Below are 288358 nucleotides of genomic sequence, written 5' to 3' on the forward strand. Positions count from 1 at the left end.
TGCCATCCTGGGCGACCACTTCTCAGTCTTTGCAGTGTTCTCCAACCTCGCCGCTCCATCCTCCCGCCCATGAGCTTGCTTCCTGTTTCTCTGGGGACTTAGAAGCAAATAGGAAGGCCTCCTCAACCTCCCCCCACACCTACCAAATCGCTGTGGACTGTACCCTCACCTAACTGCTGCCTCCCCCACCCCGCCTCTCTATACCCCGGCACCCAGCCTTGTTTTTCTCATTAGGACTTTCCACTTTCTAACCTACTATAGATTTCTCTTGTTTCCCCACCAGGAAGTAAGCACCTGAGATGTTTGTCTCTTGTTCTCTGCTCTATGCCCAGCGCCCGGACAGTGCCTGCCTGGCATTTAATAGATGCTCAGTAAGTAATTGTCAAAGGAACGATCTTGGAGTTCCTTTTAGTCACAATGTGGGCCCGCCTGGATTGGTCCTCTAATTTCCTTTCCTCTCTGGCACCCTTGTTCAATCAGTTGACCTTTGTCCCCACTACTCCATTGGAACCCTTTCTGTCCAGGTCTCCATTGCTCACCCAGTGGTCAGTTCTCAATCCCCATCTCAGTTGACTCTTGGGCAGTACTGACAGCTCAGCAGTGAATTGATCCTTCCTCCACGAGACAAGAACCAAGACTTCCTGGAGGACCAGTCGCTCTAGGTTTCCCCTTCCCTCACTGACTTCTCAGTCTCTGGCTCCTGTTCCCCTCCTCATTGGCCCACATTTAAAAGTTGGGGTGCCCCAGAGCACAGGCCTGGACCATTCCTGTCCTTCGTCTCACTAGACCTTCTCCGCATGTCTAATGACCCTAAGTGCTATCCGTTTGCTCATCTCTCCCAAACTTGTGTCTGTCCTGGGCCTCTCCCCAAAACTCTAGAATCCTGTACCCAACTGCCTACCTAACAGGTAGAACACTGTTTACATCTTGGTTTGTTTCCTCTGCAATCAGATACAAATAAATTTAGGCACTTCACCTTTTTTTAAATCAGCTCGTACCATACACGTCTTTCTCTGAATGTCCAATAGACATCTCAGAAAATTTTCAAAACTAAGCTCCTCACCTCCCCCCCTTCTCTTACCCACCTCATTAGATGGCAACCCCATTCTTCCAGTGGCTCAGACTAAAAACCCGAAGAGTTACCCCACTTCCATCAGTAACATTTATGGAGTGCCTCCCATACACCCGGGTTTTGCCCAAGGCACAAAGAATAAGATTGCCTAGGCTGAGGTAACCTTAAATAAATCTGCTTGACAAGGACAATAATTTGTTCTTGTACAATAAAAGTATAGGAAGAAATTAAAACCAAAGCTTTAAAATTCATATTTCCTGCCTCTTTCCTTTTCTCCCCTTATTACTCTGCCCAAAAGACTTAACCTAAGTAAGGAAAAACAGGATTAGTGAAAAGGCTTGGAAGTGTGCTAATGTGTTCTTGGATGGAAGATTATCTTGCAGTAGGCCAGGCCTTGACTTTGTGTTGTGCACATAGCATGGACCATCCTCAGCAAGAATAAGAGTGTGTGTGTGTGTGTGTGTGTGTGTGTGTGTGTACATGTGTATGCGTGCACACGCACATCATTGACCCCAGAGTCAGGAGACCTGGATTGTGTTCTCAGCTCCATCACCAACTGTGTGACAAATGCCCTCCTCTCTCTGGACTTCAGTATCCAGACAGTGGAATGAGGTTTTCTCAGTTTTATTGTTCTGTGAACATTCTCTAAGGATAGCCCGTGACTAGGTTCTTATGGAACCTTCCTGGGCCAAGAACTGCCTTTCATTACAGAAGTGGGGGTACAGAGGCCAAGAGATTGGGCAGGTCTCCAGAAGAACCTCAGCATCTTAGAATATCTGAGCTGGAAGAGACCTTAGGAATTATGTCCTGTTTCCATGGGTCTCCAGTTTCTATGAGGTCGAATGGAAGCCTTGTTAACAATGCAGATCTTTGGAAATTTTGATTCTGTAGGTCAGGGCCAAGGCCTAGAAGCTGCACTTTAGCAAGTTTCCCAGATGATTCTCAGGCAGGTGGTGTAAGGACAGTAGTTGAAGAAACTCTGCTCTAGTCTGAGTCCCTCATCGGATAGATGCCCTGAGTTGGGAGGTGACTTACCCAGTCATTATAGCAGCATCGTGTTTGTCTTGTGCCAGGCACGATGGAAACACTTTACCAGTGTCAACTCGTTTAGACTCCATGACCCCCTGCAAGGTAGATCCTGTGATCGTCCCCATCTACAGATGAAGAAAGTGACCCCCGGGAGGTCATGGAACTTGCCCAGTTCCACCCAGCCAGGAGTTTGGGTCCCAAGGTCCTGGTTGAGCTGGTGGCCCCAAAGCCAGGATCAGATCCAGCCCAACTTGCCTGCCTGGGTGGGTGATGTGTTTTCAGAGAACAACCTGCTGTTGTGATATTCATGAAACATGACCTCACCTCTGTGGGAGCTTATCACACCCTCTTCTTTTTAATTTCTTTTTTCTAAGTAACATGAACAAAAGAGAAAAATCAGAAAATACAACAAGTAACGAGGAAAAATATTTCCATCACCCAGAGATGTTGATGACAAATGTGATTCTAGTCCTGATGCCAGCTTGACGCCTGCTGGGACACCCCAGCCTGGGAAACCCCAACCTCCATACTTCTCATGCATCTTCTCATTAAGCCCGTTCAACAGCCAAGGAGGTAGAACACTGTTTACATCTTGGTTTGTTTCCTCTGCAATCAGATACAAATAAATTCAGGCACTTCACCTTTTTTTAAATCAGCTCGTACCATACACATATCTTTTTGCTTTTTCACAAAGCAAATTGTCATAAATATCTCTTCTTGTCAAAGAATGTGTTGACCTCACTGCTCTGATTCCCCATCTCATATCCCATCATGACCCCTGCAGTTTGAACCTGTTTGTGAAGGGTCCAGAACAGTTCTGGGCAGATGGCAGGTGCTCCACAAAAAAAAAGCCCTCTTTTTCTTCAAGTTCCAAGGAAATCTACAGGCCACTCCAGCTGTTTCATGTTGTGTTTTCTTCTCGCCACCAGATGGCAGTATAGCCCCTCACAATAAGCAGAGACCATGACTGGAGGACCTCAAAATGCCAAGGCTGGCCCCAGAGGCTGCTGGGGCCACTTGTGCTCACCTGAGCCCCCCACCCCACATAGAAGCCTGTTGGCAACATAACATTCTCCTCCCCAGTTGGAGGGATGTGTCACTAGGAAGGGAAGTCACTTGCTCATTTATTTTTCCACCTTGCTGAGTGCCAACAATGTCCCAGGCTCCTGGGTTCAAGTGGCTCTAAGAGCAGACGCCACAAAACAGCTGTGTGAACTTGCCACGGTTCTCTGGGTTCTCATGTCTCCTCTGTACGAATGGGCTTTAAAAATAGCTCCAACTCATGGTGACCCGTGAAAACCCGATGCTAAGTAAAGGAAGCCAGACATAGAAGTTCACATGTGATGCATGATTCCATTTATATGAAATGCCCAGAATAGGCAAATCCATAGAGAAAGACAGCAGATGAGCAGTTGCCAGGGGCTGGGGGAGGGCGGGATGGGAAGTGACCGCTCATGAGTTTGGGGTTCCCACTTGGGTTGATGAAAAGATTCTAGAACTAGATAGTGGTCGTTAAGGACTGAATTGTGTCTCCCTCCCCCAAAAGTGAGGCCGTAAGGCTGGGACCCGATCCCATAGGACCATGTCTTTATAAGAAGGGACCCCAGAGGTGATCAGGAAGTAGGGACCGGGGCTTCCCTGGCTCCTAAGGGATGACCTCTGTGAGTTCACCCACAGGATGCCTGGAGGGGTGAATCAGGATGGGTCTGCTCTCCTCCCTCTGGCTTCAGGACAAAAGTATCCTGTGTCCTGCGCCCCAGAGCTGGTCTCACCATCTCCTGAGAACCCTCTAAACCAGCTGGGCCTGGCCCATGATGTGCAGACAGAGGAGAGAAAGGAATTGTGAAAACCCTGTCTCTCTCGCAGAACCCTGGCTTTCCAATCTGTTGTCTTGCTGCAGTATTTGTTCTGCATGCCAGAATCAGAATAGGACCTGGAGCTTTCTCTCTGCTTCCTCTGTGATCTTCCTGACCCCACCTCCACCCAAGGCAGATAGATGTTTTTGATCATCAAGGAGGAAGTTCTCAGAAGCAAAAGAGAAACAAACTGAATAATTTTCCAAGCAGTACCCTTTAGAGTTAAACATACATAATGCAAAAGTATAAACGTGATTCAGCCTGGGGCCAATAGCAATGCAAAATAATTCTTGTCTACGGACAGGCAGACCCTGTCCTGTCCAGCAGAGGTTCAGCTGGCTTCTCCCCTGATGTAAGAAAATAGCCCTGCCTCCATTTCATATCATTTCAATATTCCTGACCTGAAAATGTGTCAGTTCTTTGGAGTCTCTGTTGAACCAGCTAGAACATGTGCCCAGTTCCCTCCCTGATTAACATGTTAAATAAAATCTACAACACATACTCATTTTTATATCTATGTGAGAGACATGATTTTTTCCTCTTTTTTTTTTTGAAAATTATTTCTAACAGACTTCTGAAAGTGAAGGTTGATCCAGAATAGACAAAATTTTCTCCTGTTTATTGTTTAGTTTATGCCTGTATTTGGTAGATTTCCAAACATAAAGCATATTAGTTTGCCTGGGCTGCCAAAACAAAGTACCGCAGACTGGGCGGCTGAAACAACAGAAATTAATTTTCTTCCAGTTCTGGAGGCTGGAAGACTGAGATCAAGGTCTTGGTAGGGTTGGTTCCTTCTGAGGCCTGTCTCCTTGGCTTGTAGACCGCCATCTTTTCCCTGTGTCATCACAAGGTCGCCCCCTGTGTGTGTCTGTCTCCTAATCTCTTCTCCTAAGGACACCAGTCCTATTGGATCAGGGCCCACCCATATGACCTCATTCTGCCTTAATGACCTCTTTAAAGACTCTATCCAAGTAGTCACATTCTGAGGTCCTAGAGGTTAGGACTTCAACATATGAATTTGGTGGGGGGCAGATCATAATTCAGCCCATAACATAGCACAAGAAACAGGACGGACTGGAGTCCATGGCATGGAGGGGTGGCCAGGAATCCTGCTGGGTGACCTGACAGAGGCAGCTGTGCCCGTGCCCCCAGGGGCTGCCACCAGAAGTGTGCTCAGTTACCCAGTTCATGAATCTGCCTATGATTCTGAGAGACCACAGCAGCAAGGCCAGTGACAGACAAGTCTGACTGCTAAAGGAACTTGGTCATTTTACTTTTGGTCCCTGAGATTCTCCAATTACCAAGTGATTTTATCAGGGCCCTTGGCTGTAGACAGCCTGACCCTTCAACTGTAGGAAAAAAGAAAATGGACCATCGGCTTTGAGAATAGAGTCTGCTTCCTGCCAGCTGACCTGTTGGGACTGGTTTGGCCTCAGGGTTTCCCAAGCAATCCTGGCCATAGGATCTTTAATCTGTCACATGGCAGGTGAAAGCCCAACCCACAGAGCAGAAGAAACCGATTCACAGAGGATGGGGCCAGAGGCTTGTGTGCACGGCCCCTCATCCCTCTATTGCCCACCAGCCTTGACCCCGAGGAGGCTCTATGAGGCCCCCCGGGGACTCCAAGGAGAACAGTGTGCAAACTGCTGGCCTTGGGGTTACTGCTGGGAGTGTCACCGCATTTCCTGCCACCCAGCCCCTGCACGGTTCCATTATTTTGTTCTTTATTAAGACTTGCCTTGCTCCAAGAAGACTATAGAAATATAAATAAACTTTTATATTTCTAAAGTATACAAGGAGACTGAGACAAAGAGAACACAGAGGCAGGGGTAAGGTGAAACGGGGGTGTGTATATAACATACAATGTACACTGTTCAGGGGTGTTATGGACTGAATGTTCATGTCCCCCTCCCTAATTCATATGGCAAAGCCCTGACCCCCAGTATGGCTGTATTGGGGTATGGGGCCTCTAATGAGATGATTAAGGTTAAGTAAGGTCACCAGGGAGGGGCCCTGATCCAATAGGATTAATATCCTCATGAGAAGAGACACCAGAGATTTCTCTCTCCATGGAAAGACCATGTAAGGACATAGCAAGAAGACAGCCACATCCTGCCAAAATTCTTATGCTGAAGTCCTAACCCCCAGGATCTTAGAACACGATCCTATTTGGAAATGGGGTCATTCAGATATAATCAGTCAAGTTAAATTAGATCATCCTGGAGTAGGGTGGTCCCTAATCCAATATGACTGGTATCCTTATAAAAGGAGAAATTTGGACACAGACACACAGGAAGAATGCCATGTGACGATTACAGTTCTGCTGCCACAACCAAGAAACTAGGAGAGAGATGTGGACCAGATTCTTCCTTAGCACCTTCAGATGGGCCATAGTCCTGCCATCACCTTGATTTTGACTCTAGCCTCCAGACTTTTGAGGCAACAAATGTCTGTTAAGCTCCTTGGTGGTGGTACTTTGTTATGGTAGCCCTAGCAAACTCTCAGTACACATACAGTCCTGCCAATTTACACACGTGAGAATCGCCTTCAGCCATGAGATTCCTGGTGGCCAAAGGAAAGAGGGAATCTGTTATTGGAATCTCAGCATTTCTTATGGGCTAAGCTGGCCACCTCAAGAGAAGTGCTGGGTCCAGGGTGCCCAGCACAGTGCCTGGCACCCAGGCAGTGCTCAAAAATAAATGTTACCTGGCATTTTTTAAAAATTTTTCTTATTTTTAATTTTTTAGCCACTGATTTCTATGAAATCATCACTTTGGGAAATGACAGACTAAAATCTAAGTTTCCCCCCAGCTCTGTGGTTTTAAGATCTTACAGTCCTCTTGCAGGGGCTGCTGATGGTTTTCATTTCAGAGGGGGAGCTGGTATGGGAATCTGAGGGCTGTGGGCTCGGGCCAAACCACAGGGCTGGGCCAGCCAGGTGCCGGCAGGGAGGAGCCCTGTTCCCAGGAGTGTGCCAGGGGCCATGACAGCACGTTTGTAGCTGCTTGCCTGCCTGCATCTGCACTGGTGGACAGATCCCAGCATTTTCTCACCGAGCTCACACTGACTTCAGGGTTCCCCCAGCACTGTGCTCCAGGCAAACAGGGCCAACCAGACCAGCTGCACCAAAGGGGAAGGATGAAATAATCCCCAAAGCCCCTTCAGAGCGAATGGTCTAGAATTCCATCATCTGTGTCATGGGCCTCCAGACCATGCTTCTTTAGCCTTTATGCTTTCATTCTCACAGTCTGGAGGGTCTTTGAGTTGGTCTGAGTGTCCATCTCTCGCTAGTTCATGCCCTCCTTGGGGTGGACATGTAGGGGCGCCTCACAGCCCCTGACACCATCAGTCACCCGCTGAGGCCTCTGCAGGGCACAGACCTTTGCAGTGACACCCAGTGCAGTGTTCACCTTCTCATCCTCCAGCCACCCGAGTGCATCCCCTGGCACTTGGATCATAGTAAGTTGCTTGATTTTGTCACGTAGAAAACAAATCTGACCGTATATCCATTAGGATAGCTACTATCAAAAAAAAAAAAACAAACAAATGTTGGTAAGGATGTGAAAAAATTGAAACCCTTGTGCAGTGTGGGTGGGAATGTAAAATGGGGCAACCACTATAGAAAACAACACAGAGGCTCCTCAAAAATTTTTTAATTTAAATTAAAAAATTAAAACGTTTTAAATTAAAATTTTAAAATTAATTTTTAAAAAATTAAAAATGGACCCAGCAAACCCACTTGTGGGTATATATCCAAAAGAATTGAAAGTAGACAAAATATTTGCACATCCACATTCACAGCAGCATTATTCACAAGGGCTAAGAGGTGGAAACAACCCAAGTGTCCATCAACAGAAGAATGAATCAACAAAATGTGGTCTAGCTGTGTCTATTCAATGGAATATTATTCAGCCCTAAAAAAGGAAGGAAATCCTGGTACATGCTACAACATGGATGGACGTTTGAGGACATTATGCCCAGTGAAATAAGCCAGCACAAAGGACAAATACTGTAGACTTCCACTAATATGGGTACTTAGAGGAGACAAGTTCATAGAGACAGAAAGTAGAATGGTGGAATGGTGGTTATCAGGGGCTGAGGGAGGGAAGGATGGGAAGTGGTTTAATGAGGACAGAGTTTCAGTTTTGCAAGATGGAAACGTTCTGGAGATGGATGGTGGCTGAGGTAGCGTAACGATGAACACAACTGGACCGTACACTTAAAAAGGGTGAAGATGGTAAATTTTATGTTACGTGTTTTTACTAAAACTGAAAAAAAAAGGAGACAAGCACATATAAAAAACAAACAGGACCTTAATACCAAAACCAGACAAGGATGTCACAAAGAAAGAAAACTACAGGCCAATATCACTGATGAACATAGATGCAAAAATCCTCAACAAAATACTAGCAAACAGAATCCAACAGAACATTAAAAGGATCATACACCATGATCAAGTGGGGTTTATTCCAGGAATGCAAGGATTCTTCAATATACGCAAATGAATCAACGTGATACACCATATTAACAAATTGAAGGAGAAAAACCATATGATCATCTCAATAGATGCAGAGAAAGCTTTCGACAGAATTCAACACCCATTTATGATAAAAACCCTGCAGAAAGTAGGCATAGAGGGAACTTTCCTCAACATAATAAAGGCCATATATGACAAACCCACAGCCAGCATCGTCCTCAATGGTGAAAAACTGAAACCATTTCCACTAAGATCAGGAACAAGACAAGGTTGCCCACTCTCACCACTCTTATTCAACCTAGTTTTGGAAGTTTTAGCCACAGCAATCAGAGAAGAAAAGGAAATAAAAGGAATCCAAATTGGAAAAGAAGAAGTAAAGCTGTCACTGTTTGCAGATGACATGATACTATACATAGAGAATCCTAAAGATGCTACCAGAAAACTACTAGAGCTAATCAATGAATTTGGTAAAGTTGCAGGATACAAAATTAATGCACAGAAATCTCTGGCATTCCTATATACTAATGATGAAAAATCTGAAAGTGAAATCAAGGAAACACTCCCATTTACCACTGCAACAAAGAGAATAAACTACCCAGGAATAAACCTACCTAAGGAAACAAAAGACCTGTATGCAGAAAATTATAAGACACTGATGAAAGAAATTAAAGATGATACAAATAGATGGAGAGATGTACCATGTTCTTGGATTGGAAGAATCAACATTGTGAAAATGACTCTACTACCCAAAGCAATCTACAGATTCAATGCAATCCCTATCAAACTACCACTGGCATTTTTCACAGAACTAGAACAAAAAATTTCACAATTTGTATGGAAACACAGAAGACCCCGAATAGCCAAAGCAATCTTGAGAACGAAAAATGGAGCTGGAGGAATCAGGCTCCCTGACTTCAGACGATACTACAAAGCTACAGTAATCAAGACAGTATGGTACTGGCACAAAAACAGAAAGATAGATCAATGGAACAGGATAGAAAGCCCAGAGATAAACCCACGCACATATGGTCACCTTATCTTTGATAAAGGAGGCAGGAATGTACAGTGGAGAAAGGACAGTCTCTTCAATAAGTGGTGCTGGGAAAACTGGATAGGGACATGTAAAAGTATGAGATTAGATCACTCCCTAACACCATACACAAAAATAAGCTCAAAATGGATTAAAGACCTAAATGTAAGGCCAGACACTATCCAAATCTTAGACGAAAACATAGGCAGAACACTCTATGACATAAATCACAGCAAGATCCTTTTGGACCCACCTCCTAGAGAAATGGAAGTAAAGACAAAAATAAACACATGGGACCTAATGAAACTTCAAAGCTTTTTCACAGCAAAGGAAACCATAAACAAGACCAAAAGACAACCCTCAGAATGGGAGAAAATATTTGCAAATGAAGCAACTGACAAAGGATTAATCTCCAAAATTTATAAGCAGCTCATGCAGCTCAATAGCAAAAAAACAAACAACCTAATCCAAAAATGGGCAGAAGACCTAAATAGACATTTCTCCACAGAAGATATACAGACTGCCAACAAACACATGAAAGGATGCTCAACATCTTTACTCATTAGAGAAATGCAAATCAAAACTACAATGAGATATCATCTTACACCAGTCAGAATGGCCATCATCAAAAAATCTAGAAACAATAAATGCTGGAGAGGGTGTGGGAAAAAGGGAACACTCTTGCACTGCTGGTGGGAATGTGAATTGGTACAGCCACTATGGAGAACAGTATGGAGGTTCCTTAAAAAACTACAAATAGAACTACCATATGACCCAGCAATCCCACTACTGGGCATATACCCTGAGAAAACCATAATTCAAAAAGAGACATGTACCAAAATATTCATAGCAGCCCTATTTACAATAGCCCGGAGATGGAAACAACCTAAGTGTCCATCATCGGATGAATGGGTAAAGAAGATGTGGCACATATATACAATGGAATATTACTCAGCCATAAAAAGAAATGAAATTGAGCTATTTGTAATGAGGTGGATGGACCTGGAGTCTGTCATACAGAGTGAAGTAAGTCAGAAAGAGAAAGACAAATACTGTATGCTGACACATATATATGGAATTTAAGAAAAAAAATGTCATGAAGAACATAGGGTAAGACAGGAATAAAGACACAGACCTACTAGAGAATGGACTTGAGGATATGGGGAGGGGGAAGGGTAAGCTGTGACAAAGCGAAAGAGAGGCATGGACATATGTACACTACCAAACGTAAGGTAGATAGCTAGTGGGAAGCAGCCGCATAGCACAGGGAGATCAGCTCGGTGCTTTGTGACCGCCTGGAGGGGTGGGATAGGGAGGGTGGGAGGGAGACGCAAAAGGGAGGGGATATGGGAACATATGTATATGTATAACTGATTAAATTTGTCATAAAGCAAAAAATAAAAAAAATAAAAATAAAAAATAAAACAAACAAACAAACAAACAGGGCTTCCCTGGTGGTGCAATGGTTGAGAGTCCGCCTGCTGATGCAGGGGACGTGGGTTCATGCCCCGGTCTGGGAAGATCCCACATGCCGCGGAGTGGCTGGGCCCGTGAGCCATGGCCGCTGAGCCTGTGCGTCCGGAGCCTGTGCTCCGCAACGGGAGAGGCCACAACAGTGAGAGGCCCGCGTACCGCAAAAAACAAAACAAAACAAAAAAAGACAAAACCAATCTGGACTTAGGTAAGGAGAGACTTTTCCAGACAGGATCTTTGCAAGAGTGGAGAGGGACAATCACATTAGGGTAAAGGCTGGGATCACAAGCTGAGCAAGCCTCCCAGGGTCAGGCAGGGGAAGGGCCCTTCCTCCCCAGGGAGGTGCCAACATGCCAATGAAGAGCCCGGTGGACGGGGTGGAGGTGGAGTGATGGGCAGTAGATCAGAGGACGTCTTTCCTGCCATCAGCCGAGTGTCCTTGGGAGGCCGTTAAGAGGTGTAGTATGCTGGCCCAGGCCAAGAGCAGCCAGACTTCAGGAGCCTTGGGGGAGGGGAGAAGCTTCATGAAGGTTTGGTGTAGTCGGATGACCAAACATGGACCTGTCCAGGTTGGTCAGTGGGAACAAACAGTTCAGCTAATCTTTTTATTTTTGATTTTTTTGGCCATGCCATGCGGCGTGTGGGATCTTAGCTCCCTGACCAGGGATCAAACCCGTGCCCCCTGCAGTGGAAGTGCAGAGTCCTAACCACTGGACCACCAGAGAATTCCTCAGCTAATCTTTCATGAGCAAAGAATGGTAATTTGGAGGGTCTGACCTTGTCACAGGTAAACGGGGCGGTGGGGGGGAAGGATCTGTGAGTTGCAACCGAGTCACCTGGGGAAGGTTGGTGCTTTGCAGTGAGCCGTCTTTGCAGAACACAAAAGGGTGAGAGGGTGTCTAAATCTTCGCTGTTTTCCAGGGGCAGGTAAAATTCAGCATCGTCGATTTGAGTAGGATGGAAGTGATTAGTGCTGGGGAGGACCTGTTTTTTCTGGCACAGAGCAGACCCTCAGTAGACACTCATGAACGAATGAGTGAATGAATGAATGAATGAGTTGGCAGAAGGGAGCAAGCACTATGGACTGTGGTGGTCAGAGGGAGGCTTCCCAGAGAAGGCGGGATCTGAAGTGGGTGTGATGGATGCACAGGAGACGGGTCCCCTTGAGGATCACAGCAACAAAGCAGTTGCAAGAGACAGGAAGGCAAAACCATTGTTCATTATATATTATACATGAGGCCCTAGGCAGTTCCGTCAGGAAAACAGAAACCTCTCTAGTTATTTCAAGCAGAAAAGACAAGGAATTGACTGCTTACAAAGCCGGAGGAGCGAATGTCCGGCCCTGCTCCAAACTCTTCTAGAACCCTTTTTCTCTTTCCCACCCTGATTTTCCAGCCTTGGTTGCCATGAGGCTCTGGGGCTCAATCTCCCTGAATACAAAGGCCAAGTCCCAATCTCTGCCAGTAGCAGCCAGAGGTCCCCTCTGCTTGCCGTTGACTGGAGCCCTCCAGTGGCCTCCTTGTATGTCCTGTGAATCCCCCAGAGGAGACAGTGATGGAACCCAAGCTTTCCAAACAGACCTCCCACCTGTACAAACAAGATCAAGGGAAGCTGAGCTCCAATCCAGCTGCACCCATCAGGGACCTGCTCCCCTCACTGGCCTGGCTACTTTCAGGGCTTGAGGGATGGAGGTGGTGGCCTGGGGCCAGCCAGAGACACTGGGCCCTTCCTGGAGACAGTGGTAGTGGCTGAGGCAATGCTCAGGTCTCAGAACAGGGCCCTGGCCTCTCAGCTGGTCAAGGTGATGGATGGGGGATCAGAGGAGGCTCAGGATGCACACAGGGTGTTCCCACATCACCCCCAGGGTCCAAGATGGTAGCAGGTGACTGAACAGGAAGCAGAAGCTCGTCACTCAGACTCCACTACACCTATGCTGGGCTCCACCCGGCTCCCCACACCCAGCTCCCTCCACGCAGACAATCCCAGCACTTCTCAACTGCTCATGGGCCACCCGTGGGCCACCCATACTCTCACATGGCAATACCATCACCGTCGCCTCCTGCCCAGGCATCCCTGCCTTCCTCCCCTCCTCTCTGCTTCCCCTCAGCTCCTACCCCACAGTTTAGCTCCTGCAATAAACCTTCCCCATCCCTACCCAGCGGACAGTTGCCTATGAGACTGCTCAGTACAGCAGTTATGGGTGTGACCACTCGTCCACTCAAGTCCATATCCCAGTCACCTCCATCCTCGCTGGGTGGTCAGAGGCAAGTTCCTCCTGGCTTCAGTTACCTCGTTCGTACCCTGGGTACGTGATACACCCACCTCATGGGGCTGGTACAAAGCGTGTGTGGGATGGTCATTCACAAGCTCACCTGATCCAGGTATGCAGTTGTGCTGTTATCACTCCTGGCGCCCTTCCCTGCATCAGGGGCCGTGCTCCCTGGGTTTCGTGCCTGTCTCACCCACTAGAGCAGGGGCTGAAACCGTCCACTGTTACAGCTGCCCTTGGCTCCGTGTCTGGCACCTGTTCATCCCTGTTCACGGTGATGGATATGAATGTGCCAGGACACGTGGGCTCCAGAATGTGGCCGGCAGAGGAAATTAGTCTCTGATTCCCCGACATCTTGCACACAGGCAGTGTGAAAAGGGTGGTTGGGGTCTAGAAAGACCTCCAGCAGAGGCCCAAGCTTCTAGGTCAAAATACCAAGAGCCTTCTAGAAACGGACACATTCGCCCAAGGTCCAGCTGTCTGAGCAGCACTTTCATTGCCGGTGGTGCAAGTAGACCCTCCTGTGTGTAAGACTCATTGTGATAAACGCTGTGAGGATCAGTCCCCTTGCTGCTGTCGTGCATTAGAGCAGATTTTCAAAGCACAGCTTGCTTGTAGTGGAAGCCCAGGCTGGAAAGGAAGATTCCTCAGGATTTCTCACTCCTGTATGGGGCTTGGTTTTCTTAAAGCGAGGCCACCTGAGCCCTCCCAGGAGGGAGAATGACAGCGAAACTAGTTTATTGAACAAGAGGCTCCGTGAAGGGCAATGGAAGCGGAAGAGTGTTTGCTTTCTCGTGTCTGCCCCTTTCAGCCTGGTCCCCAGAAGAGATCCTGGCAGATCCCGCAGTTTCCCCTGTCACTCTTGGAGGATGCGCCATGTGCCATTATCCAGCTGTTAAAGCTTCAGTCCCGTCGGCTCTCAAGGCTTCAATCTGACATCTAATTTACAGATTCTCTGCCCAGGTTCTCGGGTGCGGAGCCATGCCCACCCCCGGCTCTCCCACCGTTCCTCTCCCCGCTTGCAGGCTTCTGCGTCCTGGGAGCTGTGTCCGGCTCCCCCAGCACGTGTGTCGGGGCTGCTGCAGAGAAGACAGGACAGTCTCCCGTAGCTGGTGGAGCTGGAGCTCACTCTCAGCTGTGAAATGACCTTGGCCATGGCAGACACAGGCCTGCAGTCATTCTGGGCCCACTTGTGTGGCTTCTTTAGAGCCTGCCCATCCCCACTGCCCGAGTCACTGGAGCTGATAGCTGCTGACAACACCCTGTCGGGCCCTGGCTTCCAGAAGGCCCCCCTGCACAGATGCCTTCTGCGAGGCCCTGGGGTCGGCTCAGCCATGCCCCCAAGATGTCCAGGTCCTCACCCCCAGAACCTGTAAATGCCACGTTATACAGCAGAAGGGACTTTGAAGGTGTGATTAAAGTCATGGATCTTGAGATGGGGAGGTTATCCTGTATTATCTGGCTGGGTCCTAAGCATCATCACAAGGGTCTTTATAAGAAGGAGGCTGGGCTTCCCTGGTGGCGTAGTGGTTGAGAATCTGCCTGCTAATGCAGAGGACACGGATTCGAGTCCTGGTCTGGGAGGATCCCATATGCCGCGGAGCAACTAGGCCCGTGAGCCACAGCTACTGAGCCTGCGCGTCTGGAGCCTGTGCTCTGCAACAAGAGAGGCCGCGATAGTGAGAGGCCTGAGCACCACGATGGAGAGTGGCCCCCGCTAGAGAAAGCCCTCGTACAGAAACGAAGACCCAACACAGCAAAAATAAATAAATTAGTTAATAAACTCCTAAAAAAAAAAAAAGAGGGAGGCAGAGGGAGATTTGACACAAAAGAAGGAGGCGACGTGACGCAGAACCAAAGAGAGATTTGAAGTGGCCAGACACTGCAGACCCAGCCTGGTGACCAGGACGTGGACCTCCTGGAGGTTACGTTGTAGTGGAAGGAGGCAAGTAGGCAAACAGCTAGCAAGGTGCTTGCAGAGAACGGTAAATGCTACGAAGGTCATACAACGGGCTGGCCCATTACCCACCCTGGAGAGGGCCGTGTGGGGAGGAAGGTGCTTGAATGAGATGCGAGGTTTCCCCACTACTGAGTCTGTGTGTGTGTTGGGTCCTCAAGTACACGTGAACCGAAATTCAGGTATGAAATGCAGGCAGGAGGACAAAGTGCAGCCTTGCCCAGGGACCCTGGAACACTCGTGCAAAACTCCTCAGTGGTTTCCTTTCTTTTCCAGTGTGTTGGTGCTACCTGTTCATTCATTCATTCATCCATTCACCTAACGGTTATCTTTTGAACACTCCTTACTCCAATTGTGTGCTACGCATTTTGCCACCTGTCCCCTCATTCGAGCTTCGTAGGCCTCACCCCAGGCCACTGGGCTCAGCAAGCCCAGGACGAGTGGGCTCAGCAAATGCCTGCCTCCCCTTCCCGAGTCAGGCTGTCCAGCTCCCCCCGCAGGAGACCCCCACCTGCTCAGGTGGGGCCCCCCCCCCATCGCCAGGAAAGGTTAGTTGCAAGGTGTTTCCCGGGTCCGCCCCCGCAAGAGTCGGAATCCCCTGGTCCCGGATGAGGGTCTGGGAACGTGCAGTCACAGCCCATTTCTGGGGTGCAAGTGTGGGAAACACTGCGTTTCAGTCAAGCTTCTCAAACTTTGCTGTGCAGGCAGCTCCCGGGGGCTGGAGAGAGGGGCTGGTTAAATGAAATTCTGGTTCAGCAGCAGCTTGGGGAGGGCCAGAGTCTGCCTTTCTAACCAGCTCCCCGATGGTGCCCATACCGCTGGATCTTGGACCAGCATTGAGGAGAGAGGAGTTACCGGACTATAGTGCCTCACCATATAGCCCTTCTGATGCATGAATGACAGCTGCTTCCTGCGGAGCCCTTCCTGGGAGCCCGGGAACATGCTAAGGGCTTTGCATGCAACCCCTCGTTTGATCTAGTAATAGCCCCCTTTTACAGATGAGGAAACTGAGGTGTGGGAAGTTGGGGACTTGCCAAGTCATGGAGCTGAGGATGTGGAGAGCTGGAGTCTGAACCCAGGCGGTCTGATGCCAAGACCAAGGCTTAAAGCAGCAAAGGAGGAAAAGGGATAACATTTTCTGGGCAACTGCGTGTGTCAGGCCGGTGTTGTTTAGTTCAGCATCGCCTCTAATCCTTACGATAGTCCTGCGGTGGACTTGTGAGTATCCTCAATTTACAGAAGAGGAAACTGAGCAGCGGAGTGGCTCCGTAAACAGCCCAGACTTAGTCAACGCCGAGTGGCAGGGCTGGCACTGAGCCCAGCTCCCTGATGTCCACGCTGGGACCTCTCCGGCCATCCATCTGGGCGCAGCCTCGGAGCAGAGCACAGAGCTGGCTGGCCCACGGCCCTCCTGTCACCCTGCCAGCTGTCCCTGTCCCGCCATAAGCCCTGTGCTACTTTCCTGCAGCTGCTGGAACAAAATTACCACCACTGGCTGTCTTGAAACAACAGAGCTGTATTCTCTTACAGCCCTGGATGTCAGAAGTCTGAGGTCAAGGTGTTGCAGGGTCTCTTCCAGCTTCCAATGGCTCCTTGGCTGTGGCTGTGTCACGCGAATCCCGCCTCCATCATCACATGGCTTCTCCTCTGTGTCTGAGTCTATGTCTCTTCTCCTTTTATAAGGTAAGGGATTAGGGCCCATCCTACTCAGCATCATCTCGTCCTAACTAATGACATCGCAAAGACCCTATTTCCAAATAAGGTCACATTCTGAGGATCCGGGTAGATGGGAATTTGGGGGGATGCTACTCAATCCAGTACAAGCCCACCATCTGTTCTTGACCCCAGGCTGTAGCACAGAACAAGAAGACAGGAGAGGCTGGGGGAGCCACGGGCAGTCCCCACAGTGCCCAGAGCTCTGTCACATATGGGGCCAGCTGTGCAATTCCATCCTAACAAAACAGGGACTTTTGCTCTGGTTTGGTTCATTGTCCTTTCTAGAATTTCCCCTCCAGGCCTTTTGCCCCTGCCTGTGGTTGGGAGCTGCCAGGCTGCTGCTGTGCTTATAAGAGGTCAGAAGCAAAGAGTATGAACAGGCAACGGCGGGGGAAATGTCACCCAGAGGAGGACAAGCCTGGAAATGTGTTCATCCCTCCGGTGGTCAAACAAATACAGACACAGGATACCGTTTCTTGTCCTTGAAATTAGTGAAAGATTTTTGGTTTTGTTTTTTAATGGTAATCGTCAAGGCTGGCAATGATTTTGAAACAGTCACTTTCATACAATGCTTATGGCCCCTTTTGGAAAGTAATGTGATACTATTTCCCAAGAGCTGCCAAAAGACGCATGCCTTCCATTCAGTGATTCAACTTCTAAACATCCCTCCTAAGGAAATAATCAGAGAAGTGGTCAAATTTTTTGTTCAAAGATGTTATTACAGCATTTTAAAAAATCATGGTAAAAAATAAATTGGAGATAGCTTAAATGTCTAGCCATAGGGGATTGATTGAGTAAACAATGGCATATCAGCTTGATAGAAAAATGCTTACAGAGTTTGTACTAACTTGGAAGAATGCGATGCTAAGTGAAAGAGGATACAGAATTGTATATCCAGCAGGACCGCAAATGTGTACAAAATTGTGCAGAAAGAAAGGATTTGATGTGCTTGTGATAATGAACCTCTTCAGGGAGACTACATCTCCCTGGAAGAGAAAAAAAACCCAAGTTGGCAAGGGGACTGTCTCTGGGACAGAGGTGGGACCTGGGGTAGTGGGTGGGAGGCCACAGCCTAAAAATTATCCCCCAAGACGAGGAGCGCATGGATGGATGTGAGGTTTTGACGTGTTTCGGGCAGGTACCGTGGCCACACTGGCCCCCACCTCCCTTCCCCACTGGTCTCCTGGTCTGCCCCGTCACTTCCCTCCATCTTCCACCCCACAGGCAGAGTGATTTTCCAAAACACAAAGCCGGTCATCTCACTCCCATGCCACAAACCCTTCAATAGCTCCCCACTGATGACAGGATAAATCCAGGCCCAAGTTGGAAGACCAGGTGCTTCCCAGTCAGCTCACCTGTCTCCCCAGCCTCACCCTTTTTGCCTCCAACCATAAGCCATGCTCTTCCATTCCTCTGTGCCTTTGCTCATGCTCTTCCCTCTACCCCAAATCCACTTCTTTTTCATTTCCTCCTAGTAAACTCCTACACATCCTCCAAAATCCAAATCAGTTACCACCTCCTCTCTGATCTTTTCTCTGACTGTCCCCAAGTGAGGTGGAGTTTCCCTCCTCTGCCCCCACAATCTCTTATGCCCCCCATCCCCATCCCAGCTCTCACCTGCTCTTACACTGTAATGATTTATTTGGCATCCTGCCTCCTTCTCCAGGCTGTGAATTCCTGAAGGGCAAGGCCACTTCTTCACCTAGAATCTTCAGAGCCCAGTATTGGAGCCAGCCCACAATAAAAACCCAGTGAACGGGCTTCGCTGGTGGCGTAGTGGTTAAGAATCCGCTTGCCAATGCAGGGGACACGGGTTCGAGCCCTGGTCCGGGAAGATCCCACATGCCGTGGGGCAACTAATCCTGTGCACCACAATTAGTGAGCCTGCACTCTAGAACCCGCGAGCCACAACTACTGAAGCCCACAGGCTTAGAGCCCGGGCTCCGCAACAGGAGAAGCCACCGCAATGAGAAGCCTGCGCACCACAAGGAAGACCCAACGCAGCCAAAAATAAATAAATTAAAAAAACAGAAACAAAAACAAAAACCCATTGAACGTTTGTTGAATAGTGATTACATGTCATGGCTGACCAAGAAGTTCCATGAATTTACTCATTGAAATGACTGTCAGAAATAGGAATTAGGATCCTGATTTAATACACAGGGAAACTAAGACTTACAGGGCTTCAGGAACCTGGCCAGGACAGCAAGAGGCAGAGCAGGTGTTGTCTGGATCCAAACATCTCGTCTTCTGTCTACCACACCTGTATTAGTGTTCCTGGGGCTGCCATAACAAAGTACCACAAACCGGGTGGCTTAAAACAACCAAAATTTGTTCTCTCACAGTTTCAGAGACCAGGAGTCCAAAGTCAAGGTGTCAGCAGGGCCAAGCTCCCTCCAAAGGCTCAGGTGTTTCTTGGCTTGTGGCTGCATCACTCCAGTCTCTGCCACCATCCGCATGGCTTCGCCTCTGTCTCTGCTCTGAGTGTCTCTTATAAGGACACTGTCATTGGATTTAGGACCCACCCAGATAATTCCATCTGCAAAGACCCTTTTCCCAGATAAAGTCACGTTCCCAAATTCTGGGGGTTAGTTGGGACGTGGAAATTTGAGGAGGGGGAGTCAACTTTCACTAATTACATACAACCTATGAGTGTATTTATGACCTGTTTTAATTAGTTTCATTTCTATTCAGTGGGTTTCATTTCAATCCAGTCGATGTTGGTTGTACAGCTGCCACGGACCAGGCCTGACAAATTCCAGGCATGAAGGATGTGGGCCCCTCCTCATAAAGGGTCCCCACTCCAATGAAGGGGTGAATAGTTGGGGTGTAACTCTTCCCGTGTAGGCCTGGGGTGGGGTTGCCAGAAAAGGAAACACTTGAGCCCACTTGGGTGGTTATTCAGGAACAGCCAAGGGACCAGCCTGTCAAAAGCACAGCATCATGAGGGACCTGGGACGGTCAGCCCTGGAGTGGGTGGGGGTCAAGGGGGGCTTTTCCAGCCAGCCTGCAGTAGAGGATGCTGGGAGCAATGCCAGGCAACAGGCTGGAGACGTGGGCCAGCCCTGGTCATGGAGGGGCCCCAGGGCTGGGGGAGCTGGACTCTGTGAACTGGATGTATCCTCCCCAGGGCCTCAGAGGTCCTGGCCAACCCCTCCCGTCCTCACGCTCTGAGCGCTCCCTGGGCCCCAGTGCTCTGCGGGGCTCGGCTTTCCTTTCTCTTGACCTAACAGATGCCCTCGGCTCTGGCTGTTTGGTGACATCCTTGGGGCCTCCCCAGGAATATGATGCCGGGTGCCCCTGGGCTCCTTCTTTACAATAAAGAAAACTGTCCACCCAGCCCCTACCACCTTATTAAAGGACGGGAGGTGGGGCGGGAGGGGTGAAATGGGGGGGCGATAAACGCCTGCCCCCAATGGCCTTCTTTAATACTTGAGCTATTGTGAAGGTCTCCTCCATTCTTCCCCCACCAGCCCTCCCTCCCCGAGCTTTGTGAATCAGAAAAGACAGTCCGATGACATGAAGGGCAAACACATAAATATCCCTCCCTGCCTTTGGGTGAATCCTAAACACGTTCCCTGCGTGTACGTTGGGCCCTTTCCACAAGAGCCAAGTTCCTTCGGCCCCTCCCTCCCACACATTCCGATCTACCCTGAGCTCCCCGGGTCTCCGTTGGCGAGACTGCACTGTGAGTTGCTGGGAAGCAGGACCTCTGTCTCCCGCTCTCTGTGCCTTTTGACTCTGACCCTCCCCCCACTCCCCCTCCTTCCCCAGGCTCCTCCTCCTCCTCAGACCTGCAGGGCTCTTTCTAACCAGGATGCGTGTGCTCTGCAGGGCACTGTGCTCTGACTCTGCCCCTTCCCTTCTGGGCCTCCACTTGCTCATCTGTAAAATGCGGAGAGTAGTTACTTTTACTCCACTGGTTTTTAAAATTGAGATAAAATATATACAACGTCGAATTTGCCATTTTAAGTGGTGTGAAGTACATTCACATTGTTGTACAATCATCACTGCCATCCATCTCCAGCATTTTTTCATCTTCCGAAACTGAAACTCAGTCCCCATTAAACACTCACTCTCCACGCCCCCTCCCCCAGCCCCTGGGACCATCATTCTGCTTTTCTGTCTCTGTGAACTTGTCTCCTCCAGGGACCTCATATAAGTGGAATCATACAGGATTTGTCCTTTGTGACTGGCTTCTTTTATTTCACAAAACATCTTTAAGGATCATCAATGTTGTAGCTTGTGTCCGATTTTCCTTCTTTTTTTAAAAAAAAATTATTTATTTATTTATTTTTGGCTGTGTTGGGTCTTTGCTGCTGCGCGCAGACTTTCTCTAGTGGCGTTGAACAGGGGCTACTCTTTGTTGCGGTGCGTGGGCTTCTCATTGCAGTGGCTTCTCTTGTTGCGGAGCACAGGCTCTAGGCGCGCAAGCTTCAGCAGTTGTGGCTTGTGGGCTTCAGTAGTGGCTCGCGGGCTCTAGAGCGCAGACTCAGTAGCTGTGGCGCACGGGCTTAGTTGCTCCATGGCATGTGGGATCTTCCCGGACCAGGGCTCGAACCCGTGTCCCCTGCACTGGCAGGAGGATTCTTAACCACTGTGCTACCAGGGAAGTCCCGATTTTCCTTCTTTTTTAAGGCCAAACACTATTCCATTGCACAGATAGACCATTTTGTAATGCCACCTTTCTCTGCCTCCAGGAAAAAAAAGTCACAAAATGAGGAGGCAGTTTAGCAAAAGTTTAGAGCAGGGACCCTGAGGCCAGGCTGCCTGGGTCCCTGTGTGGCCACTTATAATCTTAGGCAAATAACTTCTGTTTGCCTGCCTCAGTTTCTTCTCAGTAAAATGGGTTGATAATGGTCCCTCCTGACAGGATCAAATGAGCTAAGTTTTGTAAAGCACACAGGACAGCGCCTTGCTGAAGGAAGAGCCATCAGAGTGGTGTCAAATAAACTAGCAGGAGGCCACCCCCTGTGCTGCCTGCTGTACCTGCCTCACCCACACCCTTCCTTCCTGGTCCTTTCTTGTCCAGGGTTTGGAATTATCTACCCGGCTCTGCCTTTCCCTCTGCAAGGGGGGAAAGACCTCGGTTACCCATAACGGAGGACCTTTGTTTCACAGCTGGAGTCCAGATGCCGATTTTACGGCTAAGGTATCCTTTACTGTCCACGAGGCCTTAACACCGTGGGTACCACACAGGGTGGAGGGTGGGGACCGCAGGACTTGAAGCTGATGAGAGACCCCAGCTTCAGCCAGGCCAGCCCACCATGCAGAATTCACAGGATCCTCCTCCCAGAGTGTGGATGTTGAGCCGGTTCGAGGTAAACTCCTAATACGGGCTGCACCCCAGCCCACATGCCCCAAGCAGTCTGAATCTTCTAGCTCTGTACAGTTGTCACCTTCTCCATGCCAGTTTTTCCAGACCTCTGTCCACTTCTCTTGCGTTCCCCCCAACATAGAGAAAAGAGTCAAAGGGATATGGGTTCAGAAACCACTTTCACTGCTTGCTGCTGTGTGACCTTGACCAAGTTGCTTACCTTCTCTGGACAACTTCCTTCTTCCTTAAAGTGGAGATGATACATAATACTTTCTGCAGAGGGGCACCGAGGGAATTCAGTGAGGTCAGGAAGGAAACAGCGCTGGTCCTTTCTCTGGTTTGCCGCCTCGAACCTCTGTCTCTCTCGCTGAGCTGGCCACGTCTGCCTCAGATCGAGGCTGATTTCGTGGGAGCCGTGCACCCTGACTCACAAGGGAGGTCCCCACGTCAGGATTCAGTGGCCTCCCCTTCGTATCCCACTCACCCATCTGTGCCCGGGAGCTGCTTGCCTCAAGTATGTGCCGCCAAGAGACTCACACACCTGTCAACGTGTATCCTCCCACACCTGGTGTTTAGAATTCTTCGACAAGAAGCCGTGAATGTTTTTATCTTTTGGTTTGTTTTTGAAAAATGACAGGAGTAAGAAAAACCTCTGAAGTGCCTGGTGCCCCGTGGAGGGAGCCGGAGGAGAGACACTCAGCAGAGTGGCGGGTGGCTGTCAGATGGTGCGAGTCTGTGTCTAGGACCACAGCCAAGCCACACAGGGGGGCTGGGGGGTCGTGTTCCATGGGCACAGCTGGAGCCGGTGGGAACTGGTGCCAGAGCAGGTTCTAATCCAGCACCAGTGTCATGGCTGGGAGCGCAGGTACAGGCATCCCAAGCCCGATGACACCACTTGTGAGCACGTCGTGGGCTGAATGGTGGCCCCGAAAACATGTCTTAATCCCTGGAACCTCTGAATGCTACCTTATTTGGCCAAAGGGCCTTGTAGGTGTGATTAAGTTAAGGCTCTCCAGGTAAGAGAGTCCCAGATTACCAGGTGGAGCCTAAATCCCACAAGTGTCCTTATAGGAGGGAGATTTGAGACAGAAGTAGAAGCCATGTGAGGATGAAGCAGAGACTGGAGTGATGAAGCCACAAGCCGAGGAAGCCAAGGGCTGCTGACGCCCCACAAGCTGGAAGAGGCAGGAAGAGCTCTCTCCTAAGGTCTTCGGAGGGAGCCCAGCCTGCCAACACCCCGATTTTGGACTTCTGGCCTCCAGAGTTTATTCTCCAGAGAGAATAAATTCTGCTATGTGAAACTACCCAGTTTGCTGTATATGTTCCGGCAGCCTTAGGAAACGAATACGTGAGCTTCGTGACTTTGCAGGAATTCATCTTCTAAGTTCAGCTTCCTCACTTGCAAATAGCACCTAATTTATACAGTTTGTAAAGGATTACCCAAAGTATTTAGGTTGAATCGTGTTAAATTGACGTTTTTGCAAGTCAGAAATAATTGGATATTGGCAGTTTCATTTGAGTCAACCCAGTGATCTACGCAAAGCACTTAGAATAGCAACTGGCCCGCAGTAAGTGTGCAGCAAATATGGAGACACAGTCCTAGGGCCAGGAGAGATGACTCCTCAAATGGGACTGATAGCTTGGGGTGGAGTGGCATTCATACTGGGCTCTGAGGGATGTGTAGGAGCTTGTGTGGCAGAAAATGGGGATGCTGGGGGCTGGGGGAACACCTCAAGGGATGGGTCAGGGCCGGAAAAGTTGGCTTTGGTAGGTGATAGTAGGGGACTGGGGGAGCTTACCTGGGGAGGGGGTGCAAGGGTGATGTAAGCACCTACTGAATACAGAACCCTCCATGCCTACCCAGCCACCTAAAGGGAATCTCCTCCATCCTGTAATGGAATGATTTTCCCAAGACACTTGAATGTGTCACTCTTCACTGGCGTATGCGACCCTGGGGAAGAAAGCTAAAATCTCTCTAGCCCGTGTAGGAGATTCCTGTGGCTGCTGAAACAAAATACCCAAAACTGCGTGGCTTAAAATAACAGAAATTAATTTTCTTACAATTCTGGAGGTCAGAAGTCCAAAATCAGTCTCACTGGGCCAAAATCAAGGTGTCAGCAGGGCCACATCCCATCTAGAGGTTTCCTTGCCTTTTCCAGCTTCCAGAGCTGGCATTCCTTGCATTTTTTTGGCTGGTGGCCCCTTCCCCCATCTTCAAAGCCAGCAACGTAGCATCTTACTTCCTTGTTACATGGCCTTCTTATGTGTCAAATCTCCCTCAGCCTCCCTCTTCAAAGGACACCTGTGATTGCATTTAGGGTCCGCCTGTATAATTGAGGATAATCTCCCCATCTCAAGATCGTCAATGTAATCAAATTTGCAAAGTCCCTTTGCCATATAAAGCGACATGCAGAGGTTCCAGGGATTAGGACCCGGATGCCCCTGGGGGCCGTTGTTCAGCTGGCCCAGCTGGCATTAAAGGCCCCTCCGGTTTGGCCTCTGCTCACCTCCCTCATCAGCATCAACTCCTCACCTTCTCACCTGCTCCGCCAATCCCTGCTCAGACATGCCAAGGACCTGCTTCTTCTGGAATGCTCTCTCTGCCCCTGCACCAGGTTCCTCTGTCTGGAGACCTCAGAGTGACACCCTGGGGCACTTCCTTAGCTGCCCTCTCCCGGTGCCCCCAGAGTAGCGCATCTGTACCCCTTTTCTTGCAGCACTGGAATCCCAGGCCAGTTCTGGCCTCACCATGGGAGGGTCACATCACAAACAAGCATGTGTCCAGGTGGGACCTGCATTCAACCTTGCAGAAAGGGACAGGTCAGGTGAGAGCAGTCGGGGATGCTGAGCATGCCCGGAACAGAGACACGTCAGGGGCAGAGGAACTGCACCTTCTCACGGGTCAGTACAATGAACACTTAGAGCTGACATCGACTGGGCTCTTACTACATCCCTGCTGTGCAACGATTCTAACTTAACCCTCGAAACATCTCCACAAGGGAGAAACTCTCATCAGGTCCATTTTGTAGATGAGGAAGCTGGGGCACAGCGAGTTTCAGTAACTTCCACAAGGTCACACAGCTGGAAACTTGATCTTGAACTCTAGCTTCCAGAACTGTGAGAAAATACAATTTTGTTGTTTAATCCCCTCAGCCTATGGTATTCTTGCTATGGCAGCCCAAGCTGATGAAGACATTCTATGATTCCATTTATATGACCTTCTGGAAAAAGCAAAGCTGTGGGGATGGAGACCAGAGAGTAGTCGCCAAGGGGTTAGAGATGGGAGGATTTCACTACAAAGGGGCAAATAGAGGGAATTTGTGGGGATGATGGAACTATTCTCTGTGCTCTGAGAGTGATGGTGATTACACAGCTCATAGAACTGTACCCCGTTAAAAAGCAAAGTTTTCGGGCTTCCCTGATGGCGCAGTGGTTGAGAGTCCGCCTGCCGATGCAGGGGATACGGGTTCGTGCCCCGGTCCGGGAAGATCCTACATGCCGTGGAGCGGCTGGGCCCGTGAGCCATGGCCGCTGAGCCTGCACGTCCGGAGCCTGTGCTCTGCAACGGCAGAGGCCACAACAGTGAGAGGCCCGCGTACCACAAAAAAATAAATAAATAAAAGCAAAGTTTTCTCTGTACAAATTTTAATTTTTTTTCTTTTTTTTTATGGCCTGTGGAATCTTAGTTCCCTGACCAGGGATTGAACCGGTGCCCCCTGCAGTGGAAGCACAGAGTCTTAACCACTGGACCGCCAGAGAAGTCCCTGTGTATAAATTTTAAAAGAAACAAAAAGTGTGCTTTATATCACAAAAAAGAAGAAGAACCCTCTGGCTACTGTTTGGAGAATGGACTACAGGGTCTAAGAGTTGGAGCAGGTTGGTCACCAGGCAGAGGCGGTGATGGGGAGGCTCGGGGGTAGCCAGGGAGGCGGGGAGATGCGGTCAGACTAGCGCTGTGTTTGGAGGTAGGAGTGACAGGATTTGCTGACGGACTGGACGGGGACTGGTGAGGAAAGGAGCGGAATCGGTGATGATTCCTACGTATCGCTGTGCATCTGCCTTGGTGGAGAAGATTGGGGGAGGAGCCGTGTATCAGTCAGTACTCAGGTGAGGGACCAAAATCCTCCTGCTGCTTTAGGCAGAGAACGATTTCATCAGGGAGTCAGACTCATACACAGTCGGTGGAACAGCTGAAGGAGAAGGAGTGATTTCCAGGGCAATCGCACTGCACTGGGTCATCAGGAAAACCGCTGTGAGCCACGGTCGGGAAGACGGTGGTGGAAGAGGCTTGTCCTGCTCTTGGCTGCAGGCACACACTGCCTTGCGGCATGAAGGCTCCTGTGCTGCCACCTCCCGCTCCACCTAATTCCACTCCAAGCCCAAGACTCATGCAAGTGCATCTAACTGATTGTATTAGTCTCCTAGGGCCACCGTAACAAAGTGCCACAGACCGGGTGGCTTCCACAGCAGACATTTATTTTCTCACAGCTCTGGAGGTTGGAAGTCCAAGGTCAACGTGTCAGCAGGCTAGGTTTCTTCTGAGGCCTCTCCCCTTGGCTTGTAGATGACCATCTTCTCCCTGTGCCGTCACATGGTTGTCCTTCTGCGTGTGTCTGTGTTTGAATCTCTTTTATAAGGACGCCAGCCATACTGAATGAGGGCCCACTCCGGTGACCTCATTTAACCCTAATTACTTCTTTCAATTTAAATGACCTCTATTTCCAAATGCAATCACAATCTGCGATATAATAGGAGGTAAGGAGGGATTCTCCCCTAGAACCTTTTTTTTTTTTTTTTTTTTTTTGCGGTACGCGGGCCTCTCACTGTTGTGGCCTCTGCCGTTGCGGAGCACAGGCTCCGGATGCGCAGGCTCAGCGGCCATGGCTCACGGGCCCAGCTGCTCCGCGGCATGTGGGATCTTCCCGGACCGGGGCACGAACCCGTGTCCCCTGCATTGGAAGGCAGACTCTCAACCACTGTGCCACCAGGGAAGCCCTCCCCTAGAACCTTTTTAGGGAGCTGCCACCTTGCTTCCAGACTTCCAGCCTCCAGAGCTGTGAGAGAATAAATTTCTGTTGTTTTAAGCCACACTGTCCGAGGTAATTTGTTACAGCAGCTACAGGACACTAATACTCAAGGCTTCTGAAATTCTCACAAAATGTACCTTTGCCTCATTGGCCCACTTGTTCAGTAGAATGTTAGAGCCACAAGGCCCCTCCAAGATCTTCTATGGCATCCAGGGCAGGGCTGGGGAAAAGAACACCTCAGCTCAGATCCCAGCTTTACCTCTTGTTGACAGCGTGACCTTCGGCAAGTCACCTAAGCTTTCTGAACCAAAATTTTCTTTGGTATAAAATGAGGATAATGACATCTCCCTCATGATGTCATCATGAGATAATAATGTACATTGAACAGCTCAACACAGCAATTGGCATAAGTTGCCCAGTAGATTCTGTGTTGTATTTCCTCTGGCCCATTCATCGTCCTTGCACCACCGTGGTACTTGTTAGTCGATCGGACCATGGCTTTTTATCTTTGTGAGTAGAAGTCAATTAGGTGGTGTTTGCTGCTGATGCAGGAGTCCCAGAGAACTTAGTGGGATCCTCCAGGTCACTAGGGCCACCCTGGGAAGCAGCCAGGCTCCAGTGGCAGCCCCAGTGTCATTAGGTTAGGTTGGTTCTGGTAGATGCTGTTTTATTAGCGAACACTGGATCCCAGCTAGAAGCTATGGCCTATGCTCAGAGTCAGCCATGAGCATTGAAACAATGCTTCATGAGCAATAAATATCTCTGGGCTTGTTAAGCATTTCCAAGAGACTGGCAGGTGTCTTCCTCCGAATTGATCTGGAGAAGCCACATGGCATCCCTCGCTTTCCCTAACCTCCTGATGAATTACTGTAAATGTCTGTCTTCTTGACAGTTTGGGAACTCATAGATTGGTCATCCATGCTTGCTCACTGGCTTAGAGTGCATCTGGGTGAGTCCTCTTTTCTTTAATCTTATAGCCTGAAAAACTGCTTCCTTAGTGTAGAATCCAAACCCTCCTTCCCACCCCCAAGGTTGTGGCTGTAGTTCAGGGCGTGTCCCCTCTCTGGCCTGGTCAGTCCCCCTGACACTGGATTGAGCCATTATCAACCATTAACCCCTTGGCTTGAAAAACCTGTTCCTTGAAATCATTGAGGGCTGGCACGGGACTGCAGGGAACCTCTGTGGACCTCAGTATCCTCATCTGTAAATTAGAGACACTCATAGTCATCGCCTCATAAGATGCGGTAAAAATCAGGAGAATCCAAGTGAAGCGCCAAGGACAGGACCTGACCCACGATCAGTGCTCAATAAAGGCTAAGACATACGATTAATGTCCAGAAAACAATAATGCTCCCTCCAGCGGACACGGTGCTTTCGAGTTTGCAAAGTGCTGAGTTAGATATCATTTCATTCCCGCTGGGCGGCAAGCCCGTGAAGGCAGATCAAACAACAGTGAGGCCTCTGATTCGTGGGTGAGGGAGCAGAGCTCTCAGCTCCACGGTCGGGCGGGAGGCAGCTGAGCAGGGCTCCAGCTTGGAAGCCTGAGATCTTTCCACATTTCTCCGTGGGAAAGACTAGCCAGCCCCTGGAGAGGGAAGCTGGATTTCTGTGACAGCACTTGGGGAGCAAAGGCTGCATCTACTCATCTCTGTGCTCCTGACACCACATGTGTGACTGGCTCGTAGCAGGACACCCTCAGTTACGTTTTGGTTGTTGTCGAAGTTTTGTTTGTTTTTAATTTTTATTGAAATATACATAGATATATACATACTCTTTTTCAGATTCTTTTCCATTAAAGGTTATTACACAATATTGACTATAGTTCCCTGTACTATACAGTAGTAGGTCCTTATTGTTTTTCTCTTTTATATATAGTAGTGTGTATCTGCTAATCCCAAACTCCTAATTTATTCTTCTCCACCCCTTTCCCCTTTGGTAACCATAAGTTTGTTCTTTATGTCTGTGAATCTATTTCTGTTTTATAAATAAGTTCATTTGTATCATTTTTTTCGCTTCCACATATAAGTGGTATCATATGATATTTGTCTTTCTCTGTCAGACTTATTTCACTTAGTATGATAATCTCTAGGTCCATCCATGTTGCTGCAAATGGCATTATTTCATTCTTTTTTATGGCTGAGTAATATTCCATCGTCTGTGTGTGTGTGTGTGTGTGTGTGTATGTGTGTGTGTGCATTCCACATCTTTATCCATTCATCTGTCGGTGGACATTTAGGTTACTTCCTTATGTTGGCTATTGTGAATAGTGCTACCATGAACATTGGGGTGCATTATCTTTTCAAATTAGAGTTTTCTCTGGATATATGCCCAGGCATGAGATTGCTGGATCATATGGTAGATTTGTTAAATGAATGAACAAATAAATGAGGGCTATGTACAGTGATTGGGTTAGAGGTGTGGATCATGAATACTGAGAGGTCTGATTAACAACATTTTCTCTAAGCCTGCTGAATGCTGAGCCAGCCTTCACAACAATCCATCACTGGGAACATTAGTCCCATTTTACAGATGGAAAAACTAACACTCAGAGAGGTTAAGCAACCTGTCTCCCATCAGAAGGCAAGTGAGTGGTCCAGCTGGAATTGAGTTCAGGCCTGACTGATCCCCATTACACTTCCCAAATACCCCCCAGGGTATGTGATGGGAGATCATAGACTTTCAAATCAAAATCCTATTTTCTGTATAACTGCAGTTATCCAACTCTTAGAAACATAAAAGCTTACATTATTTCTACCAAGTTATAACTACCAATACTCTTTCAAAGCCTAGGATATTGGTTTCCCAATATTGGCTGCCCTAACAAAGTACCACAGAGTCGGGGCCTTAAACCATAGAAGTGTATTTTCTCACAGCTCTGGAGGGGACTCCACTTCCCCATCATAGGATTTGCTTTGCCGATGAAATGTGACTACAGTGACATGTGCCCCTCCTGAGGAGGAACTTTAAGGCCCATCACGTGGTCTGGGCAGCTCTCTTTTCTCTCTGCTCCTAGATCAGCAGGTCCCTGAGCGGGGTTGCTGCTGCTTTCGTGCTCTGGAATAAGGAGGCTGCACGGCAGGACCACAGAGACCTGCAGTGGACCTGAATAGGAGCATTCCTGCTGATGCTGCTGGAATCTTAGGGTTGCTTGTTACTGCAGCGTGGCTTGACCTCAGCTGACTTGATACACAGTGGGCATCACTTTATGGATTTTAAGGTGTTCAGTGTAGTTCTTCATAATGATGGAGGGAAACTCTCATTCCTCAGACCCCCTGTTATTAAATTCTACCCGCTGCAGGGTTCATCTACCTGTCTTTGACAATACAACATTGCAACTGAATCTCTGAAACAACAGAGCAGAGCCCAGGCCTCAGCATTTATCAGGATGCTACCTGCTCCACAGCCTGACTGCAGTCAGAGGCTGGCCACTGGGGGCATGGGCTTTGGAATGAGAACCAGGCTGGAATCTCACCTTTGTCCTTCCTACCAACCTCGTGACCACCAGCCAGTTACCGAACGGATTAGTTGGTTAGAGTATTAGTCTGCTTGGGATGCTGTAATAAAATACTATAAACTGGGTGGCTTGGCGGCAGGAGGTAGATGGGCCCCAGGCCGAGCAGCTGGAGTCTGTCCTCTGTGGACAGATACTCCAGAGCCCTGCCCAGATAAGAGAGAAAAGACCACGTATTCTTCATTCTCGAAGTCAAGGAGACCTTCCTGACTACACATGCGCAGAAAGGCTCCTTGAAGGTCAAAAAGGGAGGAGGTGACACCATGTAGTAGGTGATGTCAACCTACCCATAGGCCTTTTCACTAGAATCCATCTTGGCCAAGAGATGCGGGCGCACACATGGGAGGACCCATTTGGCAGGGTAGGGGTGGCAAGCTGTACCAGTTTTGAGGCAAGCTGTACTTGGTTGAAATCTGTGTTAGCTGAACAGGCTCTACCGTCCTGCGGGGGTGACCTTCAGCCCCTCGTCTGTATCATGGGGAATGGCGCTGACCTCCCAGGCTGTTGTGAGGTTTCACAAGAAAAATGCCCCAGGTACAGTGTCTGCGATCTAGTAAACCCCAAACCAGTGCCAGTCCCCTGCTCCTGGCATCAGATGTTGGAGGAAGCACGCTGTTCCCAGGCCCCGGGGCATCCTGACAGTAGCAGTGAGAACACTGTAACATGTTAAGGGGTTCCGTTCCAGTGGAAGTCTCCCTGGCCTGGCCATCCAGGGCTCCTGGCTAAAAGGTGACCTAATTATTAATGAAAGCTCCAGTGTTGAAAGCTAAGACATAATCCACCCCTGAATGGATTCAGAAGGAGCAGATAATGGGACAATAAAATTAATCTTGTAGAAAAACACAATTAGCTGTATCATTTATAAATATCATCTCCGTCCTCACAGGGTGAAGCGGGGAGCAGCATAGCCTGAGCTGTTCACAGCCTAGCCTCCCCTTTCACATGGATGGATGCATCTTCTTCTGGGAAAAATGTTTTCATTTCACATTCCAGGGGCCTTGTTAGAGGTTTCAAAGCAATCTTCAGAAGCCAAGAGGACCCAGAGAACAAAATCAACGTCATGGCCCTCCATCTCTCACACCCTGTCTCTTGCCTGTTTCAAGTCACTTCGATGTGATCGAAACTCCATTTATGGAGAATGTATTCCGCAAGGGGCCCATGCCAGGCATGGGGGTGCCGAACGGATGAGCCCCCGATTCTGCCCTCTCAGGGCTCACAGGAGACGCAAACCCACCCCGAGCTCCCTGTCCCAGCCATGCGACCCTGAGCAGGTACTTCAGCTCGACGAGCCTCGGTTTCCTTACAGGTGCCTCCCTCCTCTCATGGCCCGGGGAGGATCAGATGGACATCTGCAGAGCCCCCACCCAGGCCTGGCCCACAGTAGCCTCAGCGACCAGAAGCCGGGGTGGCTGCCATGGTAGGGAGTGTTATTTATTGAGCGCACGCTATGTGCCAGGCACTGTTATCTGCAGAAACCTGAGGGCATCGTATTAGACTCTCATGATGCCCCTCATGGTTCAGGGGAGGGAACTGGGGCTCCGAGGGGGGAAATGACTTACAGCTGGAAAGTGACCAAATCTAGGTTTCAGCCCCAGACCATCTGGCTTTGAAGCCCAAGCTATTTTCTGAAACATTACTCTATGATGAGTAATGAAGTTGAGCTTCATTGTGAGCTGAAGTCTGTCCCCCGCATTTCGTTTCTTGGAGTCCTAACCCCCAGCACCTCAGAATTGCCTGCATTGGAGAAAAAGCCTTTAAGGAGGTGATTAAGGTAAAACGGGTAACTAGGGCGGGCCCTGATCCAATCTGACTGGGGTCCTTATAAGAAGAGGAGATTAGGACACAGACACACAGTGGGACGACCCTGTGAAGACACAGGGAGAAGGTGGGCATCCACAAGCCAAGGAGAGAGGCCTCAGGAGAAATCATCTGCACGCACAACTTGATCCCAGACTTCGGCTTCCAGGATGAGAACATAGTATCTGTTGTTTAAGCCCCCAGGCCGTGGTGCTTTGTTTTTTTTGTGTTTTTTTTTAACATCTTTATTGGAGTATAATTGCTTTACAGTGGTGTGCTTTATAACAAAGTGAATCAGCTATACATATACATATGTCCCCATATCTGTGGTGCTTTGTTGTGTTCAGGGGAACTGAGGAAGTGAGTTTCAACCTAGGGAGGGGGTGAGGTCTGAGAGGATCTGCATGTCGGGCGGGCAGGTCTTGAAGTTGGTTAGGAGGGACCTGCAAAGGCAGGGCTGCTTCTGGTCCCAAATCCCAATGTCTTTCTCAGTCCATCTTGCCCTTAGGCACAGCCTGACCTCCTCGGGAGCTTTTCTTCTCTCAACCCAGCTCTCCATCCCACCCTTGGGAACGACCCAACCAGGAGACAGAGAGGCTCCCTAACAGGCCCTCAGTCTCTTCTCATGGGTGTGCAAGACACACACAAAAAACACACATGTGTGCACACACATGCACAAACACACATGCATATGCACACATGAACACACATGTACGCACACATGCGCAATTCACACACAGATGCACACACACACACATATATACACAGATGGGCTTCTGCACGCACAATACCCACGCACACACAGCCGAAGTGTCACGAGCTGGCTGACACAGTGGTAGAGTGGGTGACGCCTTGGGTTTGAGTCTCAGCCCTGCCACGCCTTGAACAGGTCTCGGTTCCCCATCTGCAAAAGGGCTCTAACCACAGTACCTACACATACGTTCATTGCAAGTATGGTATTTATTTATTTATTTATTTTTTGCTGTACGCGGGCCTCTCACTGTTGTGGCCTCTCCCGTTGAGGAGCACAGGCTCCGGACACGCAGGCCCAGCGGCCATGGCTCATGGGCCCAGCTGCTCCGCGGCATGTGGGATCCTCCCGGACCAGGGCACGAACCCGTGTCCTCTGCATCGGCAGGCGGACTCTCAACCACTGCTCCACCAGGGAAGCCTGCAAGTATGGTATTTAAATAAGTCGATGTATGTAAAGTCTTGATACAGTGCCTGTTGTGTAAATGCTATAACAGAGTTAGCAATTAAGATCGTTATGCCTCAGAATCATTCTGTCCCCACCCGAACTGCCGATGCACCAACCATTTTGTGACCCGATCATCACCACCCCCTTTTTTTGTGATGTAATTCACGTACCATAAAGTTCACCATTTTAAAGCATACAATTCACTGGTTTTCAGAATATCCACAGAGTGGTGCAACTATTACCACTATCTAATTCTAGAATATTCTTATCATGGCAAAAAAGAAACCCTATTCTGTTAGCAGTCACCTTCCGTTTCCTCTCCCCCACTCCCCCATCCCCCAGCAACCACTAATCTACTTTCTATCTGTGTGAATTTGCCTATTCTGGACATTCCATACCAATAAGGTCATACAATATGCAGTCTTTTGTGACCGATTTCTTTCACTCCGCATAATGTATTCAAGGTTCATCCATGCTGTAGCACACATCAGTATGTCATTCCTTTTTTTTTTTTGGCCATGCCACCCGGCTTGTGGGATCTTGGTTCCCTGACCAGGGATTGAACCCTGGCCCTCAGCAGTGAAAGCTTGAAGTCCTAAACACTGGACCGCCAAGGAATTCCCAGTGCATCATTCCTTTTAATGAGTAATAGTCCATTGTATGGAGAGACCTCATTTTGTTTATCCTTTCATCAGTTGAGCCCACTTTTCGGCTTTTATGGTTCATGTCGGAATGAACATTTGTGTACTCATTTTTGTGTGAACATGTGTTGGGTGCATTCCTAGGAGTGGAATTGCTGGGCCCTACGTTCATTCTATGTTTGACTTTTGGAGGAACCGCCATGCTGTTTTCCACGGTAGCTGCATCCTTTTACATTCCCATCAACAGTGTAGGAGGGTTCCAATTTCTTCACATCCTTGTAGACACTAATTATTGTCTCTTGTTGTTGTTATATCCATCCCCCAACCATCTCTGTGTCTCTCCCTCCTCTCCTTCTCCATGACCTCGTGCCCATTCCTCCTTCACCTTCTGCGTGGCCCATGGTACCACTGAGGGTTTCTAATTTCAGGGCTGACTGCCTCAGGATCGCAGTTTTCCCAGGTGCCCCATGATGAACCTCTGTGTTTGCCCAAGTACCTACAAAGGCTTCTGAGCTGCCCGTCACCCGGCAAACATGTTGGAAAGTGCTCATTCCCTTATCTGTCCCTCAGTTTCCCCAACTGTAAAATGAGGTGTTGGATTAGATTAGCATCTCAAACTCAAGTGCCTACAGGGGCCAAGCAGGCAAGGTAGCACAGGTGTAAGGCGGATGAGGGGGTGGGCAGCCATTATCCCTATGCAGCTGATTTTTGCCACACAGGAATACCTCTATTCTTAGATCCCCCAATTTTTCAAAAGAAGGCAGGAAATCTGGATGTTTTGTGCAATCTCCTGGTTTTTCAATATTTCCAATGCAAGCAATTTATTTTAAAGTGAAAACAAGCAAAACATATCTGTGTATCTATCCTAGCCCAGCCTACAGAATTCCAGTTTGCAAACCTGGAAGCAATGATTCTGAAACCTGTGTGTGCATGGGAATCACCTGTAGGGCTTGTTAAACCAGTCTTTGATCCAGCAGGTCTGGGGTGGAGCCTGAGAATGTGCACGTCTAACCAGTTCCCAGGCAAGACTGCTGCCGCTGGTCTGGGAGCCCCACCTTGAGAATCACAGCCCTGGACTAACACCAAGTTCCATCCCAGCTCTGAAATGCAGGTTTGTGATTCTAGACCCCAGAGTGCAGGCTCTCCTCTCGAGGGGAGGAAGCACCACGTCGTGAATAGGGCTCTGGACAGGAGTTAGCAAGTTCCTGTGATGACCACCCAGCTAAGATGGCAGCACGGAGCAGGTACCCTCCACTCTACCAAGCTTTAATCGTGGAAATTCATGCTTGTGAAATGGTCTGAAAACTCTAAAGGGGTATTTAAAGAAACGCGTATGATGTCAAAATATGCACTGGTTTAAGATTTAAAAAATGTAAAAACATTAAGGAAGTTGTTTGGGCTGAAGAGTTTCTGTGTTAGTTTCCCAGGGCTGTTGTAACAAATGACCAAAAACTGGGGGGGGGGGCGGCTTAAAACAATAGAAATGTACTCTCTCCCAGTTCTGGAGGCAGGAAGTTCAAAATCAAGGTGTCAGCAGGGCGTGCTCCCTCTGAAGGCGCCAGGGGAGGATCTGCTGCATGCCTCTCTCCTAATTTCCAGGGGCTAGGGGCAATCCTCAGCGTTGTAGCTTGTAGCTACATCTCTCTGCGCCGTGGCCTCTGTCATTATCTGGCCTTTTCTTCTGTATGTCTCTCTGTGTCCCCTCCTCTTCTTATAAGGACACAGGTCATTGGATTTAGGGCCCATCCTATATCCAGGGTGATTTCATCCCAAGCCTCAACCAATTATATCTGCAAAGACCCCATTTCCAAGAAAGGTCACATTCTGAGGTTCCAGGTGGACATGAATTTTTAGGGAACACCGCTCAACCCACTGCAGCCCCCTTTCTCCTTTTTTTGATTTAGTCTAATAAATCTGGCAATTTGGATATTTTGCTCACAGCAAGTTGGAAGGAGGTAATGGGGTGACTGGTGAGGATGGTTACCGGCAGCCCCCTGAGGGGATGGAGGCCACAGAGATGTCAATAAATAAGCACTAACCAAGCCCCGGGAGCCTGGGGACACTCAGTGTGGGAGGGCTCCCGGCCCTGTGCTCCCTGTCCAGCTCGTGCAGAAAGCTGACCCCATTCTTCAAGAAAGGGTAAGATTCTTTTCAACATCCTTTGTTTTGGAAGACAGGGCAACATACCTTACACGTTAGAATAACTGTGGTCCAAAATGAGGAAAATTTCAATCTTTGGGTAAACCCACCCCCATTCCCCTGCTGGACCAGAGACACAGGGGGGCCTGCCCGACAGAGAAAAGGTTATAAGTTATGGATGTAAGAAAAAAAATCATGCCATGGCCAGGAGTCCTAGCTCAGCTCAGAGCCTGTGGATCAGCCATGTGCTAATTTCGCTGGGCTTCAACTAACCAAATCCCAGCCCCAGCCTCAGGAAAGGATACATTCCGGATAGAACAGCCCCATTAAGTCATAGCTAAGCTGCCTGCAATGCAGTTGAGCCTTGTGCTGTGTAGTCTCCAGCACACTCCTGAGATGCTGTGAATTTTAGACACTCTCCCAGGGACCCTGGCTCCACAGAGCGTGGAATGTATTGCACTCATCCATCTGTGGGCTTTTAAAAAATTCAATAATTAATTCCACCATACGATGCTATTACTGTTATTAGGATTTGGCCTTTCTCTGGTTCTTTACTTTGGCAAAAGGCTTTTATAATCATTTACCAGCTAAATAATTTAACACGAGTTATTGTTACAGGCTGGAAACCTGGTTCTTAGCTGGTGCTGGGTGATATGAAAATGCTTCTGAACTGAGCAGGGTAAAAGCTGGATGGAATTAGATGGCCCTGGTAATTTATTCCCCAGGTCGTGTGCAGTACCTTGCTAGACCTCAACATGTTCTCCGTAACTTGGGTTCTGATTCATCCTGGGCCATTCTTTTTTTTTTGGCTGCGTTGGGTCTTCGTTGCTGCGCGCGGGCTTTCTCTGGTTGCAGCCAGCAGGGGTCGTTGCGGTGTGCGGTGGCTTCTCTTGCTGCGGAGCACGGCCTCTAGGCTCGTGGGCTTCAGTAGTTGTGGCACACAGGCTCAATAGTTGTGGCTCGTGGGCTCTAGAGCACAGGCTCAGTAGTTGTGGCACACGGGCTTAGTTGCTCCGCGGCAGGTGAGATCTTCCTGGACCAGGGTTTGAACCGGTGTCCCGTGCATTGGCAGGCGGATTCTTAATCACTGCGCCACCAGGGAAGCCCCATCCCGGGCCATTCTTGTCATGGGAGAGTGAACCAAATGGGAGTGGGTGTGGCTTTGAAGCTGGAGGGGAATTAAGTTATGGTTCTAGCCCAACCCCCTCATTTTATGTAAAGGGAAACTGAGGCCCAGGTGGGTTGGTGCTTTGCCTAAGGCCATGTTGCTAGTATGACTCCAACGGGTGGCATAAACTCAGGACCAGAGTTTATGGTATTCAGATTTAGGGTATTCCCCCTCCCCCGTTTCTTGTCCTAAGTGGAACTTGGAAGGAAGGGAGGGAGGGGAAAGCAGAGGCAGCCGGGTTCTCCCATCAGAGGGCAAGAGCATCTGGCCAGGGCTTGGAGCAGAGGGAGGGAGGGAGCTGCAGTTTTGATCGGGAATCTACACTTTGACTAGGTTCTTGATATGTCCTGATGTTCTTCTACCAACATACCTTCTGAGCATTGTCTTAAGGGGCATATCTCATCTCAGCCTCAGTGGTGTCCTCTGAGAGATGGAATAATAGGACTTCACACAGTGGTTAGAGGGGATTGATAGTCAGTGCCTAGAGAGCACTTATCAGCATTCACTGCCCATTAGGTGTTGTTGGTACAGTCTTTCTACCTATTATTATGGTTCCTTTATCTGTAAAATGGGTATAACGATGCCCGCCCCCTACCACTTCGGAATTTTTGTGAAGCTAAAAAGAGAAAGAAAAAAGATAATGGCAGAGAAAGTATTTCATCCTCCTCCTCATCTAGTTCTTCACCCAGGAGGAGGGGCAGGGCAGGAGGTAGGGGTCTTCCTGGAGGCTCCAGAGAGGGTCCAGGCAGGAGCAAAAAATGTTCTCCCTCGGCATTTGTATTGGTCAAGATGCCAAGAGGTAGCAGGTGGCCCGCTAAAATGGGATCGTTTGAGGAGGGATGTGACCAGGGGCCCAAAAGATGTGGTTCTGTAGCCGGACTGAGCACTGGGGGAGCTGTGACTATTCCTGGGTCAGCGGGGAGGCAGGCAGAGGGCCCTGGGCTCCTCCTGAGTGACCTTCTTCAAGGGACACTTCAGGTACGTGGCCCACCTTCTTCAGGGCCAGCCTGAGGGGGCTGGGACGCGGGACCCTATTGGGCAGAGGGCACTGAAGTAAGCCATGGTCTCTGCAGGCCCAGAGAGTGGGGCAGCGGGAGTGGGTCTGCAGGGGGTCCAGCACGGCACCGTTGGTGCCCCCAGCGCAGACGGGGTGCCTGGGAGGCGAAGTGAGAGGGGTGGGAGCTCACCTGGTCTGTGAGTTCACCGCCATGGCTCCCTTGGGGGCTGATCCTCCGAAAGCCCCAGGGACAGGTTCTACACCCTACTCCTGGCTGGCCTCAGCTTCCCTGGATGTAAAATGTAAAACGAGGGTGTGGAACTAGAGGATTATTCAACCTCTGGAAAACCCTTGATCCCAAGATGCGTGGTCATTTGATCTGCATTTCCTCCCCAGGCAGGACCGAGGAGATGTATCTTCTGAACTTGAAGCCTCCTCCCCCCCGCCCCCCCCCCAATAAAGAGAAACTATTGGATGTTCTCCTTGGAACTGCATGTGCTGCTCCCCTGCCCTCAGCCTCTTCTGTCGGGGTTGAGGAAGGTGGTGTCACTCCTCCCTCCCCCTCCCTCCCTGCTGACATGGAAAACCTTGGGGTCAAGAAATATTCTTTTAGGTTCCTTCCCCCGGACAATGACGTTCCTTGTCCTGAATATTTTTCTACTCTACCGTCCTTGATTTTAGAGTTGGACAGGTTTGAATGTTTGAAAGCAGCCTGCGTTGTGCAAACCATAGGAATTTGGAGCTACCAGCATCTTGGAGACGATTACCCAACCAAAAAATTCAACTTCTGCTGACTTTACGTGCATCGATCGCCCAGAATGGCAATGCTCTGACCGCAAATCCAAAAATGGGACTCCAATGGGAAGGATTTTAAAAATCATCTTTTCTGGGCTTCCCTGGTGGCGCAGTGGTTGGGAGTCTACCGGCCGATGCAGGGGACACGGGTTCGTGCCCCGGTCCGGGAGGATCCCACGTACCGCGGAGCGGCTGGGCCAGTGAGCTATGGCCGCTGGGCCTGTGCGTCCGGAGCCTGTGATCTGCAACGGAAGAGGCCACTACAGTGAGAGGCCCATGTACCGCAAAAAAAAAAAAAAAAAAAAAAAAAATCATCTTTTCTTATATCCCAAATCTTGGAGCTGAGAAAAGGAAACCTTTGTGATCACTCCCGTCATTTTGTAGACTAGAAAACGGAGGTCCCGAGAGAGCCACTCTCCAGAGCCCCGTGTCTTTCTTGCTCACAACCCCTGACCCCCACAACCCCGCCAAGGTCAAGGGCCTCACAGCCAAAGCGAGGTTGATCTTAGAAACATTTGGGGAAAATTAGGAACTGCTGAGTGGTTCATTAAGACTCTACAGGCAGCAACAAACAACCCACCCCCCAACTGCCCCCCCAAGACTCCTAAAACCCCCAATACACATACAGTTCTGTTTAAAAATGTAAGAGCTCACCAAATGACTTGGAGCCCCATAATCCTGTTTATTTAGTTTCTACAAGTACAAAGAAAGGAATAAAAATATCGCTCATTCATTTCTTAACCATTTACTGAGTCCCTAATGTGTGCAGAGGGTTAGGGACTACAAAGGTAAATGAAACAGTAAAATCATAAAAATCACTGTATTTATGATTTTGTCTACACATCATACATTTTAAAATAAGGTTTGGCATTTTCCAGAAATAAGCATTTGCAGCAGGGTTAAACCTAGGAAGGAGAATGTCTCAGTGATGCTATGGGCCACCTTGCCTTCAGCTTGAATTAGACCGTGAATTTTCTCACTACACACTTGAACTTGGCTTTACAAACCTGACATTTCAATGTCTGAATCTACTGTGAATGTAAGATGAGTGGATGCCTACTCCATTTAACATACGGTTCCTGTGTACTCGCTGTGCACCAGGCCCTGTTCTAGGCACGGGGGATGGAGAAATGAAAAATATTTCTTTTGCCAGAATTTGCTCCTGTGCTGGGGATCAGGCTGGTTATGGGGAAGCCTGCCGGGTGAGCCCAGAGCCTGGCCCGCCTCTGCCCGGCACTTTGTGGCCTGGGACTAGGAATTTACTTCCTTGAGCTACAAAGAAGCTCCTTAGGACCTGGGGAGGATCTCCTTAGTCACTCTGAGCACTAACCCTACACTCGTGACATGCCTCTACCACCTCCTCCTGGCCTCAGCATCACTACCAAGAAGACACTGCAGGGTACCTAATTAGAGGTCAAAGCCATCATAAGAGCCAAAGCAGGCACTGTGTTGTTTTGTTTTTAATATCATAATAGCTCATTTGAGTCTCGCAACACTGTGATGGAGGTATTATTATTATTCTTTCCATTTTATAGATGGGGAAACTGAGGCACAGAGAAGATAAGCAACTTGTCCAAAGTCACACAGCTAGAAGCGGGAGAGAGGATTGGAAATCAGACTGTGTCACACTGCCTCCTGCCGTGGCAGCCTGGGCTCCGACCAGTGGGACAAAGAAGGTCGCCGAGAGGCTAGGAAGTGCAAATGACAGGGTCTTGAGTGCTGGGGAGCAGCAGTTGGCTGCCCTGTCCGGTGGAAGGTGGATGGGGCGGCGGTTATACTGTACTCATCTGCACAGTGATGGATCTGTCCCTAGAAAGGGATCATAACCCTAGAAATGTCCCTAAAAGAGTCATCTAGAAAAACCAAATCCATGTCAAAAATCCTGTGAATCACTAGGAGTCACAGATTGCTGGTGCTAGGATGAAACTGGGGTCTGAGGGAAGAGCATAGTGTATTTCACACAGATTTCACTCTGTGGACACTGTAAAAACACCTTAAATCAGTTTGTCCCACAACACAGCTTCGCTAGTCCCCAGTTCTGTGACTGGCCTCTTCAACCTCATCTCTAGCCAAGACCCTACCCTGCCTCTCCCAGAACCATCTACAACCCTGAGTTCCCCAAATCACTGCACCCTTGCGGTTTGACACTTGTGGTGAGCTCAGTGGTGGCCCCCCGGGAGACATCCAAATCTAACCCTCGGAATCTGTGAATATTGCCTTATAGGGCAAATGATGTGATTACAGACTTTTTTCTGAAACATTTTTTATTTCTTGAATGTATCTATTTATTTATTTATTTTTGGCTGTGTTGGGTCTTCGTTGCTGCACGCAGGCTTTCTCTAATTGCGGTGAGCTAGGGGCTACTCTTCATTGCAGTGTGTGGGCTTCTCATTGCGGTGGCTTCTCTTGTTGCAGAGCACAGGCTTTACGCACGCGGGTTTCAGTAGTTGTGGCACACGGGCTCAGTAGTTGTGGCTCGTGGGCTCTAGAGCGCAGGCTCAGTAGTTGTGGTGCACGGGCTTAGTTGCTCCGCGGCATGGGGGATCTTACCAGACCAGGGCTTGAACCCGTGTCCCCTGCATTGGCAAGTGGATTCTTAACCACTGCGCCACCAGGGAAGCCCCGTGATTACAGATTTTGAGAGAACATTACCTTGGATCATCCCAGTGGTCCCAAAATCCAATGACAAGTGCCCTTATAGGAGACACAGAGGAGAGGAGAGGGCAGGGTGATCATGGAGGCAGAGACTGGAGGGATGTGGCCACAAGCCTAGCAATGCCTGGCGCCACGGGAAGCTGGTAGAGGCAGGAACAGATTCTCCCCTGCAGTCTCTGTAGGGAGTGTGGCCTGGCTGACCCCTTGATCTCGGACTCTGGCCTCCAGAGCTGTGAGATGATACATTTGTGGTTTTAAGCCTTCCAGTTTGGGGTAATTTGTTACAGCAGGCCTGGGAAACTGACATCTGCCTACACATGCATCCCCGCCTGGGAGACCTTCGGCCCACGCTGCTCTCCCTCGGGCCCCCCTGGAGGATCTCATCCTTTGCCCACAGCCTCCTGCCTTCTCCCCCCGCAGTGGACGAGGTCGCTCCCACTGGCGGGCCCTCTGCTCCTTTGGAAGCGTTGCCATTTCATTTCCCGTGTCCATCAGCTGCTGATGGGGGGCGCTGAGTGTCTTGTGAATTGCATCGTCCACGTGTGTGCCCTTCACAGGGTCTGGTGCGGCCTGGGCACCCACAAAAATCCCGCACAGAACGAAGCTGCAGAGTCCCAGTGACCGGCACCAGTCAAAACCCAGGACAGCATGGAAAAGCAACTGGCGACTGTCCCCTGCTGTCTCTGGGACAAACATGGGCCATCCTTGTCTCTGTCCTCCTCAGCTGACAGAGCCTTTGAGGGGGAGAGGGGTCCACACAGGGCCCAGGAGGCCCACCCTGCAGCTCCCTGTGTGGGATTCTGACTGCAGTGTTTGTGTGTGTGCGTGTTGGGGCCTAAGATGGGGACAAAGCTATTCCCTCGGTGAATGAAGCCCACAAGGTTTCTTGTGATCTGTAAGCTTAGTCTGGCCAGGGACGCACCTAAACCAGCACCTGAGCAGATTCTAGCTGCTCTTCTTCAACTGCTGCAGGAAGTAACGAAGCGTCAGGGAGGAGGCCCCCCCGCCCTGGTCCCCTGTAAGAACCTGGACCACACACAGATGCCTTACCACTGTACCAGTCCTGCGTTCAAAGGGCCTTTGCCAGAAGGATGCTGATGCCAGGCCCCAAGGTGCCTGCGTCTGGGACACCAGCCCTTCCTGGGCTGGCCAGGGGTAGTGTCAAGAGCCTGGGTCCTGCCAGGCTGCCCTGCGGTCAAACGCTCAGGTGGACCCTGCTGAGGACTTGGGCCCAGTTAAGAGAAATCCAGGCGCCTCATCTGTTTGTGCCCTCCCGGGGATTTTGAAATCAAGGTGCCCATGGCCAGGTTCCTAGACTGAGCTGGTGGCTCAAGGCTCAGCAGGCAGTGAGAGAATAGTGTTCCTGTTCTCTAGCTACATGGAGAGGAGGTTCTGCCGGGGTGCTTCTCTCATGGTTCTCAGGCGGCAGATGGAAAACGCTGGGTCTCAGGCCATCAGCCATGCAAAACAGAATCAGGCAAAGGGTGTCAAAGTAAGACTTTGGGGGACACCTACTCTGTGTCCCAGCAGGACAGAGGGGCCTGGGAGGTGCCCTTTTTCCAGCAGCAGCCTTCCTCCCGCACCTGGTCTTGTTCCCCGAAACCCCGCAGTTTCTCATCCGGGGAGTCCTAGGCTAGGGCTGGTTGGAAGTCTATAAAATGGGGCCCTAATCTGGGCAGCTGCGACAGTGGCCCCGATGGGGGGAGAAAGGGCCAAAGGATCGGGTTAGAAACCCCCTTCTTCGTTCCAGGACGCCCCTTCTCTGCGCCCTGGATGATCGAGGCTGCGGCTGCCGGGAGCGGACCCCAGCTTTACCTTCCGACCAGACCAGAGAAACGCTCCAATGCGTCACGCGAAGCGCTCTCTTTGCCCTGGATTCCTTCCCTCCCGCTACCCTGGGCGTCCCCCCACGTCCGGACACCGTCCCCAGCTCTGGAGAGCGCTCCCTCCACATCCTGTACCACCGAAAAACTCCCCCCTCCATTCCCATCCGAGCCTCCTTTCACCAGGGACACGCCCTCTTTTTGTCGCCCTCTCCCCAAGCCAGCCACGCACTAACCAGACCACGCTCTGGTCTCTGCCACCGCCCACCGCCTCCTGGAACCCTCCCCCGCAGGACCCTTCCCTGTCCTTCAGGACTCCCAGATCGGCTCGGCTGCAAGGGGGGCACCTTTTCCCCCAGTTTGGGGGATCGCTCTATCCCTAGGATCCCCCCGCCCCTCTCTCGCTTCGAATGGCCTTGCGCCCCGGCCACCGCCCCGGGGTTGCGCAGCGCGCACCTCTCTTTCCCTCTATCCCCGGCCTCCAGCCCTGTGGCGCCCTCCGAGCCTCCCACCCGGGGCGCGATCCCATCCTCCTTATCTGCCCCCCACCCCCGCCGAGGTCCCGGGGACCGCGGGGTCCACGGGGAGCGCCCGCCTGCGCCCGCCCCGCGCTTCTTTGTGCGGCCGGCGCGCGCGCGCTGCGTCAAGGCTGCCGCCGCCGCCACACGCACGCACTCACCGCGCGCAGTTAACCCCCGGGAGCGGCAGGAAGGGAGGTGGCGAGCGGTGGGAGGGAGCCCAATCGCTCGGCGCCCCCGCCCCGGCCCCGCGCGGCGCCGCCTCTGCCATTGCTGTGAGCGGGAGCGGGCGACGCAGAGGCTCGGAGTGCGGTCGGAGTCCAGACCTGCCGGAGCCGGGCGTGGGGTGAGTGCTGGCCGGCAGGCGGGGCCGCGGGGCGCCCGGGTTGGACCCTTCCGCCGGGGAGCCGGGTACAGGGCCGCGCATCTCCCCAGGTGGGAGGGACAGGGGTCCCTGGGCAAGTCACCGGCGAGGCGTCGCCAGGACCGGGGACGCGTCTAGACCCGCGGGCAGGGGCGGCGCCCCCTCCCTGGCTGCTAGGCGTCCCTGAGCTCGGCGCTTTTGCCCAGCGGGTGAGTCCATAAATATACAGCACCCACCCCCCAGCCCTCGGGCCGCGACCTCTGCGTCCTCACGACCCCTCCTCGGAGACGAGGCGGGGGCCGGAGAGCTCGCCGACGCCCGGGACAGCGGGTGGGTCCTGCTCGCGGTGACCCCCGCCTGGCCCTCGCTCCGCAGGCGGCAGCCTCGGGTCTCCCGGAACCATGGTGAAGTTGGGGAACAATTTCGCGGAGAAGGGCACCAAGCAGCCGCTGCTGGAGGATGGCTTCGACACCATCCCCCTGATGACGCCCCTTGATGTCAATCAACTGCAGTTCCCGCCCCCGGATAAGGTGAGAGGCCCCCGGTACCCAGGACCGCCGGGTGCGCACCCCCAAATCTCGGGTGGCGGCCGCAACAAAAGAAACGCGCCGCGTGCGCTGGGGACGCGAACTGGGGGCGGGCTCGGGCGGGGTGGAGGACGCCCCTCGGAGGACCACGTACCCGCGCGGGATTCTGGATCGGGTGATCTGGCCCCCCCCCCCCCCCGCCCCGCCTTAGATGACAGCTTCTTCCTGACAATGGAACGCGGTCGGGGTAGGGTCCCTTCTTGATTTTCGTGGGACTCTTGTCCGAGAGAGGCCCCTGGCCCCTCCACCTACAACCCAGCCCCGCTTGTCCCTGCCCCGGGGTACCAGGAGCTCTGGTTCTGGGGTGAGCCCAGGAGTGGTGCGGCTGCCCCTCGTGCCTTCCCGGATGATGCAGTTTCAGCCCGATTTGCCCCTTTGGGGTGGAGAGGCCCCTCTCCTTGGCCAGATGGGCCCTCCCTAGGGGCTGAATCCCCCTCCTTACCCTCTGCGCCCACCCCTCCCACATCGGCGGTAGATGCGGCAGGGTGCGCGCTCCTACACCGCCTCCTTCCTCTCTTTGTTCCTTTTGTGAAATCTCCAAATAAGCACTCGTGCTCCTCAGTATTAAAGTAACTGGGGACAGCCATTCATCATCCTCTCCTTAAAGTGGGATTTTTTTCTTTTTTCTTTTTGTTGAATGTAAGGAATCCCCTCTTTCTTGAATACCGCCTGCAATCAAGTAGTTTCTGTGTCCACTAAGAGCAATATTTTCAAGAGTTAACATTAAAAACGCTTAAAAGTCTAGACAATTATATTGTAAAACTCAAACCTAAAATTATCCACACACATCCATTCTGACCACCTTGCAGCTTTTCAAAATCATCCCAGCCACGAGGAAGCTCACTCTGTTCCCCCAAGTGTGCTGGCATCATTAATTGTTTCATTTAATGCCTGGCAGGGAGGTTCTGACTCAGGGCTTGTTGTTTATTTGGGGCATGTTGGTGATTACTGGCCGTGGGGCAGGGGTGGGGATGAGAGACTATCCCTGCCATGGGTCCTTCCTTTTTGCAGGATTCCACTATTCCCATGGTGGGCCTTTTGATAGCCGTGCTCAGCTCCCCAAAGTGGTTTTGATTCCCCCAACTCTGTTGTCTGTGTTTGGGTAGGAGAGCAGGGAGCAGGGGCCAGAGCGATGCTGGAACAGGTGTTTTACTTCAAGAAAAGAGGATCAGCTGGTCACATCTGTGCACCTGGGTCACGTGGGGCCACTCTGGGGCGTCGATGGTCCAAAAGAAGCTTTGTGGGAGGGGCAGGGCTGCCTGAGGACTCGGCTTCCGCCTCCCCCTTCCCTGTCTAGGTGTCAGACTTGCCCAGTTAGCCCAGCCTGGCTCCACCATGCCCACCTTCCCCTCCTGCCTCAGCCTGTGCCAGGGACACCGCATCCCCAGCAAGCACCTCTGTCAGGTGATTGCCTCCACTCAACCTCCTCTTTCATCCTCAGTCTGTTCCATTCCAGAACCGTCTGGCACATAGTTGGCTTATACCAGGGAGGAGGTTTCAGGCAGGTATGAAATTTTGGCCAACCAATCAGGCCATCCAGGATAACCTAAGCAGCTCTGAAGGTGATGAGTCTCCCATCCCTGAGATGCTCCAGAGATGGGCATTCTAGCAGGGAGTGATGGTTGGGCCAGATTTCTGAGGTCACAGATGAGGAAACCGAGTCTCCAGGAGTTTATAGGACGTGCGCAAGGTCACTCGGCTGAAGGCTACCATCCTCCAGAATGCGGAAGCTCTGGTGGGACCCCTTGCTCTGCCCTGCTTGGAGCCAGACCGCACTCTCACGAGACATCTCTTAACCTGAACAGTGGCAACGTGTTGCTCCCAGCTAGGGTTCAGGGAGGTGATGTCACCTGTCCCAGGGGACACATGTCCGAGGGCAGATAACACAGTTAAGGTTGTAAATAGAATGTGTGCTGAGCGCCGAGGTTCTGAGGTGCAACAGTGCCAGTAGTCACAGAGCACATAGCAGCGTCAGGGCCAGTCTCAGCTGAAGTGTTTGAATGCTTATTACTCACCAGGCACTTGTTTGCATGCTTTATGGCTTTCAATTACTTTAACACGCTGATGTTAGGAGGTAACTACCGCTGTTACCCCATTTTACAGATGTGGAAATGGAGACACAGAGAGTTTAAGGAACTTGCCCGTAGTCACCTAGCTTGTTAGTGGCAGAGGCAGATGGAATCCGGGCTGATGGGATCCTGACCGGGTCCCCACTGGGCTCAGGGTCCCATGGATTCCCTCCTCCTCACAGTAGCCCTACCAGATAGCCTTGCACCCATATCACAGGCCGGGAAACTGAGGTTCCAAGTAGCCAAGGGTGTGCTCAGGGTCCCACAGCTACTCAGGCACAGTTGGGGTCCGAGGATGGCAGGGTGAGGCCCAGGTGCTGCCCCAGAGATGGGTGCCCCCAGGGTGGGCACGCAGGCTGTCGCACTGAGCACAGGGAGAGCTGCATGTAACAGAAGGGAGGAGGGAGGCAAGAGTGTGCTTTAAAGGGGTGTGGCCCTTGGATCACTTTTCAGTGTCGCATGGCGTGGGCCACTTTCTTCCTGAGGCTGGCTCTGGTGTCACGGCTCAGTCTGGGAGCGCCCACAGTGTCCTGAGTGCTTGTTCTGCCCTGGGTCCCACCATCACGGAGGGCAGTGTGTCCCCACGCTGTGGTTTACCCAGCGAAGGGCGTTGTCACTTGGGTGAGGAAGAGGGTGGGGGGCTGTCTCTCTCCAGTCCAACTTCCTGGCTTCTGCTCTGGGGGGTGGGCATTTGGGGACTAGACACACATGGCCCCTGGACACTGCTCCCGGACACCTCGCCTCCCCGTCCAGTGGGGACAGAGAAGGAAACAGCCCTGGCAACGGGGTGTGATGGGGGCAGTGATGGTGCGGAGAGGCTGTGAGCATCCGAGGGTGGAGGCTCGAGGGGTGGGTGAGGGCGCAGCTGAAGCTGGGTGGGGGGATGTAGGGAAAGGGTTTGCCCGGGGCAGAGGCAGAGCAGATTTCGTGGTTGGAAAAACATCTCCCGCTTCACAATGGAGAGTGGAGGGGGCACAGAGCAGGGAGACCCTTTAAGGGCCGTTGCCAAGACAAGGGAGAGAGGAGGATGGTGGGGTAGCGACAGACTCCCCAAGGTCGATTTGCTTGAAGGCTGGCTGCCTGCTCCTTCCTAGTGCTGGAGGGAAATAGTGCCCTTGACTCTTCTTGTTTTACCCGTGGCGGCATATGAAGACCAGTGAAAAAATCAACTCATCCTTCCCACCACCTGGGCCAATGAAGCTCTGGGCAGTGAAGGGAGCCCCAAATGAGGAGTCAGGAGCCCTGCTGACTACTCTTAGCCCTGCCGCCTACTAGCTACGTGGCCTTGACCGATGTACTTAACTTCTCTGCCCCTCCGTTATCATTTTTCCCTCCTGGGGCTGCTATCAGGATTATTAATGGGTAATTTCTCTGAAAGTCTCGGCACAGAGGAGTTTTTCTAATAAGTGGTGGCTGTTCTCATTCTTTCTATGAAATACTTCCTGGTGAAATGGTGACTTTGAACGAGGGTTTCCCCACCTGTCCTCTTTGGACAGGTGTGTCTGAATGTATCTGGCTGCACTACTGACTGTTTGCTTCTGTTTCCTGGACAAGGTGGTCGTGAAAACTAAGACTGAATATGAACCTGACCGCAAGAAAGGCAAAGCACGTCCTCCCAAGATAGCCGAGTTCACCGTCAGCATCACCGAGGGTGTTACCGAGAGGTTCAAGGTGAGTGGCCCTGGAAGCGGATGAGATGCTGCTTTTGCCCCCAGGAGGGGTCCACTGAGCTGCAGAGATGACCTGTGGAGTGATGGGAACAGGACGAGACACCGATATGGGCTGACCCCAGATGTGCAAAATTAACCTTGTGGTTTTTAAAATTTCTTGTTTCTTTCCTTTATCTTCCAAAATGATCAATATTACTTAGTTTTAATAACGGGGAAGACCCATCCCTAAACTTTCTTTTTTTTTTTTTTTTTTTTTTGCGTTACATGGGCCTCTCACTGTTGTGGCCTCTCCCGTTGCGGAGCACAGGCTCCGGACGCACAGGCTCAACAGCCATGGCTCACGGGCCCAGCTGCTCCGCGGCATGTGGGATCTTCCCAGACCGGGGCACGAACCCGTGTCCCCTGCATCGGCAGGCGGACTCTCAACCACTGCGCCACCAGGGAAGCCCCCTAAACTTTCTTTTAGGCAAAGGTTATAAACATACGACAGATCACTTACCAAACATTAAAATCCCTTCAGTTACGGGAGGAGGGCAGACAGTAACAAAAGGGCAACCCTTCGCACTTACTTAGTGCCAAGACCCAGTCTGAGCCTTGGCATATGCAGGCTCAGCTAAGCATCCCTACCCAGGTCAGTACTATCTGTGTAACCTATTTTGCAGATGGGGAAGTTGAGGCACAGGGTGGTCACAGCTGTGCGTGACAGGACCAGGAGTCAGAGGTGGTCCACTGCAGAGCCCTTGTGTTCACACACACTCCATCTGACAGGATGTGGCTGGCCCTGTACATGGGTTGCTGGAAGTGCTCACTTTGGGGAGGGAAACCTTGCTCTGGACCGTTCTTCAGGGAAGAACAGCTGCTGAAAGGGGCGGGATTGCAGCCAGGCCTGGGGACAGAGCCTTCTCCCCTGAGTCTGGGTGGCCTCTGAGGATGGAAGCAGCTGTGTTGGTTGAGGAACAAGTTAGGATAATGATCTTCTGGAAACTTGTTCTTTGGGAAACATGAGAGATGGTAAAATGGAGGCCCTCACCTAGATTCAGAAGGGTGATGTGGGAGACATAAGTGGGTCACCCGGGCCTTGAAGGGTGGCCTTGGCTGGCTCCCTGGTTGCCACCCACGTGGATGTGTGAGCCGCATCTTTATGTTGGGTGCATGGGCACCTGCCCACCTCCATGCCCTGCAGTTTCCAAAGCCCCTTTGCGTACTGCATTCTGTTTGATCTCCATGACAAACCTGTGAACTGGTTAAGAGATGAAAGTGAAGCCCAAGGAGTGAGGTGGCCTTGCGGGGTGATTGGGGATGCGAGGGCATAATGTGACTTTAAATCCTTCCCATCACTCCATGCTGCCTCCCCGGCCTGGAGGAAAACCATACAGGGGCCGGCCAAGCCAGCGGGTACCATCAGAGTTGTCATCTTATGTGTCTGTGGGGTGTTTACTTGTGTTAGCTCATTTAATCCTCCCAGCAACCCTCCCCAAGAAGCAGGTACTATTAGTATAACCCATTCTATAGATGGGGAAGTTGAGGCACAGAGACAGAGGCCTGCATCTGTGGTTTCTGTTGGTGGCCTAAGGAGGGTGTATAGGTTGAGATGCTCTTCTGGCGGCTCCTGGCTTGGTAATTCATCCGTGTTGTGAGGTTCACGGGGGCCAGGTTGGACTGACCTAAGGTCAGTATCCCTCTCCCGCTCTGGCCAGCTGCTTGGCATGTGCCTCATCTGCTGCCACTTGCATGACCTGCCCTGTCCACACCCGGGGATCGACCCCTGGCTGAGGCAGAGGTGACCTGAGTTTTAAGGTCGTGATAGCCATCATCCCGATGGCAGGCACCATCTGGATATCTGGGCGTGTCTGGGTTTGTCATCCCTGACTTGAACTCTGCCTCTCCTGGCCCCGGCATTTTGTGTGTCCACGAAGCAGGGTGCAGTGGGGCACTTGAACAGCTATCCCTTCGTCTGTTGGTTGCATGCCAGGCTCTGTCCCCACCTCTGGGGTCCTTTGTTGGTGCTTTTCATGAACGCTCACCTGATGCAGGTCCCCAGGTCCCTTGTTCAAGGCATGGGTGACGCACATGGGCCATCAGGGCTCTCAGCAGCCACAGCTGGGCCTTTGTGTGGTTCCCTGGCTCCGGTCGCCCGGAACCTGAGGACCTAGAAGATCCGTGCCTGCCCCAGTGGAGCGGGCTGTGGTGGCAAAAGACCTGCCTTCTCTGCTCCCACGTCCTGGGATGTCTAAGAATGTCTAAGAAGGTGGTATATGCAGTTGGTGTTCAGTGGATTATTGCAGTGCAGCGGCCATTTCCCCAGTTCTATACATAAACCCGGCACGTCTGTACACTTAGATCTGTGGCCTCCCTGTGATTCACAGCCACCCTGAAGGGGGCGTCATTGCCTCTTTTGCAGATGAGGCTGTTGAGTCCCAGGTGGTTACCGGGGGCTGCCGGGGTACTCCCCATGACTCTACCTCTGAGGCCAGCACCCTTCCTCACATCTCCTGCCATACACACCTCCCTATGGGCCCCAACTTCCAAGTCCCAGACCCCGTTCCCCTTCCATCACCTTCCAGTGCCAGCTCAGATATCACCTCTGCCATGAAGCCTCCTGGGATTGACCTCATTCTCCTGGTGTTTCCACCGCCCTTTGTAACGAGGCAATAACAGCATCTAACAGTAGTGGAGTGCTCCCATGAGCCAGACTCTGGGTCAAGCTCGTTACGCTTATGACCTCATTTTATACTCAGAAACCTCATGAGGCAGGCACCATTATTATCTCCATTTTACAACTGAGGGAAGACCGAGGCAGAGATCTTGAACCCAAGCAGCCTGCTCTTGGCTGTAATACCTGAGGTCCACGTGGCTTCTGGAGGACACATTTGCATGGGATGCTTTCAGCCCCAGGCAACCTATTGCGCTTCTTGATTGTTCTGCTTCTAAGAAGCCTTTTCCTTTGTTGATTCAGAACACTCCCCAGTGACTGTTGTCTTGTGGCCTCGAACACAAGTCGCCCTCCTTCCCAGCAGCCTTCGGATATGGGGGCGCCCACGTACCCCGAGTCCTCCCCTGTGGAAGCATCATTTTTCTGCCTTCCTTTCCTTTTATGTCACAGTGACCAGACCCCTTTCCCTGGCTCATGTTTCTCTGGGTGTGAGGCCTGTGACCTGGTGTCCCTGTGAGTGGGATGAGTGTCCAGTGGGGTGGCCCTGGTAAGCAAAGGCCCCCTGACCTGTGTTGGTGACCTGGGGGAGAGCCAGAGCATAGCGCCCGAGCCACCATCAGGCAGAGTGCAGGTGCGGGGCTCTGGGTGCAGACAGAACTTTCCAGCCCCTCTGTGTCTGGCAAGAGAGGAGCTCCCTGATGCCTCCCCTCTGGTGCTGGACACATGTACAGTGACAGCTCCGTAAGTCAGGAGATGACTGACTGGGCTGTTGGCCCCCAGTGATGGGGACTTGGTGAGATTTCCAGGGACCCTCGCTTGTTGGGTAAGTTTGATGGCAGCTCCTGAGGGAGCCCTCTCTGAGCCATGAGTGGGTGTGAGCCCTTTACAGGTGATCACACATTCAGCAGGTGACCTGCCCAGGGACCCACAGTCAGTGCGAGGGGACCTGGCCAGCTTGACCCGGATGCCTGTGGGCCTGAGTTGCTCAGGTGAATGACCCACATCCTGCACACCTCCTGCCTTTGCTTCAGGGCCCTGCTGAACAGGAAGCTGGTTTACCGGGCTGCCTGCGTGCGGGCCGTGGGGTCTGTGCGCGGGAGGTGGCCTCCAGGTGTGGTCTGGGGCCACCTGTGTTGGAATCACCTGAGGTTCGATTTTAACAGAGAGACCCTGACCCCTGGGGACGTGCATTGTAACAAGCTCTCCAGATGATCCTACTGAATTCGTGACCCTTTATGGGTGGGCTGCGTTCCAGCACCAGGACGGGGCAGGCTCAGGAGGGCTGGTGCCTTTTGGAAATGCTAAGGGTGCTGGCCTTTCTGGAATGTTCTCTCGGCCTTTTACTGCCCAGTTGTGTTTCTGTCATCTCTGAATGCACGCACACAGTGAGGCATGCTTCCCTGGTGGGAGACGTCAGCTGGCTGAGGGCTGGGGGCTGTCTTCTGGAAAACTGGGATGCGTGTGGGCAACGGAGAGGAGAACCTACACCCCTGCCCCCCATCCCACTTGAGGGTCAGTCACAGCTGTGGCTGGAACAGAACATCTTCCTCATCCTGCTGGTGATAGGGCAGCTTCCATGTGGCTCCCCAGCCCACCTGTCTCCTCGTTCTTTTCGGCTCCGTGTGTGAACCGCAGAAATGAAATCGTGCCTTTCAGCTGTTGAAGCAACAAGTAAATAACGTGTCCCCCTTTTGTCTGCGGTTTGTGTAGTTCAGGAGCGACGTGCCGCTGCTCTGCCCCTCATCTTCATATACCTTCGAAGGGCATCCTCGCGATGAGATGTCTTTTTGGATGTTGCTTTATGATTATCACCCGGGGATTAATCTCTTGGCTACGTGGTTGCTAGGCTGGTTGCTAGGTAACTGCTGGCTGGGGAGAGGGTTTTCTGAGGCTCTGCCACACAGGGATTGCTGGATGAGTCACCCAGAGGTGGCCCGAAGTCTAGGCTTCCGAAGAGGTTAGTGTCAACGAGGAAAGCAGTTGTTGAATTAATTGGAGGTGTATCTATGCCGAGAATAAACACGGGCCTGAGATGTTTCTCAAATTAACTAAACCTAAACAGTGTTTTAATTGCAGAGTCCCCCTCACCCATGCAGACCGGCGTTTCGCAGTGCTGCTGAGGCTGCTTCTTAACGCTCCGAGGATGGAGGGGCAATACTTAAGTAGACTAAAGGAAAGTTTATGCTTGTGACTGCCATGATGGAGGGCTGCTGACGCCTCCGTCATCTACACACCGTCTCCTTGTGAGTTCAGGGTTCGGGCGAACAAGCCGCGCCCCCTCCCTTGGTGCCATGTTGCCTTCGGGGCTTTCAGAGATTCCAAGGTCGGCATTACACAGTTGGTGCAGGGCTGGGAGAATGTCCTGGAAGGGGAGACCGGGTTTGTTTGAATAGTGTCCATGTGCTGCATTGGGGGTCCCTTTGCCTTCGGTCAACAAATGAATCTGTGGGTGGTTTGTATCTTTTCTCACATCCTTCATGACCTTGAGCTTCCTAGGTGTCCATCTGTTTTCCACCCTCTGCAATAATCCCCTGGTGTGTTTCAAGATGCATTTGTTAAATATTTATGAACGGCGGCACCGTTGCCTTGGCACTCAGCAGTGGGCGTGGTCTTTGCAAGGTGGCACTGGGGATCCTAGAAATGCATCTCAACACTCTGTCACCTTCAGCAGAGCGTCATGCAGGGTTCAGCTGCCCCATTTTGCGGTTTCCTGGCCCAGCTAGAGAGTGGGAGCTTCATCTAGAATGGAATAATTAAGTGGGTTGAGTCATCTGGGGGGTGTGTCTGTATGTTCATTTTGTGTGGGTTACCGAAAATACTTAGTGCTGTAAATGCTTGGAGATGTCAGGATTCATCTTCTTTTTCCAAGATTTTTTTTTTTAAACTGCATTACTCAGCAGAAAAGCACATTTTCCCCCCCTCCCTCCTGAGGGTGGGAGGGCAGAGAGAGCAGGGTAAGGATGACCCAGCCGCCATCGACCCAGTGCTGCCTGCCTGGGCTCTTTATAACAGTCTTGAAGGTTGATCTTACTGTCCTAATTTTGGAGGTGGGGAATTAAGGTCAGAGAGGAACCAGCCCAAGGTCAGCCAGCTAACTGGGGATAGCCGTAGGATTCGGACCCACATCCATCTGACACCGAGCCCGCCAAGCTCTGCTTTCCATACCCACAGCTGCATGGGGCCTGCGGGGTGACTCTCCCCTGCTGCAGATGCCCTAGTTCCCATCCCAGCTGGGCAGTGACCCCCGGGAGGCCCCCCCCTCCGGCAGGAGAGGAGACCCCAGGCCAGAAAGAGCAGATGGGAACACAGCAAATTCAAGTGCCCATCGAGCTCCTCGTCTATGAGACAGGGTGACTGCTAATTCCCAACTCATGAATATTTGGAGAACAGGTATAAGGGCCAGGGCCTTGTAAGTCGAGTGGCCGTGTAATTTATGGCCCAGACCAGGGCACTTTGGAGAATGATGGTGGACCCTGTGCATTTGGGATGCCGGGGCAGTAACTGTCAGCCAGGACTGTCCTAAGCATCTTGGGCACATGGTCCCCTCCTTATAAAGTTCACCCCGAGGCCCATATCCTATTTGCTGTCCATTCCTGGCTGTTCTTTCCAGAAAACACCCCTTGGACCCCTCTTGCCTCTGAGTCAGGGCTGCTCTGGCTTGGGCTCATCATCTCTTCCGGACCCCTGCACCGGCCACCTGCCTCTGGCCCTTCTTTTTTTTGGTAGTAAAATATACATAATATAAAATTTACCATTTTAAAGTGTTCAGTGCCATTTACTACATTCGTGGTGTTGCCCAACCATCACCATTTTCTATTTTCAGAACATTTTCAATCACCCCCAGAGGAGACCCCATACCCATTGCCAGTCACTCCCCATTTCCCCCTGCCCTTAGCCCTAAGCAACCACTAATCTCTTTTCTGTCTCTATGGATTTCCCTATTCTGGACACTGCATATAAGTGGAATCATACAATATATGGTCCTGTATGACTGCTTCTTTCACTTAGGTTAATGTGTTCATGGTTCATCCATGTTGCAGCATGTGTCAGTACATTATTCCTGTTTATGGCTGAGTAATGTTCCGTTGAATGAGTAAGACTACATTTTGTTTATCCATTCATCCATTGATGGACATTTGCATTGTTTCTACCTTTTGGTTAAGTGTGAATAGTGCTGGAGTGAACATTCATGTACAAGTTTCTCTGTGACCACCTGTTTTGAGTTCTCTTGGGTATGTAACCAGGAATGGAATTGCTGGTTCGTGTGGTGATTTTATGTTTAACATACTGAGGAACTGCTGTTTTCCACAGCAGCTGCACCATTTTATATTCCCACCAGCAATGTACCAGGTTTTCACTTTTTCCATATCCTCACCAACACTTGTTACTTGTTTATTTTTTTATTATAGCCATTCTAGTGGGGGTGAAGTGGTATCTCATTGTGGCTTTGATTTGCATTTCTTAATGCCTAATGATGTTGAGTGTCTTTTCCTGTGTTGGCCATTTGTTTATCTTCTTTGGAGCGATGTCTATTCAAGTCCTTTCACATTTTTAATTGGGTTGTTTGTCTTCCTGTTGTTGAGTTGTAGGAGTTTCTTATATGCTCTGGATACTAGATCCTTATCAGATGTATCATTTGCAGATATTTTCTACCATTTTGTGGGTTGTCTTTTCACTTTCTTGCTAGTGTTCATTAATGCACAAAATTTAAAAATTTTGGTGAAGTACAGTTTATTTTTGTTGTTTGTGCTTTTGGTGTCACATCTAAGACACCGTTGCCAAATCCAAGGTCATGAAGATTTACATCTCTATGTTTTCTTCTAAGAGTTTTATGGCTTTAGCTTTTATATTTAGGTCTTTATTCCATTTTGAGTTAATTTTTGTATATGGTGTGAGGTCAGGGTCCAACCTGATTCTTTTCTGTGCAGATATCTAGTTGTTCCAACACCATTTATTGAAGAGACCGTTCTTGCCCCATTGAATGGCCTTGGCACACTTAGCGAAAAAATCAGTCGGCCATGAACACATGGTTTTATTTCTGAACTCTCCCTTCTATTTCATTGATTTATATGGCTGTTCTTATGCCAGTCCCACACTGTTTTGATTACTGTACCTGTAAGTTTTTTTTTTGTTTGTTTGTTTTTTTGCGGTACACGGGCCTCTCACTGTTGCGGCCCCTCCTGCTGTGGAGCACAGGCTCCGGACGCTCAGGCTCAGCAGCCATGGCTTACGGGCCCAGCCGCTCTGTGGCATGTGGGATCCTCCCGGACCGGGGCACGAACCCATGTCCCCTGCATCGGCAGGCAGACTCCCAACCACTGTGCCACCAGGGAAGCCCTGTAGCTGTAAGTTTTGAAACTGTAAGCTTTGAAATTGGGAAGCGTGAGTCCTCTAGCTTATTCTTCGTTTTCAAGATTGCTTGGGTTATTCACTATACCTTCCAAATTCCATTTCTACAGAAAAGGCTGCTGGGATTTTGATAGGGATTGCATTGAATCTGTAGATCAGTCTGGGAAGTATTCCCATCTTAACATTAAGTCTTCCAATCCATGGTGTTTTTCATTTATTTGGGTCTTCTTTACTTTCTTTCAGCAACGTGTTATAGTCTGCAGTGTACACATTCTTTCACTTTTTACTGTAGGCGATCAACTACAGTAGTATAAGTAAATCCCGTGACTGTCACCAATGCAAATCACAAGTGTTCTTTGTATCACACTGCAGGTGTTGCCAAGATTTTGGGGAAAGTGTTTAGTCTCATCATTCCTTTGAAATCACAGTATTATAAGATCTTCTTTTTTTGGTGTGTTAATAAGGAAGCACGTGCATAATATGTCACAAATGTACATTTTTGCAATATTTTGATAATAGTATTTCAATAGAATTGGGTTTTTTTCCTGTGTGTTGTGTCTTATGCATTTTAAGCATGATTCTGAGAAGGATTTATAGGCTTCACGTGGCTGGCAGAGGTCAGTGGCACAAACATGGTGGAAACCCTGCACCAGGCTCTCCCCCGACCCCCGCTGCTCCCACACACTGTTCCTTAAAGCCCACTGCCCACGGCAGTGGGGTGAGGGTCACCATGGGGCACCCGCCAGAGGACATGGGGTGATGAGTACAAATCCCTGTACAGTAGCTGTAATTTCACCCCACTGTGTCCTGCTTTAGAGCTTTTATTGACAGCTGCGCAAAAGTGGTGTCAATTTAGGGACCATGTAGTATCTGCTCTAACACACACATGTAAATTGGTGGCAAACATCTGTCCTTCAGGCAGCTGGCGACACCTCCCAGCGCTGTGAGAAATGCTAATTTGGGACATAATAGAGGGGCAGCCGCCTTCCGGAATCCCGCAGCGCCCAGGAACCATCTGGGCTCCCACCTCTTGGTGTGAAACATGGGGTCCTTTGTCACCTGCCCGTGCTGCTCTCCTGCAGGACGTGTGATGCTCCAGCTGCCCTGGCTGAACACACTGTGTCCTGGATGCCTGGGGCTTTGGTACAACCTCTCTCTCCCTCTGACTACAACACACTTTCCCGAGCTTCTGTGGAGCACTCCCCATCCTTCAAGACTAGACACCCGCTCCTGGACCGCTTCCCCGCATGAGGGGGGTCGGCCTCTGCTCCCATCTTCCCCTCCCGGTTCTCACTCTGTGCTGTGATGAGTTAACACCACTCAGCAGAGACCAGGGCTGACCCTGCCAGCCAAGGTCACTCCATGGTGGCCAGGAACATCCACCAGCCACTGGGGATTCCGTCGATGGAGGAAGGCAGGGCCTTGGGGCCCAAGGCACTTTTGCCTTTGTGGGCCCTTTCCTCCTTAAAAAAAAAAAAAAGAACATCTTATGACTGTCTTGGACTAAAGATGAATATAATCCTCATTATTTTTTTTCTGGTTTTGAAGCAAAAGTTAAAACCATTTCCTGGGGTCACTAAAAGCATCGCGGGCCCCAGCACTGGGTTTTGTGTGCCTGATAGAGCTGTCGGCCCTGAAACAAAGGCCCTGCCTCTAAGGAAACACCCTTCCGCCAACCAAGGGCCTCCATGGCCTTCATCCCTGGCCCACAGGCCCACAGCCCCACCTGGAGAGGACAGCAACAGGTTTGGGTACTGCCCGTCCACCCGGGTCCCGGCCTCCAGGGGCCCCTGGAGGGCAGAGCAGCCCGGGGTCCTGCCCCCTTCCTATGCATGATCATTTCCTTAATAAAACCCAGCAAAGTGAATTTATGTTCCACTTGATGTGTAGATGCTCCGGGTTGGCTCCTGGCACCCAAGGGCTGCCCTGTAAGTCCTCACTGGGGGATGGGCTCCCTGCCAGCTGCATCCACCCACTGACTCATTCACTCCTCTCCCTCTGCCTGTTGTGCGGTTTCAGCCCTGCCCGCAGGGGCTCGGTCTATGGGGAGATGGGCTTGCAAGGAGGTGAATTAGTTTCCTCGGGCAGCTGAGTGGCTCAAAACCACACGCATTCATTCTTTGACAGTCCTGGAGGCCAGAGGTCCTAAATCAGTCTCACTGGCTGTGCTTCCTCTTGCAGCCTCTGGAGGTGTGCTGCTCGCATTTCTTGGCTTGCAGCTCCTCCCTCCATCTGCAAAGCCTGCAGCACAGCATCTCCAGTCTCTCTCTGCTCTATCTTCCCATCGCCGTCTCCTCTGTGGCAGATTCGCCCTCTGCCTCCCTCTTGTAAGGGCGCCTGTGGTTCCACTGAGGGCCCCTCTGGATAATCCAGGATAATCTTCCATCTCAAGATCCTTGACTTGATCATACCTGCCGAGTCCCTTTTACCATATAAAGTGGCATATGCAGGTTCCAGGGTTTAGGACCTGGATACCTGTAGGGTATCAGCCAGCTTATCTTGGCCTAGTCGTCTACATGTCTGAGCCTCCGTTGCCCCGCTGGTAACATGCAGTCAGTAACGTGGCCTTGCAGGTGCTGTCGTAGGAGCGTACAAGCTTTATTTAAACCGCCTACCGTACGTAGTGCAGAGGCAACGAAGTTTCTGGAGCTACCATCAATATGGTGTTTTGGTGTAACAGGGCAAAGCTTGGGTGGGAGCTCAGGAGCCCCCTGGCTGCAGGAGTTCGACGCAGAAGTGGGATCCTCTGTTCATCCCCACGGTTCTCAGCAAGGCTGAGAACATAGGAGGTGTTTGGGGGTGGGGGGTGGGCTCACATACTGATGCCTGGGTGTTGCTCCCGGTCTGGGGTCCAGGTATCAGGGTCTCCCGGTGTGGGGTCCAGGTATGGGGATCTCCCGGTCTGGGGTCTGGGTATCGGGATCCTTGGAGGCTCCTGTGATTCTAGTACACAGCGCTGTTGGGGCCTTTTCTGTGCTCAGGTCGGGTCACTGAGGTGTTGGCTGCCCCTCCTCTTGTGTGCGCCCTGGGCTCTTCGGCCACCTGGGTGATCCGTTGTTCCCGTTGAAGGTGCTGTCTTTTCAATGGCTGGGCCTCCATCACATGTACAGGAAGCTGCTGGATTTGATGGTCTCCAGGCATCTTCCTTGCTCTGAGGCCGCAGCCCTGGGGGAGTGGGGCTTATGTTGTTCAGTGAGGGGCTGCTCTGCCCGGGTCTCCTGGACTCCCCACTGTAAATGTGGGGGCTCCCCCTTCACGGCTGAGAGGGAACCGAGGGTCAGGGGACAGATGCCCTTTCCAGAGTCACTGCGTGTGTTGGCCGAGCAGGCCTAGAACCCAGGGCCCTTGACACACAATGGGCAGTGGATGGGTGGCTTGTCTCTTGGCCAGAGTATTTCAGAATTGGCTGAAAGACGGAGCCTCGGGCGATCGGGGCTCTCCGGGGTGCTTACAGCCATGGCGTGTCCATGTAGAGAAAGCCAGAGGGTACTCCCAGGGTCTGGAGGAAACAGGTATGTCTGGGTAAGTGATTTCACATTCTGTTCTGGGATATTCTTAGTTGTCTCATGGGGGTGGGAGGTGAGGGAGGTTCATGAAACTCTCCAAACTGGGACAGGGTTTCATGTCACTTGACTCAGGAAATGGTAGATACTGGGTAATGGGGGACACGTGTGCTCTCGGTGTCCAGAGAGGCTGGCATGTTCCAGAGCCCTCCAGGAGGCAGTGGGCCTGGCCAGGGCTTTGGTGAGGAGGAGGGAAGGCCACCAGCCTGGCCATGCTGGGGAAGGGACAAGGGCGACCTCCAGGGGAGGTGAGCCAGTGCTGACCACTCAGGGCCTAAAACAGCCTTGGTGTTAGGGGCTGTGTTAGTTTGCTAGGGCTGCTGGGACAAAGTACGTCGACTGGGGGACTCCAGCAGCAGAGATGTATTGTCTCTGAGTTCTGGAGGCCAGAGGTCCAAGACTGAGGTGCCAGCAGGTGCCCTCTGAAGCCTCCGGGGGAGAACCCTTCCGTGCCTCCTCCTGGCTCCTGGGGCGGGGCAGGGCGTTGCCGGCAGTCCCTGGCTTTCTGTGGCTTGAAGGTGCATCACTGCATCCTCCGTCTTCACGTGGCCATGTGCGTGCACCTCTGTGTCCAGATGTCCCCTTTTCATGACACAGTCATACTGGATTAGGGCTCACCCGAATGACCTCAGTTAATTGAATCACACCTGCAAGGACCCTATTTCTAAATAAGGTCACATTCACAGGTGCCAGGCTTAGGGCTTCCACTTTTTTGGGGAGGTCGGGGCACAATTCAGCCTCGACCGGGGTGCAGCACGTGGGGCTGGCAACATGCTCTCGAGCCCTTGATAGCTTTGCATTCTCTTGATAAACGTGTAAGAGTGTGAGGCCTTGTCCCTTCTTCAGAGACCAGATGCGCAGGCGACCTGCTCGTCACACAGGTGGCAGGTAGCAGAGCCAGGATCCAGTTCGGAGCCAGCTGGGGATCTTCCTGGAAAGGCCTGCGGCTCGCTTCTCAGGCCGTGGTGACTGCAGGGGACACCATGCCATGCCGGGAAATGTGAACCCACATTTCTCTCCCCAGTCCTCACAGGGTGCTTTCCAGCTCCGAGCAGACTCTGGGGCCCAGGAGAGGCCCGGGGTTCACTAAGGCGTGGAGGGGAGAGTGGGACAGCCCGCCGTTGGGGGCTGGGGTTTGCCATGCCCCGTTCCTCCTGCTGACTCTCCGGGGATCTATTCCTTTGCCTTCTCCCTCGGCTGCTTGGGGGACTGTCGTGTTCTCATTTCTCAGTTCTGTGAGCTCCTTGGCCATCGGGCCCAGGAATCCTGGATGGAAGGCCCAGGCCAGGTTCCAGGAGGACGGCCCCGAGGAGGTGGTTCCCCACGGTCCTGTGGAGAGAGGGGGGGTTCTTTTTATACCTAAACAGATGGGGTGCTGTGAACCAAACCCCACGTGGCTTCTGATCCAAAGGATAGGTTTAAGGATGCACGTCTCTCCAAGACTTGAGATTATACTCTTTTTAATTTTTTTAAATTAAATTAAATTAAAAAATATATATTTATTTATTTTACTTATTTATTTTTGGCTGCGTTGGGTCTTTGTTGCTGCACGTGGGCTTTCTCTAGTTGCGGTGAGCCGGGGGCTACTCTTCGTTGCGGTGCGCGGGCTTCTCATTGTGGTGGCTTCCCTTGTTGCGGAGCACGGGCTCTAAGCGCGTGGGCTTCAGTAGTTGTGGCACGCGGACTCAGTAGTTGTGGCTCGTGGGCTCTAGAGCGCAGGCTCAGTAGTTGTGGCGCACAGGCTTAGTTGCTCTGCGGCATGTGGGATCTTCCCGGACCAGGGCTCTAACCCGTGTCCCCTGCATTGGCAGGCGGATTCTTAACCACTGCGCCACCAGGGAAGTCCCTATACTCTTTTTTAAAAAATTGAAATGTAGTTGACATATAGCAATATTTTAGTTTCAGCTGTGCAACAGAATGATTCAATATTTGTGTGTATTGAGAAATGATCACACTGTAAGTCTAGTTAACATCTGTCACCACACAGTTAGAATATTTTTTCTTGTGATGAGACCTTTTAAGAGCTAGTTTCTTAACTACTTTCAGATACACAGCACAGTTTTAGTAACTGTAGTCACCATGCTGTACACTACATCCCCAGGACTTATTTATCTTTAATTGGAAGTGTGTACCTTTTGACCCCCTTCACCCATTTCCCCCCCCCACCCCGCCCCTGCCTCTGGTACCACCAATTTGATCTCTGTATTTATGAGCTCAGTTTTTATTTTTATTTTTTTTAAGATTCCACATATAAGTGAGCTTGAACAGTATTTGTTTTACTTGGTCTGACTTATCTCACTTAGTCTAATGCCTTCAGGGTCCACCCATGTTGTTACAAATGGCCAGATTTCCTTCTTTTTATGACTGAATAATAGTCTGTTGAATATATATACCACATCTTTATCCATTCATCCATTGATGGACACTTAGGTTGCTTCTGTATCTTGGCCATTGTAAATAATGATGCAGTAAACATGGGGGTGCAGACATCTTTTCAAGTTAGTTTTTTCATTTCCTTCAGATAAATACCCAGAAGTGGGATTGTTGGATCACATGGTAGTTCTTTTTTTTTATTTTATAAATTTATTTATTTATTTATTTTTGGCTGTGTTGGGTCTTCATTGCGGTGCGCGGGCTTCTCATTGTGGTGGCTTCTCTTGTTGCGGAGCACAGGCTCTAGGTGCGTGGGCTTCAGTTGTTGTGGCACATGGGCTCAGTAGTTGTGGCTTGCGGGCTCTAGAGCGCAGGCTCAGTAGTTGTGGCGCACGGGCTCAGTTGCTCCGTGGCATATGGGATCTTCCTGGACCAGGGCTCGAACCTGTGTCCCCTGCATTGGCAGACGGATTCTTAACCGCGGTGCCACCAGGGAAGTCCTGGTAGTTCTATTTTTAGTTTTTTGAGGAACCTCTGAATTGTTTTCCATAGTGGCTGCACCAATTGACATTCCCACCAATATTGCACGAGAGTTTCCTTTTCTCTGTGTCCTTTCCGACCATTACTGTTTCTTTTTGAAAATAGCCATTCTGATAGATGTGAGGTGATATCTCATTATGGTTTTGATTTGCAGTTCTCTGATGGTTAGGGATGTTGAGCACCTTTTCCTGTACCTGTTGGCCATCTGTACGTCTTCTCTGGAAAAAAGTGCCTATGCAGTTCCTCTGCCCATTTTTTAGTTGGATTCTTTGGGTTTTGCTCTAGAGTTCTATGAGTTCTTTATATATTTTTATATTAACCCCTTATCAGATATATGATTTACAGATATTCCTTCCCATTCAGTAGGTTGCTTTTTAATTTTGTTGATGATTTCCTTTGCTGTGCAGAAGCTTTTTAGCTTGATGTAGTCCTGCTTGTTTAGTTTTGCTTTTGTTGCTTTTGCGTTTGGGGTCAAATACAAATCATTGCCAAGACCAATGTCAAGGAGCTTATCACCTGTGTTTTCTTCTAGGAGTTTTATGGTTTCAGGTCCTACGTTCAAGTCTTTAATCCGTCTTGGGTTAATATTTGTATATGGTGTTAGTGGTTGAGTTTTATTCTTTTACATGAGGCTCTCCAGTTTTCCCAGCACCATTTATTGAAGAGACCGTTCTTTCCCCATTTTATATTCTTGACTCCTTTGTCATAAACTAATTGACCATACACATGTGGGTTTATTTATGGGCTCTCTTCTCTGTTCCATAGTCTATGTGTCTGTTTTTATACCACTACCATACTGTTTTGAATACCTTTGTGATATAGTTTGAAATCAAGGAGCATGATGCCTCCAATTTTCTTCTTCTTAAGATTGCTTTGGCTGTTTTATGGTTGACACGAATTGGAAGATAGTTTGTTCTATTTCTGTGAAAAATGAATATGTAATTTTGATAGGGATTGCATTGAATCTGTAGATTGCTTTGGGTAGTGGTAGTGTGGACATTTTAACAATATTAATTCTTCCAATGCATGAGCACAGAATATCTTTCCACTTTTTTGTGTCTTCTTCAGTTTTTTTCATCACTGTCTTATAAATAGTTTTCAGTGTACAGGTCTTTTATCTCCTTGGTTAAACTTATTCCTAGATATTTTATTCTTTGGGATGCAGTTGTAAGTGGGATTGTTTTCTTAATTACTCTTCCAATAGTTCACTTATTAGTGTATAGAAATGCAATAGATTTTTGTATGTTGATTTTGTATCCTGCAACTTTGTTGATTAGTTCTAACAGTTATTTGGTGGTCTTTAGGGTTTTCTATAGAAACTTTGTCATTTGCAAATTGTAACAGTTTTACTTCTTCCTTTCTAATTTGGATGCCTTTTATTTCTTTTTCTTGCCTAATTGTCCTGGCTAGGATTTGTAGTACTATGCTAATTAAAACTGGCAAGAGTGGCCATCCCTTTCTTGTTCCTGATCTTAGAGGAAAAGCTTTCAGCTTTTCACCATTGAGTATGCTGTTAGCTGTGGGCTTGTCATATATGGCCTTTATTATGTACATTCCCTCTATACCCACTTGTTGAGAGTTTTTATCATAAATGCATGTTGAATTTTGTCACATGCTTTTTCTGCATCTGTTGAGATGGTCATATGATTTTTATCCTTCATTTTGTTACTGTGATATGTCACATAGATTTTGTGGCTGTTGGAACCATCCTTGCAACCATGGAATGAATCCTACTTGATCATGGTGCATGTATTTAACATGTAGTTGAATTCAGTTCGCTAATATTTTATTGAGGAGGACATATTCTAACAGGGCTTCTTAACCTGTTGTGTGCCATGGACCTCTTCTTGGAGTAATGTTTTCAAATGCCCAAAATAGAATATAGAGGGTTACGAAGGAGTTCAGTTATTTTATTTTATTTTATTTTATTTTGCGGTATGCGGGCCCCTCACTGCTGTGGCCTCTCCCGTTGCGGAGCACAGGCTCTGGATGCACAGGCTCAGCGGCCATGGCTCACGGGCCCAGCCGCTCCGCAGCATGTGGGATCTTCCCAGACCGGGGCACGAACCTGTGTCCCCTGTATCGGCAGGCGGACTCTAAACCACTGCGCCACCAGGGAAGCCCAGTTCAGTTATTTTAAATACAGCTCTCCCTATGGACAACCTGCTATTCTAGACTGTGGAAAGAGCTGCTGAAGTGGCCCTTGCTGCCCCCAGGGGCCGCCAGTGGGTAGCTGGGTCCGGGTCAGGGCAAATTTGAGTGAGCAGTAGTCAGGTGAATGTGGGGAGGGGCTCAGGTAGGATAGGGTGGCGGGCCTGGGGGAGGCTGTGTGGCCTGGGCTGAGAGTCCAGCTCTGTGTCTGCCAACTGTGTGACCCGAGTGAGCAAGGGAATGGCTGTGGTGACAGTTGCAGCAACAGTAGCAAACGCTTCCTTCCAGAGCATCCACTGTGCCTAGGTGCTGTCCGCAGCAGCACAGCATTGAGCCCTCCACCCTCCCACCAGCCCCGGGAGCTGGGGCCTCTCACTGCCATTGGCTGGCAGGAGCCTGGGCCTGGAGGAGTTCAGTGACCTACCCAGAATCTGGCTGCCCCCCCTGGGTGCCGGGCACCGACAGGGTTGCCACCCCTGTCGGAAAGCCCCTCACATGCTCTGCTGCTCTCTCTGCCGCCGTGTGTCCCCAGGGCCACTGCCCCCTCCTCTTCCTCAGATTCAGCCTCCTTTGTCACCCAGCTCCATGCTCAGCCGCCTCTGCGGTCTCCCTGGGCTGCCCACCCGGGCCGGGTGGTCTTGTCCTTGCCCATGTGCTATAGCGGCCACCAGAACCCAGATGGCACCTTCCCTAGGGGTGCTTTGGGCCTTGAGGCAGCCGTGGTGCCACCCTGTGTCCCCTTGTCAGACGCAGGCTTCTCGTGCAGGCGGGTTGTCCAGACAGGCTGGAGTGGCTAGAGAGGGTGACAGCCCTGACAGTCCAGGTGAGGGGTCACGGGAAGAACAGGGGATAGAGGACACAGATGTTGACGGGGACGGACCGCAGAGATGGGCAGGAAGGGCCTCCTGGGGGGGTGACACAGAGACTCCTTGCTTGCTTGGGGGTCTGAGGGGCTGTTCCCTGGGTGGGGGGCACAGAGGGGACAGGTGTCGCCCAAGCTGCAGTGAGCATGAGCTGGGTGGTTGGAGGTGGGGACTCGTAGCCCGGGCAGCAGTGGCCGGTGGCCAGGGTGGCCGTGTGGGGAGAAGAGAGGGAGTATTGGGGCTGGGCTGGGGGCCTGGGTGCTGCTGTTCCTGGTCACACCTCCCGACCTGACCCGCGGGGCCTCTGCACGCCCTTTCAGCCCAGGACACGCTCTCGCCCTGCCCAGTGGCTCCCAGCAGGCAGGGAGCATCTTCAAGGCCAGATGCAGCATCATTTCGTCCCCCGTGCCCCAGGCCCTGCAGTGGGGAGGTCTCCCATCGCTGGCCCACTCTGCTCATGGGCTGTCATGCATTGTCTTCCGACATTACTGAGTACGTCCCGTGGTCCAGCCACGGTGCAGCACGCCGAGTCCCCATGCTAATGGGGATCGCCCTCCAGGGTGGGGAGGACAGGCTTTAACTGAACACACAGGAAACTGTCCAGAGTGGAGGTGGTGGGGGCCCGGGGGGGTCTGTCTGTCCTGCTCAGCTGGCCCCAGGTCAAGGGCAGGGCTGGTGTCCAGGGCTCAGGGGTGTCTCTGGAACAGCTGATTAGCCATTGGCTGATGCATCACTGTGGTGACCCACAGCATCAGAAGGGCAGCCCACACCCACGGCTTGATGGTGTGTCCGATGTCCATGAGGCCTGATCGTTATCTGTACCCCGAGCTCTCTATGCAAGGCCTGGAATACAAGAAATGGCTAATTTAAAATGAAGGTGATGCATGCTTGTGGTGAAAAATGAAAATGGTACAAAAAGTTGTCCAGGGTAAAGTGACTCTGCTGACTGCTCATCACCAGAGGCCTCCCGGTTCTGTGTTCCGTGCCTCCTTCTGGAGACGGTGCCCGTGTACAGTGGCCTGCGGGCCTGTATGTGTGTCTGTGTGCATCTGTGTGTGGGTATGTCTGCGTGGCTGCCCCCTCAGCCGTGCTGATGGTCCCGCCCCCGCCCACAGGTCTCCGTGCTGGTGCTCTTTGCCCTGGCCTTCCTCACCTGTGTCGTCTTCCTGGTCGTCTACAAGGTGTACAAGTATGACCGTGCCTGCCCTGACGGCTTCGTCCTCAAGGTAAGCTCCCCCCATCCCCTGGGCCCCCGATGCCTTTGCGCCTTGTCCCCCCACATGACTCACGACAGAGCGGCAGGGGCGGTGAGGGGGCCTGGCGGGAGCTCCTCATGGGGACCCTGCAGGCAGGGAAGCGGGGTCATGGCGGGGCCTGTGAAAGGGAGGCTCCTGTCTGCAGGCCCAGCACATCCCCTGGGGGGCAGTGAGTGATGAGGGGACATGCCAGGAATCAGAGGTCCTGGGAGAGGAAGACCTGCACCACCACTCGGGGGTTTGGGAGCAGGGCCGGGCGACCCCAGCCCCCCTGACCGCAGAACCTGGTCTGCCCGCCATGCCACTGGGCTCTCCACGCTAGATGCTCGCTTTGCTGATGTGATGATGCCTCCTTCCCCAGAGGCTCCAAGTGGCAGAGAAGCAGACACATGGGGCCGCAGGATTAAGGGGAGAAAAATAAGGGAGGGGGCGGGGTGGAGGAAGCAGGAGTGAAACGCACGGGCCGTGGACTTGCTCCCGTGTCCCATACACTCAGCACCCGGGCCCCCTTTTGGTTCTGAATTTCCCAGAGCCAGTGCGAAGAGGAAAACATGATCAGTCCCAGGATTTGGTGCCGCTGGAATGAAAGCAGAACCCGGTCCTGTGTGCTACTGGGCACGAGAACAAGCCCGGTCGCCCGCTGCCACTGGGCGGCTGCGGTTTGGGTGCTGCTGATGTGAGGGACACAGGCCCTTGTATGGGTTCCCCCTTCCACAGCTTCAAGGCTTCTGACACTTGAGCCCTTCTGCGCTCGGCGAGTGTGCGTTTTGTGCCCACCACGTAAGAGGCCCGTGGGGGCGCCGTGCAGGGACCTGGGGAAGGGCGTCTGGGCAGGGGGTAGCCCCCCGCCCCTTCCACCAGCCCGTGCACACCCCGGGCTGGGGCTGGAGGAGTTATGATCTGTTGGGAGGCTCAGGAGACACCATGGTTTAAAGGAGTTTGATCCAGAGGGCTGGAACTTCGAGGAAGGCAGCACATGAGCTGATGCTGGAGGACGGCAGGGCTGAGCCAGGTGGGCGAGGGGAGGAGCAGCGCACAGGTGCTGGCTGGGCCGGTCCGTACATGGTCCTTGTTGGGGAAGAGCCGGCTGTGGCCAGACTGGAGTGCCGGCCAGAGGCCCCTGGAGGAGAGGGAGGTGATGGGATGGCCACTCAGGTGGCTGGGGAGGCTGCCGATCGGAAGGGAGTGACCGGAGGCTGCTGCAGGCGACCGGGGAAGAGATGGGGGTCTAGACCGGTCTGGGTGCTGCGGATGGAGCAGGAGTGACTCTGGGAGGCTGGGGCGGGGCAGGGGGGGAGGACCTGAGGTCAAGGGGGAGGAGCCAAGGTGACACAGGAGCCACGCCCTGATGGAAGCCAGGTGCACGGAGGACCACTTCCCTGGGGACTGGAGTCCTCGTCCAGGCAGATGGCTCCCATACCTGCGGTGCAGCCACAGCCCCACCAGGAGGATGCAGGGCTTCCTTCCGGGCTCGTTCTCTCTGTGCCTGAGACGGAGGCAGGAGTGGTCCCAAACTGCCTTCCCCGTCCTGCAAGGCCAGGTTCTGCTAGATAACCTGGTCCAGGTGGAGCCAGGGAGATGAGGCCCAGTCCTCGGACTCACAGCAGCGTTGGACAGCAGGTGTGTGTATGTTTAAAAGGCTCTTCAGGTGGTTCCAGTGCACAGCCAGCCTTGGGGATTTAGAGCCCCTGAGACACTGTTCCGCCTCTGGGGACTTGGCATTTTCCACTGGCATCTAATGGGTGGTGTCCTTCCTGGAGAACGTCACTGGGAGGGCTGGGGAGCTGCTGCCCTGTATCCCACGGTCCTCGGGCTAAGGCTGGAGAAGGGAAGGTGTGAGTGTGTGTGTGTCCCCTTCCTCCCTCCTTTCTGCATGTTCATTCATGTGCATCACATGCCACCACCCGACAGTTTACAAGGGGCTTTTAACTAAGATCTCTGATGCTCCCAGAAACCCTGTGGGGTAGATGCGGGGATTTAAAAAGGCAGATGTGGGCTGGAGAGGATTCTAGGTTTCTTTTTTTTTTTTTTAAAACCATGAAGTCACTGGATGAGTGTTACAGGAAGGTCTTAAACATAATGGGAGGAAACTGCCCCAGACCCTACAAGGTGTTTACAGTTGGGTGCTCCTCGTAGGCTGACTGGCTTTCGGGGAGCTTGCACATGAGGTTTAATAGCTAGGCCTCCTGGACCGAGGGCCAGGGCTGTTGGGACACTTTCCTGGGTTCCCTCACCCGTCCAGTTATCGTTTCATGTTAGAAGCTCTGTGACCTCCCTGAGCTCACCCACGGCTGACATGTGTTTCTGTTGGGATCTCTCCAGCCAAAGGGGGCAGGTCACAGCTTCCCCAGAGCTCCCACCCCATCCTACTCCCGCGTGGCTCCCGGACACCCCTGGAAGCCGTCTTCCCCCGGGGTCTTGCCTGCCGCCAGCACGCCCCCCGCAGTGCCTCCCCAGCACCCCCGTCTTACAGCCTCGCTGTGTGGGTGGCAGCGGGACCGCCTGTCCTGGGTGCCTGGAGGGCAGGGCTGCCCCATCCCGTCTGGAGGCCTGCCCTAGCCTGGAGCAAAGTCACTCACTGCCCAGCAGGTGTTGGTGGCCTCAGCAGGTGTTGGTGGCCTCAGCAGGTGTTGGTGGCCTCAGCAGGTGTTGGTGGCCTCAGAATGTCTTGCCAGACCCTGTGCTGGTGGCAAGGACAGAGTGAAGGGGAGGTGGCAGTGCAGGTGGGGGAGGAGGGTGGCCGCTGGCCTGCTGGACAGGGGCCAGTTCACCTGCAGGGCCAGCCCTGGGCTGAACAGACGGTTTGCCCCTGCATAGTGGCCAGGCTCCCCAGTGCCCAGGCGTGTCAGGACGCCGATGACAGAAGGGCATGCATGACCTCAGCGGTGCCCCTGTGGGCTTTTAAATCTTTGCTGTCCGCTGTGCTGCGCTGACTGCAGTCCTCACAGCAGCCCGGGCGGTGACTCATCAGCCCCTTTCTATAGACGAGGGAACTGAGGCTCAGGCAGAACGTGGACTCGGCCTGTAACGTGACCTCCTGCTCCTGCTGGCCTCAGCCCACAGAAACGCTGCATAGCGCAGTGCCGGGCCGTAAACACACTGCGTCCCTTTGTCACTTCTTTCCTGGAAGTAGCTAGCTGGCAGGTGTTTCTAGTCTATATTTCAGGGTCAATGACCTGGTAAGGAGACCAGTTCTCCGTGGGGCAGGGCGGTATCAGGGCTGCGGGGAAAGCCTGCGTCTATTATTTTCCCTTCCATATCTTCACTAAACCAGCGTCAGTGAGCCATGCATCTCTGAGAGGCCCTGGCTCAGGGAACAGAGGCGGATGGATGGATTTGCTGTCAAATTCAACTTATTTATAAACCTCTGCCAGATCCCAGAGCTGTCTAAACCCCCTGCCCCCAAACCACATCCCTTCCTGCACCACCTGCCATCCTCCCAGACCCGTGAGTGATGAAATAGTAGCCAGGTGGGCCAGGGCTGGGCCAGGCATGACGCCATCACATCCGCCAGTCACCACGCCAGGTAGCGCTGCCCTCCCTCTGCCGAGTGGCCACACCTGCCCCTTCCTAGTGTGAGCAGCAGAGCTGGATCCTGATGGGAGGCCACGGGGTGGGCACGGGGCTGCAGGGCCTGTGGTATCCCCAGGGCCTGGCCCAGAACTGGCGTGAGCGGCTCTGCACCCGATGGGCAGCCCACCTGTGGGAGAGCCTGTTAACCTCAGGCTGACGCTCCTTTTCGCAGACACAGGGCTGGGTGACCCCTGCAAGAAGCATCCGGACGGAGAGGGAGCTCGCTCACTTACAGGTGGAACAGGAGGCCCTGGGTCACACTCGGTCAGGCCTCTACATTGGCTCAAATGGGAGCTTTTCTAAGACCGAGATGTGGTCCCTTCTCTCGTCCACAAATCATCTGTTCGGCCCTGAGTGGCTGCTCCCGATACCAGGCAAATGGACCCGCACAGTGGGGAGGCCTCCCGGTCCAGTGGGTGACGTGCCGCCTGGTGCCCGAACAGGGCCTGACGAAGGCTGTGGCGTTCACTGGGTTCCCCTGGTCCTGGCCTCAGCAGCTCCTCCAGGGCAGCACCTCCCCCTTCCAGCCCAGCCCCCTGAGCCCTGCGGACAGAGCTCCGCCACACCCACCTCTGAGGATGCTGAGAGCCCAGGCGGGACCGGGTGTGCCGGGCTGGGGCCTGACGAACGCTGGCTGAACTTGAAGCTGCCAGGGCGTACGTACAGTCCTGCTCCGGCGCCCTGGGGGGACCTCGCTGCCTTCTCACTGTTCTGCCTTTGGGCTGAGCAGTCACCATCGGCAGCTTTGCGGGTGGCGGGGCGACGTCTGGAGTGCACTGAGCAGAGGCCCGGGTTGGAGCTCGGTTCCCACATTGCCCTGTGGTCCCTTCCCCTCTCTGCATCTCACTTGCTGTGACTGAAATGGGACTAACAGCTCACAGGGAGACATCGTGCCCGGAAGGCACTTGGCCACCTGTCAGAAGGAACCGGTATGGTGGCAGGGCTGGGATGTGGAGACGGGCCTTGGGTCTGCAGAAAGACCCCAAGGAGCAGCCCCTTAACAAGGAGACAGAACTAACCTGCCTTTAGCTTCTGGAGGCTGAAGAAACCCGGGTCGGGCAGGGACAGGGCTCCCAGAGGAGGTCCCCCCGTGCATCCCAGGCTGGCGCCCACGTCCACAGGGTAGTAGCCACCACCGGCCATCCTGGTGACCATCAGAGACTCTGTCACGGTCTCCATGCTGGGCTCACGCAGAGAGGCAGCGGAGTGCGTCGAGCAGCAGGGTGTCCTGCTGGGCCCCAGGAGTTGGTAGAATCCTGGCTGCGCTCTTGCCAGCGAGGTAGCCTTGGCTGAGATGCTGCTCGGGGGTGCTAGCCGGACCTTGCGGGCGGTGCTGGGAATTGGGGGGGTTCAAAAGTCTCCCTGGTGACTGTGAAGGTAGCCAAGGCCCAGGACCCTTGTTCCTGCAGTCTCCCTTCACTGTGTGACAGGGAGACCTTGGCGTTCCTGTAATGCTTTGGTTGCTTAGAGACACATGTAACGTGCCTTCTTCCGCCAGATGGAAGGTTTCTCTCTCTCCCTCTCATTAAAGCCGCAGCTGGCAGGCAGTGGGGCTCCCTGAGGTCCTCCTGGAGCCCCGATGCTGTTGTGTTGCGCTGCCAGCCCCCAGGGTGTTGTCCCTCTCCAGGCAGGTTAGTCCAGGCGATCAAAGCCGCTGAGAAGGGAGCGGTGGAGGGCAGGCAGCTTCCCTGTGGAGCCTCCCAGAACCTGCTCCTGTCACAGCCCCGCACACCCCGTTGACCAGAAGGTAGCCCCATGGCTTCTACTGGCTGCCGGGAGGGCTGAGAAGCGTGTCGCGAGCTGGGCCCCACGCGCCCGCCTGCCACTGGGAGAAGGGTGGGGGGAGGCAGAGTGCAGCCCGTGACCCCTTCCTCAGGGCCTGGCGAGCAACGTGTGGAGATGGGGTGGGCGGCGGCTTAGCCCGGCTGCTGGATGGACAAGGGAAGGCAGCCTAACTTTTTGGGGGCCCTAGACCCCCGGTGAGCGGACGAGAGCTAGGGACTGACCTCCCCACCCCCGGCCTCCCCAGGGTTCCACGGGCTGTAGGGAAGTGCCTCTCCCTTAGCGGACAGCTGCCCCCCGAGAGCCCCCCACCCTCAAGTGCCCTCATGGGGTCCTCGTGGCTTCCTGGGCTCTCTGGATCTCCAGGTCACACTCACAGCTCCCTACCAGGCCCTTGCAGGTGGTGTGTCCTGACCCCCCAACCCTTGCCTTCTCCCCAGCGTTTGTGCCCTGCGGCTCCGCACCCTCTGCTCCGGCCGCGGGCCTCTCTGCAGCCTGCGTCCCCATCCTCCTGCCCCGAGGACCAGCTCCTTTGGGTCAAGTGCCCCCAACCCCTGCCCCCAGGAGCCTTTCTGACTCCCTTCCTTCGCTGTTTGAATATGTTGCTTCTGGTGGACATGTCAAAAGTTCCATTGTTGGGCTTCCCTGGTGGCACAGTGGTTGAGAGTCTGCCTGCCGATGCAGGGGACATGGGTTCGTGCTCCGGTCCGGGAAGATCCCACATGCCGCGGAGTGGCTGGGCCCGTGAGCCATGGCCGCTGGGCCTGCGCGTCCGGAGCCTGTGCTCCGCAACGGGAGAGGCCACAGCAGGGAGAGGCCTGCGTACCGCAAAAAAAAAAAAAAAAAAAAAAGCAAAAGTTCCATTGCTTTCTAGGAGTTTTAAAATAAATGGCAACGAGTGTAAGATCTTTAAAGAAGCAAGAAGGCCTGCTGTGTAAGTCCCGTCACCACGGCCTTGTACAGATGTCCATCCCGTTACCATGCAATCAGTGTCAGGCAGTCAGCTCATCTCTGAGTTTCCTCCAAGCCCAGGGAAGTGCTCAGTGACCACGGGTTGGGTGCTACCTGGAGACTCACGGGCCTCCCTCCTGCATCGGTGCATGCTTGTCTTTCAGAACACCCAGTGCATCCCAGAAGGCTTGGAGAGCTACTATGCGGAGCAAGACTCCAACGCCCGGGAGAAATTTTACACTGTCATCAACCACTACAACCTGGCCAAGCAGAGCATCACCCGCTCGGTCTCGCCGTGGATGTCAGTTCTGTCAGAAGAGAAGCTCTCAGAGCAGGAGACTGAGGCTGCTGAGAAGTCCGCTTAGCGAGATGGGCAGGTTCCTTACAGTGTCACTTGAAGGTAACAAAGGGACTTTGAGGGACATTTCATTAGATATAATTACTGATAATTTAGAGGTTACTCATGTATGGTGCAACTGCTTCTGTTTGCTAATGCTGCTCTGCAAATACAGCTTGCTGCAGACCACCCACGGGCATAAAATCAAGTGCATATCAGCATTGCTAAAAGAGCTCTGACACCACTTTCCATGGTAAAGAATCTTAATTTAGCAACTTTACTGGGATTTATTGGATGCTGTCAAAAAATAAATTTACACTGGATATGCAAGGGGATCGGACTTCAGATAAATGATGCATTTTGTGGGATTGATTTTTTTTAAACCACCTTGCCATTTGCAAACCTTACACCATAGCCATATCTAGAGTGATCCCTTGCTTTGCCAAGAGCAAGCTGTACTGCACGTTTCTTCCCACCCCCCCACCCCCCGCCAATGGCAATAGTGCCAGTGGTCAAGATGCACCATAGTGAGCGTCAGAGGGAAGGAAGGAAAGATGCCATCAGGCCACAGTTGTGCCCTCACCTGCCCCGTGCTCACTCCTGAGTGCGCAGGCACTGCAGCAGGTCGGCTCGGGCAGGGGTCACTGCTGCAGGCAGAACGCTGCCTCTCGGTACAGAGGGCGCCCACTGGGCAGGGGAGCCGTGTTTCCCCCAGTACATGTGGACTGGGTCAGAGCATGTGAGGTGGGGACTCTGGGAAGAGGGGACCCTGGGCCACAGGCTGCAGAACCCGTCACCCTGTAGCTAGTCCGTCTGCTCTGTGATGGGCTGAGTAGGAATGAAACCTACAGGCCCTTTTGTTCACATCTATTATGAATAAGTTTGCACCGACAGCCGTATTAGCTACTTAGTTTTAAAACAATTAGCTGGGTGAGAAAAGTGAAAGTGTAATTGCTGGTAAGCCAAGGCTACTTTAATTTTTATTTTGTGGGGCAGATGTAACTCCTTTGATGTAAGAAACAGGCAGGAAAGGCTGGGAGGGGGGCTGGCATCGCACCTTGCAAGTCCAATTATGACATTTTCATTCACAATCTTTGTAAGACAATTACGTTTCAACCTGAATCTTGACATTAAGTATATGTTTACAAAATTGCCAATTAGATAAACTAAATGTGTAAGATGATTAAATAGAAAAAAAGATGTTCATGGACATTTTCTTCCATGTTATTTAAATGTGTTGTTTCTGGTGGACATGTCACAAGTTTCACTGTTTTTTTAGATCAAAAATAAATGACAAATAGTGCAAGATCTGTTGCGAACAAGCATGGTGGTCATGGCCGACTCCATTACTGTTTCCTGAAATGTGCTTCCAAAACATACAGTATATTTTATTATCAAGGGTGTTGTTTGGCAACAATGACCATGACCTCGGAGCAGTGGGTGGGCGTAGAGTCATGGATGTTGTGAAGCTGTGCTGACGCATAAGAGCAATAACTACATGCCAGAACTTCTTCTGTGTAGAGATATCATCTATCAGCAAATTCCAGCCCATGTCAATGCAGTGTCAAGGCAACCCTGTTTGTATTTTCTAGGAGACATGTATTTTATTGACTGTAAGCTCATTCACATGTAACTTTTGACATTTTCACTCTGTGCAAATAAAGAACACAGGATCCCTGTGATGCTCCCCGGACTGTCTGTGCAGAGCCCTCGAACCCACACCCTGGGGGCCCAAGCGCACCGGGCGCTTTCTGCACAGATGTGGCGGCAGATGCCTTGTGCCTGAGTAGAAGCGGGCGTTCCTGATTCCTGGGGCTCGGCTGGGTGGAGAGGCCCAAGTCCTTCTCTGGACGAAGCTCCGTGGGCCCCAGTGGCCGGAAGTCGGGCCTTCCCTACCCCCTGCCATCTCCATCAGGAGAGTGTTGGGGGCAGCAGTTCTGGGGGGAGCCAGGTCCCGTCCCCACACTTCTTCGCGGACAGGAGGCAGGTGGGCCCGCACTGACTTTCTAGCCTTAGACCCACCAACAATACATTAAATGGCTGTAGTTGTATTCACTAGACTCACAGGGCGAAGGTGATATCTTTTCTACCGCACGATGAGTCTGTGTATCAGTTGGCTGAGGCGGACAAGAAGCCACAGGAAACAATCCATCATCTGCTGTGAGGAGCTACTGGCCAGCGCTCTTCCTGCTGCCCCCGGGAGGGAAAGGCCGGCGCCTCCTCCAAGCCTGAGACGTCTGTGGAGCAGGAGGCCCGCGTGCCCCGCTCCCCGGGGAGGCCCCGTCAGGTGCAGGAATAATCACCCTCCCGGTTCCTTCCCTCTGGCCGCAGGATTGCGACGCAGACCACTTTTAGTTGTGTTGTTTTCTTTTTCAGCTACTAAATGGGCTTAAAACCACAAGTCGGGTGTCCCTTTTGTGAGTACATATCTCAGTGCCCCCTCCCCACCGATGGCTCCAACGCCAGGGACCACGACAGCATGCCCAGCGCGCCGTCTCCCGGGTGTGGCCGCCTAGCTGTCGTACCAGTCGAGGAAGAGCAGGGAGAAGGAGCACATCACCAGGAAGAAGAGCACCCACACGCGGAAGCCGGCGTTGTTCTTGATGGCCTGGGGGCGGGGCACGGGGGGGTTAGGCTTGAAGGGCTCTCAACTGCCGCGTGTGTCTGCACATGCTCTCCCTGCGGGGCTCTAACTGTGTGGACTGCTCAAGCCTATGCTTACCTTGCACAGATGGCTTAATTATTAAGCAAAACCAAAACGTGGGTTTAAAGTCTGTTAGACAAATGGGCTGCATCTCCCTCTCTGGTTAGCCATCATGTGGAGATCATGCACGATTCTCCCAGGAAAAATGGCTCATGTCCACCCCAGGGTTAAACCCACACAGACAGGATGAGAGCGTGTGTCCACTACCCTGACGTGTGTTTCCTAGTAGTGCGATGGCAGTGGTGGTCTAAGAACGGTCCCACGTCAACCCAAACCTGAAGACTGCACTCAGAAAATAAAGTCCACTCAACAGAGTCTACTGTGGTAGCCCTGTAAACAGCGACCAGGGCTCTGGGTCCTTGGAGGGTGTCCCACAGGCCTCTCCTGTGGGGCCCAACCCGGACTCAGGGAGGGACCCCTGTGCCCCAGCTGGCTGCTCTGCAGGGCAGTGAGTGGGGTCCTGGGCTTGGCAGGGTGGAACGGGCCCATCCAGCGCACAGTCCTGAGACCAGCCCTGTGCACGTGGCCCTGACCGGGTGGACACTACGGCCTGGACTCAGCGCCCCTCCAAATCAGACACGGTGCCCCAAGAGTACCCACCTCTCTGATGTCTTCATTGCCCTCCTTGATATTCTCAGTTGCTCCTACTACTAATTGGTGAATATTGTCAATCTCAGCTTCCTGTCGGGGGAGAAGAGCAGATAAATACAACCGCCACCTCCTTCCCCGAGTGTATGTCACGACAGTAACAGTAGCTGACACTTACTAAGTGCTGGGGCTTTACACACCATGAACCCATGGGTCCTCATAGCACCCAACAGGCAACACTCTCATTTACAAGAGGGAAACTTAAAGCATAGAGAAGCCCAAAGTCACACAGCACCCAAGTTGCAGGACTGGGACTGGACCCGGTGCCTGTGCTCCCTCCACCCTGGCTGGCCACCTTCCTCCACTCACTGGACAGGAAGAGTTCAATCGCAGGGTGGCTACCACATGCCAGGGGCTTCAAAGCACATGTGGCTCTAAAACATACATGCTGGCTTCAAAATGGCACTTTGTATATCACCATTTTCTCTCTCTCTTAAAAAAAAAAAAAAAAAAAGCTAAAACTTAAAAATCAAAATGGTATGCAGGATGTTTGCAAAAATTTTACTCCAAATACTTGGAAAGCTTAAACATGGGATCCTGGGCTTACACGGGAGTGGCTGGCTCATCACCCACCATTGCACCCCTGCACCAGCTGTGAACCACACTGAGGTCTAAGGAGCAGGCCTATCTCTCCCTCTAGGCGGTGGGGAGGGAATATAGACGAGTGTGGGTTTTAGGGAAACCTGACTGATACAGTACCGCAGAGAGGAAATCGACCTTCAGCCATCCGATTCCCAGCAGTGAATGCCACATAGTCTAAGGACCTGAGGGCCAAGGACTGCTTTGCTCCAAAATCTCGCTTTTTTAGAGAATCTCCAAGTGGGAGCTGACTGACCACGGCCACTGTTCCCATGAGAGGATGGCTAAGAACCACCTTGCAACATACATGAGGAAGCCCAGACAGACTCAGCTCTTCTCAGGTCTTAGAAACCCCGAGGGAGCCAGGCAGGGCTCAGCCTGGCTGAGCACCCACTTGTCCTTAGAGGCAAAGGACAAATCCCTGCAAATCCCTCCCAGGTCGAGGCCCAGAGCCCTGGGGGTGACACAGGGTGGGGCCCTGAGTGGCTCTCTGCCACCCCCTGGGGCACATGTCCAGAACCCTGGGACTGCTGCTTCCTAACCGAGAACCAGCCCCCAACTGAGAATCAAATGTGAAGGGCAATCAGTGCTCCTCAGTGGCTGGGCTGAGTGTAGGAGCAGAAGCAATGGTCGAGAAAAGTAAGGGCTTTTAGTGCACTTGGGCCCCAGGACCTCAGAGTACTTTGCTGCATGTAAGCAGCCCTGCTGTAGTGAAGGCCCCTGGCCCGTGGCTCTGGCCGCGCTAGTGAACAGTGCATTACCCAGGTCTGCCACAGCCATGCCCACAAACAACAACGGCTCCTGGTTCCAGGACTGAGAGCCTGAGGGGGCCCGGATCCCATTCGCCACCAGAGAGTGACGCAGGTGACCTTAGCCCCGCTTTGCTGAGGGGGAAAGGGCTCACATCACATGACGCGTGACGGGAACCGGGTGGGGGCCGTCTGTCTGACTCCATCTGGGCTCTGAGCTCCTCCCGCCATGCCGAGCTGCCTCTAAGGACAAGTGGGTGCTCTGAGCGGGAGACATCTGACTGAGCTGTTTTCTGTGTCCGGAGGCTGAACCATCAGGCCATCAGGCTTCCAAGTGAAGGCTTAGCAGATACATATTAGAATAGTTCCTGCAACATGCTAGTGAAAAAGGCAACTCCTATGAACCACCTTGTGTACCCAATGTGCAATGATTTGACTCTGGCTGTGTGATTTAGGGGGCATTTTGTGAGTGGAGTATCTTAAGCCAAGTAGCCCAGTCTAACACAGTGGAGAAAAATAATTTTGTTTTTCAAACCCTTCCAGTCTGTGGCTAAAAACAACAGGGAGAATTTATCAGGTGTCTGAAAATTTTGCCAGTTAGTGGCTGCTGGAAGAATTTCAGAACTGTAGGCAGGTAGAAATGACATGAAAATCCACGTATGAGGACAATCACATTTCCTGTGAGGACGGGACACCTGAGGTGGCGGGGACCCGGCATTTGACAGGGCCAAGTCTGAGCTTGTAACACCGCCGACTGAAAAGCTACTACTCATGCATTGTGCTGGGTGCTTTCCATGGGTTATCTGGGAGCTTTACAACAACCATGCAAGGGCCACTCTATTTTACAGATGAAAAAACTGTAGTTCAGAGAGGCTCCCCAGCTTCCCAGAGGGCATCCAGAACCAAAATCGAGCTGCCTCCCTCCCCAACGTGCTCCGCTGCACAGGGCTGGGGCGTGTGGAGAGCTGCCCCGACTGCAGAGGCTGCTCCCGAGGAAGGGGAGGCTCTGGGTACACAGCTGCAGAGGCCCAACAACGTCAGAAGAAATGTCCCGAGTTCTTAGTATATCCCCGTTTTAAGCTAAATCTTAAAACCACCATATTTTTTCTTACTTGTTGTAAAACCTTCTCTGTGAATATCTCTTGGAGTCTGGAAATTTCAACCACTTTCCCTTCGATTTGCCTTCATAAAAAAAATAGATTACACATTACCTATTAGTACTTGGTGATCTTAACAGCAGTGTCACACATTTCTAAAGAAGTCGTCTCTTCTAAGTGAAGGCATGAGAGAGGGAGGGGACGCCGCGTCAGGCTCAGGGAAGGAGAACATGGGCAGAGGAAGATTCACTCTCCTTACTGGTTCCCCTTTAACATCCCTCAGCTTACTGGGGCATACTGGACTCTTTGGAAACCCACTCCGCCCCCCTGCGTAAGCTGGCTCTGGGGCCCAGCCTCCTGAGCCGGTGCCTGGGCCACGCAGCTGCGCCCAGTCACACAAAGCAAAGTCTCCTTTAATGCCGAGCCCTGTCCTAGCAACACAGTGACACATGGGGGGGATTCAAAAGAAAACGTCAGAAGGTAACTTTGTTACCTCTCAGTAGGTCAGGGGGAAGAGTGCATTCACCGCTCAACCCAACTCCCTGTTGAAAGGAAACCTGCTTCTGGCTGAAAACATCCCACACTGGGATATCAGCAACTAAGTGTGCGGGCTTCTCCCCGTTTCATGGGCAGCAAGGGTGACCCTGGGGCGGGCCGGGGGGTGTATGTCTAGAGGCTGAGCCGACAGCTGCTTTAGCACAGGCAGCGGCTGAGCTCCCAGCCCAGGAGGAAGCGGAAATGTTCAATGGGGAGATGATCCCTAGCTGTGTCGCTCGGGCCTCGAGTCCCCCTAGACCAGGTGAGGGAAGGAGAGGAGACTTGGGAGAAGAGTAAGGAGGGGTGAGGGCGGGGAGAGCGCCATCTCTGAGGAAGGACTGGGAGACCCGCCTGCGAAGGCAGAGACAGCGGAAGAGCCGGGGGCAGCGGCCAGAGGGAAAAACCTGCACTCAGTCTCCAGGGCTGCACAAGTGCAACATCAGGATGCATCTTCTTTTGGGAAGTGACCACAGTGCAACAAGAGTTTTGGCACATCCTTTCAGAATGCTCCCGGCATTCCCAGGGCAAGAGGCCTGAGTGCCTTCACAGGAGGGCTGGTAACCGTACCTGTGTGGGCCCCAGCCACGGGCCTTCTGCGTGGCTGATCCCTCTGGTGAGGGAGCAGCTGGATCCCAGTGGAGCCACCTGCAGGGCTTCCCTCTGTCAGCCGCCCCTCACGAGGTCTCCCTTTCATCTTAGAGTAATGAAGTGTAACTAGCCCCCACGTGGCAGCGGTCATTACGTTTGGTGTCATCTGCCATCATGAGCCGATCCTCTTGGACGGGGCAGCAGCACCTGGGAGCCTCGTAGCAGCCCGTGGGGTTATCTCACAGGCCCACAAGTCGAGGGGAGTCAGTGAATTCAGGCAGTTTCCTTGACCCCCTAAATGGCGGGAGGCGGGCTACATTTGGCCCAAGGGCCACATGTGGATGCCTGGGCACCAGAGTAAATTAATAAAGTTCCTAGTTTGGGGGAAAGTTGTAAACTAGGCCATCGGCTCACAAAGGAACCACACACATACCTCACTTCATCAAACAGGCTGTTCATTTCACCAATCAGGCGCTGATTTTCTTGTTCGAACTGTAAAGGAAACAAACACGTTAAGGATGACCACAAACCGACTAGAGAACACAGCCAAAGGCAAGTGTCGAGCAAGGCGTGTCTGTGCAGAAACCTTTGACCCGCCCTCCAAGAATCACTCCGGAGCCCCTTTCCAGCATGGATCGTGGCGGCATTGCTGGAAGACCCTGAGTGTTCCTGTGAGGATAGCCAGGCCGTAGGAAGAAAATGAAACCCCGTGGTGCAGCGGGGCTGCCTGTGGCCGGACTTTCCATCTCACTCATTTGAACCGCAAGCATGCAAGCCGACTCTGATTGCGAGCGCGGAGGCCTGTGGGTCAGCCCCGTTAGGCTGGCCGCCCTGCTCTCCCTCTGGGCCCTCACGACCTCCTGATATCGTCCTCTTTAAATGGAGCGGTGAGGCTGCGCGGCCGTGCTGAATCAGGGTACTGGCAGGACCGCACTGGGACTCAGTCTGATTGCAGAGCCTGGCCTTGGTCAGTCGCCATAACAGGGACAGAGGCCCAGGAGCTGGAGAAGCTGCATTCCCGGTGCTTGGGATGGCACCAGGCTTTGGGGCTCAGTCTGGGTAAGGACGCCACCCCAGCACCCGGGGAGTTCATCAGAGCTGAGCTAACTCTGCAGGGTGGACAGCTGCTCTTCCAAGCCATCCTGCCAGCTCGATACTGTCAAACGCGAGGACGGCGCGCATCTGAAGCGCCGCCATGGTGTGGGACCAGGAGGAGCTTGTCGTCCACGATGATGGCTCAGGCCTCATGCGTCCACTCCTCCATATCTTCCCCGACGGGTCCCACGTGTTCCCAGCTCACGTGCCACCTTCTCCATGATACCGTCCTGGGCCTTGGAGCTCAAGGTTATTTCTCATTTTTCTAACCGTGGCCTGGTATCTTCTCAAAATCCCTTAGAATATTAGCCATTTTCTGCCTTGTACTGAGTTGTGCGTGTCTCAAACTGTCTGCACGACTGTGAGCCGCTCAGGTGGGAACCGTATTGGACCCACACACATTGGAAAAGGCCGCTGTCCACACTCTGGGGCTTGGTCCACCAGGGAGGGGGGCTGTGCCCTCACCTCCGCACCTGCCCGCGCAACCTTCTTACAGCTGCTGGCCCCTCCGCACCCCTTACCTCCGCCTTGCTCACTCCCGCGCCCCGTCACTCAGGGAGGCTTCCTCTAGCGGGGCCTCCTCAACGTCAAGTCCTTTTCCTCTCCCTCCAGCCCCTCCGCGAGGCTCTCCGCTGGCAACCTCCCTTCCTACTCTGCCAGTTTTACTTGGCACACTTGCTGTATTCGTTCCTTCCCTGCTATCTAAGTTCTGCCCTCATCTCTCATAGTCTTCTTCGGTCTGCCCTCCATCCTGTCAGTCACATGCCGGCCCTGCCCCTGCACCCTGCAGATCAGGTCTGACGCCAGGTCCACGAGCCGGCCACCCCCCAGGCCTCTCCCCAGGCCTCTCCGAGGGCATCTCCTGCCATCCCCCGCCTCATCTCTGCACAGGCTAGCTCTCAGCCTAAGGTGGATTTATCCTCTGGCTGGGCAACTCCAACTGGTCCTTAGAAACCCAGCATAGGCACCTTAGTCGTCAGATGCAGCAGGTCAGGTTTTATCATGTTCTACCATCCCCCTCTCTTTAAAGCTTCTCTGCTCTCGCCTCCATCACTGCACTTCCACCCTTGTTCGGGGTCTGGCTCCCCTCCTGGGCGGGGTGGTCTTTCTCCTCTGGACCCTGAGCCCAGCACAGGGCCCGAAACACAACAGGGGGCGGGTTCCCAGCACCAGCTGCTCATCAAAGCACAGAGGCCTCCACTCCACCCCAGGCCACCTCAGAGGCCGGGGTTGGTGAGGCTCCAGGAGGCCAGGAGCGGTGGGGAGCCTCCTGCAGGGCCGGGGAAACCGGCAGGCTGCCTTGCTGGCCGCTGCCAGGGCACTGCCACGGCCCTTCTAATTATGTGTCAAAAAAGCTATTTAAGGGAATAAAAGCGTCACTTTTGAGTCTGAAAGAATCAGCTCTGTTAACTGTCAACAGTTACTTAAGAGTCTGATATATATGAAAAAATACAATTACTTCAGCATGTGGGTGCTAATTTGACTAATTCTCTCAGGTACTTTACTCAGGTTTTGCGGGGGGGGGGGGTTGGCAGGGGGCATTTTCTCTGATTTTTTCTAACAATAATATGGCCCTACCCTTTTAAATCTACAGCCCTTTCAAGCTTTTAAACTGTTCCTAAACAAAATTAACTAGGGGTTTGAGGTGGTTTATTACTGGAAATGTCCTTGGGAACAAAGCTTTCTGTTTGTTTCCTCCCCAATTTAAGGGCACCTGGCTTTCCTTTAAGCCTCTTGGTAATTGTTACTTCTTTTTTTTTTTTTTTTTTTTTGGTTGGTAATTGCTACTTCTGAAGGGCTCCTGTTAGCAGCGGTCAGGAGTGGGATCAGATTCTGGCTCTGATTTCCTTCCAACCCATGGGTTCTTGATGCTACCTGAGAAATTCCCCATTCCTGGAGGAAGTGAGAGAAACAAATGCCTCAAGGGATCAAGCAGTGGTAAGGGCTGAGGAGAGAGGTTTGCGGCACCACATTTATGGAGAGCAGCTTCCATTCAGGGGTTGGGAGTAACAATGAAACTGCATTTAAAAAACCCAACAAAACCTGTTTCCCACAGGGAGCCATTTAACGAGATCTGGCTGCGCTCTGGTAGGTTAGGCAGCGGCCAGGATGCTGACCGCATTCACTCGCACAGGCTGCAGGGAGGTTTCCGAGACTGTCTGGGTCGCAAACCTGTACACCTCGCCTCTCATCCGCTGAGTAAGGCAGGGAGCCACCAAATGCCAGGCTGCGGGAGGAGGTAGGGGATATGCCAGGGGCTTTGATGGCCCAGTTCCTGTGGCCTCACGGGAACTTCCTGGGTGACCTGGCCCCAGTCACTGGCCTTCTGTGTGGCCTGTCAGTTTCTCTTTGTGAACAGATGTGGTTGGTTATTCTTATCCTTTCCTGCCTGATCCTGAGGGTGGGGAGGGACAGCTCCTTTATCTTCTAAGCTGTATGCCCTTGGGCAGGTAACTTAACCTCTCTGTGTCTCTGTGTCTCTGCCTTCATCACTAAACTGGGGATAATTGTAGTACTCAATAGAGTTGTTAGGAGGAAGATATGTGCTAATCCGTGGAAGCTGCGTACCAACTTCACCTCGATAAATGTTAATTACTATTATTCAATCTCTTCAGGAGTCAGATCCTGGATATGCAAAATGAGTCATTAAATGCTCTGATGGCCCCTTCCCCCTCCCTGGTTTCAAATTCTAGAGGGCCACTACTGGTCTCCTACCCTCTCAGGCCTGAGAAGCACAGGCACAGAGCTCCCTGGGGCTCACTGGCAGCCCGCACAGGCAGGGGCTTCACGAGGTGCAGTGCGGAATGCAGCCTCAGCTCCACGATCAGCACCAAGGGCAGGGGGACCTACAGGCCCTGGGACGACACACTTGGCATGTCCTCCATCTCCATGAGTCCCGGAAAAGGGAGATGAGAGGCCTGGATGACGGAGGAGGTGGGCAGGCAGGGACCGGCAAGCATGACAGCAGCCAGCCTGTCCTTCTGGGCCACTGCACTCTACACTGTTTAGGTCTCACAGCAAAACACAGTGCTTTCCCTCAGTGCAGACGCCCAACAGCAGTGGTAGGCATCATGGTTAAGAGTCTAGGACTTGGGGGCCCAGCAACAGTCCCTACCACATGGGGCAGCATAAATTAATAAATGCTCAAGCGCTCATACGGTACAGGTCTGAGACGGTGTGTGTGTGTGTGTTACATGCACGTCAGGCAGTATCATTTAACTGCTTTATTCCATTCAGAACTCAATCAGACTTTCAAGTAGGGCCCCCCAAAAGGGTTTATAATCTGGTTTAAAGGATACAGATCCGCATTGTGAATACATTGTTACAGAAATCCTTTTTTAATCTAATCCTCTTTACTGTAGTTTTAAAAAGAAAATCATTCCTACCAAGGCCTTTGAGTGTCAGATGAGACCAGGAGAAGGATCTACATTGCAAAGACCTATGAGCAGTTCACTGAAGCAACGCTATGAACCCACAGGGGGCTTGGCCTAGAAGGCAGTCTGCCCCCCTTGGCTCAGGAGCCCACCGCCCAGGCCCACTCTGGGCTTTCTAGTTGTGCTTTATCTGTGCCAAACACCTTCACACTTGTGGCTCTGTGACCCTCACCGTGACCCCCACCTGTGCCCCTGTGAACCTCCCCAGGGTCTGTGCCCCAGCTTTCACCTGTGTGGCGCTCAAATTCTATCAACAATTCTCCTGTTCTCAATGTGTAAGCCAAGCTTGGCCACAGACCACAAGCCCTGCCAGCCAGCCACCTGGTGCTTCCAAGGGCCCACCTCCGGGGACAGGGGCTAGGGACACTTTTCATGTGATCTGAAGAACAGAAGTCACATTCATGTCTTTAAAAATTATTCCAAGAAATATATCACTAAGTGCAGTGGTTTCATTGGAGGCAAGTAAAATGAATGTGGGCTTAGAAAGGAGGAATTTTCTCTGGGTAACATCAGAAAACAATTTGGTTCCACTCAGCCTGACCACAAAACATCTGCTTATATTAACTCAAAGGCATTAATATCCCTGCATCATGAGTGATGAATGGAAACGTATTGTGCGAATCATACAATGCTCCGCAGCCATTCTGGAACAAGTAACAACAGCTCCTATGGGTGAAATAATGAATTAAACTGCTATTATAGGGCTTAATTCATTATTTTACCCTGAGGAACAGTGATTATGACTTATGACCACAATTTGCTGTAACACTTTCCAATTTAAAACCAATAGTGTGGCATTTCTTTCTCTTCATTTTCAGGGTTGAGCCTTTTAAATAAGGTTCAGGTCAGTCAGACTGTAAGATATGGTACTTGGCTATGAGCCCCAATTAAGAAAGAAGTGAACTGAACATTAAACAGCTTGTCATAAAAGTACTGAACAGTACAGGCTTCTGCCCCAACCTCTTGCAATTATGCGATAAAAATTAGGGAGGTCCTGCTGGTTCTGATTGCTTAGGTCACTGATATCATGACGCCGAAATAACTAGCATTATTGGGAATGATCCCTGGCATGTTTCTGGACAATGCTTCATTCATTTGGACAATGCCTGGACAAAGCATGGTGCACCAACCATCATTATGGAAAGACGAGCCTTATGATATGAACATGTGTTTCTCATATGCAACAGCTACATACATCACACTCGGAACACGTGCAGGGAACCCAGGACCACACGGGGCCAGCAACGATCTCTCACTGTTTGTGAGGGAACATTCTCTGAGCCGCTGCTATGTGCCCTGCACTTTCCTGGGCACTCATACATACATGACTGTATTCCTGACACTCCTGTCAACTTACCAAGCTGAAGTTCAGTGAGGCTTATTTTCTTGCCCCCAAATTACACAGGCAGTAAGTGACATAAAGAGGGTTAAAAACCAACTCTGTCAGGTCCCAAAGCCCTTGAGTGGGGCCATCTCTCACTGGGGCCAAGCATCAGCTGATCACAGATATCCTTGCTGCCAGCCTTTCACTGGTTCAGCCCCCGTGCATCTTGCAGCTTCTAAGCACGAGTCTGTGCAGGTTAACAAGCTGCTGCTGCTCACCGCTGCCTGTGGGGAAGGCAAGTCCTCTGGCAAACGACTGACTGCCATTCTTCTAGCTACTTCCTTTATGAAGCGGTGCAGTGTATTTTTAAAAAAGCCCTAAATGGAAGCTAAGGTCTGCCTAAATACAAATGTATTCTTTCTTAATGAAAGGTTAGTACTATACATATTTTCATCTCTAGGGAGAATGTGACATCATTTTCAATAATAAAGTTATTTTGTATAAACTGAAGAAAAACTATGAGCTTTTAAGAAACTCTGGCCATCATTTGGCTATCAGGGAGCATGACCAAATTGCCCTTTAGCCTGCTGGCTTCTCCGCCTGGGCCTGCCCTCCGGCATTGTGTCCCGGAGTGATGTGCTGTGCCTTTCTCTCCCCTGTATGCACTGTTTCAAACACCAGCCCTCAGGTGTATCCCACAGTCACGTCTCCAGCCCAAGCCCCAAGCCCAGGATCCCAGCGCCCACCAGACACCTCCCACGGACTCACACCTGTCCGTGACCAGGTCGTCATTTCCTGACTGCCGGCATCCTGCTTCCTCAGGTCACAAAGCTCCAGGCTCTTTCTCCTGTCTCACTCTCTCACACGCCCTGCTGCCCTCCAGTGGATCACCAGGTCCAGTCCACTTCTCGCAGCAGCTCTCTCATCTCCGCTCTCACTTCCACTCCCCGGCCATCGTCTTCAGTCTCTACTTGACTGGGCAGCCACAGCTGCTGCCTGGAGTCGTGCCGCAGTCTACACTGCGAGGCCTCCGGGTCACCTGCCTGCTGGTCTGGGGGGCACTGAGCACATACTCCAAGTCAGAGGTGTGGAAGGAAGGCAGGGGCCTGGCAGGCCACTTTAAGGTGTTTGAGTTACTTCCTTAGCTCAGAATTATTTTTATCTATCGAGGGCACAGATAGCTCTGCTTCTTGTTCCAAAGAAAGTCCCACAGCCTCTGAGGGAGCACCCCCATTGCAAGTCCCAGGAAAGTCATGGCTAATGGTGTCATCACTGGAATCAGTGTCACGCTTCTAAGGTGATGATCTTAAAGGGGAAACTGCTCATCTGGGTGAATGAATGTTTGTGAAACAGTCCTGAGTATAAAACATGTATGAAGACTCCATGGAGCGGCAGCTGCCACCCTGCGTGGCCCTTTGATCCTGCCCTGAGGGCAGCACACACAACACAGCCCTTCCCCACACATGTGAGCACTGCCCAGGCCCCCCCGACCCTGTGCAGGCCAGGGCTGTCCTGCCTCTGTGCACACCTGCCACTCTGAAGGGGAGAGGCCGAGGGAACTCAATTATGAGTGCCTTCTGTATGCCTGTCAACCTCTTGGGTCAGCTCACTCAGTCATTAGCCCACCATGAGGGGCCACCGGTGTTTCAATCCCATAATCAGGCATGGGGAAGAAACAGGAAGCCTCGAGAGCAAGAGGATTCCGAGCCAGCTCTATGCTCTCGGCAGCCAGCGCTCAAGAGAGCAGACCTGGCCCCCTTGCTGGGGCTGGTGAGGCCTCTGTCAGGTCAGTCTGCCAGTGCTCCTGTGCAGGCTACACTCACCTAGACCACCAGATCCCAGCGGGCACTCACATGAGCTGTGATGCAGGAAAAAAGCTCAGGGTTTGGAGCCAGGGCTCGGGGCATGGAGCATGGCTCGGATGCTCGGCTCTGTGACCTTGCATGGGCTTTGGAAGTTTTGTGCCCCATTTTCGTCAACTATACAAGAGAGATAGTTCCTACTTCACCGGACTGTTATGAGATTAAACAAACAAGGCCTGGCGCATAGAAGGTGTTCAGAAATATAAATAATAACAATAATAACTTAGAATATTCTAGTAGTTCTTACTGATGATCCTGCTTTACCATTTAAAACAACCTAGAGTTTTTATATTATATTCATCAAAGTCACTCATCCATTCAACAAACAGTTCCCACCCCTGCTCTAGGCTCTGGGAACACAGCAGTGAAAGCAGACAGATTTCCACCCTCGGGACACTTGTATTCTAGTGGAGGGATGAGGGCAGGATGTGGGCACACAGACATAGTGGCTGGGGCCACTTCAGGCCGGGTGGTCGGGGAAGGACTCTCTGAGGACATAACATCTGAGCCTGTAAGACAGGAAGACAAGAGTGAAGAGCTTGGTGACACGAATGTCTCTGTGTGAGGTTGGGAGGAGATGGGTGCCTCTCTCACTCGACAGCCATGGCTCGAAGCTCTACCTCTCATCTTCTTCAGGAGACATCAGGAGACCGCTGACTGCAGATAGGCTCAACCACTTACTAATGAGGGGCCCATGGACAAGAGAGCCGACTGCTTTTTGCCAAAGTTACAAGAAGACAGTAATGCCCCAACACCTCTTAGTGTGATTACTGAGAGTATCACGGATAAAACAAGTACTAAAAAGTTCTGTCCACCGTAAACAGCTGCAAATTAAGGTGTCATTTGCCAGGCACAGCCACTGGAGGGGGACTATGTGGGAACCGGCTTCTCAGCTCTTTGGGCAAGGCCAGCATCCCACCAGGGCAGCTCTAGGACACATCTGTTCCCAACCCCAGGTACACGTACTCCATGTGACTCTGTCACACCGATGTCCAGACAGGTGTGCATAGACCCGGCTGTAAACGAACAGGTAGGGGCTCTGGCCAAATCTGTCCCTTTTCTTTTGAAACTCACCCAGAGATAACAAACTACAATTGGCAACTAGGGGACAGGTAAATAAAAGGAGGTGATATTCGCAGTTAAGGTGTTACTCTTTTCATTCTTCAGCCATTACTTATGCTTTCTTCACATTACCATGCACCAGTAATTCAGACAATTAAAAAGCACCATAGCGGCGATGATAAAAGACCCATTTAGAATAGAAGACTATTTTACTGCCACTGAAAAGACATCTAATATTAATAAAATTATTCCAAGGCAATTTCTTCTTTAATGCTACTGCAAATTTAAAACATATGAAAAGCATACTAAGAATTTGGAAATCAAGTGGAAAATTGATCTAAAGTATTTATTTATAATTTTTAAAACTCACTATAAAAATTAGGGCAAGGGCATTTAGGATGACCTCCTACTCAATGAAATATTCTTACTAAAACTAGTTAAAAGTACATGATTAGGCAGAGAATAGCATTACCATTTGTATTTCTTCTGGGGATAATTCATCGTCACCTTTCCCATCTCCCCAGGTTCCCAATTCAGGTTGTGCTTCGGCCGGAATCTTTTCTGTTAAAAAAAAAAAAAAATTGAAAGTAGGCAGAAGGCAAAATATTCACTTTAGAATAGGTTGTCTTAGGATGCAGGCATATTTAAAAACATGAGATGGAAGGAAATCATAGAGCTTTGTCCACATTTAATTATCTGTTGGTTAATATTCAAGCACTGCAGCATGACTCTTTACAATGTAAAGATCTGTGTGTGTGTGTGTGTGTGTGGATGGATAAAGGGGATCCATGCAGAGTTTCAGTATTGCCCTGATCTCAGTAATGGTCACAAGCCAAATGGACATTCTTCAGGACCAGCTTTCAAGTGGACTTGACTTCAAAACACATCCTCGTAGGCTTATACCCCTCCCTCTACTTTTTAAAGACTGCAAAATGTATGGGTAATTTCATTTAAAAAAAAAAAAAAATATATATATATATATATATAAAATAGAGGAAATGATATACCACGCCAATCCCATTCCCCTCCCAGAAGTAACCACTGTTTGTCAGTGCTTTGATGGAGTCTCGCAGGCTCTATCCAGCACGCTCACACACACACAGGTACACAATTCCCTGCCTCCTCCGCAGCCTAGAGATAATTTATAGTTCTGTGTGTGTGGTAGTGTGCTTTTCACAAAGATATCAGTGGTAACACACTGTTCTAAAACTTGCTTTTAATAACTTAACAATGCATCTGGGTGATTATCCAATGTCACTCCACATAGATCTACCTTGTTCTTTTTTTTTTGCGGTACGCGGGCCTCTCACTGTTGTGGCCTCTCCTGTTGCGGAGCACAGGCTCCGGACGCGCAGGCTCAGCGGCCATGGCTCACAGGCCCAGCCGCTCCGCGGCATGTGGGATCCTCCCGGACCGGGGCACAAACCCGTGTCCCCTGCATCTGCATCTCAACCACTGCGCCACCAGGGAAGCCCTACCTTGTTCTTTTAATTGCCGCATAACATTCCACCATAAGGAATTTTCTGTGTAACCGTAACTCCACTGATAAACCTTTGGTTACTTTGGGTTTTCTGCTAGTACAATGGTACGTGTGCCAGTCCATGCTTTGGTGCATTTTGATGTACTCCAGACGGGAACCTGGGCATGGACTGCTGACTGGCGGTAATTTTACTTTTAATCTAGAGAACACTTTGACCGGGATCCCATAAACATGGGCCAGATCTCTGACAGAGCAGAACAACAGCACAGCTCCCAGAAGGGGCTGCCCCACCCAGGACCCTGATAGAGAGGCCTATGCAGCTCATCCAGGGGTGGGCTGGGAGCAAGGTGGGGATGGGCAGGGGGGAGGCGGAGCGTCACTCCTGGGCGGAGGCTGTAATGGGGTCTTTTTTTTGTATAGGTGACTTTGTGTCGGGTGTCTCAGCAGTGCCTCTGGCTTGTCAGTGGGTTGCCAAGTACTTAAAGGCAAATACTGCTTCTTTTTCTTTTCTTCCCCAATCTCAGTAAATTTCCCATAGCTGCTCTCAGCCCCATGAGATGGGCAAAAGTCCAGAGTTTTTGTTTTGAGACTGATAAGGGAAAAGAACATAATGATAGCACCAATTTAGAGAAAGAAGATTAGGCAGACCTATGTACAAGGTATGGTTATTATTCTGGATATGTCATCACAAAAAAACTCCATGTCATCTGCGACCTTGTGCAAGTTTTAAAAAATTGGCTGTTTTTGCCAGAACTGTCATCATATTTATAAAAGACACATGTATAACTTAGATATAATATAGGACCTATAAATATAATACATAATTTTTATATAAAAGATATGTATAAAAGGTTGAAAACATCTTTAGAAGCTGAGGAGGTGTTTTTCTGAGACCACATTCTTGGGGTGGAACATCTGTACTTGTCACTTATCCCACCCCCCACCCCTAGAGCCCTCTATCTCCTACCTGACCTCATTATTATATCCATCTCAAGCTTTTACCCTATGTGTTTTAAGGATAAGAACATCAAATTTAGAAACACAGAAACATCATTCACATCAGAACGAAGCATCAGTCAGCTCTGAGCTAGAATGGAAAGTTTGTTAAGAGCCTTTGCAGCCACCTGGAGCCACTCTGACCTGCAGCTGTAAGAATCAGCCTGAAGCACGGCACACCCCACGCGAATGCTCTGCCCAGACCTCCACGCACCCCGATGCCAAGGCACTCAAGTCCAGACTCTTTGGTCCAGTACTTAAGGCCCACTCCTCCTCCCCTTTCTGTGAGTTTTGCTGACCCAGAAGTGGTTTCTTTTTTTTTTTTTTTTGCGGTACGCCAGCCTCTCACTGTCGTGGCCTCTCCCGTTGCGGAGCGCAGGCTCAGCGGCCATGGCTCACGGGCCCAGCCGCTCTGTGGCATGTGGGATCTTCCTGGACCGGGGCATGAACCCGCGTCCCCTGCATCGGCATGCGGACTCTTAACCACTGCACCACCAGGGAAGCCCCAGAAATGGTTTCTTTACTGACTACATTCCATACCTCTCCCACGCTTTCCGGCCTCTGAGTATTTACTCATGCTGTTTCCTCTGCCTAGAACATTCTAAGCTTCCCCTTTTTCAGGTTCTGATTCATTTCTCTGGACCACCTCCTCCTGAAGTTCCCTGGCCCTCTCAGTGGACTATGTCCTTCCCACCTGTGCCCTCTCTTTTGGCACTACTCACTTTCTCAGGGGCTGGAATCTGAGCTTCCCTGTCAGCTGAGGGCAGGACCCGTGACTGACTGGAGAAGAAGGGCAAGAAGTATTCACAAATAACCGTACCCATCTTAGCGGAAACCAATGTCAGGAAACAAATTATAAATGGGTCCACAAAGATCTCATCCTGGCTGAGTAAGAATATGGAAGGAAAAAACCCTAAACCTCAGATATGCACAGAAGGTCAGCTGTGACCACAGAGGTGCTTTACTGTGCTGCCTAAATCAAAAAGTAACAAGACTAGTGCCCTTTTTAAGAAACAGGAGTATGACCAGCAAGAAACCACCCTCTGCCTAGAACTGTACCGCCTAGTCCTACACTAAAGTATTTTTTCTAAGTTACATCTCATGTTTCCAAAGCAAAATGGAAAACCTTAAAAGATAAGCAAAAAGACACCACATAGCCCAGATTTTAAAAATCCTTCTGCTAACTGTAGATAACCTTAGCAAAATGTCCACGGACAGGAAGAAGCTGTATTCCCATGGCACAGAGAAAAGGGCAGATATATGACCCCTAAGGGGAACCAGCTGGGTGTGGGGGACGAAATTTACCTGCCAGCATCGAGGTGGGGATGGAGATGAAATGTCAAAGGCCCCGGAAAACCGGCAGGAAAACCGGCAGCAGCACGGAGGTCTGCGCAGGCTCCTCCCCTCCCCACACATCCCCCTTAGGTGACACATCCAGGCCCGCGGCTCTGAACTGCCTATGTCCTATGACTCCCAAAGACCTCCAGCCCCGAGTTCTTCCCTGATCTCTAGGCTCACTCCAACAACGGACTCACTATTTCCACCTGAAAATCCAGCAGGCATCTCAGACCTCACACGTGTGGCCAGAATATGATTCTGCTCCCTCCCACTCCCCCAGGCCTCACTGTCCAGCCTCATCTTCCTCGCACCTTCCTCATCTTGGTCGGTCCAGCCCAAACCTAGAAGTTGCCCTTGATGGCTCTCTGTCCCTCACCTCTTGCGTCCTACCTACTGGCTAACCTTCAGTTCCCAAGTGTGAGTGGAGTTTGAGCGCTTGTCTCCGCGGCCATCTCCGTCTCCACCACCACGTCCCTCAGGTGACACCTCATCCTGCCGGCGTGTGGCCTCCTGCAATAGATTCCCAACAAGGCCACTTGGTTCCTCTTTTTCTCACTCCACTCCAGCTCCACACAGTAGTCGGGGAGGTTTTAAATGTGACCCAGGCCTTGTCACGCTCAGCTTAACGACCTCCAGGGCTCCTCAGTACACACAGACGCAGAGCCGAACCTTTCCCACGGCCTGTAGGGCCCTGTGTGATCAGGCCTCTGCCTCCGTCTCTCACCCCTTCTTGTACCGTTTTCACTGGTGCCTCCCTCTTGTGAGTGTGTGTGTGCGTGTACATGTGTGTGCACGCATGTGGAAATATGCCAGCTCATTTCTCCCTCCTTGATCTTTTCACTGGCTGGTCCCTCTGCCTGGAGAACTTTTACCTGCAGGAGGGTTCTGATTTCTCCACATCCTGCAAACACACTTATCATCTGACTTTTTCATTCTAGCCATCCTGGCAGGTGTGAAGTGGAATCTCATTGTGCTTTTGATTTGCATTTCCCTGATTACTAATGACGTTGTGCATCTTTTCGTGTGCTTTTTGGCCATTTGTACTTCTTCCTCGGAGAGATTTCTATTCAGACCCTTTGCCCATTTTAAAATTGGGTTATCATTTTCTTATTGACTTGTAAAAGTTCTTTCCATGTTCTAGATATAGACCCCTTATCAGATATATGATTTTCAAATATTTTCTCCCATTCTGGGCTTTTTTCACCTTTTTTTTTTAACCTTTAAAGCACAAAAGCTTTTAATTTTGGTGAAGGCCAGTTTATCTAATTTTTCCTTTTGTTGCTTGTGTTTTGGTGTCATATCCTTGTTAATCTTTTGCCAAATCTGAGGTCAGGAAGATTTAGCCCTATGCTTTCTTATAAGTTTTAGGGTTTTAGCTCTGTGTAGGCCTTTGGTCTATTTGAGTTACTTTTTTTATAAATGGTGTGACTTAAGTGTCAAACTTTGTTCTTTTGCATGTGGATATCCAATTTTCCCAGCACCATTTGTTGAAGAGACCGTTCTTGCCCCCTTGAATGATCTTGGTCCCCTTGTTGGAACTCAGTTGACCAGAGCCACACAGTTTTAATTCTGGATTCTCAATTCTGTCCCATTGATCCATATGTCCATCCTTGTGCCAGTACCACACTGTCTTGATTATTGTTGCTTTGTAGTAAGTTTCGAAATTGGGAAGTGTGAGTCCTCCTACTTTGTTCTTTTCCAAGACTGTTTTGGTTATCCTGAGTTCCCTGCACTTCCTCGTGGATTTTAGAATCAACTTGTCAATTTTCACAAAGAAATCAGCTGGGAGTCTGAAGAGGAATGCATTGAAACTGTAGATCATTTTGGGGTGTACTGCCATCTTAACAACACTAATTCTTCTGATTCATGACCTTGGGATATTTTTCAATTTATTTGGATCATTTTTAATTTCTTTCAACAACGATTTGCAGCCTTCAAAGTATGTTTTACATTTTTGTTGAATTTATTCTTTTTGATGCTATCATAAAGGAATTGTTGCTTTTTAAATTCCATTTTTGGATTGTTCATTCAAAGTATACAGAAATGAAATCTCTGTATAATGGTTTTGTATCCTGCAACCTTGCTGAACTCATTTTACTACTTTTCTTTTATTGGTGGATTCCTTAAAATTTTCTGTACACAATACCAGGCAGTTTGTAAATAGAAAAAACTTCCTTCCTAATCTAGACTTCCATTTCCTTTGCCTTCCTAATTGCCTTTGCTGTCTTGGCCAGCCTACTAATTGACTTCCAGTACTCATTTGAAAAAGAATCCTGCCCAATCCTTAGTGTCAAGCAATGGATCTCGTCATAGCTGCTCTACGAACTAACGTAAAATGTGCTCTTTGTGGAGCCCTGCTGCACATGCCAGACACTGCCTGGCCCTTTACACTAGCTCCTGAAATGCTCACAACAAACCACAGCCACATGATACTATAAGAAAGTTGAGGCTCAGAGTTCAAATAACTTGTCCAAGGTCACGGTGCAGGACAGAGGCCAGACTGTGAAACCAAGGTTCACGACCCTTCCATGACATCACACTGCAACCACTGTGCTTTCTCTTCCCTCACACTCAGAGGAAGGGATGGCCCATCTCCATGAACAGAAAATAGATAAAGGTGGGGTACAGCAATGGTAATAGCTTTCTTTTGGGAAAAACAAACAAAATGAAGTAGAAAAAGCCTTTTATACATGCAGAAATTTGTACATAAAGTGTGCACATTTTTAACAAGCACTAGTTAAGATGTTACTACCCTTTGGGATTCCACATAACCAAGGAAGAGATGGCTCAGAAATAAGCATCACCAAATGACCATGGAGGAAAGAGCTGCCTGGTGGATCTGTGGGGACAGTGAAGTGGAGCCAGGAGTGGCAGCAGGGGCCAGGATGCAGGGGCAAAAGCAAGAGAGGACCAAGATGGGGCGGGAGGAGTCCTGAGACGTATTTACAAAATGGGGGAAATGGTTCTCGGAAGTGCCACTAAATGCTGCAGCTGCACCCTTGACGGCCTCCAGACACCCTTCACACCATTCTGCTCCTACACGTTGATCAGAAGCTAAACTGGAGGGTTCTCTCAACATTTTGGTGGGCTGGCTTAGTCAGGAGATAACTTCGTGATTATAAAGCATCCAAATACTGACTTTAAGATAAAAATATAAACCGTGAGGAACAGCATTCGTTCACTGACCATTTGTTTTCTACCACCGAGAGGCATTAAGTCCCTTTTGCTTCAGGAAATATTTCCACAGCAACTAAAAGCAATCAGTGCTCCAAACAGAGTCTTCATTCATTCGTTTTTTTCAACAAAGATTTAATGAGCACCTCCTGTGTGCCAGGTATTGTTCTGGGTGCCAGTGTTACAGCACTGAACAAAGCACATAGAGAAATTCCTGTCCTTGTGGAACTTATGTTTTAGTAGGGGAGACAGAGAATAAAGGATATAAATGAGTCAAACATATAGAAGGGTAATGACAAGTGCCGGGGAGAAAGACAAAACAGAGAAGACCAGATCGGGAGGCTTAGTGCGTCATCTTCTTTCTACTGACCCTCATTCCTCAGGGATCCCAGCCCGTCTCATGGGATTGACGTGATCTAAAGACCTGTCCCCTGACCTCTAGACTCATAAACCCAACTTCCTGCTCGACCTCTGTGCCAGGCATCCCTACATTAACATACTCCCCACTGAGCTGACCTGCAGCCCGCAGCCTGCCCCTCCTCAGCCTCCCACATCTCCGTGAAGGGCAGCCACCTTCCTCCCACTGCCACAACCACTGCAGCCTTCCTTGCCCCACATCTCCTCCTCAGGGCCCACAGCCAGGAAGCACATTCTGTGGCTCAACTTTCAAAATAAATCCAGAATTCTACCCCTTCTCCACGTCCCTGCTACCATGCTTGGTGTGGTGCACCACCACCTTGTTTCTAGGAGACTTTAGCAGCCTCCTAACTGTCCCTATTTTGCTTCTTGATCCCCTAAACAATCTATTTCAACAGAGCAGCCAGAGGGACCCTGCTCAAGTGTAGTCCTCTGTGTGACAGTCCTCTGTGCAAGCATCCTGGTGGCCTCCCACCTCACTCAGAGTAAACAGCTCTCCCGTGGCCCGGAAGGCCCCATGACCTTGGTGCCCTGGTACTTGCTTGCTTCCTGTCCCTCTGCTCTTCCCTTACTCTGCAGCCTCCCGGCTGCTCATTAGCACACCAGGCACTTCTGCTTCCTTTGCCTGTGACTCTCTTCCCACAAAGAGCCACATGGCTCACTCCTCACTGCCCTTGGGTCTTTACTGAAACCTCAAGGACTCCGACCTCTCCAGTGGGCCATATCTCTATTACCAGGACCCTCTCTCTTATAGCACAGACTGACTGTGTACCCAGTTGTGTAATATTCCATTACCATCTGTTCCCCTCTGGACTGCAAGCACATGTGCCTATTTTCTACTCGCTCCTGTATCCCCAACACCTAGCGCAGCGCCAGGCATAACAATTCTCAGTGTGAGCGAGGGAACCAGCAAGGGCAGACTCTCTTCACATGAGATTTACCCTCACCTGGGCCCCAAGACTCTGGACTGGCTTCTCCCCACTCTCAGCAGCCCTGACAATAGTTCCTGAATGAATGAATGGATGGATAGAGGGTCGAGCAGCTGTGTCTGGCAGGAGTAAATTTAGATATGATACCCCTCTGTATTGTTTACGAAAAGCAGGGCCCCATCACTTTGTGACTGATGCTGGGGTTTTCCCTCATTAGGAACAAGTGGAGATGGGGATGGGAGGGTGTGTGCGAGGCCTCTGGCCTATGGCACAAGGCAGCCTCCAGAGAGGATGGGCTCAGGCTCGACAAAGAGTGACCCACACCTGGAATCCCAGGGCCGCTCTTATCTTGTTATTTGACTTTTGATAGGTCATATAATTTCTTCAAAGCTCTGTTTCCTCACACATAAAATGATGACAATAACACCTCAAAAGACTCAATGAGACTTGATTTGTTGACACCCCCAGTGGGTGCCCAGCACAATGAAGGGGGGGGTCACTGAACGCCAGTCTCCTTGCCCTTCCCACAGAAGCTGTTTTCAACTACAGAAAGGCCTCTGGCATCTTTCAGGCTCACAAAGCCCCAAATGCACTCTGAATTCTCTCACTTGTAATATGTAGGGAATAAATTAGACGGAAGGGCAGCACAGATGCACATGTAAATGCCAGGTCCACCATTTATGAACTTTTAACTTGGACAAGTTTCCCAGCTGCTCAGAGCCTTTAAGAAGGCTAATCCTAAAAAAAAAAAAAAAAAAAAAAAAAAAAAAAGGTCATAAAATCCATCCCACAGGGCTGCTACAAGGATGGTGGTGATGTCTGTGAAGATTCAGGACAGTGCCTAGTACCTGGGAGGCATGCAGTAAATGACAGCCATTGTGAGAGTACAGAAGAGGAGGCCAGGAAGACTCTCAGGCCTCAGCATCCTGGGATTCACACAAAGCAAAATCTCATGTGCCTCTGAGGTACAGCAAACTAAGCATGCATCCCCTACACAGGGTGGCCACCCTGGCCAGACACATGGATTGAAGATGTCCCTGACGGCATTATATATATATTCCCCTATGTTTCCAGACTTTATAGAGACACTGTATTTATCCAGCATCCACCATGTGTTAGGAACTGTTCTAAGTTATGGGCCGGCTAGCAAACATGAAGACAGGAAGTGTATAAACCCAGACTTGCATTTTGTCCTATTGGCTCAATTGGCTGACAAAGGCGCCTGACACCACAGGCTCCGCCCCAAGGCAGGATGGTCAGGTCCAGGCAAGGTCAGTGCTGACAGTGCATGGCATGGGTGCAGGGGAGGCAGAGCCCCACCGTTCCTGAGACTGACAGGCAGAGATCCCCATGATTCTTCCAGGTTCTAAGTCTCCAGTCCCCACCCCACTGGTGCGCAGCAACTCAGGCCCTTTCTCTGGACCTTGGCGGCTGTCAGGTGGCTGGGGGATCCTCCCACCCCGCCCCTGCGGCGGCATTAAGATCCAACTGTGACCAAAAAAGACTGACACTTCCATGTTTCCTTTGCCTTATGCAAATACTAACACCACAAGATGTCTGGGGCTGCGTTCCTTCTTTTTCTGCTTTGTATTTTGGCCAACGTGTCACAAGGAAGAGGCGCAAGGCAAGATTCTGATTTTAATTCATACCTGGAAATTCTTCAGTGACAGGTCTTTCTTCAGAGTCTTTTGAAGGATTCTGTGAAACTTTCTCAGAAGACATGGATTGTCTTGTCTTTGTATTTGGTTCTGGTTGCAGCTTAGATCTAAAGATTAAAAAAAATTAGCAGTCATATCATTTACTTACACAACAGGATTCTGCCTGAAAGCAGAGAGGAGTCACACGTGGCCCTCACACTTGCTCTGTGCCCTCTGGGGGAGAGCAGAGCCGCTGCCCTGGGCCTAGCGGCCATCCCCACACAGCTCTAGTGGGGCACTTACTACCTGGCAGACTGCACACCCCCAGCCATAGCACGCAGCAGGATGAGTGCCATCAGGACGCGCCAAAGAAAAGGACACCGGAACAGCCCGACCTCCTGAACCCACACTCTACACGTGGGCAGCGAAGGCCGACTGCTCTAAGTTCAACAAACCCAAGAAGCTGGTTGTCTTACACCAATGCGAAAGTGTTGCTGACTACACACATGCACGTGTTATACAACAAATATGATATATAAGTAATATCTGAAAATTACTGAACCATAAAAGCACAAGTCTTTAAATATCCACTGGGGGGCAAGGCCTTGACTCAGGTCCCTAAGCCTCAGCACTTGGCACTGGCCCTGGGCTCCTCCCACCATGTATTCTCTTCCACCCTCAAGGCCAGGTGCAACCTCATGCGCTCACAGAGGCCTCCTCTGACTCTCCTACCTAAAAACGGCCTCCTCCTGTTACTCTGTGCCCCAGTGCCTGTCTGTCTTCTCCCCAGCAGTCACTGCAGTCTGGAATCATCCTGCTTGTTCATTTCTTTACTGTCTGTCTCACTCCACTGCAGTGCATGCTCTGAGAGCAGGGTGCCTGACTTTATAAGTCATGGTTGCTGTGTGGCCCTAGGTTCTAGATGAGTGTGTGCCATTTAGTGTTTAATAAATATAGGTTGAATGAACGGATACTTTATAATTGTCAATAAATGGCTAATACGAGGAAAAACAACCCGGTTATGAAACAACGGGCCTTGTATTGGAATTCATACAGCACTATGAAAATTCTAGGAAGACTGCTAAAAAGATCTAAGATAATTTCCATGTTACTAGGCAGAAGGACTAAAAATAAAAAGAACAATATAAATGCATATAAGGATGATATAATTAATGCCAACTAACATTTATTGAGGGCTTATCAGGTATTGGGCACTTTTCTAAGCACTGTATATGCATAAATTTATTTAATGTCATACATCTCTATAAAGTAGTTACTAGTATTAATGGCCTTTTTACAGAGGAGGAAACTGAGGTATAGGGAAGTTAGGAAACTTCCCCAGGTCACACAGTTAGTAAATGGCTGGGCTGGGATGTGACCTTAGGGAACCCAAAACACAACAGACTAGTGTTCTAAGAAAGGCTGTTTCGGAAATGCTCCTCTACAACATTAACAATAGAAATTTCAAAAGTAATTATAATATCAATCATGTTAAGTGTTCCAGTTACTATGGCTGAGTAACAGACCACTCTAAAATTTAGTGCCTTGAAACAATATTAATCATTTACCATCTATCGATGTTTCTGGGGTCAGGAATTTGGGAGCAGCTTGGCTGGGTGGTTCTGACTCATGAGGGTACCGTTATAGGGCAGTGGAGCCCCACCATCTGAAGGCTTGACTGGGGCTGGAGGGTTCACTTCCAGGGAAGCTCATTCACACAGCTGTGTGTTGGTGCTGGGAGGAGCCTCATCTCTTCCTCGTGGGGCCATGTCAATGTGTTACCCGGCATGGCAGCTGGCTTCCCCCAAAGAAAGCAGTTTCAGAGACTATGGTAAAAGCTTCAAGGCCTTTTATAACAGCCTCAGCCTCAGTTTATAACAAACTGTCATTTCTGTCATATTCCACTGCCCAGGCAGTTGCAATGGTCCACTCAGGTTCAAGGAGAGAGAATACAGACCTCATATCTCACGCTCAATGAAGCAGTAACAAAATCACATTTTAATAAGACCATGTGGCATGGGATATGTTTGGGTGCAGCCATCTTTGAAAAATACATCTGCTATTCTAAGTATCACAGATATGCACAAAGATATAGTTTCAAGGATATTCAGCACTGCTTATAATAACAAAAAATGACTTAGATGTTCATCAAAAAGTACCTGGTTTAGAGTTGGAAGATACAGTGAAAGAGAAGACTCCATTTGCAATAGCCAAAACAAAAAAGATTAAAAAACTAACAATAACAACAAAAATTGCAGCGTAAACTTAGCAAGAAAAGCCCAAAACTCACAGATGTTCTTGAAAGATAAAAAAAATATACTGTAACAAATGAAAAGATGTATCATGTTCTTGGATTGAAAAAAGAAATATCATAAAGCTGTTTGTTCTCCCTAATTTAAAAATATAATGCGATCCCAATAAAAATATCACCAGGTTCCCCCTGCCGCCATCTTGAAGTCAGACAAGTCAATTATAAAATTCATTTGGAAACATGCAAGAATAGTCAGAAAAACTGTAAATAAATATTGAACTCGAGTTAATGATATACATGCTGAAGTATTTAAGGATAAGTGTACTGATGTTTGCAATTTATTTTGAAATGCATAAAAAAAAGCCAAATGGTGTTAACGCCTATGGAGGGAAATTTGGTAATATTTAGCAAAATTATATTTACTTTCTAACCCAGCAATATGACTTCTATGACTCTATCCCAAAGATACAGCAATAATATGAAAAAGTAGGTGCAAGGCTATTCATTGTAGCAATTTTGTAATTCAATTTTAATACAGCAAAATCCTGGAAACTAACCATATGTCCATCAACCTGAAACTGGCTTAATAAACTCTGGAGTACTATGGAGCCGTAAGGAATGAAGAATACCTTTATATACTGCTATGGAGCAAATCAAGCAAGGTGAAGAGAAGTGTGTATAGGAGGGAACTTCCTTAATCTGATAAAAGACATCTACAAAAAATCTACAGCTAACATCGTACCTTATGGTGAAAGGCTAAATGTTTTTCCCTAAGATGAGAAAGAAGGTAGGGATGTAGTATACCTGGGCAACAAGAGAGGAGAGAGAACAATTACAAATCATTTTATGAGGCCAGCATTACCCTGATATGGAAATCTAACAAAGATATGACAAGAAAGGAAAATTAGACAAATACCTTCATGAACATAAATGCAAACATCCTTAACAAAATATAAGCAAACTGAATTTAACAATGTATAAAAACAGCAATGCATCATGGCCAAGTGGGGTTTATCACAGGAATGCAGAGCTGGTTTAACATCTTAAAATCAATCAGTGTAATACACATTAACAGAAAAGAAGAAAAGCACATGATCATCTCATTAGATGCAGAAAAAGCATTTGAAAAATTCAAGATACCTTCATAATAAAATGTTTCACCGAACTAGTACTAGAGAGTGTGTAGGAAAGGGTTGACACAGCAGGTTTGGGTGTTCCAACTCTACACATTACAAAGAAACTGGTCCTGGACCAGTTCCTGGGAGATAACCACCAAGCTCTTAGAACATCCTGCCTGATAAAGACTATTTTTGTACCCCTGGGGCCTTGGACCACACCAGACAGTTTACACTAACAATGTGATTAATGTTGGGGTCTTGGACCAAGCTGTATGAGTTCGACCTCTGGAGGGACTAGAGACTGAATAACTAAAGTCAGAGGCTTGGGTGCTCCCTGCATACATGACTGATTTGCAATGAAATCCTGTGGGCTTCCCTGATTGACAAATACTGTGTACATGTTGTCCCACATCCCACATTCTCATTGCTGGGAGAATTAAGCACTGTCTGCACTATTCCATTGGGAGGACAAGAAGCTTGCATCTGGTGGCTCCTGGACTTTGCCTTACGTGCCTTTTACCTTTGCTGATCTTAATCTGTTTCTTTTCACTGTAATACTATACCATGAGTATAACAGATTTTCTGGGTTCTGTGAGTCCTTCTAGCAAATCATTAAACCTGAGGGCAGTCTTGGGAACCCCTGACAAAGAAGTGAATTTCCTAACCTGATGAAGAGCTACAGAATACCTATAGCTAACATCACACTTAATGTGAAGCAATAAATCCTTGCCCCATAATTAGGAACAAGGCAAGGATTTCCATTCTAACCACTTCTATTCAACATGGTACTGGAGGCCCACATCCTAGGCAGTGCAATAAAGCAAGAAAAAGAAATAAAAGGCATAAAGATTACATTATTTATATATGGCATCATTGTTTATGCAGAAAATTACACAGAATTTCCAAAAATCTGCTAGAACTAATATGTGAACTAATTAAGTTTGCAGAACAGAAAGTATTTTGCAGATACAAAAATTAATTGTATTTTCTATATACTAGTGATGAGAAATTGAAAAGGAAAATTAATAAAACAATACCACTTACAAAAGCTTCAAAAAACCTAGGAATAAATTTAACAAAAGATGAGTAACACCTCTACTACGCTGAAAATGACAAAATATTGCTGAGAAAAAGAAATTTAAATATAAAGATAGAAATAAATGAAAAGATATACCATGCTTGTGGATAGATATTAAGATATCCATTCTCCCTAAATTTATATATAGGTTCGATATGATCCCTATAAAAATCCCAGCAGGTTTTCTGAAGAAGCTGACAAGCTGATTCTAAACTTTCTATGGAAATATACAAAGGATCTAGAATAGCAAAAATAATATTGAAAAAGCAGAAATTTGGAGGACTAACATCAGCTGACTTCAAGATTTACTACAAAGCCACAGTAATCAAGATAGTGAGGTACCAGAATAAGAAAAATCTGATTAATAACACTGAATAAAGAGTCCAGAAACAGATATATATGTATGGTCAATTGATTTTTGACAAAGGTGCCAGGTCAATTCAATGAGGAAAAGAAAGTTGAAATATTGCTGGAATAAGTGGATATTTATATGGAATAAAATGAACCTCAACCTCATCTCACTATATCAAAAAATTAATCTGAGATAGATGATGGGCCTAAACATAAAACCTAGAATCACAAAGATCCTAGAAGAAAACATGAAAGAATAGCTTGGTAGACAATATAAAAACAGATAAATTGGACTTCCTCAAAATTAAGAGTTTCTGCTCATCAAAGGACACCTTTAAGAAAATGAATAGACAAGCCACAGAACAGGGAAACATATTTGTAGCACACATCCAGCAAGGAACTTGTATGCAGGCTATACAAAAATAACTCCATTACAAGTCAACAATAAAAAGACAAACAATCCGGTAAAGAAATGGGTTAAAGACTTGAACAGATATCTCAAAGAAGAAAATATACGAATGGTCAATAAGCAGAGGAAAAGGTGCTCTAGACCACAGTCTAGAACAAGAGCTGAAAAAATGAGCTATTACTACCACTCTTACAACTGCTGCTACTATCACTGGGTAATAAGAAAAGGCAGAGGGGTTGGATAGTCTTGTGAAATCCTGAAGAAACATACATTTTTTATTCTGACAAGATGCAGACCAATGGAAACAAGAAAACAGCTGACAAAATCCATTAGTAATTCAAAAAATTCAGGGACTTCCCTGGTGGTCCAGTGGTTAAGACCCCATGCTTCCACTGCAAGGGGCATGGGTTCGATCCCTGGTTTGGGAACTAAGATCCCACATGCTGCGTGGTGTGGCCAAAGATCTAAAAAAAATAAAAAAATAAAAAAATTCAGAGAAGGGAGACACTGCTGTAATCAGTGCAAGGGACTCAGCAGGGTCTTCCAATTAGGGGCCAACTAGTGCTCATCTTCTGGGTTGGTGCTGTGGAGAGGGAAGGATTTGAGGAGTCTTGGTAGATCAGCAGGGGAGAGGTCTCGGGAGTGGGGGGGCAGCCACAAGCTGTTTGAGTGTGCACAGCCTTGTCCTCAGCCATGTTCCTCAGTAGGACTGGTCTGATGTCCTTCTAGACTGTCTTGGCTGACAGGTTACTCCAGTAATTCCAAACATCCATGGTGGTTGGAGACTGGGTCCTTAAACCATTGGCTGATTGACTGCCTGAGAAAGATAAATATGTTTAGAAATATGTTTGGAGACAAAAGTGGGCTTGGATCCTAGTCTGCAGCTTATCTGCAGAGTAGCCTCTAGTCTGCCACTTATCTGCAATGTGACAGGTTTTTTGTTTTGTTTTCTTAAATCCTCTTTGTCTGAGTTTTCTTCATCTGCAAAATGAATTAAATAGCGCTTTTCTAAAAAGGTTCTTGTAAACATTGAATGAGATCACCCGTGACAAGGGCCCTAGCACAGAGGTTGGCGCGTAGTAGGTGCTGCCCTGGCTCACCTTGTAAGCACTGGGCCTCAGTTTCCATATCTGTAGAGCAGCTTCCCGTATCTTCTGTTCCAACCAATAAAGCAAGGTTCCTTCTGCCTTTTTCCGTTTCACTTCTTTGATAATGAGAAACCTAGCTTCTGGTATCCTTCCAATATTAACACTCAAAGTCATTGCAAAGACTAAATAACACAGCAGACTAAAATAAAAAGTACTATGGAAAAGGTAAGTACTTTATAAATTCTTACTGCTACTAATTCAGAGAGTAGAAATAACTGGGGACTTCTCAGGGGAAGTGTCACTTAGGCAAACTCTTGAAAGAGGAGTAAAGTTTTGCCAGGCACAGAAAAGCAGAAAGGACATTCTAGGCATAAAGAACCTAGGTGTGGAATTGCTGGGTCATTGGGTGGTCATTTAACTTTGGAGAACTATTTGGCTGGTTCTTTTTTGTTTTTTTTTTTTTTTTTTTTTTGCTGTACGCGGGCCTCTCACTGCTGTGGCCTCTCCCGTTGCGGAGCACAGGCTCCGGACACACAGGCTCCGCGGCCATGGCTCGCGGGCCCAGCCGCTGCGCGGCATGTGGGATCTTCCGGGATAGGGGCACGAACCCGTGTCCCCTGCATCGGCAGGCGGACTCTCAACCACTGCGCCACCAGGGAAGCCCTGTTTTTTTTTTTTTTATAAATTGGTTGTTAATACACACTTTTCTTTTCTTTTTCTTAAATTTCTTTTTATTTATTTGGTTGTGCTGGGTCTTAGTTGCGGTAGGCGGGCTCCTTAGTTGCGGCTCGCCAGCTCCTTAGTTTTGGCATGTGGGATCTAGTTCCCTGACTAGGGATTGAACCCAGGCCCCCTGCATTGGGAGCGTGGAGCCTTACCACTGCACCACCAGGGAAGTCCCTGGATGGTTCTAATAAAGAGTTACTTTATTAGAAGTAAGTAGCCATAAATCAGAGTTCCAATTATTAACCAGCAATAAATGAGAGTTCCAGTTGCTGCATATCCTCCCTAACATTTATCACTTTTATTTTAGCCATTCTAACATGTGTGAAATGGGATCTTGTGGGGTTTTATTTTATTGTGAAATAATCACATGCAGAGAAGTCTGTAGTATGAAGAATGCTTTTTCCTGAACTATTGGAGAGTAAGTTGCCAACCTGATGCCCCTTCACCTCTGAATATTTTAGTATTTCCTAAAAACAAGAGTATTCTTTGATACAGTCAGAATACAACCATCCGTATCAGGAAATTCACATTGATACATTTCTCCCATCCTCTCCTTAGACCCCATTCTAATGTGACCAGATCTCAATAATATCCTTTATAAGAAAAAAATTCAGTTCAGAGTCACACACTGACGGCATCTAGTTGTCGTTTCTCTTTAGTCTCCTTTGGATTGAACAGATCTTAGCCTTTCCTTGAGTTTCAAATCCTCGATACACAATAATGTGCCAGTTATTCTGTAAGACATCCCTCAATTTGAGTTTGTCTGACCTTTCCTCGCGGTTGGATTCAGGTTATGCATCTCTGGTGTAAAAACAATATGATATGATAGAAGTGATATTCTATTTCCATACTTCTCATTTCATCCTATCAGGCTGTAGGCTGTACATGATTTCACTTTGATCACCTGATTAAGGTAGTGGCTGTAACCGTAAAGTTACTCTTTTCCTCTTTGTAATTAATAAGTCCTGGGGGAGGGACTGCTTAGATACTATGCAATTATCAATGTCAAACTTTCAATTTACTCATTTATTTATTCCTCTCTAGATGGGCTCATGATGCCCTACTTTATTCAATGGGTTATAATCTGCTACCATGTATTTTGACGCTCCAATTGTCTCTAATTTGGTCAGCGGAAGCCCCTTCAAACTGGCTTGTGTCCTTTTTGCATGTCCCCATTACTCTCTGAGCCGTTCATTCCTTGCTATCTGGCACAACAAAATGTTCCAGCCTCATTTTATACTTTCCCTGACCCAGCCCCAGAATCAGCCATTTCTCCAAGGAGCGCTGGTTCCTGGAAGCTGAAATTGCTATTAAGAAGCCAAGATCTGAGTGCTAAGTATTCTTACTGCTACTGGGATGTCGGTGCATCCAGACCCTCTCAGTGGACAGAACCAGAAAATATGTGTATGTGTTTGCAGACCTAGACACGCATACACATTTACAACCATATTTCATTTCCATATCTACCTATGTAAAATGAAAACCATGAGTTCACACCAGTACTTTTCATTCCAATCCAATTTCCCTTTCACTCCCCTGAGAGTGTGAAACCTGGCTCCCATTATCCGTATATACTTATTATTTGATCAGTCCCCCTTGTATATCACCAACTTGCCACCTCCACTGCCACTCCTCCCCCATGTGGACACGCCCCTGTCCTTGCTCGGGCTCTCACTGCCCATGCTGAGCCACCCTTCCTCAGCTTGTTCAGACTCTGACCTACCCTGGGAAATGACAGCTCCCCGAAGCTGCAGACACGCGCCTTACGCTGCCCCACTCCATGGCTGCGGGACTGAATTGTTCAGGAAGGAGAGGGGCTTCACTGACTTTTAAATAAAGGGTTCCATTAACGTCTGTCGCCCTTTGTGTCCAGGGTATGCTAATGTGCCAGTTTTTAATTTAAAATGAATAAAAGACTGCAATGCAGCAGACGTAGATGAAGTTGAGTGCTTTTTTTTTTTTAAGTGATAAAAACAGATCTAATTATACACAGAATGTCTACTGAGGACCTCAGGGAAATTACAGATTAACTAGTTGAAGGCAATTTGAAAAAAGCTATTTTTAAAAAGTCATCGGGGGGCTTCCCTGGTGGCGCAGTGGTTGAGCGTCTGTTTGCCGATGCAGAGGACACAGGTTCGCACCCCGGTCCGGGAAGATCCCACATGCCGCGGAATGGCTGGGCTCCTGAGCTATGGCCGCTGAGCCTGCGCGTCCGGCGCCTGTGCTCCGCAACAGGAGAGGCCACAGCAGTGAGAGGCCCGCATACCGCAAAAAAAAAAAAAAAAAAAAAAAAAAAAAAAAAAAAAAAAAAAAGTCATCGGAAAGATCAGTTTATGCTCCATGATTTACTTAAACTGATTTCTCTAACTGAAAGCTGAGCATTTCATAACAGCAATCAAAACAGTTTCCACCTGGCCAACACCTGTTTCCAGGTCCCTTATTTGAAAGACTTTGGGATTTTATTTAAAATTTAAGAACAGCTAGAGATAGAAGAGAGGGAGAGAAACAGATTTTCCAGTTTTAAAACAAGAAAATATGTGGAAGAAGTTCTTTGCAAACCTTAAATAAAGCCCTGTACAAATATTAGAGAAAAATGATTAATATTCCAGAGTCAGGCATAGCTCTTATAGTTCTTTTATGCCCCCAACAAAGACTCTGGGTAGAAAGGAGATATTTTTGATACCTAATATTATAGCACTCTCATTTCAAAGATGGCTTTCAGTCTAAGGTACCCACTCTGGCACAGGTACCCTGTACTCCCACAGAGCAGCAATATCTCACACTACCTTAAGCCATCTTCACACTTAAAGATATTTACTGGGCATCTACTCCATACTGGGTGATTTTCAGGCCAGTGCTACTCAAAGTATGGTCTGCAGACCAGTATGAGACTATGAACTGTTTGTTACTGGTCTGCTACGAATAAGTACAAAAATGAAGAATAAACATTTAGAAACATTTATAGCAATTTGATACTGCCATTTAATCAGGGGACTCCTGTCTCTGAACAGGGTATAGACCACTTCAGGTGTTATCAAACTACTGTGGTGGCTCACCAGCAGCATAAGCTATGAACTTGACCTGCACAGTGGAACTTGACACATCAGTCCATGATGGACTGCAAAGAACAAACAACAAAAATGTGTCCCTTCGCCTCAGAGACTTTGGTCTAAGCCAGGGGTCAGCATGCTTTTCCTGTAAAGGGCCAGATGAGAAATACTATAGGCTTTGTGAAAGAACACATATGGTCTCTATCCCCATATTCTTCTTTTTTTCTTTTGCTTCTTGTTTTACAAACATCTAAAAATATAAAAACCATGTTCACCTTGAGGGCTGTACAAAAACAGGCTAGATTTGGCTTACAGGCCATAGCTATTTCAACTTAAATCTTAACCAAAATACTAGTGCTTTCAGGTGATCAGGAGGATATGAGTGTACGTCAAACCCTTTGGGGATGACAAGGTCACCTGTGCCAATGCTGTGTCTATACTGCCCACAACCTTTCCATTTTATAAGCTCTCAATACATAGACCTGAGGATCCTGTAATGAGTGCCTGTGCCCCATTCCTTCCTTCACTCAAGAACGCTTAACTGAGCACCTATATTGTGCTAGGCTCTGATTAAGGCACTGGGACCACAGAGAGAAAAGACACAATGGTCCCTGTCTTCAAAGGACTCTCAGTCTCATAGCAGGAGGAAGAACAGAGGTGAGACCCCAGCAAGAGTTATCACCATCTGCATGCTCAGCTTAAGGCAACTAACAGCAGGTGAAACTGCCAGCTCAGGTAGCACAGTGCCTAGGGATGGATGAAGAGAGCTACACTTGACCATGGTGCATCCTTCTAAGAAATGGAGCAGGCACGGAGGGAAAACCCCAGAAAGCTCGGCTGAGACTATGTCTGCCTTTACGGGCAAAACATTTTCACCCTGTTTGGAATAAGAGCCCTTTGGTGTGAGAGATTAGTGTGATATTACCATTCTATGAAAATAAACACCATCAGAGAATAACTTTTCTCTTATACTGTGAAAGGTTTAAAATACAAAACTATCAGACTGCCCCTTTACTAACAAATACGTTTTTCTTTCACCAAGAAAAAAACAAACACGAGAGTAGCAACAATGCCATAAAACATGAGAACTTGGTTTTCTCAAATCTATTTTATAAGAATGATTTTTAACAATAACCATCACCAATGTAAACAAAATAATACAAAAACAAAGAACCCACCAATCCAACTTGACAATGAAAACAACTCTACTTACAGCCAAATTATCTTCAGGAAACTTGCCATTCATTCATTCATTCCACAGTCCTTACTGAGTGGCTTCCCTAGACTGGGACAGGCATCATGCTGCACACTGGGCTAAGGGGGCGCACTAGCAGCTTTCTAAGAGTGGAAGTGTCATACCTGACCATGACAACGCGCAGGGAACCTACATAGGAAGGAGCCACCAATATGGCCCATGGGAACTGCCAAAGTCCTTAAAGAGCAAGCAACATCTAACTGGGGCTGGAAGTATAAATAGGAATTGGCTTGCCACATGAATATAGGGGACGGGGGCAGAGAATATAAATATATATGTGAAGGGCATTCTGGGCAGAGACATCAGCAAGGATTAAGGCATAAAAATTTCAAAGAACAAGGCCTCTTTAGAACACAAAGCAGTCAGGTAGAGTCAGAGCATAAATCCATGGAGACCAACTAAGAAACAAATCGTTACGGGCCTGGAATGTCATGCTGTGAAGCTTAGCTTTGTAAGGACACTGGAGCAAGGGAGTGATAAAAGTATATGTATGTTTTAGGCAGTTGCCTTCTGGGGTAAGGTGAGGAAAGAACTAGAAGGGGGGGCTGGACTACATTGTGAAGGGTCACACAGTTATTTCCCTCAAGGTCCTCTGCTCAAAGTAATTGGCACAGGGCAGCTATCTGACAGGAGACGAGGATGAACTTCACTGCCTAAATGAGAACAATTCCCATCTGATCTTAATTCGTCCAAACCTCTGCTGAGAACCAGGAACTGAGGAGGCAGCTGCAAAAGCCCCTTCTCACTTTACTCAAGGTACCTGTTAAGTCTCAAGTGTCAAGGTCCGCCTGAGATAAGGAAGCAGAATTGGCATCTCTTGCTCTGGTGGGTGTGAGACCCAGTGAACACGAATCACACACCATCAAGGCCCTAACTTCTCCTCAAGGACTTGCTTTGGGCAAATACTCTGCCTGCCCTCCTGCCTGAGCCTGGACTGCTTTCTTCCTCTCTAATCCCTTACCCAGATTATTTTCTTTCAGCATCCAACACAAAGCCCATTGTTTGAGAAATCTGCCCTGGTTAACCTGACGTTCAAATCTGAGTTCAGCTATGTGACACTGGGCAAGTAACCCAAATTCCCTGAGCCTCAACTTCCTCTATAATATGGGGTACTAATACTTATTAATAGAGTGGCTGTGAGGACTAAAGGAAATAAACATAGTGCCTGACACATGGTAAGTGCTTAAGAGCAGATAATAGTATAAGTTAACATATATTAACCACTCAATGGCAAGTGTTTTACCTATATCAACTCATTTTGTTCTCACAACAACCCAACAAGGTAGGTATTATAAATCTTTCCATTTTACAAGTGAGGAAACTAAGGCACAGAGAAGTTAAGCAATCTTCCCACAGTCACACAGCAAAGCCAGGATTTAAACACAGGCTGCCTGCCTGCAAGCTGGAGCTCTTAGGTCCTAGGTTTTGCTACTCAATGGTACCAGTCCCCACCCTGAACTTGCTACTGATCTCACTAATTATGACACATCCTGATTACGTTAGCTTATTTTTCACGTTTATATAGCAACCCAGTCTGACTCTAAAGCACAGTGCTCTACAAACTTTATTTGCTATTATTAGCATCCCTATTAGTAATTAAAGAACACCAATGGAGACAATACTTACAATCTTTTCTTGTCCACCACTCGCTTAACTCGGATGGCTCTCTGTTCTGAGTAAAGTTTACATACTCCTGTTCAGGGGAAAATAGCAGAGACCACTTAAAACTGCTTCTCAGGCAAAGGTATCATTAAATACAATGAGACAGGACAGTCTTCAGCTAACAAAGCTAAATGTTGCATCCCATCTATTGTGAAATGCCACATTTGACCTTTAAGATAAAATGAAGTACTTTTTAAGTAATCTTCAATGAAATCCAAAACAGCACTCCTATGCTCCTTCACTTGCTGGGAATGTATCTCCTTGTGGGCTGTAACAGAAAAGGACAATATTCAGGGCTCTGTATTCAATTATACAGAAGAACAATTCATCAGCTTCCTCACAACAGTTTCTTTATTCGAAGTATTCTTAAAAATACAGCTATAAAACAAGTCTTGTGTCAAGTGACATTACATTTTTAAAAGAGTAAGATTTTCTTCTGGCAGGAATGTCTATAGCTTTCAACAGACTCTCCAGGTTGTCCATGGAAGCTTCCCAAACAAAAGTCTGTGTCAAGCACAATAGCATCTGGCCACTTGAACTCTATGCTATGTTTATGTAATCTGTATCTGCCTAAGCAAATTAAAAAAGAATCAAGGAAGCCTTCTCAGTCCCTCAGAAAGAATTAAACATCAGTGAAAGTGAGATGATAATAGTAACCCTAATGCTAGCTATTGTTCTAAGGATGCCATGAGAATTCTCATAAAAACCCTAATATACCTAAGAAATATACGCTAAGAAATATCTCCATTTTATAGATGAAGAAACTGAGACCCAGGGCGATTAAGTGACTTGCCAAAGGCCATATGGCCAGAACATGGTGGAGCTGGGGTGGGTACATAAGCAGCCAAGGCTCCAGAGCCTTCCTCGTAACCATGAGAGTCTGATACTACAGTTTACTTTAATACTCTAAGTAGAGAGTTTAGAGACCTTGCATCCTTGTCCACATGCCATCAACTGCTTCCCCTCTCAGTGCCACCCAGAACACAGGCACACATGCACACACCTCCACACATGGTTCATCTTCTCTGAACCTGGCCCCTTGGTAAATTTTTGGTTCTGTCTGGAGAGGTCCTTTCTGCCTCCCTCTTCCCATCTTGAATTCATGGCCTGTTCATTATTTTTAACAGCTTAGGTTAAAACACTAATCAGGAAAAAAGAACTTTAAAGTTCTGAAACCTAAATCGAAATAAGAACACAAAAGAGAGCTTCACACGGCTGTGCCATATGCATCGTGTAAGTACTTAATTGAGTCACAGCTGGCTGGCTGCATCTTTTCGGGCACGGCACCTTGTGTTCTCAGTTGCTGGATCGCTTCTGAGCAGGTCCTCATGAATGTCTGAGCATCCTGGTCTATCTGGTCTCGTTCTGTGTCCGTCATTCTCCCATATCCAGACATGACATGGCTAACAAAGAGAGAGAGAGGGACAAAATTAAAGGGCAGCAGCAAATGACCAAACATGGAGTCACGGGGTGTGAAAGGAAGAAGAAAGTTCCCTGTTGCAGTGACATTTAAGCTGAGACTTGAAGGATGAGCAGGAACTGGCCAGGCTGAGAGGTGGGAGAACACTCTAGACAGTAGAACCAACACTTACGAAGGCCGTCAGGTAGGAAAAGCTTCCTGCAGACCAAACTGGAGCAGGCCACGCCAGCGAGAGAGTGTGGCGGGCCTGGAGTGGAATCAGGGGCTGGAGCACACAGGCCTTGTTAAGAGTGTGGGCTTTGACTTTGAGAACAGCGGGGCAGCTACTGATGGCTGTCACAAAGCACACTGACAGAGTCGGAGTCCCCCAGAGGAACCCCTGGGGGCTGCATGGAGAGCGCTGCGGGGACACCATTTGTGAAGAGCTGTTTCAGGCTGGCATTTCTCCCGTGTTGACAAGCGGTCTTCAAAACTCACAATGAAAGAGCTTTAGAACCATTTCACATTCCCTGATAATCAGTTAAAACTCTAAAGTTACTGAACAAGTAAGGGTGCCCACTTTCAGTAATGCTGCACCCTGAAGCTGTTGTAGTTATATCTCTGTGCTCATTTCTGTAAGACATGGGTGGGTGCTGCAGCATTATTATGAACAGTGATGAGACACCATGGACACTACAGCTGAAATTCAGAATCACAAAATGTCAAGTTAAAAGGGACCTTAGATAATCACTCCACTTCCACCCACCAGCCGCACTAGCCCCCGTTCCCATCCTCACTGAGAATAAAATACAAAGTCCTGATATTCCACCAGCCGCACTAGCCCCCATTCCCATCCTCACTGAGAATAAAATACAAAGTCCTGATATTCCCAACCTCCACCTGTGACCATATACTTCCTGCCTCTCGCCCCCATTCACTTCGCTCCAGTCACACTGGCCTCCTTGCTATCCCCCAATCAGACACACAACCTTCGGCAGCCTGGGCTCTCTCCCAGCAGACGCCTGCCCTCTCTCTGTCCTCGCATCTCTGCTCACACGGCCTGACCGGAGCCAGCCCCACCGACCACCCCCTGTGCCGCACCCAGCACTCGCCCTCAGTGGTGGTCACTGCCTGTGTTGGTTATTTTTAGTTTTTATTTTTTTTAGTCTCCCTAATTCTTTTGTTTTAAATTGAAGTATAGTTGATTTATAATGTTCTGTTAGTTTGAGGTGTACAGCAAAGTGATTCAGTTATACAGATTCTTCAGTTATACAGATTCTTTTCCATTATTGATTACTGCAAGATGTTGAATATAGCTCCCTGTGTTGTACAGTAGGTACTTGTTGTTTTTATGTATGTATGTATGTATGTATGTATGTATGTATGTATGTATGTATTTATTTATTTATTTATGCGGTACGCGGGCCTCTCACTGCTGTGGCCTCTCCCATTGTGGAGCACAGGCTCCAGACGTGCAGGCTCAGCAGCCATGGCTCATGGGCCCAGCCGCTCCGTGGCATGTGGGATCTTCCTGGACCGGGGCATGAACCCGTGTCCCCTGCATCGGTAGGCGGACCCTCAACCACTGAGCCACCAGGGAAGCCCTGTTGTTTATTTTATATATAGCAGTATGTATCTGCTAATCTCCAAACTCCTAATTTATCCCCCCCTACCCCTTTCCCCTTTGATAAGCCCTTTGTTTTCTAAGTCTGTTTCTGTTTAGTAAATAAGTTTATTTGTATCAATTTTTTAGATTCCACATATAAGTGACATCATATGGTATTTGTCTTTCTCTTTCTGACCTACTACACTTAGTATGATAACCTCTAGGTCCATCTATGTGGCTTCAAATGGCATTATTTCATTCTAATTTATGGTTGAGTAACATTCCATTGTGTATATATATATATATATATATATATATATATATATATATATATACACATCTTCTTTATCCATTCATCTGTTGATGGGCATTTAGGCTGCTTCCATGTCTCAGCTGTTGTAAATAGTCTGTGCTGGTTATTAAGTCACTGTCTCTCAGCTCCAAAGCTGCCCTCCCACACTCTGCTTTGTGACGTGAGGGCTGCGGCTCCCCATATCACACTACTCCTCTCTGACTATACGTTCCTTACCTGGCTTGTTTTCCTTTACAGCACTCTGAAATAGTAATGTCCATCTCCTCCCAGGAGAATGCAAGCTTCATGAAAGCAGGGACTTTGTCTCATTTACTTCTGTTTCCCCAATACCTAAAAATGCTATCCCCCACGCAGTAAGTGTGCTAACATTGGCTGAGCACTTAGGATACGCCAGACACTATTCTCGGTGCCTAACATGTATTTTATTTACTTATTAATCCTTGAAATTCATTCATTCACTCACTTGTATACTAGCCCCCCATATGTCAGGCACTGTGGCGGGGCTGGAGGTTCAAAGTTAATTAAGTAAGGCTCATTTCTGACTCCCACAGAGGGTACCACACCACAGGGGAGACTGGCACAGACACGGGGGGGCACAGGAACTGTGGTGGATGGCACTGGTCTGGAAGTGGACAGTGGGACCCATGCGGGGAGTGGTCAGTTCATGCAGGGGAGGTGCTGGGCACGTGGAGAGGAAGAGTCTCCACACAGGGGACAGCGGGAGAAGACCTGCTCCAAATCCCCAGCCTGTGGGTCATGGTTGGAATGACCACATAACGTATGATCTACAACAGGACACGTCTGAGAATGAAAGGGAAAACAGAAGTATACCAGGTGGTCCCTGTAAACGAAGCATCCCAGCTATGGACCTCTGGGACCCCCTAATTTATTTCAAGGGGCAGCACATCACATGCACCTGGTCAGTGACTCCATGCTCAATGTGTTTAGCATATGTCTACACAATTTTCCAAAGGAATGCAGACGGGATTATGATAAGTCCACATTTATTTAAGGTTACCAAATCTGCATTAGCTGTTTCTTCAGTATCAAGAGGTTCCCCCAAATACAACAATCATACAAAATACAAATATGCCACTATCAACTGGAAAGGAGTCCCTGTGGTACAGAAGGTGGGGACTGCCGGCTAGTGTAGTCATTGGAGGATTTTAAACAGAGGAATCTGCATTTTGCATGGGGTCTTCTGTGGTTGCTGGCCTGGAGGTGGATGAAATCAGACCCCAGTTAAGAGGGCACTGAGCATCCAGGAAGAGACGAACAGAGCCTGGGCAAGGCCATGTCAGTGGGGGAGAGGAAGCATAACAGATCTGACAGAGATCTCATAGACTGGGTCTACAAGACTGGGCTGACTGGGTGTGGAGGTAAATAAGGAGACACCTAGGACACAGAGCACAGAAGAAAGCACAGGTGTGGAAGGAAAGATGGTAAAGTGCGGGGCCAAAGACGGCACGGAAAGTTTAGGACATGACAGATGAGGAGATGGAGCAACTTGAGAAAGGGCTCAAACTCTGATTCTTCTGTGATGTTTTAAGAACAGCACTAGATATATAATCGGCATTTGAAACACTCATCAAAAGTAACGAACGCTTGCCAGTGACAGAGCCCCAAATTAAGTATCACCATAACAAAATTACTACTATTTGGAAAAGGTTAACCTTCTGGCAAATAATTCCAAAAGACATATTCTCACAGGACATGCACACATAACTTTTTCAAACTTTGATTTTATTTGCTTTATGATGTGCAGAGGAATAATTTTATTACAGACTTCAATTTATCTAAATATTAGATTCAGTTTAAGGAGATTATGTTAGGTATAGGTTTGGATTAGTCAATTTATTTCAGGGAAAAACAAGGAAAAAAACAGAGGAGTAAGTTTATTCGCTGGTTCAGAAATTTAAAGGAATAGGCTTTTAAAAATTATCTGGTTGATTACTACATTAAGAAAGGGCAAGTTCAAAATTACAAAATACCACTGACATTCTGCCTATTAATTTAATATGCAATTAGATACTTCCTGAAGACAGAGGAGAAGAGAGAATAATGTAAGTTATTTTAGACTCTGTTCCAAAGGTTACTGAAAAGGTGTGGACAAAAGTTAAAGACCACAATCTCATTTTTGCTATAAATATTAAATATGAGCAAGTGCAGTACCTTGCCCATAGTATATGCCCAATATACATTATGAAATGAAACTGTTAATATCTGGGCTACAGACATGAACAAAATACAGACCCTGCTCTCAATAAACTATATCACAATAGGTAATGTCCACAGGCTTATGTACACAACTATACATCATAAACAAAGGTTAATAGCCATATAACACTCTCCATGCATTAACACTAACACTAATTCACTGTTCTAAGCACTTCACATATATTTACCCACTTAATTATCAAAATTCTATGAGGTGGGTACTATTATAATTCCCATTTTACGCATGAAGCAACTGAGGCACAGAGAGGTTAAGTAACTTGCCAAGGTCACACAGCTAGGAATTAGCAGAGTTGGGATTTGAACCAAGGCATCCTGGCTCCATACTCTTAACCACGGCTCAAGGCACTTCTTGAGTCATTAAAGGTAGAAGAGGGCTTCCCTGGTGGCGCAATGGTTGAGAGTCTGCCTGCCGACGCAGGGGACACGGGTTCGTGCCCCAGTCTGGGAAGATCCCACATGCCGCGGAGCGGCTGGGCCCATGAGCCATGGCCGCTGAGCCTGCACGTTCGGAGCTTGTGCTCCGCAGTGGGAGAGGCCCGCGTACCGCCAAAAAAAAAAAAAAAGGTAGAAGAGTTCAGAAGAGGGGATGCTTATTCCCTATTAGCTAATCAGAAGGAAGGTGATCTATGAACTAAATCTTGAAAGGCAGGATGTAGCCGTGGGAGACAAGAGCAGACACTCTGAGCAATAGAACGGAATCGGGAGAGAGGGAGCCTGTCCGGAGAACAGTCAGTGGTTCAGTTTGGTTGGAGCACAGGCTAGGTAGAAGCGATGAGTTCTTGGTGGGCCTCTAGTATGACTTGAGGAGTTTTATTCTGTAGCCAGTGGAAAGGCAGAGCTTGATGAAGATAAATGTGGCAATTCCACATTAGCTGGAAGAGAGGGGGAAGATCAGGTGATGGGTTATGGAAATCAGGCAGAGAATCCTGCCTTATTCATCTTTATATCCCTAGAAGAGGTAGGGGCTAGTAAATTTCTGTCGAACTGAAGACAGGAGCAATGGTAGAGCGTGGGTGGCAAGACTGAAAAGAGGTGATGGATCTGAGATGTAAAAATCGTCAGGAACAGAGTAGATGTTGGAGGCAAAGCATCAGCAGACCCTGAGATCTGGGGCTTGGGTGAGCAAGAGACAGTAGTAGAAACAAAGAGCACAGAAGGAAGAGGAGAAAGAATTGGAAATATGAAAGCAAGAAGCTGCTACTAACACTTGTCCCTATATTTCAACTCAAAAGGACAGAAGTAATGCTCTTGAGACTAGATGCTCCACGATTGATACTTTGTTTTCAAAAGTGAAACCAGGGCAAATGGTCTTCTAAACACTTTGTGATAAAATCTAGACAAAGTAAAGTTCTGAAGTTCTATAATTTATGAAGGAGAAAGAGAAAAGTCACTGTGGCATACAGCACAGTGGCCACAAAGCTGACACAGGGCTGAGGTTACTGACGTTCACCGCGGCCTGATAAAGAGAACAGAACACTGGTGCAGTCCACAAACTAATAACAGACTGCTTTCACATGATGGACACTCAAAAAATATTTGGTTGCCTGGATTTTGTTTAATTGATCTGACTCTTTCCATCCTAAACTTCTGAGGGCTATAGGAAAAGTCTGGCTCCTGGAAGAATGCCAGGAGTGGGAAGCAATGAGAGAAGGGCCATCTGGAGTTAAGAGTCCGGAGACCGGCGCTGTACAGAGAATGGAGAGTTACTAGCTCACCAGCAGCTGAATTTAGGATCAAGTGGGAATCAGACAGAGATCAAAATATTGGCTTTATATGATTACTAACCACACATGGCCCCCTAATGGTGCCTGGCAATTACGCGCTATGTCCTCACTGTGTCTGCCTTCCCACTCTCCCAGGTGCCTGTTTCCTATCTTCTCCTCACAGCTCAAACCTCCAACACCTCCGTCCCCATCTGCAGCATCAGTAGTAACTGTGCTTCCTGGTTTCTGAGAGCTCCTCCAAGCTCTCCCCACCTCGCTTCCCATGGGCCGGCACACTGTGCCTTATCCCCAGCTACTAAGGATGAGGTGTCCATCTCCTAGCTCTGCCCCTCCACCTGGGCACCAGGTTGGCCCCAGTGATTCTCCTTTCTCTCTCGTGCACCATCAACCGTAAAAGAATTACTGCGCAGACACGGTGCTTAGGCAGTGTCTGGCACACAGTGCACACTACATGTGTTAGTTCCTAATAAAATCAATTTTCCCCGTCTACTGGATCTTTCCTAGCCACATACAAACACGCTGTTATTTCTCCCAACTTAAAAAACAAAAGAAAAGGGCTTCCCAGGCGGCACAGTGGTTGAGAGTCCGCCTGCCGACGCAGGGGACACAGGTTCGTGCCCCGGTCCAGGAGGATCCCACATGCCGCGGAGCGGCTGGGCCTGTGAGCCATGGCTGCTGGGCCTGCGCGTCCGGAGCCTGTGCTCCGCAGCGGGAGAGGCCACAACGGTGAGAGGCCCGCGTACTGCAAAAAAAAAAAAAAAAAAAAAAAAAAAAAATCTCTCAAATCCATGTCTCCTACCAGTTACTGTCCAATTTCCAGGCTTTTTTCAGTCAAACTCCTCTGAGACGCTTACAACCCTGCCCCCATCTTCCTGACTATTCTCTCTCGACCCCATCCAAAGGGCCTTTTGCCCTCATCCCCACACTGTGGTCCTCACTGCCCAAGGTCACCGCTGGGTCATCCCTCCCCTTGGTTACTTTCTACAGATTGGATGGAGCTAATGGGTCCCCTCCCCCTGATTTGCTTTCTCCCTCTGTCTTCCCCGGCAATACACTCTCCCGTTTCCCTCCTACCTCCCCTCCTATCTCCCCGGCTGCTCGTTTTCAGGCTTTTTGTTGATACCTTTTACCCTCAGTCCCTCATTCTCTCCACTGTCTACGTTGCTCCCTTGGTGAGTTCAGCTAGGCTCGTGGCTTTTTTTTTGTCAGCGTATATACCAGCTCTACAATGACAAGTCCAAGTTTATGTCTTCAGGTTGAACCTCTCCTTGAACCTGAGACACGTATATCTAACTGCCGGCTCAACATCTCTATTCAGATGTTTAACCTGTGTTGCAAATATACCCCAAACTGAGCTCCTGCCCGCTCTCTTCAAACATGCTCCCCCATCTGGGTTGATGGCAATTCCATTCCTTCTAGTTGCTCAGGCCCCAAACCTGAAGTCACCCTTGCACCTCTTTTTCTCTCCCAGCTCACAGCTAATCCATTAACAAATCTCATTGGCTCTACCTTCAAAATAATTCCAGAATGTGACCTCGTTATCACACCCACTGCTAACCCCTCTGGGCCATGCCATCGGCATCTCTCACCTGGACTAACCGTAGCCTCCCAGCTGGTCTGCTGCTTCTGTCGTGTCCCTCCACAGATTATTCTAACACACTAGCTTTATTGATCCTGTTAGAAAGTTAGGCAGACCCTATCAACCCTCTGTACAGATCTTCTAGTGCTTCCCCCCTAAGAGTAAAAGCCGAGGTCCTCACAGGAGCTACATGAGCCGTAAGACAGCTCAGGAGATCTGGCTGCTGCCCCCTCTGAGCTCATCTTCAACCCCACACACTCCTCAGTCCCTCCTGCTCCAGCCACCCTGGCCTCCCTGCTGTTCCTTGAACCCTCCAGACATACTCCTGCATTAGGACCTTACACTTGCTGCCATCTTCTCCTTCTGGAATGTCCTTTCCCTGGATGATAACTATATAAACTGACTACTTACTTCTTTTAGGTGTTTACTCAATGTCCCCCCCATCTTAAAAAGTCCTTCCTTAAGCTACGTTATAAACTTGTACCCTCCCTGACATTTTCTATTTCCCCTCCCCCTAAAAGCATTTATCCTGCTCTAACACTTATGTTTTACTCATTTATTTTGTTTCTTGTCTATCTTCCTCTCCAAAATATAAGTTCCATAAAGGCAGGGACATTTGTCTGTCTGTTCATTGCTGCATCCCATCATCACGAGCAATACCTAGGATTTAGTAGGCTGATAAATCAATATCGCAAGAGCCAAATACTTTCTGAATGACCTAACTTAATGCATGAGGCCGACCTGAAGAGGCCTGACACACAGCTACACAACTGTGCTCCTTAATAGGTCCCTCCCGGATTTACTTCACTCCCACCCAAGACCTGCAGGCACCCCGCTTCCAGAGCCTTCCCTGGAAAAGTGGAGGCACAGAGGGGCAGGGAATGTGTCCATCCTGATGACAGGACCCCAAGAGAAGAGGGAGGAGTAAGCCTGAGGCTCTTCCCAGGGCCAACCAGGAGGCCAGGCTCCCCTCCTCCCTCAGTGCGGCACCTTCCCACGCCCCAAGCCCAGGGTCCACATTTTCGGGGGCGGGGGGTCGTTGGAAGGAGAGAAGGAAGCCCACAGGTTCCTGGGGAATGGAGGGTCCTCCCCTCAGCAGAACCTGAAAAGCAACAGAGACCTATTTCCCTATCCCAACCCTCCCCAATATTTTGTTTTCTTAACTAGCCTGGCTTAACATGGTAACCCTGACAGAATGTGCCCTACCTGAGGCAGAAGACCCAAGAGAGAGGGGAAGGGGCTGGGCAAGCACGCTCCACCCTCCTCCCAACTCCCCAGTCAGGTCAAGGCGGGCAGAGTGAGAGCAGTGAGCAGAGGGGTGGCGAGTCCTGTGCCGCCCCTAATAGAAACCATCTCTCCGGAAACGGAGGCTAACGGGGTCAGGAACAAATAAATAAGACAGGTACCCACTTCCAAGTGGCTATGTACCCTGTGGATGGAGCAGACCTATAAACGACTAATTCCAAGAACATTAGATTAACATCCTCCTACTCTATTTTGACTTAATGGAAACTCAGCTCAGTGAAATTGAAAAGGTCTAAAGGTTAATTTGATAAAACTGATTACTCAATTAAAAGGTGATGTTCCTTTAGGAGACATTATATATTAACCTTTTAAACTGGAAATTGACAGTACGGTTATTCTATTAGTAACAACAACAAAAACCAAGAAAGTTTCTCCCCCAGGTGGTATTGTTTTGTTGCCAGGATATTGAGGAAAATGTACATCTACCAGAAGTGGAGGAATTAGTTTTAATTAAAATCATTCAAGAGATCCAGCCAGAGGCTACCTAGGTTGCATGCTGTTCTGCTCTAGTAAAATGTCATTATTTTAAAAAAATTAAATGGGTCAATAAAGTCTGAGCTCTACATTGTGGAAAAGATTACAGCTTCCTAATTATGCCAAGCTAACATAGCCTTATGGGTCTGAAGGTAATATTTCTCTCCATTCCATGGTCACACTTCATCCAAAATCTTCTCAGGAACAAGCCAAGGCCAGCACATTGCACTGGGAGGCAGAGTAGTAAAAAAAGAAAGGCTTTAAACAGTCTACCACCTTTGGGAGGGGGAGCTTGATGGGAGAAGGTAAGGATGGCCTTTCTCCATCTGGAGAGAATGTAGGGCGTGGAGGGGAATGCTTATTCCCTGGTCCTCATGTTTCTACATGAATCCACTCTTTTAGCGTGACACCTAACCTCAGCCTTCTCCCTCCTGCCCCTCCCTTGGGGGCAGGGACTTCTCTGATTGGCAGCCTGGCAGAAGGACCTGGGCATGGGCGTGAACACTCATCGAGCCACGGCTCCTCTCTCCCCTCTCCTCTGGGATCTGCCTGCCCTCTCTCTCATATGCTATCAGGGGCCTCTGTGCTCCGGGGCTGTGACCGTTCAGTGGCACACATGGCTGAGTGCGTCTAATTCAGGAGCCTTCAGCAAGGTCACCCACCTGCAGACCTAACCTCTGCCGCCACCCTAGGTTTCACTAGTGATCACGCTGAGAACACATCCATCTCTGTCAGGTTGACTTGACTCTGGCATCCTCGCTCTCTCTTTCTCTCCCTCCCTCCCACCTCTGGCAGGAAATTAGAGGTGCTTTCTTTATCAACTGACCACTGCCCCAACCTCATCACAGGTCAAATGGGATTCCAATTCAGGTACCATTCACCAAGGGACTTCCATGTGCCAGGAACTCTCACACATCTCTTTTAATCCTCACAAGAACATTATCCACACTTTATTTAAAAACAAACAAAAAAAGCAAGCACAAAGATATGAAGTGAGCTGTATACACTTACATGATTAATACGCGGCAGAACTGGGACTAGAACCTAGGTGTGATTGACCCTCAAAGTCCCTGATCTTTCAAAGGGACCAAAACAGGGGTAGGAGTGAAACTCAGACTGCACTGGCTGGCTATGAACTGCAACTGGGGAAAGGAATTAAAGACTGAGTTTCTATAATGGGGTAATGACTGGTCAAGACTAAGAAAGCCTCAGGAGCTCTAGTTCTGCTGACGCTGCAGCCACACAACCAGTAAGTGGCAGGGTGAGATGGGCCCCAGGGACCCTGGTCCTCCGCCCCAGAGTGTGCTGCCATGGTAGCCGGGAAAGGGAGAGGCCGAGGCCAGCAGCCCACTGTCCTGAGCAGGGGCATGAGGACTCGGAGTTAAGTCCATACCTGCTCTGGAAACACTGACACACTGTGTGGAGCTGAGCTGTGCTGTTCAAGGAGAAATGCCTTAATCCCACCATTATAATCAAAAGTTTAAAACTGTTGCAAAGTTACAGAATAGCAGCCTTATAATCTTTTTATAAATCCGTTGCTTTTTTTAAAATTTATTTATTTTATTTATTTATTTTTGGCTGCGCTGGGTCTTCGCTGCTGTGCATGGGCTTTCTCTGGTTGCGGCGAGTGGGGGCTACTCTTTGTTGCGGTACGTGTGCTGCTCACTGTGGTGGCTTCTCTTGCTGTGGAGCACGGGCTCTAGGCGCGCGGGCTTCAGTAGTTGTGGCGTGCAGGCTCAGTAGTTGTGGCGCACGGGCTTAGTTGCTCTGCGGCATGTGGGATCTGCCCGGACCGGGGCTCGAACCTGTGTCCCCTGCACTGGCAGGCGGATTCTTAACCACTGCGCCACCAGGGAAGTCCCCTCATTGTTTTTTTCTTTTTGCACTGCATTTCAATTGTACTGTCTTGTTTGAATCTCCAAACAAGTGGCAAGTGATCATCACTCTCATTATTTAGAGCAGGGCTCCTTAAACCTTTTCTGAAAAGGGCCACATAGTATACATATTAGACTTTGAGGGCCATATAGCCTGTCACAGCCACTCAGCTCTGTTGTCGTAGTGTAAAAGCTGCCATCGATAACATTCAAATGAATGGGCGTGGCGCTGTTCCAATAAGCTTTATTTATAGACACTGAAAATTTAATTTCATATAATTTTCTTATGTGGTAAAATATTATTATAATAATTATTATTATTTTTAAAAACTGGTTTTATTTCTTATGTATTCCAAGTATACTGTTAGGAGGGACAGTGTATTTGATTAACCACGGAAGAGGAGGTGGGGCACTGGCCCAGCATCTTCCCTTAATTTCATCTTCTTTTTTTGTTTTTAATATTTCTTTCTTTCTTTATTTTGGTCACACCAGGTCTTAGTTGCGGCATGCATGTGGGATCTAGTTCCCTGACCAGGGATCGACCTCGGGCTCCCTGCATTGGGAGGGAGGAGTCTTAACCAGAGCCACCAGGGAAGTCCCTATTGTTATTATTTTCCCTCCAGCCATTTAAAAATATAAGAACTATTATCAGCTCACAGGCTGTAGAAAAATAGGCAGCGGACTGGACTTGGCCTACAGGCTGTGGTTTGCTGACCCCTGGTTTAGAGGAAGACACTGCATTTTACAGATTAAGTGACGTCCTCCGGTTTGCACGGTTAATAAGGGGACAGGGTGGCCTGAACTCAACCAACCTTTAAAGCATTCACCTGGCTGGATGCCTTTTCAAGGCAAAGGGGAGTTAATAATGGATTTCCATGAGAGATCTCTACAACCACTTATTTAACCTAAATTGTAAAGTACTAAAGAAAGGAGCTGGAACTGATAGGCTTATACCAGTTTTATTAAGCTTTCCAAAATGACTGTCGTTTCCATTTTTATGCACTAGAAAATGAGCATCTGATGTACACACACCTTTAGAAATAAAATTTACACTGCCATCTAGTGGTGACCAACTATTTTCACTGAGAACTTTAAGGTTTTCTTGGTACTAAGCATTAGAATAATTTAGTATATTCCAAAATTATGCAAATGAAATACAGTTAAAAGTATAAAGTAGGCAAACTGGTAGAGGTTAGTTAAAATTCACCTGGGGCATAATTATTTTCTCTGTTAAAGAATTTAGGGCTTCCCTGGTGGCGCAGTGGTTGAGAGTCCGCCTGCCGATGCAGGGGACACAAGTTCGTGTCCTGGTCCGGGAAGATCCCACATGCCGCGGAGCACCTGGGCCCGTGAGCCATGGCTGCTGAGCCTGCGCGTCCGGAGCCTGTGCTCCGCAACGGGAGAGGCCACAACAGTGAGAGGCCCACGTACAGCAAAAAAAAAAAAAAAAAAAGAATTTATATGAAACATTTTCATTTGTGCATATATTGACAAAGTTTTTTTAAAAATCAGATTTTTTCTGTATTTTCTAACTGAGACAGAAAGCCTTCTGAAGGGCAAAATCCCTTGTTTTATAATGATGAAATCCTAAAAAGATGCTTCTAATGATGTCACTTCGTATGTCTAATCCAACTTTTCCGTTAATTTAGGTAATACACTTGAAGCTGACTCCTATGGTTAGAAACGCCACACTAAAGCCAGGTTAAAATGTAGGTCAGGGAAGAGCAGGAGGCATGATATCTGTACTGCGGTGTTCCTGTGTCTACTGAGAGCTGGAGTCTATTCCAGAAGCCATTTTGGAAGGCTCGATCAAAATGCTTTTTCTTTTTAAAAATCAACCTAACCAAAAGTTTCTTCACTAGAGGCAAGAGCTCTTGTCTTTCCAAATGGCATTTTTACATGACTTGCATTATCTCTTCATGTGCTCAGCAATATGCATTCAGTGAGAAACTGCCCCATTTCTCTCTGCATGTTTCACAACATATATGGCACACACAGAGCTACAGACACATGGGAACATCAGAATAGGGGACATTGCTGTGAGGATATGGTGACTTTGAGGACATGGGGTATGGCTGAGCTTACCTTGGCTGCGGGGAGCCCCTTTTTGCTCTGCAGATATTCTTCCACTGCCAAACTGACCTTCCCCATTACAACCCTAAGTTAGTAAAAAGTGAGGACAAAAAGCTCAAAAGGAATATAGGTATGGAAAAGAACAGTCACTAAAATCATGGTAAAAAATAGACACTTACCTATAAGCATTAATATAATCTTTCCTGTGTTCGAGAAGAAAATCTCTCAGTTTGCCGATGTGTGAAATCTATAATGAAAAGAAAGCAAATAATTTATATGGATAAATATGTTACGCTCATATGCAACAAATTTTAAATTAGTTGAGAATGGAATGCAGGTAGTAAAAAGATTTTGAAGCTACTAACTGGATATCTCTGGTTTTAGACTCCTGTATAATCACTGACTCGTTGGGTGGCTTTGGGAAAGTCACCCACATTCCTGGGTCTTGGTCTCTTACCAATGGTTCCTTCTTCCTGTAATGGTTGTGATCTGTGACTAACGAAGAGATGATCTCTAAGGAACTTCAGAGTCAATGAGACAGTACATGTCTAGTAACTACACAGCGTGTGCTCAATAAAGGCCAATTCCCTTCCTTATGTGTCTTATATCCAAAATTTTATAGACAAATATTCCTTCTTCCAAGTGTTCTAGGGGATGGATTCTAAGGCTGGAGCCATCAAGTGTATAAATAGGGCCCATGAAGAGCAGCAGAATTAAAGAAAAGATGCAGGAGCAACAATTTATCCCTACACAGCAAGTCTCCATTTCCCCTACTTCCACGAATGAACAAAACAGACACAAAAGTACAGAGGACGGAATTTGTGATGGCTCATTTCTAGTACTAAAGCATGTGTCAGGTAATGTGTGTGGAATGAGGGACTAAGAAACAAATAAAATAAAAAGAGGTAGGAAGAAACCTAGGATCATGGTCAACATGGACAAAAGTGTTTCCAGAAGGAGAGAATGATTAACTAAGTTGGTGGCCTGCTCTGTCCTTTGACCACAGCTCACACTAGTTTCCTCCTAATGTCCTTTGTACTTATTCCAAACATACGTAGCCCCAGCCTTGAAGGATGTGCTGAACTTTCATCTTTTTCATGCAAGTTTTTCTGTCAAGGCCAACTCAGGCTAATTTTCGCTTTGCTCTGAACTTAAAAGCACTGCTGCATCCCACCCACTGGGCACTCAGCTACACACAGCCCCGTCCTCTGGCTTCACTTTTGCAGGCACGCCTCTTTCCTGGGGGTTAGGAACCACGTGAGGAGGGGCTGCACAGCTTCCCGCGTGGCTCTAAGCACAACGTGAAGCCCAGAAGGTGTCAGTCAGTATTTGTGGGATGAGTAAATGTTTAAATGCAAAAATAGTATTTACCACTAAAGAAACATTCAAGCATTTGTCTGGAGACAGGTCAGTAAGGGTTCAGTTAAATTTCTCACAGAGTCTAGACTAAAAGCAAATATGGTTCAGAAAAGCACCCTTAGGCATCTATAAGAGCATGAATCGAAGAAAAACTGCACTATGGCCACAATATTCATTTATTTACCAGATTACAAACAACAACTGAGACAGCCAGAGTCTGTCCAGCATCCCTGGCTCCGTGAGGAACTTCCCCACACATGACCTTGTTCTTTCCCAGCAGCCCATTGTGGGCACTGACGTCACCACGCTCATTAACCAGGTTGGGAAAGTGAATCTTGCAGAAGCTAAGTGACTCGTCCCCAGTCACATGGTTAGTGCCTGGTGGGGCTCAGAGGCAAGCCTGGGACTCTCTGAGTTCAAATCTGGCCCGTCTTCCACTAAGCCACAGCTGCCTTCCTCACACTCTTACTCCTATTTTCCACTGACGCTGCATTTTAAAATCTGACTTTTAAGATTGTTGGGAAAAAAATATAAGAGATGTGCAAACAAGGTATTTACTGGACCACATACAAGATGTAATCAAGTTAAGTTTAATACATTTCAGTGGTTTCCATTCCCTTCCCCAACCCCTGCCTGCAAGGGGCCAGGTAAGCAGTGTGAGGGAGTAAAGCAAGAGGAATGGAGGGTGCAGTGCATTGGGCAGGGATGAATTCTGGTTTTAAAACACACTGCAGCCAAAGGAAGCATCTCTGCCGGCCGACTTGCCAAAGGGCAGCTAATTGTCATCTCTGGGCCTAACCAATGGGATTGAGTCCAAACCCCAAATGCAGCACTCAAGGCCCTTCACAATTCAGCTCCAAAAGTCCCGGGTGGCCTCAGTCCTGCCGCGCTCCCCACAGACCACAAAGACCACAACGACTCGTTACCGACTGGTTTCCCTCCACCAGAGTGCAAGCTCCTAGAGGTTAAAGGGTCCTCTCTCTTTCCCCAGAACCTGTCAGGCACAGTTCCTGGTGCAAAGCAGAGCCTCAGAAACTTTTACTAAATGTTGAATAGATAGTGGGTACTGAATAATCCCCGAAGGATTATACCTACTGTGGTAGACAGGGTAATGCCATTACCTCTGCCCAAAGATGTACAAGTCCTAACCCCTGGAACCTGTGACTATATTATGTTACATGACAAAGGGGAATTATTGTGACAGATGGAATTACGGTGCTCATCAGTTGACCTTAAAATAGGGAGAATACCCTGGATTAATACTGGAGTATCCAGGTAGGTAGGCCCCTATGTAATCACAGGGTACTTAAAAGGAGAACAGGGAGGCAGAAGAGAGAGTCAGAGTGATACAACGGGAGAAAGGCTCAATCCAACATTGCTGGCTTTCAAGATGGAGGAAGGGAGCCAGAGGATGAAGACAACGTCTGGAAGCTTGAAAAGGCAAAGTAATGGATTCTTCCCTAGCATCTCCAGAAAAGAACAGAGCTCTGCCAACACCTTGATTTCAGTCTAGGGGGTCCCATTTTAGACTTCTGACCGACAGAACTAGAAGATAGTAAGTTTTTGTTGTTTTAAGCCACTAAACTTGTCGTAATTTGTTACAGCAGCAATAAGAAACTGATACACTTTGTCTCAGTTTGGGGTGCTATAACAAAATACCACAGGTTGGGTGACTTTAACAACAAACACTTACTTCTCACAGTTCTGGAGGCTGGAAAGTCCTGGTCAAGGTGCCAGCATATCTGGTGCCTGGTGAGGGCCCTCTTCCTGATTTGTAGAGAGTTGCCTTCTTGCTGCATCCTCACATGGTGGTCTCGTGTCTCTTCCTCTAAGGGTACCGATCCCATTCACGAGGGCTCCACCCTCATGACCTAATTAGGTCCCAAAGGCCTCACCACTAAATACCATCCCATTGGGTATTAGGGTTTCAGCATATGAATTCTGGGGTGACACAACTATTCAGTCATAGCATACCTGTTTAAAGCCTTATCCAAAACAGTTATTTTTTTAAAAAAAGGAGTCAAGGTTTTCAATAAAAAGTTTGAACAGGCCCAAAGGAATCTACCATGTAGGCTAGACCCAGCAGCCCTCCCCTTACTGCGGCCCCACCCTCCAGCTTTAGCTAATTCCAGGCCACCAGGGTCGAATGGTGCAAGGGGGTAAGTGCCAGGAACAAGAAGGCCCCGCAGGCATCTCAGAAAACATCCTTACAAGAAGTTTCCCTTAAAGTACAACAAATGTGATCCCAATTTCTTACGACATGATACCTGAGATTTGCTTCCAAATAACATGGAGGTGGGGAGGAACACATGGAAGAGGATCGGTCCTGAGCTGACAGCTGAAGATGGGCACATGCGCACAGGCAGGCTCCTTACACTCTCGGTCTACTTTAGTATATACTTGACATTTTTTCTTAACAAAACATTATTTTGTAAAAAATCTCCCATTTCGCACTCTCTTTTAACATGTTTGGTGATTCTGAAGTACAGATTTTCTGCTGCCAAACTAGTAATAGCCCACATTTGAACCAACAACTCAACCCCACCCAAAATCTCTAGCTATTTTATTTCTAAGTACTTGCAAGCCTTGCTTAAAGTTCCATTTAAGAGGATGAATGCCATTTAAAAAAAACCACCACCAACAAAACCTGCACTGAGAGTTTACTATGTGCCAGGCTCTGTTCCAAGATCTCCCCACACATTATTAGCTCATCAAATTCTCCCAGCTACACGCACAAGATGGGTAACATCATCGCACCTATTTTACAGATGAGGAAACTAAGTCAGAGACAGGGTAAGTAATTTGCTCAGGAACACATGGGGTGAAGCCTGAATGGAACCCAGCATTCTAAGTATCAGGCTTGAGTTCTTAATGCCCAAATTTAAGCACAGATTCTTGGCAGGTGGCAAGTGCAGTTTCCCAGTATAGTAATCACAAAGAGGGATGACTGGGAACCGAGAAAAGCATCCAGTGAGCAACAGCAAGCTGTTTTTTCTTGTATCTGTATTCAACAGTGCACTACACACCTGATGTTACCCAAGAGTGACAAACCAGGCATGTGTGTGCCAGGAAGTGTGTGAATTGCTCACTATGTGCTGTCATCGGCTCCCCTATAACCATCACATGAGTTAGACATTACCCCCATTCCCGTTTGATAAACATGGAAACTGAGGCCCACATGAGGTCGGTCACAGGATAATAAGGGGAAGAAGTGGCACGGATCACGGGTCTGTATGACTCAAAGGCTAAGTTATTTATTCTACATTATATGGTCAAAAGACTAAGAAACTATTACTATTTAGCTTATTTAAGTTTGAGGCTTTTCTTCACAGAAATATAAACTGGGTTTCATGTGACAGTATTTGTATATACTGATTTTTTAAATGTTTTCAACTACAGTGGATACAGAAAGATCTGCAAGGAAGGTTTTTTGAATGTTTCCACGTAGAGCGCTCGTTTTATAAGTCACTCAAAGTAGGAACATGCCCATATCCAAAGTGCCTGTTTTTATCACTGAAGTCTCCTCCTCCAAGCTCGGCTGTTATTCCTTGAGTTTGTGACACGGGAGGCTTGGAATTCGCAAGGACCATAGGGATGCTGGGAGGAAGGCCCACAGCTGTGAGCAAGGAACCAGGATGGTCAGAAAGACTGGCGGTGCAATGGTGACCCGTTCACCCTGAGTATCGATCATCAAACTGCCTCAAAACACAGTTTAAACAAGTAACGAAGGCAACTTCCAGGACTGGGTCTCTTCCCTGTGTCTGAGTTCCTCTACCTCCACGCCTAGTGTGAGGCGGGGTACGAGCAGAGGAGCAGACTCCAGGCAAAAGACTGTGGGGTTTGGGTGGAGCAGGGCAGACAAGAGAGAAATGGGTGCGGAATCCAGGGAGTTGGCTGAGCTTCTCGGTTCTAATCTCTGCTCAATCTCCACCACTTTCTCTGAAGGGGACCTTGATTCCTCCCCACCTTCAGGCTTCACGTGGAGGGACCCCAGCTGGACAAACTTCCTCTTCTGTCTCCCAACGCTTCACTCACGCATCTGAGGGAAGAGGACTTACTGGTGTAGGGTTTGGAGACAGCAGTGAGCACACTCGGCACCAGGCAGCAGAGAGGGTCTGTTCTGGCCAGCGCTCCACCCATATTTGGCCACAAATCTAAAGCCAGGGTCTCCGTTTGGCTTTTTCACGTTCTGACTCCTGTATTTCTTTCAGGTAGTTCCAAAATTGTGCTGGGAAAAAAGAGGTGCTTTTAATAAACTTCCTAAACTCTTAACCTTTGCCAACTGAAATTTTGAGCAAGTTGTTTAATCTCCCTGAGCTTCACTACAAAGGGAGGGCAGTAAAAGTGATTCTTTAAAAATAGAAATAGCACGAGTTAATAGCTAACTTTTATCGAGCACATGTTGTGTGGCAGGCACCAGTCTAAACACTGTGCATCAATTAGCTCATTTACTTCTCCTAATAACCCTGTGGGATAGGTTCCACTATAATCCCACTTTACAGATAAGAAGACACTGAAGTATCACATTTCATATAAATGGTTCAAAATAAACAGGGGACCGTGACTCCCAAACCAAGTGCCTGTGTGCTTTCAGCCTCTGCAAGTCTGCCCACGAAGACAAACCTACTGTCCCATCCGAGCGCAGTGGGTCTCTGAGGGCTGCTTTCACCACAGTGCACACAGAACGTTTTAAGATCAGAAGTACCCAAAGCTGAGATGCCTTGTTCAGGTCAAATGCAATGTCAACAGCTATGGGTCAGTGCAAAGCCAAGAGCCACACTCCAGGGTCAGCCAGGATCTGGCTTCTCCACGAAGGTGATCCTCAACTAAACAATTGTTTAAACTCCATTCTAAAATGACAGGCATTCATGTGACTCATCCTTTTCTTTCTCTGAAGATAAATCAAGTTCACTTTTAAGTGACTGTATTTTAATAAGGCTAATTTCAAAAATCATCAAGACACTGGACTTCTCCACAAAACACATCTACAGTATAAGCAGACTGATTATAAAAAACAGTAGCAGTGGTCCCTATATTAGATGCATTTGACAGGGAAAAACAGATTCTCACATTACCTGTTGTTACACATAAAGCTTTTACTAGGAGAGACCAAACAAAAACATCCCAATGTGTGCAGCCATGAGATCTGCTCCCGCAGGTAAATACGCACTGCTGACATGGACTCAGCCCCAGGGACTCAACCCCATGGATGGTTGCCCACAAGCATGCCGCTGAATGGGGGGAAAACCAAGGTTGCGTACAGCATGTACTTAGGTAAATTATATGAAATACAGACCTGAAGCTGAATCCACAGAGAGAGAGGGGAATCTAAAAGACTGCTCATCAAAACACTGATGGTTGTCTGGGTGGTTAGGATTTGGAGACTTTGCTTTTTCCTAATACCTTTTCGTACCTTAAAATTTTTCTACACTTCGTATGTGTAATCTTTGCAACGAGACAAAAAATGTTTTTAAACAAAAAGGTAAATCTTGCCTAACTAAGAGTGTATACTGACTCCCCAGGCCCCGCAGGGTCAAATCCAATTCCTTGAGCCTGGGACCCCCTAGTGTTCCTGGCCCTGCTGACTTCTCACGGTTCAGAGCCCTCCCCCATCTCCCAATCCCAGTCCTCTGACTTACTCCTACTCTGCTCAGGGGATACACCTCCCGGAAGTCTTCTCTGCCATTTCCAGGCCAGGTTAAGGACCCCTCGCAAGCATCTCTTTTTCGGGGATGTCACCATATTGTTTTGAAATGTTTTCATGTCTGTCGGACATAAGCTGCTCAGACATATGCCTAGCCCAAAGCGGCTCTCCAAAAATGATTTAATGCTCCGAACTGAACTGATTTTCTATCCGCTTCAAGAATTACTAGCAGGGTAAAATAAACTCCAAACATAGTAAGTCTGCTATATACTTTACATTATCCACTAGATGGCAACACATGTATTATAGCAGGAGTAGTAACAGGAACTCTCAAAAACATCACAATTTTTTCCCAAGGGCTTTAAAATTTTCTCTGGTTCTGTATTTTTGATCTAGAATCAAAGGATTACTACAGGTTAATTGTGCTGTGCAGACTGAAGCTGAAATGACATTGTTTTGAAATAGACACGTGCACTTGGACGAGCCCAAGGTTTTAAAACACTGCACTCCTGGCAGGTTCAACACAAAGGCAGCTCCGGAGCATGGCTGCCATCTGCCGTCCCAGGCGGCGGGCCCAGCTTTGTTTATGTGTGTCATCCACAGCACAGACCTGCTAGCTGCTCCTTCGTGGGTGTTTTGTAAATTACCCAAAGCAAGATAAACTGTAAAACAAAAACCCTGCTACAAAACGGAGGGATTCTTCTCAAAGGACGACTGCATTTTCACTGCAGGGGGGTTCAAAGCAGCCACCAGTGTCCTCTGCAGATCACAGCAGTGGCCTGACTTGCAACGTCCCCTACTACTCTCCCCCGCCACAGGAATTCTGTTCTGGCTTTCATAACACTTCCAACAAAGACCTGATTGATTATGAAACACTAAGTACTGATTTGCATAATTTGCCTCTGCAAGAGACAGCCATTGTTAAAGATTAAAGAGACTCCGGTATGGCCCTCTGGCATATTGTAAAAAGTTCCCTGTAACACAAAATCGTTACTTTTTTCATTCAGTCAGTGGACACAGCTTGCTGTCCAGTTTAGTAGGCAGCCAAAGGACAGTCAGAACAACCACTGTTGTATAAATGTTTGCCAACTACTGATAAGCTAAAACGACTTTTCACAAGGATCATGTTCCCAAGTCTAATCTGGAGGCCCGCTAACTAAATTCCAAATCCACCTCCCTTCAGTCATAACTGAAAAATGCATCAATACCAATTATAGCTAAAAGTTCAGAACCGTCACAGCTCTGGAGCGCGACGACTCTGCTGAAGTCACAGTGAGGGTTGTCTGAGTCCTGTCCCCATCCCCGTGCTAGAGAAGCTCTCAGTGACTAGTCACCCACAAAAGAGTCTGGCATGGCCACAGACATTCCTTCAGTGCTGGGGTCACAGTAGTGAGTGTGTTAAGGGATTACATGTATGAACTGTTCTTTCTCACTTCTTTCCTTTCAGCAATTGTTTAGTAATAAGCAAGGAGTCTGAACCTCCTCCTATCACTTCCGCCCTAATTTCTACTGCACGAGGCCACCCTTCAGCGCGTACAGGGCCCTGGAGGGGTGAGCCACTCTCCCAGTCCTCGCACAAGCCCCTCCTGAAGCACCATACTCCCTCGGCTTCCAGGACCCCACTGTCCCCAGGTTCTCTTCCTAAACCTCTGACAACTTTGCTTCACCTTCTTTCCTTGCCTCTTCCGCCTTTGCACACCTCAGAAACTTAATGAAGCTCAGCACTGACACATTCTTGCTAAACCCGCCCCTTCCATCCATAGCTTAATTTACCATCTACAGAAAATGCCCACCCAGCCCCTGCCTCGCTCCTGTGTTCCAGGAGCGTATTCAACCGTCTACTGTGTGTCCCACTGGTGCCTCAAAAGCTACATGTCCCAAAGCCTTAGTCATCCAACCACTCACGCTTGATCCTCCTGACTTACTCTCAGTCCCTCCCTGTCCCCACAAAGAGAAAGAGCCTCTCTCTCTAGATTCCCCAAGTTAGAAAATCTCAGGACATTTTGACTCTTCCCTCTTTTTCACCCCACAAAGTAAACTGGTCAGCCAGGCCTGTCCACACCACTGGCTGAAAATCTGCCAAAGGAATGGGCATCCACAAACCAGCTTCTCTGCCTGCTTTCCCACACCCACCCCAGAGCCCAGAACCTCAGAGCCCTTCCCTGATCCAGCCTCCTCTTTCCGGCTCTGCCCTTTGGCACTGCTGTTTTGCCCGGAACATCTTATTTCTCATCCACCAAGCACTCAAATGTGCTGGGCCCTAGGAGGTTTTAAAATACGGCATTCTGGGTTCACTTCCCCCTTTCTCTGTATGATGCCTTCGGGAGGCATGCTGTAAGTGTCTGTTAGCGGAATGTCATACATGTTAGCTGCATGTATATATGTTATACACATTACATATATACATGCACATATATGTGTACATATATATAACATAAACGTTAGTTGAATATATAAAGTGCTGTATCCCATCAGTCTGGAAACCTCACTAGAAAAAAAGACACAGACATTCTTGATCTAAGGAAACTGCATCAGTGGTTAAATAACCTGTTCTGGAATTTTGCTGAGAACCAGTGCCAACCTTACTGGTTTGTAGTTTCCAGAATTCAGCGTATGTTTTCTAATAGAGAGAGAGAGAGAGAGAGAGATGTGTACGTGAAAGAGGAGAGAGAGCGATTCTTCTAGTTCCAGCCTTCTACGCCAGCTTCATAGAGCCTGAGGAACAGACTATAGGGATAGTCACACGGAGGGGACAAGGACAATTAACAGGAGTTGAGATGAATTTAGTGGTCTAATTTCTGATATTAGCAACTAACCTTCAAGCAACCTGAAAGGTATTATTTTCTAATACTAAGCCCCTATCTCCTTTTAAGAAATTAAAAAAGTAAAATCTTAGATTCTTAGTGCTAATGACATAATGAACGAACTCGTGACAATTTTTAAAAGCTGAGTAGCACCATAGGGCTTAATGATCCATGAAGCTCAATGCGATTCCATTTTAAAACAGGTCTAGGACTCTTAACCTCAAGAAAAAGTAAAAGCATATCGTGTTCTCAACCTTTTCCTCCTCAATCCTTCTGCCCCAGCTTTCTCTTTACATCTCATTGTCTTCAGGTTCACACTTTAATCTCATTAAACATTTTAATTCCCATTCTACTGGCTCCCCAAACTGCATGGGTTTGGCATTGCTGGCACATACCCTCCACTTCCAAAGCTCGGTCCACTCCTGGCCTATCTGAACCTGCAATTTGCTAGCTGACATACAGAGTATAACTCCAGGAAGTAACACCCTGCTCTGCTTGCATGCAGGGAGCCCCTGCTTCTTCCAGGCCATCCGCTCCACCACAGCTCACAGTTCTTTCTCACTCTGAATCGAGTTCAGCTATTGTGTGCCCCCCACGCAAGTCTTCTCTCTTCTGTAAGCTAAACGTTCTCAATCCCTTAAGGAATTCTTTACGTGAAATACACTTGTGGCTGCTGGTCTTACTTATTAGTCTCTGAATGCAGGAATTTATTGGCCTCAAAAGTCAAATGTGGTTCCGAGAATGGACTCAATACTCTGTGTCAACAGGAGGTGGAGAGGAGGCAGGACCATTACCTCCCTGTTCCAGCCTCTGTGCTTCTACTAATGCCGCCTAAGAGGATGTTCACTGTCAAGTCAGAGTCAAGCTGACTTAACATCAACTAAAATTATTTTTTCCATCAACTAAAATCACTTTTTCCATGAAGAACTATGTCTTCACTATATCCATATTTTCCCCTGGCTCCTTGTCATTTGCCATTCTGATCATTCTGCCACTAAAGACATCTCTAAGTAAAAATGATCATTTAAAAAACTGGAATGAAAACAGGGCTGAAAAAGAAGCATGGAGTTATAGACCCCTCCCGGTGGACAGCCAGCTCAACGAACCACAGACACCCTTGAAATCCAAATATTCAGTCCACTAAAAAAAAATGTTTCCTCCACAAAAATATCACGGCGAGATCTGCTAACCGCACCCTGAAATCAGATCTTCTCCTCACCTACAACGTCATCCAAAAGTGCACAATGAGGCTGGGGGGACAGGGCCCGTGCTTTGCAAATGTATGCTGGTTAATAATCATAACTTTCTTTTCTGTGTGCAAAAAAAAACCCCTTCCTTTTATTTGTTCTCTTGACAAACAGATTAAGACCCAGTATGGGGCAAGCACATTAAGGAGGGAGATAATAAGGCAGAAGAGAGGAGGGGAGGAGGGAGGACAGACAGGGAGTTCCAACCCAGGGCTGACATGGCTTCACATCGCTTTTCAGGCCCAATCCAAATCCTGTCTGGTCCGGAGGCTGTGTGTAGAGTGTGTGCAGAGTGCGCACGTATCTTGCTCTCTGTCCACTCTGGGTAATGCAAAGCATAAACTCCAGAGTCACACAGACCTGGGTTCAGATCCCAGCTCCGCCACTGACTAGTGATAGTGCCTTCTGCAACTTATTGATATTTAACTTCTTTGAGCTTTAACCTCTGACGTGTAAACTGGAGACGGTAACTGAAGGTGACTACAAGCTGTCAGTGAAAATGTCGGTACTGTGTCTGGTACAAAGCAGGTGCTCAAGCTTACTAAGGTTCCCTCTGCCGCCTCCTCGTCGCTGTCTGGGCCTTACCCATGAGGCCAGGTCTGCCTGGACGGGGGTGGGGGCTGCCCTGGGGCAGCAGATGGAAAGGAAGGTGGAGGGACCCAGGTCATGTGAAAGAGCTGTGACCTAGAAGGTCATTCACAAAGTCGTAGCACTGAGGGGAACAGAGAGCTATGGAGTCAGGGGAAGGAAAGAAACTGGATTTGGCACAAATCCAGCACAAGTGGAGGACAGGTGGTGGTTAACACTAGTAGCTAACATTTATTGACTGCTTACTCCAGGCCAGGCACTATTCTAGGAGCTTTATGTATATTTAACTTATTTAACTCTCATGACAACCCTATGAGATAGGCACTGTTACTACCCCCATGGAAGAGAAGGAAGCTGAAGCCCAGAGAGGTTAACACACTGCCCAAGGCCCCACAGCGAGTCCGCGACTTACCACAGCTTGGCCCCCGAGGGTTTGGCTGCGGAGTCCAACTTTAACTGCCTCAGCGGCAACGGGTGGGCCCCGCGGGTACCAAGGTCAGGCGCAAAGAGCAGAGGTAGGAGGGGCAGAGGCGCCCTGATGCAGGCTCAACGCCACGGTGGCGGGGCACCTGGAAAAGCCCTTTTTGAAAGCAGCTTGAGAACAACTCACGTGGGCACGACCAGCTCCTGAAAAGAGCTGGCTGGACGAGAGCTCTGCAGCCTGCTGTCCTCGGGCTGCTTCCACAGCGGAGCCGCCCCTCACCGTCAGGCTAACTTCCAGGCACAGGACCCAGCCGGAGCTTACACAGGCTGCTCCGGATTCTGACTTACGCTCCTAGGTAAGTCCAAGACAGCTCACGCTCTCCCAGAGCTGGAACGGTTGCCTTTTCTTCAGTTGTGCATCAGAAGGGGTGGCTGGTTTGAGTTTTAAGAGCCACAGTGAGAGCAAAAATGCTTACTCTTAGATGCTAGACTCACAGGCAGTGAGGCAAGGTACTCTTACCGGAAGACGCCTTAGGCAAACAACCGAGGAAGGCACAGCAGCGCCCAAGCTCCATCCCACCCTCACCCGGGCCGCATGTGTGGACTGGACAACAAGGGGCCCTGGCGAAGCACGCGGAGCAGCCGACCCCTGCCGGCTCAGTGTCTGTGAGGTACGTCTCAAGGGTGCGGCTGGCTCCCCCCACCCCGTCCCCCTCCTCCGTATCTTTCTCGGTTCAGAAGGACTTCCTTTCTCTCAGCGCACGTGCTCTCCTCCCAGGCAGTCTCTGCATTTAGCGCCCCCTCTCTGAGGACCACCGCTCACACTGGCACTCCGCCGCTAGCCCGCCGCATCCACCCTGCTCTCACACCGCGCTTCGAGCAGGAGGTATGGTGGGCGGCCAGCTCCAGGCAGGGAGAGGCCCGCCCTGGGCGCACCGGGACCCGAGCCGGCCCTAGGGCCGCAGACTCTCTGCTCTGGGCCCGGACTCCTCACATGCAGGCCGCAGAGGTCCTTTCGACTCAGAAATTCCAAGATAATTTTTGGCGTTCAATCCATTAGAACGTGCCTTCTGACCAAACCCTACTGGTTTCTTTTCACTCCTTTTATGCTCTCCAAAGTTTCAAGGCGTGATTTTAAGGATCCAAGTACTTGGGATCCTCCTTTATTAAGGTTTTTCTGACTTAGGCAACTCAGCTATAGAACCTTGGAAAGTCTGGTCAGAAGAAAGAAATTAGAAATATTTGTAAACGTTCACACAAAATAGACAAAGACCATTTGTAATAGGCAACAAATTTGTACATATTACAAATGTTGTTGGGTAAACAAAAATGTGCAACAAAATGATAACGGCAAACACACAGTACTTACTACACACCAAGAAGAGCCACAAGGGCTTTGTCCAGATGACTCCATTTCACCCTTGGTACAATCCTATGAGGTAGGTACCGTCATTATTCCCCCTTTACGGTGGGAGAGGCTAAATTACTGGCTCAAGGTCTCACTAGCAAGTGACAGAGCTGGATTTGAAACCAGGGGGTCTACTCCAGAGCCTGTATTCCTGACTTTTCCTTGCTCTTCAGAACTCTGACAAGAGGGGTAAGAGGAAAAATGTTCCATTTATATTTGAGTTTCTCAAATTAAATTAACTTCTCAACTCTACCCTTAAAATTATGCCTGTAGGGCCTCCCTGGTGGCGCAGTGGTTGAGAGTCCGCCTGCCGATGCAGGGGATACGGGTTCGTGCCCCGGTCTGGGAGGATCCCATATGCCGCGGAGCGGCTGGGCCCGTGAGCCATGGCCGCTGGGCCTGCGCATCCGGAGCCTGTGCTCCGCAACGGGAGAGGCCACAACAGTGAGAGGCCCGCATACCGCAAAAAGAAAAAAAAAAAAAAAAAAAAAAAAAAATTATGCCTGTATATCTTACGAAACAAATAGTGTAAAAGTCAAATTTGAGTTTCATTTTCTAGGGGGGGGGGGTTATGGTACCTTTAATTTCATGAGTGGCTTTCCAGAAAGAACTATGAACTTCAAAGGTACAGTTCTTGACCCTTTTAGGGGGCACAGATCCTTTGAGACACTAACCAAAGCTACGTGTCTGATCTATTCCTTTAAGAAAATGAATATTCCCAAAGATACAAAAAACTTCCTGTCCACCATTCTGAGCTTCAGAGGCTCTTGGCTCACTGGAGTTCAGGTTAAGACCCTCTGATCACAAAACACAATTCAACAAGCAAACAAATAGACAAACACAGGAGAGCACAACTTTTTTGTAAACCTCATGTGCCTAAGGAAGCACTTCCAGCTCAGCACCTGGAAGCAGCTGCTGGCCGTCCATCGGCAGAGTCTATCTGCACAGCGGTAACAGTAACCAGGGAGAGGTGGAGGCAGCAGGGGTGCGAGGCCTGCAGGTGTGGGGGAAAGACTGAGCACACTGTCACAACTACTCACACTCCTGCCTTACAGCGTGGAGAAAAGGGAAGATGGAAGAGAAGCACTAACCGAGCGTCGTCACCATCATCCTCATCGTCAATGTTTAGCGTTGACGATGCCACTGCATAGATGATCTAATTTAATTCTCATAACAAATGAGAAAATGGAAACTGAAGCGCAGAGCTGTTAAGTAACTTGCCCAAGGTCACACAGCTAGCAAGTTGAAAAGCCAAGGTCCATACTCGAAACAGATTCCAGAGCCTGTGCTCTTAAATTCTTCACACTGCATTTCCAAGCTTGGGCTCTTTCAGCATAAAACTTGAGCTGAAGAACCCAACTGAGGAAGAGTTATCATGCAGGCTTCTACAACTTCCCACACACCAAACTCACTTTAAAAAGCCATCAATTTTATTTATCAGTTCCTCCAAAAGTACTTGCTAAATGTCTTCTAAATTCTTCCAGTCGTGGCAGAAAACACCATGCAAATAAACACATTTATACCCCACTGTAGTACATTCCACTTCTCAGGAATATGTTCACTCTATTTGAGGTAAAGAATTAAAAGACTTAAAAAAATGGCATGTCCAAAAAAGAACTATGTCACATTCACTTCAGCTTCCCAAATCTGGCAAGGTTCCTAACTCAATAAGTGTCTGTTGAAAGAGTGATACATTTTATTAAGAATCTCTCATTCTAAAATAAACATTAAGGAATAGCTATACCTAAAACTGGTGGTTGTGATACATTAAAAGTTTTTTTTTAATATGGAATTTTCTCACACCGTTTTTGCAAATTTGTTAGTTTACTCCAAAGGCACACAACTCTCTGTTAACGGGCAGCCAACAATTTATGATCCAGTTGATAAATCAGCAGCAACTTCTCTTCTCATAAAGAGAACAGGTTAGCAACAGGGTATAAAGGCTGTGGCAACAAGCAGTTCTATCCAAAGGTAGTCTCTTATTACTAAGGTTAAACACATACACTCAAAAACATAAAATCCCCAAAGACTGAATGTTGCCCTATTGGCATTTTAAAAAATGACCTTTTTGGGGGCTTCTCTGGTGGCACAGTGGTTAAGAATCTGCCTGCCAATGCAGGGGACACAGGTTTGATCCTTGGTCTGGGAAGATCCCACATGCCGCGGAGCAACTAAGCCCGTGTGCCACAACTACTGAGCCTGCGCTCTAGAGCCCGTGAGCCACAACTACTGAACCCGCACACCCTAGGGCCCGTGTGCCGCAACTACTGAAGCCCACACGCTCTAGGGCTCGTGGTCTGCAACAATAGAAGCCACCGCGATGAGAAGCCTGCACACCACAATGAAGAGTAGCCCCCGCTCGCCGCAACTAGAGAAAGCCTGCACGCAGCAACAAAGACCCAACACAGCCAAAAAAATAAATAAAATTTTAAAAAAAGGAGTGTTAAAATTATTTAAAAAACGATCTTTTTGTTTTAATTATAATATCAACTATGAGGAGAATATGTTTGTGAAGATGGCAAGGACCAACACACACACCTACGCAAGTGGGAAAGCCACAAATAAAACTGACATGTCACAAGTTCTCCCAATCTCATTCTCCTGGGATCCTAGCCCTGGGTAGAAATCATGAGCTGGGAACAACATAAAACCTCACCTATTTGCAAGCCAAGGAAGGGCAAGAGTCACATCAATATAGACTGGCTCTCTAAACCTTGTACCCAAGAGCAGCAGGTGCACGTCCCGTCCACTAGGTGCTGCCCTCTACCACATTGTCCCTCTGAGAACAGTACAGTATATCAAAATGACAACAGCCTGGTTTTAAGATGATTTGTCTCTTGAGGATATACATTTGGTTTAAGTTTCCACTGCAAAGTTAAAGTTCTTAAGATAGGTCATGCAGATCAATTGCTCCTGTAATCTGAAACTCAAAAGAGCAAGTAATATCTAAACAAGGGGAAGGGGTGGCCCTGAGCTTATAAGGTTCTCTAAAAGCCAGGAGACAGTCAGCCTGGCTACCTCTAATCTCATCATCAAAACTGTTACCTTGTCCAGTTTCTGCTTCACATCAGCAAAGAGAAGAGCGAAATCAACTGAGGGTGGTACAAAGGGAAAACATACATTCAACTTCCATACTGCTTGATAGATGCCAATAATTTACATTCAACAGAAAACGCTCAGATAACATTCGAACCCCCAAAGTGTAAGTGCTTTGCTCTATTAAAACATATATTTTTTCTTTATCAGTGAAAACAAAAGCAAAGGAACCAATGTGCGTTCTATCATGAAGCTCTGAGAAAGAGGGCTTGGTAACAAGATACACAGCCTTGCCTCTGAAGTCATCTTTCAACTGAGTGAGCGGGAATAAAATGCAGAGCATGCCAGCCTCAAACAATAATACAAATGTTCAAATTCCAAGCAAAATCCGGGCCTTGTTTCATCATTCCCTGTCCTCTAAAAAATATAGATTCCTTTCCCTCACTGTGGTCTTCTTTGGAGTAAATAAGGCATAAAACTGAAAGTGAAAATAAGGCAAAAATACTATTTCAAGGAATAAGTTACAAAACATTCTAACAATCTCTTTGCTTGAAAAAAATGAAAATAAAATTTAGTAGTTTCTAGGATTTAAAGAAACTGTAGAAAATTGCTAACTGCTAGTTTTTATAAAATGGGGACTAACCTGATAAAAACTGATTCTTACTTAAGTGTTCAAAATAGCAGAAAATAATCAGTTCCTAATACATTTTTCAATCTGTGTGTAATAATAACTAGAAAAATAATGGTTAGATCCTGAGCTGTATATATAGATCTTGATTTTGAGAATCAAATTATATCTTTTCAGCCTACTTTTAAGATTTACTGTTTTATACTTAGACACCTAAATATCTTAAGTCCTATATTTGAATTTTATATTGAGAACTCAGTTGAAAGCTTTAAAATCAAAACCAGTGTATATAATTTAAATTCCTTTTAACAGTTTTTCAGATCATTAGGTAAAGCATCTGAAACATCATGCATATAAAATTTTCCGTTCTTACCCTAGCAACAAGTTTCAGTTAAAATCACATATCAATTTGTAAGCAATAAAACTGTCATCAAAATGTAACACTAACTGCCCCCCCCCATCCCAAACACATACACTTTTCAGGGACATATACAGTAAGTAGTGTATCAAAGAAAGGAAAGTAAAACTTTATAATGTTCAAGAAAGCCTTCAAAAATTCTGTATCTGATCAAATGTTGGCATGACTACTATTTCAAAAGTACCTAAATGTAATAACTGCTAAAGTAATATCATTTTACACTTATGGTATCATTACAGTAAAAAATGGACAAATTTCCCCAAGAATTTGTATAAACAACTAAAAATAAAATGCCAATTTGCAATTGTGAGGTTGATGTAATGACAACGAGGTTTAAAACAAATTTTAGACTACTAAGGTTTTTAAATTTTATTTTAATTTATACTCTATATTATGATATATTTCAATAATTAAATGAACTAAAATTTTTTTCTGCCCTGAAAAATTAGGCATCTCCCTATACATTAAAATTTAAGGCTTCTTTCGTAAAAAGTAGTTTAAATTTTCCTGGCAACTAAGTATGTATTTTGTTTTTTAAATGGAAATCCATATGTAGTTTTTGTGCCCATTTGGAGAGGGACATTTTGGGAACTCCCAAACAATCGTTAAGGTTCTTTAAAAAAAAAAAAAAAAAAAAGCAAAATTTCATACATGTTGAAGAATTCATATTTAGCCCTTATTTTCAATCACAGCCAAAGTCTTTATTCCAGAGCCACATAAATCACCATTCTTCTCCCTAAAAATGAGTTTTTAGAGAAAACATTATTAAATATTACATCTGACTTTAATAGAGTTTCCCAATTTGCTTTTGCATGTTTATTATCAAACTCTAATCATGACTTTCCCAAACTTATTTATACTTTCACACAAACTTCCAAAGCTTTCCCAACTTAAATAAAAGCCCACAAAAACCGTGGGAAATGTTTCGCTTGAAAGATAAAAGTAAATTGGTCCAAATGTACATTTGCAATAATCAGTGTTTACTTTTGTTGCTCAAACATTCAGCTCACAGCACTTTCAATATCTGCATTCAACTTAATTTTTTTGTCTCTTTAAAAAAAAAGGGAGGGAAAGTAGTTTTCTTTCCCCCCATTTTGCTCTCAAAATATAAACTCATTTAATGCAAAGCATTCCTGAATCAGGCACGTTTTAAACTAAAAGCATATCTAGTCCCAACAGCATTCATATTACATAAGAAACACCCTTTCTTTCAAAACTATCTAATTTCACTTTTCCTAATGAAATGACGACATTTTACTATATAAGACCCACTTAAAATTTTAGTAACTGAAAATAGCAAAAGAACTGATACTACAATAGCAAAGTGGGAAAGAAGATAAGTATTAATTCATTTACTTGGAAAGGTGGGGGGGGGTTTCTTTAAGCGTCCCTACTATAGATCTTGCACTATATTTATTAAAATATGACAAACCTTTAACCTGGGAACAATTTACCAGTTAACATTATCTACTGAAAAAGGAAGTATACTTTGGATAAGTAAAACACTGGAAACTATTTATACTGCCTTTGTTCAAAGCTGCTTAGAAAACTGGGCTATGTAGGTTTAAAAATAATCATTAAAAAGAGCCTAAAGGGTAACTGCGATACAGTTAATCCACCAGCCAACTGATGCCATTTAATTCTAGAGACAGCAGTTTGTCTCTCAAGGAGGATCTAAGACATTCATAAAGTAATACATGTTAAAGGTAATGAAACTATAAAGAAATATTTCCTAATAGAATGAACATATTTTAAAGTCTGTATGATTGGCAGTAGAAAAGATTTTTTTTTTTTTTACCATTAAATAAAAGGCTCCAGACAAGAGATTCTGATTTTGAAGTATGTCACACCCCAGTTCCCCAGCCATGAATCCCAGGTCTTTTTTTAAAACGAGGTCTATTTCCTGTAATTTTAGATATTTTAGAGTACAATTATTTTACATTTTTATGATGCCTTTGGGGTATCATTACAAATATTTTTATGTGTTTAAACTTAGGAAAGTAAAATTAAGTAATTGCTTCTCTTAAAGGGAGCTGTCAACTCTCTCCTGAACAAAAATCTCTGTTTTAAAGCAATCTAGAGATTTATACTCCTAGTAACCATAGAAATTAATCTTAAGCTTTAGAAAAAAATTGCATAAAATGCTCTTTAATTAAAATCAGAGCTCTGCTCTTAGAAATAAGGACCCTCTTTTAAAAAAGAAAGAACTTTCCACAGAGTAGAATTGTTTTTACTCAAGGTGGCACTCTTTGTGATAAATTAATCGAACACGTTTAACTGACTCGTGGATTTGTGTGCATAGAAAGCTAAATACTTTGTTGGAAAGAAAAAGATTTGCTCAGGGAGTACACCCACTGAAAACTTTTAGTTAAGAAAAGAAAGTGAAACACACAGGATCCAAACCGTATTTCTAGATTATCTGAGCGTGAGCAGAAAAAGAGAGAGCAAAGAACTTAACAATAACAATTAGGAGAATCACTCAGAGCAGAACTCACTTTGTTTTCATAAGGAAACCGAAAATACCATTTACAGTGCCTTAATATGAAGATCCATCAACATGTCATAACTCAAATTTCATTCTTGTGATCACTATCACTTTCTATTTCACACGTGCTAAAATAAAATAGAGACATGTTCTGAATTCTGCTTATCACCATATGACTAAGAAGTTTCTTTCAGCTTTAGAAACCAGTTGGGGACGCCTCAGGGAGTCGGCAACACTCTTCTGTGCACTTTCTTCCCGAGTGGTCTGAAAGAATGTGTGTATTTGAGGAATGGTAAAGACAAACTCCTCAAACATTTTTAAAACATCAAAGTTTTCAAGGCTTATGAAATTCAGGTTTTGATGAAATCTGTGCACTACCAAATTTGATTAACTTTCATGAGATTTAAATTTTATAGCTTCAGGTTTTTCTCTGCATAATGAATAATTTTAGAAGTTAAGCCACATTCTGTTTCCATTATATTTTTTAAAACCCACCCATTTAGACTTTTCGGAAAAAGATAAAAACAAAAAAAGGTTAAGAGCTTAGTGTAGAATCAGGAAACAAAGATACCAATGATCATGTCAAAAAATAAATGTTAAATATTTGTAACGTGCTCATACAGTATATTGTAAACCCCAAGTAAAGTCCAAACTACAAATGTTTCTGCTTTTAGACAAATTCCTTGGAGAGGCCTGAAATAGGTATTTCTCCGCATGACTTTAGGCGCTGCTAAGAATGCTAAACATTTATCATCATCTTCTCTAAGCAAACCCACTTTTTGGAAAAGACACAGGCATTTCCTCCCCCCACTGTTCACGGCTAATTTCACAGTCCTACAAAGGAAAACCTTCCCAAGCATTTAAGAGAATCAAGACATCTTAGCATATGTAGTAAGCTGCAAAATGGGACAGAAAATGATGAGGAACTGTAAATGATTTAACACCAGAGCGTGTTCACCTTGGTTGTTCCAAAAACTATCCCACTATGAAAAAAAAAGGGTTTCTGCAGGGGGTGAAGGGGAGATGACAGGAGTCAAGAATTTGGGTTCAGAGATCAGAAAATGACACATCTTCCTATCCTCCTATCTTCACTACTGGATGCACACTTCCCTAGCAATTAGGCCTCCAAATAAATAATACATATTATGTGTCTATGAATTGTTTTTCACCTTTATTTCAAATTATAATAATCAACATTAATAGAAATCTAAAAAATCTATTCTAAAGCATCAATAGAAAATGATGTTTATAATGGTTTAAACAATCTCAACGCATGATGCTATTTTGAAGCTTCTACAATATGATGTTTAGTAAAAACAAAATATCAACGTTCCATTAGAAGCAAAGTTGGAATAACTTCATTTCCCGTCTGCTTTTAACCTTATACATGCAAGAACTTATAAAGATAAAAGAGCCCCGTTTTCACAGAAAACACAGGAACTGGAAAGAGCTTCATGGGCTTTCAACCTCATTGTATATTTTTAACTCTTCTCCCTCTCGTGCAAAAAAGTCAAGGTAAATATATACTCTTTCCTTGTACCTCCTTAACTCCGTATCCGATGGTGGCTCCTTTAGGACTGTATCCAACAGGCAAAGCTTTACACTGGGGTCAGACACTGGAGGCCTGCAAAGTTCCTTTGAGAGTTCCATAACGCATGTAAGAGTACACTGAGGTAACAGTGCAAACGCTATGAAGCAGAAGGTAACAGTAATCACAGTAGTAAGAAAGCATTTATTAACCACCTATCTGTCCACCAGTACAGAATGAGTAATCCACACAGAGACTGCATCTGGGCTCACAGCGTGCCCTTGGTCAAGTCGCTTCTTTATGCTTCAGTTTCCTCGCTTGCAAAATGAAGGGACTGCGTTCGCTGATCCTGAAGGTCTATTTGAGCTCCAAAAATTCCATGACTTCTTGCATTTGACTGAAAGCTGAACAGTGCATGTTCGAGCGATTTTTCACATTTAAAACTGTGCTTACTTTACAAAGAAAGAATTCAGCGTTTATTTTTGATTACCTACACAGGACAGAGCATAGCCCCTATTTTCACATAGCTCATTTAATCTTCACATTAATCCTCTAATATTATCACCTTTACAATTTTACAGGTAAGAAAATTGAGGCTCAGATATGCTAGAGTTGGTCAAATTAGATCTGCCCAATTAACTATCCATGCTCTTTCCATACATCATGGGATCTCCCCTGATTCAAAGTGACAACGGTACATTGAAGCCTCCACGGAGGGATTAACAATCACGTGCTGTGTATGAGTACAATGCTGTGCTGGGCACAGGGAAGGCTACACACAGGGAGGAAGGATGTCCCTGTCCCCAAGGGCCCTGCCTTAGAGAGCCAACCCATAAAGCTGTATGCCATTAATTGCAAAAGGCCATTAAAAACCCTACATATGTCATGCAATCAGGGAAAGAAAAGGGTCTGGTGGACTAGAAGAACAGGGAGACAGTGACCTTGAAAGGGGAGAAGAAGGAAGATTTGATTGGTTTCAAGCAGGACCAGGTAAAACATCTCTCTTTATCCCTTGGCACTCTTGGCAAGCTCTCCAGATGGGTCTAATGGACAAGCAGGCTGAGAACCACTGATAGGGGCAGGGTGGGGGACAGTGAAGCGGACTCTGCACTCAGACTGCCTGGGTCCAAAACAGGCTCTGATAGTCACTAGCTGTGTGGGTGTGCCCAGATTACTTAACCTATCTTTGCCTCAGTTTCTTCTTTTGTAAAAATGGGTACATACCACACATGTATGAGGGTGAAAGGGGTTATTTTCTGCTCAGAAAAATACCTGGCATACAACAAATACTATGCAAAGACTGGAAGGCCTTGAATGCCCAGTGAAGGAATTTCTGTAAGCCAGCAGTGTTAAGTGTTCTTTTACAGACGGTGCTGACAGAAGAAGACGGTTTTCTTTCTTTCTCTCTCTTTTCTTTCATATTAAAATTGTACGTTTAAATACAAAAAATAAATGGTAGCCTTATGTTAGTCCAGGTCCAGGTCCAGCTCCCCAACCCCATGTCTGAATTTTTAAACAGGAAAATAAAAACACATAATAACATTCATTTTCAGGTAAAATAATCTGTTGAGTTAACTGTAACAATATTTTTTTAAAAAGGAGGATCTCACAGTATCCTAGTATAAGGAAATGGAACAAGTTAAAATGGATATGAGAGTTAAAACAAAATGACATAGTACAGTGGGCCTGTCAACTACACACTACGGGCTCTAAAAACTGTCCACGTCTGAAATATTGGGATGGTAAATGAGAACATCTATGATTATCAGATCATGTGATATTTTTATCCTATAGTTGAATTATATTTCATTAAATAAGTGTACCTTCATCAAGATCTCTTTGTCACATACACTTTCAAAACCAAGATTTCTCTTTTTTTTCATTTATTCTTTACATTCCCAAGAGAAAGGTAAAGCAAGTAATATAAGATCTTCAATATCAAGATGAAGAAACCGAGTCAGAGGACTGCCCAACACCACCATTAAGTGACATAAACTCTGATTTCTTTTTAAACATCTAATGATGAGTTTGGGTTTTTTTTAAAATTAATTAATTAATTTATTTTTGGCTGCGTTGGGTCTTTGTTGCTGCGTGCAGGCTTTTCTCTAGTTGCAGTGAGCGGGGGCTACTTTTCGTTGCGGTGTGCGGGCTTCTCACTGCGGTGGCCTCTCTTGTTGCGGAGCATGGTCTCTAGGTGTGCGGGCTTCAGTAGTTGTGGCGCACGGGCTTAGTTGCTCCACGGCACGTGGGATCTTCCCGGACCAGGGTTTGAACCCGTGTCCCCTGCACTGGCAGGTGGATTCTTAACCAATGCACCACCAGGGAAGTCCCAAACTCTGATTTCTTAAATAGCAACCCCAGTGGTGAGGTAAGGGGGAAAGGAGAGGCCTGGGCAGCAAAATGAAACAGCATCCAAGAGCTGTGAGGCCTCTCACGTCCTGATAACCCCCATCACAGGACCGTGGCTGCAGGTCCTGTGTCAGCTACTATGCTCTAAGTCAGTTATGAGATTACGAGAATGTCAGTGTCCTCTTAGGCAGAGCCCTCACAGCTGATCACTGCCTCCCACTGAACTACTCCAGCCAATCCATCAGTGTCCTCTTAGGCAGAGCCCTCACAGCTGATCACTGCCTCCCACTGAACTACTCCAGCCAATCCATCAGTGAGCCCTACAGACTCTATGTCTGAAATGGCTCCTGAATCCACCCCCTTCTGCTCACCCATCAGCCTTAACCGTGGAGATGCCTCACTGCTGTCCCTACTCTGCAGGCTCTCCGCTCTCTGATCTACCACCCACACTCCCACCCCACCCACCCAGCTGGCCCAAGCCACAGTAATGGGGGGAGGAGCTGAGGCCTGGGTTACCTGTGCTGTTTAAAAGCAGCAGCTTTGGAGTGTCATTAAAAGCCTCACCATACTGAAGCTGCCTACACAACTGTGGGTAGAAAGACTGACATTTAACCTATAACCCTTTCCATGTTAAATAACTATAGTACCACAGGTTTGGAGTTAAAAAAAAGAAAAGGAAAAAAACCTACCACCAGCCACATTAAACCATGGTGTCATGCAGGAGACTCAAATTCTGTTAAGTCTTAGCACTTAGGGTGTGCAAAGAACAGCTGTTTGAAAGAGGTAGATGAAGGGTGTGGGAAGCAGTGACTTACATGCCTTTTGTGGGAGGCAGGGAGAAGATTCCTTCATACTGCCAAGGCAAATTAGCCTGGATCTGAGAAGACTTAATAGCCAGTGGAAGAATTGGCTTCTTAATGTTCTACACAGAAATGAATTCCATAAAAACAGCATTTGAACCAGTGAAGGCCTGTATTGGTTTCTGAGGACTGTGGTTGGGTCTGCCATCCCAGATCCAGGACCTAGGTTGGCGATGGGAGCGGATGATCACAGACATGCAAGTGTACCATCACCCAGACGCCCCCTCAGGCTCCACAGTGCAAAGGGAGCTGTGAAGACCACAAGACTCCTCCAACCCCTGCCCCCCAGTATCTGTACCAGAAGGCCTGTTTGGTATGGCTTTAGGAGAGCATGACCTCTGATTTAGTTCTCAGGGGCTCAGGCTGAATTCTCAGGATTACTGCACAATATGCCAATAAAGATCTCAGACTTCCAATTTCTAAGATGTTTATGATGAACCATGAGTTGCAGAAAAACTGGGAGGTGGCGGCAGGGGGGAACTAAGGAAAACTAGAAAAAGCTATATCATCATTCAACTTGTTCAGCATCAACCCCTGAGCAGGCCCCAGAACTATAAATGGCACCTTATTATTCTGTGATTAATACCAAAAACATCAACAGATACACAAAACATCTATTCACACACTCACTAGCGGCCATATAACACTCTGCACCAGGCACAGTTTTATTCTGTCTTACAAATACTAACTCACTTAATTCTCCTTAATCTATGAGGTGAATAGTACTATTATCCCGATTTAACATATGAGGAAGTTGAGGCACAGAAAGGTTACATACTGTGCCCACTGTCACTCAGCTAATGCAGAGCATAACTAGATTAAAACCCAGTTAATGTGGCTCCAGAATCTCTGCTCTTAACTAATGTCTATACTGCCTATTGTGATAGAATTTATAAGATCTGTAAATTAAAAATGTGTTCACTGGTCCTCAGAATCACCCTGTCATATCTTCCTGAGATACATCTACTAGGCCTAGAACAAAATGTGTATTGCACCTGCTGAGTTAAACAAAGATTAACTTTATCTTCTAAGACACAAGAATATAAGGAGACAATATGCTATGGTCAGAGATAATGTACTCCTGCGTGTTTATATCTGAGGGTATATGGTATGTGTCAAAGAGAGGTATGATTACTAGTTACTGTAAATGAACAGATGTTGTATTTTTCTACTCATTAAAATTAGTCACATAAAACTTTTGTAACAATACTAACTGGGAAAATGAAACTTTTTCACTCTTTTCTATAAAAGGGGATTTCTTGTTCCACAGAAGCTCGATGCATATTGTTTTCACCACATAAATTTACAACTCGTTTAAATATGTCTTCCCTAAATTTGGAAGTTTTATTTTTCTTTTTAGAACAATTTTTCTCTGGAGGGAAACACTCCCGGGGCGGCAGGGACTGGGGTCGGTGGGGGAAGCAAAAAGAAAACAGATTTGAAGTCACTTTTCTACTTCTCTGCAAAATAATACTGGATAATAAACCCATTAACAATAATAAACCCCAAATAACTATAATATTACTGCCAATATATCAGAAAGGTCTCCCTACTAGACTTGCTGTACTTTGAAACACTTAATCTCATCCTTTTTTTTTTTTTTTTTTTTGGTATCTTAAATCCTCAATACAATGACTGGCACATAGTCCCGGTATCCCATAAACATCTATTGAATTGCTAAATAAACCTAAGTACATGTGTTTGGACTATTTAAATCACTGGCCTAATCCAATATCAAAGACTTCATAATCTTTCTAAGAAACACATTTTTGTGATACCAGTTCACTGGTACATAACACTATTGTTAGGACAAAACAATCAGGTAATATATAAGCAGTCAGAACATTTAGGAAGGATAATAAGAACAATTAGTTTATATCCATAAGGGTATAACTTAGTACTCCAAAATATTAGGCAAATAGCAAAACACCTTAAATTTTAAGAAAAAGATCTAGGTTTCATATCAGATTTTTTAAAAAAAAGAGAAAAAGATGTGGTCAATGAGAAATGCTAAGCACTGGAAAGACTGTGGCCTTCTCTGAAGGCCTTTAAGAATAAGATACTCATCACAGGGCTACAGGTTATTTTTGCAAGAAGGCAGCTCACCTAGGCAGCATTTTCCAGCTCTAGAATTCCTTGGCTATAGCCTATGAGACAAAATGGACAACTAGGCCGAACAGGCAAATGAAGAAAAAAGGTGCCACTTCTTAGCAGGGGGATAACAATTTGAGGCTATCATGAACTTACATATAACAAACATTTAAAAAATGTATCCCAGTGCCTAACAAACTTTCTTCGAAGATCTTTTCTTTTAAACTAAAAACAGTAGCTTTATTAATGCACAACCCATTTCAAATTTGAAACACAACTCTAAGCCATACCTTGTGGACTGGAAAGCCGTAATTGTAATGTGGAATGAGAGCAACTGAAATCAATATAAGAAATGTGAAGTAAGTAAATACTTTTGTTTTTCCTAGGGGGTTAGTATAAAACGTATGAAATTACAGTAGTAAGAAGTTATTAATTTTAAATTATAAAGCGGAATTGAGGACTTCAAGATATTCACAGATTTTTCAAAGAATTTTGAAAGCAAAGAAAACCATATCATGCTCTGAAAAGCTTACCTTTTAGAAAAACAGCATTTAATTTGCCCAGCTGCTCGACTATGTTGCACTACAAAGCCACAGCCACATGGATCCCACCAAGCCCTGCACTGATTATAAAGTTGTATTTTCAGGTTCACAGATATTACACTGACTGGCTTGTACACAAACATTCATTATTTAATTGCTAACCCAATTTAATTATTAAACCTGAACCAGGTGAGAACAGGAACTGTGTCGAGCTACCTGTGTACCAGAACACTCTGGCAAGCAGATTTATGAAAATTTCAACAATCACTGGGCATAGAATCACTAGTAGCAGAATGTTACCTTCAAGTCAGAAGAATTAACTAGTAGGCACCAAAAACGTTTGCTAAATGAAAGAATAAAGGAATGTTCATTCAACAGGGGGAAATGGCTTTTCAAATTTATTTTCTGCCAAATAAAATGACTGCTGATTAATACAGCAGTTACTCGTGTATACCACCCCACTGCCCACAGTCCAGATGGGTCACTACTCCCACCGTTAGGATCCCAGCCATGGGGGTGAAGGTAGGGCAGCTGTGTGATACTTAACAGAGCACAAGCATCAGAGACTGTGTATCAATGAGGATCAATCCCACTGAGGATTTTAAAGTGGGTTTTCCATCACTTGGTATTAGAAAAAATTTTTCCTCTTCAACTACATTTTAAATTTCTTTTTTAATAACCTTATTATCTGCTAATCATGGAGAATTTGTGAAATAAGCAAAATATAAAGAAAATAAAGTCAACCCATAAGATCACCTAGAAATAAACTCTTTTACCACTTTGATGTAGTTTCCATTTTATGTATATATATCCTTTATATAATTGGAATCATATCATATGTACAATTTTATATTCTACTTATTTTAATTGATACCATAATGAGCACTTTCTCACATAATTAAAAAATCTTCTAAAAAACTACTTTGATGGCTATATAACATTTCATTGTTTAAACTTACCATAATTTGACTATTTTCCTACCGCTGGATAACTAAGTTGTTTCTTCTGATTTTCCACAGGATACATTATGCTGTAATGAACATCTTTGCGCTAAACCATACCAGAGTATTTTTGTATAGTAAACCTTTATCTGATTTTGTAATTCCTTAAGACAAAGTCTTCAAAGAGGAATTACAAGCTAAAAAGTTACAAACATGTTTAAATCTTGACATATATTGCCACATGGTTTCCCAGACAGGAAAGGAACTATTTGCCTCATATGGCATCCCAGTCCCAGGCACACAGCGGCAGTCCATGAGCAGTACTGCCAAGACTCCCCTCCCTTTTTTTGCCTGTTCAGAATGACTGCTTTTTAGAACAGTAAACAACACAATTATCTTAATACCATTAAACCCGATTTCTTCTGCCTCAAGTTAGTGATCATTTTCTATATACAGGGCAAAATAAGGCTTCAGTTTCCTCATCTAGAAAATGAGGAGAGTCAGACTAAATGGTCTGTAAGGTGCTTGTGAGTACTAACATTTTACAATTCTTATCTGTCCTTGTGCAGACACCATATGTGTAGGTTCACAGGACACTGATAGGAGAATAAAACATAACCTATTCACTTAAAGCTGTTCAGCTGTTATTCAATCTTGTTTCTCTTGGAGCAAATCATGAACAATAACTCTGCAAATTGGAAATACTTAAATACAATTGTCATACTGTTTTATAAAAAGAAAGATAATATTCACTTCTGGTATTTAAGTACATAACCTAGTTTTTGATTTTCAATTCAGGCTCCATAAAACTAGATGCAACAGCTGGAAATTCTGATTCAGAATTTTGACTTCACAGAAAACCAGATGCTATATTCAAGATAAGGTTTCCTGGAGAAGTGCAGCATTTTAAGAGGCAACAGAAAATCTGTATTAGATTTTCTGCAGAAAAACAGAAAACTCCAGGATATTAAGCATTAAGAATCTGCACATTAACAGAAAGATGAAGCTGCCAATCTGCAGTTCATATTTCTTAGCAGCAATATAACCTATTTATGTGATGCCCGCACACAGACCTTTATTACCCTATAGGTGTAATATGCCTAAAAGTACCTGCCAGATACCTCAAAACCACTTTCAGGTAAAAAGAAAACAAATGACAACTATTTTTTTAAATCTTTGAAAATTACATTAGGATAAAAAGTACCAAAAAAAACATTATTTCAGTGGAGAATTCAAGCAGAACCTTGTTGCTTGAAAAACAGTAAAAGTTACCTTAAACACTGTAATTGGGAAAACAAAGAAAAAGGATTTAAGGAAAGTGGCATTATTATAAGCTGCTGAGTTAAAAAATTTACTTGTAAAAGAACATTTTATTCTTGAAAATTAAAAATGAACTTCATAGCATACAACACTACTCTGGAATAAAAACATTTTCCCTTTTATATCTTTCCAAAGAAAACTGAAAGGGTTAATAGATTTGAAGTCAAATTTTACATGAAAAATTTTTTTCCTGCATCAGTGAAAAAATATTTATTGAGTTCTTACTAGACGTCCTGAGTTGAGGAAACTGTGGTTGGAAAAAAAAAAAAAATCACAGCTCTTTACCCTCCTGTGTCCTGAAGCAGTAGTCCACACAACGAAGGGATGGGTATCCCTGGAAGCACAGGAGGGACTGCTGTGGCGTATCTGGCACACAGTTTTAAGGAAGTCTATTTCTAGAGCCTCAACATCTATGCATATACTCTTTTCTGAAGCAGATCTGCCTGTGAATCTGCTGTGACCCACATCTTGCTGGTTCTACTTTCTCACAAGCCCTTCACAAGCACCCCTCTCTCACTTCTTAAAGAAAGTCAGAACTCCACCATACCTGAATCTTCCTATGGTGCACTGTCCTGGACATAAAAACCTCTAACAAAGGGACAATTATAAATTCTGGGAATGACTCTAATGACTGGGCAACAAACCCTTTCACAAGTCTGGTGGGGGGGGGGTGGTTCCAATTTTTTCCACTCAACACAATTAATGCAGGATCTGAGTTGTCAGCTGACAGATCACTTTAAAAAGTTTTGATGACAGTTTGGGCACCTAACTCAGAGGAAGTTCAAAGAACAGAGCGGAGCGCCAGCGCTATAACAAAACTCCTTCCACTCTTGTCCGCTTATGTATGCAAACAAGGTTTCCAAGGTTTCTTGGCTCTTACGTCATAAGAAATGAAAATTAAGAACGTAGTTGAGGGCTTCCCTGGTGGCGCAGTGGCTGAGAGTCCGCCTGCCGATGCAGGGGACACAGGTTCGTGCCCCGGTCCGGGAAGACCCCACATGCCGCGGAGCGGCTAGGCCCGTGAACCATAGCCGCTGAGCCTGTGCGTCCGGAGCCTGTGTTCTGCAACGGGAGAGGCCACAACAGTGAGAGGCCCACGTACCGCAAAAAAAAAAAAAAAAAAAAAAGAACGTAGTTGATACTGAACACTGTCATAATCTAGAAAAAAGTAACACTCATCCACTTGCACACGATCTAGTTAAAAAAATCTGTTGCCTTAAGAGACTTTTCACGTCAAATAACATATTTTTTGTTTTAATCCATGTATATTGGTAATAATTGCAAAGGTAACTCAACACAGAATAATTTAACACAATAGTTCAACAGAGAACAATTAGAGCCTTTTGGTCATCACTGGAAATACCTTAAAAATTAAATTTTTACTTGCATACCTATTTTTGTTGCAAAGAAGTATAAGAGAATGAGCAATAAAAGATTTTCAACAATAATGAGGGATAGGATAATATGTGGGGGAAGTGAAATGGAGTTTACGGAGAAAAAGAAAGACTGTAAAATTTATGACTATAAAAAATATTTTTTAAGGTTTTTTTTTTTCAACAAATGATGGTATCAAATATAGTATTTAGATTCCATGGGATACATCTAAAAGAATGATCAAAAGTTTAACTTTAAAATGTCAAGTTTTATAGTATGCTGGAAATTATATCCTTTGAAACTATTTAAACTTATAATGAAAAATTATAGATGTCAGCTTGAAATATATGTATGAGGTTACTTAGTTTTTTTCAAAATTCTTTTAAAGGACAAGTAAACAAAAATATTTAAAGGTCACTTGTTTATGGGCTGGTAGGGTGAAAAACACTGAACATACATAACTGTAAATAATTAAACAAAGTTCTGTGAAGTAAAAACATAGGGATACTATAAAAGCATAAAATAGAGGCACCCAACCTACTCTGGGGTGAGGGGCAGAGAGGGTTTCTGCCATGAAAGGTAAGCCTCAAGAAGATAAGGATTGTGTCTATCTTATTCATTCTTATATTCCCAGAGTCTAGAATGAATGAGCGAAGGTGATGCTTGAACTAAGAAATAAATAAATTAGCCTGAAAGAGAGTGGGAGGAAAAGTGTTTCAGACAGAGGGAACAGCATGTATGAAGACTATGAGGCAGAGGAGAACATGATATGTTCAAGGAACCAAGCTGTATTATTCCAGGCTTTACAATCTATATTAGAGATTTTTTTTTCCTAAAGAGGTAACTGGAAGGAAATATTTTAATCAGGGAAGTGACCTAATTAGGTTTACTTTTAATATATTATCTCTCAGAAACAAAAACAAAAACCTGCTGCTAATCAGTAAGAAGAGGGAACTCATTCATCCATCCATCAAATATTAATTGATTATCTGTTTTATGCCAGGTACTATATTAGGCACTGAGGGTACAGGAGTAATCAAACAATGAAACCCTGAGAACCTGTAACCCATCAAGAAGTATTTAAGAGAGTGAAAAGACAAACTAACTGGGAGACTAAGAGAAAATACTTGTAAATCACACATGTGACAAAGGACTTGTATTCAGAACATGTCAAGAGCTCTCAAACTTCACGCTAAGAAAACAAACAACTCAATTTTAAAATGGGCTAAAGACTTGTACAGACTCCTCACTAAAGAAGGCAAACAGACACATGAAAGCTGTTCTACATCATTAGCCATTAGGGAAATACAAATTAATAATGAAATATCACTACACACAAACCCATTAGCTAAAATAGCTAAAATAAAAAATACTGACAATACCAAGTGCTGGTGAGGATGTGGAGCACCTAGACCTCTCACGCATTGCTGGTGAGAATACAAAATGTACAGTCACTGTGAAAAACAAGTTAGCAGTTGTTGTTTTTTTTTAAACAGCCTTATTGAGATATAATTCATATAGCATACAATTCACTCATTTAGAGTGTGCTATTCAGTGGTTTCTAGTGTATTCACAAGTTGTGCAACCATCACTTCAATCAATTTTAGCGTAGTTTCATCACCCCAAAGATCCCATAATCACTGGCAGTCACTTCCTGTATCTCCCCAACCCTCCCAGCCCTAGGCAACCAACCTACTTTCTGTCTCTACGGATTTCTCTCTTCTGGACATTTCATACAAATAGAATCATACAATACGTGGCCTTTTGTGACTGGCTTCTTTCATTTAGCATGTTCTCAAGGCTTATCCATGTTGTAATAAGTATCAGTACTTCATTACTTTTTATTGCCAAATAATATCCACTGTATAGATATATCATATTTTATTTACCCATTCCTCAAGTTGATGGACGTTTGGATTATTTTCACTTTTTTTTTTTTTTTTTTTTTTTTTTGCGGTACGCGGCCCTCTCACTGTTGTGGCCTCTCGCGTTGCGGAGCACGGGCTCCGGACGCGCAGGCTCAGTGGCCATGGCTCACGGGCCCAGCCGCTCCACGGCATGTGGGATCTTCCCGGACCGGGGCACGAACCCGTGTCCCCTGCATTGGCAGGCGGACTCCCAGACACTGAGCCACCAGGGAAGCCATATTTTCACTTTTTGATCATTATGAATAATGCTGCTAAGAACATTTGTGCACAGGCAGTTTTTGTAAATAACATTAAACATATAGTTACCATATGACCTAGCAATCCCACTCCTGGCTATCTGCCCTAGAGAAATGAAACTTTATGCTCACACAAAAACCTGTACACAAATATTTGTAGCAGCTCTTTTCATAATTGTCAAAAACTGGAAATAACCCAAATGTCCTTCAACAAGTGACAGAAAACCATGGTACCTCCATATAATAAACTACTACTCAGCAACAAAGAAGGAAGGAACTATTAATAAACACACATCTTAAATGAATCTCAAGGGCATTATATTCACTAAAAGAAGTCAGTTTCAAAGGGTTACATACTACATGATTCCATTTACATAAAATTCTCAAAAAAACAAAACTATAGCAAGGAAGAACCAGTTGTGTGGGGGGAGGCGGGTGGGGGGTGGCTACAAAAGGATAACATGAGAGAGATTTTGTAGGTGATGTAACTGTTCTGCATCCTGACTGTAAAATGGTTATACCAAAAGAGAATATATATATGTATATATACATATATGTTGGCGTATATATATATACATATATGTATTACAATTCATAGAACTGTACAGCAGAAAGGTCAATTTTATTGTATGTTATTTTTTAATTAAAATTAAGAAAAAAAAGAAGCCAACTAGAAAGATATACACTGATTCTCCTAGCACCTTATGCTCCAGCCTGGAAAGTAAGCATTCCGTATTTACTGCGTGCTTATCGTCTATCAGCTACTGTGCCAGAGAGCTGACCACAGAACAAATGACTTTGGCCATCCTAACACAGATGAAAATGTCCAAATATAGGGTGTCTTTTAATTTAAATAGTAGCTGGCCTCCCACGACTGCTTAGGAGAATTATGAATTATCATCAAATAAATGTATCATGGCTGACACTCCTTCTAGAGCATAAGATGCATTATAGAAATGCCCAGGTGTAAAACACCTGCTTTTAGGACTTTTAACTTGGGGCTCATATCCCAAACCACTGTTGTTTTGTTTTTGTTTTTTGTGTGCTCATGGTGTCTTAAGAGCCTGTCATTTGGACCTCTCCATTCCCTGTTGAAGCTGCTCCAGAAGAAAACTGCCTCTTTTGACTGCCCTTTCTCATCTCTCATTTATGCTATGTAGCCTATATTTTACTTATGTCATCCCAAACATAAGCTCTGAATTTGGTGAAAATCCAAGAAGTTTTGGTGTTGCAGTCAGAAACAGAAAGAAACATCACTTTAAATATGTAGGTTATATATATGAAATTTGTTATTTTGAAGCAAAGACTGAGCCCAACGCTTCAGGAGACCAGAAGTAGTAGATCCCAAAATACCAGGGCCATTCTGAAGTCAACAAGAAGCTGGTTTGTAACAAAAACTGAATTAAACTTGGGAGTCAAAAGACCCCAATTTGAATGATCCTGGCTCTGCTTACAATCTAGTCAGATTCTAGACAGATAAACAATAAATATATTAAATATGTTAAAAAACATATAATAATAAACAGTAGTAAGTCTGTTAATAAAGTATATTAGACGGTGATAAATGTTATGGGGGAAAAAAAGAAAAAGTAGAGTAAGGGAAGGGAAATCTAGGTAGAATGTGGGGGAAGAGATGAGTTATAATTTTAAATAGAGTGGTCAGGGTGGCCTTATTGAGAAGATGACACATAAGGACATGCTTAAAGGAGCGGAGGTAAGATTCATCCAGACAGATATCTGGGGGAAAGCATTACAAGTACAGGGAACAAGTACAAAGGCACCAAGACAGAAGTAGACCTAGCATATGTGATGAAAAGCAAGGACACCAAAGGTCTACTGGACCTCTGAGCACAGATGTCAGGTAGGTAATCCAACGTAGAGTTTGAAAGAGAAGTTGGAACTAGAAATAAAAATTTAGGAGTTAAAGGAATTCAAATAGAGCTGTACAGTTGGATGAGACAACCATTCATTGTTCTTTGAACAAACACTTAATGAGTGCCTATGTGTCAACTAGGCCAGGGAGAGTGGAAAAGAGAGAGAGAGAGAGAGAGAGAGAGAGACTAAACAGAGGAGCGAGAGAAACTTAGCCTCACAAAATGCTCTGCAGTTCATCTGTAGTTTTAACCAGAGCAATGGGGGAGGCCAGGGGGAAAGAAACTGAGAGAATTCCCCCTCACGGTTTTTAAAAAACATTAGTCAAAGCAAGTTACAAAAAAAAAAAAAAAAAAAAAGATTTAGTGAAAAATGTAAGAAACATTAAATTTGATTCTTAATCTAGGAGATTAACTGCAGGCCCGTGCTCAACACCTCAGATTCTCCTTGTTAAGTCATCACTAACATTCTTTTCGTCAATTTCTCATTGAGACATTCATGTATATGAGTCTGCAGATGAGTCAGAGGTACCCTGCTTTCTGACAGTTTCAAAGAGGGACTTTGCTTGCCCAGTCCATGTTAACACAAGTGCTGGCAGTTCCTGTGGTAGCCATGCTTGATCAAGGCCGCTGTAAGGCAGTGTGTTATTCCACATAGGTATTCCTAAAAATGGATATTTCATCCTTATATATGAGCTGAATGTAAATCTCAAAAGAAACCTTAGGGAGGACAGCATAATTTTGATGCAATCCTAGTATCAGTTTATGAATAGATTTTGCTTCAAAAGTTTTCAAGCTCAGAAGATATGTTGCTTAGGTACCCAAGAAAGGCTCCAAAGGTCCATTTGAACAATGTGTGTAGGTGTGGTAGGTGAAGCAATAGTCCCTCTAAACCTGAGTGATGGGATACCTGTTCATTAGGTCAGCTTTGTGCTGAAAAATCTTAAATATGGAACTAAAATGTGTACCAATAACCAAACAACACTCACAATTAGTTCATGTACACCCCTAGATTAGTTAAGGTTCTCTTGAACAGCAACTGCTTCTAGCTAGCATTCCAAAAAAGGGGATACTAAGGTTATCCAACAAGTTTGAAAGAGGGGTTAAAATTCAGGGTTTATCACCCTAAGCCCTATTGAAATTTTGAGCCAGACAACTCTTTGTTGTAGGGGAATTATTCTGGGAACGGGAGCTGTCCTGTACATTGCAGGATGGCTTAGCAGCATCCCTGGCCCCTACCTACTAGAAGCCAGAGCAGCCCCTAGCAGTGACAAGCAAAAAGGTCTCCAGACATTACCAAAATCCCCTGGAGGCAAAATTGCCACCAGTTGAGAGCCACGGGTTTAATGCCAAAACATGGGAAGGGCAAAGATCCAGCTGGACCTCTGAAACAATTGGGAGCGGGTATTTAAAACTCCCGTGAGTCTGCCTAAAGGTTTATCAATTTTGTTTATCTTTTCAGAAAACCAGCTCATAGTTTCATCCATCTTTTCTATTGTTTGTTTTTGTCTCTATTTCCTTTACTTCCTCTCTGATCTTTATTATTTCCTTCCTTCTGCTGACTCAGGGCTTATTCTGTTCTTTTTCTAGTTCCTTTAGTTGTAAAGTTAGGTTGTTCATTTGAGATTTTTCTTGTTTCTTTTTCAATTTTATTTATTTATTTATTTACTTACTTACTTACTTATTTATTTATGGCTGTGTTGCGTCTTCGTTTCTGTGTGAGGGCTTTCTCTAGTTGTGGCAAGCGGGGGCCCCTCTTCATCGCGGTGCACGGGCCTCTTCTCACTATCGCGGCCTCTCTTGTTGCGGCTCACGGTCCCAGTTGCTCCGCGGCATGTGGGATCTTCCCAGATCAGGGCTCAAACCCGTGTCCCCTGCATTGGCAGGCAGACTCCCAACCACTGAGCCACCAGGGAAGCCCTTTCTTGTCTCTCGAAGTAGGCCTGTATCGCTATAAACTTCCCTCTTAGAACTGCTTTTGCTGCATCCCATAGATTTTGGAAAGCTGTGTTTCTATTTTCATGTGTCTCAAGCTGTTCTTTGATTTCCTCTTTGATTTCTTCATTGCCTCATTGGTTTTTTAGTAGCATGTTGTTTAGTCTCCATGTATTTGTGTTTATTCCAATTTTCTTCCTGTAATTGATTTCTAGTTTTATATCGTTGTGGTCAGAAACATGCTTGATATGATTTCATTCTTCTTAAATTTGTTAAGACTTGTTTTTTGTGGCCTAACATGTGATCTATCCTGGGGAGTGTTTCACATGCACTTGAAAAGAATGGGTAGTCTTCTGTCTGGGGATGGAATGATGCTCACCATCAGGGAAATGCAAATCAAAACCCCAATCAGATGTCACCTCATACCTGTCAGAATGACTATCATCAAAAAGATAGGAAATAACAAGTGTCTGTAAGGATGTGGAGGAAAGGGAGCCCTCATGCACTACTGGTAGGGATGTAAACTGGTGCAGCCACCGTGGAAAACAGTATGGTGGTTCCTCAAAACATTAAAAATAGAACTACCATATGATCCAGCAATTTCACTTCTGGGTATTTATCCAAAAAACCAAAAACACTAAATCAAAAAGATATATGCAAAAACAAAAGATACATGCACCCCAATGTTCACTGCAGCATTATTTATAATAGCTAAGACATGGAAACAACCTAAGTGCCCATCGACAGATGAATGGATAAAGATGTGATTCACACACACACACACACTCACACACACAACAGAATGTTACTCAGTTGTAAAAGAGAAAGAAATCTTGCCATCTGCGACAACATAGATGGACCTAAAGGGTATCTCATGCTAAGTGAAATAAGTCAAACAGAGAAAAACAAATACTGTATGTTTTCACTTACATGTGGAATCTAAAAAACAAAACAAATGAACAAATATAACAAAACAGAAACAAACTGACAGATACAGAGAACAAACTAGTGGTTGCCAGAGGGCAGGAAGGTGGCGGGAGGGGTGAAATAGGTGAAGGGAATTAAGAGGTACAAACTACTGGTTATAAAATAAAGAAGTCACGGGGATATGATGTACAACACAGGGAATACAGTCAATAATATTATAATAACTTTGTATGGTGTGAAATCTCTAACGATATCAAATCACTGTGCTGTATACCTGAAACTAATATTATAAGTAAACTATACTTGAATTTAAAATAAATAAATTAATTTTTAAATTATAGAGCTCCCTTGATTTCAAATCCTTTTTCTTCTCTGATGTTCAGCTTTAATTCTCTCACTGCAGCTCAGCAATGGGAACATGGCCACCAATAGTTCCTTTTATTTGTTAAAATCCAGGCCTCTGGACAAAGAATGACTCTTTTCTCAAATTGCAATTTTTAAGAAATCTTAGGGAAGGATTCTTATTGCCCTGATTTGAGTCTGATACCTACCCTTTGTGTGGGACCTGGAGGATGTTACATGGAAACACAGCAGCTTCTGCTGAAAATACTAGTTTGAAGTCAGAGACGGTATCAGTTCCCAAAAGGAGGAAGGTGCTTATTGTTGATAGAAGGGTGGTTTGGGACAAAAAATATAATAGGCACCCACCACAACCATTTAATATGGAATAATAAGCATAACACAGAGCAAATAGTCCGGAAAATAATATTTCTTCATAATATTGAACTTGCTTTTCTACATTTGAGGCACGTCTGTGAGTTAGGTATTCTGGGCAGCATCTGAGTCCACTGAGAGACCATTATAATTTTTAGGTAAGTGGGCAGGCAGAGTACATAACATCTATGCTTGGCTGTTTTGTCACTGATGTATTTTAAAGTGAATTTCTGGATGATACATTTAAGTAATCCACAGATGAACTTTTGGAATATTACTATTACAGTAATATTACTGTCCACAGGCAGACATGACAAAGGACTGACAGTTGGTATGCTTTGTGGGCTACTAGCAAAATATACTTTTAACATGTGACTCTGCCTAAGTCAGCGGAAGACAATAATTGAACAACCATTGCCCAATTTGTGGGCTAACAGAAAACCAAATGTTTGCCTTGAAACTTTCCAACTGGGTTCAAGAATAAAATCCAGGAATATGATAATATACACATCAAATGGGCATGAATGCATTCAATTCAAAATTTAAGGAAGGAAGCAGTCTAAGTTTTAAATTTTTAAAAATTTTCCCAAAGACTAAGAGGAGACAGGAGACAGGAAATCTTTCCCTGGTTCTCCCATTAGTAAATCCCAGAAATTATATTCCATGTTAATTTAGAAGCACCTGCTCCTTGAGAGTAAGATCAGAAAGAGCCTAGCTCCCGAATCTCAGCTTTAGGCACACCAGAGCTCTCAGGATTTCCATGCATCTGTTATCTCACACAAGTAGGCTCAAACACCTGACTGCAACTTATCCCAGAAGAAGCACCCCTTTACAGAGCCAGGAGCCAGTCATAATCAAGGGAAGGACAGAGAAAAAGGCTTGAAGCAGTAGAGGAAAGTGTAGGGGGTTTCAACCTGCAGAGTCATCTCCGTCAGCATCACGGGAGTTGGGGCCTCTCCCCTCTGTTCTTGAATCTTACCGTGTTAGAGTCAGTTTTAGGGGCTACATTCACCAGCAACACACAGGAATACTAATATTTTCAAAGTTCATCAGTAGATTACTTAAATATGACACCTTGGAAATCTCTAAAATTCCAAGCTTAATAAAAATCACATTTCTACATTTTAAACAGACATCCAACAAAAAGGAATAACCAATGAGATTCTTAATCCTCTGATGAGGAAAAAGTACCCCAGCACTCACATCCTCACTGCAAAGCCAGAGGTCTGTGGTGTCTCTGTGCTAATGCAGTAATAACGTGCTAGCTGGCTGCGATTAGACAAGCAAAAACTTCTATCTTTTCTTATAAAAGACTGATGTTCAATCATTGCTTTTATAAATGCCATAATTTCTTTTCATTTCAACCTGAGGGCAGGGCTGTGATAAAGACATTGAGGATCTGGGAGAAACCCATGCATGAGTCACTACTGAAGGAAGAACTGTACGATTCCAGCTTCCACTGAGGGAGAGAATCCAGCCTAAAGGAGACATGATGATCAACCCTCACCCTTCAAAACCTACGAGGCCAGGACTTGTACGTTATGATGTCTCTGCATCAAGCAGCACCTTGAAAGTGCTCAAAAACTGTTTACTGAGTGGTCATTGCTGCAAGGCTTCTCTATAAATCAGGAAGACTTGTAGATATACAAATCAAAGAAATGTTTCTCAATCTTTTCGCTGCAGATGGGGAAAGCAGTTGCATAAATATTATCATAAGTAAAGCAATCAATTTGTCAAGCACAGCGACAGACAGTGAGGCGTGAATGGAAAACAGAGATCTCATGAATGAAATTCATTCTATCAGTGTTCTCATTTTAAAAAATTTAGAGTGAGAAATAAAGTTCTTTCAGCTATTTGGTTATGGCAGAAAGATAGAGCTTCAATGTTATTTAGATGTGATTTCTACTCCCTTTTAAAGATCTTTCACTCCTGTCTTTCAATACTAAGAACCCTGAATGGTTGGTCCACTTTGTCCCGATTTTTCAAGACATTCATATATTTAATCTTAAGCCCTTCCAACCTGGCTTCTCTTAACTAACTCTTCAATGAAATTATTCTCTACATGATAACCAATTAACATGGTCAAACCTCCTGGTTTTCCTCTGTTGCATGATACTTAACCAATTATTTATTTAATCAAAATTCTCTCTTCCTTGGGATCCAGGCTATTCCAATCTGTATCCTCTACTCTCTGAGGGCACGTCTCAGGAATTATCCTTAGCTCCCGACTAAAGGAGCACCTCATAGCACCTTTCTCCTCTGAACTTGACCTGTGGAATATACATGCATCATATACGGCAGAGTATGCAGGAAATGTTGAATGTGTTTTGCAGAGTGAACGTTCTTCTCCCACACTCAATGCTCAGTGTTCCCTCCTCCACTTGGTGTTCTCATGCTGCCCTCACACAGCGTGAGCCACACAAATTACTCCAGCAACTCCTTAATACTTTCCATTATTTTTACTGATAACACACAATCAAGTATATTTATATTTGTTTACGAATGCCTATCTTTATGGCCCAGTGGCCCTATGTGGTCTATTTAATAAAAGCTAATATTTACTGAGCATGATGAGCCAGACGCTATTCTAAGTTTTTACACACACACACACACACACACACACACACACAACCCTATGAGACAGGTACGATTATAATCCCCATCTCACAGATGAGAAAACTGATTCACACAGAGGTAAAGTAACTTGCTTGGTCGCACAGCTAGAAAGTGCCACAGCTGGGGCTTAAAACCTGGGCAGACTGGATTCCAGCCTCTCTGGTCTTAACCACCACACCGCGCTGCCTTTATATCAGCCCAATGTTTTAGATATTATCTATGTCAGTTAAGGATTTATCTTTGATTGCATTTCTTTTATATCTTTCATTTGATTCACTATATTCATTCAACAAATGTTTTTTGCATTTCTACTATGACCACACGCTGTGGACTGAAAATCAAACAGGATGTGGCCAGTGCCTTTAAGAAGCAAAAATGGGGAAGACAAACAGCCAACAGCTGCAGCGAGTCCAATAAGTGATATAACAAAACTATGGGCTGCATCGTTTTAATCAATGAACAAACCAATAGTTTTCTATGTGTCCAGAATGTCTGTGAAGATAAAACTTATATTTTCAAACAATTTTGATGTGCCAGAAAGAACATAAGAGTTTAGAGTGACAAAACCCTGATCTGAATTCTTGTCCTGCTGCTTTGGGGTTCATGACTCAGTCAAGTCAACTTGGGTTCTCTGAAGCTCACTGTCTCTTATCTCTAAAACAGGGAGGCCTTCCTAAAAGGATTGTGAGAATTGAGCGAAAACGACTGGCAGACTGGAACGCTTTAAAGAAATACTAGCTATCATTCACACACTTAGACCTCATGTGAGCCCTATAACAACACAGCCTAAAAGACTAACTGCTCTATATCAACAGATCATAAAGCAATGTCCTCAACCATAAAAACAACTTTTCCAAGGTTATGTTCAATTAAGTGCAAATGTCGGGTAAGTACAAGTATACAAGAGGAGATGTAGCTTAGAGCAACAGTGTTTCTGAGGAGTGTCTCACTTTGTAAAGAGAAGAGTAATTGGCTGGCTAAAAGGAAAATGGTGGGGGGTATTCAGGGCAGGGTACCAGCATGGCCAGAGTCATTTGGTGAGAGAAATAAGATCTATATGAGGAAATGGCACAAAAAGAAAAGGAGAGAAAGACTAGCATTGGGTTAAGAGGGGCTTGGATGATCTGAGAAAGAATATGGATATGGTGACTAACCCAGGGAGAATGGGATGAAAGTAAGGCAGACAGTGCATTCATCCATCATTCAGCCAACAAGGAGCGAATGCCTGCCACAAGCAACATTGTGTTTGATGGTGGAATACAACAGAACATAGCACACATCCAGCCTTTGATCTGAAAGAGCTTACAGTCCAGTGGGAGTGGCATTAAACAGGTTAATAAACAAATATAAAAATCCAAACCAGGCTAAGTGCCATGAAGGAAGTAGCTTCAGTGGCCCAAACATCACATAATGAAGTGGGAACTAGGGGGGAGTGCTGGTCTAGGAAAAACTGGGTGGAGATAGAAACAAGAACATTTTAAATGGATTAGATAAGGGAGGGAATGAGACAGGATCCAAAAGGTCTCTCAAGTTCCTACTTAGAAAGACTAATCTTTCACCTTCTCTGTGAAGATCCTAAGAAGCATGGGGACAGGAAAGAGGTAAAGATATCATACTATTCTAGTCTAACTGAGCAAATGTCTCATGGAAATATTAAGCATAAGGTATTTGTAACTCTCTTTAGGTTTCATTTTCCCCATATAACCCTCAGAAAGTTCATTCATGCAACCAAATACAACTACTTCCCTCCCCTATGACAGAAACTTTAAAACTTCCCTAGAATGGTGAGACCTAAATGAACTTAAAATAAAACAAACAAACAACAACAAAAAAAACCCAAAACACCATTCTGGGTATGGTCATAAAGTTTCTAGAAAAATTCATGGTCCAATATGCAATGATGACATCCAATAAATACCTCAAAACATTGGTTTCCAATGCTAATTAGAAATGTGAATGACATGAATACTAAATAATGGGGAAAAAAGAGCTTTGACTGTTGCATAAGCATTCTAAAAACTGTAGTCATTGGGGCTTCCCTGGTGGCGCAGTGGTTGAGAGTCCGCCTGCCGATGCAGGGGACACGGGTTCGTGCCCGGAACTGGATGGAGCCTGTGCTCCGCAACGGGAGAGGCCACAACAGTGAGAGGCCCGTGTACCGCAAAAAAAAAAACCAACAAACTGTAGTCATCTTTTGTTTGTCTTGTGTTTTAAGAAAAACTTGAAGTTCCAAGATTCCTGGATAAAATTTAAATATTTTGAACCGCCAGAGCGGTGGTTAATTCTCACACAAAGATTCATCAGATCATAAACTGACTTGAAGAGAAATGGTTTGAAGTGGATTTTGAACACTATACACTGTATCTTATCATGGATACCAGCCTGATGAGCAAATGCAATAAAAAATGTGTAAAGAGAAAAACAACTGTAAAATATATTTGATAAAAGAGACAGATTTGTTTTAGCAGTTTACATGTATTTTTAAAAACATCTTATTAAGTGTACAAAGCAACTGAAAATTACCTTAACTATAGTTTTCTAAGTTTAAGGGCAAATAAATTATTTTTTCCGAGCACATAAAAGAGTTATAGTCAGCAGCAACATTCTAAAGGCTACTTTAAAAAAATACTACTCACAGGTATAATCCCCTCCCCCACCCCATGCAGTCTTTTCTCCAGTGCAAATTATTGATTTGCAGACAAAAGTATTCAGAAAACACACATCTGATTATAACATAAGCTATCAATGACACAAAAGCTTCTGTGACGAGAAAAGGCAATATCTCAAATCTAAGAAGGGAAAACACCAAGTAGCAAAAATGAATCCTTTAAGAACTATCAAACCAAACAAAAAATAAAATTAGATATAAATTCAAGTTTTAGACTGTGGTCAATTGAGGTCTAGACAAAACCCTATGTTTGTTCACTGCCTAGTCTCCAGTCTGCTCCAAGTTTGAAAAGGTAATTGAACACAGTCTATAATTACTGGATTAGACACAGATGGGCTCTGTACATTTCAGGGGGAAAAAAGCACTGTTTTGATTCATTTTATGATTGCCTGTAAGGTCAGACTTTTCAAGATGTACTTTCATCTGTTAAATGGTTTCTCAAATTCCCTGGGGTAGATCTTCAATAACTGTGATGTTTTAAGCAATTTGGGTCTATCAGATCCTGTCTTTGAATGTAACTAGCTGCCTATTTTCTAGTATTATAAATGTGCATGTAGGTTAATTGCTACATCTCTTACATATTTTCTGAAGTTGCAGTTTTGGGGGGAAAAATTGAAAAATTGTGCCCCTTCTCCGACAGGAATTGGTCATATTGATGAGGATTTTCACATAAGAGAAAAAATATAGCTATTTAGTAACAAATGACTTACTGTCATCTAAAGTCCATGAAAAATATTTTCTGACTCAAGTGAAAAACAGAAACAAGGAAACATCAACATTTGGGGCAAAAGCTGTAAGCAAAAGTAAGTTTAGATTCCTTCCAACTGAGTAATTTATAAAACAAGATAACACACACTTGACTCACCTTATGCATTTTTATTTAATAACTGTAAATGACTAGGAAGTACGTTATCTGTGTAAACACAAAAAATGAAAAATTATTTCCTAATCTAAAAAAAGAAAACCCCTAAACATAGCATTCTATATCACTTACAATAATAATGATGTCATTATATGGCAGCATATTATAAATTCATGGTGGAAAATAATACCTAACTTGGAGAATTTGGTATTTGGTCCCTTCAGTGTCCTGCCTATCTTATTTCCAAACATCTCATGTTAAAACAATTTAGTCAATAGAGCTAGACACAAAATTTTTAATTACAGAATCTGTGGCATAACCAATAGCTTCAGTTAAAATACCACAAAAAGTCTTCTCTGCTTAGTACACTTAACCACAGAAAGTAGATTCTCAGGCTAAAGACTTGGTCAAAGGGGCTCCCAACTCCACCAAACGAGCCCCGAGAAGAGCTGGTTCAGGCCAAGGGCGGTTCTGTACCAGCGGCACAGAGGCTCCAGGCCCAGCAGGACAGACTTCACCTCGTTCCCACCTTTCACAATGTCACATTAGACTCGCCTGTTTCTTTTTAAAATCTCCTTCATTTTCTATTCCCCAAGTTCACTTCAGTTGGCTACTCTGTGATCCTGATAGTATAGAAACACCTCAACAGGAGAAAAAAAAAAGAGTGTAGAGTAAGAAATAATTCTAAAAAGTTTTGATATGTTTTAGGAAGTTGGTTTTGTGTGCGTTTTAACACACATGGAAAAGGAGAATTTACAGTCACCTAATAAAACCTAAGTTGATATTCTTCATGAAATTACACATGCAAATAGGAAGTATTTATAGACAAAGATTTACAGCCATGTTCAAGAAAATTTAGCAATTTTACTGACACTCTCTTCAAGATGCATAAATATAATCTACTTATAACCTCCTCTTGTCACAAAACCAAGGAGTTTCTAAACCACACAGATAATCTTGGGTTTTTTTAAACACACTAATTTGAATAGAAGAGAAAATTTTGCAGAGACAAAATGTTTATATCACTATTTACATGAACAGAGCTATCATCATTTCATTTGTAAGTGTTCCCATAAATGTTGTTCCAACTATAATAGCCTCACATGTACTAAGGAAGTGGTTTTTTAAATTAAATCTATTATATATTTGTTATATCTTTATGCAAAACGAACAGGGGCCTCTATTTTATATTTTGCATATGTATGGATTTTCTTATTAAAATTTCCTAAACATAAGATATATCTGTACTAAGGGACTAGAAGCTCAGAGTACCACGTAAATGCTGTAGAAAATTATTAACAATTTCCGTCCTTGCTCTCCATCGAGCTCATGCACAAAACCAAGATAATATCGGAATAAAGCATATGTACAGAAAACCATGACAGAACTTTGGCCTTGTTACTGTGCTATTCTATGCTTTCTTCGTGAGGGTGTGTATAAACTGAGTGCCACAAGCCAACCGAAATGGTAAAACGGCCAAAGAGGGAAGTTTCTCTAGGTAAATCTGTTTGTGAAATTAAATATGCATTTCACAAGACTGCTTACCAAAAATTGTGCCTTAATGTCGACTACAGACACACAACAACTACTTAAGAGAACACAAGGGTTTTCTTAAAAAGATATACATGCTATGAATTAATTCCATCCTTCCTTCCCTCCTTCCGTCCTTCCTTCCTCCCTCTCTCTCTTCCTTTCTTCCTTAATTTCATTTCCAAAGTCACAGGAAACACATTTTAAAATATTATAATGAATTTGATGCATATTATTCTGCATCAATACCCGGTTTTAGCCCAGCTCTGGCTCACAACAATCTTTACTCACATACATGTGCACTTTATTTCTTTAACATTAATACTTTAAATAGAGCTTAAAATCATGAAACTATAAGAAACAAAAGAAAGCCTGGAAAGATTTCTTCTTAGCCTTTCTCAAAGAAGGCCTTTCCCTTTTTAAACAATTTACATGATGTTTTATGGTCCTTTTAGAAGAGAATTATGGTAAATGGCACTCCAAGTGGGTTGTGTGAACCCACAAACCACTCCTCATAAAAACTGCTATAATTTTCCAGGACAGGAACAATAAAATATCATACACAAGCCAAAGCTAAATCACGGTGTGACCACAGTAACAAACACATTATTTTCATGAAAATTAAGCATGATAAAGCTAACAAAGAAATGACAAAGAGAAAACTTCTGACAGATTTTTCTCCGTCTACTTAGCACTTACACAAGCATTTACAGAATTTTCCTCCATTTCCTAAGTGGCTTGAAATACAGGTGCTAATCTAGTTCCCAAGTTTTTATATGTAGTTCATCTACTTTCAATAAGAGATTAAGAAAATAAGTAACTACAACTGTAGCTCAAAGAACACTGTAGATAAGCCAATCAACCTGCCTAAAATTATTAACATTTTTGTTTCTAATCAAATGTTAAACTTTATGGAAAGTTCAAATGAAATTTTCTGGAGATGCATTTTCCATTTCAGACCACTAGGGACCAAGGAGTGTCTTCCATTCCCAAATCGGTAACTTCACGGTTAAGAGAATGAACGTTGCAAACACTAGCAATGTACTCCCTTCTCCCGAACAGAACCAAATTCATTATCTGTGAAACAGCTGAGAAGATCCAAACACTGTACAGAGAAAAAAGGATGATCAAATGAAATGTTTAAAAGATGAAAGTAATTCAAATGGTATAACTCTTTAATCATCATCTACTTTGAAAAACTTCCCACTTTCCCTTTCCCCAAGACAGAGTTATTAAACACTAAAACTGAAAAACAATACTAAGACCATGGTTTTCTACCTCAGGGGTGGGAGAAACTACAATACCACACTGCCACAGAAAATAAAGCCTGCCTAATACAATTTACTGTTGCTGATCACAGCAGCTTATTGCTAAGTCAGGCATAATACTGAAATTAGGATCAGTGAGCCAGGCCAAAATATCTATACAAGAATATCATTTACAGAGAGTTAGCTTATGATGCAGTAAGTAAGAATGGTAAAATGAAACAGCATTTTCTGCTTATATCTGGTATTATTAATTCTGGTCAGAGAGAACTATTCAAAATATTTACAACACTCCTTCACAGCAAAATACTGGAAGAGAATTGGAATGAAATAATACAAAGCTCTGAAACAAGCTAACTGATAGAAACCTTAACAGACATGTTCTACTGCTTTTCAGAATCTTACGCTAAAATGGATGGCTCTTTCTAGAGTAACATATCATGCTAAACTTATATAGTATTTTTGCACGTAGCTCAGAGTTCCCAACTCCTTCCGAAAGAGTACTGTTAATTAGCATTGCAAACTTCTAGGAGAATATGGCAATGATTCAATTAAATCTGCTAAGACATCGAACACAGAAATTTGCTCTCCTTCCTCCCACACACAAAATGTAATATAATAATTCTAAAACAGCGAGCTGGAGAACAAAAGTTGAACACCTGAAATGCATACTTGTCAAATTCTTTCATATAAAAGCACTTTTTTATAAGAAGAAAATTTTTGGCTTCTAAATCAAACTTTAAGAAAGAGGACATTTAGGGCTTCCCTGGTGGCGCAGTGGTTGAGGGTCCGCCTGCCGATGCAGGGGACACGTGTTCGTGCCCCGGTCCGGGAGGATCCCACATGCCGCGGAGCAGCTGGGCCCGTGAGCCATGGCCGCTGGGCCTGTGCGTCCCGAGCCTGGGCTCCGCAACGGGAGAGGCCACAGCAGTGAGAGGCCCACGTACTGCAAAAAAAAAAAAAAAAAAGAAAAGAAAAAAAAAAAAAAAAAAAGAAAGAGGACATTTAAAAATGATTTACAATATTAGATATAAAGAACAAGTAGTAATGTTTAAATAGTTTGCTATTAAAACTAAATTCATTACTCTTGAGGTTAAATAAAGCTTTGTATGCTAAAGTATGTCATTGTATTTGTTCAGACAGTCTAGCGGGTCTTTGTTTGTGTTTATTGGAAATGCCTTCCAAATACTAGGCCCCAAATCAGAGCTTCCCAAATGGAATCTGCAGAGAAAAAACACTGATTCCAAAAAGAAGACTGTGCAAACAATACACACTTCCAAGATAAATAAATCTACCCAAACCAACTAAACTGTTCTTCCAGGTTAATCAGAGACTCCTGCCTCATAAAATATATCTCTCAGAAAACTTAAGATGTCCACATGTCAGACTTACAGTTAAAATGATCTTCAGAACTAAAAAATTTCATCAGCCCAAACGCAATGAACAATTTACCTAGTCTTGCGAATAGATACGAAGAATCTTTGAAGATGCAAAATATCTTCACCTCATCCTACAAAATCTGACCTGACTCCTCCTCCATTTACCAAAGGCTACCCACCCACCCAATTCACCCCTTCCGCTGCCCTTACTGGACTCTATGTTATTTGCCTAATATGGCAAACCCTGTAAGCAAAAAGAAGAGTTTACTGAATCTCTTTCCTTGAGGTCCCTCACTGACGTTTCTTTGGGCCCACAGCACGGGGGTATGGGCCGATCTGCATGGCTGGCTCTACACACACATCGTGAAGCTTTTACAATTGACCACACAAACACAATACCACAATGTAGGTCAACTTGTGCACTGAGATGCCAACGTGAAACTTATATAGAAGTAAACTACAGACATAAATCTAAAAGGGTAGAATTCCACTCAGTGATCCTAAAATTATTTCAAGGAATCAATCTCCAAGAATGCATCATGAAATCAGAAGAGCCCAGTTAAGCTTTAAGACCGGGGGGGTGGGGAAAGATGAAGAAAGAAAGAAAATGAAAGACTTTAGAAGAGGCAGCAAAGGTTTCACCAATCATTATATCATTGAGAGGGCTCAAACTACAGATGAAGTTAGAATACAGAAGATTGTAGAAAGGGCATTTAAAATTATTAACTGATCAAAAATTTGTAGTTGTCATTTAAAAAAATACAACTTAGCAATTCAGTTCAGAAAGAAGAATATCCCCAGAAACATACACATCTGTTTAATATTACAAGCCAACTGTCAACATCCTAAGTGAAGTTTTAATTTAATATTTTTTCTTTCTTGATGTTTTACCTTTAATCAATGCCTCATGAGAGTATCAGCTTTCTATAAGAAACTGTTAAATATAAAGAAATGTTATTGTAGCATGTTTATAAAATCATAGTTCGAGAACTTTTTATTTTTCCAAAGCCTGACCACAACTTAATTATCTGCAGGACATTCCAGGCTCACAATTGCAAGCTCCAGTTCCCAAGCAATTTTAAACAATATCTACTGTACAGGACAGAGGGTACACAACAGACCGCAACATGGTTATATTTCCAAAAGTCAGCATTAGGCCCTTTAGACATGGTTTTTATTTTCATTAAACAATATTTGTTTCCTCACTAATCATTAAATGGTTTTCATCACTATTCCCTGTTTTCCTTTCACATGTCAGTTGTTAGCATCAGTGTTTGTGTTCATAATAAATAAAAAAGTGACCCACCCAGTTATTTAAAAACGAACACACACGATGTCTGATTCAACGAGTGTTAGAGCTTCCATGACAAACTCACACCCTGAATACTGTTCTATTTTAATCTAGACTTTAATGGAGGAACAAACTGTACAATACTCCTTTAAATCAGATTTAAGCTTTGTGCCTGCTTATGTTATTGTGGGCATGTAGATCTAATCAGTGGTTCAAGACACATACTTGGGAAAATGCAAAAGGAAGAAGAAAAGACAGCAAGTTCATATTCCTGACCATAATGGAGAGGAATTGAAAATATTGCCAATTCCTACAGATGGATGAAAAAAGTAGCCTGATTAAAAGTAACATGCCAGAAACTGACCAAAATGCGGGGGAGCAACTGACAGAGCATTCCAGAGCTTTAAGAATGATTCTGGGGAAGAAAATCTTAAAAAAAAAAAAAAAAAAGAGAGAGAGAAGAGAAAGCTGTATGCTGTGAGGTTATTAAGAACAATTTTAAAATATATGAAGTATGGAAGAAACAAAGAAAAGTACATCAAAGTCAGAGGTAAAATTAATAGCCAGTAGAAAAAATAATCCAATAAATAATCCAGAAAATCTTCAGGAAGTCAGACACTTAAACTGTTACACTGGAATCACCAGAGTTTTCAGAAGAATAAATTATTTAAGTCCAAACAAACTAATTTTGGATTTCAGATTAACTGGCCAGTGGATATGTAAGCTCGGAGAGACAGACAGACACACAAATGCAGGGCACATGCATTTACTGGTTTCCATGTTTATTTATCGAACACTTTATAACATTTCCTATGTGCCAAGCACTTTCAAAGCGCTTTGCTCATTTAATCCTCCAAACTTAGGTACTACTTAATTCCCATCCTATAGATCAGGAAATGACGTTAAGTAATTTGCCCAGAAGTCACACACCAGTAGGTAGTAAAGCCCAGAGTCCATGCTCTTAATTAACCACCATGCCACCAACCTCCCAGGTGACACTGCCTTTATCAAGATGAGAAGAGGTCTATTATCTGGAGGGACCCAGATGCCTAACTCCTCCACAGCCTCCTTCTCCTTCTCCTCTACCAGCCTCTCAAATGTTGCCATTCCCCATTCCCAGGCCCTCTTTTCTTCTCATTTGAAATTCCCCTTGGGTAACCTCACTCCTTCCTCAAGGCTTCAACCTCCACCTATACTCCGATGTCTCCCTATCTATGTCTCTGGCTCAGAAACCTTTCCTGAGGTCTACTTCTGTATCTACCACGGCCTGATAAACCCACGGCCCTTGGGTGGGTGTTCAACAGGCACCTCAAATAACCACAAAGATGAACTCATCTTGAACTGAACCAGACTCATCTAGTCACCCACAACTGAAACCTTGAATTCATCTAGAACAATTGATTTTCATCTCCTACATCTAACAAGTCCCAAATCCTGTCAATATATCTTAAATCTGTCCTCTGTCTCTATGGTCCCTGGCTCAGTTCTCTGGGTCTTCACTCAGACTTCATTACTGCAACAGTCAATGGATCCTCCTCCTCACTGCCAGTCCTTCTCACCTCCACTGAGTTTACCAATGGCCAGCAGAATGATCTTTCTAAAATCCATACCTGATCCTGCCAGTTCCCTGCTGAAAACGTTTTATGGTTCACCATGGCTTTGAGGATAATGACCTTCCTTCCCCAATCTAGGGAAATCCCTTCTACTCTTCAAGGCTTAGCTCTCCTGTGAAGCCCTCCCTGCTTCAAGCCCCTCCCACTGAGTTCTTCACTTCTACCTCTGTGTCCGTATATACTTTGATAACAGCACTTATTACAACATGCTTTAACTATCTGCCTATTAGTCTGTCTTTTCACTAGACTATGAGTTTCTCCTGGTCAGGGATATTGCCTCACTCATGTTTGTACACCCAATACCTAGTTGCATGCCTGGCATACTCTATCCAGAGTCTTCCATGAAGAATGAGTGAGTGAGTGACTGAGTGAGTGACTGAGTGAAGAATTCATTTGCAGAGATACCCTCAGTCCAAAGCAATATCAATAATCTGTCTAAGGCAGAATGAAGAAGCACAATTTTGAGTGTAACGTACATCTATTGTTGGCCACCCCCATCCATTGCCCTCCTCCTGGGAATAGCTCCCCAAATTTCCTTTGGAAATCATTCCCTATTCTCAGCCATGTGTGACACTGCTCTATTTGCAGAGCTGGGTCCCAAGCAGACCTCTGGAGACGGGTTTAAGGAGAGGCATCTGCCTCAGTTCCAGGATGCCGGTGGGTACTCCGAGGAAAGCACCTCTCTCTTCCTCTGGATGGGGTAGTATGGAAAGTAAGGTCTGCACGTGCTGCAGCTCTACAGCTACCACGAAGCAGAGCTTGGAGGTACCTTAAGGGAGATGCTAATACCACGAAGGCAGATCGTAGGGAGTGAGAAAAAAGGCTTTTGGTGACACTGTTTTGTCCCCTGGGTCCAGCCGTGCTGGAGGTTAAAGTCCTATTACTAGACTTTTCAGTGACATAAATCAATAAATTCCCTTAATCGTTTACGCTAATTTACATTGGGTCTCTGTAACTTGTAATTGTAAGACTCCTGATACAGCAAGTTAGTGTTCTGTGGGAAGAAAATCAAGCTACTCATTTGAAGAAATGCACAGAAAAAGGAAACAAAACAAGGAGAGGGTGAGAGTAGACCACAAGTTAAATCCGACAGGCAACAGGTAAAAAAGGTTAACAGGATACTCCAAAACACAAATGAGAAGGAGATTCAAGATGCCTTCCTTTCCAGACAGCATTAATCAGGCCTTTATAGGGGTATTCTATGGTACATTTATGAAAAGAATAAAGTTTTATAAAGAGCTAGAAAAAGAAATTAAAAAAATAACTAACACTTCTTTCTGAAAAGGCCTTTATGAGAAAAAGAAAGGGCTTTGGGATAATTTAATCTGGAGAAAGCAAGTCCTAGAGGCAATTTAACTTGTTGAAGGGTTATTTATAAGGAGGTGACTAAACAGCTGTTCTCCAATTTCACAGGGAAAAGAATAAGAGGAAATTGATTTATATTTCAGTATGAAGCTGAAGGCAGGCAAAAGGAAGAAGTGCTCGAGGGAGAACTGTTAATGGTGAAAAAAAGCTAAATGAGAAACTGGATTTTTATGGCTTTTAGAAGTTGGAAAATCACCCATGTTGATTCTTTTAGCTTTGGGTCAAACTAGTAAACAAATATTTGAGAATGCCTTCTGTTTATTTAGTCACATACCATGTACTGAATCGCCACTATGGACCAGGCGCGGGGCTGGGCACGGGGAAGGGAAACATGAGTAAGACGTGGTGACTGTCCTGTCTAACGGCTGCAGCACTAGCTACCAAAGCCAGTGAGGGAAATATTTAAAAAACATCAAATCACTCTCACCCTTTCCTTTTCTATCTCCCATGCTCAAAGATAAATAATATAGTTTGGAAGACAACAGCACTTGGAAAGCTAAGCAACAATGCAATCATTAAATAACAACATGTGAGTGCCTATCTCTTTGTTAGATGGGATACTGCTTGATTCATAAATCACTGAACAAAGCCAATCAGACCTTCAAAAAGTAATAATAATAACACCACCAAACAATAATGCAAAGGCTGTCATAAGCCACACACAGTTGCTGGCTTAATGAGTAATACAGACAGCAAATGCTTTGAATTCAGAAGAGATTAAACTTCCACCCTTTAAGGATGGGTAGAATTTGAGTAAGTGAAGGGGAGCAAGCTGTCCAGGCAAGAGAAATAGCAAGAGCCAAACAAGGAGACAAGAAAGCAGAGGAGGTTTGTGAAAAGAGCAGCTTGGTTAAAGCTGGTAGGATGATCCAGGGAAGTGTGGGATGTAATACTGGAAAAGTGGGTAGGGCTAGCTTTATAAAGACCATTGAAGACCAGCCAAATAACAGAATTCACTGTGTGAGGAATGGGCAGTGCCGAATATTTCTGAGCAAAGGAACATAAGGAAAGCAGCATTTTTGGCACAGTGGCTTGGCTCTGAGCAGGGGGTGGGGGCGGGGAGTGCTCAGTGCTGTTTCATCAACTCAGGCTCAAGATGGTGAGGGATGAGCCCACATGGTAGCAGTGGGCCGGATGAGAAAGAGAGGAGCACAGGGCACAGATTAATTTCACAAATACGTGCTGAACTCTGTACTTCGTCTGTGCTGTGATGGGGAGTGGGACACAGTCCCTGTTCTCTTGGGCCTGAGAACTCACTGGACAGGGGAGGCCAGCAAAAGGGAAACTGAGACAAGTGCAGGAATGGTGGTCAGCGTGGCTGAGTGGCCGGTAGGCTCTGATTCCCAGAACTGTATTTACATGAGCTGAACAAAATCAAATAGTCAAAATATAAACAGAAAAACCAATCCTCCCAAAGTATCACCTGATGTGTATCATGGGAGATGCTGATTTTTACTGCCAGTTGAGTCATGGAAAAGTATAGAAGCAAATATGCCTGTACTGACTGAATTGTACCAAGCAATGAATACAAAAAAGACTTTATAAAAGAGAGAAGGTCTTTTTCAGGACTGAAATGTTTCCAGATTTCATCCTTTGACATAACTGAGATATATTCACAGATTTCTCACTTACCTACAGATAAGTATTTAGACGCCTTCAGAAAATTCATCACCTTTCCTTGATATCTCTCCTTTTTTTCTTCCTTCCCTTAATTTAATTTTGATTTAACTTCCTCTTGTCACTGCTTGCTTGCAAATCACGGTCTCTATGTCTGGAGTCAATTAGGGCTATAAAGTACCTCACCACGCCTTCATCTGGGGACCCATTTATATATATTTTCTTATTTCAAGAGGTAGAGCTAAAAGCCCGTAACTCCAAAAGCTTCCAATCAACCATCACATTCTATTCTTTGGAAAAGTATGCTTCTCTCCGCAGTTACGAAGACAACATCAAACTATATTTTGCAAGACTATTTCCTCTCCACCTGTAAAAAGATGAATTGTGCTTTGGGAATTCATTTGCAAAAAATGGCTTGAGTGTGTGTAATACATGCTTAATAGCAATAACATTAAAAAAATCTTTCTACCATTTAAAATTAAATGTAATTTCCTTATTACTTTAATGGAATCCTTTGGAGTTGAAGTATTTAACTAGTCCCTTTCACATCAAGTATTCATTATATAATTCCCTTTTAATATTAGGTATATTAGGTATGTAAACCATCCACTGACAGAATAAAAACACACACTTTCACTGAAACAAAAACAGGAGAAAGACAAGGCAGCCTGCTTCAGAATCTGATAATGGGTTACAGATTCCATTCCAGTTCAGATTTATAGTCAAAATGCCACAAGACCATTTACCACCTCTAACCCTTCAGGTCGTATTTGGAAGAAAAGTATGAACTGCCACATCACTAACAGAAAATCTGTTTGAGCCTAAAATTCTTGACATTTCCCTATTGTAAAGTTGAGGGAGAGACAGAGAGAAACGTATCACCTTTAAAAGCCACCTTAAATAAAAAGGCAAAGATGAACTGTCCAAAGTGCTATCCACGGGGAGGAATTCCCTTTGTCACTATCTTTCAGGGTCACCCCTGAGTGGGGCTACAGTACAACCCTGTCTATTGATGGCTGGTACCAGCCTATTGGCTAAAGCCATCCTAACCCATGGGATGCCTGACATACACAGGTAAAAACTTCTAGGGCTGGTGGGAAGACATGTAATCTAAGTAATAGATTGTGGATGCAAAGCCCTTACCCAGTTCCCAAACCAACTCCTGCCTCTTCCAGCCCTCCAGTCTCCTGCTGGAGCCTCAAACTGGCTGCACCCAATCAGAAGCCAGAGAACAAGGACACCCAGTCACGCACTCCATAAAGATCGGCCCCCTGACGCAGGAGCAGAGTGGAAAGGATAGCGAGTAGATCTGTAGGGGCCAAGGGGTCATACCTGGCACACCCCATTACCTACTTTTCACACTCCTTCCAGTTAAACTGAGCTTTCCTCAGATTTTACCATCCTGTGCTTTCCCACTCCTAGAGCCTCTGCCATGTGTTCAGTCCTGCATCTCCTCTCTCCATTCCACATGTGGAAAATCTGGGAGGCCCACCTAAATGTCACCTCTTCCATGAAGCCTCCCCTCAACCTTACCCCGAAGTAATCTCTCTGCTATCTAAATTATCAAAGTTCCTCTTGTGAAAACTTCTATAATTATGACTATGTCTTATGAGTTTACTTATCACTACCTGACACAAGTATTTTTGAATCTGTTTACTTGTTTACTATAAGTTTCCCATTAGAATATACTCTCCATGAAAGCAGAGATTTTGGTCTGTCTTACCTTTGCTCTATCCCCAGGGTCAAAAACAGTACATAGCATATAGCAGATGCTCAATAAATATTTGTTGAATGAATGAATGCCTTCTTCTAGATTGTTAGCATATTAACGACCAAAATGAAAGTCTCATTCATCTTTCCAGCCCAAAGAGCAATCTAAGTGCCTTCCTTATACTTATGGGCAGATCCTCAAAAAATATAAGCTGATAATAAAGTAGTTGCCATTTAATGAGTATCTCTAATGTACCAGATACGATGCTGGCAGCTTTACATGAAATATCTCATTCAGTCCTCACAACAACCCTAAAGGGTAGTACGGCAGAGCTGTGCCTTCAGGATGAAGGCCCTCATTCCCCCAACATCCAGAAGAATTGCCTGCTGATGGCTCACAGCTGAGTCTCTCTCAGGCACTGTCCTCAGCAGAAGGAAGCTATGTCACCCAACTCGAAGGCCTTTCCCTGGTGAAGCCCTCTTCTGATGACTGACCAATGTTTTTAAAGGCCTGGCCCCTTGCCTCACCTGAGCAATTCTGAAAAATCATCTCAGCTCGAGTTCTCCATGGGACTGAACTGTTGAATGAACAAATAAATAACAAACTAGTGTCCCAATGACAGAAAAGGGAATTATACTTTTTCAGATGGATATAATGTATAAATTGGGTCTCCTTCCTTCTCAATGATTTTACTAAAACTACAACCCTTGTTCCATTTTCCCAAAAACATACCTCAACACTACCTCTAAAAAATACACAGTTACTAGTAATTGTTGACTAAATAAAGAGTTTGATTTGGAGGCAGCTGTATTTCCCCAAAAGCTAGTCAGGCATTTTCAAATACCTGTGATTTATGTAGCAAAATATGCTCCTAAAGACAGTAGATAATATGACAACATGCCAAGGAGAAAATCACCAGAGATCTGACCTGTGCCATACAAAGTGAAGTCCAGCTCCAAAGTCCCAGGACAGCACTCAGCATGCACATACCCCTGCATCCACAGAACCTGGAGAGGTGGCAGGTGATCCCAGGAATACGGCACAAGCTCATCAATGTTACATCATCTTGGGCAGGGCACCTTGGTTTCTTCATGAGTAAAGGAACCTACCTTGCAAGGATAGTCAACCAAATTACAAAGCTTTTAGCAGAGTGCCAGGTAGAGTAGGTGCTCTACGAGTGGCAGCTATTATTATCGTTTATTATTTTTTAGAATGACAACCAGAAAGCTAAGACATCAATGAAACATTTGTGGATGATTTTCTTGTACAGGTTAAGAAAGTCTGAATTGAAAATCCAGCTGAGTTACAGGAAAATTACTCCCTTTACAAAAGATTTACCACAGACTTCCTTTAAAGAGGGGCCCCCTCCGTTGTACATTTAACATATAATTAGATACTGCTTATTCATGACATTTTTCCAATCAAAAGATATTAATTCTTCTCCATTCCTCCCACAGCAAATAAAAACTCATCTGCCTAGAGTTTTACTTATTCTGTTTTGCTTCTCATTTCAAGAGTAATATGTGTTCATTAGAGAAATTCAGGAAGATAGAAGCAGAAAAATAAATCACCCATAGTCTCATCAGCCAGAAATAGCCATTGTTAGCATTTTACATACACTAAAATGTAGGCCAGAACCCACTGGCCTAGTCAGCCAGTTTCCTTCTAATCATCGTGTCCATGCCTAGAGTTTTTTGATTTTGTATATACAGTTTTAACTGTATCTGGTTTTGGTAGTATTTTAATTAATTTATTTACTTACTTACTTACTTATTGATTGATTGATTGATTGGATTGGATTGCGGTACGCGGGCCTCTCACCGCTTTGGCCTCTCCCGCTGCAGAGCACGGGCTCCGGATGCGCAGGCCCAGCGGCCATGGCCCACGGGCCCAGCCGCATGTGGGATCCTCCCGGACTGGGGCACGAAGCCACATCCCCTGCATCGGCAGGCGGACTCCCAACCACTGCGCCACCAGGGAAGCCCGGTAGTATTTTTTTTTTTTTTCTTTTTGCGGTATGCGGGCCTCTCACTCCTGTGGCCTCTCCCGCTGCGGAGCACAGGCTCCGGATGCGCAGGCCCAGCGGCCATGGCTCACGGGCCCAGCCGCTCCGCGGCATATGGGATCCTCCCAGACCGGGGCACGAACCCGTATCCCCTGCATCGGCAGGCGGACTCTCAACCACTGCGCCACCAGGGAGGCCCAACCGGTAGTATTTTTTAATATGAGCAATTCTTCTCATGTCATGACAAACTCTTCAGTATGCCATATTTACCTAATAATTTCTTGTACTTGGGAATAATGCTATAGTGTCTCTATGTAAAGTACTTGTGATAGCTGCTATCATCAAAATCAACACCATTAAGATTACTGCTGCTAATTTTTAAACTCAGAAAGACCTCCCACTTCCAGAAGATAGGTCAATATTTCACATACATTTTCATTTTCTTCAGTTTTGCTTTTACAATTAAATCTTTAGTCCATGTAAAAATTTACTTTAATGTGTGTACAGTAAAAGACAAGGACCTAAAAAAAAAAAAAAAAAAAAGCCTTTTTTTCCAAAGTGCTAACCAATTATCCCCAAATCACTGAATAAACCTTCTTTTTCTTACTGATTTACAATACCTCCCTAAACAAGAGTTACACACACATACACACCTGGCCTAACAGGCTTCACTGATTGATCCATATATGCATATATTATTTTTTGGCTTTAAAATGTTTTAATATTTGGTAAGGCTAGTACACCCACCCCAACACACACACTCTTCCACTTTTCTTCAAAAATTAATTAGCTATTTTCACTCATCTTCTTTTCTAGATAAATTTCAGAACTACTTTCTGCCGGAATTTGGAATAAAGCTGCACTAAATCTACAAATTAATTTAGGAATAACTGATGTCTTTCTAACACTTCTTCCCTTCCACATACACAATATGTATTTCTATTTATTCAAGTTTTCTATATCTCTCTACAAAACTGGGAAGTCTTCTTCAAATGAGGCATTTACATTTCTTATTAAGGTTATTTCTAGAAATGCTTTTTGTTACTACTGTAATGATTTCATTAGATTTTAAGTGGTCATTAATTAGATTTGGATGGCCACTGATTTTTGTACACTTATTTTGTACAAAAGCTCAGGAGGCCTTCTATAATCTGCAGACCATAAAGTACCTCCCAAGTTTGTTTCACGCCACTGACAAAGAAGAACCCACTGGCCGAGTCAGCCAGTTTCCTTACTGTCACTGAAATACATCCTGCTCAGGCTCACCACCTACCCAATTTTACTTCCTCTTCAAGGCTCTGCTCCCACGTAAAAGTTTTCCTGACTAGCCTGCTCCCAATTATCACCTACCCCTTTCTATTCTCCTGCAGCACCGAAATAAGTTCTCGTACATTTAACACTTTCCCCAAAGTTAGGAATAATTTTCTTTTTATCAAATTAGGGCATCCAATTTTTTATATTTGCGAAAAGATTCAACAGAAAGCAAGTAAAGTGAATTTATACACATTTTGCCTTTTATCTTAAGAGATTATAAATCTGAAACAAATTTGGTAAAAAATGTACTGTTTGTTTAAAATAGTGATAAACTGAAAGCAGCCTAAATATCTTTCAACAGAGGTTCAGGTGAATAAGTTATGTAATATATATATTTTTTAGGTAAGAGATTTTTATTCTGTAATATTATTTTTAATGGTTATGCAGCCAAATAAATTGATGACAAGAATACGTATTGATATAGAAAAATGTTCACAATATGTTATTAAGTGAAAAAGCCAAGACAAGACAAAAAAAAAAAAGAGGGGCTAGAAAACAGCATTGTAGAAAAATTGTTTTTAATAGGAAAAATGTCTGAAAAAATATATACAAAAATTAAAACAGTGGCTATTTCTGGCCAGTAGTCCTATATGTGAACTTCACTTTCTTTTTTATTCTGTTTAATGAGCAATTACTGTTTTTATAATCAGATTTTAAAATTAGTCAACTTCAAAAACATGCCCCACTGATAACAGCCTATTATAAGAGTACATAATCACTATTAAATCAAATATACTTGTGGAAACATACCGAACAACAACTTTGAAAAACAAAATCATTTTTTTTTATCTAGGTGAAAAATTCTGAGTACATAGGAACTCGGGGGAAGTATCATAAGGCGCTGGGGCAGTTACTACTGCAAAAAGCATTTTAAAATATATTCTGAGACTTTCAGAAAAAAGAGTACTGAATCAAGGAACCACCCTGTTGAAAAGGTCCTTAACGATTATCTAGTCAAAGCTCCTCATTAAACAAGAAAAATGAAAAAAAAAAAAAGCAAACGAAAAACAAAAACAGAGGTTAGGTGAGTTCTCCAAGATCATACAGTTTATTATTGGCATAGTCCAAAAGTATTTATAATTCAAAACTTATGCTTTTTAATTCCTTTCTCAATTTCTCCCAGTCAAGATATGCTGCAGTCTGTCATTTCTACTTAGACTATAAAAGACAAATGTTGATTTTACTACGGTTTTCTTATCATCTGTCCAAAAAGTGAACAGGAATGTATACGATATTGTAAAATGAAAAGACTCACTTCTCTTGATTAAATATAGCTTCAGAGCTCCATAAGAAATTTTGACAAATAGGCATTATGTTAGACTCTAACAAGTAGGAGAAGGCAAGTTCTAGTATTTACAGACTTTGAGAACCTGAAAGTCAGGAAGAAAAAAGTACTACCGAGTTTAAAATTACAACTGTGCTGCAAACTTTTCATATGTGAGTTATATCATATATGAGTTCATTCAACACATCATACTTTTCACTTCTCTGGTTTATTCACTTTCTCTTAGAGGGTTAGGAAGGGGCCTCTTTTTAAGTCAATTTTAAACTTAATATGTTTTAAGCACAACAAGTTTTTCACAACACAAGCCATAATTAACCATTGTAAACGTCACTGATACTTTGCCCACCAGAGGGAGCCCATATAGATTTTCACATAACAAGAAACCTCAAACATCAAGTTTGTATGAATTCTAGAATCATATTATTCATAATATAATCAATATTGTAAAATCACTTGATAATATTATATTTCTATCCCCCAAAATAGAGAAAAATTAATTGAGATCAGGTATGTAAAGCCCTCAACAGAGTTCCTGACCTATAGCAGAAGCTCAAAAATAACTTGACTTTCCAAAATTTAGATCCTCCTGAGTATTAGTTATGGCACTGAAAGAAAATAATCTGGTATTCTAACTTGTACACGAGTTGGTGTGAGCTCAGTTGATATCGCCCTGATAGATGGTTCTATTCCTGGTATGTTGACAAACCTGGTTCTCAAGCCTGCAAGATAGTATCAGACGATGGACAGGAAGAGTTCATTAAAAATGTCATCCTGAGAGGACCTGTTTTGGCAGCCCTATCCTTAGTAGGTGATACACTGAACTATTGGCTACCTGCCAACTAGAAACTGAGAAAAGAGGGAACTCTTTGACCCATTCCAGATTTTTCTTGGAATGAAGGAGAAAGTCAATTGACTATCCCTGAGAACCATGCTTCTACAGTATGTGATACAATCATTACCACCAAGATGACTTTCTTTCAAGAATAAAGAATGCACAATTGAGAATAAAAGTCTGTATAAGAACCTGGTGTCTAAATGGCCCTACTGAGTATCCCCATCTGCAGTCTGGTGTGGATGACTTGCCTTGTAGCTCTCATCATAATAAGGCCCAGCCCAGTGTTCGCTGGATTTGTGAGGTGGTTGGCTGGGTATATGAACTACGTGTCTATTTTAAAGACTCAATCATCTCCAAGATCTAAATATGACAAACCTAGAGGACCCCACTGGGTTCCAGCTATGCTCTCCAATCCAGATTTACCAAGAAGCACTGCCATTGGGGAGTTACCCACCACTTGCTGTCTTAATAAAACTCTAATGTCTGTTGGGCCCCGTGAATCTATTCTCCACTGTTTAGAACTGAGAAAGGGAAGGCATGATTAATTGGCATCCTACTCAAACTTTGAAGAAAATGTTATTGTGATATCTATCACTATGAAACTTGCCAACTAGAAAGCTGGGAATTATTCTACCTCTCCCTCTTTCTAACCCCACCAATGGCTACATTTTTTAAAAATCCACCTCCTAAATATCTACTTCATCCATCCACTCCTCTGTCACTAGCTCATCAGCTCTCACCTGGATTACTGCAATAGCCTCCCAATTAGCTCCTCTATGTCAGTCGTGTTACACTCCAAACCCATCTGCAATATTGATTATTTTAAAAGACAAATATGAACTTTTCAGGCCTCTGCTCACATAGCTTAGAGCATAAAGTCCAAACTCCTCAGCACTACTGACAATGCTCTCACCCAAGGTCTGGTCAACTTCTCCTCTAAAGAGCCAAACAGGAAATACTTCAGACTTTGCCAGCCTTTGCCAGTTACAACTCTACCACTATAGCACGAAAGCATCCATAGCCTACATGGAAACAAATGACCGTGGTCGCATTCCACTGAAACCTCATTTACAAAAATTGGCAGCGGCTGGATTTGGCCTATGGGCCAAAGTTGGCTGACCCCTGCTCTAACCTAATCCAGCACAGCCTCATCTCCCGCCTCTTTGCCCCTCACCCAGGCCTCCTCCAGAAAAGGGCTCCAATCACTCCAGCCTTGCCTCTGCTCCCCCCAGTCAACCTGCTGTTGTACACCGGTGCCTTTGCTAATTCTTCTCCCTCTGCCAGGAATGCGATTTAACTCCCTTCCTTTGTCTGATTCTCATCCTTCAAGGTCCAGTTTGATTTTCTACTGATTCTCCCTCATGGAGCTTTAGTTATCCTTTATTTCTATTTTCAAAGAGCCGGGACATTTGTCTCATAGTTTTTTGTGTCCTCACAATGACTGACACCTATCAAGAGTCCAATGCTTACAGGACGTGGAATAAATCAATTAGTATTGAATAAATATAATTTCAAAAGCTACAGTCTTCATAAATCTGGAAAATTTCAGGAGTGCAGTCCATACAAAGGGCTCACTATTTATATCATGGAAAGTCACTAGCACTGAGTTCTGCTTACAGTACACACTCGGTTATTATGATCCATAAAAATACAGCACCATGAAGTTAAAAGAAGACTTGGAGAACATTAATGGCCTGAGAAACTGTGTCTCTCTGAGCCCTATGGCTGGTTCCAAAGGGGCTTCTCAAGGAGAAGGGGGAATGGCGGTAGAGGGGCAAGCTGGCTAATGAAACTCTCTCTTCCCAGCCCCCTCATCCCAGCCTTAGCAAAAGCTGCTCCTTATTTCATTTGCAAAAAGAACTCTCCATTAAATTTTTTTTTAATCTATATGATTCAACAGACCCACGCTCTGTTTGAATCCTACATCCTAAACCTACACTGTTTCCTGATCTATACCTGTCTGTGTGGGCCTGTCTCCAGCTTCTCACTGACCCTTGGCCCCTGTTGCCTGATACTGCTTCTTTGAACCACGCTCCCTCAACTGAAACCCAGTTTAAGTAGAATTATACTCAATCCTTGGATAAAGTCTATTTCCAGCTACTATGGATAATAATCCAGGTGGTCCCAGCTTAACCTTTGGCTCCAAACACTGGCACACAAGTTCAACACTACAACTCAGAAGAAAATCGAGGAGGACCTGGGGAATCAATGCTAAGCATTACGGTTGTCACTTCTACCTGAGTTGTTGTATTATTTATGGGTCTGCTTCTCCACTTGACTATAAACTCCTAAATCTTACTAATAAAATAAAAGCTACTATTTATTCAAGGTTTATTCCAGATACTGGATTAAGTGTACATATATACTGTATAATATTAAGGAATCATGTTAGGATCACACATTTCTAGAATTGGAAGGAGGCTTGGACAGAGATCAACCAGCTCCAAAATTAGAAGCAAAGTGACACAGTAGATAACACTCATTCTTTAATTCAAGAAACATTTACTGAGAACCTATCCTGCATTCTAGAACCTAAACAGTCTTTGTTTTCATGAAGTATATAGTCTAGTGGATAAACAACAAGTCAATGGATACATGATATGTTAGATAATGACAGGAATAAAGCGGAGTAAAGAACAGAAAAAGGATGCTACTTTATACAGGGCAGTGGAGGAAGGGCTCACTGAAACAACAATGAGCAGAGGCCTAAAGATCAAACCACATGGAATCTGGGAGAAAAGTGTTCCAGGTCGAGGTAACAACAAGCGCAAAGGTCCTGAGGTAGGAATGTGCCTGGTGCATGTGAGGAAAGTAAGGAGGCTAGGGCAGCTGGAGTAGAGTAAGAGGAAGGTGAGAGGAGGGGAGCTCAAGGAAGGCAGCAGGGACCAGACCATCTGGCTTTGGGTTGCTGTAAGAAGTCTGAATTTAAGCCAGGAACTAAAGATAATTAACTCATTAAAAAAAAAAAAGTAAATGACACTTGGCTTTCATAAAAGCAATGTATAATAAACAAAGAAAAATTCATCTGCATGCCTAATCTGAAAATAGAATTCCCAACAACACAGAGTCGCTGTTTATCTTATAAACGAGACATCTTTGTTTTACAAGAAATCGCTACAGTTATAGTCTAAGCTGTCGGTTTTACCAACGTGGACACTGAGGTGCAGAAAGATTAGGTGGTCTGTCCACTTCATGGCTGAACTTGGTCTAGAGCACAGGTTCCCTGATGTTCTGTTCACTGGCTCCTGTTGCCCCTGCATACTCAGTTTGGCTACTTAGAGGCGTCTTGGTTTACTGTGTATTGCTTCTCCTGGACTCTGTAACCTTTATAAATTAGTAAGAAAATGAAAGAGCTGCCCCTATGAGGCACCTCCAGACACATTCCCACACCAAAGCCTGTCATACAAACTCCCACAATTCTAGTTTTTTATTCCTCACAGAGTTGAAGACCACCAGGCAGGTAAAGTGAAGACAAGTCAGGCACTGTGCTAGGGAATAGAAGGAACATTTTTGTCGGTTTTGCCTGCCCAGCATCCCTTACTCCCTAGTGTCAGACACAGCACTCCCTTTTCCAAGGTTCTGGTGGGGCAGCAATCACAGCACCCAACCCACCTATTGGAGTGGACATCTGACCTGGCCATGTGAAGAACCTTATCCCTCTGAGGCCATAACGAAGGCTCAGGACCCAAGCAGAACCAACTAGAGTCCTTTCCTGGGGTTTTATGGATAAGACCTAGAGAAAGAAGCTCCTTCCTGTTTCCCAGTTATACAAGCCAACACATTCCTATTTTGCTCAGGTTAGTTTAAATTAGGTTACCCTTACTAGCAATCAAAAGAATTCACACTCATGCAAGCACTTGCACACCTTTTCTCATTTCATCTGCATAACCACCTTATAAGGTTGCTATTATTCACTCCATTTTAGGAGTGAGGAAACTGAGGTTAAGTAACTTGCCCAAGTTCATGCAGTAAGTAAAAGGCATTCAAATTCAGGTCTTTATGCTCCAAATCTTATTCAGTATGCAATTATGAATTCAGTATTAACTCAGGAAGAAGAAACTCAGCTGAAGAATTTTTGGTTTAAAATTATAGTGGAAATGTATGTATGGGGCAGGGTGGGAAATAAGCAACATTAAACTGGAGTCAAAGGACCTGGCTTCTTCCTCTGGCTCTGTCCTTTGACCTCATCTATTATGACTCTGGGCAAGACATTTCACTTACCTGAGTGTTAGTTTTCCCACCTATAAAATGAAAAGACTGAACAACATGAACTTAAGATCCTTTTAAGTACTAAAAGAAAAAAGTCCATGGTTCTGCTTCAGGCATACAGACTCTATTTTTACTATATGTTATGTAGGATATCAGCAAATTTCAACTTGAATGTCAGGTCCAACAATAGGTAATGGTTGCCTGGGGCACAAAGTTGCAAAGGATTCTGAGCAACACAGATGTACTGGGAAATTAACAATGGCTTCCATGGTCCCAGGGAGGGAGAAAGAGCAATAGCTGCATGCTTGCCACACATATGCCATCGCTGATAGCTTCACCTTGACAGAGGAGTGTCACTGCCTCCACTACCGATGCTATTAGTACCTACACTGGATTTTCAGATTGCCTCATGAACTTACTTGGCTCCCCTTTGCAAGGAAAGAATGAAAGTACAAGAAAGCAAAGTGGTGTAGGGAATAAAGTTTTGTGCCACTGATGAAAATACATCTAAATGGCCTACACAGGGTTAGGGTAGGAGGGTGAAGGGGAACAATAATAATCATTATGGCTGTTTACGATATATACAAAGTCTCATAAGATCCTAATAATCAGCTTACCAGTCAAGTAGGGTATTATCATGCCCATTTTATAGAAAAGGGAAATGAGACTCGGGTAACAGGACTTACCCAAGTCACCCACATCTAAGAAGCAGAACCCAGATTGAAATCTAAGTCTTCTAAATCCAAGACCCAGTTTCTACTCCCAAGGTCCCCATTAATCCCACAGCCCAAATGAGTTAACTAATCAAGCTCCCATTGCAAACTGGCATAGTTATCACTGTTAGGAGTTGTTCAGCTATGAAAAGTTCCTCCCCCCCCGCCCCAAATCTGAAATGGCATTACTAATTTGTTTGTAATTTAACGGGTAGACACACATTGAGTATAAATAAACTGAGCATAAAGTTACCCATCTCCACACCTTTGTGCATACTCTTCTCTTAACCTGAGATGCCCTTCTCCACCCTATCTGCACTGGAACCAACTACTCTTCTTTCAAGATTTGTTTCAGGCATCATCGCCTCTGTAAAGCCTTTCTTGGCCCTGACGCATAATTGAACACCCTCTCCTTTGTGTCCTACACAACATTTTCAAGGCGTTGTGGCACTTCTTCTGGTAATATGTCTGTCTCCCCCACCATTCCTTTTAAATCGCGTTATTCTAACACAATGCCGGTCAGAAGGTAGGCGCTTAATGTATGCTTATTGATGGACTGAATATATTCATCTGGACCAATTTCCCTTCCGAGGCTTGAATAGCCTCTGCAAACTGCCACTCACTAATTCATGCATACATATATTAAAAAATAACTGAGTGTCTAAAAAGTACCAGGCACTGCACTGTGTATCAAACAGAAGTGGATTTACCATGAAGTTTGAGCATCAGGGCCCCTCCCTTGCACCCCTCCAAAGCTCTGAACCTTTTTTTTTGTGACTTTGTATTTTTATTTCTTAAAGAGGACAGACAGAACTGTATAAGCTTCAAGCTCCACAAAAACTAGATCCACCCTGGTGCCAAGGATCCAAAAGTGAACCTGGCAAACTTTATCTCTCCCCTTACAGAGTTTCCTGTGTAGTGGGGAAGGAGACAACCATTTGTTCATTCATTGATCCAACAAACATTTACTAAGCAATGCTATGAGTCAGGCTTCAGGGATTCTGAAGTGAAGCCAACACTGTTACTGCCTTGAAGGAGTAGGTCCCTGCTCTCCCGAACGAAAGCCTGCTGTGTTCAAGGGCAGAAAGTAGTTTAGATGGCTGTAATAGAGAGTGGTTGTGAAAGATTATCCTAAACCAGTCTCAAGACAGACCGGTCCCTGGCATGAACCCTGACCTAATTCAGGAGGCAAGGAGAAGGGACAGGTCGGCAGAACGCGATCTTGGATCTCAGTGCGGGGCGGGGGAGGGGAGGTGGCTGAAACAAGTAAACAGAAGAGATAAATACACTGTGACTGTAGTCAGTGCTGCGACAGGAAAGCAAAGGACGGTGGGGGAAGCTTCGCCTGCGTTCAGGTCTGCAGTGACGGCAAGCTCATTACCTCACAAAGCAGCCCATGTACGTTGCAGACATAGTTCCGAGCTCCCCAACATGCGTCCCCATTCCTCGACCTAAGGCTGTTCCTTTCCAAAGACAGCCGTCGGCTCTCTGGGACCAACTCTCCTGCCCCCCCTTGACACCACCTTCTCCAGGCGCTTCCCTCACCCACTGCTTACGGGACAGAGTCCGGTTTGGGGTCTGGGGTCCCTGACGCGGGTCCGCCCCCCTCACCAGCCCGCCGTTTCCATAGCAACCAGCTCACCACTTCGCGCGCCCGGCTGGAGAAGTCGCCCTTAGGCCGGGGGCTCCGGCGGAACAGCTCGTCGCGGCTGCCCTCGACCCCGCCGCCCACCGCCACTCCCAGGGCTTTGTTGCGCGTCTTCACGGTCTTGACGCTGGCCCGGAACAGCAGTGTGATGTCCACCGCCATGGCGACCCACACCCACGGCCCCCACCAGGCCCGCCCACGTCAGCAGCCGGCGACCGCGGCGCGACCTGGGCAGCTGGAGGACCGTTCCGTTTCCGCACGCCTCCGCCCACCAACGACGACACGAGAAGAAAGGTTCCGGCCCGCCCGGGGCTACCGCGGCGAGAGGAGAAAGGTTCCGGCCTCCGCCGGCGCGCGTGCCCATCCCCTCGGCGACCCGGACCCAGCGACGCTCACACCCGCGCCCGTTTCTCCTCCCGGCAAACTTTGGCGGGCTTGGCCGCGCGGGGAGGTCCCGGAGTCCCGAGCCCTCGCGAGCTCGCTTAGAGCGTGTAGGCCCCGGGACCGAGGGGATCGGGAAGCCGGAAGGCTGGCTCCATTCTCTTGGCTCCCTGTTGCGCGGGTTGCGAGGGGACAGGAAGCGACCCAGCCTGACCCAGACCTCATGAACCCACCTTGTGCGGGACCGAAGCACGTGGGCGGTGACCACCTGGGTGCAGTAAGTGCTAGGGCAGAGCAGGTGTGCACGGCACAGAGCTAGAGGCCAGAGGCCTTTCTTTTCCAACCGTCACCCACCTGATCTGTAGAATGAGGCCAGCACCTTCCTCAGTGTTACTGTGATAGTTAAGCGAGATAACACGTGCGAAGTGTTTTGGCGTTGCTTGGCTCCTAGAGACCAATGAAAGTTAGTTACCGTTGTTAATAATAACATTATTGTTAACATTCTTGTTATTAATTATGGTGGGGAAAGAGAAGGCATCACACTGTAGAGAAGGCAGATTTGAAGAAACACTAGGAACTTATCAGATCGAGACAAGGACGGAAGAGTTTCACTGGTTTCTGTTCTTCCTCGTGTATGGTTTTTAAATATACCATCTTAAGTCATAGTTATTTAAGTCGACTGAAAGTTAGCCAGTGAATTCTTTCTACATTTTGGTTCGAGGTTCAGATCTAATTCAAGATCTCTTTGATTTCATCATTTGTTTTCTTTTTTTCTAAAGAGGATGCACAACTAGAATATGTATTAAAATGTGGTTGTCAAAGAGTGGTAGGCAAAATAAAAAATTATTTTCATATCACGATGTTACTTATCTTTTCACTCTTATTCTCTCATAAGTTGTGCACAATTGGGTTTCCCAGAGGCTGGGTGACTTGTGATATTGCAAAACACTGAATGCAAAACAGCTGCCTTCTATTAGGTCAAACTTTAAAAAGATTTGCAAAAATGTAAAACAGTGCCATTCTCACTAAGTTGTTTTGGAAATGCTTTTTTTCACAAAAATATACCACTTATGTTAATATGTAATGGGTTTATCTTTACTTTTAACTGAATGAATATTTTAAAATTTTAAAATTTTTTTCATTTTTTAATACAGTAAATATCCATAGCTAAAACCCATATAAACAAAAGCTGTTTTAGGGCCCTCAATAATTTTTAAGAGTGTAAGGGAGTTCTGAGACCAAAAATTTGACGCCCGCTGTGTTAAATATGTTTATCAGAAATAGATGTTAAGAAAGTACATAGGTACCTGGAAGGAAGAAGGAAAATGGTATTTAAAACCCACACTGTAGCCACTTCAGCCTTCCCTTATGAGGAAAATAAATTTTCATAAGCTTTCTTCCATCAACAGAGTAAGGGAGAGAGAATGAGACAGAAATTACTAAATCTCTGCCAATGATTCTGCCTTGCATAAGTGGCCCTTTGTCTTATCAAGACATTAATGAGTCTTCAGCTTATGTGAAGGTAAGTCTGGGGCAGAGTAGAAGGAGAGTTAAATCACCCTGCATAATAAAATGAACGGGACTGAATTAAGGGTAAGAGGGAGGAACCAGAACCCAGGGAAGGGGCCAGGAAAGGAGATAGTAGCTCACTGGGTAGGGTTTTTGAGTGGGAGGGGGCTGAGTTACACCAAAGCTTCAGTGAGTAGTGTGTTTGGTGCGGTTGGGTTTTTTGGGTAAAAAGTTTGGGAGAAAGGTCTAAATTTTCTGTCTGCTTCTGCAAAGAGCAAAGAAGATTATGGAGATGAGACCCATGTGAGCTCAAAACATCAGGCTCTAAAACGACAAGTGACCACAAGCACCTAAAACTCCTAGAAAAGTTACAAAGATCTTGAGGAGGCCCTTGGATGTCCCACAGACCATGGGATATGAGCTGTTGCATTTTTATTATTTTGTTTTACTCTTCGAACCTCAAAGAGCAAGGTCACTTCAGTTGACCATGGACTAACAGGAAACCCCAGAAAGCTGAGAGGGGATGTGGATAAAAAGGAAGAATAGAAGCATGGTGGGACTGTATTACAAACTTCCAAGTTTGAAGTGGTACATAAACTACATTTCATTAGTAACAATGTTTCATTCATTAGGCTAGGCTCTCTACTCTTGAAAAACAGTAGGGCATATTGGAATTACCAAATAGAGTTCCCTATAACAGCACCCTCCTTACAATCAGGATAGATGTAGGCAGCTTAGAATCATTCGGGGAGACTCATGGAAGTCATTAAATGCAGCCTCCGCCAAATAGAGGGTATATTGCCCAACCAGGTGCCCAAGCCATGACAGAACTGTGCTGTCAGTTAGAAATAGACATGTAGTTGTCAGCCACCGAGGTTTTGTCATCATTGCATCCTTTAGAGACGTTGGCTTTCTAGCCCGACTACCTGGGGAAAGTTGGTGTAAGCTGGCATTTGCTCTATGGGGGAGGGTACCCAATGCCTGGAAGTGTGAATTCCTGCAGGGAAGCATGGGGAGACCAGTTTTCTCGGTTCATGAAATCATGGACTTGCCACAATAATATAGTAACTGGAGACCCTCCTTGGCGGTCTGTTTCATTGTTCACTCATATTCATGGCTTCTCCTAGGGGAGGATTATAGTTCCTTGACCTATTGACAGCTACTTAACCAGGTGATTCCTTTTAGCCGTGAAAAGTGACGTGTTGGCTCTGGGCAGCAAATTTAAGGGCTAACGTGGTTTACTGTGCTCTCTTCTCCCTCTGCCATGGCAACCTGTAATGTTCCATTGGGTCATCAACCTGGGAACCTGAGTAAAGATGACACGGAGCACAGCCAACTAAGGACGTGTGCTGGCAGTGAGAAGTAAACCTTCACTCTACTTGTCCATGGAGATTTGGAGTTGTTTGTTACTGCAGCATAATTATCCTATCCTGACTGATACACCGCATATCCAGAAATCTGCCAAAACAGACTATTGGGTACATTCATCAATTACCAACATTACAGTGTTATCTCTCAGTAGGTAAAGGACAGAGAGGAAGGAACTACTAGATTACACCTAGATCTAACTAATAGAAAAGACCTGGTTAGGAGCGTTAGGGTGACAGAAACCCTGGAAGGCTGGCCATGCCATGGTAGAATTCACAATGCAAGAGGAGAGGACTTGGAGAACATGTGTTTTCACTTTAGAAAGTGGACCTAAAGAAATTCATCAAAAAAATTTTTTTTCTCAGGGGTTCTAAAAAGGACCATGACTCTAGGGATGGGAAACTCAAAGAATAAACTTGTTCCTAAGGAGGAACCTAGCTAAAGAAATTAGGGTGATGGAGAAATTGAAACCGTTGTACACTGTTGGTTGACATGCAGAATGGCGCAGTCACTATGGAAAACACTATGGAGTTTCCTCACAAAATTAGAGATAGAACTACCACATAATCCAACAATTCTGCTTCTGGGTATTTATCCAAAAGAATCAAAATTGGGATCTCAAAGAGATAGTTAAACTTCCATGTTCATAATAGCAGTATTCACAAGAGTGCAGACATAGAAACATCCTAAATGTCCATTGATGGATGAACAGATCAAAAAAAAAAAGTAGGGCCTCCCTGGTGGCGCAGTGGTTGAGAGTCCGCCTGCCGATGCAGGGGATACGGGTTCGTGCCCCGGTCTGGGAGGATCCCATATGCCGCGGAGCGGCTGGGCCCGTGAGCCATGGCTGCTGAGCCTGCGCATCCGGAGCCTGTGCTCCACAACGGGAGAGGCCACAGCAGTGAGAGGCCCGCGTACCGCAAAAAAAAAAAAAAAAAAAAAAAAAAAAAAAAAAAAAAAAAAAGTAGCTCATACATAGAGTGGAATATTATTCAGCCTTCTTTTTTTTTTTTTGAACGAAATCCTGCAGTATACAACAACACAGATTAAACATGAGGACATTATGCTAAGTGAAAGAGGCCATTCACAGAAGGATAAATACTGCATGATTCCACTTATATGAAATATCTAAAATAGTCAAAACTCATAGAAGGAGAGAAAAGAATAGTGGTTGCCAGGGGCTGGGGGAGGGGGAAGTGGGGAGTTGCTAATTAAAAGGTATATAATTTCAGTTACACAAGATAAATAGGTTTTTGAGACCAGCTGTACAACAGTCTGCCTACAAATAACAATCTTCTTACAACCTATCACTCTGACATCAACTCTGCTCCTCCCTCTTCCACATTTAAGGACCCTTGTGATTATACTGGGCTCACCCGGGTAGTCTGGGATAATCCCTGGAGGACAGCTTTAATTTCATCTGCAACCTCAGTTCCCCCTTGCCAAGTAACATATTCACACTTTCCGGGGATTAAGGCTTGGACATCTTTGGGGGGCTGTTATTCTGCCTACCCGAGCGGGGTAGCTCCAACAGAAAGGAGGACTGATTATGAGCTGGGCAGACACCTCTTGCCTTGTCTTCCTGGGTGAACAGAGAGATCCACCTATTCTTTTTCCATTTCTCAAACAATGTTTCCAGCCCTGCTCCCTGAAACATTCCAAAGGTCTAGAGAAATACGGAAAACAGAATCTCTGCCCTTAAAGGATTTAATCTAGCAGGAGGCTTTCAAATATCCAAAGTACCAAGATTTCCTCTGAAATCTTCTAGCTGCTTCCACCTCTCTTGAAGAAAGTATCCTACTTTGTTGAACCCATTTCAGAGGACTCAACTTGCAACAATGTAATCAACAGTTACCAAAGTTCAAGTCCTCTCTCTCCCCTCACCCCACAGCTTTGCAAGGTTGGTGCCACTTCCTCCCAGCACTCACTCCATCCACCCCAGGCATTTGGTAAATCACTTCATAAAAATTCAGTTACTGGTTTCCCCAATGTAATGGTAGAAATAAACTGCTCGGTACACACTTGGAAGCTTCCTCCAGAAATCTCGTGCTTCATTTTGTTGGCATGGCATCTTGGTTTCCAACCTGAATTTCCACCACCTTTGCTTTTCTGACAGTATCTTCTGTAATGAACGTGGCCGAATCCTCCACTTTTTATTGAGTTGGACAGCAAATCATAGAATAAATACTTTCCCTTGCACTTTAAAAGGATTTAATAGGAAAATATTTTCTTACATCCTGTTTCAAGGGGAAAGTGTGATTTTAGGGGACATTTTATAGTTCACAACAGGATATTGAAGGGTATTTGGTTTTGCTTAGTTTCTTATGACTGTGTTTCTCCAGCATGAAGTGGTGTTTTTTGTGATTATTTAGATAAGTCTGATTAAGGTAGGTAGACAGTCATAGAATTATGGAAATTTAGGACGGGAAAGATTCTCAAATATCATCCAGGACATTCCCCTTGTATTTCAGGTGAGAAAACAAGTGACTTGTCCAAGATCACACACTGAGTTAGTGGGAAAAAATGAGATTTTATTCTTTATCCCTAAACTGTTCAGTGCCCCCCCCCAGACCAGCTTTTTGGTGGGAGTGGAGGTGGAGGCGGGAGTGGGGGAGAGGCATTTATACAAAGGGACCCATGTGTTTCTATATTTATATGTATCATATAAGAACTTTTGATTAGAAAATTGGGCTGACTAGTAAGTGTGGATTCGTGTGTGTTATATCCATCCATCCGTCCATCCATCCAGGCAGGTAGATTCCAAACACATTTTCAGGGTCTACTCTGTGCTAGGTGCTGAAAAGATAAAAACAAAGGTGAAATCCCCACCTTGGAAAAGGTCAAAAACTAATGGGGCAGATACGTGTATATATAGACAGTTAAGCACAATAACAGAGTTTGTTTTTTCTTAAATGACATCTCTGAAGAGTGAAATTTTTAAAAAGCTTTATGTATCACTAGCCCACTCTCCAGGGATAGGAAAAGATCAGCATGAATGAGAAAGGGGACACAACTACAGGAATAGAACTGTAGAGAGTATGTTCTGGTGGTCCTTTCTGGCCATTTCAGTCATCCCAGTCTTGATGGGACTGTACAAAGCTGGAATGAGGTCTTAGCCTGTTATTGTGGCAACAGCCTGGGCTCTGAGTCTGACAGTCTTACGTTCAAATCCCAGTGTGAATTAAACATAAAAAATACCTATCCAACAGGGCTTTGGAAGTGTGAGATGAGCTGATCTATATAAAGTGTATAAGGCAGCATCTGGCACAGAGCTAATAATGAAAGTACAGCCATTGTGGCAATAGGTCATTGAGGATTAAACTTCATGGCTGGTGGTGTCGGGGCAACTGGAGGTCGTGGAGAGTCTTCTTCAAGTATCGGAAGGAGACTTGGTTCACTTTCTGGTCTCTGCATCACCCAACTAATGTGTGTTGTGCAAGGGTGAAAAAAGGCTGAGACGGTACCTTGGATCAGTGGAGGGGTTAAAGGAAGCACTTAGAAAGTAATTGGACACGGTGGTTTGGGTCAGTCTCAGAGAATGTTACTGAGAGTTGGAGTATTTATTCTGGAAGAGAGAAGACTTAAGGGATGGATGAAATAAAGGTCCTCGAGTATATGAACCAGTGGATGGAGACCAGCTGTTCCCTATTTCTGTTTTGGACAGAATGAGAGGAAATGAGCTTACAGTGAAGCAGGAGAGATTGAGGCTAAATATCAAGAAGTATTTCCTGGATGTGGGTGTCATTGGACTTGGGAATGATTTACCAAAAGGAGTTTAATATCAGGACAATGTCTCTTTGGGCCACTGACCTTTACGTGTGGGAGCATTGGCTACACAGAGGGATGGCTACACTCTCAAGCTCTTTCCAAACTGAGGAGCCCATGTCACTCACAGAATCCTTTAACAGGAGAACGCGAGTCTCAGTCAACCCCAAACCACTGTCCTAGACCTTGGCCTGTTGTAAGAGACAATTGTGCTACTAACCTCCAGCAATCTGCCGTTCGACATTCCACAAATACCACGATTGCTTATGTAGGCTACTCCAGTGACCAAACACCTCCCCTCTCTGAAATTTATTAAGAAATTCTCTGTAGGGCTTCTTTCAACAAAAGTACGTTTAATAAAGCTTAGAATTTCCTCACAACACATTTACTCCTGTTGATGTATTTTTAGGTCTCCATTATCACTTGTCTTCACCTTTCTTTGCCTTGCTTGTAGGCATAAGGCAGGCCAGCCCAGCAGGATTCCAAAAGTTATCAATAACCAGGAATTGAGCACACTGCTGGAGTTCTCCCCAACCCTCCCATGAAAGCCAAGTTTCTCACTATTAATTTAGGAAGACTTTAAGCCAGACACCGGTTTTAATAATAGTTCATCAAAAAGGCAGGCAAGGGGGCTTCCCTGGTGGCGCAGTGGTTGAGAGTCCGCCTGCCGATGCAGGGGACACGGGTTCGTGCCCTGGTCCGGGAGGATCCCACATGCCGCGGAGCGGCTGGGCCCGTGAGCCATGGCCGCTGAGCCTGCGTGTCTGGAGCCTGTGCTCCGCAACGGGAGAGGCCACAATAGTGAGAGGCCTGCATACCAAAAAAAAAAAAAAAAAAAGGCTGGCAAACTACAGCTCTAAGTTAAAATTTGAACATAAAAGTCTCACTGTGAGCTTCAGTGTTGGAATAATTTTGAGTTATTTCCCCCCAGAAGTAGGCCTTGATGGGTTAGGTTTGTGTTTTAAGTGATTTAAAGTTGAGTGGCTATAATCTGGAAGAGGTTTTTAAGAAACAACCTGTATCATTCAATCATTCAGTAGTTAACACTCCCCCGAAGTGTTTTGTTGGAAATGTCGAATTCATTATAATAATCCACTAATTTAATTTACAAAGTCCCTAATTGTAACCAAAGGACTTTCACGTGTCGGATGCCTCCTGTCAGACCCACAGGACTCTGTTGGTTACGAAGGAGCCCAGGCTGGCCCCTCCTCCCCTGTTTTCGAAGGAGGAGTCATGGTTTCCATAACTGAACAGACTAGAAAAATATTCTCATCGTCCTCTACTTCAGGTGCTTACCCATACATGACCGACAAAGGGAGGAAAGGCAGAGGCAGCTGCTCTACCCATGGCCGGCCCAGCCCCCGTAGCCAGCCGGACCTTAGCTCTCGTTTCTATGGCAGCCCGATGGCCACCCTCCTGGGTCTGCAGAGAGACCTCCTCCCCTCAGACCTTCTTTCTGTCCTGCCCTCCCTGACTCCTTGGTCTATTGAAGCCCTGGAGGTCCCCTTGGCTCCTCCCTTTTCTTGGGCTGTCATTCATCTTTGCGAGTGGGGCTCATGCAAGGACTTAAGGGAGGTCTCCTCTGCCCCACTGGGGGGATGGTGTAAACAGTGGTCAGATGTTTCATTCGTGCTTCCGGTGTGAGCTCTGCCACCTCTTTCTCTATGTCATGTCTTCCTCCTCCTCCACCTTGAGTTGTAGTCCCTTCATTTGTCTTAGCCTTGGGGAGTGTAGGTTCCAGGAAATGCAGGATGGGCATGAAGATGGACATCCATTCCCCACAAGTAGATGAATGGAAATTTCTGGCTTGGGTGACTCATTGCCATTAATAGAGATGGAGGAGGAGGATGGCGGCGATGATGGCAAATCCTTACGTACCACTTACTAGCTTACTTACAAGCACTATTTTAAGTGTTTTATGGGCAATAAGTCACACAATCCTATGAGGGAGGTCATCTTATCATTCCCATTTTATAGATATGAAAAACCAAGGTACAGAATGGTTAAGACACTTGCCTAAAGTCACACAGCTAGTAAGTAAAGAGCAGAAGTAGAACCCAAGCAGCCCAGCTCCGAAGTCTGAAATGCCTCCCATGGAGAGATCAGTCATGCCAGAAGTGCTTGTGGTCCAGACAGGCGGAAGTGCAGAGTAGCTGCAGGAACTCTGGCTTTGAGACCAGAGGTGGACTCAAACAGATTTAGGGGCCATCTCTACCTCTGGGCTCCTGGCCTGGCCAGATCTCCCCACTGGGCCGCCCTTCCAGCTCTGCCTTGCTGGCTGGACCAACATCCTCTCTTTTCTCCATTTCACTGACTCTCGCCCATGCATCCTTCTTATTAAGCCACCCAATCCCACCCCAGGCATCTCCAGGCTTAGCGTATATTTCCTGCCCTTGGAGTTACTACGGATGCCAAGTGTCCTGCTGCACCGTTACTCTGTTGCCTACACATCAAACTTCTGGCTCCCTTTCACATCGGCATCCCCAAAGTTCACATTTACATACAGCATCCCTAAGAGGAATTTGATTTAGAGTTAAAAAGCAGATGTAGTGACAATAGCCATCTCCTTGGGAAGGAGCGTTTTCACCAGGCGGTTGTTTTCCTCTATCCTGCTCTGCCCCATCTCTGCTCCAGCTCATGGAGCTGGAAAGCATGAGGGCCCCATTCAAAGAGTATAATTTACATGAAATAGTTTCCAAATTTATTAAGGGAGCAGACAGCAAAAGGAAACCCACAATTAAGAAGTTTTTGCACGCATTCAAAGTGTTTCCACTGACTGAAGTATCATCTTCCTGAATTAATGAGGTCTGGCAAAAACTGTAGTGCAGAAGTGTGCTCCACTTTCAAGACTTCGGGGTTTACCATCCCGGGTGGGGCAGGCAGCTGATATGGAACTGGCAGGGAAGAGTTATAGAGACCAATTTGTTTTGTTAGGATGTGTTGCCAGACTGAAATTGCCAGGCTGATACCGTAGGTACAGACAGAGAAGGAGCCTATGTGTGCAACTAACTATTGACCCATCAATTTCACTCACTATCCATCATTTAGCTCACTCTCTAACCATCCACCCACTTAATACTTATATCCTACCTTGTTTTCAAAAGCATTTGAAAAAGGTAGCCAGAGATCTGGACCCAAGAACAACTAGGGGAAGAAGGGGTTGGGCAGGTAGCAGGTAAAGCCCAAGATGAGCTTCGCTCGGACCAAAGGCCACTGTCCCCTGAGTAGCTTGTGACACAAGAGATCGGTGGCTTTGGAGTCAGGCACGGCTGGTTTTGAATCCTAACTCATTCAGTTACCATCACTGACTAGTTCCTTCATCTTATTTCTTTGTTTTTTTTTTTTTTTTTTTAGGAATTCCTTTATTTTTATTATTTATTTATTTATTTATTTATGGCTGTGTTGGGTCTTCATTTCTGTGCAAGGGCTTTCTCTAGTTGCGGCAAGCGGGGGCCACTCTTCATCGCGGTGCGCGGGCCTCTAGCTATCACAGCCTCTCTTGTTGCGGAGCACAGGCTCCAGACGCGCAGGCTCAGTAGTTGTGGCTCACGGGCCTAGTTGCTCCGCGGCATGTGGGATCTTCCCAGACTAGGGCTCGAACCCGTGTCCCCTGCATTGGCAGGCATATTCTCAACCACTGCGCCACCAGGGAAGCCCTATTTCTTTGTTTTTGAACATCAGAATCATACTTAACCATTGGGATGTTGGTAGATGAACTAGTGCTGTTAATAATGTGCTCCTTATGTAATACCTGTCATTGAGGCAGCAACTATTTTACTCATTCTCTGAGTATTTACTGAGCACCTACTATGGGTCAGGCACTGCTTTAGCTGCAGGAACTATGATAGGGGATGGATAGCCCCACTCTCATTGAAATTTCTTCAAGTACTTTTTTGCCTTTTGCTCATTAAAAACCCTTACACAAGGCATAAGATCAATACATAATTTTTCTAAACCTTGGAGAACAAATCAAGTAAAAGAAAGAGTACCAAGACCCAGAATCTGAGAGACACATGCTCACGTGATTTCTTTACAAAAAAGTAACAAGAGGTTTTGCTATTTGTTGTTTGTTTTTTAGGAAACTTACAGCTGTTTATAGAACAGCAAAAGTAAATACAACCTGATGTTTCAGCTTCAGGCATAATATCCCAGACATTTCTGAAACCCACAGAGGGTAGTTTTTACTTCTCCAGAATGTCTCCCTACCCCCTACCCCCGTCTGCCTTCCTTTTTCCTCCAGTGGAATAATATACACAAACTTTACTTAAGAATATTGTATGAAAGAAAGGCCAGAGTAGAAAACACGTTCCTAACAAAGTCTAAAGAGTGCAGGATTCATTCACTCATTCCTTAGACAAATGTTTATTAACAGGTACTATTCAACCAATACTGTGTGAGTGTTCGGGGCAAAATGGCACGAAACAAATGAAGCCAGGCTTCAGGGAAGAGAGGCTGTTACACATGCACCAGGCAGAGACAGGAAAAACACAGCACAATGAATGCTCTTAATGAAGTGGTGCACGGGGAGTGGGGCCACGGGGGTGGCATGGTGTTTCTTCTTGGGCGTCAGGAGAGGGGAGTACAACTTCCTGGAGCGAACAGCCCTTACACTGGCCACTCTTCCCTTCTCTTGGGGAATCACTGATGAAAGAGAAATTAAGTCTGAGAGGTGGAGATGGTGAGGGCTTTATTACCTAGACTTAGAGAATAAGATTCTCAGGACATCGATGTTAGCATCTATTCCCAAGCCTTCATTGGATGCTTGGATCTCTCCCGGAAAACTCCAGCAAGGGGCCATCTATTTTGCATTAAAATACTCTCATGGATGGGGAACTCTACGGGAAAGCTCTTTCTGTTTTGCTCCAATTTGTTCATTCGGCAAATATTTACGGAGCCGCAAACGTATTTGCCTCGCTCGGCAACAGGCACTGGGAACATCAAAGTGAATCAGACACAATCCCTGCTCTCCAGCGCCCCCATCCTTCCTGCTTTTTTTTAAATTTAATTTTTATTTTTGGCTGTGTTGGGTCTTCGTTGCTGTGTGCGGGTTTTTCTCTAGTTGCTGCGGTGCGCAGGCTTCTCATTGCGGTGGCTTTTCTTGTTGCAGAGCACGGGCTCTAGGCCCGCGGGCTTCAGTAGTTGTGGCACGTGGGCTCAGTAGTTGTGGCTTGCGGGCTCTAGAGGGCAGGCTCAGTAGCTCAGTAGCTGTGGCGCACGGGCTTAGTTGCTCCGCGGCATGTGGGATCTTCCCAGACTAGGGCTCGAACCCGTGTCCCCTGCATTGGCAGGCGGATTCTTAACCACTGCACCACCAGGGAAGCCCCCTTCCTGCTTTTTTGAGGCCACTTCTTCTGCCCTGCTTTCCCCGTTCCCTCTCCTGTCATGTGGCTTTTCCTTCGGTCACCATTTGCCCATGTTTTTTTCCCAGAATTGAGCCCTAGACTTCAGGTGTGGTCTGACTCTCATGCCTCTGTTGTCTCCCGTTCTGAAAACTGTGCTTGTATTAGAGTGGCTCCGAAGCTCATTAATGTTTTGGCAGCCAGCTCCTACAGCTGATTCACAGGAGCTGCTGGCTACCAGCCCTCCCCACTCGCTCTCCGTCCCCCATCTCCCATCCCCACCCTCATGTTTGTCCTCTAGGCTATTAAGCCTTGCCTTCCCCATCTCCCCCCTGTGTGGGGCAATTCTGAACACCTGCCCTTGTTAAACTTAGTCTTATTACATTAGTACCCTTGTTGTAGCTTCTTGAACTTTCGAATCTTGTTCCTGTTACCCAAGAAGACCTCAAAAGCTCTGCATCTCCTGTTAGAGTGTGTGTGTATGTGTGCATATACACACTAGGGTTCAGCTCTGAGGAGACCACCTGTGAGTTTCTGAACACTCCTTTATGAATGCAGCTCATTCATACACAAATTTTTCATTCTGCCACATTTATTCAACATCCCCTAGTGAAACTTCTGTTCTTTGAGAACTTTTTTGCCTAGGTATTACCGAGAAAATGTAAGCAAAGTAATCCATACTAAGAAGTAAATGGTTGATAGTTTACCCTCTTCTTCACCACCCAGGGTGTTTGCTTGTTAACCCAAATGCAAACCTTACTGGTGAAAAAGCAGACGGTAATATCAGGAGCAAGTGGAGGTTTGTTTTAAATTGTATCATTCGGCTAACTGTGATGGGGAAATTTCCGTGTACCACTCAACCCTCTCCTCTGTTGCAGCTTCTAGAAAAGGAGGCTGGCTACCCTCAGGATCCAGAAATGTTCAGAGAATCCTCAGAGTGCATTCTGTTCATCCCCATTGTCCACCAGTAAACTGCATAGAGTTCAGAAACGCTGTGGTGACCCCAGAACCCTAAGATTCTCATATCTTTTTCCAGCCTCAACTCACAAATTTCTCTGTTGTTACTGGATGGGGGTGGCAGACTTTGGCTCAAATCTCTGTTTCTCAAAGCAATTTCTTGCCAAGACCACACCTGGGTAAGTAAAACTCCAACTTACTGTGTTGGGGTAAGTGCAGATTGACTGGGGTTTGCTTCTCAGGAGTCTGGGTAGAATTGGAGAAGCAGAGCCTTAGCAGATCCAGCTTTGGAAAAAATTCTTATGTGGTAATAGTACCACTTTCTCATAGGATTAGTACAAAGATTAAATGGCATAATGGCTATAAAAGGCTTAGCACAGTGCCAGGCTTGTAGTAAGTGTTTGTAGGTATTGTATTACTTTGGAAAGCTAATACAGAACACAATACCCAAAATCCTCCTAATAGCAGTTTAAATAGGAAGGGGAGTTATTTTCCTCACATAGTAATCAATTATAAAAAATGTACCACACTAATGCAAAATGTACTAATAGGGGAAAATCAGTGCAGGCAGGAAAAAATTATTGTGATAGTATAGAGAAAGCAGTAATTAACTTTCCCAGGGCACACTGAGAAACCTTTCTAGAGGAGGTGGATTTGGTTTGAACAGAATCTTGAAGGGTAAGTAGAAATTCACCAGGTAAAGCGAGAAAAAATGTGTGTATCAGGTATATCACACCTGTACAAAGGTGTCTTTGTCAGGATCATTGTCTGATGTGTCCACTGATGTATGTCCCAAGTATCTAGAGTTCTGCCTGCCATAGAGGAAGAGCTCAATGAATATTTGTTGAATGAATGAGTGGTAACTTGGCAGGACCTGGCAAAATAGAATTCTATTTCCTAGCAAGACACAAAGATTATCAAAAGTGTGATAGGTACTTATTTTATAAACTTCCCATCCTATCCATCCTTAATGGCTAAAAGGATATCCAGTGTTTCCAGTTGCTCTGGGGCTGGGGAAAGGGCATCCTCTCGATGTTGATGTTGGTGCTCTGAAGGTAATTCAGTGCCAAAGGGGGGATTAGATCGACAGGGACAGAAACTTGCTTACAGTATACATTTATAAACGAGCAAAAGCAAATCTGGAAATGTCGCATTTCAAGACTGTTTCTCAGCCTTGAGCAAACGGCCTGTGGACCGGATCATACTCAAGTGGAACTGGCCGCCTTGGCCAAATGAGAAACCTGTCTCCAGGAAGACATTTGAAGCAAAGGCTGAGCCCAAGCGCGAGAGAGAAGTCCCACCCCTGTGGGCGTGGCCCGGTCCCCAGAGGTGGACAGAAATCCCAGATACAAAGCACTAAAGCGACCTGTACCCAGAGCAAAGAGGAAACGATTTGGAATCCAGCCTCTGTCCTCAGGGGCTTACCTCTCCAGGCTTCAGGCAGAGCCTGTGTTCCTGATCTTTCACCTCTTGAAATCTCCAGTTCCAAGACTTGAGCGAACAACTTCATAACTTGGTCAGTGTTGTATTTTTTGTTTATCTTCCCGGGTACTAACTGTGGCCACACACCGTGCTAGGGACTTACAGAGCGCTCCACACTGACCAACAACATTGTGCCAGGTCTTTTCTAGGCCTTGGGGGTAGAAGGAAAAACAAAAGAGTCCTCGCTCACAGGGAGCTTATGTGTTAGTGAGGAAATGAGCCATAGACAGGGAAACCCATGTTAAAATGTCAAGTAGTGAAAAGTACTGTGAAAAAAGATAACCAGGTAAAGGGATACAGGTGACTGACCCGAATGAGGAGCTATTTTCATCGGTCTCTCGGATGGGACACCTGTGAGCAGAGACCTTGGATACAGTGAGGAGAGGGCTGTGTGGAAATCTGGAGAGCCACACTCCAAGCAAAGGGAACAGCTAGTGCAAAGGCCCAGAGGCAGGAGAGTCCTTGGCACACTGTAGAAACATGCAGGAAGCCAGTGTGGCTGAAACACAGTGAGGCATGAGGACATGGGTAAAGGCTGTGTAGGACTCACAGACCAGGGTCAGGACTTTGTTTTTTCCAAAGGTGATATGGAAGCAATAAATGGTCTGAGCAGTGAAGTGATACGACCTGATATATTACACACACACGTGCTCACACACACACATACACATGTATATATACATGCACACAAAAGAATTCTCAAGTTTACAGAAAAGTTGAAAGTATAGTACGAAGAATTTTTTTTCGTCAACCATCTGAAAGTTGCCAGTATGATCCCTGGTCACCCCTGAACACTTCAGTGTGTATTTCCAGAGACCAACCACCAGATTCATGAAGTTCATATCATGCATTTCTGCATCTAGTCCTCAGACCACACTCAAGTTTCACCCTTTGTCCCAAAAATGTCCTTTATGGCAAAAGGATCCCATTTAGGGCTTCCCTGGTGGCGCAGTGGTTGAGAGTCCGCCTGCCGGTGCAGGGGACATGGGTTCGTGCCTTGGTCCGGGAAGATCCCCCATGCCGCGGAGCGGCTGGGCCCGTGAGCCATGGCCGCTGGGCCTGTGCGTCCGGAGCCTGTGCTCCGCAACGGGAGAGGCCACAACAGTGAGAGGCCCGCGTACCGCAAAAAAATAAAATAAAAAATAATTTTAAAAAGGATCCCATTTAGAGTCACACCTTACCTTTAGATGTCCAGCCCCTTTTCGTCTCTTTCAGTCTGGATTGTTCTTCAGTCTTCCCTTGATCTTCATGACCTTTACTGTTTTGAAGATTACAGGCCAGACATTTTATAGAACATAACTCATCTGGGTTTGTTGTTGCCCTAAGGAGCTGGTTGTTTACTGGGTGGGGCAGACACATAAGTGAGAAGAACAATAGAGTGTCTTCTGGGCCAGGACGTGGCACCCCACTGTGAGCCACTGTGGCCAATGCTGTCAGCGCTTTTCCCAGAGACCCCCTATACCTTGAGCCCCCAGACAACACAGATGCCCTTTACTGGCTCTGCCTGCCCATCCCCCAAGCTTCTGTGTGCTCTGCTCTTAAAGACTGACACCTGCAGCCTTCTTCAAGGAACTACCCTGGGATGCTAGAAGTGTCTTCTGCACTGGCAGCGATGGCCAACAAACAGTTCCTGTAAGTGTGTCTCTCCGAGCCCTGCCTCCCCCCAGCCCCCAGTAGCCAAAGACTGACGGGTAGGAGAGTCCATGTTCCTTGCTTTGCAGGCAGAATAAATTGGGAAGTGTAATTTGTTTATTTATTTAACTAATTTTTTACGAGCTTCGTTTATTTACTTATCTTAGATTTCACATATAAGTGAGACCATAGAGTATTTGTCTGTCTCTGTCTGACTTATTTCACTTAGCATAATGCTCTGGAGGTCCATCCATGTTGTCATAAATGTCATATTTCATTCTTTTTATGGCTGAATAATGTTCCATTGTTATGTATGTACTGTATCTTCTCTATCCATGCATTCATTAATGGGCATTTAGGCTGTCTTGGCTATTGTGATTGTGCTGCAATGAACATGGGAGTGCATATATCTTTTCAAATTAGTGTTTTCATTTTCTTCAGATAAATACCCAGGAATGGAATTGCTGGATTGTATAATAATCCTATTTTTAATATTTTGAGAAATCTCCCTACTGTTTTCCACAGTGGCTGCACCAATTTACATCTCCACCAATAATGCATGAGTGCTCCCTTTTCTCGCATCCTCACCAACACTTGTTACTGCTTGTCTTTTTGATAATAACCATTCTGACAGGTGTGAGGTGACATCTTATTGTGGTTTTGATTTGCATGTCCCTAATGATTAGTGATGTGGAGCATCTTTTCATGTACCCATTGGCCATTTGTCTGTCTTCTTTGGAAAAGTGTCTATTCAGGACATCTACCCATTTTTTAATTGGACTGTTTGATTTTTTGCTATTGACTTGTATGAGTTCTTTGTATATTTTAGATATTAATCCATTATCAGATATGATTTGCAAACATTTCTCCCATTCAGCTTTTTGTTGTGCAAATGCTTTTTAGTTTGATGTAGTCCCAATTGTTTACTTTTGCTTTTGTTGCTTTTGGTGTCAGATTCAAAAAATCATCACCAAAACCGATGTCAAGGAGTTTATGGAGGTGGAATTAATCCTCAGGAGCTCCCTGCAAGATTAAGTAAGACTGGGACTTTGCCTAACCTGGCATCCTTGTTTGCCCTCTCCCTGCCCTGTTCTGCTTCCCCCACTCCCCTACTGCTTTTTCCTAGGAGCACTTCCTTAATAAATCCCTTGACCACTAATTCTCACCTCAAGGTCAGCATCTGGGAAACCTGGTCCAGGATTCGCCTACCCAATACTTATCCTCCCTCCTGCCTCTCTCACAGGGGGAGATATGTGGTCCAGTCAGGATTCCAAGCAGCCACCCTATTGTTCCAGAACTCCTGCGCTAAACCAAGAAAACTCTGAAGGCAAGGGAAAAGACTTCTCATGAGGGTGAGTTGAGCAGGGCCTCGGGGTGGGGTGGGAGTTCATTAAGTAGAAAATGGAGAAAAGAGCCTTCCAAGGACAAGGAACAGCACGTGGGTTGATGGAAAAGACCAAGGAGCCGGGAGAGGGTCAGTGGGTGGGAAAACACTGAAGTAGGTGAAGTGTGTGAGTGCTGGCTTGGTCTCCCCGTCCCCACCACGTCTCCGTTTGAGAGTGACCACCTCCCCAGGCCCCCAACACACACAAACACACACACACACCAGCTGTCCTGAAACTGTGCGCATCCCTGCCCATCCAGCGAGGCCCAGTGCGCTAATTTACCCCCAGCGTGTAATTCTTCTGGGCAGCCTCAAGGATTTCTGGGCAGCCCCAAGGATTCCTTTGGTCTCAGAAATGGCCAAAGGGTGTGTGTGTGTGGGGGGGGGGGCTGTTTTATTTACAAAAAGAAAATCTTGAAGATAATTACGCACTCTACTTGACTCTGAAATGGACAAAAAGCGTTTCATTATTGGCCCCCTTGGGGTAAGGCGTCCTCCCACCTCCCACCGAAGGAGCTGATGTTCACTGCGAGCCCCGACACCCGCGCCCCCTCGGTGTCCCGGGCGCGGCGGGGCAGGGATGGCCACCGCGCCCTGTCGGACAGTCTGGCCCTGTAGCTCGACGGGCGCGGCCCCGTGGGGATCGCCTTCGGAGCTGGACGGTTGCGCACACTTTGAAGTGCGGCCGGGCCTAGTGAAGGGCTTGCTGGGCCGCGGGATCAAGTGTCAGCGCCGCCGCGAGACGCAGCTGGGCGGACAAAGGGCGCTCGGCTGCTTCGCGGCGCGGAGCGGGACAAAGGTGGAGACGAGCACGCGGCAGGGGCCAGCGGGTGGCCGCGCCTGCCCCGCGCGCCCCCGCCCGGCTCCCCGGCGCCCGTTCGCCGTCCCCGAGTTTCCCCAGGCGCCTCCCGGGGGCGGGAGCTGCAGCGCCGGCCGCTCCAACCGCAGCCAGGACTCGCCTCTACCCAGACCTGGCCCGAACCAAATTTTGGTGACGGTGTGACCTTCGGTTTCTCTTACGGCGTGTGAAATTCCCACTGAGTGCAGTGCTTTCTTTGCACCGTAATAGTAAAGACTTAAAGCGCCTACCTGCCAGGGACTCTTCTAAATCCTTTAGCGTTTATTAACCCATTTCCTCCTCCTCCAAACTCCTCGAGTTGGGAGGATGGTTAGCTCCGTTCTACAGATAAAGGAAACGAGGCACGAAGGAGCTGCGCCACCGGTCTGCAGAGCTAGAAGTGGTGCCGCCAGACTGGTTGGCCTCAGAGCCCCCGACAGATCGTATTTTCATGTTTGGTATTTTGCTCATCTGCCTTTTTTGGTGTGTGCATTAATTTTGCTTTTAAAAAATATATTGCATTAAAATGTGATCTTGGATACCCAGTTTTTTTGGCGCCCATTAAATTTTGCCTTGCAGACAAGTGAGGGAAGTACTACCCGGGTGGTATCCACTCCCCTCTACTGCCTGGCGTGGATTCTCACAGCAAGCTCCCGCAGTTGGGGTTACTGACTCCCCTGGATATTTCAGAAGGGGAAAAACCGAAGCTCAGAGCTGGTAAGTGACTTGCCCAAGGATTTCTGGCAGGCTAGTCAGCCACCAGCCCTGAGCTAGTTAGCATACCAAGTTATGGTAACTTGCAGGCCCTTAGGTACCTCTGTTTTGGAGGTCCCAGCTCTCATCATAGCAAACTCTTAAAAAGAGCAACATCCCACACATTACATAGAACTTTATGATAAAATTTTTGAAAGGATTTTTTAATGATTTTAATTTTGCCTTACTTGGTTACAAGGCCCTAATTTATAATGGCTGCAATTTCTTAGGATTGACTGGGCGAACTGGGAAGTTCTTGCAAAGTGAGAAAATCTAAATCGTTTTCACATGGAATGAAACTTTTAGGAATAATTAATTTAGCAACTTAATGATGTTGACACGGTGCTACCTTCTGTAGACCTTTAATTAAACATTTATTCGTTTTGACTTTGCAGCTTGCTTTTATCGTGGTGGAGCCAAAAATTACTTACCCAGGTCTCCAACATTTTTGTTGGAAAGCCCTCCTCATAGCTTGTGAGTTGCAGGCTCTTCCCTAGGGTACCCACCCCCTAGAATGGTCCCGCCCACGCCAGTCCCCTCCCGGCACTCTGGGGGACGCTTCGCATCCTTCCAGTGTTGCAACTTCTAAGTAGGCAGGGTCTCCTCTGGCTAACCAACTGCTAAGCAATGAGTTTACCCAGGGCAGGAACTAACTGTAACCAAGTGTCAACGACCCTCCTACCGCCGATAGAGGGAGGACTCTTGTCAATATTGATTGAATTGTGACTTTATCATGGAAGTGGGGGGCAGGATGTGAGATAGAAAGTGTTCCAGAAAAGGGGCGGAGAGTCCTGGTGCTGCCACTAATGCTCGGTGTCCCCAGGGTTGCCTCTCCCCCTCGCTGGGTCTCAGTTTCCCCTTCTGGGACATGAAGACGGACCAGGAGATTTCTAATATGATGCTTCTTTCAGTGCTACCATTCTTCAACTGATATAGTTCATGGAGGAGACAGTTTGGTTTCACCCAAATGAGCATTATGGGAAGGGAAGACTCCAAGGTTGCCTTTGGCAAGTGGGGTCAAATAAATGTTTCCAACAGTGGTGGCTTGTGATTCTCTGCATTTTTTCTGGGTGCAGTCTCCCCGCTGCCTCCCACTTTTCTTTGTATCCTTAGCAGATACCGAATGGCCTTCCTGTGTCTGTGACCACCAGGCTGTAAGCACGCATGCATCTTTACCGAGGGCCCGGCACCAGGCCTGATGCGTTCAGGTGCTTAATCATGCTTGTCAGGGAAGAGCACCTTTTCCAGATGAGGAAACCAAGGTACAAAGAGAGGAAGTGGTCTGCCTCGAAAACAATCCAGCTCCTGTGATGTTTCTGCACAACCTTCCCTGGAAGAGGAGAATTTTATATGTTTGCAAACTGGTGGACTTTGTTACCTGCACCCAAAGCAGGAGCTGAGTGAGCTCACCGAGGGGCATTGTTTTCCTACCAGGAGAGCTTTCAGGAGAGAAGACAGAGAACTTTCCCCACTTAGGAAGCTCAGCCCCATTCCTCCTCTAACCATCTTTTATTTTATTAATTAATTTATGTATTATTCACTTTGGGTTGCATTGGGTCTTCGTTGCTGTGCGCGGGCCTTCTCTAGTTGCGGCAAGTGGGGGCTACTCTTCGCTGCGGTCCGTGGGCTTCTCACTGCAGTGGCCCCTGCCGTTGTGGAGCATTGGCTCTAGGTGTGTGGGCCTCAGTAGCTGTGGCACGAGAGCCCAGCAGCCGTGGCTCGCAGACCATAGAGCACAGGCTCAGCAGCTGTGGTGCACAGGCTTAGTTGCTCCGTGGCATGTGGGATCTTCCCTGACCAGGGCTCGAACCCTTGTCCCCTGCACTGGCAGGCGGGTTCCCAACCACTGAGCCACCAGGGAAGCCCTCCTCTAACCATCTTAACCAGAGGCTTCTGGCTAAAGGCAGCTGTCTGGGAGCCTCGGAGCCCGGGTTCTGGCGCTGACTCTGGCTCTGGTGCAAAAATGCTTTGAGATTCAGAGCAGTCCCTCACCCTCTCTGCACCTTTGTTTCCTTGGCAATAAACCAATAGGCTGGACTAGAGCTGTGCTGCTCAAGCACATCATCTGAGGATGTTGTTAAAATGCAGTCTGATTCTGGTGGTCTGGGGTGGGGCTTTTCTAACAAACTCCCTGGTGATGATGCCACTTCTGGCTCTGACTTTGAGCCTTGGCATCAGGCACGTGGAGACTGACGAACAGTTGCCCGGATTTGGGCCGGCGAGGGCAGTAAAAAATGTGAAATGATGCCAAGGGTCCTTTCAACCAACCGTTACAAAAATCATCACTGTCGTTATCATCATCATCATCATCATCAACAACAACAAACATTTGTGCAGCGCATTTCGCTGTCCAGAGCAGCTGTCACAACCTTGAACCCAGCTGACCTCTGCATGCACCCTGGTGGGAGAGGAGGACATGGCTGGAGACTCTATTCAGACCTAGCCAGAGGATCTGGGCAAGAGCACAATAGCCCCCTAAACTATTGTCTCCCCTCGGCCCTTTGATTTCCTTAGCATTTTTTTGGTGTCTGCTCTCTGACCCCTTCTTCCTTTGTTTCCTAATGCACCTCTTCCCGGTTCCTAATTCTCCCCGGTTCCTAATTCTCCCCTCCCCCAACATACTCATACACAATGTCAGGGGGAGAAAATCAGTGCATCCACCCCCAGATTTCCCACTTTTGATCCTCTGTCCCCTCTGAGCAAGTAGAACCCAGCCTCAGGGATTGGAATCTTGGCTCATTTCTGAGCAACCTGGGGCAAATCCTTTCACCTCCTTGATGTCCCTCTTCTTATTTGTAACAATGGTAATTTTCCTTCAAGTGGCATTTGTTGACACTATGCTCAGTGACTCCATCCTTACCATAACCCTGCGGAGTAGGAACTATGACTGTCTCCACTTACTGGGTGGGGAAACCGAGGATTTAGGGAGTTTACCGGCCCAAAGTCACCAGCTGGTCAGTGAGGGAGTCAGGACATCAAACCATCAAACCATTTCTGTCTATTGATCTTTGATTGACATCAAAGATCACTGTAGAGTCACATTCAGTTGTAAGAAATCATACTGAGAGAGCTAGTGCAACCTCTGTGCAGTCTTCCCTAGTGAAAACATCTTGCAAAGCTATCCTGGGATATCAATCAAGATATTGATATTGATGGAATCCACCAAACTTAGATTTCCTCAGTTTTACATGTACTTATGTGTGTGTGTCTATATACACACACATATATATTTAGTTCTGTGCTATTTTAGCGTAGTTCTAGGTCCATGCATTTACCACTACAGTCAAGACACAGAACAACCCCATCACCACAAGGACTCTTCGTGGTGCCGATATATAACCATACCTACTTCTCTTCCCTAACCCTGAATCCCTAACCCTGCAACCACTAAATCTGTCCTCCAGATCTATAATTTTGTGATTTCAAGAATGTTTTATAAATGGAAGCATACATTTATATGATTTTAGGGTTGACTATTTTCACCCAGCATCATTCCCTTGAGACCCACCCAAGTTGTTTCATGGACTAATGGTTCATTCCTTCTCCCTGCTGAGTGGTGTTCCATGGTATGGAACCATTCACCTGCTGAAGGACGTTTGAGTTTCCAGTTCCTGTCTATTGTGAATAAAGCTGCAATGAACGTTTGTGTACAGATGTTGGTGTGAACACAAGTTTTCATTTTTCTGGGACGATTGCCTGAGAGTGTAAGGTCTTTGCTTTTTATCCCAACTTTTGTGGCTCTCCAGGTTGAATGCAAAGATAATAAAACCAACCAAAAAAAAAAAAACCAATTAGTGAGATTTTACTACGTATTTGGCACTACTGTAAAAAGTTTGCATGAATCAACTTATGAGTCCTCAAAACAACCTTAGACTTAGGTACTAGTATGATCCCTATTTTACAGATAAGGAAACTGAGGTGCAGAGAGGCTAAATAGTCTAAGGACACACAGGTTGTAAGTGGACATTCAGGTTGCTCCCCTGTCCTGGCTATTGTAAATAGTGCTGCAGTGAACACTGGGGTGCATGTATCTTTTCAAATTATGGTTTTCTCCATATATATGCCCAGGAGTGGGGTTGCTGGATCATATGGTAGCTCTATTTGTAGTTTTTAAAGGAAGCTCCATACTGTTCTCCATAGTGGTTGTACCAATTTACATTCCCACCAACAGCGTAGGAAGGTTCCTTTTTCTCCTCACCCTCTGCAGCATTTATATACTGGCCATTTGGATGACTTCTTAAATGCCTATTCAAGTCTTTTCCCAATTTAAAAGAAATGGAGCTATCTGTCTTTTCCTAAATGATTTATAAGAGTTCTTTATATATTTTGAAGATGAATATTTTGTGGGTATATGTAAAAAATATGTTTTACCATTCTGTGGTTAGCCTTGTACTCTTATAATGGTGTCTTTTGATTAATAGAAGTTTTTGATGAAGTTTAATTTATCAATCTCTTCCTGTATGGTTAGTGTTTTCTGTGTACTATTGATAAATTATTACCTATCCCAAGTTCATAAAAATCCTTTTCTTTCTATGTTCTAAAAGCTTTATTGTTTTGGTTTTCCTGTTTTGGTCTATGATCCACCTGGAATGAAATTTTGCATATGATGTGAGGTAGGGGTCAAAGTTAATTTTTTTTTCCTATGGCTTTTCAGTTCATCAGTACCTTTATTGAAAGACTTTTTTATTTTTGCCAGCAGCATTATATTGGCCCCGATATATGTGGGCCGATTTCTGGACTCTGTTCTGTTTATTTCTTTATCGTCACATAATTACCAACATGTTTTAATTACAGTAACAAAAAGACTTGCTATCTGATAGTGTAAATCACCCAATTTTGTACTTACTTTTTAAGATTATCTTCACTGTTATCGGTTGATTGCAGTTCCATATGAGTTTTAGAACTTGTCAGTTTCCACAACAATCCTGTCAGAAGTTTATCAGTATTATTATTATTTTTTTTAAATTAATTAATTTATTTTTGGCCGTGTTGGGTCTTTGCCACTGCCTGCAGACTTTCTCTAGTGACGTAGAACAGGGGTTACTCTTCGTTGCGGTGTGCGGGCTTCTCATTGTGATGGCTTCTCTTGTTGTGGAGCACAGGCTCTAGGCAGGCGGGCTTCAGTAGTTGTGGCTCGTGGGCTGTAGAGCGCAAGCTCAGTAGTTGTGGTGAACGGGCTTAGTTGCTCCACGGCATGTGCGATCTTCCCAGACCAGGGATCGAACCCGTGTCCCCTGCATTGGCAGGCGGATTCTTAACCACTGTGCCACCAGGGAAGTCCCTATCATTATTATTAATCTTAAAAAAATTGCCTTTGGACTTTTGTTGATTTCTTCTGCAAGTTTATTTTTTATTTCACTGGTTTCTACTCCTATCTTTATTGTTTTCTTTCTTTTACTTTCTTTGGGTTTAGTTTTCTGTTCCTTTTCCAGGTTTTGAGACTGAAAACTTCGATCAGAGGTCAATGAAATATTTACCAGACAGTAAATCTTTTAGGCTTTACAGGCTCTACAATCTCTGTTACAATTATTCAGTTCTTGTGTTATAGTAAAAAGCAGCCATGGTTAATATAGTAACAAGTTGTAGTGGCTCTGTGCCAATAAAACTTTATTTATAAAAACAGATGGTGGGTTAGATTTGGCTGATGGACTGTAGTTTGCTAACTCCTGGTTTACATAAGTGATATTTTTTTCTTTTTAATATTTATATTTAAGTTTATATTTTCCTATAAACTGTGTTCATTGCAGTTCATTGCATCCTACACATTTTTAATATGTCATTTTTAAATTATCATTCAGCTAAAAATATTTTTAAATTTCCTTTTTTTGTCCCATGAATTATTTAGAAAGCTATATCTTTTTTTTTTTTTTAAATTAGGTCCTATCTTACACAGCTCACAAAAATTAACTCGAAGTGGGTTAAAGACTTAAACATAACACCTGATACCAGGAGCACTCCTAAACACTCCTGGTTTGGTGCTACCTGATTCAAATCGATTTTTGTTCAAATAACCTCTTAAAATGTTTAATATGTCTTAGTTTATCTATTAACAGTTCTGGTATCACAAGAGGGAACCAAAGGAGGCCCCACATGATCTCCCAGGAGCAATGATTAGTAACCAAGCATAGTTTTAGAAAGCTATATCTTGATTTCTAAACATTTAGCTGATTTCTTAGTTATGTTGTTATTGATTTCTAGCTTATTTCATCATGGTCAAAGAATATATCTGTACAATGATAGTCCTTCCAAATTTGTTGAGACTTGCTCTATTGCACAGCACATGGTTTATTTCTGTAATCATTCCTTGTGCTCTTGAAAAGAATATGTACCTGGAAGTTGTTGGTTACAGTACTCTATATATTTTTGTTGGCTCAAGTTCATTAATTATGTTGTTCAGGTCTTTCATATCTACTGAATTTTTGCCTGTTTTTTCTTTCAGTAACTGAAAGAGGTATGTTATATTTTCCACTATGAGTATGGATTTGATTATTTCTCTTTTTTTTCTCAGTTTATGTTTTATTATCTTGAGGCTATGTTATTAGCTGTGTACAGATATAAAATTTTTATATTGTTTTGCTAAATTGGCTCTTTAATATTATGAAATATCTCTAGTAATAAATCTTGCTTTAAAGAATATATTATCTTTTTAACTATATGTTGTTAAAGACATGTAGCTATCTCTATGTCTATATGTTACTATGGTTAATAGCAATAACTATACTGTTAACATAATCAGCTTTTCCTATCCTTCTAATTTTAACTTTTCAGACTCCTTATATTTAAGGTACCTTTTTCTTATAGTCACAATACAATTGAGTTGTGCTTTTTTAGCTATTTGACAATTTTTGCATTAATATAAAAATTTTTAAATTTATTCCATTTTCTCTGCTCTGCTAACTTGTTAGTTATACATTCTGTTATTATTCCTGTACTGGTTACCCTAGAGAATAAAACACCCAACCTTGGCCTATTGCATCTACTTTTGGATGTTACCATTTCCTAGATAATACTTTTGTATTTGTATTTCCTACATAAGGCAAGGGCCTGACAATACTTTCAGCTTATTTATCCTTTCTGCCTTTTGTGCTATACTGTCATGTATTTAGTTCTACATATATATTAATTCCCCAAATACATTGTTATTTTTGTTTTAAGTTGTCAGTATTTACTTATATTTACCAATATATTTACTATTCCCATTGCTCCTCATTTCTTTCTACCTTATTTGTGCTTCTATTTCAGATTATTTTCCTTTAATATATTCTTTTAGTGCTGCTTTTCTGACAGTAAAATTTCTAAGTTTTTATTTGTCTAAAATATCTTTATTTTACCTCCATTTAAAAAGTGATATTTTCACTGGGTATGGAATTCTACTTGGCTGCTCAAAAGATGCCATTCCATTGGCTGTCTTCCATCATTTCTGTTGAGAAGTCTATTGTCAGTCTTATTGTTGTTCTTTTTAAGATAAAGTATCTTTTAAAGATTATTCTCTTTGCTGTTAGTTTTCAGTAGTTTGACTATGATTTGCTGTCAGAAAGCCTGACTCTTTCATTTGATGTTTGACAGTGACAGCCTTCAAGCCCACCTCTCCCTCTTCCGCCTTTGTCCCACATCTGGGCAAGCTCAGAAAGCCTGGGTGCATCTTCCCTTTGTGCCAGTGGGAAATTTGAACCACACAAGTCTGCACCTTGCATGGGAAGCCAAATCCCAGCTCTGTCCTCCAATCACCATAAAAACTGAAGCCAGTCTTTTTTTTCCGAGCTCTCTTAATCTCTTTTCTTTGTGTTTATCCTGCTTGGCATCTGTAAAATTTCTTGAATCTGTGGGTTTATATCTCTAATAAAACTTGGAAGAATGCTGAGCCATTTTCTCTTCAATGATTGATCTTGCCTGCACTAGGGTTCTACAGAGAAACAGAACCAATAAGATATATACATTATACATATACATTCTCTCTATATAGATATATATCTATGGATATCTATAGATACAGATTTATTTAGAGGGATTTTTTAGAGGAATTAACTCACGTGATTGTGAGGGTTGGCAAGTCCAAAATTTGTAGGGCAAACTAGCAGACTTTGATTCTTTTTTAATAGATGCCAGTTTCTGGTGATTTTCTCCATCATTTCTTCTATTTTCTTAGGCATATTAACCATACTTATTTTAAAATTTATATCTGAAAACTCCAATATCTGGTTCCTTTGTAATCTGTTTTCACTCTGTTTTTCTCTTTACTGTTGGTATGCAACCCTGTTTCTATCCCACCTGGTAATTTTTTATTGCATGCTGGAAATTGTGTATTAAAAATTGTAGAGCTTTTGGATGATATCATATTCTTCCAGAAAAGGTTTAATTTTCTTCTTACTGATGCATAAAGTATGGCTACGTCATCCTCATCCAGTCACATCTGGCCTATGTCCCATTTATCATATTCTTAGAGTGTAGCCCTTTAGGGTTTCAACTGAAAGCCTGAGGTGTTTATTAGGAACGCTTACTCTTGATTTACCCTGAACTCCAAATTTTGTTTCCCCAAGCCCATGAGACTGCCAAATTCTGTGCTTAGCCTCCTAGCAGATACTTTCTAGTTGGGTTCTCTGTGCCTCTCTTCCTGTGACTGCATAGTTTAGGATTTGGTACATTTCTTGCAGAGAAATTGAGTGCAGATTACAGCACTCACTTCTTCATGGCTCTCCATCCTCTGGTATCTTGTCCCCTTCACCAGGTGCTTGTTACCCCTGGTATCTAATTTTTCCTTTATCCTCCTAATCTCAGTAAGATGCTGCCTTATGTTCTGGATCACTGCTTTTGATTCAGCCTCTATGACCCACATTGTGAAAAATACCCCAAGAGCTAATCAGCAGAGGATGTAACACTTATTTCAGTGTGTTTTTGTGGGGTCTTGATCCCTCTAGTCTGACCTGACTGGGATATTTTTGGATGACTTCAAACAACTCTTTCTTTAAAAAAAAATTCAGCCTTTATAATTGTTCTCAGTGAGAAGTTTACTCCGAATACTTTTGTGTAGCTACTTGTGTATAGCCAGAAGCAGAGGAAGTTTGAGTTAAGTTTTGTGTAGGACTTGCATAAAGAAAGTTGCTAACTCAGTGTGGGTTCTCTTCCCTAATGAAAAAAAGGTTAGTGGTTTGTCTGGACAGTGAGGGAGAAACCCCAGTGTTCTTTGCTTATTCAAGACATGCGGTTGTTCTAATTGCACTGAAAGGAGGTCCACATTTGAGAGTGAAGAAGGGACAGTCTCTCTGTCCTGTACCAGTGCATAAGACCAGGTGGGGAAGCTTGAGACTGGCAGGAACTACAGAGACCAGCTGGGGTTCAAGGCCCTCTCGTGGATGTTCTTTAGTGGGCAGGAGAGACCTCTGAAATGGTGTTTTCGAGCATATGTGCTTTCATCAGGTTCCTAAAGGGTCCTGGGGATAAAAAAGGCAAAGATCCAGTAACCTAATTGGAGGACCGAGGCAGCCTGAGAAGAGGTGTATTAGTCTGCTCCGGCTACCATAACAAAATATTATGGACTGGGTGGCTTACGGGACAGAAATATATTTTCTCAAAGTTCTGGAAGCTAGAAATCCAAGATCAAAGTGCGATTAAGGTTGATTTCTGGCGAGGCCTCTCTTCCCAGCTTGCAGATGGCTGCCTTCTCACTGTGTCCTCATGTGGCCTTCCCTCTAAGGGCTTGGAGAGAGAGAGCAAACTCTTTGGTATCTCTTCTTCTTCTTATAAGGACATGATTTCTATCAGATTAGGGCCTCACCCTTAGAACCTCATTTAACCTTAACTATCTCCTTAAAGACCCTATCTCCACATACAGTCACGTTCTGAGGTTCTGGGTATTAGGACTTCAACATGTGAATTTGCGGGGGACGGATACTTCAGTCTGTAAGATCAGGACTATCCAAATTATGGTTAGTGGTAGAACTGAGGCTGAAGATCGGACATCCCCTGGTACCTCCCTGATCCCCAGCGATGAGCTTCTTCTCATCAGAAGGATGTGTCTTCTCATATTTATGGCTTCTGTGCCTCACATAATAGCTGCTCAGCGAGTATTTTATGGAACTGAGTGAACCTAGGGGTTCTAAGTGGGAACTCTTCTTGGTACAAGATATCATTTTTCCCTTTCCTAATGTAAAAACTAGCCCAGAGAGAGTAGATGGTTGACCCACAACCACACAGTGAGTTAGTAGCAGAGGATGGGCTAGCGCCCAGGTATCCTGCCTCCAACTCAGTGCCTACCCGGGCTAGGCCTCTTCCACTTCTGCAGTCCTTGCTAAAATCAGAGAAAAGGGAGCAGATCTGTGAGTCAGGGAGTTGGCACCGACTCTTTCCTCTCACAGGATATTTGTGTTTAAATCTCTATGCCAGGCCAAGGAAGAGAAATCTAAGCCATGTGTGTGCACGGGCTCTGAAAGGGCTGGGTAGTTAGTGGGCTGAGGCCTCGAGACAGGTCACACGGGGGAGGCCTGGTTTGCTTGGCTTCCTGATTTTCCTACCTCCAACCCTGACTTCATTTTGTGATACTGGTGTGTGCATCTGTGTGTGTGTCTGTGTGTGTGCAGAAATCTTGAAAGAGTTGGACTGGGTCCGTATATCTAACACTAAAGTGTTCCAGCCCCAAATCCCAATTGAAAAGCAGGCCAAACTAGGTCATGTCTTCATTCCAAGTTATAATTTAAAATAGTAAATGAAAGTGAAATGTTCCTTAAAATGTTAAGAAAAAATGATTTCAGTTTCCAGGGTAGAGTTTAAAACAATACTGCCACAGAGCTAAGAACTTTCCGTGGAAAGGAGCAGATTTCTTACTGCTGGTGAAAGTTGCTGAGAAAGCTTCCGGAACCTTCCGGGGCCGGCTAAGAATGCCTTTTCTGATCTTGCTACCCACTGACTGGCTGGCATTTGGCATGTCACTTGTCCTGTCTGGGCTGTGGTTTTCTCATCTGCACTGGTTTGTTCATGTGGAAAGATTACCATTTGTTGGGAAGCCCCTCTTTTCATTCCAGCACATCATCTCTGTGCCCACCTGTCATGTGAGTATTGTGACCCCCATTTAACAGGAAAGGGAGCAGATACAGAAAGGCACTCAGCTGTGAGTGACAAAGCTGGAAAACAATACCAGCGCTTTAGACTGCGTGGTGCTCTTTGCATTCTTTGAGTAAGCAGGGCTGTGTGACCTTGGCAAGTCAGCCAACCTCTCTGTACCTGTTTCCTCTCTGTAAAGGGAACCATAATAGTGTCCACTCTAGAGGGTTGCCATGAGGAGTGAGTAAATGAAGCTCTGACGGTGCTTGGTGTGTTCTCAGCCCGACCCAGAAGTCTCAGGAAACTTGCTCAGCGACTTGAACCACCATTTAGAGATCTGCTCCCTTCCACGGAAAGTTGTTAGCTTTGTGGCAGTGTTGTTTTAAACTCTATCCTAGAAACAGAAATAGATTTTTCTTAACATTCTAAGCACAGAATTCAGTGTAAGCTATGGGCACTACTTCTACTGTTGTTCAAATCTGCGCTTTGGAGACAAGCCCTATGGTTATAAGCAACGAGCAGCAACTCTGGTTCACTTAAGCAGAAAGGCCGCCTCTGGGATGATCGATCATCATAGCTCTTGGAATCCACAAAAAGGCCAAGGCAGGCTCTGGAAGGACAGGAATCAGGGGACCTGTGAGGGTGCAGGGCATGTGAGCAACAGAAGGTGAGGCCAAGCCAATGCTGGGCAACTGGCCCCAGCCCTCTTCCAAGTTACCTCACTCTGTTCCAGACCAAAGTCCAGGGGAGGGAGAAAGTAGCTGCTGTAACAAATTATCACAAACAAGTGGCTTAAATCAGAGCACATGGAGGGATGAATAGGTGGAGCCCAGAGGATTTTAGGGCAGAGAAACCCTTCTGTAAGAGACTGTAATGGTGGATACGTGTCATTATACACTTGTCAAAAGCCATAGAATGTGCAACATGGAGAGGGACCCTAATGTAAACTATGGACTCATGGCCAACAGAGTAATTTGGCTCACGTGCCTACCTCTGGCAACGGCATACGATGGAGCCACTGCCGGGGCTTACAGCTTGCTGGGCCCCAGTCCCAGACTTTCTGACTCAGCAGGTTTGGGGAGGGCCCTGAGAATGTGCATGTGTTACAAATTCCCAGGTGATGCTGATGCTGCTCGTCCCAGAATCACGCTTCAAGCTGAGAGCAGGCAGAACTCCTTGACAGACGTTCTCACCCAGCCTATATATGGTGGGAAGAGAAACTTCCTGAAAGATCATTAGGATGCAGAAGCTGGGAGCAATGGCCGCCAGGTGGCAGGGACACGAATGTCCAGGTTGTTAGGGGCTCCTGCTTTGGAGAAAGTATGTGATGCAGTCATGAGGAAGGCGTGCTCAGAAATGATGGAGGAGGATAAAGAGAGGCTGGCAGAGATCATGCTGGCCACTGAGACCCACGGGGTGCTGGGTCCTAAGTCCTGGCTGAGTGTTCAGTTGCTTGGTCACAAATGGTCCCATGGGAGAATGAAGGCTCAGTGGACCCCTGTTACATATGTCCCAGTGATGCCCTTGTAGGGACAATTTTACCTGGATCTTGGAGCCAGAGAACAAGCTGGAGGGAGAATCTGCTTTTAATTCTTAGAAACAAGGAGCCTGGATCAAATGACCTGTGGGACCAGCTGACTGGCCCCGTCTGCCATTCTCTGTGCTCACATCCCAAAGCTAATGATGTCATAGCCCTGGGCTGCGTCCGATCTGTGTAGTTAGGTTGATGGGATTAATCAGCTCATGTTAACATGCTGATGATCATGAAATAAAGACGACCATTTCAATAGGATACTCGGGGCTGGGAGACTAAAGTGAAATCATTTGGACTTTTACAGAGGTCACGGTTGAATTATCACAAAACTTCCTTTACTCAAAGCAGATGCTTATTAAGATTAATTTAGTGTGAAAAGTGAACCAGACTGAGTCTAAAAGACATTGTCTCCTCAGTTATGTAACAGGACACCTCCTTATTGTCCTCCGCTCACTGAAGATGATTGTGTATTCCTCCAGGGACGGATCAGCACGTCGAGTGCAATCCCTCTTTTGGGGATGCTCAGTGAGATCTCAGTGTTCACACAGAGACAGGGTGCACAGAAACAAAAGAGAACAGCAACTGGGAAAATAGGGGCTGAAGACAGAGCCCATCTTTCTGCTAAAACTGTGCATTCAGCAATTTCTAGAGTTGTGCCTTGTCTGAAGACGAGAAACAGACATGGGGAAATGACGTCACCTTCTTGAAAGGTAGTAGATGCTTGTGTGATGATGGGTCGTGGTGACTGTCCGGGTCATTTGGGTCCAGAGGAGGAACTCTGAGAAGCATGACTGGCAAGGATCACATTTATTGGATCCTTGAAGCCTCTAACCTTCCTTCCGGACGACTGCAGAACTGTCATCATCTCAAGCCTTTTTCCTTTCTTTTTTAAGCAAATAAGATCCATTCCTCTTGTTTGTCTGTTTGTTACAGAAATGCCCCTTTTTAAAGATCTTTCCCTTGGCTTCCAAAACCCTCTGGAGCCCTAGCTCTGGCCTACCTCTCATCCTCTCCCATTCCCTTCCCTGTCTCCTCTTCCAAAGGTAATTCCTTGAATGTTGCTTTTCCCCAGGGCTCAGGTCTCTGCTTCTACTCACTGGAAACATTCCCTTCCCAGAGTTAGTTCATCCAGCCCCGTGTTTTAAATGGTTACTTTAAGCCTAGAGTTACCAGAAAGGCCATGTTACCTGCCTTAATAAAGTAAAACCCAGAATCTCCCAGATTAGCCCTGAGAGGAGAATTCTCTCTCTTTTTTTTAAACGTCTTTATTGGAGTATAATTGCTTTACAATGTTGTGTTAGTTTCTGCTGTATAACAAAGTGAATCAGCTATACGTATACATATATCCCCATATCTCCTCCCTCTTGCATCTCCCTCCCACCCTCCCTATCCCACCCCCTAGGTGGTCACAAAGCACAGAGCTGATCTTCCTGTGCTATGCAGCTGCTTCCCACTGGCTATCTGTTTTACATTTGGTAGTGTATATATGTCAATGCCACTCTCTCGCTTCACCCCAGCTTCTCCTTCCCTCTCCCCATGTCCTCAAGTCCATTCTCTACATCTGCGTCTTTATTCCTGTCCTGCCCCTAGGTTCTTCAGAATCTTTTTTTTTTTTTAGATTCCATATATATGTGTTAGCATATGGTATTTGTTTTTTTTCTGACTTATTTCACTCTGTATTACAGACTCTAGGTCCATCCACCTCATTACAAGTAACTCAGTTTTGTTTCTTTTTATGGCTGAGTAATATTGCATTGTATCTATGTGCCACATCTTCTTTATCCATTCATCTGTCGATGGACACTTAGGTTGCTTCCATGTTGTGGCTATTGTAAAGAGTGCTGCAGTGAACATTGTGGTACCTGACTCTTTTTGAATGATGGTTTTCTCAGACTATATGCCCAGTAGTGGGATTGCTGGGTCATATGGTAGTTCTATTTTTAGTTTTCTAAGGGAACCTCCATTCTTTTCTCCATAGTAGCTGTATTAATTTACATTCCCACCAACAGTGCAAGAGGGTTCCCTTTTCTCCACACCCTCTCCAGCATTTACTGTTTGTAGGTTTTTTGATGATGGCCATTGTGACTGGTGTGAGGTGATACTTCATTGTAGTTTTGATTTGCATTTCTCTGATGATTAGTGATGTTGAGCATCCTTTCATGTGTTTGTTGGCAATCTGTATATCTTCTTTGGAGAAATGTCTATTTAGGTCTTCTGCCCATTTTGGGATTGGATTGTTTGTTTTTTGATATTGAACTTCATGAGCTGTTTGTATATTTTGGAGATTAATCCTTTGTCATTTGCTTTCTTTGAAAATATTTTCTCCCATTCTGAGGGTTGTCTTTTCATCTTGTTTATGGTTTCCTTTGCTGTGCAAAAGCTTTTAAGTTTCATTAGGTCCCATTTGTTTATTTTTGTTTTCATTTCCATTTCTCTAGGAGATGGGTCAAAAAGGATCTTGCTGTGATTTATGTCACATAGAATGTTGTGCCTATGTTTTCCTCTAAGAGTTTTATAGTGTGTGGCCTTACATTTAGGTCTTTAATCCATTTTGAGTTTATTTTTGTGTATGGGGTTAGGGTGTGTTCTAATTTCATTCTTTTACATGTAGCTGTCCAGTTTTCCCAGCACCACTTATTGAAGAGGCTGTCTTTTCTCTATTGTATATTCTTGCCTCCTTTATCAAAGATAAGGTGACCATACGTGCGTGGGTTTATCTCTGGGCTTTCTATCCTGTTCTATTGATATATATTTCTGTTTTTGTGTCAGTACCATACTATCTTGATTACTGTAGCTTTGTAGTATACTCTGAAGTCAGGGAGCCTGATTCCTCCAGGTCCGTTCTTCTTTCTCAAGATTGCTTTGGCTATTGGGGGTCTTTTGTGTTTCCATACAAATTGTGGAATTTTTTGTTCTAGTTCTATGAAAAATGCCATTGGTAGTTTGATAGGGATTGCACTGAATCTGTAGATTGCTTCTGGTAGTATAGTCATTTTCACAATGTTGATTCTTCCAGTACAAGAACATGGTATGTCTCTCCATCTGTTTGTATCATCTTTAATTTCTTTCATCAGTGTCTTATAGTTTTCTGCATACAAGTCTTTTGTCAAGAGGAAAATTTTCTGACGGAAAGGGGTATCTAGCCACCTGGTCCCTGTCTGAGTTTCCTTTTCTTTGGAATTCTTGCTCACCCCTCCTCTGGGGCATGTCAGGAAGGGCCTGCTTTCCTGCAAATCTCTGACCTAAGAGTGAACAATCCCTTCCCCTTGGCTTTCCTAAAGCACAGTTGACAAGAGAAGCTTTCTTAATATGTGGCTACATACAAAGGAAAAACTCAAGGGGAATAAGCAGAGCAAGACCAAAGAAGTTAAACAGCTTGGCTTACAAGGTCTGAACCAACAGAGCTGTGTGAGTTATCTAATGCTAGGTAACAAATCAACTCAAGATGTAGTGACGTGACACCATCATTTATTATATTCCTGGTTTCCGTTGGGTGGGAATAGAGAAAGACATCTCATGGACAGTCTCACTTGAGAGCTCTCCTGTGGTTGCACTCACATATCAGCTGGAGCTGCATCATCTGAAGGCTTGGCTGGGGCTGGAGGATCCACTTCCAAAGTGGATCACTCACATGGCTGGCAAGTTTTTTCTGACTATTGTTTGGGGGACCTCTTGCTTCTCTGCTGGTGAGCGTCTCCATAGGGCTGCCTGAGTGTCCTCATGGCATGGTTGCTGGCTTTCCCTAGAGCAAGTGGTCATTGCAGGAACTTTAATCCCTCTTATCTAACCTCAGAAGTCACACACGTCCAATTCCTTAATATTCTATTGGTCACAAAGGGCCAGCCCTGATTCAGTATGGGGGATGAGTACACAGGGACATGAATGCCAGGAGCCATGGATCACTGGGGGCCATCTTGGAAGCTGGCTACCACAAGAACCAACTTGTTCTCCAGCATCTGTGGGACCGTCCCATGCCATGAGTATCCCTATGAAGAGAGGGTTTTAGGTGCCTTCACCCATTTTTACAGATCAAGCACCAATTGGGCAAGAACATGCAGGGCCACCCCTCTTCCAGTTTTATCTTTAGACATCAAAAGTGGAGAATTTAATTAATCCTACTCCACAATTCATGGTATACTTTCATCATTGTTCTACGGGAGGCTGCTTTTTTGCTTTATTTATTTATACTCTTTTTATCTCCATTTCACACTTGCACTCTCTCCTCTATGCCCCTTCCTCATGACCACCACAGGCAATCACTTTAAAATGTTTGATGAATGTCTTAGTCTGGTTGGGCTGCTATCACAAAATGCCATGGACTAGTGGCTTAAACAATAGACATTTCTTTCTTACAGTTCTGGAGGTTGGGAAGTCCAAGACCAAGTTTTAGACCTTGGTGAGGGCCTTCTTCCTGGCTTAAAAATGGCTACCTTTTCACTGTGTCCGTACATGGTGGAGAGTGAGAGAGGCTGGTTTCTCTTCCTCATCTTGTAAGGATGCTAATCCCATCATGGGACCTCACCCTCAGGACCTCATCTAAACCTAGTTACTTCCCAAAGGACCCACCTCCAAATACCATCACATTGGGAGTTAGGATTTCAACATATGAATTTGGGGAGCACATAAATATTTAGTCTATAACAATGGGTATCCTTGTATTTTTATGCATACTTGGAAAATAGGTAGTGTTTTGTCTGGTCATGGATTTTTAATCTCCATGGATGTTATTAGATTGAAGAATTTGCTCTGTAAGTCATTTGGTTCACTTAGAACCTATGTCCTCAGTGGTGGGTTTCTGCCACATTTCATTTATCCATCCTGCTGGTGATGGATGGACACCCAGATCACCTCCAACCCCTCCACCACAAAAGATACTTCAAAGAAACCCTTTTCCTTTCAGTCCTGAGTGAGAATTTCCCTGGGGTTTCTACCCAGGTGAAGGTCCCTGGTTTATATATATATATATATATATATATATATATATATATATACACACACACATATATGTATATATACATATATACATGTATATATATGTGTGTGTGTATATATATATATATATATATATATATATATATATATATATATATATATATATATATATTTAATGTGACTACATGTGAGCAGGTAGCTCTCCAGGGCACCCTTTGCTCTCCCAGACTCTAGACCAGAGAGAAAGGATGTCTTCTTATCTCCCTTCTTCAGGCATTCCTGCCTAGGTCCAAGGTTTTGATTGAGAAATGTATTGCTTCTCCAGGAAACCAGATGAGTTGTAGCCCACACAAGGGTAAGAGTACACCCTTACAGGTCCATCTGCAGAACATAGCCTAATGTGGCATCCCAACATCCTAAAAAAAAAAGGGCTATCATTGCATGGTCTGAAAGGTCTTGTCCTCACATGCCAAGTTCATGTCCCTATCCCTCAACTCTTTGCTGAGCATCAGACCTGCCTATCCTGTTACCTGCAACACATCACCCCTTGGCTATTCCAAAGGCCGCTCCAACTCTGCTTGTCCATATGCCATATTCTTTATCTTCGTGACCACTGCCCCCTTCCTGGAATGATATCACCAGCTCCTCCTCAGTCACCCGGTCACCATCATTGTCATCACTGCCCCTTGGTGAGGTTCTGCCGGGGTCATCTCCTAGACATTTCTGGGGTCTGTTGTTTCTTTTCCAGCCAGACCCCATCACTCTTGCTCAGATTATTTCACCAGTCTCCTGACCCCCACTTTTCCAGGTACAAAGCCAGGTTGCTCACGTACAGAAGGCTCTGAGAGGAGGAGCCATGCACGATCTAGTCTCCAGCGCAGGCTCCCGACTCTGACACACAGCTGGATCCCTGCACCAGGAGAGGAAGGTTGGATCAACTGAATCAGAATCTGAGAGCGGAGTGTGAGGGGAAGAGAGACTGGCATTTCTAGTTTTAAAAGTTGCACAAACTTATGGTTACCAAAGGGGAAAGGTCGGGGAGGGATAAATTAGGAGGTTAGGATTAACATATACACACTACTTTCAATTTATTTAAAATAGATAATCAACAAGGACCTACTGTATAGCACATGGAACTCTACTCAATATTCTATAATAACTTATATGGGAAAAGAATCTGAAACATAATGGATATATGTATATGTATAACTGAATCTCCTTGCTGTACACCCGAGACTAACACAACATTGTAAATCTACTATACTCCAATATACAATAAAAATTAAATTAAATAAAAAATAAAAATTGTACAAGTGATTTGGATGGGCAGCAGCCTGGGTTGAGACCCACTGCTGTCATGAAGTGCTTTTCAAACTTAAGTGAACAGACGAATTACCTTGAGACCTTGGCAAAATGCAGGCTCTGATTCAGGAGGGAGGATGCTGTGTTTCTAACAAGTGTCCTGATGCTGCTGATACTGCTGGTCTGCAGACCACACTTTGAGGAATACATTTCTAGTTTACACAGTGCCCAATACACCACCTGCCTCATAGCAGATGTTCAAGAAATGCTTGTTGGATGCATAATGCATGAGTGAGTGAGGGAACACCAGGCACTTACGCATATTATTTTATCCCATTTTCACATCACACTGAGTGGCTATTGTTCTTTATTACACCCATTTTACAGCTGGTAACTGGGAGGCAGACAGCTGTAGCAATTGACCTGTGTGCTTAAGATGAGTGATCATGGACACACCTGTTCACTCTCTCAGTCTTAGTATTTGTTGTAAAAGAGGGAGAATAAAAGTAATTGCTTCATAGAACTGTTGAAAGGGACAAATGACATGGTGCATGGAAAATTCCTGGCAGAGTCGCTGGTGTTTTCTAAGTGTTCAGTAAAGGGTATTTAAAAAAATGGTGCAATTTCCCATCCACTAGGATGAGTAGAATCAGAAAGACAGATAGGGCTTCCCTGGTGGCGCAGTGGTTGAGAGTCCGCCTGCCGATGCAGGGGACGCGGGTTCGTGCCCCAGTCCGGGAAGATCCCACATGCCACAGAGCGGCAAGGCCCGTGAGCTATGGCCGCTGGGCCTGTGCATCAGGAGCCTGTGCTCCGCAACGGGAGAGGCCACAACAGTGAGAGGCCCGTGTACCGCAAAAAAAAAAAAAAAAGAAAAGAAAAAGACAGATAATGACAAGGGTTGGTGAGGATGTAGAGAAGTTGGGACCCTCCTACACGGCTGCTGGCAATGCAAAATGGTGTGGCCACTTTGGAAAACAGTCCAAAAGCTCCTCAGAAAGTGAAACATAGAATTATCACAGGACCCAACAATTCCACTCCTATCTACCCAAAAGGGTGGAAAAAAGATGTCTACACAAAAACTTACACACGAATGCTCATAGCAGCATTTTTCATAATAGCAAAAAGTGGAAACAACCCAAACATCCATGGCTGATGAAAGGATAAACAAAATGTGGTCCATCCATACAATGGAATATTATTCAGCTATAAAAAGAGTGAAGCACTGATTTATTCTACAACATGGATGAACCTTGAAAACATGCTGAGTGAAAGAAGCCAATCACAAAGGGCCACCTACTGTATGATTCTATCTATGGGAAATCTATAGATACAAAAAGTAGATTAGTGGTTGCCTTGGGTTGGGAAAGGTGGGGAATCAGGGGTAATAGGCAAAAGGTACTGGGTTTCTTTGCAGGGAGGATAGGAATGTTCTGAAATGGATTGTGGTGAAAATACTAAAAACCATTGGATTGTACACTTTATTTTTTTTTAATTTTACTGAAGTATAGTTGATTTACAATGTTGTGTTAATTTCTACAACAGAGTGATTCAGTTATACATATATATACACACTCTTCTTCATTATGGTTTATCACAGGATATTTAATATATTTCCCTGTGCTATACAGTGGGACATTGTTATCTATTCTATATATAATAGTTTACATCTGCTAATCCCAAACTTCCAATCCATCCCTCTGCCACCTGCCCCCTTGGCAACCATAAATCTGTTCTCTACGTCTGTGAGTCTGTTTTTGTTTTTTAGGTAAGTTAATTTGTGTCATATTTTAGATTCCACATATAAGTGATATCATATGATATTTGTCTTTCTCTGTCTGACTTGCTTCACTTAGTATGATAATCTGTAGGTCCATCCATGTTGCTACAAATGGCATTATTTCATTCTTTTTTATGGCTGAGTCATATTCCATTGTATATGTGTACCACATCTTCTTTTTTTTTTTTTTTTTTTTTTTTTGGTGGTACGCGGGCCTCTCACTGTTGTGGCCTCTCCCGTTGCGGAGCACAGGCTCCGGACGCGCAGGCTCAGAGGTCATGGCTCACAGGCCTAGCCGCTCCGCGGCATGTGGGATCTTCCTGGACCGGGGCACGAACCCGTGTCCCCTGCATCAGCAGGCAGACTCTCAACCACTGCGCCACCAGGGAAGCTCGTACCACATCTTCTTTATCTGTTCCTCTGTCGATGGACATTTAGGTTGTTTCCATGTCTTGGCTATTCTGAATAGTGGTGCTATGAACATAGGGGTGCATGTATCTTTTAGAATTATAGTTTGGGCTGGGTATATGCCCAGGAGTGGGATTGCTGGATCATATGGCAACTCTATTTTTAGTTTTTTGCAGAACCTCCATACTGTTTTCCATAGTGGCTGCACCAATTTACATTCCCACCAACTCTCACTGTGGTTTTGATTTGCATTTCCCTGATGACAGACATATTTTCATGTGCTTCTTGGCCATTTCTATATCTTCTTTGGAGAAATATCTACTCAAGTCATTTGCTTATTTTTAAATTGGGTCGTGTGTCTTTTTGTTATTGAGTTGTAAGAATTCTTTATATATCCTGGATGCTGCCTAACTTTTATTCTTCTAAGTCAAATGTGCTTTAGCCTAAGTTCCGTCACTTGAAAGAAAAAGGAATACTCAACGTAAATACTATCCCTTTCCCTCTTACTCTTGCAAACGTCAACGACTTACTGAGTGCCTCTGAGCCTCAGTTTCCTTATCTATGAAGTGGGGATAATAATAGTACCTGCTTCCCAGGGTCGTTTTGAAGATCAAATGAGCTCATATATGCAAAGTGCTTAGAATAATACCAAGCATGCAAGGTAAGGGCCCCATAAAGACTGGCTATTGCTATTATTATCATTACTATGATAAACTAGTACAACTGTGTTCATTATCACCTTCATTTCAGGTCCTAAAGCCAGGTGGAAGTGAGGGAAACAACCCCATTGGCGAGGTCCTATTATGTTCTAGTCACTTTCCTTATATTTTTTAGATTTCTCCTCCCCACACCCTTTTCAGGTAGGAAAAACGATGTTGTTTGAGGAGACTGGGCTCAGAGCGGTGCGGTAACCTGCCCGAGATCCACAGCTCTTAAAGCAGGATGGAATGTGCCATCCAGACCCTCCTCCAACTCAGCAGAGGCCTGTGGCCCCAGCTGCTGTCAGCCCGCTGTCGGCCCCTCAAGAGAAAGGGGCCACCTCGTCTACGGTGACAGCCCTTCTGAGGGCAGCCTGCCTCTGACTGATCAGGGTGTCCATGCTGAAGGGCCAGCCCAGCTCCAGAAGCAGCCCCTGGGGGTCGGGGTTGTATTGCCTTTAACTGCTCACTCCCCTCCCCCCGCAATCTGATCCTGAGTCCCTCCCTTCCCTCTGTCATAAGCCTGGACTGAAAGCTTTCCTGTCTGACAGCTTTCCTGGGGACACAGGACTTTCAGTGTTGAAACCGGGGATGTCTAGCTGGGATGAGCAGGTGACCTTTGCGTGCTAGATCCCACCTGAGGCTGCATCTAGGGAACCCTCCTAAGACGGGGGTTCAAAGCCAGCTCAGGCTGGTGCCGGGGGCCAGGCTGTTTTGCATCAAAGAAAGTGCGGAAGGAGAATGTCAGGGCTGAGGGCTGAGTCTCCTTTACTCCTTATTGCTAACTTGGGACAAGACTCAATTCTCTAAGTGGTAAAGGTGAGAGTCATTAAGACATGAGAAAATTAAAGCACACTGAGGCCAGGGCTGTGCTGTGTTACTTGTCCCGGTATCTGAGCTCGTGGCCTGTTGTGGAGTGAGTCTGGGACACATGCATAAGGTGACTCGGCCCATGGGAAGTGAAAGGAAGAAGCAGGAACCTCACGCAGGACAGTCTATCTCCTGTGCTTCACAGCCTAGTTGCCAAGGTTTTCTGGAGGATCCACAAAACAGCTGAACCGGTTTTCTGTGTACCCCTAGTCTGTCTGCTTAGGCCCAGGTTGCCAGGACTGACTTCTTGGTTAGGAACCAGCCTATTAGTTTATGCTAAAAGTGTATAAACAAGACTGCCCATTCTCAGAGTTTCATAGTTTTTTTTTTTCCCCCTTCTCTTCTATTTTAAATCCTCCTTACACTGTTGTTCCTTGATGATGGTCTGTGGCTGTCTGCCTCATGTTGGAGTGTATTAGCCTGGGTTCTCCAGAGGAATAAAACCAATATGGTTGATTGGTTATAAGGAATTGGCTCACATGATTATGGAGGCTAAGTCCAGACCCAAAAGAGCCGATGGTGTCATTCCAGTCCAAGTCTGAATGTCTGAGAAGCAGGAGAGCCATTGGTTCCAGTTCAAGTCTGAAGGCAAGAGAAAACTGATGTCCCAGCCTGAAGACAGACAGAGAGAAAGAATTTTTTGTTTCTCAGCTTTTTTGTCTAGTTAGGCCTTCAACTGATCGGACGAGGCCCACCCACATTGGGGAGGGAATGTGCTTTACTCGGTCTACATTTGAGTTTAAGCTCATCCAGGAACACCACCCCCCTGACCCGATACACCCAGAAATAATGTTTAACTGGACACCTGTGACCCAGTCAAGCTGACACGAAAAATCAACCATCACAGTGAGCAAATGTGTATGCAAATGTCTAACCCTAATGTGTCTGGGTCCTTCTTCTGTTGCTGAGTAAATAGCTGTTGACTGTTGGATGCATGACCAGTTGCTCCAAGGGGCAGTTGTATCAGTCACCAGATACTGTTAGGATGTGGGTTTTGGGACAGACAACCTCAGGGTAGGCTGGGGGTAGACCTGGTCCCAGGAGCTGGTCTGTCTCTGTACTGATTTGAATAGTGTGCCCTAAAAATTCATGTCCTCCCAGACCTAAGGATGTGGCCTTATTTGGAAATAAGATCTTGGCAGAGTTAATTAAATTAAGATCATACTGGGTTAGGGTGGGCCTAAATCCAACAACAGTCCTTGTAAGAAGAAGATGCACAGATATGCAGAAAGAAGAAGCCCATGTGAATCCAGAGACAGAGGCTGGAGAGATGCAGCCACTGGAATGCCAGGAGCCACCAGAAGTTGGAAGAGGCAGGGAAGGATTCTCCCCTTGAGCCTTTGAAGGGAGCATGGCTCTGAGATACTTTGATTTTGTACTTCTGGCCATCTGAACTGTGAGATAATAAATGTCTGTTGTTTTAATCCACCTGGTTTATGGTAATTTGTTTTGGCAGCCACAGGAAACTAACACAGTCTGTCTTGAATAAGCAGCCACTGGTTCTTTCTGCCTCTCAAGGCTGATTGCCTGGCACTGCTCCTCTTTCTGGAACACTCGAATCCCCTCTGATGTACCTGTCCCCTTAACTGTAAATGCTCAGGCCCCGTTGGGCTTTGGTAGGCCCTCTTATTTTTTCATTTCCCTGTTGCTTACTGGGCCAGGAGGTTCAGATTAACTCTGAGGAATTCATTTGCATTTTAGATAAGAAAGGCCGGCTTACCTGGGATGGCTGCAGGGGGAGCTGACAGGGGAGCTGAAATCCAATCCTTCTGGGCTGCTGACTCAACGAAGCCTTTCTTCCACTGGGGCACTGCTGGGTGAGACCCTGTGACCTGGGCGGTTTCTGGTGCCCGTCCTGCAGGAGAGGTCGCACATAATTCACTGCAGTTTGCAGGCTTCCTGGCCCTCCCTGAGTGTAAAGAGTTTTGTTATCTTTTTTTTAATTATAAAATAAATGCATATTCATTGAAAACAATTCAGACAATAAGTAAAAGTATAACATGGCAAAAATGACCCTTAATATCTTCCTACTGAACCATTATTAACGTTGTGTCAACTCTTCTCCATTCTTACTTATGTGTTTATGGACAGTTACACACACACACTTTTTCTTTGTTTATATGTTTGATTTACATTTTATTTTATTTATTTATTTGTTTGGCTGCGCCACTTGCCACTCGGCTTGAGGGATCTCAGTTCTCTGACCAGGAATTGAACACAGGTCATGGCAGTGAAAGCACAGAATCCTAACCACTAGGCCACCAGGGAACTCCCTGTATTTACATTTTTTAAGAATGATGTGCACTGTACATACCATTTTATAAGCTGCTTCTTCACTTCATAACACTGTGTACATCTTTCCACACCTATCATTATGAGCTGATATGGACATTTTATTATTTTTTTTCATTGAAGTATAGTTGATTTACAATGTTGTGTTCATTTCTGCTGTACAGCAAAGTGACTCAGTTATGCTATGGACATTTTAAATGGCTGCATCGTTGCTGGCACCCCCTCCCCTGGACGTGCCCCTGCTGTGGTCATGCAGCTTAGAGTGGGCAGGTGGGAAGGACAGAGGCTTCCCTGGCTGAGGATGAGGGTGGGGTTCCTGCCCCGACCCAGACACTATTAAGTTGCTTTTCCTTGTGATTTTGTTTTTCTAGACGTTGAATGTGTGTAAAGATCTATGTTGTTGCCCTAATCAGATCTCACCACAGTGTAGAAATCAATGAGAGGTAGCTTTTAGGCTATTAGGTAGAGCCCTGAATTATGAATTAAAATCCTGAAATGAAAACAAGATTTTGGGGGTGCCTGTTCCTTTTTTCCTGTGGGACCCTGGGGAAGGATTAAGAGTTGCAGTCATCTACAGGTGTGTTGTTTACTGTTGAGCTGGCTCAAAAGGTTTGTTTATGTATCTGCTGATGAGCAGGTATGAGTGGGCACATCTCTGGACCCTGGAACCTACCGCCTGTGTTTCCAACCTCAGCTCTGCCTACTTACTGAGTAAACAGGTAAACAGGTAAGTTACCTGGCCTTGCTTTGCTTTAGTTTCCTCGGGCTGCTGTGACATATGACCACATGGGTGGCTTAAAACAACAGAAATGTATTCTCATAGTTCTGGAGGCCAGAAGTCCAAATCAAGGTGTCAGCAGGATGTGCTCCCTCTGAAGTCTCCAAGGCAGAATCCTTTCCTGCTTTCTCCAGCTTCCGGTGGCAATAAGCAGTCCCTGCCTTTCCTTGGCGGTCTCTGTGTCACTCTAATTTCTGCCTCTGTAATCACAGGGCCTTCTCACCTCTGTGTGTCTGCGTCCAGATCTCCTTCCTTTTTCTCTTATCAGCCACCAGGCATTGGATTGAGGGCCCACCCTTATCTAGTAAGCCTTATCTTACCTTGATTACATCTACCAAGACTCTATTTCCAACTAAGCTCACATTCTGAGGTTCCAGGTGGACATAAATTTTGGGGGGACATGATTCAACCCACTATACCCATCCTTTAGGAGGACATGTAATTTGTAATTTGAGGAATTTGTTAATACATGTATATCACTTAGAACAGCAGCTGGCCTGATGAAGCCTTCACAATGGCGGTCATTATGATGCAAGAGACCTTTGAAAAGGCTCCGAGGAAAGATTATGTATAAATGCCCAGTGAAGCACACTTCCCAGCCAAGCAAGCCCCCTCCCCTTGCCCCCGCCCCTCTTTTTGAGTCTTTCTGTCTCCTATGCCAAAATATCAAGTTTTCCGCTTGCAATCCTTCCATTCAAGAATGGTTTATCTAGCCATTTGTTTATGTGTGGAAAATGCATAAAAATTTATAAAATAAACCCATTTACTTCCAGACGAAACTTAGCGTTTTTGCCTGGAGTGAATTTTTGTGGCCGAGTTACAGAATTCCGAAAATAAGGGTTTCTAATGAAACGGCGCTACCCTTTAATGAATCTCACTGCCCTCACTGTAATAAAGAATGTACAATGTTTGGCATGATATACTCTGGAAAAATCGCCTAATGTGTAATATGAGTGATCGCCCTCTTTGTGAGCCAAGCTCTGTTTCCATTTTGTCGGGTAATTCAGCTCAACAAATATTTATGGAGCAACTACTGAGTCTCCGGCGCTGGGCTGGGCGGTGGGGATGTACAGACAGCATTAGTGAGGGGTACGGTTGTGTAAGTAGCAATGGCCTCTTGACCGGGTACATGTTGAACACCGTTCTAAGGGCCTTATGTACCCTTATATCCTAACAGGGCCCCGTGAGGGAGGCACATGTCTGTAACCCCATTGACAAAGGGCACACTAGGGGTACAGGGAGGCCCAAGTGATTTGCCCATCATCATGCAGACGGCAGGTGCAAAGTCAGGGTTCACATCCAGGCAGTTGGGGTCCAGAGTTCATGCTCTTAACCACTGTCCTGGGCAACCTCCACCAACAGGTTCCATTCAGTGGGGTAAGTTCAGTGCCCAGGGGTTATGGAAGCCCATAGGAGGGAGGGCACAGTCTGGGAGGGCCAGAGAATGCTTCTTGGAGGGGCGTCCTTGCAGAGACTTGTAGCTAGGGCTGACAAAGGAGAGAGGGGACGAGCAGGCACAGTCCCTGAGCTTGGAAACAGCCTGGTGTGTACACACGTGTGTCAGGTGTTGCTGGAGCCGCATCACAGGAGACAGAGCATCAAGCGATGAATCCAGAGATGTGGAGCGGGGATCAGCTTGAGGAATAGCATGGACACTGCCCTGAGGAACATGGAGGTTCTCCTGCATGTGGAGGAAGAAAGGCCTGGACCAGGGTTTTAGGGAGAATGGCACACAAATCTGCCTATTATGTTTCTTTGTTATAACTGGAGTGTTTCAGGACATGTCACCTGGCTGTTCATTTCAGAATTGGGAAGAACAAAGGAATATGGGGGGGGGGGAATACAGGCTACCATCTCAAAATTCCATCTAACCTGTTATCCTTCTGTCTCAGATATATTTGTATACATTTCATCTTTCAGCCCCAAGGGTCTGAATCTTACCAGTTTTTTGCTGAGAACAAGATATTCCTGGTGACACAGTAATATCAACGAACACTTCTGAATGCTTCTTATGCACCAAGCACAGTTGCAAATGTTTTACATGTTTCAGTTCATTTAAGCCTTACCAGGAGTCTAGGAGGTAGGTCCTATTGGTATTCTCATTCTTAGATGAGGAAATCTGAAGCACAGGGAGTTTCCTCAGTATCATGAGCTTGTAAGGGGTTGAGCCAGGATTTGAATCCAGCAAATGGCTCCGGCTCCATCATTCTGACATGAATGGGATTTCCCCTTAGCATAGCATAGCCCACACCATCAGTGGGCTTCAAGTGTGCTATGGATGAATTGTGCCTCCCCAAATTCATGTGTTAAGCCCTAATCCCCCAATGTGATGGGGCCTTTGGAAGGTGCTTGGGGTTAATGAGGTCATGAGGGTGGGGCCCCATGATGGGGTAAATGCCCTTCTAAGTAGAACACGAGAGAGCTTGTTTCCTTTCTCTTTGTGCCATGTGGGGACACAAAGAGTAGGAAGCCATCTACAAGCCAGGAAGAAGACCCTCACCAAGAACCTGATCACCTTGGCATCCTGATCAGGTTTCCAGCCTCCAGAACTGGGAGAAGTAAAGGTCTGTTGTTTAAGCCCCCAAATCTCTGGTATCTGTTATGGCAGCCTGAGCTGACTGCGACCAAGTGTGCCAAGATATTGAATTTAATTGTCCTCAGAGGGGGTGGAAACGTACACCTGCTGTGTTGCTTCTGGGTCAATGGTGGACCCCAACAAGTCAGTCGATATGCTCTGTGTGTGTGAGCCATGGCAAGATAATGGCAGTGCTATATTGAGTCCTGCTTTGTCATGAAGAGTGCTCTTAAAAGCCCATGAAAACTGGTACCCTTGGAAGTGTTCATCTTGGGACAGACACTCAGAGACTGGGATCCAGCTCTGCCACTCACAGGCTCTGCAAAACCCCAGGCATATTTGATGTCTCTGGACCTCGATCTTCTCACCTGTAAAATGGGGGTAATAATACTTACCTCTCAGCATTGATATGACATTTACGTTACCTCGCAGCATTGATATGACATTTATGTGAGATACCATGGTAAAGTGCCCGGCACCTGCTGAGTGGTTAGTAACGGTGGGTGGAGCATTAATATAGAATTGGCTCTTCAGTACCTAGCTCAGGCATCCCCTCATCTTGAAAGCTCTCCTCTCTCGGTCCCCTCTGTGCCTCACATGTGCAGATGGTGGCTCCTTATGTTACGTTCGTGTTACTCACTGACTTTGTCCACCTGCCTCTCGGATACACAGAAGATCCTTTTGGTACAAACTGCTTAGGGTAGCAGCAGAGGGATGGGAGAAGGGCTGTGGATGAGTGTCAGGCGACAGAAGGAAGGTCCTGTCAGAATGAGGCGGAAGGTCACACAAGGGCACCTCAGGTGTCTGGGAGAAGAGGAGAAGAATGGGCAGGGTTGCTGGTTGTGTAGGAGGAAGGTTCAGGAAGGTGGTTTTAGGGTGTAGAGAGCTGGGACACAAGTGTACCCCTGCAGGGTTTTAAGCAGGGAGTGGCTTGTTCAGATTTGCTAAAGTCTAGATGGGATCCCTGACTGCAGCATGGAGATGCCCCAGCATGAGTGAGCCTGCAGAGAAATGGGGAGCCTGGCAGGGCAGGGGTTGGCCGTGACCTTTGGGCCTCGGGGTCTGAGCCGAACCATCTGGCTGGCTCAGAAGTTTCAGTTAGAGGATCAAGGTTGTTTAACCTCACAGGCAGACAACGTGGTCCCTGGACCCTCTCCAGAGACCTGACCCTTCTCCCCTGTCCCCAAGGGTGCGATGCGGAAGCTGGTGCTGGAGTTGGGAGGCTTTCTTCCATTTTTAGTCCCATGATCATTAGGTCTGCTGATAAGCGAGGATTATTAATTAAAAGGATAAAGCGTGTGCTTCCAAGGGTGATTACCCTTACTGTAAATCAGACTTAATGGTGGCAGAAATTCATTAGGGATTCATTTCCTAATGATAACGAATTGGTTTGAGCAGATGTCAGATGCAGCCGTGACTGTAATTCTAATTCCGGGCTCTGGGAATGGAAAGTGTCCAGGAACAAGGAATCTGGGCACCCTTCTCAGAACTTTGGGCATTAGCAGTGTATCCAGTGCTGGGTGGCCACTTTGAAGTGGCCTTCTCCTGATGACCTCCGAGACCTTGCTCTTTCTGTGCCTTCTTCCAGGAATGGTGGTCCTGATACCTCTTCGCTGGAACTTTACTTCCCTTGGAAGTCTTCCCTGACTGCTTCCGGGCAGGGTGGGGGCCCCTCTGGGCTCATGAAACTCTCACCACATTGTGGTCCTCTTGGGGGCAGGCACTGGCTTAAATCCATCTCTGCTTCCCCAGCGCCTGGCACATAGTCGATGCTCCAGGTGAGGGCGGAATTAATGAGTGAGCATGGCGAGGGTGGGTTGATGAAGGCATCTGATGTGGCTGAACCTGCTGCAGACGTTTTACTTGGAACTTGGGTGCCAGAGAGGAACCCCTTGGGACAGACACGGTAGGGCCCTTGGTTGCCTGGAATATTGGGCCTCCCCACGAGGACCAAGGTGAGTCCAGGTTCCTCCCCAAGGCACACGGATGCCTGGACTAGGTGGGTCCTGGTCCTGTGGAATTCACAGAAGATTACAAGGCAGCAGGAAGTCAAGGTCCCATGTGCCTGCTGCTAAGCCTGTATTTCCTCACCTCTAAGATGGGATAACAGTGGTTGCTGTGAAGAGTAAATGAACTAATACGCCTCAAGTTCAAGTGCTTAGTGCCAAGCATTCAGCAAATGTTAACCATTATTATTATTATTTTGCTGAACTGATGGGGTTGAATCGCCAAACTTGTGACCAGGAGGAGAGCAATTGTTATTTGTCAATGAAGACCCACGCCCAGCATGGCAGACCAGGCCTCAGAAGGATGCGGTGAGGTGTGGATGGGAAGGAAAAGGAGGAAGAAAGAACAAGTGGGGGTCTAGAAAGGCCTGTCCTGGGGAAGGGCAGTATATACCGAGTGAGCAGGGAGGAAGGACACAAGGGGCTTGGGCCGCACTGCCCTCCAGGGTAGTGTGGTCGGGAAGTCAGCTCAGGGGATGGGAGAATCGTCCCCAATGTACCACGTGGCCCTCTGTGTCTGCTCTCTCCAGCCAAGTGCTTGCAAGGTGAGTCGGGCCAGGTTTGGGTCCTCTTCTGGTCCAAGGTTGAGCCACCTCCCTCTGGACTTTCAGCCAAGACCCAGGCCTGGCTGTCAGCTTGCTTCCCTGCCACATGGAAACGTGGCCAGGTGACCTCTAAGGAGGCAGACTCTGCAGACAGGGGGCTGAATTCCCAGGGGAAAGAGAGTCTTTTCTCATACCGTATTTTGTTGGCGGGAACAGGAGTTGCTGTTTGGGTCCTTGGGAACTGGCAAGGCCTCTTAGGACTGTCATCTGTAAGAATCTATTAACGTTTAGAAACACACGTTTCCTTTGGTCCTGCCATCCCACACTGCGAATCACCCCTGCAGAAACGAGAGCCCTAGAATGTAAGGCCATAGGAACAGGATGTTTATTGTCGCTTGTTTGTGGTGGCAAAAGCCTGGAAGCAATTGGAAAGTCCATCGGGACTAGAAAGGTTGAAGAAGTTAATGATATACATCTTTTTGGAATATCAACCTTTTAAAAATTAGATTTCTATGTAGTGATCTGGGGTGCCGTCCTTGATATATTGTTAAGTAAAAACCAAACAAAAGCTCCAATTTGACCAGTAATGTGACTTGGGCAATGGCATAAAAAGTTAATTTAAAAGTCCTATGTGTGTATCTGTATGAGTCTGCCTGAGTTTGCTTAACAGAGCACCATGGACTGGGGGCTTAAACAAGAGACATTTATTTTCTCATAGTTCTGGAGGCTGGATGTCCAAGATCAAGGTGTTGGCAAGATTGGAGGCTGGGAGTGGCTTGGTGTCTCTAGATTCTGGGTGAGTACCTGGCAGGAAAATACTAGGGAATGAGACTGTTAGGGGATTGGGGCCAAGTAGCATAGATCCTTTCATAAAAAAAATAAGACTCGGAGAGAGGATATGCAGATAACACTTCCAACAGCCTTCCCCATTTTACCTCAATGAGCTCTTACAATTGCGTGAACTAGTACTATTGCCATTGTGCAGATGAGGAAACTGAGGTATGCAAAGGTTAAGTGACTTCCTAAAAGTGGCTCAGCTAGTTAGCTGTAGAATGAGAATTCCAAGCCAGGCAGCTGTGTTCCAGAGGCTCTTTGCCTGACTGCCTCTGTACTGAGGAGTCTGTGCTATTCTCAGGGATGACCTTGACCAGCGTTTTTAAGCCCCACAGTGGTAGAGGCTACATCTGCTGTGTTTTGGTGGCACTCCTAGTATGCAGTCTGAGCCTGATGCCTGGCAGAGACTGGTTCCATTCTTCAGACTTGGGAGAACAAATGAACTTTGGGAGACAGACAGGGGGTGCTATGCCCACGTAACAGATGAGGAAACTGAGGTTTGGGCTGATTATTCCCCAGGGTCATCCAGGTGACTCCACACCCGGGATTTCTCCCCTCCACCTATGCATGCTTCCTCATAGGCCTCACAGCTACCGTGTAACAGCAGGGGTATTTATTCCCCTTCGAGGTGGGGAAACTGAGGGCCTGAGAAGTGAGGAGCCTGCCTGACCTGTCACAGTAAACAGAAGCAGAGAGTACTCTAGTTCAGGATGCTGGTCTCACCTAATCCCTCAGAGGCACGTGGTTCTCACGACACATCCGGATGTGGTTGGCAAAGGCCCCTCGTGCGGAGGGTTTCCTTTCCGAGTGCCTCTTTATAGACTTGTATGTAATGAAATTCTCTTGTGCTTTGTGGGTCCCGGCTTGCCGCTGTGAAGATAATTCCTTCTCCAAGTGGAAGACAGAGGCTTTTTGTTTGCTTTCCTAACAGCAGTAGAGACAGGTGTACCTCTCTTAGACATCTTCATCGCTGTTTGAAAACGAATCCTTCCATACTGGGGTTGGGGTAAGGATAGCAGTTGTAGCGGGAGAAACACTGTGCTGTGTGTTTTTGCTGCGATCTCGTTGAGCACTCCTGACATCTCTGCTGGATCAGTATTATTATCTCCTTTTAATGGAAGAAAAGACTGAGGTTCAGAGAGGAGGTCGTTCCTGCCCAAGGGCAGGGGCTAAACGAGTGACAGCGGCAAGACTTGCTGTTTGAATATATCTTGACACTTGCCCTCCTTAGCTGTTTTCTCTGTGGCCCCTGCCTGAGTCCAGGATCCTTGCCATCTTTCTTCTGGACCAGTTCACATCCGAGGCTCTGGGCCTCGAATCTTGCCCCTTCTCCTCACTGCCTCCAGCTTTTCCTAAGCCACTAACTTCTTCAGCTGTTTCCCTGCTTAAAACACCACCGAGTCCCGACTGGCCTCGGGAGAAAATTCAATGCATCAGCTCCACTTGAAACACTTTTTAAAATGAGTTTTCATAGGAGTCGTCCTTTGCGAGAGAGGACTTATGACAGGACAGAGACAGTATGGTGGACCAATAACAATAACAGGTAGAGTGGAATCGCAGATTTATACACCACCCCTCACACAGGTAAAGGAAATGCAGCTTCTCTATTTTCTAGAAATGACCTAACCTGTGCTGTTGGGTAGCAGCAGAAAGGGGAGAGGGACCCACAATTTGATAGTCCTGGGATCTCAGTCTCTTCCACAGTTACAAGTTTCCTCAGTAAAAGATCTCTTTCAGGTACACACTCAGACTTTCCGTGTCTCCTCCTTTCTTGGCATCTGCAAGGGTTGAGGGTGAAGCTTCCATGACCCTATGGAGGCAGGTTGGTTGGGGTGTCCCTGGGTCTTCTTGGCTCTGTGGTGGCATATCCAGTTTGGGCTGATCTGGTCCTTGGGCCCCTGTGTGGGATCTAATGAGGGTCAACTGGGCCCAGCTGGCCTCTGGGGCAGCCTCTGAGCACTCATTGCTGATGGTCTTGGCTATGTACTTATTTCTGCTCTCAAAAATCTCTGTATTCTGTGGCTCCTTCCTTCCGACTTGAGCCTCTCCTGGTCCCCTCATCCTTTCCGCCTCTTGCCAAGGCATTTGGGAACCTCTGGGTGCTCTGTTGATCATGGAGAATGAGCAGTGCCTCCTTAGGGTCATGTATCCAGACATGTCCTCTGTCGATGCTTCCCTATTGCCCTGGACCGCCATGTTGGTTGTTGGACCACATGCAATGTGCAGCTTCTCCTAGAGGCTTCCAGCCTCCTCTGGCTCTGCCTGGGCGAGCAGGTCGTGAAGCTGAGGCTCTCTGGTTCCTCCAAATTTTGTGGACATTTCTACGTCAAGGTCATGGGCATATCTCTTCTCTGTCCCACCTCCTTCTCTCTCCTCTTCGAGAGCCAGATGGATTTATTTCACTCTCCTTCCTGTCTGGTAGGGACTTCCCTTTGTCCATCCCTCTTCATTCCAAGGTGGCATTCTTGTTCTCCTATTTCCTGGGACCCTAAAGTAGAATGGCTAACAGAAAATGAGATTTATAGTAAGGTAGAAGAGATGAAAATATATATTTGTATAATATATCCAAATATTATTCATGTCACAGTAAATGAAATGAACACTTGGGCTTCTCAGTAGCCCTGTAAGGCTTTTATTTGGGGGGTGGGGGTGGTGCCGTGCCATGCGGCTTGGGGGATCTTAGTTCCCCTACCAGGGATGGAACCCGGGCCCTCAGCAGTAAAATTGCAGAGTCCTAACCACTGAACCACCAGAGAATTCCCCCCGTAAGGCTTAAGGATAAGGGAACGGGCTCTTAGAGGTGAGGTGATTTCTCAAAGCCATACGGAGAATTAGTGAAGAGTCTGAAATCGACCCGGGGACCCTGACTCCCGGGTCAATGCTCGTTCCACTAGACAGTGACAAAGAGTTACAGGGTGTCATGGAGGGCACAGACTTTGGGGGTCAGACAGACCTAGGTGTGAATTCTGGTCCCCCAATTCTGGTAAGTGACCTTGGGGAAGCTACTTAACTTCACTAAGTCTGTTTCTTCAGCCCCAAATTGATGGTATTAATACTTAACTTTCAGTTTTGTTGTCACAAATAAATAGAATGATGTAAAGGATGGGCTACATGTTGAGTTAGGATGCATTTGGCTACAAGTAAAAGAACACCCCTCCTCAACTGGCTTAATCAATAATTAACTTATTATCTCACATAAAAGGGAGTCTGAGGATAGGGTTGTTCCAGGGTTGGCTAAACAATGTCAACAAAGACTGGGTTCTCTCCATCTTGCCTCTTCACTTTCCATCCTCAGCGTTTTCACTAGGTCCCCTCATAGTTGCAGGATAGCTGCTACAGCTCCAGACATCAGATTCTCACATACCCATGTCCAGAGGCAGAAGTAGGACATTTTTTCTTCCCTTGTGCATGTCTTCTGAAGGGTAAAGAACTCTTTCCCAGGTGACCCCCATCAGTCTTCCACTTACATTTTATTTGTCAGAACGGATCGCATATTATTCTTGGTACCTACAGCTGCATAAGAAATCATACCAAAATTTAGTGACATAACTATGACGATCATTTATTTGGCTTACAAATCTGCATTTTGGGAAGGGCAACTTGACTTTGCTCCGTGCCTAAGCTAGGGTGGCTCCACTGGAAGCTAGAGAATCCAGTTTCAAGATGGCTCCTTCACACAGCTGGCAAGTTGACGCTGGCTCTTGCCTGGGAGCTCAGCTGGGGCTGTGGGCCTGGGACCTTGATCCCTCTCCATTGTGGACCTCTCCATGGGCTGCTTGGGTGTCCTCACAGTATGGTAGCTGTGTTCCAAGAACAAGCCTCCCAAGAGAACCGGGTGGAAACTATATTACCTTCGACTTGGCCTTAGACGTCACATAGCATTTTTCTGCCGCAGACGCAATCCCACCCAAATTCAGAGGGAGGGTACCTAGACCCCTGCCTGTCAACGGGAGGAGTGTCAAAGTCATATATTCAGAAGAGCACATGGGATGGATTATATATGGGTGCAGCCATTTTCGGAAAGTACAATTTGCCGAAATACACATGCTTACCTATTAACTAATCAATAACAAGGAGGATGAGACTGCCATGTTTGGCTCAGACCTATCTGGATTTGTGAGAGTGGTGATGGGGCAGGGCATTGGCCAATATGGAAAAAACAGGAAACTGCAGTTAGCTAGGCAACTCAAAGTATTGCATTGGCGGCAGCTCAACAAATGATAAATGTTCCTATCATCGGTCATCTAGTTCTAAGACTAGGTGGATATATATTGAGAATCCTCTGTGCAGCTAGTCAGAGCAGAAATGTCCTCCAGAAAGAGTTTCTTGAGGGCAGCTGTACAAGCTGAGCTGACTTTCCTCCCTAAGCTCCCTGCCCCATTACGAGCTACCTTCATGGCTTGACTTTCCCTCATGCTGGAAAGGCTAACATTTTATTGGTATGGAACATTCCAGCAGGGCTAGTTAGTGGTGAGTTGAGCCTTTTCTGAGGCCATTGTTCCTTCATGCCTGTCTATTTCCTTGTAGCTGTTTTTGGGTGTTAGAAAATTGGATTAAGCTTCAATCGCATTTTCCCCTAAACACAAAAGTCCAAAATTAGTAGCACATTTCTAACAGACCTCACTTCAAGCCACATCAAATTAACTAGAGTCGTTTTAAAATGGTCCTGTATATATTGTGCAGCGTGGATTGGAAAGGTTTATGAAGTGAGGTATGTTTGTAAATATTGGAAAGCTCAAAATTGTTTTGACCTTGTGATATTTGAACCATTTTCTTGTAAATTGTGTTCAACTTGGAATTGACATCCTGTGGATTTATAGCCCTTTTCCCCTCTACATATTGCTTTGGAATTTTATTACAAGCTCATTTGGTGATACTTTGTTTTTATAAACCTTGATGTTATCCAAAGTTGCATAAGATCAAAGGATATTGAAGATAGAAACCTCCTTTGAGAGCTCCTATTCAGCCCTCAGAACTCGCTCATTTTAGGGTTGAGGAAATTGAAGCTCAAGGAGGTGAAATAAGTTATTTAAGCCACATAGAATGTGGGAGTCTGGGCTAAAAGTTGAATCCAAGACTCCTGGATACAGATCGGGTGCATTCTGAAATAGAACGAACACATACATTGCAGGGACATAGGCAGCCTGAACTCTGCACTGAGCTACCTCTCTTAGTAGCTGTGTGACCTTGGTTATGTCGCTAACCTCTCTGAGCCTCGGTGCCCTCTGCCCCTGTGAAGTGGGGATATGTGTCCTTATCAGGGTGGTTGCAAGAATTAAACAAGATGATAACAAGCATGAAACAGAGCCCAAGACCTGGTTCACAGAAGGTGCCTGGTTCCCTGTTCTTTCCCTTTTCTAAATGGCTCCTGGTCTAGTGCTTTATCCTGCTGAAACGGTCTTGGGGGTGAGGAGATTCAGGGGGCGTGGGCCTGGTGGCAGTTGGGGAGAAGGAGGTCTCAGGGGGCCTAGAAGAAGTGAGGGATCCTAGGAGATGGTGTTTGTCACCCAGGGGCTGCAACTCAGGTGGAGGATCCGTGGCTGGAGAGTAGATGGTGCCCCTCGGCACCTTTGCTACAGGAGAGCTTTTGCCATCTACTCAGCCCTCAAGCCTTGACTCCAACATCACTTCCCTACGAAGTCTTCTCATCCTTCTCTCCTCTGTGCTCCTCCAGCTCTGAGCTCTGGCTTAGGGACGGTGTTTGTCCACCTGTCACTAGAGGGGCGGAACCAAGGAGCGTTTCGTGTCCTCTCATTTCACAAGGAGTCTCGATATGGGCCGTCCTGGCGGGGGCAGCAGCTCCCAGGGACTGCTGTTCCCAGGGACCCCGGCTCCTCCCGCCACACCATCTCCAGGGTGTGGCAACCATTAATGCGGTTACTTCCTGGTTACAGGATGGGCATTCCACCCCAAGTCTCCCACTGGAGTTCCAGGAAAAGGAAGAAAGAAGCAACAGTAGAGAAGGACGTACAAGCTTTCCTAGGAATCCTTAGCCAAAAGCTCTGCTTACATGTACTGGGCGGTGAAAGACATCCATGAATTCTTTGCTACTCCCCTGGGCGAGGGATTGGGTCTCTGTGTTCTCGCCTTGAATATGAGCAGGCTCAGGGGCTGCTTGAGCAAGAGTACAGCAGAAGTGGTGTTGAGCTAGTTTCCCGGTCGAGGCTTTAAGGAAGTGGCAGCTTCTGTTCCCTAGCTCCTGGAATCCTCTCTCGGTACCAGGCCACCATGCTGTGAGGAAGCCCAAGTCACCCCATGGGGAAGGCCATGTGAAGAGGAACTAAAGCCCCCAGCCCACAACCGGCACCAACTTGCCAGCCAGGTGAGCGAACCATCTTGGAAATGGATCCTCCAGCCCCAGCTGAGCTGCCCCTGCTGATAGCACTGGAGCAAAGATGAGCCCTGCCCACATTCAGATCCTAAAGGAAATAGATAACGGTTGCTGTGTTAAGTCACCAGGTTTGGTGTTGGTTTTTCTGCACTGCAATGGATAATCAGAACATGTGCCGTTGGCCAGAAGGCTGTCACGTGGGGACCTCTAACTGCAAAAGAGTCTGGGAAATGTGCAGGCACGTTGACACCCAGAGAGAAAAATCAGGGTTCTCTTAGTAAAGAAGAGAACAGACAGAGAGTAGGCAGTTGGCGTTGCTAAACTGGCGTCTGTAATGTTTTATCAGCTTCACGGTTGACATGCCTGTCATCTCTATCACTCTTGTCTCCACTTAAAAAATTTGTTCACCCCATAAATCATGCGCTCCACATGCAAAGAGCAGGCACTCCATATGTATTTCTAAATTATATACGTATAATAACTGTAAATGTATAATGAATGTTATAAATCGTACAGTAAAATTTCACAATGGATTTTTAAAAAATACTAAACAAGATTTCTTAAAAGTATACTTTTATTCTCTTCATTCCCAGTGCTAAAACAAAAATTATTAATAATGTTTTGGATGCTTTTTAAAAAACATCCCTTACTCTGTGAAATCTGTAGTTAATGTCTCCAGGCACAATATATAATCATTCGGAGAAGTTTGTTGCTAATGGTAGCAGTTGTGGATCCATATTTAGCTTGTTTTCCTGATGAATTTCTCTCAATCTCTCTCTCTCCCATTTCCTTTGCCTCTGATGAGATGTCAGGGTTTCTACCTAAGGGATGACAGAGAGCTCGTACTTGGAAGAGGAGCAGTGTCAGAACTGCTGTTTTCTGGCCCACTCAGGCTTACCTGTTGAGTGTTGTCTGCAATCTGTGGATTCTCTGCAGGAATTTTGTTCAGCTACGTGTGCTTGTTAAATTTCATGTAATTAGCAAGATGATATGAAGTTGCAAACCTACTTTACCTGGTGCAGGTAACTACACTGTACTGGACAGGCCAGTGGAAGATCCGGGATCACCACGAATCCTGCCCATCCGCACCCTCCACTCCCGGCATATTCCACCATGTGATGACTAGTTCTCCCTCTTTCTGCGGGATGCTCACGTGGAGCCACCAGACACAGGTGGGCTCCTGGGCACCAGCATCCATCCACATATTAAACGCAGCAGAGCTTAATCTCCTAAGTCCTGCTAACTGTTAGATAAGAAGAAATAGAAGTAACAATTCTTACCCATTTTCTTACATCCCAGTGCCATTGTGCACAGCCCCAGGTGTGCATTTTCCCCACTTTGGAGAACATCAGCCGCTTAGGATGTGAGCTTCTTGTGGGCAAAACTTATGTCTTGCACATCACTGAATCCCCAGTGTCTGGGGCTGTTCTGGCACCAAGAAGTTGCTAGCTCAGTGTTTACTGAATGAATGAATGAATGAATGAATGAATGAATGAACAGGATCGGTCTATGAGTAGCAGGGCTCTGAGCTCTAGGACAGGACTCAGGGGTGAAATTCTGGAGCCCGGGCAGGCTGTCAGATTCAGGGACGTACTACTCCGAAACCTGCTTCATTAGTTCCTGCCTAGTCTTTCCATCTGTAAACAGAGAATTGGAATCAAAACACATTCATACCCATTGTCCACAGGAGTTCACGAGATGATGCATGAAAGAATGAGTGAGACTCTTCCAGGGCCTGACACCATAGTTGTTCACCCAGGGTATGTTCCTTTTCCTGGAAAAAGAAAGTAAGACAGAGTGGCAAGGCCATTGCCTGGAGGCAGCTGGAGTGTCTGTGTTGGTTTCCCATTGCTGCTATACCAACATAAATTTATTGTTTTACAGTTCTGGAAGTCAGAAGTCCCATGTGGGTCTCACTGGGCTAAAGTCAAGATTTGGGCAGGGCTGGTTCCTTCTGGAGGCTCCAGGGGAGAATCAGTCCCTTGCTTTTTCCAGCTTCTAGAGGTCACCTGACTTCCTTGCCTCGTAGCCCCATCCTTGCCTTCAAAGCAAGCAATTGCATCACTCCAACCTCTGCTTCTGTTGTTACATCGCCTTTTTTAAAAAATTCGTGCTCTTGCCTCCCACTTATAAGGACTCTTGTGATGACACTAGACCCACCCTGGTAATCCAGGATAATTCCCCATCTCAAGATCCTCAATTTAATCACACCTGCAAAGTCCTCTTTGCCATTCATAGTTTCCGGGGCTTAGAATGAGAGCATATTTGGCTGGGAGATGCTGTGATTCAGTCTATCAAAGTAAACTACCATCCCAGTTTGCCTGGGGCAATCAGTTTTAGCCCTGAAAGTCTGGTGCTCTGGAAATTTCCTTAGTCACATGCAAACTGGGACTGCAGGTTTACTGACAGGCAGCATGATATTAATGGTTAATACGTGCACTATAGAATTAGACCTGGATTAGAATCTCCTTTCAGCCACTTACCAGGTGTAGTACATTGTGCAAGTTGCCTCAGTTTCTTCATCTGAAAAGCGGGAATAATAACAGCTAACTTTGGGCTTCCCTGGTGGCGCAGTGGTTGAGAGTCCGCCTGCCGATGCAGGGGACACGGGTTCGAGCCCTGCTCTGGGAGGATCCCACGTGCCGCGGAGCAACTAGGCCCGTGAGCCACAACTACTGAGCCTGCGCGTCTGGAGCCTGTGCTCCGCAACAAGAGAGGCCGTGATAGTGAGAGGCCCGCGCACCGCGATGAAGAGTGGCCCCCGCTTGCTGCAACTAGAGAAAGCCCTTGCACAGAAACGAAGACCCAACACAGCAAAAATAAATTAATTAATCAACTCCTACCCCCAACATCTTCTTAAAAAAATAATAATAACAGCTAACTTTGAGGGTTGATGTGAGGATTGAATAAGAAAATGTGTGTAACGGTGACACATACAAAACTGGTAGCTGTCACCGTTATTGGTATTCGATGGAGAGGTCTGCATGGAGTGCAATGGGGCCGGAGGAGCTGTCCCCACTCCCTAACTCATCAGTCCTGAGCCTGCCGCACCCAAGCCCAGCGTGATCCCAGCTCCTCCACGGGCACTTTCCCAAAGATACCTGTGCAGGAGGGGAAGGGCTGGAGCAGGTCAACATGCTCTGATCTGCTGAGCTAAGCCCAGCTCCCGGGGGCTTCCTGATTTGGGAGCCCACCAGACCCCTCAGTCAGAAGTTCAGGGGGTGGACAGCGACCTTGGCAAAGCATAGGCAAGGTGGGATCTTCCTGGGCTTCTCTCCTCCCTCCAGAACAGTGCGGGGAGAGCCCCCCATCCACACGTCCAAACAACAGCTTATTTAAGTTTATCGAGAGGTCCGTGTATTTTTTTTTTTTTTTTTTTTTTTGCGGTACGCGGGCCTCTCACTGCTGTGGCCTCTCCCGTTGCGGAGCACAGGCTCCGGACGCGCAGGCTCAGCGGCCATGGCTCACGGGCCCAGCCGCTACGCGGCATGTGGGATCTTCCCGGACCGGGGCACGAACCCGCGTCCCCTGCATCGGCAGGCGGACTCTCAACCACTGCGCCACCAGGGAAGCCCCGAGGTCAGTGTATTTAACTCTGGGCTGTTTTGCTGATTGGTATTTGTTTAGGAGACAAATTTGTTCTGCATGAACAAGTCGGGGGTATTTCGTTCCCTGACTGGCTCAATAGGAGATGGCTGCAGAGTCTGGGTACAGTGGGATTTTGACCTTGGAGGAGCGGTTGGCCTGAATTAGAGAATTCTGCATCTGCCTTGTGATTGCATCTCAGTTGAATTTTACTTCCTGCCTCGACTTTTGGAAGCACTGGGCATCTGAGGCTGGGTTCCTGCATTAGAGTCCCCGTGCCAGCAGGCCTTAGGAATGAGAGTCTGCCTTGATGGAGCCAATGGCTTCAGAGATGCACAGTCTGACGTATCTGGACCTGTGGAGCAGGGTGCCAAGGGAGGCAGAGCAGCTAGCAGAGCCCAAAGGTGGCTAGCTAGGTGGACAACGAGAATAAGTTCCAGAAGTTTCCTCTCAGTATGCACTGGGCTGGCCGCTGGGCCAGTGGTTGAGAACAAGACATACACATAGGCTGTCCTCCTGGAGCCAACAGTCAAGTAGGGAGACCCCTGATTGCAGTTACACAAAGAATTCAATAGAAGTATTGCCCCGGGGCCCTCTCCAGCCTCACTCCTGGCTCTCCCAATGCCCCTCCCCACTCCGGCCATGCTGAGCAGCTGGCCATGTCTTTGCTTGGGCTGTTCCTACTGTGTGATAAACTCCTACTCATCTTTCAAAATTCACCCCAGGCAGCCCCGATCAGGAAGTGTTCCCTGCCTTCTTGATGCTCCTATACTTTATTGTCCCTTCCTCTGTGTGACCTGCCATGCTCTTATCACACTCTATTGTATTTCATGTGTTTACCCAATGTCTCTCATATTAGTTTAGAGTAAGTTTCATTGCGATATAATTCACATAACATAAACTTCACTATTTGAAAGTGTACCATCAGTAGTTTTTAGTAGAGTCACCCTGTTGTGTAACCATCACCACTGTCTAATTCAGAACATTTCCATCACCCACCAAAGATCTTCCATACCTATTAGTAGACCCTCCCAAAGTTGCCCCTCCCTCAGCCTCTAGCAACCACTAATCTGCTTTCTATCTCTATAGTTTTGCTTATTCTGGCCATTTCATATAAATGGAGTCATACAATATGTCACCTCTTGTGACTGGTTTCTTTCACTCAGCATATGTTTTCAAGGTTCATCCAGGCTGTAGAATCAGAATTGCGTCCCTTTTTTGGCTGAAAAATATTCCATTGTATGGATCTATCACATTTTGTTTATCCATTTATCCATTGATGCACATTTGGGTTGTTTCCACTTGTTGGCTACTATGAGTAATGGTACAATGAACATTCACGTACAAGTTTTTGTGTGGACGTATGTTTTCAGTTCCCTTGGGTATGGGCCTAGGAGTGGAATTGCTGGGTCACGTGGTTACTCTTTGAAGGAGTGCCGAATTGTTTGCCAAAGCGGCACTGTTGACATTCCCAGCAGCTGTGTACAGCGTTCTGATTTCTCCACATCCTCACCAACATTTGTTATTATCTGTCTTTTTGGTTATTTATACCCATTCTAGTGGGTATAAGGTGGTATCTCATTGTGGTTTTGATTTGCATTTCCCTAGTGATTAGTGATGTTGAGCACCTTTTCTTGTGCTTATTGGCCATTTGTATATTGGCCATTCTCTGTTGAAGAACTGTTTATTCAGATCCTTGGCCCATTTTTAAACTGAGGCTTTTTGTTGTTGTTAAGTTGTAAGAGTTCTTTATGTATTCCGGACACTAGACCCTTACCAGATATATGATTTGCAAATATTTTCCCATTTGCTCTTTTTGCTTTCTTGTCAGTGTCCTTTGATGCAAAAAAGTTTTTAAGTATGGTGAAGTCAGTTTATCTACTTCTTTTCTTTGGCTTTTTGTGCTTTGGGTGTCATATTAGGAAACCATTGCCTAATCCAAGATCATGATGATTTACACCTATGTTACCTTCTAAGGGTTTTATCTTTAGCTCTTACATTTAGGTCCTTGATTTGATTTACTTTGAGTTAGCTTTTGTATCTGGTATGAGGTAGGGATCCAACTTTATTCGTTTGCCTGTGGATATCCAGTTATTCCAGTGCCATTTGTTTAAAAGACTCTTTTCTTTCCCTCACTGAATGGTTTTGACACCTTTGTTGAAAAGTAAATTGATCATAAATGTGACAGTTTATTTCTGGACTCTCAATTCTATTCCTTTGATCTATATGTCTATCCTTATGCCAGTACAATAGTATTTTGATTATTCTAGTTTTATAGTCATTTTAAAAATTAAGAAGTGTGAATCCTCCAACTTCGTGCTTTTAAAGTTTGTTCTGGCTCTTCCGGGTCCCTTGCATTTCCATATGAATTTTTGTAATAGCTTGTCTTCTCTGCAAAAATGGCTGTTGGGCTATTGATAGTGATGGCATTGAATCTGTAGATTAATTTGGGGAGTATTACCATTTTAAACAATATAAGTTCTTCTAATCCACCAATACAGGACCTCTTTTTATTTATTTAGGTTTTCTTTCATTTCTTTCAACTATGTTTTGTAGTTTCAGCATACAAGTGTTATACTTCTTTGCTTAAATTTGTTCCTAAGTATTCTATTCTTTTTGGTGGTATTGAAAATGGAATTGTTTCCTTAATTGGATTTTCAGGTAATATTATGAGCCACTGGAGGGCAGAGTCAGTTGGCATAGACAGCCAGCTGTGCACCAAACCTGGTCTCCTTTTCCCCAGGCACTGGGGTGGGGCCCTGCGCCTGCATCACTGGAATGTGAATGGGACTGATGTGGCCACCTCCACACCTGGCCTGCAAGCCTCCTGGCATGGTCCTCACACCATCTTTTCCCATCTCTCGGCCAGAGGTCAAAGCCCAGGATGACTATGGTAGCCACTGTGGGAGATGGCAGTTTCCCCCTGAATAATCCTGCAGAAAAGAATGGATCCTGCCCCCAGCAGACAGGTACCTCTGCGTGGGACTCCTATGGGAGTGAGAAACATTTCATAAAGTCACTGCAATCGGGGAGTATGTTTGTTACAGGAGCTAATATTATGCCCACCTATATGGTCGCTATTGTTTCTGAAAATGTATCATAGATAATAGCTGCTCCATAAATTTTTTAAAATGAGTCAATTTTAAGCCTCCCTAGCTTGACACTTCCAAGGTGTCTTTTTTTTTTTTTTTCCGGCTGTGCCACACGGCATGCAGGATCTTTGTTCCTGACCAGGGATCAAACCCATGCCCCCTGCAGTGGAAGCTTGGAGTCTTAACCACTGGACTGCCAGGGAAGTCCCCTTCCAAGATGTCTTGGATTTTCATCTTTTCCCTTTGCTCCTAGCAAATATCTGTTGAGTGAATGAATTCATTCCAACTTTGCCTGGAGTACAACAAAATAATATTTGGGGAAAGCATCAAAAAGTAGAAAATTGGAGGGCCTCCCTGGTGGCGCAGTGGTTGAGAGTCTGCCTGCCGATGCAGGGGATACGGGTTCGTGCCCCAGTCTGGGAGGATCCCATATGCCGCGGAGCGGCTGGGCCCATGAGCCATGGCCGCTGGGCCTGCGCATCCGGAGCCTGTGCTCTGCAACGGGAGAGGCCACAACAGTGAGAGGCCCGCGTACCGCAAAAAAAAGAAAAAAAAAAAAAAAAAAGTAGAAAATTGGAGATAATAACAAGAGCCCTTTCATTTGTAAAAACGTTTTTGGTGGGACTTCCCTGGTGGCGCAGTGGTTAAGAATCCTCCTGGTCAAGGCAGGGGACATGGGTTCAAGCCCTGGTCTGGGAAGATCCCATCATGCCGCGGAGCAACTAAGCCCGTGCGTCACAACTACTGAAGCCCGCGTGCCTAGAGCCTGTGCTCCGCAACAAGAGAAGCCACCGCAATGAGAAGCCCGTGCGCAGCAACGAAGACCCAACGCAGCCAAAATAAATAAATTAATTAATTTAAAAAAAACCCTTTTTGGTGGAGTTTAAAAATTGCTTTTACCCATGTTTTATCACTTGATCCCCGTCATATCCCTGTGAGATAGGTACACCAGCTACCTCATTTCACTAATGAGGAAACTGAGGTCCAGGAATACAAAGTAATGAACCCAAAGTTCTATCACTAGGAGAGCTGAGACAGGACTCGAATGGACAGACACAGGCCCTACTCTCATCCTACCAGCTCTCTCTGCCTCTGAGCATCAGGGGTTGCACCAGAAGGGGTGACGACTTGAGGGGGCCCCCAGATGCCTAGATTAAACGTTGTTTCCGGCTGTGTCTGTGAGGCCGTTTCCAGGTGAGATTAACATTCGAATGGGTGGATTCAGTAAAGCAGAACACCCCCCTCCCAGCCACCCCACAGGAGGCAGGGGCATCATCCAATCCACTGAGGGCCTGAACAGAACAAAAGGTGGAGGAAGGAGGAATTTGCCCCTTTATTTGGCCTCACTGAGCTGGGACGTCTCAGGTCCTCTTCCGTCCTTGAGCTGGGATTTACATCATCGTGTCCCTTGTTCTCAAGCCTTCAGACTCGGACTGAATTACACCACTGGCTTTCCTGGGGCGCCAGCTTGTAGATGGGAAACAGTGGGACTTCTCGACCTCCGAAGCCAATTTCTCATTCCCTCTCTCTCTCTCCCCCGCCCCCACGATAAATAAATAAATAAATAGGAAAATTCATATTTGTTCTATTTCTCTGGAGAACCCTAATACAGATGCCTTCCTCTCTGTTATAGTATAGGCTGTTCCCTCAGCCCAGAATACCTTCTTACCCTTAGCTAACTCCTACTCTGTCCATACCATTCTGCACAGCCCTCCCACTTCCAGGAAGCCTTTCTGGATGCCTCCTCCCCACCTGGGATGGGGTAGCTGCTTTCTCAGAGACCATATCACCCAAGCTTCCGGCGTCAGAGATGTGGCTACAGTCTATAAGAGTGTGGGCTCCAGCTCTGACCTCCAGGATTTGAATAGTGACTCCAAGTGACTTCGTTGTGTCTTGTTTTCAGCTGCCAAATAGGGATGGTCCTGGCAGGATCCAGCTTGCGAATCTGTCCTGAGGGCTAAATGAGATGACACGTGTACAGAATTGGAGAAGTGCCTACTCGAGCAAGAACTGAGCTACTGGCTCTTCTCTATGGCACTATGTTGCCAACACTGTCCATGCATCTCCTCCGGACTAGACCCTGGGTGAACTCCTTGAGCGACCTGACATACAGTAGGTGCCCAGTAAGTATGAGTGGAATTGAATTAATTGCAAAATGGGCAGAGCTCCCTCCTACCTGGTTTACCTCTCAGCATGTTTAGATTAAATGCAGCTCCGCAGCAGAGAGCTCTGTGCCATTGGTCAAGTCCCTCAAAAATGGAGGTGATTTTACATTAGATCATTAGAGAGTGTTTATATCAATACACCATTGCTAACAGAACCTTTATTTAAAGGCTTATTGAGCTTATTTAAGCACCAACTTTTTTGTACTGTCTAACACTCATGAAAATGATGTTCCCAAAGGCAGAAATAGAAATTAAGAACCAACATTTTGATTCAGCTTTGGTTAAAATGAAAAAAACAAAAACAAACAAACAAAAAATGATGTCACAATTTAATTGGACAAACCTGGGACGGAAGAATTTGATTTTTTTAAAAAATTTTATTGGAGTACAGTTGATTTACGATGTTGTGTTAGTTTCAGGTGTACAATAAAGAATCAGTTATACATATATATATATATCCACTCTTTTTAAGATTCTTTTCCCATATAGGTCATTATAGAGTATTGAGTAGAGTTCCCTGTGGTATACAGTAGGTCCTTACTAGTTACCTATTTTATGTACAGTAGTGTGTACATATCAATCCCAATCTCCCAATTTATCCCTCCCTTCCCTTTCCTCCCTGGTAACCATAAATTTGTTTTCTACATCTGTGACACTATTTCTGTTTTATAAATAAGTTCACTTGTACCATTTATTTCAGATTCCACATATAAGCGATATCATATATTTGTTTTTCTCTGTCTGACTTACTTCACTCAGTATGACAATTTCTAGGTCTGTCCATGTTGCTGCAAAGAAGAATTTGATTTTGATGAGCACTTTGTAATTTCAGAGTGTCTTGCTGGTAAGGTGAGGCTGTTTACATTCCATGACCAAGGGAACCCTAAAAATAAAGGAAGTTTCACCAGACAGGAAGGGAAAAGTCAGTTTAAATTTAATTTTATAGAAGCCCTTTTGTCCATGTTTTTTGAGATGAAGCAAAAACTTCTTGGAAAAACAGTAACTACAACTCCACTCTGGATTTTCATCACTGTTAAATACAGAATTCCTGCTAAACATCTTCAGAATATGTCACCCATCCATCTTGAAGCATGTGCATCATTGCACATTGTTATTAAATATTTTATTTGCACATTAAATACTACTTTATGGTAGGATATAGAACTTGTTCACTTACATTGTAAGTAGACTCACCAGCCTCCAATCACTTGCTGCATCTCTGGTATAAGATCTCTGAAAATATGGGATCCCTGCATCTAGTTTTTCTCCTTCTGTGCTGCAGATAACATCACATAATGCCCTTAGCATATTCAAAAGTCCAAACACAATGGCCACCAAGGTCCTTGGACATGGGATTTCAGGACACTTTGGAGGAGTTATTTTCCTGCTGTAAGAGATGTGAATTAAGCAGCTCAGTTGGACATGAGCCATCAGATGAACCTAGGACCAAGCTCACCAGCCAGAGGTAGTCAGGAGGTCCAACACACTTGCAACACAGAGAGGAGGAATTTCCGGTTTTCTTTCAGACACAGGCTAGTTTTAATTCTGTCTCATTACTCACCCGGGAAGGCAACTCAGAACCTGCCAGGTGACAAGTGTTTTTCTCCAGTGGCCCATTCATTCTTTATTTTATTCATTTATTCATCCAAAAAATATTTGCTGCATGTCTACCACACATGTCAGGCATTATGATGGAAATAGCAGGGAATATAACAGACCAAAAATCTCTATTCCGAAGGCGCTTGTATCAAAATGGAGGAAAAGGAAACAGACAGTAAACCCAAACCAACATATAATGTACAAGGTGGTGATAAGTGCTACAGAGATAAATAAAGCAGGTGAGGGGTAGAGAGCCCCCTTCTCCACATGAGGACCAGGGAGAGGACGGCCATCTATGAGCCAGGAAGCAGGCCTCACCAGACACTGAATCTACCAACGCCTTGATCTTGGACTTCCCAGCCTCCGGAACAATGAGAAATAAATATTTGTTGTTTATAAGCCACCAGTCTATGGTATTCTGTTATAGCAACCCAAACAGACTAAGATGATTATATACAGAACTTGAAAATTTACAAAGCTTTTTTTATAATAGTGATCATAATAGTAGCAGTTTGCTCTGTGCCCACTGTGTGGGAGATTTGTGTTCATTCAATTCTTCCAGCAAATAATCTGTTTGTTTATTCATCCATCCATCCATTCATTCATTCATTCATTCATTTTGTATTGGTAATTATTGTTTTACAAATGAGGAAGCTGAGGCCCAGTGAGTTGAAATGATTTCTCAGGTAGCCAAAGGAAGAACTGAACCCAGATTTGTCAGACTCCAGAACCCAAGATTTTTCGCGATTTTTTTTCTCTCATGGTTTGTCACTTGTAACTTACTTTTCCTGTAGAGACAGTGGGTCCCGCTAATTCCCTGGCCTTGTAACACATGTAGCTGTGACTCTGACTTCTGGATCCCCGGTGTCCCCTGCCTGAACCTTGGCTTTGCTTGTCAGCCTCCCCCGTTGGACTAGGATGTGCCTGGGGACCAGGGGAGACGTCACTGGTCTCTGAGTCCCATCAAATCAATGAGATAAAACTGAGAGAGGTCACTTGTCACAAGGGCACTAGGCTGGGAGAACCCCACCAGCACATGAGGCACCTTCGTAATTAGTATTCGTGGGTTTACTCATCTGCAGAGCAGTCACGTTAGTTGGGAGAGGGTGGGCAGTGCCAGGTGCCAAGGTAACCAGGAATCTCAGGGGCCTGACACAGTGAAGGTATACTGTAGTTGGGTCACACTCCAGTGCTCTCCTGCAAGTGGTGATTGGGGGATCCTGGCTTCTTCCATCTCAGCACATCATTATCTTAAACACGTGGCTGCCAAGGCCACCTTGGAAGGAGAAGGGAAAGGGTGCATTTAGGATCAGAGCTGAGAGTGGCTTCCATCCTCCCTGCCCATATTCCACTGGGCATAACTCAGTCCTATGGTCTTTAGCTGAACTGCAGGGAAGGCTGGGAAATGTAGACCAGGATGTGTCTGGGAAAAAGAAGTGAGGTGGTGGACCCACAGCCTTGTTTATGCCACAGCCACCAGATTTTCCCAAATCCTATATCTGGACAAGAGCCCAACAAACGTAGGCATCTTTTGGCAAGAACAGGGCAGGATTTTGCAGTTGGTATTTTAGGACAAATCACTGCTGGAAGCACTGGGGCAATTCTCTTTCACCTTTTGAGACTTAATTTTCCCATCAATAAAATAGATGGTTGTTCCCAATCTGTGGACTGTGGATCCTAGGAAGGGGAGACTGAGTAGTTACTCTGAGTCTTGGAATCTTCAAGCAAACCTAGCATGGTGGCAGACGGAATGACTTTTGATACTACTGGAACTAAGAAGAAACATTTATTTGAAAACCTCACTGTTTCTGTCACGGATATTCTCAATTAACATAAACATGGAAATATAATTTCTATCAGGGGAGGATTTATGAAATACTTTCTTATGTAAGAGGTTTTATAATGAAAAATATCTGGAGCCACAGAATAGCTTATTTCTGTCAACGAATTTGATTGAGAACCTTCCCTATGCCAAGCACTGCCCTTGGTTACTGAACTAGAAAATAGAACCCCGTCCTGAAGGAACTCAAAGTTCAGGGGCATGTGTGTATATTGGTGGGAAGGCCAATTATAAAATAATAGGATAAGTATTCTGATTGAAGGAAGCCCCTCATCCCTGGGAACACAAGAGGAAGGGCACCTACCTATTCCACGCTGGGGCTATCAGAGAAGACTTCCTGGAGGAGGTGGCATTTCAATTGAGACTTGACAGTTACTAGGAGTTAGCCCAGCTAAGACATGAAGGAAGCGCATTCCAGGTGGAGAGAACTGGTAAAGAATTAGAGGCAAGAATGATTAAGGACAACAGGCAACCAAGGAAAAAATAGATACATTGAACTACATCAAAATGAAAACCTTTTGTGTGTCAAAGGACATTATCACCAGAGTGAAAAGGCAACCTATGAATACAAGAAAGTATTTGCAAGTCATATATCTGGTAATGGGTTAATATCCAGAATATATAAAAAACTATGACTCAACAACAAAAAAACCCAAACAACCCAATAAAAAAATGGGCAAAGGACGTGAGTAGACGTTTCTCCAGAAAAGATACAAATTGTCAATAAGCACAGGAAAAGATGTTCAATATCACTACTCATCAGAAGAATGCAAATCAAAACCAAAATGAGATACCGCTTCACATCCATTATCAAACAAACTGGAAATAACAAGTGGTGGGGAGGATGTGGAGGAATTGGAACCCTTGTGCACTTCTGGTGGGGTTGTAAAATGGTTCAGCTGCTATGGAAAACAGTCTGGCAGTTCCTCAAAAAACTAAAAACAGAATTACTATATGATCCAGCAATTCTACTTCTGGGTATATACCCCCCAAGAATTGAAAGCAGGGACTCGAACAGATATTTGCGCACCCAGCTCACAGCAGCATTGTTCACAATTAGCAAAAGGTGGAAGCAGCACACATATCCAATGATAGACGAACAGATAAACAAAATGTGGTCTATGCACACAATGGAATATGATTCAGGCTTTAAAAGGAGCGAAACTCTGATACAGGCTACAATACGGATGGACCTTGAGGACATTATGCAGAGTGAAATAAACCAGTCCAAAAGAAGACAAATAGTGTCTGATTCCACTGTTATACGAGGTGCCTAGAGTAGTCAAATTCATAGAGACAGAAAGTAGAATGGTGGGTGCCAGGGACTGGGGAGGGGAGAATGGGGTGTTAAGTGTTTAAGGGGGCTATCAGAGAAGACTTCCTGGAGGAGGTGGCATTTCAATTGAGACTTGACAGTTACTAGGAGTTAACCCAGCTATGAGGTGAAAGAAGAGCATTCCAGGTGGAGGGAACAGGTAAAGACTTAATCCTGGAGATGGATGTTGGTGACAGCTGTACAACAGTGTGAATGTACTTAACGCCACTTAATTATGTTAAAATGATAAATTTTATGTTATGTATATTTTACCACAATAAAAAACAGTAGTGGGGGAGGAATGATTAAGGGCCTTCTGGGTGGTGTCTGAGGAGCTTTGGGACTCCATCTCCCATTTTGCCGCTGCTGAGAACTCACCAAGGGCTTGCTGGCCTGGCCTATTGTCTCAAAGGCATTTCTGAAATACCTGACTGGGGGGCACCATTCCTGCCCAGTTATTGGGGAGGGGGGGGGAGAGGGATGGGAGGATGGGGGGGGGGATCCTCCCGGGAAGCTGGCCCAGAGCGTTGACCTCTCTGGCTGGTTTCCTTCTGTCCGGTGCCAGGAGTCATCTGGAATCTCTAAAAAGTTCATTTAGCACAAAGGCAGAGGCTGTGGCATTCAGGGTCTGCCCCTTATTGGGAGACCAAACTGCCCTTTAAAAGAGGCATTAATTCAAAATAAGTCCTTAGGATCACAAATCATTAACAGACATGTTCCAAAAATGTCCAAATAATTGCAACTTCAGGGGGTTCTGAAACCCTCTGCATCGTAAATGGGAGAATTGTTCAGGATGAAAGGAGGGGAAAAGCTCCGACAAAGATTCCAACTTCAAATGTGAACTGGCTCTTTTTTCTTTTCTTTTCTTTTTTCAGCTAGAAGAGGTGTCTATTGAAGGAATTAATTTTTGTTTCATTTTTCTTTTTGGATTTTCTGGCTGGCAAGAAGTTAAAACCCAACGGGAGCTGCTGCCCTTGTGATGTTTCAGCTGTTGCAGACAGAAGGGTACCAGGAATCTATGGAGGTGGAGGAAGCAGGTCTCGACTGGAATTCAAATTCGGATCAGAGAGTCATGTCAGGCGTGTCAGGACGCCATGGTCCGCACTTGACAGCTTAGGATAGTGGCGATTTTCCTCCAAATAAACTGGCTTTAATGTCCTCATTTCCTGGCAAGAAAGAAGGGTGGCGACTGAAGGTACATGGGGTCCCCCTTGAGCTAGAATGGCCTGGATTGCAATCCTGGAGGCCCCCCAGGAGGAGGAGCTCATTTGATTCCCAATGAGCTATTGGGAGCTATTCCTCCCCACCCCCACCAAGCCCTTCCTCTTCAGAGCTTCCATCCACCTTTAGCCAGTTTCTTTAAGAGGCACAGATGAGGTTTCAACTTCAGAAGGGGTGGCAGAGCGGGGGGGCCTTTATGAAACTGTGACCCCTCGGGGCTGCGCGAACCAGCACCCCTCCCTGTCCTGCCCTGCTCCACCCCCTCCTGAGGACCGCTGGGTGCCACGCAGCAATTTCCGCCCCTGATCTGACAGTGACAGTTCGCGGGCCTTTCCCCCTCTCTGTTCCCCTTGGTGCCGGGCCTTCTCAACTTTAAGGCCGATAGGGTCTTGTCATAAAGTCTGGCTGGAATAGGCTGAAGGGAGACAGAAACTGATAAACTTCCTTTTGATCTCTGATCTGCAAAGCCACTCCGAAAAAATAAATCACAACCGTGTGCCCACTGGGGTGGGTCAGAGCCGGTGGAAGCCAAGAAATATTCCCTCTGGAGCTCAGGGTCTGTTGATCCGCCCCTCCACCCCCCGCCCCTCCACCCCCCGCCCCACCCCCATCCCCCCCGGCACGTTACATTTCAGAAGGAGGGGGGCGGCAGGGAGGGATACCCCACACTCAGAACAAGGCAGGGAACCTAATTAGGTGAAAATCATTTAAATGGTTTTCAAGGCATCGCTTGATTTAAAGCATTTATCACCACCTAACGCATAATTAACAGCAGGACAAACGATTGAACAAAAGCTCTCTTCTATTCAGAGGGATTATGTTAATTTTCATTAATCTTATATATTACCATCTCCCTCCAAATGAATGTTATCTTAAAGGCCCAAATGCCTCCTTTGATCTTGGGGAAAAGAAGAGAGAGAGAGAGAGAGGAGATTGTAACCTGTGTTTTTTGGAAATGACATTTTAACAGCAGGCTCCAAGTACAGTATCAGAAGTTTTCTGTATTCAAGAGTTAATCCGCTCACAGAAAAGAAGGAAATTCTGTTGGGAGGAATGAGAAACTGTGCTTCCCCTGTAAACTGGAGAGGATCTGCTGGCTCAGTTATTTAAGGTTCTAACAGAACACACTTGGGTTCTGTGATAACGTTCCGTGATTCCCTTATTCGACCTTCCCTCGGTATCCATCGGGGAGTGGTTCCAGAACCCCCTCAGATATCAAAATCCGCGGATGTTCAAGGCCCTTGAATAAAATGGTGTAGTACAGTAGGCCCTTGGTATCCACGGGTTCCGAATCCACAGGTACGGAGGACCGCCTGTACAATTTTGTGATTTTGACATGTTTGCTCACCTTACCTTTCCAAGCCCACAGGGTTCCTCATGATAATTTTAGTTTAAAGAAATCAGTTAAGACCATGCCACTAACTAGTAATAGCAACTGGCTTAACATTAATAATGTTAGTTTGTTAATTGCTTTACAATGGACATCATCAAATCTTTACTGCAGCCCAACTGCCATTCCCATTTTGCAGATGCGGCAGTTGAGGCATGGGGAAATTTAGGCCACTTGTTTCAGTCAGATGCCAGTAGTGGGGATACTTGCCCAGGCTGGCAGCCTCCAGAGCCTGTGTGGTCAACCACGGAAAGAGGTCTGGTTTATCAATGGCCAATGCATGCTGGCCTGTCAAGTAGAGTATTACTGCAGTCCATCTGCTTGAGCTCCCACCTCAGCTGTGCCTCCAGCTTGCTGTGTGATTTTGATCAAGTATCTTTTCTTCTGGGGCCTCAGTTTCTTCATCACTAACTTCTGGAAGCCGTACTAACAGCTTGCATTTATGGGATTCTTTATGGAGTGCTGGGAGCTGTTATTTTCTCATTTTACAGATGAGGAAACAAGAGACTAAAGAGGCACTGCCCAGGGTCACACAGCTGTAATTGCAGAGCAGGGATCTGAACCCAGGTGGGCAGGTCACTGAGCCCCTCTTAATCTATATGCTATGTTGATGCGTAAAATCAAACTAGGGTGCCTTTCTAGTTTTAAAATGATAGCATCCCGACACAAAGGGCTTTCGTGGTGTTATCTTGACTGTGGTGGATACGCAAATCTGCACAGGTGATAAAATTGTTCACAACTTCACACACACACACAAATGAGAACAAATAAAACTGGAAAATCTGAATAAGCTTGGTGGATTGTATCAGTCAGTATCCTGGTCGTGAATATAAAAAACATTTTGTAAAATGTTAAACACTATTGTTTTGTAAAATGTTAACATGGGGAAGTGTACAAGGGGTCTCTCTGTGTAATTTCTTACAACTGCACATGAATCAGGAAATCCCTGGTGGTCCGGTGGTTAAGACTCTGTGCTTTCATTGCCAAGGGCCCAGGTTCAATCCCTGGTTGGGGAACTAAGATCCTACAAGCTGCGCGGTGCGACGAAAAAGTAAAAAAGAAAAAAAAAAAACCTGCACATGAATCTACAGTGATCTTAATAAAAAATGGTATTAAAAAATAGAAATGAACTAAAATTGTAAGATTCTACCAACAATCACGTTGAGGAGCTCCATTTTGTGTATGCAAAGTGTTGGGATTAAATAAATTATAAGTTCTTGCCTAAACGAATGTAATGAATTAATAATAATGATAATAATAATAAACTACCATTAATGAACTGCCTATGAATTAGGTGCAATGCTCAAGCACTGTATTAACTTTTGTAGCAATGTTACTATCCCAAGATTATTTACAAGCTGAACCTGAGAAGGTTAATGAATTTGCCCAAAGTCACCCAGCGCATAAACAGCATGTTTTGAGCCAAGCTGGACCCTGGATCCCACCCGGCCATATTCTCTTCAGACCAAACTAGGGCTCCCTGAACACCTACTATGCCAGTGCTTCCTGTTAAAATAATCTGGCACAGTCTGGTGAGGCAACATCATCCCACTTTGTAGATGAGGACACTGAAGCTTAGAGTAGGAAGAGGCTTGAATCCAGCCGCCTCTTTCTCCTACAAGGCGGGTCTCCCATCCCGTGGGGTGTTATGGGGCTCAGGGCACACCTCCAAGAAGAGGGCGCCTGGGCAGCCCCGGGGTGAAAGGCAGGGCCTAGATAAGCCCAAATGGGTTTCAAGAGCTAAGAGCAGGGTGTGAGTGGAGCCCGGGCTGTTTATTCAGCTTTAGAGGGAGAGATTTCATCCAGGGCTCTGGTTGGTGATAAAGCCATTCTGTTTTCAAACCAAACACGTCCTTTCCTTGGAGGACTGGGAAGTTTGGGAAGAAAGATATTGCATGTCTCTCCTGTGGATCTTTCCAGCCATATCACCAACCAAATATCTCACTGGGGGAAAGTCAAGGGGATCCCAAAGAGGCTCAAACCACCGAGGGTAACTTCAAAGGATAGTCATCCAGGAAGCTGAAGTTTAAAAGGCCTATGATGAGTCCATTAGAAAAGATGATCTGGACACATCGCTGGCCTGGCCCCCATGGTCCCTGACCCTGACCGAATGCCCTGCAGGGCTGTAGAAGTATTTGTGGAGAAGGCTGGCTCTAATTCAGCCCTGAACAGAAAACTTGCATCTCACCGTGGAGGGAGCCAGCACCAGGCCCTAGGAATTTTCTGTATGTGTTTAAGATTTACCACAGTCCTGGGAGGGAAGAATTCTGATACCCATGTTATAAATTCAGAACATAAGGCACAGAGAAGGGTCTTATTCAAGGTCACAAGGCTGGTAAGTGGTAGATCTCAGATTGTCCATTTCCAAAGCTGGTTCCATCACACTGAGTGGTATTGGCCTGGGTAGTTATAGATGATGACAGTGATGACAATGACCCCTTCTTCTTCTCCTCCTCCTCCTCTATTATTATTATTATATTGTGGCAGACAGTACTTTCTAAAGATGGCTGCCACAATATCTCCCATTCCACATGTCCTTCTGATAATGTGACATTGACACTGCTCCTACTGAATGGTGGGGTCTATGTTCTCTCCCTTTGAACCTGGGTAGACTTCTGATTATGGCAGAAGTGACACTGTGTGACTACCAAAGCTAGTTCATTAGATCATAAAAATGCCACGTGTGCCTGCCTTGCTCTCTTGGGTCACTGTCTCTTGAAACCCAGCCGCCATGCTGTCAGGAAGCCCAACCTAGCCCACAGAGAGAGGTCACATGTGTCCCAACCAACAGCCCAGCTGACAGGTGGCATGAACCGCCAAACGTGGGAGTGAAGATGCCTAAAGATGATTCCAGCCTTCGAGCCGCCATCCATTTGAGTCTCCTGGCTGAGGGTCAGAGTTTGGGGAACAGAGACAAAGCCTGCCCAAGTTCCTGACCCACAGAACCATGAGTATAACAAAATGGTTGTTTGATGCTGCTACGGTTTAGGGTTTGTTTATAACTCAGCAGCAGTAGTAGAGCAAATGCAACCACCATGGTGATAGGAGCTGACATTTACTGAGCACTCGCTGCCTGCTCTGTATTCTCTAAGAGCTTATAGGGTCAGAGGTGGAAGGGGCTTTATGTCTGGACCCGTGATTCTCAACCCTGGGGAGATGAAAAATTTAGGTTTCCAGGCTCCATCCCAAACCTGCTGAGTCAGCTTCATGCCCAGCATCCCAGTGGCCACAAGTTCAATGGCTAAGGCAGGGTCAGAACGAGCCCAGGAGAAGGGATAGGCCAACCGGGGTCAATTGAATGCAGCAAATATTACTGATAACCCTTACCATGTGCCAGGTGCCTGGGCTCAACCACCCTCACAGTCTTGTAGAAGATGGAATACATGGGTGTAGATGACATAATGCGAAAGGGTGTGGCAGCCAATGATTATTTATTGGGCTCTTCCGTGACACTTTCCTGGGTGCTTTATATACATAAGACTATGTTATGACCCCACAACTGCTTCTTCTTCTTCTTCTTTTTTTTTTTTAAGACACACAGACTGAGAAAGTTTAAGTAACTTTCCTAAATTGTTTAGCTGGAAAGCAGCTGGCCAGGATCTAAATAAAACCAGGTCTGTTGGATTCCAAAGTCTGTCTTTCCTTAGCCCCTGCTGCCTCCTGGAGTAGGAGCCCAGTGTTATGGGAGATGCATTGTGAGCTCAGAGGAAGGGGCTGTTATTGCTAGTTATGGGATGCTGGGCTCTCTCTCAGTACCCATTCTCCCTTCTTGCTTAGTAATGGGCACATTACTACATTTCCCAGCCTCTTTTGCACCTGGGTGACCAAGTGGACAAGTTCTGGCTAATAAGATGCAAACGGAAGTCCTGTGTGGTATTTCTGGAAAGCCTCCTGAAAGAGAGAGCATACATTCTTCTTCCCATCTTCTTTAAAACTCTTCTCTCAGGAATGTGGATGCAATGTCTGGAGCTCTAGCAACCATATTAGACCATGAGGATGAGTATTCATCCCAGGAATGGCAGAGGAGTGCCAGAAGAAGTCTGGATGCCAGATGATTGAAGAGCTACCATACTAGTCCCTGGATCATCTACCTCAGGTCATTCTCATGCAAGAGAGAAAGATTTTACCTTGTTTAGGTCATTGTTATATTGAGTCTTGTTTCTTCCCAGCTGAATCTGATCCTGAGTGATACAATGGGCAGCACAAAATATTTTGAGGAAGAAAATGAACTGGGTTGGGTTTTGAAAGATGGGTAGGACCAAGATGTGGAGATGGGGGAAGAAGTTCCTTAAGGGTGCTGGGAACAGCAAGAGTGATGAGTGTCCTTGGGGCAGTGTCTGGAGTATGACAGGGGGATTTAGGAGCTAACAGGGTTGGAGCAACATTTTGGAGACAGCGCCAGGGGGAGGAGACACAATTTCAGTTGTTAAGCACTGGGGCACCACTGAAGGTGTCTGAGTAGAAGAGTGAGGTGTTTGGAACTGTATCTTTCTTCATAGAGATCTGTAGGAAGACGTGGAGAGAGGTGAGCCTGCACCAGAAATGGGGCATGGGAATTGGTTGGAAAGGAGGTATGGAGACAGCTTTTGCAACAGTCCATGGAACAGCTAGTTGATTAAACAATGGTGTGATAATACTACAGATAGTTTGACATCCATTAGAATAACAATGTACAAGAAAGTGAGATAACATAAAGTTGCTTATGATAGGTTGTTATATGACAAAAATAGGTCCCCCAAACTGTGTAAGAATCTGATCAGTTCCTGAAAATTAAAAAAAAAATTAACTCTATGCATTTTTTTTTCCCTTCGGTACGCAGGCCTCTCACTGTTGTGGCCTCTCCCGTTGCGGAGCACAGGCTCCGGACGCACAGGCTCAGCGGCCATGGCTCACGGGCCCAGCCGCTCCGCGGCATGTGGGATCTTCCCAGACCGGGGCACGAACCCGCGTCCCCTGCATTGGCAGATGGACTCTCAACCACTGCGCCACCAGGGAAGCCCTATGCATTTTTTTTTTAAAGCCAACGACGTTATTCTCCAAATGTTAACGGTAGTTCCTGCTAGGTGGGGGAATCTGGGGGTTATTTTTGTTTCTTCTTTTTGCTCACTGTTTTCTAGATTGTTAGTGATAATAATAATAGCTGCACTCTCCTGCAGGCTCACAGAGGTCTGGGCCCAGCTTAATCCTCACATTTTTTCATGCATTAGCTCTTTCAATCCTTACAATACCCTGTGAGGGAGAGACTTTAATTTTCTTATTATTATATTTGAGGAAACTGAGGGGCAGAGAGTAGGGGCCTTGGTCAAGGGGAGGGAACAAGAGGAGAGAGGGGTGCTGATGCGGAGAGGGAGTGTTAGGAAGTCCCAGCTGGAGGGAGTTCCCAGGGAGGGAGAAGAGATGGGACAAAGGGGTCAGAGGATGCATGGCTCTTTCTCAGTAATCTCAGCGGACATCTGTATGGGCCTTGATAGTTTCTAAAGCACATTGTGTGCATATTTCCCTAACAATGTGCTTGTTAGGAACGATGGTTATGCTCTTATGGAAAAGGAAACAGTTCTCAGAGAGCTTAGCAAAGTGCTCAAGATAACAAGGTGTGTGAGTCAGGATCTGAACCCAGAGCTCTCCGCCTGATGCAAAATTTCTTTCTTATTTCTCTACCACACTCTGCCCCAAAAGGTGCTAGTTGCAGTCTATACTGGAAATCTGTCTATTTGGCCTTCCTGGCTCCCTTCAGCCATGAGACTCTGTACCTGCAGCTGGAACCATTGAAGAAGAGACCTTTGATGGCCTGCCTTTTGGCCAGAGTCTTGGTCTTGACCTGTCTGCATTTCTTGGCCCAACTGGACCCTGATTTCACCTGCTTCTGTTCGTGGTCCAGCTTCATTCCTCAGTGCTGATCATTCACCTTGCTTCCTTGACCACCTTCTTGACCAAAGTCAAAGCTGCCTTTGACCTCCTGGGATAAGGGTTCTACTCCACTCCACCCGGTCCCTGGGCTCCACCCTCTCCCCGCAGGTAACCCTGCCCCAGCTGGGCCTCTCCAGCCTGTGATCTGGCCCTCCCCACCCTCCACCCTCCACCCTCCCCTCCTTTGCCAGCCACCTCCTGCACCTGCCAAGGCCACCCCTCCAGGGGAAAAGCCCCTGAGAACACTCTGTCCCTCGTGTCAGACACTTCCCTAATTCCCCTGATCTTTCGCTGTTTCAGTTTATCGCAAATGACTTTCCAAGCCAGTGGATTTAATTACATTACACTTAGGGAAATTGGTGCCATTTCTTAATTACTTTTATAGTTGAAAAGCAATTACTTAGCAATCACACGAAGGTCTTGTGTTTCCTGGGGCTCTGCAGCCTTAAAAAATGTCTGCAGGGAAGCAGACAGACTTTAAGAGATTGGGTGTGCTCTTTTTGGGAACTGGGGTAATTGGTTCTGGGGAGAAGGGTACGTTTATTTCTTTTTAATTTTGTATTTAATTTTTATTTTACACTGGAGTATAGTTGATTTACAGTGTTGTGTGAGAAGGGTAAGTTGTGTGGTATAGAATTGGATGAAATAAAGTTTGTTTTGTTTTGTTTTGTTTATTTTGTTTTAATCATGATCCACCTAGTTGTTTAAGCCAAAACCTGACAGTCATCCTTAACTGTGCCCTCTTCCTCAATTCTCTGTACCTGGTCATGCATGACATCCTTTGGATTCCATCTCCCGATAACCTCTTAAACCTGCCGAGTCTCAGCTTTCCCCCGTCTGGTCCAGGCCACCATCATCACTCACTGAGTGATAGCAGTAGCCTCTTAACTGGTCTCCCTGTGTCCACCCTGGACCCCATGGTGGGTTGAACGCTGGCCCTCAAAAGATATGTTTATCCAGAACCTGCAAATGTGAACTTATTTGCAAAAAAGGGGAGCAAGTGAAGGATCTTGAAATGAAATCATCCTGGATGACCCAGATGGGCTCCAAAGCCAATGACAAGTATCCATAGAAAAGAAGGGAAGGGAGAAGACACACAGAAAGGTCATGTGAAGATGGTGGTTGAGATTGGAGTGATGTGTCTATAAACCAAGGGGTGCCAAGGATTAAAGGATACCACCAGAAACCAGGAAAGAGGCCTGGAATGGATCCTCCATGGAGCCTCCAGAGGGAACCAACCTTGCTGACATCTTGATTTTGGACTCCTGGCCTTCAGAACTGAGAGGATGAATATCTGTTGTCTAAAGCCACCCAGTTTGGAGTAATTTGTTATGGCAGCCCGAGGAGACTAATACATTCCCCTTCAGCCAATGTTCAGTGCTTGTCACTTTTGTGCTCAAAACCCAATGGCTCACATCTCATGTGGATAAAATCCAGGATCCCGACCATGACCTCAGGGTGATGGGTTTAGACCCCAGCTCCCTCTCTTTTCCAGCTCTGCTCTGGCTGCTTTGGCTTCTCTGCTCTTCATCAAATACACCAAACCCATTCTTGCCTCAGGGCCTTTGCACATGCTCATCTAGCTGCCTGGAATGATCATTCCCAGAGACCCACGTTGCTCCCCGCCATGGTGGCCTCTGCTCCAGGTCACGGCTACAGAGGAGCTTTCCCTGGCCATCAGACATAGACGTAGCCCCACTCATCCCTCCTGACCTTGCTCCATTTCCCATTAGAGCCCGTCTCCCTTGCTCCATGTTTTCCTTGCTCCCCTGTGCACTGTTCATCCCGCTCCACTAGAATGACAGCCTCCCTAGGGCAGGGCAATGTTGCATCCCCAGCACCTACAACAGCACCTAGAACAGATGCTAAAAAAGTATTTGCTGAATGAAAAACACTTGTCATTGGGTGAAGAGCACATGAAGGCTCCTGGCTCTGTACCCTCTGAGTGGGTGATGCATCCTTTAACGAGCAGACTTGTGTGACCTCCAGAAGTTGCATCCCCTTCTCTATGTGCCTTGCACAGAATAGGGGAGCATGTGATGGGCTAAGCTGGATGGAATGGGCTAGATGTGGATTAGAGGAGCACACACCTAGCCAGGACTGCCCCCAGACCTGGGTTTGAATGCTGACAGCTTCACTTACCTGCTGTGTAACTTGGGTAAATTATTTTCTTTCTCTGAATCTTTGCCCTCATTACCCTGTGGGAGAGGAGGTGGCCAGTTCCTCCCTGCTCCTCATCCTTCGAGCTTAGCTATTTCTTAAATACTGAAGAAGGGAAGAGGAAATGAATGATATAAAAGGATGTTAAAGGAAAAGAGTGCATCCATGACATCATTACCCTGTAATATCCATTTCCTTTTCCTCCTCTTCTCCTGGTCCATACTTAGGTTTCAAGCACTTGTAAGCATGTTATATGTGCAGGTTTTATTTTATTTTTAGAAAACTAATTACAATAAACACTGAAAGGTGCACATGTGTGTAGTGTGCTGCATTTTCACTAACTGAGCACACCTAGCACCCAGAACCCCCTTGAACTTTCTTGCACTGACTGCCTGTCTGTCTCAGCTGCTGGCACCCTGATCTTGAACTGTGAAAAATATCTGTTGCTTATCTGTCACCCAGTCAATGGTAATTTATTATAGCATCCCCAACGGACTAAGACAGTGGTGGGGTAAATTCCCAGATATAGAATTGCCGGTCAAAGGCTCTATGAATTTGCCCCTTTGATAGCTATTTGTAAAGTGCCACCATAGGGTTGGACCCGATGGACTCAGATATGGCAGATAGATGGGGGCGCAGGGTGGCAGGACCAGAGATGGCAGGAGACCACTGCAGGTTCCAGCTAAGGGATGAAGGTGGCTGATCTGAGGCCACAGTAGTGAGGGGAGGCAGGGGCAGAACGAAAATACATTTTTGAGGTAAAAATCAAAGGACAAGGAAGTGGTGATTGGTTAGAGAAATGTTTGGGAAGAGCGGAGAGTGAGAGTGCCTCAGAATGATTCCAGGGGGAGGCAGAGTAGGCCCACTGTCCCCTAATATCCATTCTGTCCTTTTCCTACAGTAATTGAGTTCTTAGCTGGGCATGTGACTGCCCAGCCAATGCCTACTTGCCCAGACTCCCTTGCAGCCAGGTGTGGCCATGTGATCAAGCTCTGGCCAGTGGGATGCAAGCAGAAGTGAGGCACACAACCTCCAGGGCACATCCTTAAATGCAGGAGCCTACCTTCCTTGGTCCCCTTTCATTTCACTGGCTGGAGTGTGGATGAGAGGGCAGGAGCTTAAGGTGTCATTTTGGTCATGAGGTAGAAGTTTCCTATTAAGGCAAAGGGAGAAGATAGAGGGAGTTTGGATCCCTGATAAGAAAGAAATGGGTCTCTATCTTGTTAAACTGCTGTTTTTCTGGGTCTCTGTTAGAGCTGCCAAACCTGAATGGCTGGTTACACTGATTTGTATCTTTCACCAAAACAGGGCTGCAGGGAAGCAGCTACAGTTCATCTTTCCGGATATTGAGAATCCCTTCTGTGCCAGGTGCTGGGTGCTGGGGTACAGTGTGGCCGGGGCAGAGACAGTTACTTCACCAGGGACCCCCAAACACATGGGGCCTGCAGGAGGGGCCGAGCTGGACCGGATTGAAGGCTTCCCTGAGGACACCTGACGTTTAGGCTGATCCTGGCAGGAGGAATAGCTGTTAGGGCTAAGGCACGTGGGGAATGGAGTTTCTGGCGGAGGGAACAACAGAAAGCAGCATATTTGAGCCTCAGCAAGAAGTGCGGTGTAAAAATGAGACTTTTATACAGGAGAACATGGCCTGTCCCAACTCTCCTTCTGGTGGGTTGTGGCCACTGGGGAAACATTAAGTTATTGGCTGTTGAACTTTTAGAAAGAGTCTTCCTTGATTCAGGGCTCAAAGATATTTTTCCATAAATGAAACACCGACCTGCCTCTGGAACTTTCTTCCCAGAATCAATGTGAGGACGTTCTCTGGTGGGTTCCCTCTGGGTCCTTCCAAGCTAATTGCCTTCAGGGAATTAATTGGATTTCCATCCTTGCCAGCAACACTATTCCCTCAGGAGAAAGCAAACGGGCAAAGACACAGGCTGATAAGGTGGGTTTGGAAACCCATCAAGGGAGGAAATGTTCTCCAGCCAGACAAAATACAATTCTCTTACACAAACACACCAAAAACAAGGGTTCAGACAGCGTGTTTCAGGTCTGACTTAAATGGGCCAACTTAGGGAATTCAGAGGGTTTTTCTCTTTATTTCTCTTTGCCCTTCTAGGGGACAGCAGGTCCTGCTGGGGTGTCCCTTCCTATTTCTGTTCCTATGGGGGGCCATGACCCTTGAGGGGATGTAGAGTTTCGTGTGGAGGACCCATCTGGGGAGGGCATTGGGATCCACCCACTTATTTATTAGTCGCTTTTTCATTCCACACACGTCGGAGCATGGCGGGCCTGCGTGTGCGCTCCAGGTGGGCCATCTGTGACGCCTCCCTCACGGTAGTGAATCCGGCAAGTGACAATGACAGTAGAAGGTGACAGGTGCTGTGTGAGGGGCTCTGGGGTCACAGAGGGAGGCCCCGAGTCAGGCTGGATGGGAGTCAGGGAAGTGCTCTTGGAGCCTGGATGAGGCACTCGGGTCCTGAGAACTGGGTGAATTGGCCAGGCGTAAAGGAAAGGTGGGCTCCGGGAGGGAGGACAGCCTGGGGGAAGGGCTGGGGGCCGGCTGGGCAGTCAGTCCTACTTCCAGTCAGGGAGCTGCAAAGCCCCAGGGTAGCTGAGGCACAGAGGAGGAGGCCTGGGCAGCCAGGGATGGAATCCTAGAGGCTGGCAGGGTGGCCCCGGGCTTGGCCGTAGCCCACAAGTCAGCTGAGCATTTGCAGACTTCAGTGCTGTGTGCCAGCCAAGAGGACAGGCACAGCCGTGGAAGTCGCTGCCCCGTCATCCGGTTCAGATGCTTGGGTCCAGGTGGGAAAACACAGGTGGTTAGTGCTGAGGTTTTAGGAGGTGTATCCGTTTCCTGGGGCTTCGAAGCAAAGTACCATGAACTGGTTTAAAACAACAGACATTTATTCTCTACAGCTCTGGAGGCTGGAAGTCTGAAATCTTCCCTCTGAAGGCTCAGGAGAAGGCTCGTTCTGCCTCTCCCTGGCTCCTTGCTTACAGGCATCACTCTAGTTTCTGCCTCTGTCTTTGCATGACTGTCTCTCTCCTCTCTGTGTCTCTGTGTCCAAATTTTTGTCTTCCTCTAGGCATACCAGCCATCAGATTCTGGTCCACCCGAACCAGTATGCTCTCGTTTTACCTGGATTACATCCGCAAAGACCCGATTTCCCAGTAATAATAAGTAATAACAGGTACTGTTGCAGCCACAGCCACTGGGGGTTAGGACTTGCACTTATATTTGGGCGGGGTGGGGGGGACACAATTTCACCTGCAACAGGAAGCTAATCAAGCACGCTCCTCGGCTCTCCACCTGAGCTCTGAGTCACCAAAGTCATGCGGACAGAGTCAGAATTCCAGCTTTGTGGCTTGATGAACGTTGTGTTAGTTATGCTGCTCCAGTGAGCTTCCTCTGGCCACCCCCGGAATCTGGCAGCTTCACCACCCAGTCCAAGCCACCCTGCAGAGAAGGGGGCTGGAGAGGGCCACACATGTTGCTCTGATGGCACGTGGAGCACAAAGTCAGGGAGGAAGATTGCCCAACAGTGCAGGTCCCAGGGGGACAGAGAGCAGAGACAGGATATCCACGGAGAGGGTCCAAGCAAAGGGACTATGCACACTGGGACAGATTGAAAGGAACCAGAGAGTGGAGTGCAGAAGTGAACTTAGAAGGAAGTCTGCAGGGGGTCAGTGGGGTGGGAGCAGCCCCCATGCATCCCCTCCCCCAACCCTGCATTCCCACTCCTAGGATGGATTCCTAAATCATCAGAACGCCTTGGGCTGGATTAAAGGAGGCAGCCAGTCATTTTGATCGGTAACCCGTCCAAAATAAAACAAACCCATCAGACGCCTGGGAAACAGCTAGGCCCTTGACCACGCGCGCTTTTTTAATGGTTTCTGGTCTGCACTTCTGGCCTCCACCCCGCAGGCCCAGCGTCCCAGAAGGAGGCCCACTCACTGAAGTAGCCTATGCGGCAATGTTTGGCTGTTTGCATTTCTTGACAAAGGAAATTTGTTGGGCTTAAGCTGCCAAGGGTTTGCATCTGGATCCTATGATGTTTGGCTTCGGGAGGGCTGTGCGCAGAACCGGCTCCGGGGCCTCTGCCGGCCTCCATGTAATTAACTTAAGTGCTCCGAAGATGAAAGCTTATTTGCCTGATCCCGGATTAGGGCATCGGCAGAGAAGGTAGGCAGCAGACTGTATGAGTTATCTCCCACTATTGAAGTTTCTAGAGATACCAGCGGTGGACAGTGGAAGTCAGGAAGTTTGGGCATGTTGGAATTTATTAAATTTGCAATTAAAAAAACCCTGCCCCCAAGTTCTGGATGCCAGCGCAAGGAGGTTAAGTGGAAACATAACTTTACATAATAAAGTGGTTAATCATATTCCACTTTAGAAACACTAATATCATAAATTGGCCTCATACTTTCGTGCTTCCAGCTTCGACAATAGAGCTGAGACATTAATTTCCTGGTTTAGTATAACTTCTGGGGTTTTCCTCCTGTGCCTCATCCTCCTCCCTCCTTCACCCCCTCAGCTGGAGTGGGGGAGATAACTTTGATCCTTGATGCTCTGGGGGCCTGGGGAGGTGGAACGGGAAGGGGGTGGGGATTCCTACAGGTGATTTTTAGGCCTGAATTCCATTGTGACAGCAATGATTTATTTTAACTACTAACTCAGGAAAGCAGGCGCCACCAGGATGAATACCTCCACTAGCCCCTAGCAGACTAATTTTACTGTTTATGAATCACTAATATGTTTAAGAACCAAAAGAAAAAAGAAAGAAAGAAAAAAAAAAAAAGAAATGGAGTACCATTTTAGATAACTAAAAATAAGACTTCCAGCCAAGACCCCATGGTGCCCAAACAGTCCTACATGGGAAAGATGACTTTGTATTACAAGATAGAGAACACATGGGGTCCAGATAGCTGCCCCCCACCTCTGCAGCAGGCAGAGGCTACTGGCAGATGAAACACTTTCATCTCTCCCAGGGAGATAAACTGGCTGGTCTGGATGGGCCTCTTTATTTACAAAAGAAAATTAAATCCGTTTTAACACTTGCACCGTTCATAGGAAACACATGTGGGCTGGTAATTGTTTTGAACTCAATTTCGAGCCGGCCACACCACATTGGGTAGCTCTTGCGATTTCACACTGGCTTGGGATGGCCGAGGAATTTGCACGGAGTTTCTTCCCAATTCCAGAGGATCTGTAAGGGGACATTCCTTGGCCGAGCTGGCAGAAGACTGCTGTTCAGTTTCCTGACTCCTGCAGGAAAGCACCTTCTCCTTATGGCCAGAGGGCTCCTCTCAGTGCTCCTCGCGCCAGTTCTTATCAGAGATTGGAACGGATCAAAGGGACTCAGAGCCCTGATTGAACCCAAAGGGCCTCCCTCCTGCCTGGGAGTCTTCACAGAAGGAGAAATAAAAGGTTGGGTGATTTTCCCAAGAGCGCCTGATAGGGCTTTACAGCTGCCAGGAGGTGTCACTCAGAATCCGGGTGTCACCCAGTTATCAGACTTCGCTTTGCAAGAGTCAATATGCAGGCAACCCCTCGCAGATCTTGTGGAAAGGAAGATTCTGATTCTGTAGGCCTGAGCTGGGGCCTGAGAATCTGCATTTATACCACGCTCCCCAGTGATGCCAGTGTGGCTGGTCCCAGGGCCACGCTTGTGGTAGAAGACCTCTCCCAGGCATCAGCATCCCTGGAGGGTTTGTTAAGACACAGTTGGCTGACCCCACCCTCAGGGTTACTGATTCCACAGGTCGGGGGTGAGAGTTTGTTTCTGATAAGCTCCCAGGTGAGGCTGATGCTGCCAGATTAGGGACCACACTTTGAAAATCACTGTCCAAAAAATGCCCTCTCTGGGTAAACTGAGACTCAGAACGATTTTCCCAAGGTCATGTTGCCCAAGGTGGCAGACCTGGAGCCCGTACCCTGGTCCAGTGCTCGTTCTTTTATCCAAGAAAAAAAGAAGCCCATCCTACCAAGGGGACCCCTCACTGCCAAGGCACTAGCAATGAACCTGCTTGAGAACAGAGGACAGCTTCGAAGCACCTGGGCTGCAGTTTCTCCCCTGGGCAGCAAGGCAGTCCCTTGCTCTGAAACACCCTTCTTCCTCTCCTTCTGAAGTCCTCATTTTCAAAGCTCAGTGTCGGAAACACCAGAGAAACACCAGAGAACAGGACAGAGGAAGCAGGAACAGGTATTTCGTAAATGAATGAGTGAATAAATTACTTCCCAGTGGCATCCTCTCCTGCTGTGTGTCCTTGGACAGGTTACTTAAACTCTCTGAGGCTTATTTTCCCCATCTGTAAAATAAAGATGCTAATGTCTGCCCCATAGGGTCAGCGCTAATAGCGGTAAAGCACCAGGCAAAGATGAGTGGTAAACGAAGGGTCACTTTTGTTGTTTTTTGCCATTTTTATTATTTATTACTATTTTTGCCTTTGGGGACGGAGCAATCTTTTCGTCCTTACTGTCACTCTTTTGACTCAGGTTTTGCCTTTCAAGAAGTTCCCCGTCGACATGCAAGTGTTCTTTGGGAAAGTTAATATCTTAAACTGTTGTTAAGAGACGTGATGATGACTCAGCGTGACGATGACTTATAATTATTCAGCGCTTTACGGTTGACCTGATAGTTTCCCCACAAGTTGAGGCATTTAATTCTCCCGCAACTCCAGTGCAGGAAGTGCTATGAAGTTGAGGTTTGGGGAGGTTGAGGTACTTGCCCTCGTGCCCAGAGGCATTTTTTCCCACCTCACTGCCTCTCAGGGCAGCGGCTGGGGAAGGCAGGGGGATGCACCTACCTGAGGATGGAATCTGTTTTCCCAGGATCACATCTTGAGGGGTTGAGGCCACATATTCCCTTCCAGCTCAGAAAACAGCCCCTGCAGAAAATCACTCTCCATAGTTCCAACATGTTTTCGGAGGAATGTTTATCCTGCAGAGGCTTTTTGGGGTCAGATACACTTGGGGGCACCGTGTGTGCTCTCCCACACCTGGACCTTCAGAAGGTGCAGCGGCCAATCAAAGCCCCCAAAGGCCCCTGGGTGAAGAAACCTCCTCACTTTGTCAGGGTGCAGCATTTTCTAGACCTCGTTCCTGTGGCCTTCTCTTTCCCCTGCACCACTGGGCATCACTGGGAATTGGCTCTGGCCTCTTCTCCATCATTCAGCAGCCAGCATTTGCTCCATCGTTTTTTTTTTGTTTTGTTTTGTTTTTGCGGTACGCGGGCCTCTCACCGCTGCGGCCTCTCCCGTTGCGGAGCACAGGCTCCGGATGTGCAGGCTCAGCGGCCATGGCTCACGGGCCCAGCCACTCCACGGCATATGGGATCTTCCCGGACCGGGGCACGAACCCGCGTCCCCTGCATCGGCAGGCGGACTCCCATCCACTGCGCCACCAGGGAAGCCCTGCTCCATCTTTAAATGCTTCTTTCACTCAGCCTTTAGGATTGCTGTTCTCTGCCTGGAATTCCCCATTTCCCCGACCTCTCACTTCTTTCAAGTCTCTGCTCAGACACAATCTGACCAGAGGCCTTTCCTGACCACCTGATATGAAACAGTGAGCCCCACCCCTGTATCTATCACCCCCACTGCTTTCTTTCTCTTCACAGAACTCAAGACCATCCAGCTGACACTGCTGACTTTTTTTTTTTTTTTTTTTTTTGGTGTCTGACTGCCCAGTAGAATACAAGCTTCATGAGGGCAGGAACATTTCTGTTTTGTTCTCTACTGTTTTCCCAGTGACTAGAACAGTGCCTGGCCTAGTGGGCGTTCATAAACATTTGTCGATGGAATGAATGGCAGAAGGAAGAAAGGAAGCTGGACTAGCCGTGTGACTGGTGCTCGGCATCTTCCCGGTCGTCGCCCTTGCCATAGGCATCTGGTACCCAGGTCCTCAGCGCTGGCTCCGTCCAGGCCTGGGTTTGGCTCCTGACATCAGGGATGTGTCAGGCATGAGCCCCACCCCAGAGGCAGAACTGCACGTCAGTGTGACAAGTGACGGCTGCTGAATTTGAAAGGCAGGAAGCATATAACAGTGGACACTCAGGAGTTCTGGAGTCCGGAGGACCTGAGTTCAAATCCTGCCTTAGCACTGATCGTCCATGCAGCCTTGTCAAGTTACTTAAATGACTTGAGCCTCAGGACCCCATTGTTAAATGGCAGTTAACAATGGCCACCTTGCACGCTTGTTGGGGGCGAACAGCCATCAGGGATTAAGTGCCTGGTGTGTGGGCATGGATGCATGGGGACTACAGAAGTGGCACAAAGAGGGTGGAGTCCCATTTTGCCATGGTTAGCAGGTGGCCAGGAGAGGCTTCTGAGAGGAGATGGGGCTTGGACTTGAGCTTACGGAGTCCCCAGGCAGATGAGGCAGAAGGCAGCGCTATAGTCAGAGCCCCAGTGCAGACACTGGAGCCAGAGTGTCTGGGTTCAAGTCCTGGCCCTGTCTCTGACCAGCTGTGTGACCTTGGGCACATCGCTTAAGCTTGCTGTGCTTCCGTGTCCTGATTTGTAAAATGGGGGTTCAGTCTGGTAAGTGCTCAATAAATGTTAGTGGTCTCCGTCTTTATTATCAGGGGTGAGCCAGCAGTGGCAGGTTCTGGGAACTTTAGGAAGGCAGTCGGGGTAGAGCTCATGCTGGGTCTGAATGAACAGGAGACAGGTATCCTCCAGACCATGGAGTGACCCTCCCTCTTAGAAAGGTGAGGAAGGTACTCTCTATTCCCTGTGGGAACCCTGCTCATTGACCAGGAGTGGATGCTGTATCCAGTACCTGGTCACTCACGAGCTTCCAATGACCCCCCGCCCCTTGTGGCCCTTTGAATCCTCAGGAAAAGCACAGCATCTTGGCTCAGAATGGGCCTCAGAGCTTGCAGAATTAGAAGGAATCTTCTCCCAGCAGGCGAGACACAAGCCCCTAGCTCCATTTTACAGATGAGGAAGCTGAGGCTCAGAGAGGCGCACACCTGGGTCACACTGGGGCTCCGGTATTCTGCCCCTCCCTCACCACTTAGGCTAGAGTTTGCATATATTTGCAGAGGCTAGTTGATGACATCCTGAGGAAGGTGGGAGCCTGGCTTGTGATGTGGAGACAGAAACCCCAACGTAAAGAGTCTGAGCATTCCCAGATTTTTTGAATTAAAAACTAACATTAAAAGCTTGTTTTTCCTTTTGATTTTGGTTTGCCTGTTTGGGGGCTGTAGAATTACGTCTCCTCCCCTAGTAAGCTTTTCCCTCTGGAAAGGCATTTCCTTTTGGAAATATCTGATTGTATCTGATCCTCCTAATCGACACGTAAGGGGAAGCCCAAGGTCATAGTAGTGTGCACTTATGGGGGGGGATGGGGAGATGGGGTGCAGGGCAGCGAGTACCTTGTGAGCACCTGTGTTAACTCCAAGCTGGGGCTTCCCTGAAATGAGGGTTCCTGACTCCTGCCTCTGGTCTCTTTCTCCCACCCAGACCACCTCCTTAGATAGAAGGCACCTCTTCTTTACAAATGAGAACATGGTGGAAAAGTTAAGCAGAAATGACCTTGAATGACTGTCCTCTCACTTCATAGCTGTGTGACTCTGGGCATGTCACTTATTGGGTCTGGGCCTCAGTTTCCTCATCTGTAAAATGGGGATAATATTCAGCTTTCGTTGGGTTGTTGTGAGCATTAAATAAGACAACACAGGTGGGGATATAACAAATGGTCAGTTAATAGCAACAATAAGAGAAATTATTATCGTCAAGGATAACAATTCCCTTGGATCTGTAGGAAACAGTGGCTTTACATCCCATGTCTTTCTAGCCAAACTGCCGTGGGCCTCTATGTTTAATAACATCTCTGTCCCAAGGCTGTGTCTGGGATTAGCAGATTTGAATTCAGGAACTGAAGACACAAATGCCAACTGGGGCCAGAAAACAAGGGTCCGGGAGGGAGGCCAGGTGGGGCTGATGCCTCTCCGAAGTGAACAGTTACTGCCAGCTTCAGCCAGGAGGGAATGAGCCCACGGAGGCCACGACTCACAGTTTTTTTTTGTTTTTTTTTCTCGGTACGCGGGCTTCTCAGTGTTGTGGCCTCTCCCGTTGCGGAGCATAGGCTCCGGATGCGCAGGCTCAGCGACCATGGCTCACAGGCCCAGCCGCTCCGCGCATGTGGGATCCTCCCGGACCGGGGCACGAACCCGTGTCCCCTGCATCGGCAGGTGGACTCTCAACCACTGTGCCACCAGGGAAGCCCACAGTTTTTAAAGAGAAAATAGAAATTTGGATTTCTGCTTGAAATCTCCCAATTTTAAAAAATTAACCACTATATGAGTGGCTTAAACAACAGAAATTTATTCTCTCACAGTTCCAGGGGCTGGAAGTCCAAGATCAAGGTGTCAGCAGGGTTGACGTCTTCTGAGGCCCCT

At 46.2% G+C, this 288358-nt stretch overlaps 2 protein-coding genes across 3 annotated transcripts; one reads left to right on the forward strand and one right to left on the reverse strand.

Annotated features, from left to right (window-relative positions):
• Positions 1 to 44638: 44638 nt before the first annotated feature.
• NSG1 (neuronal vesicle trafficking associated 1) lies at positions 44639 to 75868 on the forward strand. Its single transcript, XM_081240584.1, has 5 exons — positions 44639 to 44811; positions 45205 to 45359; positions 49040 to 49156; positions 67763 to 67873; positions 74374 to 75868. Exons 2-5 carry the CDS (start codon positions 45231 to 45233, stop codon positions 74572 to 74574), a joined length of 558 nt encoding a protein of 185 aa, XP_081096710.1. The 5' UTR covers positions 44639 to 44811; positions 45205 to 45230; the 3' UTR covers positions 74575 to 75868.
• A 1149-nt stretch (positions 75869 to 77017) lies between these two features.
• On the reverse strand, positions 77018 to 196594 carry STX18 (syntaxin 18). Of its 2 annotated transcripts, none has more exons than XM_081240565.1 (11): positions 196346 to 196594; positions 127949 to 128016; positions 114472 to 114587; positions 113375 to 113452; positions 113149 to 113215; positions 100209 to 100324; positions 90698 to 90786; positions 81882 to 81940; positions 80339 to 80408; positions 77851 to 77931; positions 77018 to 77154 (listed from the first exon to the last, which is right to left on the reverse strand). In XM_081240565.1, the coding sequence occupies exons 1-11, from the start codon at positions 196511 to 196513 to the stop codon at positions 77059 to 77061; spliced, it is 1008 nt and encodes a 335-aa protein (XP_081096691.1). In that variant the 5' UTR covers positions 196514 to 196594; the 3' UTR covers positions 77018 to 77058. The 2 variants fall into 2 exon arrangements, with proteins under 2 accessions (XP_081096691.1, XP_081096692.1); XM_081240566.1 differs by lacking the exon at positions 196346 to 196594 and adding an exon at positions 133187 to 133275.
• Positions 196595 to 288358: the final 91764 nt, after the last annotated feature.

This window comes from Mesoplodon bidens, assembly GCF_964165515.1.
Source record: "Mesoplodon bidens genome assembly, chromosome: 1".
Lineage (NCBI taxonomy): Eukaryota > Metazoa > Chordata > Mammalia > Artiodactyla > Ziphiidae > Mesoplodon > Mesoplodon bidens.

Bases quoted from the DNA above. Each gene is read 5' to 3' on its own strand.
- NSG1 (XM_081240584.1), top strand. From the start codon at position 45,231: ATGGTGAAGTTGGGGAACAATTTCGCGGAGAAGGGCACCAAGCAGCCG. The intron at 49,157-67,762 runs GTGAGTGGCCCT...CCCCGCCCACAG, and splicing joins GTGTTACCGAGAGGTTCAAG to GTCTCCGTGCTGGTGCTCTT. The intron at 67,874-74,373 runs GTAAGCTCCCCC...CTTGTCTTTCAG, and splicing joins CTGACGGCTTCGTCCTCAAG to AACACCCAGTGCATCCCAGA.
- STX18 (XM_081240565.1), bottom strand. From the start codon at position 196,513: ATGGCGGTGGACATCACACTGCTGTTCCGGGCCAGCGTCAAGACCGTG. The intron at 114,588-127,948 runs GTAAGTGTCTAT...TCTCTTTGTTAG, and splicing joins GATTATATTAATGCTTATAG to CCATGTCATGTCTGGATATG. The intron at 81,941-90,697 runs GTAATGCTATTC...TTTCCTTTACAG, and splicing joins CCCCAGAAGAAATACAAATG to TTCGAACAAGAAAATCAGCG.